The sequence below is a fragment of the Rhinatrema bivittatum genome, chromosome 14 (genome assembly GCF_901001135.1).
Source record: "Rhinatrema bivittatum chromosome 14, aRhiBiv1.1, whole genome shotgun sequence".
Lineage (NCBI taxonomy): Eukaryota > Metazoa > Chordata > Amphibia > Gymnophiona > Rhinatrematidae > Rhinatrema > Rhinatrema bivittatum.
This window is the reverse complement of record NC_042628.1, coordinates 2,547,407-2,826,535: the sequence shown is the minus strand read 5'-3', so window position 1 is coordinate 2,826,535 and position 279,129 is coordinate 2,547,407. Positions and strand designations below refer to the sequence as shown.

At 47.5% G+C, this 279,129-nt stretch overlaps 3 protein-coding genes, 2 long non-coding RNA genes and 1 other non-coding gene across 11 annotated transcripts in view; 2 read left to right on the top strand and 4 right to left on the bottom strand.

Moving 5' to 3' along the window:
• Nucleotides 1-36,869: 36,869 nt before the first annotated feature.
• On the top strand, nucleotides 36,870-141,364 carry RAB26 (RAB26, member RAS oncogene family). Of its 2 annotated transcripts, none has more exons than XM_029577050.1 (9): nucleotides 36,870-37,185; nucleotides 44,192-44,302; nucleotides 100,519-100,560; nucleotides 106,355-106,421; nucleotides 118,926-118,978; nucleotides 134,227-134,292; nucleotides 134,850-134,906; nucleotides 139,779-139,855; nucleotides 140,603-141,364. In XM_029577050.1, the coding sequence occupies exons 1-9, from the start codon at nucleotides 37,006-37,008 to the stop codon at nucleotides 140,703-140,705; spliced, it is 756 nt and encodes a 251-aa protein (XP_029432910.1). In that variant the 5' UTR covers nucleotides 36,870-37,005; the 3' UTR covers nucleotides 140,706-141,364. The 2 variants fall into 2 exon arrangements, with proteins under 2 accessions (XP_029432910.1, XP_029432911.1); XM_029577051.1 differs by lacking the exon at nucleotides 36,870-37,185 and adding an exon at nucleotides 43,909-44,016.
• On the bottom strand, nucleotides 91,959-93,628 carry LOC115076005. The gene is made up of 3 exons (XR_003852668.1): nucleotides 93,444-93,628; nucleotides 92,730-92,887; nucleotides 91,959-92,307 (listed from the first exon to the last, which is right to left on the bottom strand). It is a non-coding gene; the product is annotated as an uncharacterized LOC115076005 (long non-coding RNA).
• Nucleotides 141,365-142,956: 1,592 nt separating the features above from the next.
• On the bottom strand, nucleotides 142,957-150,316 carry LOC115075572. Its single transcript, XR_003852562.1, has 4 exons — nucleotides 150,155-150,316; nucleotides 148,702-148,760; nucleotides 148,011-148,083; nucleotides 142,957-143,494 (listed from the first exon to the last, which is right to left on the bottom strand). It is a non-coding gene; the product is annotated as an uncharacterized LOC115075572 (long non-coding RNA).
• On the bottom strand, nucleotides 147,856-147,939 carry LOC115076374. The gene has a single exon (XR_003852741.1). It is a non-coding gene; the product is annotated as a small nucleolar RNA SNORD60 (small nucleolar RNA).
• A 327-nt stretch (nucleotides 150,317-150,643) lies between the features above and the next one.
• On the top strand, nucleotides 150,644-202,483 carry TRAF7 (TNF receptor associated factor 7). Of its 5 annotated transcripts, none has more exons than XM_029576062.1 (23): nucleotides 150,644-150,801; nucleotides 156,439-156,538; nucleotides 157,760-157,791; nucleotides 161,151-161,268; nucleotides 162,764-162,821; nucleotides 163,278-163,366; nucleotides 170,049-170,165; nucleotides 174,977-175,069; nucleotides 176,449-176,482; nucleotides 177,314-177,497; nucleotides 183,072-183,206; nucleotides 187,406-187,623; nucleotides 188,280-188,353; nucleotides 189,151-189,199; nucleotides 189,742-189,869; nucleotides 190,441-190,523; nucleotides 192,081-192,120; nucleotides 195,409-195,525; nucleotides 197,741-197,863; nucleotides 198,786-198,905; nucleotides 199,288-199,419; nucleotides 199,637-199,756; nucleotides 201,919-202,483. In XM_029576062.1, the coding sequence occupies exons 4-23, from the start codon at nucleotides 161,188-161,190 to the stop codon at nucleotides 201,931-201,933; spliced, it is 2,010 nt and encodes a 669-aa protein (XP_029431922.1). In that variant the 5' UTR covers nucleotides 150,644-150,801; nucleotides 156,439-156,538; nucleotides 157,760-157,791; nucleotides 161,151-161,187; the 3' UTR covers nucleotides 201,934-202,483. The 5 variants fall into 5 exon arrangements, with proteins under 5 accessions (XP_029431922.1, XP_029431917.1, XP_029431920.1 ...); XM_029576057.1 differs by having other exon boundaries at nucleotides 163,275-163,366; XM_029576058.1 differs by lacking the exon at nucleotides 150,644-150,801 and adding an exon at nucleotides 155,975-156,085 and having other exon boundaries at nucleotides 163,275-163,366.
• Nucleotides 202,484-217,844: 15,361 nt separating this feature from the next.
• LOC115076082 (caskin-1-like) overlaps nucleotides 217,845-279,129 on the bottom strand; it is a 69,753-nt gene continuing 8,468 nt past the window's right edge. The window contains 19 exon segments of the mRNA XM_029577199.1: nucleotides 217,845-219,183; nucleotides 220,238-220,296; nucleotides 220,298-220,620; nucleotides 222,935-222,999; nucleotides 223,001-223,047; nucleotides 223,049-224,838; nucleotides 224,841-225,089; nucleotides 228,182-228,304; nucleotides 228,307-228,319; nucleotides 232,790-232,891; nucleotides 235,010-235,120; nucleotides 237,786-237,877; nucleotides 240,206-240,293; nucleotides 242,658-242,776; nucleotides 251,292-251,399; nucleotides 259,841-259,958; nucleotides 264,334-264,428; nucleotides 265,808-265,916; nucleotides 269,720-269,828. Coding sequence (XP_029433059.1) covers nucleotides 219,087-219,183; nucleotides 220,238-220,296; nucleotides 220,298-220,620; nucleotides 222,935-222,999; nucleotides 223,001-223,047; nucleotides 223,049-224,838; nucleotides 224,841-225,089; nucleotides 228,182-228,304; nucleotides 228,307-228,319; nucleotides 232,790-232,891; nucleotides 235,010-235,120; nucleotides 237,786-237,877; nucleotides 240,206-240,293; nucleotides 242,658-242,776; nucleotides 251,292-251,399; nucleotides 259,841-259,958; nucleotides 264,334-264,428; nucleotides 265,808-265,916; nucleotides 269,720-269,828 — 3,817 coding nt within the window. The 3' untranslated portion in view covers nucleotides 217,845-219,086.

Sequence of the window (279,129 nt, the reverse complement as noted above, 5' to 3'; positions counted from 1 at the left end):
TGATGAACAGGACCCCGTACTCACGGCTCCACCCCCCTCCTGATGATGAACAGGACCCCGTACTCACGGCTCCACCTGCCCCCCCCCCAATGATGAACAGGACCCCGTACTCACGGCTCCACTTGCCCCCCCCCCCCAATGATGAACAGGATCCCGTACTCACGGCTCCACCTGCCCCCCCCCCCAATGATGAACAGGGACCCCGTACTCACGGCTCCACCTGCCCCCCCCCCAATGATGAACAGGACCCGTACTCACGACTCCACCTGCCCCCCCTCCCGATGATGAACAGGACCCCGTACTCACGGCTCCACCTGCCCCCTCCTGATGATGAACAGGACCCCGTACTCACGGCTCCACCTGACCCCCCCCCAATGATGAACAGGACCCCGTACTCACGGCTCCACTGCCCCTCCTGCCCCTCCTGAGGATGAACAGGACCCCGTACTCACGCTCCACCTGCCCCCCCCCCCAATGATGAACAGGACCCCGTACTCACGGCTCCACCTGCCCCCCCCCAATGATGAACAGGACCCCGTACTCACGGCTCCACTTGCCCCCCCCCCCCAATGATGAACAGGACCCCGTACTCACGGCTCCACCTGCTCCCCCCAATGATGAACAGGACCCCGTACTCACGGCTCCACCTGCCCCTCCTGATGATGAACAGGACCCCGTACTCACGGCTCCACCTGCTCCCCCCCCCCTCCCAATGATGAACAGGACCCCGTACTCACGGCTCCACCTGCCCCCCCTCCCGATGATGACAGACCCCGTACTCACGGCTCCACCTGCCCCCCCCCCCCCTCCCGATTGATGAACAGGACCCGTACTCACGGCTCCACCTGCCCCCTCCTGATGATGAACAGGACCCCGTACTCACGGCTCCACCTGCCCCCCCCTCCCGATGATGAACAGGACCCCGTACTCACGGCTCCACCTGCCCCCCCCCCTCCCGATGAACAGGACCCCGTACTCACGGCTCCACCTGCCCCCCCCCCCCTCCCGATGATGAACAGGACCCCGTACTCACGGCTCCACCTGCCCCCCCTCCCGATGATGAACAGGACCCCGTACTCACGGCTCCACCTGCCCCCCCCCTCGATGATGAACAGGACCCCGTACTCACGGCTCCACTGCCCCCTCCTGATGATGAACAGGACCCCGTACTCACGGCTCCACTGCCCCCCCCCCAATGATGAACAGGACCCCGTACTCACGGCTCCACCTGCCCCCTCCTGATGATGAACAGGACCCCGTACTCACGGCTCCACCTGCCCCCCCCCCCCAATGATGAACAGGACCCCTACTCACGGCTCCACCTGACCCCCCCCCCCCAATGATGAACAGGACCCCGTACTCACGCTCCACCTGACCCCCCCCCCAATGATGAACAGGACCCCGTACTCACGGCTCCACTTGCCCCCCCCCCAATGATGAACAGGATCCCATACTCACGGCTCCACCTGCCCCCCCCCAATGATGAACAGGACCCCGTACTCACGGCTCCACCTGCCCCCCCCCCCCATGATGAACAGGACCCCGTACTCACGACTCCACCTGCCCCCTCCTGATGATGAACAGGACCCCGTACTCACGGCTCCACCTGACCCCCCCCCCCCGATGATGAACAGGACCCCGTACTCACGGCTCCACCTGCCCCCTCCTGATGATGAACAGGACCCCGTACTCACGGCTCCACCTGCCCCCCCCCCAATGATGAACAGGACCCCGTACTCACGGCTCCACCTGACCCCCCCCACAATGATGAACAGGACCCCGTACTCACGGCTCCACTTGCCCCCCCCCCCCAATGATGAACAGGATCCCGTACTCACGGCTCCACCTGCCCCCCCCCCCCAATGATGAACAGGACCCCGTACTCACGGCTCCACCTGCCCCCCCCCAATGATGAACAGGACCCCGTACTCACGACTCCACCTGCCCCCCCCCTCCCGATGATGAACAGGACCCGTACTCACGGCTCCACCTGCCCCCTCCTGATGATGAACAGGACCCCGTACTCACGGCTCCACCTGACCCCCCCCCAATGATGAACAGGACCCCGTACTCACGGCTCCACCTGCCCCCTCCTGATGATGAACAGGACCCCGTACTCACGGCTCCACCTGCCCCCCCCCAATGATGAACAGGACCCCGTACTCACGGCTCCACCTGCCCCCCCCCGATGATGAACAGGACCCCGTACTCACGGCTCCACCTGCCCCCCCCCCCCAATGATGAACAGGACCCCGTACTCACGGCTCCACCTGCCCCCCCCCCAATGATGAACAGGACCCCGTACTCACGGCTCCACCTGCCCCCTCCTGATGATGAACAGGACCCCGTACTCACGGCTCCACCTGCCCCCCCCCCAATGATGAACAGGACCCCGTACTCACGGCTCCACCTGCCCCCCCCCCCAAATGATGAACAGGATCCCGTACTCACGGCTCCACCTGCCCCCCCCCCCAATGATGAACAGGACCCCGTACTCACGGCCCCCCCTGCCCCCCCCCCCCAATGATGAACAGGACCCCGTACTCACGGCTCCACCTGCCCCCCTCCCGATGATGAACAGGACCCCGTACTCACGGCTCCACCTGCCCCCTCCCGATGATGAACAGGATCCCGTACTCACGGCTACACCTGCCCCCCCCCCCCCCCAATGATGAACAGGATCCCGTACTCACGGCTCCACCTGCCCCCCCTCCCGATGATGAACAGGATCCCGTACTCACGGCTCCACCTGCCCCCCCCCCCCCCCAATGATGAACAGGACCCCGTACTCACGGCTCCACCTGCCCCCTCCCGATGATGAACAGGACCCCGTACTCACGGCTCCACCTGCCCCCTCCCGATGATGAACAGGACCCCGTACTCACGGCTCCACCTGCCCCCCCTCCCCCATTCATCCTGCCGGTGATTCGGCTCCTGATCAGAAAGGTTGCACTGCAAACGTGAAACTTCTCAAAGTCTGGAAAATAGCAACGTCCCAGGCTGGGCCGTAGAGTTCTGGGGGTCAAACACTTTATAAAAGGGAGAAGGTGAGACAGCAGGGCTGGGTATGGAAGACCCTGGGCAGCACAAATCCCACCTGTCCTGCGCACCTTTCTCTGGGTGGCCCCAAGGGCAGACTTCACTTCTAATGCTGGACAAGTTGTGGAGGAGGTGAAAAGATCTCCCTGAAGGGATGGATAACAATTCCAGCAGCTGCCTCCTGCACGGTGCCCAGACTGGGAGCCATGGGCTTATCCTGGTACCCCCCATGCCTCCTGGAACAGAAGTGTGGGGAAACCCAGGCGGGGTCAGGACGTTCCCCAGAACCACCACCCAGAGGCAAGAGAGGGCGGCAGCTGTATTACAAGATTTACAAAACAACAACAGCTGCCACCCCAAGGTCTCTCTCTTGCTCCCTCCACCACCCTTCACTCTCGGCTCTTCTGGACTGCACCGTTCCTGCTGGCCGGCCACGTGTTAGCGAGCCCATAACTTCTTCTGCTCGCCATGGAACCAGCTAGTCCATTTACGGTGGGCTGTGGCCCCTTGACCAGCGGCCACAGCCCACCGCCAAAGGACCAGGAGGTTGTCTGCCCGTCCACCATCTCTGGACCCCCCTACGGCCGCACCTTCCTTACCTATGATGCCAGCCCACAATGGGGGTCCTTGGCCCCTCTCTGGTTTCAGCAGGTCCCGTGCGGTGCTGTTTGTTCTTTCCCATCAACACCTATCACACCGTTGCCTTGGATACTCCCCCCCCCCCTCCAAATTAATGACAAATTGGAACTACCCAATTCATATTACGACATGTTACAATCCTGATGGGTTTTCCACAGCAGAAAAGAGGCAAAGGACGGGGAGAATCTACTCCTGCTTTTTATGCCTCACTGGACATAAAAAGTTGCCAAAGGTCCATCAAGCCCAGCATCCTGTTTCCAACAGAGGCCAAACCAGGCCACAAGAACCTGGCAATTACTCAAACACTAAGAAGATCCCATGCTACTGATGCAATTAATAGCAGTGGCTATTCCCTAAGTAAACTTGATTAATAGCCGTTAATGGACTTCTCCTCCAAGAACTTATCCAAACCTTTTTGAACCCAGCTACACTAACTGCACTAACCACATCCTCTGGCAACAAATTCCAGAGCTTCATTGCGCGTTGAGTGAAAAAGAACTTTCTCCGATTAGTTTTAAATGTGCTACTTGCTAACTTCATGAAATGCCCCAGTTCTTGTATTATGTGAAAGTGTAAATAACCGATTCACATTTATTCATTATCATGCTTTCATGATTTTGTAGACTTCTATCATATTCCCCGTCAGCTCTCTCTTCTCCAAGCTGAACAGCCCTAACCTCTTTAGCCTTTCCTCATAGGGGAGCTGTTCCATCCCCTTTATCATTTTGGTAGCCCTTCTCTGTACCTTCTCCATCGCAACTATATCTTTTTTGAGATGCGGCGACCAGAATTGTACACAGTATTCAAGGTGCGGTCTCACCATGGAGCGATACAGAGGCATTATGACATTCTCTGTTTTATTCATCATTTCTTTCCTAATAATTCCCCAAACTTCACCCCATCTTCGCCTTCCCTCTCCCACAACTCTTGCCCCTCCCTCCACCACCACCACCACTCCCAAGTTCATTATAGGGTCCTTTCCTAGAGGGCAAACAATATGGACATTGTAGACATAAATATATCCCTAGAAATCCCAACCTATGAATCAATGCCCCCAGAGGCTGCACAAAGATACTAAGATCTGCAACAGAGTGCACATGCCAGAAGGAGCAGAGAGAATGAGAAGTGATTTAAGAAAGCTTGAAGAGTGGGCGAAGACTTGACTGCTGGGATTCAATGCCAGGAAGTGCAGAATCATGTATCTGGGGTGCGGTAATCCAAAAGAGCTGTATGTGATGGGTGGAGAAGGGCTATTGTGAATGGAGCAAGAGAGGGACCTTGGGGTGACAGTGTCTAGCGATCTGAAGATGGTGAAGCAATGTGACAAGGTGATAGCTAAAGCCAGAAGAACGCTGGGCTACATAGAGAGAGGAATAACCACTACCAGCAGCAAAAAGGAGGTGATAATCCCCTTGTACAGCTCCTTGGTGAGGCCTCACCTGGACTACTGTGTTCAGATTTGGAGATCGTATCTCAAAAGGGATAGAGACAGGATGGAGGTGATCCAGAGAAGGGCGACCAAAATGGTGGGAGGAGAGGCTGAAGGATCTAAATATGTATCCCCTGAAAGAGAGGGGGTGCGGGGGAGATAGGATACAGACCTTCAGATACCTGAAAGATTTGAATGATGCATTAACTTTGAACCTTTTCCATTGGAAAGGAAACAGTAGAACTAGGGGGTCATGAAATGAAACTTCAGGGAGGACGACTCAGAACCAACATCAGGAAATATTTCTTCATGGAGAGGGTGGTGGATGCCTGGAATGCCCTTCCAGAGGAGGAGGTTAAGACAAAAACAGTGAAAGAAGTCAAAGGGGCATGGGATAAACACTGTGGGTCCCTAAAGGCTACAGGATGGGAATGAGGAAAAGAGCGCATGGGGGTAACCCACTTGGTGAAACAGTTACTACCTTTTAGAGATGTGATTCGGCCGAACCTTTCATTATTGGCCTGCTGCAGGAAATTTAGTTTTCCCACGGTTCAGGCTGATTTCATTTCGGATGCCCACAAACCGAAGTAGAAACCCGCCCCAACCCTTCGAATTCAATTAATTACAATGGGGGGTTGTAAAAAAAAACAAACCCAAGCCCACCCCAACTCTTCAAATTTAATTAATTGCAACCCCCCCAAAATTTGCTGAAATTCCCTGGTGGGCCAGCAGGGGTCCCAGGAGCGATCTCCCACTCTCGTGCTGTCGGCTGCCAGTAATCAAAATGGTGCCGATGGCCCTTTGCCCTTACCATGTGACAGGGGCTATCGGTGCCATTGGTCGGCCCCTGTCACATGGTAGGAGCAATGGATGGCCGGCGTGGGCCATCCATTGCTCCTACCATGTGACAGGGGCCGACCAATGGCACCGTTGGCCCCTGCAACATCGCTCTCCACTTAAATGGTGGGTGGGTTGGGGGGAGAGGGGATTTGGATTCAGACGGCACAACACAGGCCCTTGAATTATCAGGAAGGCTCCTCGCCCAGTAGAATTGTTGGTAGCAGTAATTTTTTATGGGTTTGACAGTTGCTTGGTTTTTTATTGTAAATATTTCTACCCTTACCTTAAGGATTGGGGGTAACTGCCCGGACCACCCTTGAGAGAAACTCGTAGGTGACTTACACGGCGTGGCAGATACCACCATGAGGAGCTTGCTGGGCAGACTGGATGGACCCTTTGGTCCTTTTCTGCCTTCGTTACTCTGATTAACTGAGGTCCCGCTGCCAAGGAAAGTGGGAAGACTTAAAAGAGATTCTTGACTGGTTGTGACTGCCTGATGCAAGGACTTTCTCACATTCCCAATGCCAAGCACTCCGGTCCATGGTGAAGACGTTTTACACAGAATTCAAACGCAAGGGCTGGCTCGTAGGATCTGCGCCTTCCCCTCCCTGGAGCCCATCTCCACCAGCAGGGCCACCACCTGCCCTGGCTTCCTGATAAAGCTGCCCTCATGTTGCTTCGGTGCAGCCCTGGGCTCGCTCGCTCGTGTGTCGGCTGGCGGGGGAGGGGACAAGGTGACAGCTCCGCTTGAAGAAAAGCCGTCATTGGCGCACGCGTGGGGCGGCCGATGGCTCAGACCTGGGCACTGCATTGCTCTGGGATGTTACGGAAGCAGCAGTCACAGTCCGGAGGTTGGGGAATCACCATCAATCCTTAAAGGAAGTATTTTCACCTCGTCTGGGCTGTATGAGGCATTGCACCGTGTAATTGGGTTTTTAGGAGTTTTTGGTTGCCCCGCACGTGCCCTTACTGTGGTGCTGGTATGAAGGCACCGTTTTCACTTGTTAAAGGCGTTCCCAGCATTAGGTTTTGGCAATGCAGCAGTTGTGTGAGGACACGTTTTGGGTTTGGGGTTATTGCCCAGGACTGCAGGATTTGGAAGGAGCCCTGGTGCATGGTCCCTGGCCCAGATCTGGTGCTGCAGTGACCACCCCAGAGGAGGAATCCTTGCATTGTGGCACCCGATCCCAGCGCTAGTTCTGTTCGAAATGGAAACACAAAGGAGCAGAAGGATTTCCGTGCTGTTGGTTGCTTCTGTATCCAGAGCACACAAGCCTCCTGTTCGCAGTGGGAGAACACGGTTGGCCGTTGGCCCCTGGGAGGCTGCTCTGTCTTCGCAGGATGATTTTTCTGGCTGAGGAGAGCAGCTGACCCAGGGCTAGGCCAGGCTGGGGGGGCCTGGTTTTCAGGATATCTGCAATGAGTATTCATTGGATAAATTTGCATTGCATTTTGTCCAAGAGCCTCGTTCCTGGACCTTTGTTGACAAAATAAAAAAGGGAATGAGTAACAATCAGATTGCATCCGTCCATCTATCATTTCAGCAGTCACACAGAGCTTATAAGAGTGGGGAGTTAGAATAGACACATTTCATGATTGTGATTGTGTTTTTTGCCTTATGGTTCAGTGCCTTTCTTTCAGGCACAGGCTGCTCTGTGCTGTGCAGGAACGCCTGTCAGCGGAGGGAAAGGGATTTAGTGCACATTGTATAAAGGAGAAGGTGTGTACCTGGCATGCACACATGAGCTGCATCCCCACCTGTCTTCAGCCCTGGGGCCACATCCTTCAGACGGGTCTATCCTGAGCGCTGGCGCAGAGGGCTTGCAGGTGTAGCGTTTCCAGTATTCCTTGCTTTTTGATTTCTAGATCTTTAGCAATCATTTCCCTGGTTTAAATAAAAATACAAGCAAAGCATTTACCTAGTCAGCAAATAAAAGGAAAGGTGAGGGCCAGAGCCCTGGGTCCTCTTCTGCTCCCTGTGCTGGCTGGAGGCAGTGCTCATATCCTTCTGGGGGCAGGGGTGGGTACCTCCATTTAACAATGATACGGGGCAGCCACAGAAGGGTCCAGCTCAGGTTCTGGAGGAAGCTGTGGTTTGTGGCTGAGACTTCAGTGCAATGGGTGGGAGAATATTTCAAAATTGCTACTGAGCCTGGATCCAGTTGAGCCCAAGAGAGAGGCTTCTGGGTGAGCGTGGGAGGGGCACCGTGCAGCAGCCTCTCAATAGATGGTCACCAATTTCATTTTCCCTTTCCTAGTCTAATTAATGAGAGGATGACATGGTGTCTCCACTGTCCTCTAACGTATCCTGCAGACCTGGCCACTCAGTGTCAAAAGTGGGGTCTCTGGCGCAAAGGCTCCAAACGAATCCCACTGCTAAGCTAGAGAGTGCTGGGCATGTGCTCAGTTTCTGGCCTCAGAGAGCTTCCTCCTGGGGTTCAGGGGGTAATGTGTACAGGTAACATATCAAGGTGAGCCTGGAAGTTCTTGGTGCTGCTCGTCCTGTGTTCCTGGGCCTCAGAGAGCTTCCTCCTGGGGATCAGGGGGTAATGTGTACAGGTAACATATCAAGGTGAGCCTGGAAGTTCTTGGTGCTGCTCGTCCTGTGTCCCTGGGCCTCAGAGAGCTTCCTCCTGGGGGTCAGGGGGTAATGTGTACAGGTAACATATCAAGATGAGCCTGGAAGTTCTTGGTGCTGCTCGTCCTGTGTCTCTGGGCCTCAGAGAGCTTCCTCCTGGGGTTCAGGGGGTAATGTGTACAGGTAACATATCAAGGTGAGCCTGGAAGTTCTTGGTGCTGCTCGTCCTGTGTCCCTGGGCCTCAGAGAGCTTCCTCCTGGGGGTCAGGGGGTAATGTGTACAGGTAACATATCAAGGTGAGCCTGGAAGTTCTTGGTGCTGCTCGTCCTGTGTCCCTGGGCCTCAGAGAGCTTCCTCCTGGGGGTCAGGGGGTAATGTGTACAGGTAACATATCAAGGTGAGCCTGGAAGTTCTTGGTGCTGCTCGTCCTGTGTCTTTGGGCCTCAGAGAGCTTCCTCCTGGGGATCAGGGGGTAATGTGTACAGGTAACATATCAAGATGAGCCTGGAAGTTCTTGGTGCTGCTCGTCCTGTGTCTCTGGGCCTCAGAGAGCTTCCTCCTGGGGTTCAGGGGGTAATGTGTACAGGTAACATATCAAGGTGAGCCTGGAAGTTCTTGGTGCTGCTCGTCCTGTGTCCCTGGGCCTCAGAGAGCTTCCTCCTGGGGGTCAGGGGGTAATGTGTACAGGTAACATATCAAGGTGAGCCTGGAAGTTCTTGGTGCTGCTCGTCCTGTGCCTCTGGGCCTCAGAGAGCTTCCTCCTGGGGGTCAGGGGGTAATGTGTACAGGTAACATATCAAGGTGAGCCTGGAAGTTCTTGGTGCTGCTCGTCCTGTGTCTCTGGGCCTCAGAGAGCTTCCTCCTGGGGATCAGGGGGTAATGTGTACAGGTAACATATCAAGGTGAGCCTGGAAGTTCTTGGTGCTGCTCGTCCTGTGTCTCTGGGCCTCAGAGAGCTTCCTCCTGGGGATCAGGGGGTAATGTGTACAGGTAACATATCAAGGTGAGCCTGGAAGTTCTTGGTGCTGCTCGTCCTGTGTTCCTGGGCCTCAGAGAGCTTCCTCCTGGGGTTCAGGGGGTAATGTGTACAGGTAACATATCAAGGTGAGCCTGGAAGTTCTTGGTGCTGCTCGTCCTGTGTCTCTGGGCCTCAGAGAGCTTCCTCCTGGGGATCAGGGGGTAATGTGTACAGGTAACATATCAAGGTGAGCCTGGAAGTTCTTGGTGCTGCTCGTCCTGTGCCTCTGGGCCTCAGAGAGCTTCCTCCTGGGGGTCAGGGGTAATGTGTACAGGTAACATATCAAGGTGAGCCTGGAAGTTCTTGGTGCTGCTCGTCCTGTGCCTCTGGGCCTCAGAGAGCTTCCTCCTGGGGATCAGGGGGTAATGTGTACAGGTAACATATCAAGGTGAGCCTGGAAGTTCTTGGTGCTGCTCGTCCTGTGCCTCTGGGCCTCAGAGAGCTTCCTCCTGGGGATCAGGGGGTAATGTGTACAGGTAACATATCAAGGTGAGCCTGGAAGTTCTTGGTGCTGCTCGTCCTGTGTTCCTGGGCCTCAGAGAGCTTCCTCCTGGGGATCAGGGGGTAATGTGTACAGGTAACATATCAAGGTGAGCCTGGAAGTTCTTGGTGCTGCTCGTCCTGTGTCTCTGGCCATGTTTTCTTGCTCTCTCTCTCTCTCTCTCCCCAGAGATTCCCAGAATCCTGGCTTGGTACTGACAGCAGAGCTCCTCTTTATGTCCCAGGCTGGGAGGAGACAGACATGAGCAGCCTGTTGGCTCTGTTTCCCACCTCCCAGCTGCCCTGCGCTCCTTTGTGCTGTTTGTAGCATGCAAGGCTGTGGAGCGCTTCCTTTCATCTCCCTGCTGCTTGTCCCAGCCCTTCCCGGGAGCTGATGGAATTATTTCGCCCAGCTCAGGAAAAGATCCAAGGCAGACATCTGGAATCATCCTTTTTTCCTGAAACAGGAGGAGCAGATTTGTTGTTGCTCTCAGGCTCCCAGTTCCAGCTCACTTTCTGATGTTACTGGGAAGGCAGCGCCCTCTGCTTCCTCCTTGAGCCCAGAGGGAGCCTCCAGCTTGGAGTCTCTCACCGTTGTTTTCTTTCCATGAAATAAACTGAGCAGCCGAGACCTGATTTCTGGGCTGTGAAACTGTAAACTGGGAGCTTTATTGATGCTAAAGGTCTGCTTGCATATATTAAGGACCGGCATTGCTGCTGGAGCTGGAGCTCGGGATTTCCTGCACGGTGCTCCCGGGTCTCCTCCTCAGTGCAGCTGCAGTTTTTGCTAATAGCAGCCATTGTACTGGATCTCTCACTCTTCCACGAGCATAGCCAAAGAAAACCAAATATTTTTTATTTTATTTAATCAATTTTATATACCAATGTATGGTGTTTAGCCTTCACAATGGTTTATATGTTCAATAAAATCATTGACATTTACATAAAAACAAATATAAACAATAATAATTACCATATAAACAAACTTAAAAACTATCAACACCCATATTAAATATAAAAATCAAAATAAAATTCTAAAATTAAGTTTCTTAAAAATTAAACTCAAGCAACATTCAATAATAGAAATCAAAATTCATATAAAGAACAAACATAAAAGGAAAACATTACTGACTATTGTCTGTTCCATACGCTTGATTAAAAAGCCCCGTTTTCAATGACTTTTTAAACAATTTCAGGTTTTTCTGGAGTCTTAACTCAACAGTAGACTGTTCCATAATTTTGGGCCAGCTAATGAGACAGCATTATTTGTAATGAAATATTTGAAACTTACAAAGTGATTCTACACTTCCTGTGATTGCATTTTGCATTGCAGCAAACACAGACTTAGCAATCAATTCTGACTCCCCACCTCTCACCTGAACTGTAACTGCAGAGTCCTCCTCTGTCTCTGTAAACCTCAAGAGGAGTTTCCCATATTCCCGTAACCCCCTGTGCTTTAATCCACTCTTATGTAACATTATTGGAAGTCCCCCATATTCCTGCTCCACCTAAGCTCTCCCCCACCAATTGTAACTTTATAAGAGTTCCCCCATGTCCAAGAAACCTGAGCTCTGCACGCCTCTTCCTCCCTCCCATCTTGCAGTACTATAGGAGCTCCCCCATGTCTCTCTAACCTTCTGGGCTCTGATCCCTTCTCACTCCTATACTATAACATAGAACCATGACGGCAGTAAAAAAACATACCGGCTATCTTGTCTGCCCATCCACACCAACTGATCAGCTTTACCATCCCTTCCACTCCCTGTCCCAGGCTCTCCTGAATTCAGATCCTGTCCTCATCTCCTCCACCTCCACTGGGAGTCTGTTCCATGCATCCACCACCCTCTCTGTAACATAGAAACATGAGAACAGACAAAGACCGTACAGCCATCCACACACCCCCTCCCTCAGAGACCCCCTGTGCCTGTCCCAGGCTCTCCTGAATTCAGATCCTGTCCTCATCTCCACCACCTCCACTGGGAGTCTGTTCCATGCATCCACACCCTCTCTGTAACATAGAAACATGAGAACAGACAAAGACCGTACAGCCATCCACACACCCCTCCCTCAGAGCCCCCCTGTGCCTGTCCCAGGCTCTCCTGAATTCAGATCCTGTCCTCATCTCCTCCACCTCCACTGGGAGTCTGTTCCATGCATCCACCACCCTCTCTGTAACATAGAAACATGGGAACAGACAAAGACCGTACAGCCATCCACACACCCCTCCCTCAGAGCCCCCCTGTGCCTGTCCCAGGCTCTCCTGAATTCAGATCCTGTCCTCATCTCCTCCACCTCCACTGGGAGTCTGTTCCATGCATCCACCACCCTCTCTGTAACATAGAAACGTGAGAACAGACAAAGACCGTACAGCCATCCACACCCCCCTCCCTCAGAGACCCCCTGTGCCTGTCCCAGGCTCTCCTGAATTCAGATCCTGTCCTCATCTCCTCCACCTCCACTGGGAGTCTGTTCCATGCATCCACCACCCTCTCTGTAACATAGAAACATGGGAACAGACAAATACCGTACAGCCATCCACACACCCCTCCCTCAGAGACCCCCTGTGCCTGTCCCAGGCTCTCCTGAATTCAGATCCTGTCCTCATCTCCACCACCTCCACTGGGAGTCTGTTCCATGCATCCACCACCCTCTCTGTAACATAGAAACATGAGAACAGACAAAGACCGTACAGCCATCCACACACCCCCTCCCTCAGAGACCCCCTGTGCATGTCCCAGGCTCTCCTGAATTCAGATCCTGTCCTCATCTCCACCACCTCCACTGGGAGTCTGTTCCATGCATCCACCACCCTCTCTGTAACATAGAAACATGAGAACAGACAAAGACCGTACAGCCATCCACACACCCCTCCCTCAGAGCCCCCCTGTGCCTGTCCCAGGCTCTCCTGAATTCAGATCCTGTCCTCATCTCCTCCACCTCCACTGGGAGTCTGTTCCATGCATCCACCACCCTCTCTGTAACATAGAAACGTGAGAACAGACAAAGACCGTACAGCCATCCACACACCCCTCCCTCAGAGACCCCCTGTGCCTGTCCCAGGCTCTCCTGAATTCAGATCCTGTCCTCATCTCCACCACCTCCACTGGGAGTCTGTTCCATGCATCCACCACCCTCTCTGTAACATAGAAACGTGAGAACAGACAAAGACCGTACAGCCATCCACACACCCCTCCCTCAGAGACCCCCTGTGCATGTCCCAGGCTCTCCTGAATTCAGATCCTGTCCTCATCTCCTCCACCTCCACTGGGAGTCTGTTCCATGCATCCACCACCCTCTCTGTAACATAGAAACATGGGAACAGACAAAGACCGTACAGCCATCCACACACCCCTCCCTCAGAGACCCCCTGTGCCTGTCCCAGGCTCTCCTGAATTCAGATCCTGTCCTCATCTCCACCACCTCCACTGGGAGTCTGTTCCATGCATCCACCACCCTCTCTGTAACATAGAAACGTGAGAACTGACAAAGACCGTACAGCCATCCACACACCCCTCCCTCAGAGACCCCCTGTGCATGTCCCAGGCTCTCCTGAATTCAGATCCTGTCCTCATCTCCTCCACCTCCACTGGGAGTCTGTTCCATGCATCCACCACCCTCTCTGTAACATAGAAACATGGGAACAGACAAAGACCGTACAGCCATCCACACACCCCTCCCTCAGAGACCCCCTGTGCCTGTCCCAGGCTCTCCTGAATTCAGATCCTGTCCTCATCTCCTCCACCTCCACTGGGAGTCTGTTCCATGCATTCACCACTCTCTCTGTAAAGAAATATTTCCTAAGATTAATCCTAAATCTACCCCATTTCAACCTCATCTCATGACCCCTTGTTCTAGAGTCTCCTATGCATCAAAAGCGGCTCACCTCCTGTGCACTGATACCTCTGAGGTATTTAAATTTCTCTGTCCTATTCCCCTATCTCACCTTTCCTCTAGGCAACAAAAGGTAGTGGTAAATGGAGTTTTCTCATGCACAGTCATTGTGGATATCCTGAATCCCTGGCCTGTTTGTGGCACTCGAGGACTGGTTTGCCATCCCTGCTCTAGACCATTCCTCAAGCTTTATTAGATCCCTCCTCCTGTTTTCTAAACCTTCACTGGCCGTCTCTCCTCTACAGAGTTTGGTCTCATCTGCAAAAACACAAACCTTTGCCAATAGTCTTTCTGCAACATCACTTATAAAAATGTTGAAAAGAACAGCCCAAGGAGCTTTCCCTTTCCCTGTGCTACAGCACCGGTCTCACCATGCAGTGAGCCCCATTTCACACTACAACCAGTTTCCTTCCCAGTCACTCACTTTACAGCCCACAATTTATTTCTAAGTCTCCAATGCAGAACCGTGTCCAAGTCCTTATGGAAAGCCCAGTGCACGACATCTAGTGCTGCGCTTCAGTCCAGACAATGATATTCTGTGCTGCAAGGTTTGCACAGCTCATCAGAACTAGGTAGGGATGCGCCTTTGCTTGAAATGAAACAGGACATTTTCACAAAATTTCTCATTTAGAAAACAAAGTTAAATACAAATGTAAAGGTTTTATTTTTAAAAAAGACATTGGCTGCCAGCCCTGGAGCCCCCTCCACCACAAAAAATCCAATTGGAAAAACTAAAACAAAGTCTCTCCAGGAGTTTTTTCCCTTCTTCCCTACCCATCCGGACCCCTCCCAGTCCCTGCCCTGGTGGTGCTCGCATCAGAACACCAGCATCGGGCCCTGAGCTGGACCCATTTTAGATCATCGTGGTATGGCTTGGCATTCATTGCTTCTGCAATATTTGCATGATCACTCATTCTGCTGTAGCTTTGGCATTCATCCGTCTTTTGATGTAGCGAGCAAATTGTTCATTGCCATTTTTGTCTTTGTAACTGCATTTGTCAAAAATCATTTTCAATGCAGCATCTTTTAATCCTGATACGAATATGAGATTGTCAACTAATTCAGGTGCATTCGGTACCTTTTCAGCTGTCACTTTCATGGTCACTGCGACGCTGTGGCTTGAATGGAATATTTCCTACTAGCGCTGCTTCCTTACTCCGCTGCCCGCCATTGCCACTGAGGAATTCACACTGATCAGTCAAGCTCTTCAGCCCACAGTTCGTTTTTACACAAAATGATTATTGCTTCTTGGTACATCCACTATTGCTCTCACCATTAGGTGACTCTTTTTATTGTAGCTATTTCTGTTCTCTGATTATGTTTCTTTCATCCCTTTCATTGCTTGAAAAATATTCAGTCCCTTTTTCAATTTGAGGTTTTTTATTTCCTTTGAGTGAAATATTGCAATCTCTTGCAAAATGTCCACATTTCTTGCAAGGACAGCATTTCTTTTCTGTCTGTCTTTTCTCTGAAGTTTCTCCTAAATCTGCATTGCCTGCTGATTCAGTATCTGGAAACACCTTTTTCTAGTCTTTTTCTTCCAGTAGACATGCATGACAAACTTTCTTTGCAGTAAGCTCACATCCAAACGTCTGACCACACCATAATATGTTTGAAGGAGTCCTTGAATTGTAATGATGCAACTTCTGCCTCCTCAATTGGATCTCTTAGGGCAGTGTTTCCCAGCCCTCTCCTGCAGACACACCTACCCAGTCAGGTTTTCAGGACAGCTGCAGTGAATATGCATGAAGTAAGACTTGCATATACTGGGTTTCAATGTATGCAAGTCTATTTCATGCATATTTATTATGGATATCTTGACTGGCTAGTTGTGCCTCCAGGAGAGTGCTGGGAAACCTTTTCCTTGGGTTCAGAGTTTTTCACCTGATTCCACACACTGCATGTATGTAGTAAGTACTAGTAGCAGACAACTTGACTGTATTTATCTTACACTTAAAGTAAAATATATTTTCTAGAATATATATCTTCTCTTTGCTTGTTCCCCACATTGCCATATGCCTTTTGATGAGTCTAGTTGATAAAATAATTGGTTTGTGATGTGCTTAATGTTTGGACAATTCTACTCATGGCATCCTTAACATTTTGCATTTCCCATGGATCAGATTTAATAATTGTCTACAGGCCCTTCATTTTTAGAAGAATGATCATGTTAAATCTTCAGGTTGCATAATGGCTGGAATTCAGCATTTCAATATGATTTGTAGCATTTCCAGTTACTTTCAGTTTTTTCACAGAAATTCTTTTCTAGGCAGATTGCTGTTTAGCAAATTCTCTTACTATTTGTTTTTTTTTTTTCCTAAGGGGGAGGATCACAGCATATAGTCAGTGATAAAGGAGGATGTCATTCGCAAGGCACAGTTTGTGCTCCCAAGAGCCACATGCAGCTCCTGAGATGCTGGTTGGCCACCCCTGCCCTAGAAGCTGAAAGCAATTCAGTGCAGCACTGGGACACAAAACACTTTTCCCACCTTAAGCTGGGGTAGGGAGGATGGAAAAAGGCTCAGTGGGGACTTTCTGCTTTTTCAGAATTGTGATTTTGGAGGCAGAGGAGGAGCCCCTGGGACTGGCAGAGACAAAATTGTTTGGTTTTCTTTCCTTTTTTTTTTTTTTTTTACAAACAAAAGCAGGTGCCTAATAATAAAGGCAGGAAATTGCCTGCTTGGTGGGGATCACCACATTGCTTCTGGATATCTGTGCTTAGGCTGATGTGAAAGCTGTGGCCCAGCATTTCATTTATAAAGCCTTTCTAATGTTAGGGAACCTGGATCATGGGGGAAGAGTGGCGCGCCTGCTGCTCTTATGTTCACAAGAGGGAAAGGAGGTTCTGATTCTTTTTTTATTGTGTGCAACAGCTCAGGGAGCTAATTCTAGGAAACCCCTGCGCAGAGCTGCGCTGCTAGGAGAGCAATCCGAGCAGAGGCCATCCCGACCATCCTGCAGATGCCCTTAGTGTGCTTTTAAGGCTGTAATTGTATTTTATTGTATTGCTTTCATTTTTCTGTTTTCTTCTGTATCTCATTTCACCTTTAATTACTATTTATATTACTTTGGCAACAGATGTACAAATTGTCTTGCAAATAAACTTTTCTGTATCTGGGAGGAGGGGGAAAGAGCCTCTCGGATTCTCTTTGAGTCACCTGGGGGCCTAGGTAACATTTACCAGCTCACTTATCCTGCTTTTCTTTAGGAAAATGAGTGCAGAGTTATGTGTTACAAGCAGCTGCTTATGTACATATGTATTTAGGAAAATTTCCTGTATGCAGGCTGTTCCCTCCCCTGATTTATACAGGGAAGGCAGCCCATAGCCAGCCAGAAGCATTAGCCAGGACTGGCTCCTGAGAGCTCTCTAGAGAAAAAGGCAGGGCATGAGGAATTCACCCCTGAGCTCCAAGCTGACATCGTAACCATGCATCTGCACAGGCCAGGGCTGCTGCTTCCATTACGCAAACTAGAGCAGTAAAATTTTGGAAGCAGCAAACTCCCACCAGCATGATGTCCAGAGGGGTGCTGCATCTGAGCCAGAGAAGGGAGCGCTGTGCTGGAGCCAATGCTGCTGGTAGGAGGGAGCGCTGTGCTGGAGCTGCTGCCATTGGTAAGGAGAGAGCGCTGTGCTGGAGCTGCTGCCATTGGTATGGAGAGAGCACTGTGCTGGAGCTGCTGCCACTGGTAGGAGAGAGCGCTGTGCTGGAGCTGCTGCCACTGGTAGGAGAGAGCGCTGTGCTGAAGGCGCTGCCAGTCGGTAAGATGGGAAGTGGGGGCAGCATGACCAAAAGTTCACTTAGGGAGCCAAATCCTCTTGCACCAGCCCTGGCACAGGCTTCTATGGTGGGGTAAACCATTATTTCCAAGGAGGACAGAACATTTACAAAGAATCTCTTCTGTGGTACCTTCCAAAGAAATGCACGACAGTAACAATCTCAGTGCCCAACTAAACACAGAAAATAGTTCTGTGAATGTAATTAGTGACTATTTTGATTCTGTACGTGCCACAAATGATATCACATGTGCTACAGCTTTTTTTTTTAGTAATATATTTGCCAAATTGGCTGCTCCTTGTGGAAATAGCATAAGGAATTTCAGTAGTGACAGCTTGAAGGAGAGGAGAGCCTTATGTAGCCACTCCAAGGTGAAGATTACTAGTAACAGGAGTGCTTATGCACTTTTCCACACTATCTGCTGGAGGTTTGTAAATGTCTGCTGGGGTGCTTCATGCACATTAAATCCTGCCTAGACCAGATCCCAGCCAGCTCTTTCTAGGATTGTGTTACTTTGATGGTAGGAGTTGCCTGCTGTAGATCTCTGAGGCTACTTGATTTGTTTTTATTTTATTATGATTTCAGACATTTCGAATCTGCTAAATCAAAACATACTTGCTCCTAGTGACAAACAACTAAAATAAATATACAGTGTTACACATAAACAGACATCAAATGTAGAACTTAGAACAGACAAGACAAAATACAACATAAAACAAAACACAGGTCATAATACACATCCGATAGGTCAAACATAAAAGCAAGTAGCCCAATACATATATAGTAATACAAACGTAAACTGAAGCATACAGGACACTTAAAACAAAACTTGAGCCTAATCATCAGCTTGGTGAAAAAAAAAAAGCCATTGATTTTTTTCCCCCAAATGATTAACAATGTGGCTTCTGCCAGGTAACAAAGGCTAGGGGCATTCAGCAAAACTGCCTGCAATTGCAAAGGGTCAGGCGTGGTTTTCTGGTAAGTGGACTTGACTGAAGGAAGGAATCCAACAAACTCTGGGCCTCATTTTCCCCGTAGCACAGAATGGGAGCAAGGTCCTTAGCAAACCTCTGCTGCTGAATGTGAAGTTTGGGGTGGGATATAATCCCAGGTAGCCTTCCTTAAGGAACCAGGACCAGCTCCTTAAACATCAAACTTGCCACCTTGTTTATTCACCTGCTAATATCTCCTGCTGGTGAGGAGAGATCCTTGCCGGAAACCTTTCCCTGTGATCAGCCCAGCCGCTGCATTTTGGATCACACGAGTCAGAGGCTGGAAGCCCTAAATCATTAGTACCAAATTAATGATTGGATAAGGAGGTCAGAAAGGCTTCATATATCTAACGTCACGACCGCCGAAGCTTGGGGCGGTGCTGCGTTCGCTATCGCAATCAGTAATCAGAGATACAATACAAGACTAACGCTTCTCGTGTGGTAGTGAAGGTCGCAGCTTTATTATTATTATATAGTTAATAACCTTGACATGCACGAGTCTCGTGTCAGTAGCAAACCAGCAATCCAGGGTGCCAATCCTGCGGAGTTCAAAAAGGCTTCATGTATCTAATCGCTTTCATTTATAAAGGCTCTGTGACTGCTGCCTTAACTTGAATTCTTGTGGAAATATTTAGATATAAAAAAAAGAAAAAGAACCCACCCAAATCCTGAAATTTGATGTGAAGGTAAAATTATCCTCCCCTACAAGACCTGGCTCTTCAGACAAATCGGCTAATCACTCACACCACAAAGGACACCGCATACTATTACGCATAGTTAAATACCACGACGGATAGTTAAATACTACTACGGATAGTTAAATGCTACAACGCATAGTTAAATACTACTACGCACAGTTAAATACTACGACGGATAGTTAAATACTACTACGCATAGTTAAATACTACTACGGATATTTAAATACTATTACGCATAGTTAAATACTACGACGGATAGTTAAATACTACGACGCATAGTTAAATACTACTACGGATAGTTAAATACTACGACGCATAGTTAAATACTACTATGCATAGTTAAATACTACGACGGATAGTTAAATACTACTACGCATAGTTAAATACTACTACGGATATTTAAATACTATTACGCATAGTTAAATACTATGACGGATAGTTAAATACTACGACGGATAGTTAAATACTACTACGCATAGTTAATCTCATTACAACTGACAATAAACCCAATCTGTTGCTATATAAGCTGTTAGCTATAACCATTTTGCATTTGTTGTTATAACCTTTCCATATCTGTTGTTATACCAGTTACGTTGTTATACCAGTTGTTTTCCCACTTGTAATTCGTTGTTTTACCTGTTAACCGTAGTGAAGGCCTCTAGCAAAACTTCGGTATATAAAAGTGTATAAATAAATAAATAAATAAAACAGTACAAGGGGATTTGTCACAGGAAGGTGACTAATCCCCAAAGCTTCACTTCTTCACTTTCAATGATAATTGATTTCTTCCTGTCCTATTTCATTTATGTATTTATTTTGAATTCTTATATACCGACATTCCTGTAAAGTATACAGATCACACCGGTTTACAGTGCAACAGAACTGTCGCGGGGGCGATTACACTGAACCTAAAAACATTAGAGCATCATAACACATTGAACATAAAACACTTTACTCATATACAGGAGGATGCAATAAGGTGCATGTTACAACGGGCCCTGTTTCCTAAAGCACCCCTGGCCACCCGATGCTGTATTTTATGAGCCGCTGTGTTAAGAGGGATGTGCCAAGGAAGAAGCTTGCGCACCCAGTGCTCAAATGCATCGGGCCCCCAGGAGACAGGGCTGGGCCCCCACAATTGCATTGGGCTCTCACTATGAGTGTCCGTTGTATCCCGCTTCAGGTTGATTTCTGGATTCCCAGTATACACCCCATAGCAAGGGGTGGAATCAGCCTGGAGCAGGTGTGTTATGCATCCAGAATTTTGTTTTTCATCAAGCTATTATTTCATCCCTTTATTCTTAAACATCGCAAGCAAAAGGGCACTATTTTTACATTTCTCCTGACCCCCTTGGCTTGTGGATTGGGGCTGGAGTTAAATTTGCCCTGTTAAAAAGTGCATATTGGGCACCAGGAGATTTTCTGCCTCAGAGGTAAGGGCTAAGAGCCTCATCTACATGGAATTTACATGTGATGCGCGCTATTAGCTATGCAGTTGTTTGAGCACATGTTTTGGATGTGCTAATCTCCTTATTGTATCAGATGCTAGTCTAGTGCATCCAAAACACGTGTCCAGCCATGCGTAATCTTGTGCACTACGCTGAGTGCACTTTATTGCATTGGCCCCTAAGTGTCTCCAGGAGCACAAATAGTAATGTTGGTTCTCTGATTTGCTATTTCTAACTCCAGTTACTGTAATTTGAGCAAAGAGCTAATAGAGAGGGGCCTAGGAACTGCTTCTTTGTTCTTCTAGCTCCATGGAAGCTCAGCCAAGAGACTCGTCCTGTGCACCTGTTTCTGTGAAAGGGGTTGCTGCCCATAGATTTAAGCTAGTGAAGGCTGACTAAATAACATGCACAGAAAAAATAGAAACAAAAATCTTTGGCTTATTGCTATTTTGGGGAGCAGTCTGGCAATAAAAAGCTAATTTCAGTTTATCGCCTTGCAAGAGCTATTATCTGGCTGGGCCAATTGGTCTACGTTGCAGTGTTGCAATGTTACAGCATTAGTGTTACTGTGTTGCTGCATTATAATGTTGCTGGGTTACAGTATTGCAGCATTACAGTGTTAGTGTTGCTGTGTTGCAACGTTACTATGTTTCTACTTGTCTAGAGGGATTCAGAGTGCCATATGAATGATGCACTTTCCCCATAGACACAAAATGAGAGAAGACACTCGCTCCTGACAATAGCATAGTGTGGCTTCATCCCAAAATTTCCTGTTCAGATCTCAGTGACAAATATAATAATAAATTGTCCATTTGTGTCAGACATGATGGAAAGTCGAGTTTGGAACAGGTGGAAGTCTTTCATGAACTGTTATTAAAACAGCCAATGAATATATTAGTTGGCTGAGACTCCTCTAGCATCCAGAATGCCAATTGATTTTATACTTTCCAGCCCCTTGGGGGCAGCCTCCTAACACAAGATTCTTCTAGAAGTGACCAGGATTAAACCTTCCACATCTTTTCCCTTCTTTCCTCCTTTCTATTTAATGATTCCTTTGGTAGCCAGCAGAAAGAAGAGACGGGTAGGAGTGCATCGTAGTTAGAGAGTTGCTGACCAGAGTCAATGCTGAAAGAACCTCACCAAAAGCTGGAGCTTGGTCTTATTGCATGCTCTCATTTTATTTTACTGGTAATATATTACTTTTAATCACTTTGATAGGAATTTTAAAGTGAGTGCAAAGACACGCTGTGATTTTATATCATGTGTGTGCATGATTTAAAATACATCGACCACATGTAAGTACGCTCCTAATTTTAAGAGGTTACTTGAGCACAGCTAGCACACGTGTGTCTTCCATAGGAACGCGTCGGCTTTAATGCGTGTGTCAGCAGAATTTAAAACCTGCTCGCGGGAGGCGCATGCCCTATGTTGCAGTGTTGCAATGTTACAGCATTAGTGTTACTGTGTTGCTGCATTATAATGTTGCTGGGTTACAGTGTTGCAGCATTACAGTGTTAGTGTTGCTGTGTTGCAACCAGTCCACCGGCTTGTGTTGCAACCAGTCCACCGGCTTGTCCAGTTAATGTTGAGGTCTTTCAGACCCCTCTGGTTCTTCATCCTGCACACTGCCCAGTTGACCCAGACCCCTCACCCTGTCCTATAAGCCCTAAGACTCGAGATCTCCAGACCTGCTCCTCATCTGGAGCAGCAGTAAAGTTATGCGGATATGTAGCTTACACACATTATGGTTTTCAGTTTTAAAATATGGAGTTATGTGCATAAGTCTTGGCCCTGCCCCACTCCATTTCATCCCTTATCCCTCACACACACACGGGTATATAACACATTGCTGCATAGGGCTCACATCCATGCATATGTGCACACTTTTGCACGAGCAACACTTTTAAAATTGACCTGTTTGTGACAAAATATGTACAAATTGTCATGTCAATAAAGTTTCCTGAATCTGAAGCTGCTGGGTGTCGTATCTCCTGTGAAGTTTTCACTTGCATCTGCCTATCCAATAAAGACACAACCTAAGACTTTGTCCAGGGCTGGCGCAACCCACTGTGCAAGCCATGCACTTTCAAAAATTGGGAGGGAGAGGGAAGAAGGGATCTGAGATCAGGGCAAAGAGGGAGAGAGCAGGAGCATACAGGACTCAGACAAGGAGAGGGAGGATACTAAGTAGCGGAACCCACAGAACAGCAGTATTTTTGGCTTTTTTGTGATGGCTTAGAGTGTGAGCTGGCGTTACGTTTTGCATGTTAAAACGTGCGTGTTGGGTGCACTGTGATTTTTTGCATCGGGGTAGTAGCCTCATCCTCATGGCATTTACATGTGATGAGCGCTATTAGCTTTGCACTGGTTTGGCACGCGTTTTGGACATGCTGATCCCATCATTGCATTGGGAGTTATTCTAGCATGTCCAAAAGGTGAAGCAAGCTATGGGCTAGGCTGAGTGCACTGTACTGGGGATCCAGGTGAGGTTAATAAAGGATTTCTGTCGAGTGAGCAGAGTCTCTCATGGGGGAAATAGGATTCAGTGCCAGAGTGGAAATCCACTGTCCAGGGTTCTGCAGGAAACAGGAGTCAGCATGGGCTCAGCCATCTTTAAAGGTGTGCAACCTGTGTGGCAGCTTTAAAGAGGGCTCACTCACCTGCAGTGCACTGGGAGCAACCCCGCTCGTGGGCCGTGGGGCGGGTGTCACTGATGAAAGCTGGCACTGAGCAGAAGCCCAAGGATCCCCGTCCCTCCCATGGGGCAGGGAATCCCCTCTCCAGATCCTGCAAGAAGAGCAAATGCAGGTGAAATTTTAGGAACACTTAATGTGATTTGGCCACTTTTCAATTTCACACATTGCTTTGACCTGATAAAGCTCTCAAAAACTCATCAAAACTGCATTGTTAGTCCAAAAGAAAGTTATCACATCTACAACGTATTTAACTTTGATTTCGCTTGGACATTAAAAATCACAGGACTGACAAAATACTAAGCATTTGAAGACCTATAGAGGTCTCCACAACTGCATCGTGGTTTTTCTCATCCCCTGCTGGGGATCAGGTATCAGTAAGTGACAGTGAAATGAGTGCAGGCTGCTGAGCTACAGACTGAGGACTTGTCTCCCATGATGAGGACTAATTAGGAAGAGTGGCCAGAGAGCGCCTGGCTGATGTGAGAGTGTGAAAATGACTTTATAACAAGCATTGCAAACCTGAGCTCCTTCTGTTCTTCCTTCAGCTCGGCCACCCTCATTAATACCCAGAGTTACTCAGCTGTGACAGCAGAGGCTGAGGGAGATGCCCCCTCCATCTCTTTTCATCTTGACCCTTAAGTCGATCTGCTGCCCCCTATAGGTGCCACATCTGAACCCCGAGAGGGGGTGAAGTTCTTAGCGCTCCCATCCTCCCACAGAGGGCTCCCCCTGAACCCTGTGCTGACTCAGGTCACCCTTCTTATATCCCACACCCTGCAGTTCACGTCAGCGCAGGTAACTCACAGTCATAAAATAAACGTACAAAATCAGCAGTTATACCAATTACCCATATAAATAATAAAACATTTCTCATAATCAATAAGTCAATTCAATGCTCTTCTGAACAACACCGTTTAGAAACCTTTTTAAAAATCTTTCTGATTATTCACTTGTCTGGCTTTTTACTAATTTTTTCCTAAACCTAGCTAGGTGTTGTGCATCTTTTAGATTTTTGGATTATGCTGACCATGGAGAGCAGTAATCTGTGGGTTTAATGTTCTGAAATTAAAGGCAGTGGTTTTCCTTCTACTGATTTCACCTAACATTAAACAACCACCTGTACCACTGGCTTTGTAAGGTTATGTCCCACTGTATTTAGACTGATTTAATAAAATCCCTGAAAAGCTTCTAGAGGAATATTTAACTACATTTCCTCTTGTTTGTGTCAAGGTGTTGATTAATTACTAATTTTAGCAGCCTGCTTCTTCCAGGCAGGAAATGACTGGGCGTGAGCACTGGCCAGCATTGGGTCCGTGCACAGACTAGGTCAGGTAAGGTCCAGTGCTTGAGGTTTTGATCCAGCTCAGTACAGACGTACACACACACACTTCTGATTTCCATAACAATGGCTGGTGGATGCTAACAGACTGTGTTACTACAGAAGAGGTACAACATGGGACAAATGCAATGCAGGCAGCAATAGTGCTTCACACACAGACACTGCACCACCACAGGAGAGGTAAAAGCACAGGCACCAGCAGCAGTGCAAGCTTCACGCACAGACACTGCACCACCACAGGAGAGGTAAAAGCACAGGCACCAGCAGCAGCGCAAGCTTCACGCACAGACACTGCACCACCACAGGAGAGGTAAAAGCACAGGCACCAGCAGCAGCGCAAGCTTCACGCACAGACACTGCACCACCACAGGAGAGGAAAAAGCACAGGCACCAGCAGCAGCGCAAGCTTCACGCACAGACACTGCACCACCACAGGAGAGGTAAAAGCACAGGCACCAGCAGCAGCGCAAGCTTCACGCACAGACACTGCACCACCACAGGAGAGGTAAAAGCACAGGCACCAGCAGCAGCGCAAGCTTCACGCACAGACACTGCACCACCACAGGAGAGGTAAAAGCACAGGCACCAGCAGCAGCGCAAGCTTCACGCACAGACACTGCACCACCACAGGAGAGGTAAAAGCACAGGCACCAGCAGCAGCGCAAGCTTCACGCACAGACACTGCACCACCACAGGAGAGGAAAAAGCACAGGCACCAGCAGCAGCGCAAGCTTCACGCACAGACACTGCACCACCACAGGAGAGGTAAAAGCACAGGCACAGCAGCAGCGCAAGCTTCACGCACAGACACTGCACCACCACAGGAGAGGTAAAAGCACAGGCACCAGCAGCAGCGCAAGCTTCACGCACAGACACTGCACCACCACAGGAGAGGTAAAAGCACAGGCACCAGCAGCAGCGCAAGCTTCACGCACAGACACTGCACCACCACAGGAGAGGTAAAAGCACAGGCACCAGCAGCAGCGCAAGCTTCACGCACAGACACTGCACCACCACAGGAGAGGTAAAAGCACAGGCACCAGCAGCAGCGCAAGCTTCACGCACAGACACTGCACCACCACAGGAGAGGTAAAAGCACAGGCACCAGCAGCAGCGCAAGCTTCACGCACAGACACTGCAGCACCACAGGAGAGGTAAAAGCACAGGCACCAGCAGCAGCGCAAGCTTCACGCACAGACACTGCACCACCACAGGAGAGGTAAAAGCACAGGCACCAGCAGCAGCGCAAGCTTCACGCACAGACACTGCAGCACCACAGGAGAGGTAAAAGCACAGGCACCAGCAGCAGCGCAAGCTTCACGCACAGACACTGCACCACCACAGGAGAGGTAAAAGCACAGGCACCAGCAGCAGCGCAAGCTTCACACACTTGCTTCTGTTTTCTATGACAATGGGCGGTTGCGCACACACACACACACACACACACACTCTCTCTCTCTCTCTCTCTTATATCAGTGGTTCCTAGGTATATATACGCACACACTTGTGTTTTCTGTATGAATGGCTGGTGGTTACACACACACACACATACACACACTCTCTCTCTCTCTTTCTTTTATATCAGTAGTTCCTAGGTATATATACGCACACACTTGTGTTTTCTGTATGAATGGCTGGTGGTTACACACACACACACATACACACTCTCTCTCTCTCTCTTTTATATCAGTGGTTCCTAGGTATATATACGCACACACTTGTGTTTTCTGTATGAATGGCTGGTGGTTACACACACACACACTCTCTCTCTCTCTTTCTTTTATATCAGTGGTTCCTAGGTATATATACGCACACACTTGTGTTTTCTGTATGAATGGCTGGTGGTTACACACACACACATACTTCTGTTTTCTGTAGCTATGGCTGATTAGTACACACACACACTTCTGTTTTCATTATGAACAGTGAGTTGGATTCACACACACACACACACACACCTGTTATATATATGAACAGCTAGTTGGTACACACACACGTCTGTTTCCTTTATCAGTGGCTCACAGGCATATATACACACACACTTGTGTTTTCTGTATGAATGGCTGGTGGGTACACACACATACATACTTCTGCTTTCTGTAACAATAGCCAGTTAGTAAATATACACACACACACACACACACACACATGCACTTCTGTTTTCGGTAACTATGGCCGGTTAGTACACATACACACACTTCTGTTTTCTGTAACCATGGCTACTTAGTATGCATGCTGTGCACCCACACATGCACCCACACCCTTATGTTTTCTGTACCAATGGCTGGTTGGTATAGGCACATACACATTTCTGTTTTTTGTAACTATGGCCGGTTAGTACGCACACACTTCTGTTTTCTGTGTGAACGGCCAGTTGCCACACACTCACTCACTTATGTTTTCTGTACCAATGGCCACTTGGAACACACACACACTTCTGATTTCTGTAACCAAGGCTGGCTGGTATAGACACACACACACACACACACATACACACACACTTCTGTATTCTGTAACCAAGGCTGGCTGGTATAGACACACACACACACACACACACACACACAGTTCTGATTTCTGTAACAATGGCTGGCTGGTATAGACACACACACACACACACACACATTTCTGATTTCTGTAACAATGGCTGGCTGGTATAGACACACACACACACACACACACACACAGTTCTGATTTCTGTAACAATGGCTGGCTGGTATAGACACACACACACACACACACATTTCTGATTTCTGTAACAAAGGCTGGCTGGTATAGACACACACACACAGTTCTGATTTCTGTAACAATGGCTGGCTGGTATAGACACACACACACACACACACACACACAGTTCTGATTTCTGTAACAATGGCTGGCTGGTATAGACACACACACACACACACACATTTCTGATTTCTGTAACAAAGGCTGGCTGGGATAGACACACACACACATTTCTGATTTCTGTAGCAATGGCTGGCTGGTATACACACACACACAGTTCTGATTTCTGTAACAATGGCTGGCTGGTATAGACACACACACACACACATTTCTGATTTCTGTAACAATGGCTGGCTGGTATAGACACACACACACACACACACACACACAGTTCTGATTTCTGTAACAATGGCTGGCTGGTATAGACACACACACACATTTCTGATTTCTGTAACAATGGCTGGCTGGTATAGACACACACACACACACACACACAGAGTTCTGATTTCTGTAACAATGGCTGGCTGGTATAGACACACACACAGTTCTGATTTCTGTAACAATGGCTGGCTGGTATAGACACACACACACATTTCTGATTTCTGTAGCAATGGCTGGCTGGTATAGACACACACACACAGTTCTGATTTCTGTAACAATGGCTGGCTGGTATAGACACACACACACACATTTCTGATTTCTGTAACAATGGCTGGCTGGTATAGACACACACACACATTTCTGATTTCTGTAACAATGGCTGGCTGGTATAGACACACACACACATTTCTGATTTCTGTAGCAATAGCTGGCTGGTATAGACACACACACACACACACAGTTCTGATTTCTGTAACAATGGCTGGCTGGTATAGACACACACACAGTTCTGATTTCTGTAACAATGGCTGGCTGGTATAGACACACACACACACACATTTCTGATTTCTGTAGCAATGGCTGGCTGGTATAGACACACACACACATTTCTGATTTCTGTAGCAATGGCTGGCTGGTATAGACACACACACACAGTTCTGATTTCTGTAACAATGGCTGGGTGCCTCACACTGTTTTCTCTAGGAATGGATGGTTGCTTAGCTCTTCCTGCACTATATCCGATGCCTTCCATTGCCAGCAGAGGGTTTTTTGTAACAAACACAAAAGCTAGGAAAGCAATGCACGACCTACACCATCCAATTAACACCACTTACCAGCATTATCTGCTGTTGTGATCATGTAACACTCATTCAAAGCCTAATCACTCATCAGCCCGGAACCACCTGTAGGGCTGCTCTGCTTCTGCTGGATTGCAACCTAAAAACCAGAAGAAAGTGACACAACATGCTGCCACATAGTGAATAGAAATCATGCAACTATGGACGACATCTCCTGGCTGCAGTGTCAGAAGCATGCAGGCTTTGCAGGTCTAAATAAGGATGACCTTTGCTTAAGAAGGAAACGTTTCTCCAAACGCCAGGTGATGCCTTCCATCGAGCCAGGCAGCACCTGTCAGGTACTCTGCTGGGCCCCCTCGGCTCTTAACACTTGTCTGGGTGTAAAGTATTTGTTTTAGGTTTAGATCCCATGTACTATGTAGAAAAATGATTCAGTAATCCTGTTCCTTGCAAGTAACAAATCCCAGTTTCCTTTGTTTCCTTTTGATCTTTTGTCTTGTTATTTTAAGGTCTTATTTTATGTGCATAATTTTGGAACCTGCCCCAAACTTTGGAGGGCACAGGTAAGAAATATTTGAAATAAATATCTAAACTATAGTACATTTGCTCCCCCAATTGTTCTACAGTTTAAAGAGAGAGGATGAGTGGAAGGATTGGTGATGAAGATGAGTGAGGGAAAACCTTCAGCCCAGCCTCTCACCTTTCCTGAGCGTTTCCTCCTCGCAGCTCCTCAGCCTCATCTCACAGCAGTGGCCCAAGCACAAAGAGGCCGGTGCAATACTGCGCACTAGGTCTAGTGCACGGCGTAACACGCGATTGGACGTGGAGCGCTAGCCCCCGATGCAACACGGGGATTAGCACGTCCGAAACGAGCGTCCAATCGAGTGCATAGCTGATGGGTCTCATCACATGCAATTTCCATGTAGATGGGGTGATTAGGTATTTCACCGCGATGCCAAACATTGCTGCGAGGCAAATTTAATGCCTGCCCCGGGGGGAGGGGGGGGCATTAAGTTATGCCACACATCAAGGGTTCACTTAAAAAGACAAAATCCTGCTTTCTGTGATTCCTCCGACTAGTATAGTCACGATACGAATTAAGAGAAGCCAGAGAATGCAGAATCATGTAAAAAAAAGAAAATACATTCATGTAAAAACAATTTCTGGGCACCCAATATACATGCACAATGTATAGGGTCCAGGCCATTATACTGTGGGGGTAGCGGGGGGAAATGGAAGCTCATGCTGAGTGTCCGTTTCCTAACCCGCACTGCCAGACACCTTTCCTGGGCACCCGATGTCGAGGAGGCGCTAGGGATGCAGTTTCCATTCTCGCCTCCTTATTACTGCGGCAGAGCTGGATGGGCCCGTGTTAGGAGAGCGGGTGCTCAGTCCTGAGAGCCTGTTTTATCCACGCCCATATCGCATCGGCTTCAGTCTTTAGAGTCTGGAGTAGTTCCGGAAAAGGGTGGATGGGGAAGTGAGGAGGAGCCTGGGAACCATAGACCGGTTATTGTGACCTCTGTGGGGAGCAAACTAATGGAATCGCTGCTACAACAGAGGAGAGTAAAGTTTCTGGAATCCAATGGACTGCAAGATCCGAGGCAGCCTGGTTTTACCAGACAAATCTGATCAATTTCTTAGATTGGTGACCAGAGAGCTGGATTAAGGGAGAGCACTAGACATAGTGACTTGGGTTTCAGCGAGGCCTTTGACCCGGTTCTGCACAGAAGCTTTGTAAATAAATTGTGCGCCCCTGGTGTGGATCCTAGAGTGACTGCCTGGGTTAGAAACTGGCTGAGTGGGAGGCGACAAAGGGGAGTGAGAAAGGGAGTTTTCTCTGAGGAGGAGGCTGTTGCTAGCTCTGTGCCTCAGGGATCGGTCCTTGGACCTGCTCTTTTCACATTTTTGTGAGCAACATAACGACAGGGCTGTCAGGGAAGATTTGTGGTTTTGTCAATGATACCAAAATCTGTAATGGGGTGGACAGCCAGGAAGGTGTGGAAAACATGAGAAGGGATCTAGCAAAGCTCAAGAAATGGTCTAAGCTATGGCAGCTATGATTTAATGTAAAGAAAATGGAGGGAAATGTATTTAGGATGCAAAATCACAAGGGAAAAGTACAGTATCAGCCCTGAAATTCTTCTAAGCACAAAGGAAGAGCGGGATCTGGGGGTGATTGTATCTGATGATCTTAAGGTGGCCAAACAGATGGATAAAGCGAGGGTAAAAGCCAGAAAGTTGCTTGGCTGCATAGGGAGAGGAATGGTCAGCAGAATAGGGAGGTGATATTGCCCCTGTATAGGTCCCTGGTGAGACCTCACTGGGAATACTGAGTACAATTCTGGAGATCGCACCTTCAAATAGATATAACCAGGATGGAGTCACTGCAGAGGGAGGCTACTAACATGGTCTGTGGTCTTCCTTCTAAAGCATATGGGGACAGAATACTTTAGAGGAAAGGTGAGATAGGGGAGATATGATAGAGACATTCAAATATCTGAAAGGTTTCCATGCACAGGAGGAGAACTCCTGACAGAATTATAGGACCCCTGCAAGTCATCACAATGTCAGTGGATCCTTAGGCCGGTGGCAGATGACCACGCCCCCGGGGAAAGACCCCGAGAGGGACCACCGGTCAGGTTCAGAGTATGGAGACAGACACACACTAGTTCTTTCATTAAACAGTATATTGAACCACCAGAGGTGGCAGTAGTGAGCTGGAAGTGCCCGGCAGGGCTGTAGTCCCTCAGGTACTGGATCCCTGGATAACTGAGCTGTAGAGAAACTGAATATAGTGAGTAGGCAGGGTATGCAGTTCAGGTATAGAACCTTGATGGTAACGCTCACACAATAGTCTCTGGAAGTAGTCCAGGTGTTGGAATAGGTTAGGCCCTCGAGGAGCGAGTACCTGGTTCCAGGGGAAGCTCTGAGAGAGAGAAGATAACTCACTGATGTAGTAGGCAGTGATGGGTTCCAGGCAGAAAGGGTATTCAGCAACCAGTCCGGGAACATGGGCCCTCGAGGAGCGAGTGCCGGTTCCTGACTGTGACCTAAAAAACAAAGAGAGAGCGAGGCCCCCGAGGAGCGGGTACCCCTGGTAAGTCCGAGGAGGCAGAGTAGCTTGGAGAGAGCGAAACTGGTCCGTAACCAACTCCTATTCAACTCCTTGCTAACTCGATTAGTTAGCGAATTCTAAGACCTTATATATCCGGTACTTATGACATCATCTCAGGGGGACGCCCCTGAGATTCGCGCCACTACTGGTACATCAGTCGGGGCCATGTCGCACGCGCGCCCTTAGGCCCTTGTGAATCACGGCGGATCGCAGCGTCGAGCCGCTCCAAGGATGCTGGAGGGTAACGGCAGAGAGACGCCGCGGCGGCCAACCTTCCACTTGAGCAAGAGGGAGTCGCCAAAGAGGTGAGGAGGGTGGCATGGAGAAGTCGAGCAGCGACGGTCGCAACTCACGATGAGCACTAGGCCCCAGGCAGCAACTGTGCTAGAGCAGAAACCTCCCTCAAGAGACTCTTCTCTTCACTTCTCCCTGCCCTCCACCATGGCTGCGGGACTTCTCCATCCTCCCCTCTCCACCTCAGTGGTGGGAAATGCTCCCGTGGCCTTCCCTCTCTCTCAGATCTCCTGCTGCCTCCTCACTGCAGCTGAAGGCTCCTCACTGATTTCTGCAGAGCTCTCTCCCACCCATCCTGCATCAGGGCCTTCCTGCTCCCTTTGTCCCACACCAGCTGCTGGCCCTGCCTTCATCCCTCCTGACCACCAATGGAAGTACATATTTTTTTAATATATTTAGAGGCTGTATAAGAGAGGAGAGAATGGGAGTATGCAAGGGAGCATGTGTGCATATTTATCAGTGGGTGTGAGGAAGTGTGTGTGTGTGAGAGAGAGAGAGAATGTCAGCAGGTGTGAGAGAGCGTATGTGTAGGTTAATGGGTGCAAGGGAGCATGTGTGCATATTTATCAGTGGGTGTGAGGAAGTGTGTGTGTGTGTGTGTGTGAGAGAGAGAACGTCAGCAGGTGTGGGAGAGCGTATGTGTAGGTTAATGGGTGCAAGGGAGCATGTGTGCATATTTATCAGTGGGTGTGAGGAAGTGTGTGTGTGAGAGAGAGAGAGAATGTCAGCAGGTGTGGGAGAGCGTATGTGTAGGTTAATGGGTGCAAGGGAGCATGTGTGCATATTTATCAGTGGGTGTGAGGAAGTGTGTGTGTGAGAGAGAGAGAGAATGTCAGCAGGTGTGGGAGAGCGTATGTGTAGGTTAATGGGTGCAAGGTAGCATGTGTGCATATTTATCAGTGGGTGCGAGGAAGTGTGTGTGTGTGAGAGAGAGAGAACGTCAGCAGGTGTGGGAGAGCGTATGTGTAGGTTAATGGGTGCAAGGGAGCATGTGTGCATATTTATCAGTGGGTGTGAGGAAGTGTGTGTGTGTGAGAGAGAGAGAACGTCAGCAGGTGTGGGAGAGCGTATGTGTAGGTTAATGGGTGCAAGGTAGCATGTGTGCATATTTATCAGTGGGTGCGAGGAAGTGTGTGTGTGTGTGTGTATGTGTGTGTGTGTGTGTGTGAGAGAGAGAGAGAACGTCAGCATGTGTGGGAGAGCGTAAGTGTAGGTTAATGAGTGCAAGGGAGCATGTGTGTATATGTCTGCATAGCTGCTGTTTTCATCCTGTTTGATTAATGTGCTGTATGAAACTGTTTTAAATAATGAATCTGTTTTTTCGTTATTTGTTTTACTTGTTTTTCATTTTTTTTAATTATTTGATGTTTTTTTTTATATAACATATAGTGACAGACATAATGGGACTGTACTTTTTAAAATACATATATAAAGAATTGTGTCTATTTTGTTTGGGGGGAGGAGTGACAGACCAGCAAAGTCAAGTTAGGCATTTTCCAAATTTTTGACACACCAAGCCTAAAAGGTTCACCATCACTGCTCTAGAACAAGGGGTCATGAGATGAGGTAAGAGGGGGTAGACTCAGGAGTAATCTAGGAAATATTTCTTTACAGAGAGGGTGGTGGATGCATGGGACAGACTCCCAGTGGAGGTGAGGACAGGATCTGAATTCAGGAGAGCCTGGGACAAGCTCAGGGGGTCTCTAAGGAAATGATGGGAATTATAATGCTGAATTAATTGGACGGATGCACAGGCTAGATGGGCCATAGGGCTTTTTCCGCTGTCATGTTTTTATAGAAAGCTGCCAGATTAGTTGGGAACAGAGTTTCCAGATGTTAAGAATAAAACACAAACCGAAAAATGACAGGTCCATAAAAATAATTTCATGGCAGAAAAAAGGTCATAAGAATGGGGACTTAGACTCTGTGAGGTATAGGAGTGGGGAACTAGAGACTAAATCCATGGCACAGGAAGTCCAGCTGCATTTAAAATGGAAATGGTAAAATGTTCCATAAAAAGTTTGGTTATCAGTAAAAGTCTGACAGACCATCGGTGTTAATTTTGTACCGTTGAGAAATTGTCATACCAAACTGATTAGTTTACTTAAACTCATAGCTTATTGCACTTTATTGTTACCGTACTATGATGGCACATGTTCAAGTTGTAAGCTATACCAATCATAATTATCGTGCCTATATGGAAACCGTTGTGATGGTTCTCCAACTTAACGACGGTATAGAAGAGTTTTTAAATAAATAAAATAAAACATTTTCATGAGTTGGTAACCCTGGATGAGAACCACACTAAGGAACAGAATACTGATTCCAAGGCTGGGAACCTGAATGTTAGTAGGAATGATCACATTTGGGAAGAGAGAACAGGAGAAGATAAGAGGGGGGAAGGTCTGGATGTATGAGAATGGCAGTGAGGAGAGAACAGTGGAAAACAAGGTGGGGAACGGTTCAGGCACAATCTATAGGAAAACTCATAGGTTGTTCCAGAGTCTGCCATAAACCCATTAGCTTCCTTGAACCATAAATTTTCTCTGTCTCCTCCTGCATGGAATAGTTAGTGTAATGCCCTGAAATCCTTCAGGCATTATCATGGGCTTAGTGGCTGAACTCTTAGCCTTAGTGATTTCTCGGATCAGGTGTCTTCTCTGATAGCTCCACAGGAACCTGCAAGTGTAGAGATATCAGCTCCTGCCCAAAATCTGCTGCATCTAGAGCTAGTAACAATGTCCAGGTGTCCAGAGATATCTCAGGGGCTTTGCTCCTTCAAAGTCTTGTTAGGCAGCAAGCTTCAGACGTGGGGCATCCATGCAAAGCACATCAAAACTCAAGAGAAAGGAAAAATTCTCATTACAATTGGACCTGATCAAATTTCCTTTGTTTAATATTCTTTCTTTCTCTTCAAAGAAATAATGTCAGTAAATATGGACCATTTGGCCTAGTTGCCCCAGCCTAAACCAGTGTTTCCCAACCTTTTCATGCTCAAGGCACACTTACAATAACACAAATGTTGTGTGGCCCAGCAACCTCCATGCGGCAACCAGTGCGGACACGGAGAGACCTCATGTGGCCAAAGAAGAGCTAGGAAGGCACTGAAAACCCCAGCCCTCTCTTTTCCAATGTTTTAAATATAGAGAGAGGGGTGGGGGAGATGAAGAGAAACGTGAGTCCGCCTCAGTGGACCACCTCCTTCTCTATATTTGTGGCTGCCGGAGCTCTTTCACCTCTGCTGCCCCCAGTGCTCAGTGCACGGCCTCCCTGTCTCACTCAGCGGGATCTGGGGGTGATTGTATCTGATGGCAGAGCCAGGAAGGACTCAAAGATGGAGGAATGAGGAGGCTCTCTGTGCAGTGAGTGTCCCAGCTATGCAAGCCCTGCACGCTGCCCATTAATTATCACACGCCAAGACTCAGGCCCTATCAAGGAAGGAGAGGATTGCCTGTTTATCAGACAGGAGCTGCTGCATCCCAGTGAGGGGCTGAGAGCAGAGCATCCAGCAGTGGTGACTGGATCAGGTTTGGGAAACACTGGCCTGAAGTATTCTAGCTCAGGATCTCCCCTAGCTGGCAGCAGTGCAAGCTTTCCCTGTGGCTCTCACTCTCCCTGTCCACTGCACTAGGGATCTCTCTCAGCTGGCAGCGGCCACACCAGCTTGTAAGACAGGGCTCCCCTTTATCTTCTTAGCTGGGAAGTCTGCCTGCACCCTATAGCAGGAATTGTCCACCCTCCCCTGTTCCTGAAAATCTGGGTTTGGATTTTATATTTAATTTTCTCACCTTTCCAAATCCAAGATGCGTCCAATCCCCCATGTAGGGAGGAGAGATAGCCTGGTGCTTAGAGCAGGAGACCAGGGTTCGAGTCCGGCTGCCGCTCCTGTGACCTTGGGCAAGTCACTTTACCCTCAGGTACAAAACTTAGGGCCTGATTTTAAAAAGCATTTACTCGAGTAAAAACCAGGTTTACTGGAGTAAATTCACTTTACTCGAGTAAGTGGGTTTTTGAAAATTGCTACAATAGTAGCTACATTTACGCATGTAACTCCTTTTGAAAATTACCCCCTTAGATTGTAAGCCCTCTGGGGATAGGGAAATACCTACAGTCCCTGAATGTAAACCCCTGTGATATCTCAGATCCAATGTCGGTAAATTAAAAAAATAATAAATAAATAACCGAATTGTAAATCGCTGACCAAAAATGACATTGCCCAGCATTTCATCCCATCAGAACGCGGTTTGGTTTGTTACTTTTCTAAGCTACTTCAGGATGAACACTAAATCCTCAGCAAAATAATCAATTCAGTAAGAACAAGAAAGAGAGAAATCCTTAACCAAAGAAGCAACAGGCGCCAGCGTGGAGCCCAAATCACCCGCTAGCCCCCCTGCCCTGCCCGGGGTAAATCATTACAGAGAGCGCCGCCGGGCTCGCGGGGCAAGTTCACTCCCCGTCCAGGGAGCCTGCAGAAGGCAATCGGTTCTTGGCTTTGGCTTGCCCCGCGCCTATTAGCCAAAGGAGCAAGTCAATGGAAGCGAAGCCCCGCCCGCTTTCCGTCCGGCTCCTCCTCCTGCTGCCTCGTTAACATAACACCGCCCCTGCTTTCAGCCTATTGGTGGCCGAGGGCGTTCGCTCGCTGGGATTGGACGGCGCTGCGGCCGCTGGTAGCTCTGGGGCCCCGCCTCCTGTCGGTGAGAGCGTGGAGCGAGGGGAGAGAAGCGGGGCGGACGCAGCTAAGGGCTGGGGGGAGAGCGGGCAGGATCGGGCTAGGGGCGCAGGTGGCTGAGAGCCCGGCTCGCGCCGTCGCCCTCCTTGCACCCGGCCATGTCCCGCAAGAAGAGCCAGAAGAGCCGAGGCGGCGGAGGCAGCTCCCCGGGCAAGGAGGGTGCCCGAGCCGGAGGCAAGAGCTGCAGCCCCGGCAGCGAGGTCCCCGTCAACGGCGCGGCGGTGCCCGGGAGACCCTCCCTGAGCAGCAGCGGCGAGTTCTACGACGTCGCCTTCAAGGTGAGAGCAGCCCCCTGAAGATGGGAAGGTGGCTCCATGCAAGTTTCATAGGCAAAGAACTGCCCCCCCCCCCCCCCCCAATGCCTTCTGATAAGGGAAAGAACTGCCCCTCCATCCAGCTTACCCCCCCCCCCCCCATGCCTTCTGATAAGGGTAAGAACCGCCCCTCAGTCCAGGTTACCTCCAAGCCTTCTGATAAGGGTAAGAACTGCCCCTCCGTCCATCTTACCCCCCCATGCCTTCTGATAAGGGTAAGAACTGCCCCTTCATCCATCTTACCCCCCCCCCCCTTCTGTTAAGGGTAAAAACCGCCCCTCCGTCCAGCTTAAACCCCCCCCCCATGCCTTCTGATAAGGGTAAGAACCGCCCCTCAGTCCAGGTTACCTCCAAGCCTTCTGATAAGGGTAAGAACTGCCCCTCCGTCCATCTTACCCCCCCATGCCTTCTGATAAGGGTAAGAACTGCCCCTTCATCCATCTTACCCCCCCCCCCTTCTGTTAAGGGTAAAAACCGCCCCTCCGTCCAGCTTAAACCCCCCCCCCATGCCTTCTGATAAGGGTAAAAACCGCCCCTCTGTCCAGCTTAAACCCCCCCCCCCCAATGCCTTCTGATAAGGGTAAGAACTGCCCCTCCGTCCACCTTACCCCCCCATGCCTTCTGATAAGGGTAAGAACTGCCCCTCCATCCAGGTTACCTCCAAGCCTTCTGATAAGGGTAAGAACTGCCCCTCCGTCCATCTTACCCCCCATGCCTTCTGTTAAGGGTAAGAACTGCCCCTCCGTCCAGGTTACCCCCAGCCTTCTGATAAGGGTAAGAACTGCCCCTCCGTCCAGGTTACCACCAGCCTTCTGATAAGGGTAAGAACTGCCCCTCCGTCCAGGTTACCCCCAAGCCTTCTGATAAGGGTAAGAACCGCCCCTCCCATGCCTTCTGATAAGGGTAAGAACTGCCGCTCCCTGCAGATTACCCCCAAGCCTTCTGGTAAGGGTAGGAACTGCCTCTCTGTGCAGGTTACCTGTTCTTCATTTGCAACCTCTAGTTTTTAGGGATCCCTATTATTTCTCATCCCCTTTTCCCCTCTGCTATTGAAGGGGATAATGATGTTTCGGTTGTACAAAAATCATGAAAGCTAGTTGGTTAGGGGTAGTGATCTCACACCTTCTGTTAGGGGTAATAACTACCACTCTCACCCCCATGCACTCTTCTCTTCCTTCCCATCCTGGAGCCTTTAGGGATCCACAGTGTTTATCCCATGCCCCTTTGAATTCTTTGACTGTTTTCATCTTCTCCTCCTCCGGAAGGGCCTTCCAGGCATCCACCACCCTCTCCCTGAAGAAATATTTCCTGAGGTTGGGTCTGAGTCGTCCTCCCTGAAGTTTCTTTTCATGTCCCCTAGTTCTACTGTTTCTTTTCCACTAGAAAAGATTCAAAGTTTGTGCATCATTGGAACCTTTCAGGTATCTGAAGCTCTGCATCCTATCTCCCCCGCACCCCCTCTCTTCCAGGGTATCTGAAGCTCTGCATCCTATCTCCCCCCGCACCCCCTCTCTTCCAGGGTATCTGAAGCTCTGCATCCTATCTCCCCCCGCACCCCCTCTCTTCCAGGGTATCTGAAGCTCTGCATCCTATCTCCCCCCGCACCCCCTCTCTTCCAGGGTATCTGAAGCTCTGCATCCTATCTCCCCCGCACCCCCTCTCTTCCAGGGTATCTGAAGCTCTGTATCCTATCTCCCCTGCTCCTCCTCTCCTCCAGGGTATCTGAAGCTCTGCATCCCATCTCCCCCCGCACCCCCTCTCTTCCAGGGTATCTGAAGCTCTGCATCCCATCTCCCCCCGCACCCCCTCTCCTCCAGGGTATCTGAAGCTCTGCATCCTATCTCCCCCGCACCCCCTCTCTTCCAGGGTATCTGAAGCTCTGCATCCCATCTCCCCCCGCACCCCCTCTCCTCCTGGGTGTCTGAAGCTCTGCATCCTATCTCCCCCCGCACCCCCTCTCTTCCAGGGTATCTGAAGCTCTGCATCCTATCTCCCCTCCACCTCCTCCATATCCGCATCCTTCAGCCTCTCCTCCTAGGTCTTCTAATGCGGACCCCACACCATTTTTCTTCTGTTCTGCACTTGGGTTCTTCTCACTTTCCGGAGATGTTTTTTAGTGAAGGTTTTACACTTTCACACCTTCGTCTGTGTAATAAACCTGCTGTGCTCGAGGTTTTCTAGCTGGCTGGGATTGCAGCTGTTCTCCTTCTTGTCTTCTGGGAGGGGGTGCATTTATTCAAATTCCATAATGTATTGAGGTCAAAGGATTTAGGTTCTCTGAAGTAAACAACACTCGCTAATTGTATAAACATCTGGTTCTGAAACTTGACTCCTATCTCCGATTCACAGAAAGGCAGAGGGGAGAGTGGTAAAGTGCTGCTGGATGGAGGGAAGAGGCAGCAGAGTGAAGGGAGGGCTGGAGGAGCCCTCCTGCTGCATCTTCCTGGGTTACTGAGTGCGGCCCTTCTGGACTCTGTTCCTGTACTCACCCATTGGCGACCATTTGTTGCAAACGCTGCTCCAGTCTGAGGTCCAGAATAAAGGAAGCCTTTCTGGAATCACAGAAACGGTTTATGGAGAGAACTCGAGAATTAAATGCTCATCTGCCCTGGGAGTGCCAGGTGTGAGGGTGAATCTCCTGTGCTCCGATCAGGACTCTGGAATCTAAACCCAGCTCTGCCATGCACACCAACATTATGGCTAAGTCTCAGTTCCAATCCCAGCTCTGCCACTGATGCATTGTGTTTCCCTGGGAAATCAGTTTATCTCCCTTTGGGCAATTCTAATCCCAGCTCTGCCAGCTATAGGACAAATGGTGCCTGGGCCAAAATCATCAGCCCTCTGGCTCTGTATTTTCTCTAGTGCCCAGCGTGCCCTAGGCAAAGGCTGGCAGAGGTGCCTGAATGATACTGACCTGGCCCTCAATAAATGCTGTTAGTGTGGAAGGTGGGCCGGCCTCTGACCCGTAATGGCTGCATGGCCCCTGCTTGCCCTTGGAAGCCATTGTGTAAATGGGCTTTCCACCGCAGGCATGGCACCTTGGGATTAGCTTCAGGGCTGGTGCACATGGTTTCCTGTTGGTGGGAGGTGTAGGGGAGAAAATTCAGGAGAAGGCCGGTGCCTTGGTGTTTATGGTGGACTTAGCTCTGGCCTTTTCCTATGATTGTAGTCCAGGTGCTTCCCTGTCCCGGTCTTAGCGTGCACCTGAGCAGGTGGAGAGGAAGGGACTTGCCCGAGGTCACAAGGCCTCCCCGCGCTGACCCTCACTGTTCTCTCTTCTCCCACTTTTTTGTTGGCTGACTCTGCAGTAGCTTTTGGTTGCGAGGTTATACAGAATGGGTTGGGGGTGGTCTATCTCTGCTGGCAGCAGCTCCCTGCTCGCTCACATCTGCAAGTTAATGAGGTGAATTCGCTAACGAAGGTTGGGTGGCAGAATTCTACTTTTACCTTTCCATTTCACAAGTTCCCTTGCACAGCATTGATCAGATAAATTAAGCTGTTCCCTCCTTGCGCACCCCCCCACATCCTCAGGTTTCGGAGATATAAGAGCCCCTTCTCTACCCTTAGAAAGGAAACACTCAGATTCTCTGCTGTGCTAAGAGCAGTTTTCCAAAGATTGCTTCTCCGCTTGTTAGACGCTAGGAGCCTGGACCTGGCATTTGTCTTTGCTCTTACATGAGGGCACAGTCCAACTTTTTATTCACTGAGGGTAATAATTAGGATCAGCAGAATAGAAATGTCTCTCTGGTTCTCATCGTAAGGCACTCCAGGTGCACGTCTAGTTTTGGGTGGGCAGCAGTGGGATCTGGCGACAATTACACAGGCTTCCTATTTCCCAGTGGGTGCAGCTTAAGGTAGGAGCTCTGGCTTTCTGATCTCTTACTCGTTTGTATTGCATCTGGATCCGTGCGCCTTTTATCATACGGGCCCCACACTATGCAGGGCCCTGCAGGAGCCTTTGCACCTTATGGATGACCATGCAAAACTCTGTACGCACCTAACAGGTAGTAGCATTTCCTTGGATATCTCAGGGTTGCGATGGAGAAGGTACAGAGAAGGGCTACCAAAATGATAAAGGGGATGGAACAACTCCCCTATGAGGAAAGGCTAAAGAGGTTAGGACTTTTCAGCTTGGAGAAGAGACGGCTAAGGGGGGATATGATAGAGGTATTTAAGATCATGAGAGGTCTAGAACGGGTAGATGTGAATCAGTTATTTACTCTTTCGGATAGTAGAAAGACTAGGGGACACTCCATGAAGTTAGCATGGGGCACATTTAAAACTAATCAGAGAAAGTTCTTTTTTACTCAACGCACAATAAAGCTCTGGAATTTGTTGCCAGAGGATGTGGTTAGTGCAGTTAGTATAGCTGTGTTTAAAAAAGGATTGGATAAGTTCTTGGAGGAGAAGTCCATTACCTGCTATTAAGTTCACTTAGAGAATAGCCACTGCCATTAGCAATGGTTACATGGAATAGACTTAGTTTTTGGGTACTTGCCAGGTTCTTATGGCCTGGATTGGCCACTGTTGGAAACAGGATGCTGGGCTTGATGGACCCTTGGTCTGACCCAGTATGGCAGGTTCTTATGTTCTTATGGGTAGCAGGAAAGAGAAGCAGTCAGACAGTCGTCAGTATTGTATGAATTGATGTGTGCTCGCCTGCTTTAAGGTATACAGTATGTATTCTATGCTTGCATTTGAAATCTTGTAATTTAATGCTGTACTTCACTTAGCATTCTTTGTTACCGGTGAGACAAATATTTTAAAGAAATAAATATAAGGTGTTATACTGAAGTCTGAATTGGCCAATTAAATGGACGGATTTTAATTAACCTCTTATTAGGTGTTGGAACCAGACCCTTCATCTGTTGGTCACTTCAGTAGCATTTGGTTTCTACACTGAATAACTCTGTTTCTTCAGGTATATTGGACCAGTAGTCCGAGTATTCAGTTGACTGTAGAGCCTAACCCTGCTTGCCTAATGTGGACAGTGTCTGCTGCGAATGACACTAAACGAAGCTTCACATGGAACGTCTGCAAGGAAAAGCAATGAGCAGTCTGGGAAGATCTGGAGAACTTTGTGGCAGAGACTCCAACAGCACTGCCAAAGTGTCAGCCAGCTGTATCCAGGGAATGCGACTGGTCTGCTGGGGGACCGTTCCCCATTGCGAGGGCACCCAGAGAATGGCCCGGCCCGCATATTATCCTCATCCTTAGAGCTACCCGTATCAGTCCGGTACTTGAGGTTTAGGCTCTCTACAACAGAGAATTTCTCTCTTCCCCTTCAGTTCATTATTGTGCTAAAGATTCACTTCTACTCCTCCTTTCAGCACTTCAAAGCGGATTAGGTTCAGGTGCTGCAGGCATTTCCCTATCCCCAGAGGGCTCACAGTCTGGGGCAATGGAGGGGGAAGTGACTTTCCCAAGGTCACAAGGAGCGGGAGAGGCGTTGAACCCTGGCTCTAACCACCTGCAGCTGTTCCACTCCACTCTCTTGCTGCCTTATCCTCCAGTCTTGGCCAAGTATTTTTGGATGTTTCAATCTGCTTAGCCGTTTCTTCCCCCCCCCCACCCCGCGATGCTCCATTTACATAATGTGGTCCCTGCGCTTAACTCTCTCTCCCCTGGGATTTTTGGTGTAATTGACATTTAGGAGGGCAATGTCTGTGGGGTTATAGTGCTCACTGCTCAGAAAAACCATAGGGAAGCTTTGAGGTTGCCCCTCTATGCTTGACTGGCTGACATAAGATTAGGGCTCATCTACAATTTGTCAAAATAAAACCTCGGAACTGCTCTACCCAGTACTGTCAGCACAGAAGAGGGTCCATTTTACTGCCGGCTCAGGGAGAACAAAGACTCCAGATCACAAATGCTTGCCGTGTCCTGCTCCTCTGCAAGAAATCTAATCACATACTTGTGGTGCAGATGCAACCTCTGGGGAGCACCAGGCTGAGCTAGGAGAGTCCTCGAGCATTAATCTTACAAGAGATGGGAAATTCAGACTGGGGGGTAGAGAGTTAGGAAGTTGTTTGCCTTCCAGGAAAGTCCAGAGCTTGATATGGTTGCACATTTCTGATTCAGTGCTGGGCCCCTCAGTGCTTGAGGCTTGCCCTCCTATTCTCCTCCCTCGGCTGCAGGTTTATGCGGAGTCTCTCCTGGAGTAGTCAGTGAAGGTCAGGAAGCGTCTGTGTCCAGAAGGGGCAGCCGCTGTCCTTGGTCCCCACAGATCGCGCTTCTGTAGCTGCCTTGCTCTGTGCTGGCTTCGCTTTTCAGAAAGAGCGCACCTCCTCCGTTTCTCTGTGCACAGGGATATTTTTACATTTGCTGTTGGGTCTTGGGTGCCTGTGCGAGCTTCCTCTGTTCTGCATGGGATGGGCATGCTTGGCAGGCAGCTCCTTTTGCTGGAAAGGCATGGGAGGTGGCCTCATTGGGACTTGTAAGAAGTAAAGCGAGATGACCAGGTGCTCCCACTGTGACATTTAATCTCGTTTGGGATGGATATAGAAGGAAGGGTCACCAGGGGTAAGAGGTCATGTAAAAGGGAGGGTTGGTGTTGGATTAAACTGGGAGAAGTGTAACTGGGGAGACTGGATGGACCAATTTGTCTTTATTTGCTGACATTTCTGTATTACTGGGGCACCCTTTGTACAGGCTCACACATAGCTTAATAATTAGCAAAGTTAGTTACGCTCTATGGTAAGGAGAGTGCTGGGACTTCTTTTATAGTTGTCAGCATTACCTTCACCAGAAAATTAATTTAAATGACAAAATATAATGCAACTATGTATCATGCAGGTAAATAGTAAGCTGTGTTATCCACTTTGATCTGTAGAAACAGAGGACAAAGCTGCAATAGGGGAGAACTGGATTCTTCAGAGCTTGCATCCTCGCAGAACTGAGGTCTCTTCTCTAGCTTGTCACCTTTTTTCTCTCTGTTTAAGCCCAGTTGCCTTTTGTCTCTGCTCCTCAGGTTATGCTAGTTGGAGACTCCGGGGTTGGGAAAACCTGTTTGCTGGTCCGGTTTAAAGACGGCGCCTTTCTTGCTGGAAGCTTCATTTCAACAGTTGGCATTGACTTCAGGGTAAGAAGTTTCTAATTCAAACGTTTCCTTTTTTCACTGCTTTTCCCTTTGTGTCTTTGATAGTGCGATCCCTTGATCTCATCCCTATGAGTGGATTATTAGGTGCCCAGGGGGAAATGGATCTCCTGTCCAGAAGTTGGACTCTGACTTTTCCAAACCTTTCCTGGGGTTGAACCTCGCTCGTAAGCCAGGCTGTGTGGGGTCCGATCTCAGTCTCAAACTTCCTGCCAGTGCTCTTTTAATGCTGGAATAATTGCGAGGGTGGCAGATAGTTTACTTTTTTCAGTGCTGCAACGCACCGAGCTAAGGATGTCCAGGTACTCTCCTTTGTCCGCTGTGATGCCGGCACAGTCTGGATTTTACTTCCCCATATCTCTCACTTTGCACTTGTCCATGTTGGACGTCTAAATGGCAGATGAAATCTAATTTCCCAGTCTCCTGCAGTTCCTCACGATTGACTTGTATTTCATGATGGAATAGTTTTGATTACCTCCTTCATCTCTCAGGCCCCAGTGTAATAGGATAGGAGTAGAAACTGTGCACTGAACTTCACGGGGTAGGTTGCATGCATATGTACTGTGTGTATATATATATTGGGAAAGGAATAGAAATAAAACAGACAATATCATCATCCTGCCTCTGTGGTTCCCACATCTCAGAAAGCTATAGTGGAGCTGCAGTTAGATCTGAGCACTAATGAGAGGTTTGGTCTGTAAATGAGCAGGAAGCACCCGCTCTGCCCCTATGCTTAGCATTCAAACTTCGGGAGTTACCCAGACCAATCTTTTGGCTTCAAAGCTTACGCCCGCCACCCACTTTGTTTAGATTTGTGAGTAACTTATCTGCACAAAAAGTAGCCAGGGTGGGGCTTAATATCCTGCTGGAGAGCTGTTATCTGGGTAAGGATATTCACATCTGTTAATCCAAATAAAGTTACCCAGACAACTTTCCTGCTCCCCAGCTTCCTCACTTAGAATTAGAAACTGCTCAGAGGGAGTCTAGGAGTGCCAAAGTGCTTTTATCTGCATCTGGTTGGGGCCCTGTTGCTATTTACCATGAAGGGGAGAGAGAGCAGGACACTGACAGAGGAATCTCCTAAAGGTCGAGTACGGAGTTATTTTATTTAAAGTATTTATAACCCACCCTTCCGTTGTTCAGGGTGGGGTACAATAAAAAAACAGATCAGTCACAAACTTACATAAAAATCATAAAAAAACCCCCAATACCTAAAAATGCTATGAGATGTTAAATGCCAGCCTGAAAAGGTGAGTCTTGAGGGGTGTTAAAAACATTTTTTTGGATCTTTGAGCCATCTCAAGTCTGAAGGAAGAGATTCCAAAGGGCGGAGAAGGCTCGTTCCCTGACTTTGTCGAGGTGAGCGAGCCTTGCCGATGGACTGTCTGGGAGGGAGCGTAGAGATTGATTGTGGACGAAATCCAAGGAGATGATAAAATCATTTACCATATTATGAATGGTCATTGCAAGCTTCTATTGAACTCGGTAGGGAATAGTTAGCCAATGTAGAGACCGGAGAACTGCAGTGATGATAGGTCGCATGGTATGAGCAGGGAGACCGGTGAAGAGAGAGCTGCAGTAATCTAAGCTGGAGAAGAGAAAGGTAAAGGTTGGAGATGTTTGAGGAGACATGAGGCAATAGTGATGCCCAGATTGCATACTGAATTGGAGATTATTAGTTACCAATCATTGATCAGAATATGAGAAAGTAAAGAAGTGACTGGGAACCTAGAAAGAAGAAGAATTTCACTTTTATTAAGATTTATTGGAACACAGCCATTGTTGACTTGCAGAAAGACAGACTGATGCAAATTTCACAGCTTGATCCCAGTTGGTTTTAAGGGGAAAAAGAACTGGATATTGGCAGAGAGTCTGTAGTGTACCCCAAGGCTGGCCAAAAGGCGACAGAGGAGGAGTGAGAGAGAGAGGGCAGAGCCTTTGAGGTCCAGCAGCCATACAGATGGACGAGAACCTAGAGATACCGGTTGGGAATGGGAAGAGAGAGAGGATTGAAATCAGCTGTAAACAGCACCAGAGAGACCAAGAGATGAGAGATGGTAATGATCGCGTGTGTCGAATGGTGCAGAGAAATCGAGGAGGAACAGCAGTATCAGAGCCCTGATAAATAGTGTTGTGGAACCTGCAAAACCCAAATTGATACTGGTCCAGAGTTTGATGCTCCTCCAGAAAAACAGAAATTTGTTTCAGCACATTTTCAACAATTTTAGCCAGGAATGGGAGGGATGAAATGGGTCGATAATTTGTGATATCAGCTGGATCTAAAGAAGGTTTCTCTAAGATGGGATGAAGAGAAGCCTTTTTTAGAGAGTCTGGTAAATAGCCAATAAAAAGTGAGGCATTAACAAAATCACAGATGAATTGAGCTATGTCATGACGAAGAATCTTGAGGAGGGTGATAGAGCAAAGCTTCAGTGGGCTAGTGAACATTCTCAGTAGATAAAACAGAGAGAAGAGTGTCAGAAACAGAATTGTTGGGATGGGCAGAGTCTGGTGGTTATTTCATTAGGTAGCTCGGGTAGTTTGGCCTATTACCGGCCTCTGTGTGTGAGGCTGTGTGGCTCTCTACGTGCAGGGGTGTGTGTGTGCGTGCGGGGGTGTGTGTGTGAGGCTGTGTGGCTCTCTGCGTGCGGGGGTGTGTGTGTGAGGCTGTGTGGCTCTCTGCGTGCGGGGGTGTGTGTGTGAGGCTGTGTGGCTCTCTGCGTGCGGGGGTGTGTGTGTGAGGCTGTGTGGCTCTCTGCGTGTGTGTGTGTTTGTGTGTGAGGCTGTGTGGCTCTCTGCATGTGTGTGTGTTTGTGTGTGAGGCTGTGTGGCTCTCTGCGTGTGTGTGTGTTTGTGTGTGAGGCTGTGTGGCTCTCTGCGTGTGTGTGTGTTTGTGTGTGAGGCTGTGTGGCTCTCTGCGTGTGTGTTTGTGTGTGTGGCTCTCTGCGTGTGTGTGTTTGTGTGTGAGGCTGTGTGGCTCTCTGCGTGTGTGTGTTTGTGTGTGAGGCTGTGTGGCTCTCTGCGGGTATGTGTGTGTGTGTGAGGCTGTGTGGCTCTCTGTGTGAGTGTGAGGCTGTGTGGCTCTCTGCGTGTGTGTGTGTTTGTGTGTGAGGCTGTGTGGCTCTCTGCGTGTGTGTGTGTTTGTGTGTGAGGCTGTGTGGCTCTCTGCGTGTGTGTGTTTGTGTGTGAGGCTGTGTGGCTCTCTGCGTGTGTGTGTGTTTGTGTGTGAGGCTGTGTGGCTCTCTGCGGGTATGTGTGTGAGTGTGAGGCTGTGTGGCTCTCTGCGTGAGTGTGAGGCTGTGTGGCTCTCTGCGTGTGTGCAGGGCCGCCATCAGGGCAGTATTCTTGGGCCTGCAGTATGGGGCCCCAGGATCTACTGCCACATATGGGGGCCCGCCGCAGCCGCCAGGCGGCAGGTGCGCTTGGGGGATGTATTAGTTCATGGCAAAGAGGCCCACTGAGGCTCTCTCCGACAGTCTGTCGCCCAGGGGCCTACTGAAACCTGGAGCCGGCCCTGGGTGCGGGCCCCAGAGAAGGGAGAGAATCAATGCTATGCGTGTCTTTTAGACACACATAGCATTGATTTACAGAGCACCACAGACAGAGACTCGTCCGCGCGCTCTGTCCTGCCAGCGTTCACTGTCTGACGCGGCTGTGACGTCACCGCCGCGTCAGACAGTATGCGCCGGCAAAGCACGCAGGCCGTCGCTGTCTGCTTGCTGTATGGGGCCTCAAAATTCCTGATGGCGGCCCTGCGTGTGTGTGTGAGGCTGTGTGGCTCTCTGCGGGTATGTGTGTGTGTGTGAGGCTGTGTGGTTCTCTGTGTGCGGGGGGGTTGTGTGGTGCTCTGCCTGCGTGCATGTGGGAGTTTGTACTCGCTACTCTGTGTGTGCTAGTATGAGCTTGCATGAGCTCCTGATGCCTCTGTCTGTATGTGGAAGTGTGAGAGAGCGTGACTGACAGAATGACACAAGCCTTTTACTTATGTATTAGATATTGTATTTCTGGGTAATGGGTTTAGGTAGATTGGTTTTATTTTGGGGAGGATGGTTGGGAATTCATTTTTTGATATTATGTAAGCTGCTTTGGGTGAATTAAATAAGAGAAACAGTTCGTTTGCATAGATCATCTTTTGTGTAACAATCCAAGGCAGGGATTTCCATTGGGTCAAAATGAACCTGACTTTGACATTTAAAAAAACCTGCCCATCTCCTAATTGAAAAATCTGTCAAAGACCCAAGCATGTTGCCTCTTTGAGGGACTGGGCTGCAAAGCAGGAACTGGGCATTGCACGGAATGGCTTAGAACAAATCTACTGCTTAATCCTACGCAGTCTCTGGCACACAAGTGACATGTTGAGAAAACGAGCCAGGGGAGCTTCCCGTGTAACATCTGGAACCTGGCTAACACTACATGGGGAGTGGATGGAGCCACTCTTGGCTCATTTAACAGTGAGTTGCATGTACAGATCTCATACTCCACTATTGAGGAACAGTCCATACATATAACTCAGCTAAATTCTACAAAAGCATTACTGCTTGTCTTAAGCCAACTAATAAGCTTTCCATCCTGGCAGGAATGTGGCCAGCTGTGCAGCGTGGTCACCATGTCACAGACCTAGGCACAAAGCTGCTCAGGGCTGGTACAATGGTATTAGGCACCATGGATGAGCTGCTTCCCTCCCCCCTATTAACTTGTAGGACCATGGTGGGGGGGGCATGCCCACCCTGATAATTAAACTTAACAATCATGATCACCCCACTACCATTCCTCCCAGACTTCTGAATGTCAAACCTTTTTTCATTATTATTTAAAATAATCCATGTCTGTATATGTATCTGATTTTTGGGGGTAGAGTGCAAATAAAATAAAGAAATACTTTTGTAGAAACATAGAAATGATGGCAGAAAAAGACCAATCGGCCCATCCAGTCTGCCCAGCAAGCTCCCACACTTATTTTCCCATAATTGTCTGTTCCACCGACCACCAAGTTCAGGGCCCTTGTTGGGGTAACTGTTTGATTCAAATTTCCTGCCACCCCCTGCCGTTGTTAGAGAGTAATGTTGGAGTTGCATCAAAGGTGAGCATAAGGCTTAATAGTTAAGGGTAGTAACCGCCGCATCAAGCAAGTTACCCCAATGCTTGTTTACCCAGACTGCACAGATCCATGCCTTATTGGATGTTGTCTGAATGTAAATTCTCTTTTCCACATTTCCCCCTGCCGTTGAAGCAGAGAGCAATGCTGTATTTGTATTTTGTATTTATTAAAATTTATTAATCGCCTAACACTTAAAAAGGCCTAGGCGATATACAAAAATACATACATATTAAAACAAAAAACATACATGTATATGCATTCAAAGTGATGTATCAGGCTTAATTGGTTTAGGGTAGTAACCACCGCATTAAGCAAGCTACCCCCACGCTTATTTGTTTACCCAGACTGTGTAGTTCAGTACTTGTTGGTTGTTGTCTGAATCCAAATCCTCTTTTTTTTCCACATTTTCCCTTGCCGTTGAAGCAGAGAGCAATGTTGGAGTTGCATTAACCATGTGAAGGCTTATTGAGTAAGGGTAGTAGTCACCAGGTAGTAGCCTCCATTCCAGCAAGCCACCCCCATGCACACTTCTCTTCATTCCCATCCTCTAGCCTTTATGGATCCACAGTGTTTATCCTATGCCCCTATAAAAGGTAAAAGTAATCTCTGAACTAGCTGACTGGACTGAACTAAGATGTTTCCTCTTCCTACTTGCCAGGCAAACATTCAAATTCTCAGTAACGGACACAAACTCCTTCCATTACCAGATAGCTTGTGAAATAAAACACAACCCAGCAAAAAAGACACTCTGAATCTGTCTCGCGAACCCGCCATGCAAAAGCAGCATTATTGTGCTGTGACTGCAGCTGCTCCTTGGTGGCCTTCAGAAGCGACTGCCTGGTTTGCTTAATGATCAAGCTGCTCTCTACCTGCTACCATCCAATTCAAAACCCAAAGGAGCTCTTTTTATTACCACCATCGGACCTCTTGGCGCGTGTGTGAGGAGCTTGCTGCTCCAGTTATGGAGAAGGCGACTCCAAGCAACATCAGGAGCTGATACGGTGAGAGTAAGAGCAGCCAAGACTCTTCTTCCTGAGTCGGAAGAACGGCCAATCTGGTGCTGCCTAAAGCTCCTGCATACAGGGATTATCCCAACCTGCAAGAGCAGACAGGACCTCACCTCATCCTCCTCATCAGAGGAGCGGAGCACGGTTACTCACTGTGCAAGGGTCTGTACTCACAAAGGGTCACGTCGCATCTATATCCGTGCGATGGGCATGAACTCATGACCACTGAGGAGAGAGGAGGAAAGCGGTGTCCTGGAGGGGGGAGGATGGCAGTGGGGTGGGAGGGTTTCAATCAGAGAAGGTCTTTTAAGCTTCTTCTCATCCTGCTTACAGAACTGCTGAAACTTATCATTCAGCCCCCGTCCTCCTGAAACCGCGGGTTGGAATCTAATTTTCTGATGCGTTTTAAAACAAATGAGGTTCACACACACTGCTCATCTCTCGCAAGCAACATTCAGCGGACATGGGTTGTGGGCTCTGGTGTAGGGGGAGAAGCTGGGTGCTAACCCTGCTGCATTTTAACCCTTCCCCATCTTGCATCTCCCTTCTCCTTTTGGATCTCTCCTCCCTGTCTCTTGCTTCCTGCCATTCACCTCTCAGCTCCCCTTCTCTTTCCTGTATTGCTTGCTTGCCTCTGATCTCTGAACGCTTCTCTCTCTCACTCTCTTTTAATCCTCCATGCTTCAGCCCTGTCTCTCTCCTCCCTGTATGGGCTGCATGTGTCTGATCTCTGTGAGAGAAGTTGTCTGTCTCAACCTCTGTCTTACCCACTCTCTCTTCTCCTTGTATTGGTTATACCCACTCTCTCTTCTCCTTGTATTGGTTAGCCTCTCAGAGACCAGAGAGTTGTTTCTCTCGCTCATTCCCCCTTTATTTCTCTTCCCCTGTATGGGATGCATGTGTCTGATCTGAGAGAGAGAGGCTGTCTGTCTTGCCTTCTTCACACTTTTCCCTGTATGGACTGCATGGCTCTGGTCTCTGAGAGGCGGTCTCTGTCTCTCCTCCTGTATGGACTGCATGGCTCTGGTCTCTGAGAGGCGGTCTCTGTCTCTTCCCCTGTATGGACTGCATGGCTCTGGTCTCTGAGAGGCGGTCTCTGTCTCTCCTCCCTGTATGGACTGCACGGCTCTGGTTTCTGAGAGGCGGTCTCTCTGTCTCTTCCCCTGTATGGACTGCATGGCTCTGGTCTCTGAGAGGCGGTCTCTGTCTCTCCTCCCTGTATGGACTGCATGGCTCTGGTCTCTGAGAGGCGGTCTCTGTCTCTCCTCCCTGTATGGACTGCATGGCTCTGGTCTCTGAGAGGCGGTCTCTGTCTCTTCCCCTGTATGGACTGCATGGCTCTGGTCTCTGAGAGGCGGTCTCTGTCTCTCCTCCTGTATGGACTGCATGGCTCTGGTCTCTGAGAGGCGGTCTCTGTCTCTCCTCTCTGTATGGACTGCACGGCTCTGGTTTCTGAGAGGCGGTCTCTCTGTCTCTTCCCCTGTATGGACTGCATGGCTCTGGTCTCTGAGAGGCGGTCTCTGTCTCTCCTCCCTGTATGGACTGCATGGCTCTGGTCTCTGAGAGGCGGTCTCTGTCTCTCCTCCCTGTATGGACTGCATGGCTCTGGTCTCTGAGAGGCGGTCTCTGTCTCTTCCCCTGTATGGACTGCATGGCTCTGGTCTCTGAGAGGCGGTCTCTGTCTCTCCTCCCTGTATGGACTGCACGGCTCTGGTTTCTGAGAGGCGGTCTCTCTGTCTCTTCCCCTGTATGGACTGCATGGCTCTGGTCTCTGAGAGGCGGTCTCTCTGTCTCTTCCCCTGTATGGACTGCATGGCTCTGGTCTCTGAGAGGCGGTCTCTGTCTCTCCTCCTGTATGGACTGCATGGCTCTGGTCTCTGAGAGGCGGTCTCTGTCTCTTCCCCTGTATGGACTGCACGGCTCTGGTTTCTGAGAGGCGGTCTCTCTGTCTCTTCCCCTGTATGGACTGCACGGCTCTGGTCTCTGAGACTTCGGGAATGGATGCTTTTATTTAAGGTGTGCCACCTTCTCTCTGGGCCATTAATCTGATTTAAACCTTCTGAAGCATTTTATTTAGCTTAGTGGAGTCTGACAGAAATCCTTAATCTGTGTATTGGAGTTTGTTTTATAACCAGCGAAGTGTTTTCTGTTGCTGATATATTTCTGTTCTGTCCCTGCGCAGCTTGATATGGATGAGAACATAAAATCCATCACTTGCTAGACTCGCCAGCATGGCTCAGATGCCACCGTCCTTCGGTGCATTATTAACCAGCCTTTTTTTCCCCTGGGATGGATTTAATATTAGATGCTACATAAAATCCAGGATTCCTATATTAGTCTGCTTTGCACTGGACGTGAGGTCTGCACCAGCTTGGAAAGCTGCTTGCACTGGATTGCTCCTTTGCTGAGTATCTGGCGCTTGTTGTGCTGTGTGGCCCCTCTGATCCATAAGGCCCAGTGTCGCCCAGGAAGGGGAAGGCAGGACGCCCTTTTCTGTGCACCCGGGAGGAGACAGTGTGGCGGACTTTAACTGCACATTGCAGGCAAATGGCAGCAGCAGTGCCTGGGAAGTGCAAGGACCTAACTCTGGGGTTCTCGTGGCAGGAAACCAGTTTCACTGGGGGCTTGGACCAACGGAGCCGAGCTCCTCCTCCAGATGTGAAAACGGGACCCATTGCCTCTGGAATGCTCCTGTTCTTCATCAGGTTTGGGTGGTTCTGTTAGTCCGATAAAGGGTCTGGTAGCCTCGGAAGGCACCCAGGCTGTACCCTGTCCTTTACTCTCCTCGCTGTGCTACTGATTTAATAAAAAGAAATTAACACTTAACACACGAGTAACCTGATGGTAGACAAGTGCATTGTGCATTTCCCAAAAAACAAAAAGCCTGGTAACTCTAAAATGCACCCACGCGAATATCTTTAGTGTGTGTAAGATCTGATTTATGCATTTCTAACTCTAATAAAGAGGAAAGATGCCCTGTACCACTGGTATGCAAATTGAGCTCCACCCCCTCTCTGTATCATCCAATCCTCCGTCTACTACCACCTATGGAATCTGAGCTCCACCCATCTCTCTGAATTGACCACACAATACACCCCTGCACTCTCTCCTACCACACATCTGTTACCCACTTCCTACACTTCCCAGTATTTGCCCAGGCTTTTGCTACCAGGAAACCATGTTTTCTGCACATGGATGCCAGCTAGAAGACTCTCCTGATGCCACAATGTTTAGGGTCAGCCCCAGAAACGTTACTCCACCTCTGACCAGGAGTTAAATTTCCGGTTGTAAGAAAACCTGAGTCAAGTTAATGCCTTCATTAACCTAGGATTTGCATGCAGACATGCTAGTTTATGTGCACAGTTTGACTCAGGCTTGTAGGCATATTTTAGTGTGCTAAACTCCGGGAGGAAACGGTACAGACTGCACACAACCGAGCGAGCGTGCATAATTCCCTTGGGGCCTCAGTGAGGGACCTGCTCTGTGCATGCTTCCACACAATGCCGAATTCCTAGCAGTTGAAAAGAATACGCCTGGAGCAGGCAGGTCACAGAAGGCAGTCTCTTAGCTGTAACCCTTCTCTTCCTCCCCCATGCTTCTGCACACCAGGAAAGAGAAGTTCCAAGCAGCGTTCGAGCAGGAGTCCTTGAGAGCTGGGGTAGGCGTCTCTCTTCTGGTAGAGGTAGCAGCGCACATTCATTCAGGTAGGGCTGCGATATTGTGTGTTATGGACAGCGAGACGCATTCAGTGCATCAGAAGCAGCCACAATCTCTGGCAGGGTCTGCATGAGTCTGAAGGTCACTGTGTGTGTGTGGTGGTGGTGATGGGGGTGCTTCTTGTTGCTTGAGGAAGGACTGATTCTGTGAAACTCTTTGCATTCTGTTGGGTGGATGGTAGATCTCAACCAGTTTTAATATGCTTAGTTTATTGCATACTAATGTTTGGTGGTTTTTCTTTTAAATGTTGTACACTTCTTTCAGCAATCTTACAAATGCCAGGAGGCAGTGCATACATGTGCAGGCCGATGCAATACTGTGCACTGGCCACAACCCTCGGCTCAGCACGCGATGCAAAACGGGGGTTAGTGCATCCAACCAAGCACGAGGCTAGTAGTGCTCATCACATGTAAATCCATGTTGATGAGGCTATTAGCTATTTCCCCCGAGGTGCACCCAATGCGCACACTTTTACCCTCAAAAGATTACAGGAAAGTGGTATCCTGGTGATATTAAGTTGGAGGAACCAAAAAAGATATCCCAAAAAAAAAAGTGTGCCGGCAGTCAGGTTAGGAAAAGGGAGGCTCAACTAATGAGCGTCCATTTCCTAAGCCGCTGACAGCCCCCTCTCCTGTGCCCACTGCCGAGGAGGGGCTTCCTTTACCGCAGCCCATTTAAATATAAGATCAGGAGAGAGGGAGCGGTTAGGACTGGAGGCAGCCGCGTGATTTGCAAGGGGCTTTGCTTTCTGCTCTGCTGGATGCTGATCTCAGGCCTGCCTCTAAATTCGGGCTCCCTCCCCAAAGGGGTTTCTCTTAGTCACACGCCTGTTTCTTTATAAATGCTACTGGGACATCAGCTCAGCTGTAGCAAGCGGAGCCATTTGGCCCTGTTGACATCGCCAGTTTATGGTCTCTGTCCCCTTGCTGGAGGAAATGGACATTGCACCTTTGCTATAGAAACCAGGAGGAAGAGACACACTCAGCTGGGTGCTCTGCTGGCAGTATTGAGACTGAACTGAAAGGTTTGCAGATGTTTGGGTAGTTTTATTATTATGAATGTGCATTTGTGCTGCACACTGAACAAAGTTATTGGATGATAGCAGAATATAAGGTTTTGTAAATAAATCCTTGCAGATGTGCAAAGGTAGAGGAGACCCGCATTCTGTGTCAGGATAGAGACCTGCACTGCAGGCTGTCCCAGGTCAGGGAACCACGTGTGCACGGTGCGCCGAGCCCAGGAAGGTCCGACATGCCTGGCGCTGTCTAACTCTCTCTATCCCTAGAGCTGCTCAGCTGAGACATGGAGAATCAATCACTGTCCTAACCCAGAGCTGCTCTGGACGAAGGTCACTGAACACAATTAGGTTCTGTTTGACAACACAATCTTAACTAGAAACCCCAGCAGAAAAGGAGCCTGAGAGGAGACTCTCTCCTTTGCATTAATCTACTGGAAATGGTTTGGCTTCATTAACTTTATCCTGACACGTTTCATGCCTCCAGCTAGACAGAGATTTCTCCTGTTTCAGCCAAGGACTGATTGATTGGCTATTAAGAGTGACATCCCAGAGGTGGCTGCAGCTGCAGGCGAGTCTTGGGTGACGTGCTCGTTACATCTATTATTCTTCTAATGGTGCTGCCAAGCTCCACATAACCTGGGACTGGACTGGTGAGATTGCCTGGGAATCCTGCACAGGCTGCTTAGTGATAGCTGTAAGTTAATTAATTACCGTAACTTTTATGTAAGCAAATTTCATAGGTTCTGGACTTATAAACCGTGAAGAGCACAGAAAACAAAATTGGCTGCAGGGATAGGATTTAACAAGAGTCTGCTGGAGCAGGGCTTAGAGCTCAGGATGCGCTTGCACAAAGTGGCTGATCCCATTCTCTGCTTTTCAACCTAAAAATACCTTTATTTAAAAAAAAAAAAAAAAAGTATGCAATTTCCAAGTTACAAATATCAAGAAAATAAAATACATCCAGTAAAAGTAATGAGAATTTGATGGTGGCTGCTAGGTAAATCCATAGCACAAAGGTCCCATCTCGTCCCTTCTGTGTGGCTTTTATTGCTGCTGAAAGGGGAAGGGGGCATCAGAAGGCAATAGTGAGCTCCTGGGTTGGGGGGACCTCTGGTACATTCGTGTGTATGTAAAGGTGCCGTCTGCACGTGAAGTGTCAGCTGGTTCTTTTGGGGGGGGGGGGGGGGGGGAGTGATTAATATAGAGCAATAAAAAGAGTTGGTCACTCTTGCACATTTTGCACTCTGTAAAATCCAGAGAGACAATTTGTTGTAGAAAGGTGTCAGCCACATGCATAAATATATTGGTCTGCTGTGAAACTCTAGTAAATAGGGGGCCCAAAATATGCAAATATGTTGGTCCAGTAGTACACTTGTGATGAGATTTGATTTTATTTATTTTTTACCTTTGATAGGGGGGATACAGGACATGGCTGCTTACTCCCCTTCTGGTCACAGCCACAGAAATCCGATACAGTGAGGCACAAGGTCAGCCACAGAGTGGACATTTGGTGTGCTAAAAAGTCATTTCCGGTGCTTGGACCATTCTGGAGGGGCGCTTCACTATGCCCACAGAAGGCGGTGTCCGTGGTTATTGCATGTTGTATGCTCTGCAGCATCGCTTGGAGATTTGGCATGTGGGAAGAAGTTGATCCTCACCAGGATCTTGCTTTACCTATGTGCCCTCTGTTTGCAGAAGCAAACAAGAATGCAAGAGGCAACAAGAGCGTAAGCCCTTTAGGGACAGAGAAATGCCTCCAGTACATGAAATTTTATTCACCTTGAGCTGCCAGTGAAAAGGCATGAGCGAAATCTAAATCAATACTCCATATGAGTATCTGTGCCTGATCTTAGCCAAAAGAACAAGAAGTAGCAAACCTGTCAGGGCAGTAAGAGAAACTCTGAGCCCTACATCGGCCAGAACTTATAGTCCCATAGTAAATGTCAGCACATAAAGATCAATATAGCCCAGCCAGTCTGCCCAGCAGCAATTTTGTCTATTTTGGGTAGATGTGTGTCTAAATTCCCATAAGGAACAGATATCAAACCCCCCTTCCCCCCCTTTCAAAGTACTCCCACCCACTACCTTACAGGATTGTAAGTACCGCTCTCTGCAGGTTACCCAATGCTTTCCTGAAGAGTGGATGGAGTCGTACATAAGAACATAAGAAAATGCCATACTGGGTCAGACCAAGGGTCCATCAAGCCCAGCATCCTGTTTCCAACAGTGGCCAATCCAGGCCATAAGAACCTGGCAAGTACCCAAAAACTGCTGAATTGTGCCAGCTACCCCAGTGCTTTAGTTCCATCCTCTGTGTATATCCCACACTTCTGAATTCTGTCTTCTCCTCCTCTCTAAATAGCAGCAGTCCATGGCTGGGGTTTCACCAGCTTGCCTTTCCAGCCAGTGATTCTGACAGTAGTGGCGTCCCTATGTCACTTGGGTCCAGGCTGCCGTGAATCAGGCACAGGAGCTGAATATCCCCTGAACGGGCATGTGACAGCCTGAGCATCTCCAGGTATTCAGGTGTGTTATGGCTTAGGAATTTGGCCATATTGCAGCCATTTTTCTGAGGGATCTTCTGCCTGTCTCATGACACTGTCTAATGATGCTTAAGGACAGAAATGATCTTTGCAGCTGAAAGCAGAAAGATTAAATATTTCCTGTTTGCAAAAGATTTTGCAATCCTTCTTGATAATGACTTGGGATGAAGCCAGAGCCATCAGTAGATTGCCTCCATTAAACATTCTGTGGTGCTACACGTGACAGAGAGCGAGAGAGTCCCTGCCCCATGGAGCTTACAACCAAGTTAAGAGAGGCAAGTCAAACCAGGGAGAAGATTTAAAGGTAGGTTAACAGGTGGAGCTTAAGTGAAGACCTAATTGTTTTTAGGGTGCAGATATAATCAGGGTATATAAGGAGAGCAGGAAATTGGGTGGGTGAGGGGTAGGATGGGAGGGATTTAGCACAGATTTGTTTTTTCAAATGACCTTGTGAAATGTCTCTTCCAGTGATTGGTGGGTGAGGATGAACTCTTCTCTGTCTAGGCTGGAACCTGTGCAGCACAGCAGGAGCAGCGTCAGCCCAGGGGGAGTCCTCTCTCACCATCATTCAGGGTAACCTGGATCAGAGGGCAATAGTATAGGGCATGCAGTAAGTAGCACTATATTGGGCTGCCCGGAGGAATGCCACATGGCTGATTTGATTTAGTATAGTCCCTTGCTTTTTCTTTAGCTTCCGCTCATCGGTGGTACAGGTACCTGGTGCTTATCACAGCAGCATTGGGTTCTATTTTATCTGTTGCATGCTGTGGGTTTGTACCTATTACCAGGGCGCTGCTGGGCTTGGGTTTGGGTTTCTTCTCAGTTTTACACGTGTGCTTACCTAATGCCTTTTGTATGTTTTGGTTGCCTGGTGGCTCATGCGTGGCATTGGAGAGTTTCCCCTTGCCCCTTCCTCCTTGTGTAAGGTCAGATATCACAACCACCACCTGTAGGGTGGACCCAAGGGAGCTACAGGGTCTGGGGCAAATCGATCAATGTTGGGGATTCCCCCTCCATTCCAGTGGCAGGAGGAAGGCAGCACTTCTTACCTGCATCTGCCTCTTCCTCTGCCAGCTTAAATCTGAAATTCAAACAATGCAAGAACCCCATAGTCTTGGAGGACCCTCTGGCCCCCCACTTTCAGCTTAAAGCCAGCATAAGAGGAGGCGGACTGTTCTCCATTGATGCCAGCTCAGAGGCCCTCCAAGCACAGAGGATTTAGCCACCTCCCCGAGGAGGTAAATCTGACCACCCATCTCCAGATGGGAAGCTGCAGCTCCTTCAGCCTCGGTTTATCTTCAGTGCAGCTCTCACCTTGCCAGCTGCTGCCAGCATATGGAGTCTGGATCTGGTGCCAGGCAATTGGCACTACAAGGCTGATCCACTGCCCACCTTACTTTTGGCATGCTGGGAATGGCAGTAACCAAGTAGCATTTATTTATAAACAAGTGTTAAAACCACCCCTTGGAGTATCTCCAGCTCACCCAGTGTGTAATAATGGTGTCTGAGCCCTGTTTATCCTCAGGCAGCAGATGACAGCTCCTGCAGGTGAGATGATTAAAACCTGTCCTTGGCATGCACCCAAGCCATCAGCCGCTTCGTGCTTAAATAACATTCAAACAGTTGGTGCTCTTGGTTTGCGACCTGGTGTGTGCGCAAGCTGCATCTGCCTCTTCTGGCAGTGCCTCACATTCTGCGCATCATCTCCGGCTGCCATATGGATGCAGCAGAGCATTATTAGTGTCGGGGGGAGAATTTGCTGCTCTGCCAACATGAAAGTCAGTTGCGTTCAGGACTCCAAGCTGCAGTGTCTAGCTTTACTTCAGGTAACTGCAGGATGCAGTGGGTCAAGGGGAGCGATGCCCTCGTGCACCCGAGTGTAAATCAAGGCAGGTTTATAATGTATTCTGGGGAAAAACTCATACCATGACAAAATACCGTAATACAAAGAGCAGCCCAGACTATTGCAAGCTGTTCATGTCCTCTCTTTCTAATACATCCCAGCAAATAAGGGCTCACATTGAAACATTACATCAGTAGCTTCAGGGCTCTGCTCTTTCTGCAATTCTCTTCAATGTCTGCTTGACCCCACTGTCTCCCCCTACAAATTATCTGCAGAGGACCTTCAGTGTTTGTTCCCACTGAAGTCCACTGTTCGATTCACTGCTCTCTGTCCGAGTTCAGTCCAAAGTTGGTTAAGACACAATAGGCTCTCGCTAAACGTCAAAAAATCAAAAAGTATGATTCCTTCACGATTCCCAGCTGACCGTTACCCTAAAGTTCTTACTTTTGATGGACATCTAATTCAAATATCCAATACAACACGTGATTTAGGAATTACCATTGATCATGCTCTTGCATTGGAACCATCGTTAAGCTCTTTTTGGATCCGACCCTTTTTCGTGCTGGTCTGCAATCTCTCGTACTTTCAAGGTTCGACTATTGCAATGCCCTTTATTCAGGGCTCCTGCCAGTTCATTACGTCCCCTGCAAATCAAAACTCAACAGCACGCCTCCTTACCAGCATGACTGTTGATGGAAATGCCGACACCAGCTCCCGTTAGACAGGCGCTCGCCACCATAATGCCCTACTATGCCATGGTGCCATCTCTTGGGCAGATTGTCACCTTCTACCCCATCACAGGCTCTTAGGTGCTTGAATTCTGTGAAACTAGAGAAGAGGGCATCCCACCACAGGCCCGGCTTCCTGGAGTTCCCTGCCCATCTTCAGGTGTAATATTAATGAGCAGAGAGCCCTAAAGACTGATTTATTTATTTAGATTTTCTATCCCTCTAATCCACAGCTCTTAGTAGCTTGCAAAATAAACAAACTTGGTCAAGGGTGAGTCTGACTCCCTAACAGGAGTCTTGACCAGGTCTCCCCCTATCTACAGGCACGCAGGACAATGGAGAGAGAGTTTTATTTTATCAGGGTTTTACTTATGTGCATTGTACCCAGCTCTGAACTATGGAAGGAGGGACGGGGAATGAATACATTGTATATTATTTAATCATATTTAGAGTTTTCTGGCCTCTGTCGGAGGAGGATGTGATACCTTAAATATCATTGCCGCTTTATCGCAAACCTCTTTATAAGAGAGGTTTGGATAAAGAAGCAGCAGCCTTTGCTTCAGGACGTTGGTGTCCCAGTGAGAGACCCAGCCTGGATCGCTCTCGTTTCTTGCCGTCTTCATTTGCTCCACCACTTTGAAACGCATTTTATTCCGCTCTATCAAACCTGTCTATCATGTTCACTGGCCCTGGGAGATACAAACAGACTTACCCCGGCCTGGGCAGAAAGCATGGGCATTTCACATCCACTCGCTCTGAAAAGTTCTTTCTCTTAAAACTCTCAGAAGAATTAGAGGGTGAAAGCAATTTTCATAAACCAAATTTAGAGCTCCATCTTTCTGTCCTGGGTCCTGCCACCTCTTCCTGCTGGCAGTGGCCCATGAGTGGGTGATCGCCTGGCAGGGCGTGGCCAGGGACTGCTTGCGGTCTGCAGGTCTCGGGGTTTAATGAGACAGTCTATGTAGAGTTCGGAGTGAAATCTTTTCTGACTAATTTGATTTTGCTTCCAAGTAATTAAGGAGCAGAAGTCATCTTGGCATAGGTTTGTGGATGTTTGTGTGGCTTCCTTAAACCAGGGGAACATCTCGTTTGTTGTCTGGCTACTGGGACATTTCATGGTGTTTCAGGGATGGTTTAACTTAGGGTTACTCTGATGTTAGATGAGAAGTCATTTTATTTTGCAGCATTTTTGCTTTGAGGTTTTGGAGAATACTGAATGTCCCTCCGCCTTCTGGCTGGAATCTCATGTTCCTGTCAGCTGGAGGTGCTGCCGCTGCCTGTGGCTGGGGAGAATACTGAATGTCCCTCCGCCTTCTGGCTGGAATCTCATGTTCCTGTCAGCTGGAGGTGTTGCCGCTGCCTGTGGCTGGGGAGAATACTGAATGTCCCTCCGCCTTCTGGCTGGAATCTCATGTTCCTGTCAGCTGGAGGTGTTGCCGCTGCCTGTGACTGGGGAGAATACTGAATGTCCCTCCGCCTTCTGGCTGGAATCTCATGTTCCTGTCAGCTGGAGGTGCTGCCGCTGCCTGTGGCTGGGGAGAATACTGAATGTCCCTCCGCCTTCTGGCTGGAATCTCATGTTCCTGTCAGCTGGAGGTGTTGCCGCTGCCTGTGGCTGGGGAGAATACTGAATGTCCCTCTGCCTTCTGGCTGGAATCTCACGTTCCTGTCAGCTGGAGGTGCTGCCGCTGCCTGTGGCTGGGGAGAATACTGAATGTCCCTCCGCCTTCTGGCTGGAATCTCACGTTCCTGTCAGCTGGAGATGTTGCCGCTGCCTGTGGCTGGGGAGAATACTGAATGTCCCTCTGCCTTCTGGCTGGAATCTCATGTTCCTGTCAGCTGGAGGTGTTGCCGCTGCCTGTGGCTGGGGAGAATACTGAATGTCCCTCTGCCTTCTGGCTGGAATCTCATGTTCCTGTCAGCTGGAGGTGTTGCCGCTGCCTGTGGCTGGGGAGAATACTGAATGTCCCTCTGCCTTCTGGCTGGAATCTCATGTTCCTGTCAGCTGGAGGTGCTGCCGCTGCCTGTGGCTGGGGAGAATACTGAATGTCCCTGTGCCTTCTGGCTGGAATCTCACGTTCCTGTCAGCTGGAGGTGTTGCCGCTGCCTGTGGCTGGGGAGAATACTGAATGTCCCTCTGCCTTCTGGCTGGAATCTCATGTTCCTGTCAGCTGAAGGTGCTGCCGCTGCCTGTGGCTGGGGAGAATACTGAATGTCCCTCCGCCTTCTGGCTGGAATCTCACGTTCCTGTCAGCTGGAGGTGCTGCCGCTGCCTGTGGCTGGGGAGAATACTGAATGTCCCTCTGCCTTCTGGCTGGAATCTCACGTTCCTGTCAGCTGAAGGTGCTGCCGCTGCCTGTGGCTGGGGAGAATACTGAATGTCCCTCTGCCTTCTGGCTGGAATCTCACGTTCCTGTCAGCTGGAGATGTTGCCGCTGCCTGTGGCTGGGGAGAATACTGAATGTCCCTCTGCCTTCTGGCTGGAATCTCACGTTCCTGTCAGCTGGAGATGTTGCCGCTGCCTGTGGCTGGGGAGAATACTGAATGTCCCTCTGCCTTCTGGCTGGAATCTCACGTTCCTGTCAGCTGGAGATGTTGCCGCTGCCTGTGGCTGGGGAGAATACTGAATGTCCCTCTGCCTTCTGGCTGGAATCTCACGTTCCTGTCAGCTGGAGATGTTGCCGCTGCCTGTGGCTGGGGAGAATACTGAATGTCCCTCTGCCTTCTGGCTGGAATCTCACGTTCCTGTCAGCTGGAGGTGTTGCCGCTGCCTGTGGCTGGGGAGAATACTGAATGTCCCTCTGCCTTCTGGCTGGAATCTCACGTTCCTGTCAGCTGGAGGTGCTTGCCGCTGCCTGTGGCTGGGGAGAATACTGAATGTCCTCTCCGCCTTCTGGCTGGAATCTCACGTTCCTGTCAGCTGGAGGTGTTGCCGCTGCCTGTGGCTGGGGAGAATACTGAATGTCTCTCTGCCTTCTGGCTGGAATCTCACGTTCCTGTCAGCTGGAGGTGCTGCCGCTGCCTGTGGCTGGGGCGAATACTGAATGTCTCTCTGCCTTCTGGCTGGAATCTCACGTTCCTGTCAGCTGGAGGTGCTGCCGCTGCCTGTGGCTGGGGAGAATACTGAATGTCTCTCCGCCTTCTGGCTGGAATCTCACGTTCCTGTCAGCTGGAGGTGCTGCCGCTGCCTGTGGCTGGGGAGAATACTGAATGTCCCTCCGCCTTCTGGCTGGAATCTCACGTTCCTGTCAGCTGGAGGTGCTGCCGCTGCCTGTGGCTGGGGAGAATACTGAATGTCTCTCTGCCTTCTGGCTGGAATCTCACGTTCCTGTCAGCTGGAGGTGTTGCCGCTGCCTGTGGCTGGGGCGAATACTGAATGACTCTCCGCCTTCTGGCTGGAATCTCACGTTCCTGTCAGCTGGCGGTGTTGCTGCTTCTTGTGGCTGGGGAGAATATTAAATGTCCTGGCTGGAATCTCACGTTCCTGTCAGCTGAAGGTGGTGCTGCTGCCTGTGGCTGGGGCGAATACTGAATGTCCCTCCGCCTTCTGGCTGGAATCTCATGTTCCTGTCAGCTGGAGGTGCTGCTGCTGCCTGTGGCTGGGGAGAATACTGAATGTCCCTCCGCCTTCTGGCTGGAATCTCACGTTCCTGTCAGCTGGAGGTGCTGCTGCTGCCTGTGGCTGGGGAGAATACTGAATGTCCCTGTGCCTTCTGGCTGGAATCTCATGTTCCTGTCAGCTGGAGGTGCTGCTGCTGCCTGTGGCTGGGGAGAATACTGAATGTCCCTCCGCCTTCTGGCTGGAATCTCACGTTCCTGTCAGCTGGAGGTGCTGCCGCTGCCTGTGGCTGGGGAGATTACTGAATGTCCCTGTGCCTTCTGGCTGGAATCTCATGTTCCTGTCAGCTGGAGGTGCTGCCGCTGCCTGTGGCTGGGGAGATTACTGAATGTCCCTGTGCCTTCTGGCTGGAATCTCATGTTCCTGTCAGCTGGAGGTGCTGCTGCTGCCTGTGGCTGGGGCGAATACTGAATGTCCCTCCGCCTTCTGGCTGGAATCTCACGTTCCTGTCAGCTGGAGGTGCTGCCGCTGCCTGTGGCTGGGGCGAATACTGAATGTCCCTCCGCCTTCTGGCTGGAATCTCACGTTCCTGTCAGCTGACAGTACCCATTCCTGAGGTTCTCCCCTAACCACCTTTCTCCATTACCAAAACTGACCATTTAGTCCTACACTCTCTGTCTTGTCTTTTATCCAGTTGCCTGCAATCCCACGATTTCCTGATTTCCCGAAGAGTCTCTCATGGGGGACTTTGTCAGATGCCTTGTACACTGTCAGCTGGCTCACCTTTATCCGGCAAAAATATCTAAAAGATTGAAGGAAGATTGGGTGTCCTCCACTTTCAAATTCTTTTCTCTGAGTTAAGTGACGTCAGGAACGTCTTGTAGCCAAACTACCTACTGCACAAAAACTGCGGTAAAGCAAATGATTTTACAGGTGGCGTGAACGGCCGAGTCCTTTCTGAGGTCGTACCTGAGTTTTGCAGAGCACATGGGCTGCTCCTCCACATGAGCGTCCTGCCTGGGCTCTGGACAGGTGGATTGTGACCTGTAGGACCTATATGACAGGATGTGAGCATTTAAGACTGCAGTATGTCCTTGCTCTGTTTAGCATATTTTGCAAACCTTTAAAACTTGTCTTTTTTCCTTTGAAAGGCAGTCATTCCCCCTTAATGCCTGCATGCCTGGCTTTGATTGACAGCTCTAGAGCTGTTCATTCTCTCCCCAGCTATTGTAGGCTGCCAGAATTAGAAACTGAGTGACAGGATTTGCAAATCACGTGCGTGCGTTGGCTGGGAAGTGGGAGTTGAATAAAGTGGCTCCTTGCTAATTACCTTCACCTCTCCTTTCAGGGTCTTTGTGTAATTCTGTACTTTGTGTCTCACAGCGAGATGTCCTGCGTGTGTTGTTTAAACCATAATCCCTGAGGGAGCTGTGCGCTCTGCTCCCCCTGACTCCTATACAGTAGGAACACAATTGGGGTAAGGCACTATGAACCTGTGTTGAATCAGCTGGGGGCGGATGCAGGGCTCTCTGTCAGGAACTTCATGCAAGAATGGTTTTTAGCTTTCAAAGGATAATGTGGGTGCTAGGGGCAACTGAGCACAGTGTTAGCAAGTCCACTCCAAAGCTGGGACTAGGAGAGGTGGCGATTATAGGGCACTTAGTGCTGTGAACTCTGCACACAGGCCAGGCGGTGCTCGTCACCCTTGGGTGTTAATGCTATTTCTGCTTTGCTTTTCTGTATAATGATCAGTAGTCGCACAGGTGCAAACAGGTAAGGAAGATCCCTTCCCCCAAGACTTCAGAGCAGCTTAGAAACCATCTGAGCTGACAGAGGGTGACACAGCCTCCATCCATTCTGTCCACCTTTTGGCCCTGGATTTCTGTGTCTGTTTCTGGGCGTGGGCAGTAAGACTGTGTTATGTTGTAAATCTGGAACTCGGAGCTCTCCTGTCCACCCTTGTGCTGTGATGCTTCACCATTTGCAGGGAAGTTTTAGAAAGGAAAAGTGGACAAAATGGTAAATCTTTTTGCTTAAAAAGGTTTAGGGCTCAGAAAACTTGTCTTGTCTTTATGTCTTGATGTGGAGGTGATGAGGATTATAAAGCTAAATAAATTGGACGGATGGGCAGTCTGGATGGACATGCAGTCTTTTTCTGCCTACATGGTTCTATGGTCTGTCTGAGAATTAGTTCTTTTTGATTTATTTTTCTGAATAAAATTGTATAAACTGTTACAGAGGCTGTTTTGAGTTCAAAACGATTGGTTGCCATTCCCTGTACAATGCTTCAGCCACCTTGGTGCAGTCATTCTGGCATTGAGCTGCTTTAGAGTATAAGGAATGGCGTAAGCGTGAGTCCTTAGTGCGGCAGCGCACTTGACGCTGCCTCAGGGAGGGGTGAGTGTAGCCCATGTGGCCCATGACGTCAGCTGGAGAGTTGCCTTAACACAGGCCAGGCTAGAACTTCACCTGAACCAACTACCTCCTCTGCTGGTTACATAAAAACATAAGGCTTGCCATACTGGGTCAGACCAAAGGTCCATCAAGCCCAGTATCCTGTGTCCAACAGTGGCCAATCCAGGTCAGAGGTACCTGGCAGGATCCCAAGGGGTGGATAGATTCCAGGCTGCTTATCCCAAGAACAAGCAGTGGATTTCTGTAACTCTACCTTAATAATGGTTTATGGACTTTCCCCCCAGGAACTTGTCCAAACCTTTTTTTAAATGCAGCTACACTAATAGCTTTCACCTCATCCTCTGGCAATGAATTCCAGAGCTTAATTTTGCATTGAGTAAAAAAATATTTTATCTTATTACTTTTAAATGTATTACCCAGTAACTTCTGTGTGTCCCCTGGTATTTGTACTTTTCGATAGAATAAACAACTGATTAATGTTTACTTGTTCCATTCCACTCATTATTTTATAGACCTCTATCATATCCCCCCTCAGTCGTCTCTTCTCCAAGCTGAAAAGTCCTAACCTGTTTAGTCTTTCCTGATAGGGGAGCTGTTCCATCCCCTTTATATCTTGGTTGCCCTTCTTCTAATTCTACTATATCTTTCTTGAGATGTGGTGACCTGAACTGCACACAATACTCAAGATGAGGTTGCACCATGGAGGATACAGAAGCATTATGACATTCTCTGCTTTATTCTCCGTTCCTTTACTGATAATCCCCAGCACTATTTGCTTTCTTGGCTGCTGCTGCGCACTGAGCTGAGGATTTCACTGCATTATCAATGCTGACACCTGGATCCTTTTCCTGAGTGGTGACTCCCAATGTGGAACCTCACATTGTGTAGCTATAATTTGGGCTTCTCTTCCCTAAGTGCATCACTTTGCACTTGTGCACATTACATTTCGTTTTCCATTTGGATGCCCAGTCTCCCAGTGTTGCAAGATCCTCTCACAATTTCTCACAATCCTCTTGCGATTTGTCAGCTTTCTGTGTCATCTGCAAATTTGATCAGCTCACTTGTGGTTCCCATTTCCAGGTCGATTATAAATATATTAAAAAGCATCATTCCCAGAACAGATCCCTGGGGGACTCCACTATTCCCCCTTTTCCCCATTGGGAAAATTTACCTTTTAGCCCTACTCTCTGTTTTCTTTTAACCAGTTGGCAATCCACAGTAGGACACTGCCCCCTATCCCATGACTTTTTAATTTCCTAAGAAGTCTCGTGAGGGACTTTGTCAGATACACTCTATCAGCTGGCTCACCTTTATCCACTTGTTTATTTACGTCCTCTAAAAAAAAAATGCAGCAAGTTTGTGAGGCAAAACTTCCCTTGCTCCCTCCAATTAAGTCCGATTTGATCATGTTGTGATCACTGTTGCCAAGTGGCTCTAACACTGTTACCTCTCGCACCAAATCCTTTGCTCCTCTAAGGACTGGGTCTAAAGTAGTTTCCCCTCTTGTTGGTTCTTGTCCAGCTGCTCCATTTATTTCATCTGGGAACGTTACCTCTCCAGCATGTCCTGATGTGACATTCACCTCGTCAGTACTGGGATTATTGAAATCTCCCATTATTACTCTGCTGCTGAGTTTGTTCGCTTCCCTAATTTCTTTTAGCATTTCGTTCTCTGTTAGTTCATTCTGGCCAGGTGGACAGTAATACACTTTCACTACTTTTTATTCCCTTATTCACCTGGAATTTCTATCCATAAAGATTCAACATTGCATTTTGTTTCCTGCAGAGCTTTTATCCTGTTTGACTCAATGCTCTGTAACATACAGTGCCACCCCTCCCACAATTTGATCCATCCTGTCATTTAAATCTCATTTTTACCCTGGTATCACAGAGTCCCATTGGTTATCCTCCTTCCACCAGTTATATCCACCTCTTCATCCAGTGCTATGCACTCTAACTCTCCCATCTTATTTTTTTAGACTTCTAGATTTGCATGCAGACATTTCAAAGTATGTTTCTTGTTTGTGTTAACAACCTCCTCATTACTTGATGGGGTAATTTAGAATCTTTCTGCACTTTACTTAAAGACAGCAGGTCCCTTTTGGCATTTATTGCAGCCTCTCTACTGGGATGCCCTGATTTCCCTGTTCTCTTCGTATCCTTCAAAGATGCATCATTCTGAACCATGCGCTGCTGAGCGACTGTCAGCTTCCACCCATCATCTAGTTTAGAAGCTGTGCTATCTCCTTTTTAAAGGTTAGTGCCTGCAGCCTGGTCCCACTTAGGTTATGGTGGGGCCCATCCTTTTGGAGACAACCACCCCCTTACCCAAAATGAAGCCCAGTTCCAAACACACCTAAAATCTCTTCCTTGCACCATCGTCTCATCCACGCATTGAGACTCCGGAGCTCTGCCTGCCTCTGGGGACCTGCGCGTGGAACAGGGAGCATTTCAGAGAATGCCACCCTGGAGCTTCTGGATTTCAGCTTTCTACTTAAAACCCTAAATTTTGGTATCCAGAACCTCCCTCCTGCATTTTCCTATGTCATTGGTGCTGCTCACATGTACCATGACAGCCGGCTCCTCCCCGGCACTGTCTATAATCCTATCTATGTGATGCGTGAGGTCCGCCACCTTCGCACCAGGCAGGCAAGTTACCAGGCGATCCTCACGCCCACCAGCCACCCAGCTATCAGCCTTCCTAATTGAATCACTAGCTACAAATGGCCATCCTAACCTTCCCCCTGGAAACCCATCCTCTGTGTGACGGGATACTACGTCACCCTGAGGGCAGGTCTGCTTCCTGTGTCAAGCTGATGCTCTCCTTCCAGGATTAAGGTGGCCAGCAGATGGTTTGAGAAATAGTCTATATAATAGATCAAGAGGCAGGGCTGCAGGGAGGTAAAACGTGGGCTAAGTTCTGATCCAAGCGGCAAGCAAGGGATGAGTTAGGCCAAGACAAACATGAGACAAGGACAGGACAGGAGGACAAGTTACAAACATAAGAACTGGATGGTAGTTGGGACAAGGCAAGCCTGTGGATGAGGCACTGCTAGGGTGTGCACCTGATGCCACCTGGCAAGGAGATTCTCACCGCAGAGCCTTTAAAAGGCCGCAGGCCACCCACGCGAGCGCCCAGGGGAGGGCCCTGCAGGGAAGAAGCAAGATGGTGGCAGGGGTGAGTGGTCAGTCACATCGGCCTGCCATGACCGGAGGAGGGGCAGAGATGCAGAGCTGCTCCAGTGTGGCGTTTTTCTTCCTATTTGTTTTTAAATCTTATCCAAGTACTTCCAGCTGCAGAGAACTTCTGATTTAAACGTCCTGATTTTAGAGCAGAGATGATGAGATGCCACTCAGAAACAATTTTGCTGTCAGCCTTGCTTAGCAAGACCTTTTTTTCCTTAATTTCTTGGGGATAATTTTAGTGAGCACTGCAGGAACAAGTTGTACCAGTAATACGGTAGGAATTGGTGCAATTTCAGAATTACTTTTCCCAGTGACACTTGTCATGTGCATCTTCCATCTCCACATTGAAGTGTGTTGGGTTTTTAGAGAAGCTCTTCCCGTGGATGTGTAGGGGGAGCGGCCGGCTCTGGTAGCTTTCTGTTCCAGAGCTGAACCAGCCAACGCCTGAGGAACGTGGAGAAAGGGAGCAGTCTGACTGCATAAAACGTTGCAATGCCGCATCGGGAGTGTTTATTTAACCCCTCCTTTCTCTTACAAACTTCCAGCAGAGATGATGCTTGCACATCAGGAGACTTCAGCGCACTGACCCCTCTCCCCAAGTTACTACCACCTCCATTTGCCTTTGGCCCTCGCTTCATCCTGCTTCCACCCGCCACGTCTCCACTATGCTTTTCCATTTCTGAGTTTATAATTTGGTGATGTGATGGTGCCACCAAGCCTTGCCGAGCTAGCAGTGCCATCTCTTTCCCGTCTGCCAAGCAATCAGAAGAAAGCGTCCGATAATGCCCGAGCCCCTCTCCAGGCTCAGCATATGGAAGGTTTGTTAATCCAGCAGCCTGAACTGCTGGCCGTTGTTGGATCGCCGTGCGGTGTCGGTGCTTGCTGGGCAGTATCTGATGCTATTGGGTCCAGGCTTTCAAGAACCAGTGATGATGCACTGATTCTCACGCCTATCAAACTTTCATTAGGTTGAAGCAGGAAAATGTGCCGGCTGGCTTAATTAGTTCAGCTAATATGCACCCAAAAGAAAAAAAAAATATACAGCTTTAATAGCGAGAACTAATTTAACCTTTCCTCCTCCTAGTATGAATTATTTTGCAGCCTGGCACTCTGCTTTGTACTGAGAATCAAGCCTAGAGAGTGCTAAAAGTGACAGACTCACAAGGACAGCAGCTGCCTCTCCCATACGCTACTTCGCTGGCATTTATAATCTCCGACCTGAGATGGAATCTGCTTTGAAGTGCCTGAAAGGCGGAATAAAATTCAAGTGAATTAATTTCACAGGGAAATTGGGAGCCCAGATTTCCTACCATTCTAGTGTTTTGCCCAATGCCGTCTATTGGATTCCTCGCTCCTCCATAGCGAACCAAGCCCCGGGTCAAAGGACCTGCATGAGCCTGGTGCCATCTTTATAGGAATGGACCCCACTCAGGCCCTGGCATTTATCACGTCAGCACCACAAGATCGATCTCATCCAGATCACTTCTATCCAGAGATTATTTTACCACCCCCAAAAACACAGCTGGCAGATTTAAGATAAAACCCAAACAAGGATGGTCTTCTGACCCACCTGCTGGTCATCTGCCAGTGCTTCCTGGCTTTGGGCCTTGACCCATTCATGTTGAATCAAAGCTCTACATAAAATGGGGTAACTTCCGCACCTTTGTATGCCGAAACCTGTCTCCGAGGCGTAGGGAAGCAGGGACTTCAGGGCTCTTCAGGAAACAAGAGATCACTTGACGCCAACAAAACGAAAGCTTGCGGATTTAGAATGTGTTCAGTAGGGATGACTTGGCACAGCCCAGCACGCTGTCTTGCTTTCGTGGGAATGGGCTCTAGGGATTTCTGTACTCTGTGTAAGCCCCCCACTGAACCTCATTCTCCAATGTGCAGACTCGCTTGGGTCTCCGCTCTGTTCCTCTCTTCCTACTCCTTGCGTTGAGTCTTGGGTGGGCTTTCCCCTTTGCGATTAGTTAATATAAAATCCATTGCCCACAAAAAGCTGCTGCAGACTAACTGGGTGTTCTTCCCCTGGAGACAACCCCTAGGAGGGCTGAGCGATCTTCCCTTAAGGAAAAGGGGAAACGCTCCCCTCCACTAAGGCACAAGGCCTTCCCAATGCACCCACCGCAAAACCCCTGCTGTGCTTCCCTGCAAGCTGTGCAGAGGGAGAGAAGAGGTCGCACCTCGTAAGTGATCAGAATGAGCAAATGGTTCAGTCCACCTGCTGTACCTCTGCTCACCCGCCCTAGGTTGTCCTGTCTACGAGAGCTGCATTTTGCTGCTCAGGATCCGGGGGTCCTTGCCCTAGTTCTTAGTCTACTCAAACCCACAAAGGTTTTTCAGTGTTATCTGTGCTGCCCTGACTTTTGAAAGGCAATAGTGAAAAGGATCACGTCTTTAATGCATTTACCTAATTAGCCATGAAGCAACACGGTTAATTTGATGATAAGAGGCTGGCTGTGTGGGTTTCCTGAATGCAGCTGAGGAGTTTGTCTTGTACTTGGGCCATTAGGATATGGTTTTCTGACTCCTTGTAGGGCTGCAGGTTACAGGCTGGGAAGAAGAAACCCCCAAAGCCTGTCAGCCCGAGGCACTGAACCAGCCAGGGTCCCCCGGTATCTATTTCTCCCATAGACAAAAAAAACCATAAGGAAATTGGGCTAAAAACCTTCTAAATTGCTCTCTAAGCACAGAGTGGCAGAACCTTTCAGTACATCGGCCCATATGAGCTTCAGCCTGACCCTGTGAGTGACAGAAGGAGAAAAGCCCTGCAACAGCCAAAAGAGAGAGGTCCCCTCAATGCCCCACCGCAGTGACGTCTGGAGGGGCTCCTTCTCCAGGGTCCCCGAGGCTGCATTTAGGGAAGGGAGGGGAGGGTTCCTGGAAAATGAAACCACAAACCTGAGAGGGGCAAATCTTCACAGGGCCTGAAGGAGAGTGGAGGGGTGGCAGCCGCCAGGGTTCAGATGTTTGTATCTGTGCCTGGGGATTCTTACGGTGTAAGGTCTCTGCGTTGGATGGATGGATTCTCTTACCTCTCACGTCTGCATGAATGCTGTAAAAGATCCGATGGACTGCAGCTTCAGGAGCTCCGTTCCCAGCAATGTTCAGACAGGCCACATATTGCAGGGTCCGTGGCCGCCCAATCTTCAAAGACACAGTCTGTGGCTGATCTCCCTGTATAGGTAGAAAGTATCCAGGGACTGCTGTACGTGCTGGGCTGCATAGAGAGAGGAAGAACCAAGAAGAAAAAGGAGGGGGTGATGCCCCTGTACAGCTCCTTGGTGAGGTCTCACCTGGAGGACTGCGTTCAGTTCTGGTGCCCGTATCTCAAAAGGGATAGAGACAGGATGGAGGTGATCTAGAGAAGGACGACCAAAATGGGGGGGGGGGGGGGTCTGTATCGGAAGACCTATGAGGAGAGGCTGAAGGACCTGAATATTAGGGATGTGCATTTGTTTATTATGAATTAGGCAATAGCCAAAAAATTGCCAGAAAAAAACCCCCATCCTGTTGGAAAACAAAGTTTTCCATGGGTCGCCCGACCCGGCAGATAAAAACAAAGCACATCTCTACTGAATATGTACAGCCTGGAAGAGAGGGGGTGCGGGGGAGATGGGATACAGAGCTTCAGATACCCTGGAAGAGAGGGGGTGCGGGGAGAGATAGGATGCAGAGCTTCAGATACCCTGGAGGAGAGGGGGTGCGGGGGGAGATAGGATGCAGAGCTTCAGATACCCTGGAGGAGAGGGGGTGCGGGGGGAGATGGGATGCAGAGCTTCAGATACCCTGGAGGAGAGGGGGGTGCGGGGGGGAGATGGGATGCAGAGCTTCAGATACCCTGGAGGAGAGGGGGTGCGGGGGGAGATGGGATGCAGAGCTTCAGATACCCTGGAGGAGAGGGGGTGCGGGGGGAGATGGGATGCAGAGCTTCAGACACCCTGGAGGAGAGGGGGTGCGGGGGGAGATGGGATGCAGAGCTTCAGACACCCTGGAGGAGAGGGGGTGCGGGGGGAGATGGGATGCAGAGCTTCAGACACCCTGGAGGAGAGGGGGGTGGGGGGGGAGATGGGATGCAGAGCTTCAGACACCCTGGAGGAGAGGGGGTGCGGGGGGAGATGGGATGCAGAGCTTCAGATACCCTGGAGGAGAGGGGGTGCGGGGGGAGATGGGATGCAGAGCTTCAGATACCCTGGAGGAGAGGGGGTGCGGGGGGAGATGGGATGCAGAGCTTCAGATACCCTGGAGGAGAGGGGGTGCGGGGGGAGATGGGATGCAGAGCTTCAGATACCCTGGAGGAGAGGGGGTGCGGGGGGAGATGGGATGCAGAGCTTCAGATACCCTGGAGGAGAGGGGGTGCGGGGGGAGATGGGATGCAGAGCTTCAGATACCCTGGAGGAGAGGGGGTGCGGGGGGAGATGGGATGCAGAGCTTCAGATACCCTGGAGGAGAGGGGGTGCGGGGGGAGATGGGATGCAGAGCTTCAGATACCCTGGAAGAGAGGGGGTGCGGGGGGGAGATGGGATGCAGAGCTTCAGATACCCTGGAGGAGAGGGGGTGCGGGGGGAGATGGGATGCAGAGCTTCAGACACCCTGGAAGGTTTTAATGATGCAGAAACTTTGAACCTTTTCCATTGGAAATAAATCAGTAGAACTAGGGGTCATGAAAAGAAACTCCAGGGAGGACGACTCAGACCCAACGTCAGGAGATATTTCTTCAAGGAGAGGGTGGTGGATGCCTGGAATGGCTTTCTGGAGGAGGGGTGATGACAAAAACAGTCAAAGAATTCAAAGAGGCCTTGGATAAAGACACTGGGTCCTTAATGTCTAGAGGCAGGAAATGAAGATGAGCAGATGGGGGTAACCTGCCTGGTGCAACAGTTATTCCCCCTAACAGAAGGCATGGGGATTACTACCCCTTACCAACAAACCTTGATGCTTTTGATGTAACTGCAACGTCGCTCTCTGATTTGACTGTGGAGGGGATTTGGATTCAGACAGGCCCTGACTTTTACTGATCGCAGACATAAGGGGAAAAGCACTGGGCTGCTTGTATGGCCAAGTCCCAAAGCAAAGCCCCCCAAGCAGCAGCAGCGCTGTCTGAGTTATCAGGAAGGCTCCTCGCCCAGGAAAAATGTTGCTAGCAGTACTTTTGTTATGGGTTTGTCAGTTGTAAATATCCCTTACCATAAGGCTAGGGGATAACGGCCCTGGAGAGAGACATTGGGGTAACCTGCACGGAGCGGCAGTTACTGCCCTGGAGAGAGACATTGGGGTAACCTGCACGGAGCGGCAGTTACTGCCCTGGAGAGAGACATTGGGGTAACCTGCACGGAGCGGCAGTTGCTGCCCTGGAGAGAGACATTGGGGTAACCTGCACGGAGCGGCAGTTACTGCCCTGGAGAGAGACATTGGGGTAACCTGCACGGAGCGGCAGTTGCTGCCCTGGAGAGAGACATTGGGGTAACCTGCACGGAGCGGCAGTTGCTGCCCTGGAGAGAGACATTGGGGTAACCTGCACGGAGCGGCAGTTACTGCCCTGGAGAGAGACATTGGGGTAACCTGCACGGAGCGGCAGTTACTGCCCTGGAGAGAGACATTAGGGTAACCTGCACGGAGCGGCAGTTGCTGCCCTGGAGAGAGACATTGGGGTAACCTGCACGGAGCGGCAGTTGCTGCCCTGGAGAGAGACATTGGGGTAACCTGCACGGAGCGGCAGTTGCTGCCCTGGAGAGAGACATTGGGGTAACCTGCACGGAGCGGCAGTTGCTGCCCTGGAGAGAGACATTGGGGTAACCTGCACGGAGCGGCAGTTGCTGCCCTGGAGAGAGACATTGGGGTAACCTGCTTGCTGGGCAGACTGGATGGACGATTTGCTCTTTTTTTGCCGTCATGGCTGTTAGTCTCTTGGGATCAAGGTGAGTGCCCTTCCCTCTGGACTGAGCAGGCCACATTAACTCTTCTCAAAGTCCATGAATCACTGTCATGAGGGAATCTCCAGCTCCGCGCTCACGCTTCCCGAATCACCTGTCCTCCGGCTCCTATAGCCGCACCTAATCCTCTCAGGTCTCTCCGTCCCTCTGAAGAACTGAGCAAGGGATTATTTACCCCCAGAAGCCTTCCCCCACCCTCCAAAAAGGTGGGGTTTTGGCAAGGAGAGGATTAAAAAAATTAAAAATCCACTCCCAGTGTCTAAAGGTGGAAAAGTCCTGCGGATCCGTTTTCTGTCCTCCAGCCAGGACACGAGAACTCTGCTGGCATTTACCTTCCCACAGAGACTGCTCCTTGTGCTGCATTATTACCGTTCCTCACCAAACACGCCTGAAACCGGTTATTAACTGCCAGCAGAGGTCTGTTTCTGCTCATATTTATTAAAGAGGATGGCTACAAATCCCCTGCACCAGCTGTGCCAGGGTCTAATGATGCACAGGATTTGCATAATGCAATCAGCTCCCTGCAGTCTGTAAGATTACAGATTAGGAGGTTCCCAGAAGCAGAGGAAAGTAAAATGCATCTTGATTTGTTTGTGGAAATGGTGCAGAGCGGTCGGCCTGAGCCACGATTCAGGGTCAGACAACATGGGGCGGAGCGGTCGGCGTGAGCCACGATTCAGGGTCTGACAACATGGGGCGGAGCGGTCGGCGTGAGCCACGATTCAGGGTCTGACAACATGGGGCGGAGCGGTCGGCGTGAGCCACGATTCAGGGTCTGACAACATGGGGCGGAGCGGTCGGCGTGAGCCACGTTTCAGGGTCTGACAACATGGGGCGGAGCGGTCGGCGTGAGCCACGTTTCAGGGTCAGACAACATGGGGCGGAGCGGTCGGCGTGAGCCACGTTTCAGGGTCAGACAACATGGGGCGGAGTGGTCGGCGTGAGTGCAGACTTGCTCACAAGTGGCTCTGATGGTGCATTGTGAGACTACTTATCCTCACATTGGAGTCCTACAGGTTTGTAAAAAGGAAGGTGAAATCCTTCCCTCTGCCCCCCCCCCCCCCCCCATATTCTGAGGTTTCACTTTCTGTGAGAATGTAAGCCTGCAATAGTTGTGATGTTAACTACCCAGAAGGGACGGCATACGGCTAAATCCAAACACAACCCAGCGCACCACATCATATCCTCTAGAATAACCCAGGCTTTCACTGATTTTCTCCAGTTTTTGTTAGAAACACTGATAAATTCCCACCTATATACACCTGAGAGAAGCACCAAAGTGACATCACTTCAACGCCATCCTGCGGGCGGCTGGCACCATTTCTAAAAGGACTCAGTGAGGCAGGAGCTCTGGGATTTGCTCCTGGGAGCTGGGGGGGCCTTGGCTGGGCTTAGCCTGCTTCTGAAGTCTTTGGGGGAGGGTGGACGCCTCTGGGAGGCATTTGATTTAATTATTTATTTATTTAATTCATTGCTTGAGTAGGTGTTAAAGGCAGTTTAAAACAGGGGTGGGCAAACCTCTTTGTCCTGGGGCCACATTAAGAACCTAAGATGTTGTCATACTGGGTCAGACCAAGGGTCCATCAAGCCCAGCATCCTGTTTCCAACAGAGGCCAATCCAGGTCACAGGTACCTGGCAGGATCCCAAGGGGAGGATAGATCCCAGGCTGCTTATCCCATCAATACGCAGTGGATTTCTGCAATTCCACCTTAATAACTGTTAATGGACTTTTCCTCCAGGAACTTGTCCAAAACTTTTTTAAATGCAGCTACTCTAACAGCTTTCACCACATCCTCTGGTAGTGAATTCCAAAGCTTAATTATGCATTTTAAATGTAGTTTTAAATGTATCACCGACTTACTTCATTGTGTGTCTCCTGGTCTTTGTAGCTGGGAAAAAGCTGATGTAGCTGGATTCAAAAAAGGTTTGGAAAAGTTCTTGGAGGAGAAGTCCATTAACGGCTATTAATCAAGTTTACTTAGGGAATAGCCACTGCTATTAATTGCATCAGTAGCATGGGATCTTCTTAGTGTTTGGATAATTGCCAGGTTTGGCCTCTGTTGGAAACAGGATGCTGGGCTTGATGGACCCTTGGTCGGACCCAGTATGGCAAGCCTTTTGTAAACAAAAATACCTGAAAGTTTGCTGGTATTTACGTAAGAGGATATTTTCAGTTTTTGTTTTTTCTGAATGGAACAAATAGCCTCACTTGTCACGTTTTTCACATTCATGAAAAACAAATGCACATCCTAGTAGTGGGTTACCCAGCGGAAAGTTGTAACGAGGGAATCAACGTCATTTAAACTCTGCCATTACTATCCAGTGAGGCAAAGACAGAGACGCTAGTAACTGAAGGTGGGATCTGCCCTTACAGAGAGCCATGACATCAAACATTCACTGATATTTGCTCATTTCATTAATAGTGCAGAATGCAAAATCACCAAAATCTGAGTGTTCTGTCTCCTACGTCACATAATCCCCCATAAATACAGGTTAAATCCTGTAGCCTTATGAGAACGTCACCATCCCACCATAATGTGTGACAGTCACTGGATGCAAGCAGATCGCTGAATAGAGGCAGCGCTTCTCTCGTCTGTCTCTAGGACAAACGGTCAATAAAGCTTTTCAATGGGGGAGGAGATCTTGAAGGTGGCTCCATAGGTGGGAACTCGTGTGCACTGGGACCGAGTGGAGGCGTTCATGGGGTGGATGTTGAAGCGCGCTCTTTATAAAATTCGGCAGCTGTATGCACCAAATACCCGCTGTAACTCGTGTGGCGATCGTTTTCAAAGTGGGATTCGTGCACGTAAGTTCGTTTTTGAAAATCGGTGTAACTTGGGCAGCCTTTTGCCGACTTTCTCATGCTGGAGGTTTGAAAACTATCCTCAGAGTGTGCAAATGGCTCCCAATGGCCTAAAAATGTTCAGAGAGCAGCTCTTCTCAGGATGAGGGAACACCTTGCCCGAAGAACTGCGGCTGACAAGAAACTTCGTAAGACTTGGTTCTTTAAGCAGAAACCAACGTGATGGAGCTAGGCCAGAAAAGGAAGGATCTAATCCAATGAGTGCGCACATAAGGCCACCATAAAATGGATTAGATTGGTTTTATATTTTATGTTTGTGATTGATTGTTTTAATTGTAATGCTTTACAATATTTTAATTTTTAATGTTTATGTGGTTAATTTTGCTTTGAAAAGTCTTAATCTGTTAATGTCAAATGTAATGTTTTGAATTACATTATGTATATATGAATATGTAAACCACTTGGACTTCTAGAAATAAATAAACTAAACTAGCAGTCCCCAAAGGCGTACACATACGTTAACACAAGCTGTCTTGCATTCAGATGAAAGGCGTAAGTGAGAAATCGCCATGGGATGAGTGCATGGAAAGCATTGTAACTCCATAGAGAACAGAGAGGCCGCACGTTGGCCAAGGACCTCTGGAAACGCCTTGGTAAAAATAATGAAACCAAGAAATTACTTTCGTTTCTGCAAAAGTGGGGCCTTTCTTGAAAAGCTCCACGTGTCGCATTATAATCTTCCTGATTGGTGATGTCATCATCCCCTGAGACTGTGGCTTGTTTTGCAGTTGAAATAAAAGCATAATAAAGCGGCGTCTGTTTCAAACCTTGAGCACATTACATCTCTGGATGAATCCTGGGCAGGAATTAATCCTCCTCGTAATCTTTTCAGTGTAAAACACCCACCCACAGGAATCTTCTCTCGGCTGGGGGCTATCACAAAGGAGCAAGTTTTATATCATTAGTTGTGGGTTTGTTTTTTTTTAAAGAGGATTAGGAAAGTCTAAATATTCTCCTTTTTTTTAATCAAGATGTCTAAATGGTAGACAAATTTAAGATTAAAATTCCTAGTTTGCAAACATGGGAAAAATGCCAAATTCTTTATCGGGTGACACCTCCCTCCCTCCCCCAGCGTATTGACGCCAGATGCAAATGCATGGCGGATATCTGAGATGGGCCCCAGATTCAGCAGCCGCATCCAGGGCCCCCATGCCAGTGCCATTTACTGGTTAGAAGAATTCCCCAGGAAAGGAGAAATAATTTTGTGTCTTGCACAGAAGAATAGCGGGTTCCCTTGTATGAGATGTTCTCAGCTCGAAGATCTCGTGCACAACGTCTCCTGCTTGTGCGGTGCGATATTTGAATATAAGGATTCAGTAATAATAAAACATTTGCACTAAATTGGAGACAAGCTTGCAAAAAAATCTGTCTCGAATCTCACATGTAAGGTCGAATTTATGGGCTGATCGGAGGTTGAAATTTGTGTGTGAAAATGGATAATTGCTTCCAAAATGGAATCTGTTCCTGAGACTATAGAGTGGCTTGTTGGGTTTTATGAGTTTTAGGAACTAAATAAAATAAAAACAAAAAAACAGAGTGACCGGAAATTTCTCAATAAAGAAAACGGCTTCCTTATTATTGCTAAAGCCGTGCTCTGGGCCAGATGTTGCATCTAGCATTACGTTTGCGGTGTGCCTGGACTCTAATCTCCCTTTTGCATGCAGTGTGCAGTACAAGCTCTGCTGTCTAGCGTCATATTTCAGATTGTATTCACTCCTGGGGGAATTCTGCGCACACATTTAAAATTCTGCATACTTTATATTGGTCAAAATAATTCATTTGAAATGTAATATAGAAAAGTTATTGCTCAGTGTACTTTTAAGGGAATTCTGCATCATTTAAGTTTTCCTTCCACCCTCTCGCTCTAATCCCCTGGCCAATCTCCTTTCACTGCCATCGCAGGCTCCAACTACTCCACTCTCCATGATCTCTCCCGTGTTCTTCCACTCTACCTCTACCTCCCAGCCTTCGGCCCCACACACACGCTCCCTCTCTCTCAAGGTCACACACACAATCACACCAGAGTCTCTTATGCACACACACACCCCTCACACAGGCTCCCTCTCTCTTAAGGACACACCATCACACCAGAGGCTCTTATGCACACACACACACACACCCCTCACACAGGCTCTCTTATGCGTTCTCTCTCTCAGCAACACAGGCTCCCTCTGTCCCTCTCAGGTGCACACACCCCCCTCACACAGGCTCCCTCTCTCTCAAGGTCACACATACACACCATCACACCAGAGTCTCTTGTGCGCACACACACACACACACACACAGGCTCTCTTATGCATTCTCTCTCTCTCTCTCATATGCATGCACACACCCTCATACAAGCTCCTTTTCTCTCTCGCACATAGGCTCCCTCTCTCACACACATGCATACAGATGTACCCAATCCCTCTTTTTTCATACATCCAGGCTCCTGATCTCTCAGTCACATGCACCCTCCCTCACACATACTTGCCCTCATGTGCACAGTGTCGCACTTCATTCTCTCAAATGCTTTCTTGCATCTCCTGTTTTCGGCCTTGACGGGGATGGGGTCTGCTCATAGCCTGCATGTCTTTCCCCAAATTCTCCTAAAAAAATACAAATTCTGCATGGGAGGGGAATTTTGCACAAATTCTGTGCTCGCAGTAGTGCAGCATTCCTCCAGCAGTAAGTAATGCTGTGAGTTCACTTGTTACAGATAACTGTTAAATAGTATTAGGAAGTTCACAATATTTAGTAATGTTCATTTTCTCTCTAACGCTATCTCTAATCTTGTTTGGTGTTTGACCTCTCTGTTTTTTTCTGTGTGAGAGTAAATAGTGATATCTCTGCTGGTGTGAGGTTATCTCCTGCGTAGGATATGAAATTCTTGCCAATGTCTCTTCCTTATGGTCAAACCAGCAAAGGTGAAGAAGGCAATAGGGCCTGGTGCCCATGTACCCCTCCTAAACCAGTGAGACTTCTTAAGAAAGCAGAGATCAGGAGTTACAGCACCTGAAGCCTTCATACCTGCGGTGTTGACTTCCTGGGGCCTGCAGCGTTGTGGTGTTGTGCACCAGGAGGGGACTGGATGCAGGCAGAAAATCTTGACTTTTAGTCCCAGGATCTGCAATAATGCACACAAACTAATCCGCACAAAGTTACACCTGCGTTATGGCGCACACTCAAACAGTAACAACCCTATCTATGAAAAGGTAATACTACAAATATTAAACACCAATACACCTCCTATTAGGAAAACAGAACAAGCCAAGCTGCTATAGAAAAGTACAAGCTTGCAGAATTCCCTTACCTGGATCACCCATGCAGAGCACAGACAGATCCTCACACCAAATGCAGAATAAAGTGACCAAGTTAATGTGTGTGTTTTTCCACTGTTGCACTATATTTATTTTTATTTATTTATTTATTTAACGTGTTTTATATACCGTCATTCGGTTTCGCCATCAGAACGGTTTACATTGCTCGTGAAATAATTTTGGTTACAACAATCAGCGCAGCAAAAAGTCATCTGCAAGGAAAGGTTTTGGGGTTTGATTGTTTGTTGAAAACTTATACAATAATTATTACATATTAAGAGTTTCCTATCACAGCGCTGTTCATGCCTGTGTTAATGTTGATATAAATACAAAAGGATTGTTACTAGAGGTAGTAGGTAAGGTCAGTTGCACATTGGCTTAGGTGTTCAGATGGTGGGAGTGATTGAGGGACGGAGCGTCTTTTCTTGGTGTTGGGTTGCCTGGTTGATTTGGTGATCTTGTTGAATGAGTGACTTTGAGTAGGCTCTGGTAAGAAGCCAGGTTTTCAGGTCCTTTTTGTTGCTTGGTTGATTTCTTATTTCCATTGCTATTGCGTTCCATATCCTGGGGCTGGCGATGGATCTGGCTCTCTCGCGGGTTGTGTTTAGTTTTGTGGTTCTGGCGTGAGGGATTTTGAGGAGGCCTTTGTTCCTCAGTCTGGCTTCTTGCTGTTTCCAGTTCAGTTTTTATGTCCACATTTCTATTTACACATTTCTCAAGAAGTATAAAATAATTCTAAAACTAGAATAAATATAATAAAGTTTCAAAACAACTGATAGAATAACATTGAATCATTAAAAACTTACAAAATTATTAAAAATTCTCTAAACACCAATAAAATATTTCAAACAGCAGACACATCATCTAATACCCAATAACTAACATGACAGTCAATCAAGAAAGATAAACTTAAAAAAAAAAAATCTTTCCTTACCCTCTCCAGCAACTCTCCTACTCCTTTCCCCTGCAGGCCAAGAGCACTCACCAGAAGCAGCAGTGGCTGCTGAAGCTCTGTCCTCATGGTCCTCTTCCTTAGGGCCCATGACTAGTCTGTCACACACTCACACTCTGTCTCACACATACCAGTCACCTCCCTGACCAATCTTCCTCACACATGCTTCCTCTCTCTTACTTACACACACAATCTCTCTCTCACGCACACACACATATGCTGGCTCACACATACCAGAGACTTCCCTGACTATCTCTTTCTCTCTCACACACCAGACACCTCCCTGACCAATCTTTCTCACACATGCTTCTTCTCTCTTACTTACACACACAATCTCTCTCTCACGCACACACACATATGCTGGCTCACACATACCAGAGACTTCCCTGACTATCTCTTTCTCTTTCACACACCAGACACCTCCCTGACCAATCTTTCTCACACATGCTTCCTCTCTCTTACTTACACACACAATCTCTCTCTCACGCACACACACATATGCTGGCTCACACATACCAGAGACTTCCCTGACTATCTCTTTCTCTTTCACACACCAGACACCTCCCTGACCAATCTTTCTCACACATGCTTCCTCTCTCTTACTTACACACACAATCTCTCTCTCACGCACACACACATATGCTGGCTCACACATACCAGAGACTTCCCTGACTATCTCTTTCTCTCTCACACACCAGACACCTCCCTGACCAATCTTTCTCACACATGCTTCTTCTCTCTTACTTACACACACAATCTCTCTCTCACGCACACACACATATGCTGGCTCACACATACCAGAGACTTCCCTGACTATCTCTTTCTCTTTCACACACCAGACACCTCCCTGACCAATCTTTCTCACACATGCTTCCTCTCTCTTACTTACACACACAATCTCTCTCTCACGCACACACACATATGCTGGCTCACACATACCAGAGACTTCCCTGACTATCTCTTTCTCTCTCACACACCAGACACCTCCCTGACCAATCTTTCTCACACATGCTTCCTCTCTCTTACTTACACACACAATCTCTCTCTCACGCACACACACATATGCTGGCTCACACATACCAGAGACTTCCCTGACTATCTCTTTCTCTCTCACACACCAGACACCTCCCTGTCCAATCTTCCTCACACATGCTTCTTCTCTCTTACTTACACACACAATCTCTCTCTCACGCACACACACATATGCTGGCTCACACATACCAGAGACTTCCCTGACTATCTCTTTCTCTTTCACACACCAGACACCTCCCTGACCAATCTTTCTCACACATGCTTCCTCTCTCTTACTTACACACACAATCTCTCTCTCACGCACACACACATATGCTGGCTCACACATACCAGAGACTTCCCTGACTATCTCTTTCTCTTTCACACACCAGACACCTCCTTGACCAATCTTCCTCACACATGCTTCCTCTCTCTTACTTACACGCACAATCTCTCTCACACACACACACACACACACATACGCTGGCTCACTCTCTTACCCCCAGCACACTTGCCAGCTACAGCACAAGGCAGCCAGTATGCTGCTATTAAAGCAGAGTTGTGACAGGCTGGGAACTGCAGCAGGAGTGACTCCCCTCGGCCCTGCAGCGGTAAGAAGGCAGCACTCAGTGTCTTCCTGTGGTGCAGAGCAGAGGGGCAATCAGCTGTCTTCCTGTGCTGTGGGGCTTTCCTGCAGTGTGGTTGTTGGGGAAATCCGTGGATTTAGGTGCCCCGGACCTGTGGCGGTGAAGGACTGCCTCAGCAAGGAGACGGAAGTGCTCCCACGAATGCGGGAGGTGGAGGGAGCCTTGGACCACAATCTCTGCGGTGGCAGCAGCACGGCCCTTTCTTCTTCCCACGCATCCACTAAACATTGTTTCCTCTTCCGGGCCGCAGGGGCAGGACGAAGAAGAGGCCACGTTGCTGTTGCCGGCTTCCACAAGCACTGGTGCCATTCCTCTCTGGGCTTGAACGTGCTGATAGCCCGGGCAGGAACGGCAGCAGTGTCGCACTGGGGTGGAGTAGAGGGAGGGAAGAGCAGCGGGAGACCAGGAAGCGTGCGACACACCTATCCGTGCTTGGCAGCACACTGGCTGGGAACCATCTCTAAACAATTACTGTTTGCTTTTCCTTTTGGTGAGATGGCTGTTGCCTCTCCTGGGTTAGAGGGTTCTCTGAGAGAAAATGGCTGCGATGGCATTCCTGAGGCCCTGGGAGAGACGTTCGATCATTCTGGGCTTAAAGGGTCCTAACTGGGATGGTCGCTGTCACTTCTGGATTAAGAGGGTCCCTGCAGGGACAACTGCAGTCACGCCAGGTATAGATGGACCCTTTATACATTGCTGATCTGGAAATAATTATAATTGTCATTGCCTTGGCTGATGTTAATCTTCCGTAGGAATATTGATTGCTTTATTATGGTACATGGCCCCTTGTAACCCAGCACTTGCTCTCATTGTAAAACTGAAAGCTTTAATGTGCCAACTCCTAGCTCATTCTGAATTATGGGCTTTCCTTTGGCAAGGAGCATTTTTCTACTTTTACCACTGAGTTTGTTTTTGTTTAGGGCAACTCTGCATTCATTATAGTGATGGGCAATAGTCCTTCAAGATCTGCAGATAAAACTGTGACCATGAGCAAGGTAGTATGTGGAAGTCCATACAGGCTGCGGAGACGGGCTCCATCTCCGTGCCCTCCCTGTGCATCGGGGAATGGTGTACAACATGTTAAACTGTATTATTTCACAATGGGACTGCATGATATATTGTGATCTCATGGGCTTGCTCCATCTGAGCCTTAAATCTACCAAGCAGCGCCAGAGCAGAACGAGTGAGGAGGCCCTGCCTGAGATCTGAACACATTAACCCATGACCTAAATGTCAGACTCCTCTACCAGGACAGAGAGTCCTGCTACCCTTCCCCACCCTTCAGGTTCTTAACATCTCAAAAACTGAGGAGGACATTTACAGGTCAGAGAACACCTGCATGCACAGTTTCTTATTTCTTGTATTTTTTAAGTTAAAATTCCAAATGTCCAAGTCTGGAAGATAAAGATCTTTTTTTTTTTTCCTGAAATCATTAAGGAGGTTGTCGTCCATGCAGTTTTGAAAGCAAACTTATGTGCACATACTCCCATCAAAACCAGGCACATCCATTTGCGCCTGATAATCTGTGCATGGAAATTCACGCATATTTTTGAAAATCCAAAAAGATGCACGTCTGCTCCCGAGATGCCTGTGTTCAGCCTGCATGTCGCAGGTCATAGACATGGAAGATTTGATAAGGGTAAAGCATGATTTTACCTGTTTAAAAGCCTTGAAAATTGTTATTGAGTTTTTGAATGACAGAAATACAAGAACCACATCAAACATGCTGTATATGTTTGTGGTTCTTGTATCTCTGTCATTAAAAGCCTTTGTAAAATGACCCTGTAAGTCTCTATCGTGCCACTCCCGTGCACTTCTCTGACTGACCCTGCTTGGCACCTAACTTACGCCGTTCACAGTAGAGTTTGCAGAATCCTGCTTCCAGATGTGCTGAGGGCTCTGCAAAATCTGGGACAGATGTGTAATGCTGCAGAACTTCACAAGGAGCCCCCAGCAACTCGCCTCGAAGCAAATGGAAATCCTCTCAGGGATTCTCGGCAGCAGCTGTGATCACAAGTTCCAGTCTTACGTTTTCTTGTTAACAGGCAAAACTGTCCAAAAACTAAGGAATGATCTCCACTAATTAAACACCTCTTTCCTAGTGATAGTAAGCAGGTGCAGGGAGATTTTAATTAAAGGCTGCAGTCATTTCCTCTCTTGCTGGATGAAAAGAGAACCAGATTCAGATGCCTGGCAAGCCGACTGCGGAAGAGTCTGAGCCTTTACCTCTAGGAAAACAGGTGGAGCAGAGGGCAAAGGCTGAAAAGCAGCAGCTGTATTTATCATTCAGACACGAATATGAGGGCAGATAGTTCCTACGCCAGAGCCCAGGTGACCACTCCTTCACAACTCGGGCTTCCTTGAATTCTGCTCCTGGTTTTGCCTCCCCCCACCCTCTGTGAAGAAACAGTTCCTGCTACCCCTGAGCCTGCCTTCTCGGTGCCTCGTATCTTGCTATCTTGTTCTAGAACTTTTCTTCCACTGAAAATGGTTGTTGCTCGTGCAGTATTAATATTTACTCTGGAGGACACCTATTTAGGTCCTCGGACCTCATCTGGTGGGGCTTTTGGTGGAGACTTTGCACTGCTTTGAATTGCAGCTTCATGACTGCCTCCAGCTTGTCTGTATCCTTTCAAAGCATGGACATTTGTAGATGGACATTGGCCTTTCTCTACTACTTACACTTCACCCTCTGCCCTGCGTATTCCTCTGCCTACTGTTTTGCAACCTTGAAAAGTATCAGATATGAGCCTGACTTCAGTGCAGGGAAAAACTGTGGAAACTTATAAAGAATAAAATTACAAAACTTTTAGATAGACCTGGTTTAATGGGACACAGCCAGCATGGATTTACCCAAGGCTAGTCTTGCCTCACAAATCTGCTTCACTTTTTTGAAGGGGTTAATAAACATGTGGATAAAGGTGAACCGGTAGATGTAGTATACTTGGATTTTTCAGAAAGCTTTTGACAAAGTTCCTCATGCGAGGCTTCTAGGAAAAGTAAAAAGTCATGGGATAGGAGGCGATGTCCTTTCGTGGATTACAAACTGGTTAAAAGACAGGAAACAGAGTAGGATTAAATGGTCAATTTTCTCAGTGGGAAAAGGTAAACAGTGGAGTGCCTCAGGGATCTGTACTTGATCCAATGCTTTTTAGTATATATAAATGATCTGGAAAGTGGTACATTGAGAGTTAATCAAATTTGCAGATGACACAAAATTATGCAGAGTAGTTAAATAACATGCGGATTGTGATAAATTACAGGAGGACCTTGTGAGGCTGGAAGATTGGGCTTCCAAATGGCAGATGAAGTTTAATGTGGATAAGTGCAAGGTGTTGCACATAGGGAAAAATAACCCATGTTGTAGTTCCACAATGTTAGGTTCTATCTTAGAAGTTAACCCCCAGGAAACAGATCTAGGCGTTGTAGTGGATAATAATTTGAAATTGTCGGCTCAGTGTGCTGTGGTGATCAAAAAAGCAAACAATGTTAGGAATTATTAGGAAGGGAATGGATAATAAAATGGAGGATGTCATAATGCCTCTGTATCGCTCCATGGTGAGACCGCACCTTGAATACTGTGTACAATTCTGGTCACCGCATCTCAAAAAAGATATAATTGCGATGGAGAAGGTACAGAGAAGGGTGACCAAAATGATAAAGGGGATGGAACAGCTCCCCTATGAGGAAAGGCTGAAGAGGTTAGGACTTTTCAGTCTGGAGAAGAGACAGCTGAGGGGGGATATGATAGAGGTCTACAAAATCATGAAAGGACTTGAACAAGTTAATGTAAATTGGTTATTTACTCTCTCAGATAACAGAAGAACTAGGGGGCACTCCATGAAGTTAGCAAGTAGCTCATTTAAAACAAATAGAAGAAAATTCTTTTTCACTCAGTGCATAGTTAAGCTCTGGAATTCATTGCCAGAGGATGTGGTTACAGCAGTTAGTGTAACTGGGTTTAAAAAAGGTTTGAATAAGTTCCTAGAGGATAAATCCATAAAATGCTATTTTGGTAATTAATAAGCAATAGTAAGATTGTGATTTATTTAATGTTTGGGTACTTGTAGCTTGGATTGGCCACGGTTGGGAACAGGATACTGGGCTTGATGGGACCCTTGGTCTAACCCAGTGTGGCATTTCTTATGTTCTTATGTTATGTTCTTATCCCTAGGTCTCTCTTGGGGTGGGTCTCCAAAGGGCTTTGTTTTGCACCCAATAAGGTAAAAGGATGCTAAACCAATATCTCACTAACCCTGAATACAATACAGCAAAACGTGCAGGGAACGTGCCCACAAAACATGGGTATATCAAAAGTCAAACCCCTTTAATACTCAATCCAAAATAAAATAAAGAGGTTTTACAATTACTTCAAAAGGAAATTTAAATCATAAATCAACAATTTTTTAAAAGCAAAGAATATACAGTCATAAACAATATTCTATACAATCGTTTTAAAAAAGTACAAACAACTTCTCCCATATAACATAAAACATAAACATAACCCCCCCAATAAAATATACAAAAGAAAACAAATCAGAATATATCCCACCCACTAAAAAATCAAGAGTCCCACAAACCCCTCTAATTTATTTCCTTTCTTTAATGCCCACGATACTGCTGCCAAGTTCAGGGGCACTGAATCAACATTCAGACCACTAAATCCCTATCTTCCAGTGTAGTACACGCTATTTATACGGCACAACCACTGGTCACAAACTATCTCCTAGACAAGGACACTTGATGTTAAATATCCTCAATCGTTCAAAGAAAAAACCATCCAACATGAGCTCATGTTTTGTCTCAACCCAGAAGCTGCGTCGGGGGAGACTACATAAGAAAAAATAAAAATACAAATTAGCAAAACAAAACCTAATAAACACCCAGCAACAACAACAACAAAAAAAAACGTACTAGTACTATAACTATAAATGCTTTCAATTATCACAAAGTCTGCAAAAATAACAAAAAAAACGTTCTCCCTCAAACCATAAACCGAACACAACCTCCGCATCAAAGATTACTTTCAAGATTTATTTAGATGTAAGTAATCTTTGATGCGGAGGTTGTGTTTGGTTTAAAGAAATTTTGTATGGTTTGAGGGAGAAAACATTTTTTGTTATTTTTACAGACTTTGTGATAAGAATATACTGGGTCAGAACAATAGCTTATGTACAGGATGCTGGGCTCGATGGACCTTGCTCTGACCCAGCCTGGCCCTTCTTATGTTCTTATGTACAGGATGCTGGGCTCGATGGACCTTGCTCTGACCCAGCCTGGCCCTTCTTATGTTCTTATGTACAGGATGCAGGGCTCGATGGACCTTGGTCTGACCCAGCCTGGCACTTCTTATGTTCTTATGTACAGGATGCAGGGCTCGATGGACCTTGGTCTGACCCAGCCTGGCACTTCTTATGTTCTTATGTACAGGATGCAGGGCTCGATGGACCTTGGTCTGACCCAGCCTGGCACTTCTTATGTTCTTATGTACAGGATGCAGGGCTCGATGGTCCTTGGTCTGACCCAGCCTGGCACTTCTTATGTTCTTATGTACAGGATGCAGGGCTCGATGGACCCTGGTCTGACCCAGCCTGGCACTTCTTATGTTCTTATGTACAGGATGCTGGGCTCGATGGACCTCGGTCTGACCCAGCCTGGCACTTCTTATGTTCTTATGTACAGGATGCTGGGCTCGATGGACCTCGGTCTGACCCAGCTTGGCACTTCTTATGTTCTTATGTACAGGATGCTGGGCTCGATGGACCTCGGTCTGACCCAGCCTGGCACTTCTTATGTTCTTATGTACAGGATGCTGGGCTCGATGGACCTCGGTCTGACCCAGCCTGGCACTTCTTATGTTCTTATGTACAGGATGCAGGGCTCGATGGACCTTGGTCTGACCCAGCCTGGCACTTCTTATGTTCTTATGTACAGGATGCTGGGCTCGATGGACCTTGGTCTGACCCAGCCTGGCACTTCTTATGTTCTTATGTTCAGGATGCTGGGCTCGATGGTCCTTGGTCTGACCCAGCCTGGCACTTCTTATGTTCTTATGTACAGGATGCTGGGCTCGATGGACCTTGGTCTGACCCAGCCTGGCACTTCTTATGTTCTTATGTTCAGGATGCTGGGCTCGATGGACCTTGGTCTGACCCAGCCTGGCACTTCTTATGTTCTTATGTACAGAATATGCAATTTAATCTCATGCATAAGCCATTGTGGATCTCACATGTCGCATGTTAAATCATCCAGTCCTGCACTAGGCTGAGACGTAGATGGCAGACCAGGAGGTGAAGCAGACGACAGAGGACTAAGCTCTGAAGTAGATGAATGACACCAGGAGCAGGCCCCCAGGTTTGTCTTCAGGCATAATCCCCCCCCCCCCACCCCCCCTCAGCCTATTGCCTTGAACAGTGGTTTAGAGCCCCTCCATCCTCACTCGCATCCTCATTGTTTATGGCTTGTTCACGTCCCACAACCACTTACTAACTACACGTCAATTACCCATGCAGTGTGGACAAAAGAGAGACTGCGTTCTCTGCCCTCTTCCCTTAGAGGGGGGCCACCTTGAATTCAGAACTACAAATGATTTTCAGTGCCAATATTTCTTATTGCAAATGTCAAGTGCTGACTTACACGTACGACGGGCCAAGAGGGGTAAGATGGATTCTTTATTACGCCCACCAGCAGTAAGACAATCACTTTGTATTCTGTTGGTCCAAAGCTTGAAAACTATATAACTGAATTAAAAATACTTATAGACCTCCCTATGCAGGGGAAAGGCTGAGCCAGTCCTGGTTTTACTCCACTGCATGCAGGGAGCTGTAGTTCTATTTTCCTTAGACAAATCTCCCTGCATGCATCGCTGCAAACGGGACTGGTGCAGCCTGACCCTCCCACCTTGATAGGGAGCTCTATGGTCACTCTAGCCGTAGGCGGTCATATAGTTTGACAGAAATTGGAGAAAAAGATGGATGGTACATGGCCCTCTGTGGAACTTGCTTTATGGTATAGTGATGTAGAAATATGCATCCTCCATGCTGGAAATGCGTCAGTGAACTCTGCAGGTATTAGCAAGCTGATATTCCTCCTCCTTTGCAGGAGGAGGAATATCAGCTTGCTAATGACAGTCAGTCTCCGTCCTTTCTCCCCTCGTGTTGCCTGTCCGGAGTCATTTTCTTTCTGGCAGTGCAGATATGATATGGAAGATGCCCTGAATGCCTCCTGCTTCTCCTTGTTTGACCTGTCAGGACAGAATTCAGCGGATGAGCATGGCAGATCTTGGACAAGTGCCCAGACTCTGATCCAGCTCAAAGCAATCAAACACAAGCCGAGGCACCTTGATCATTCCCTCAGCATCCCCAGAAGGCCATTCCAAGGAGGTTGTCTGGTTCATTCGGCTCCACAGTAGGCATCTATCAGCTGTGCATTATTTAATCACAGTACAGTTGCCTGAATGTCAGCTAATGTCTGCTGTAATGGGACAACCATGGCTAGGATTTGTGTTCTATTGTAAAAGAAACCAATGTTGCCGTAAAGGACAGGAGGTCTTGAGAAACTCAGTGGAATAGCCATTGGCTCTCCCTGTAACCTTGGGAGTAGACGGCAGTATTTGGTTGTGTTCTATGTAAATCTCCCCAGAAGGGCACATAAAATGGGAGAGGGTCTGATGCCGATTGGGTTGCACAGCACCAGTCTCTCATCAGAGTTCAATGGAAACTGGGTCAAGCAGATGGTGTCACAGAGGCAAGGGCGACACAGTTCTCCCTCTGAGCTCGTTCACTTTGTCCTTGAAACTCATACACACAGATTCAAACAAACCAACTTTATTTCTGGGGTTACCAGCAGTCAGTTTACAAAATGAAATGTTTCACAATGCACTGAGCAAAACATAGGATTGCACAGCCAGCTTGCAGCAACATCTGTTTCCAGGCCAGAACCACATATTACTCAAATGTTGATAGTACAGACTACTGCTTTCTCAAAAGGCATAGATTTCTCGTACCGTTCTGAAGTCTTCCAAAACAATCTGATCTCTCCTTGAGGACTTGACAGATTCCTTGGATTCTCCCACTCAAGCCTCCTTGGATCTCCTCACTTCATAGGTCCTCCACGACAGTAAGACCCAATGCTTCACTGACCCAGGTTGGGTCACCTGGTTTATTTTCCTGTGAGGAGAAAAACCACAAACCTTGGTCCTTTCCTCTTGAGGGAGAAAGTCCCTGCAGAGTCCTCTTCAAGGGAAGAGGTTCCCCGGGCCACCCATTCCCTCTGTGAGTCTCTCAAATCTCTTCCCACTAAGTCTGAGCTCAGCATTTTATATTCCCTTATTCTCCCCCCAAAGGATCTCTCTCTCGTCACTTCTTAAATAAGACCTCCCCCAAAGAATCCATTGAACACACTTTCTGCCTTCTACTTAGTACTCATGCCTAGTGTAACTTTACCCTACCGGATGCCATATCTACCATACGTTCCATGACAGTGGCACAGATATCACCGACCACTTCTGCTCTCCTACAGTATCGCCACACCACCTTCATTCCACAATTTTAGCATTAAAACCCAAGTAGAACTTAGTGCGCCCCCTCACCCAGAATCTTCTCCCGGGTGTCTTGGTAACGCAATAAAGGATGCGTTCCTGGGAGATCAAACACACGGGCTTCTCCCAGTAATGCCGTGTGATTCCAGTAGATCAGACCTACAGAATTTTGTCCAGTCCTGGTTTTTCATTTCCCTTCATGATCCATTCTGGAAGTGAAACAGAGACAAAGAATTAAGACTTACAGCAAATCTCTAGAGGTCTGTGCACACAGGGGAAAGAATAAATCTTCTTCTACCCTGATTAACCATGACCTGGTTCCAGTCCCAGGAGATGCCGGGACACCTTTCCAGGATGCCATTATGTTAAGAATTCAGTGAGCTGCAGAGCATTATGAAGAGTGTGGTTTCATGGCCTACATGGAAATGTTAAGTTTGTTAATATCACTGCTCCTGAAGAAGAAACGAAAGACACGGTGTGTCGGGCAATGGCATTTAAACTTCTTGACAGGACTCGTACCATCTCACTTGGATTTCATCCATATTGTCCACTGCATCTTGAATTTAAGATAAGAGCCGATCTGCACTCTTACCATTTTAATGCATCACTTAAAAACTTTATGAAAAAATGTATATGGGGTATGATGCTATGTGAGACCAATGATTACGATATATGAGTGCCGCTTAAACTCTTTGCGTTCTGATACAGTTTTGGAACAGTGTGCGGCGACTATAAATCGTTCGGTTATAAGAAGGTCTCATTTACCATTTCGTTGACTCCTTGCTCTTTTCCTATGGTTATTGGTTTGCCTGTGGAATTGACGTTCACCACTAGGTAATTCGGGTTGGTTGATTAATTGTGGACACGTTTCCACCCAGACACCTTGGATGTCCTATCAGTCTCATTCATTCACGGGTCTTCGCATCTGTGCTGAGTGAGACGTAGATGTGGTGTCTGCGGGAGGGAGGGAGAACTTTCTTCAGCAGGTAGTTATTTGCTAGCGACATGAGGAGAGGATAATAGATTGTGCTGCATTACTGCAGCTGATTATTAAGTGCAGAGAGATGGCAGGACTGCTGGGGGGAGGGGAGGCAGGAAGGTGCACAGAGAGATGCCTTATCGTACTGCAGCTGTCTTACTGGATCAGGGATTGCTGTGAGGATGTTCCTCTGCCTCAGGCCCCCATCAAACCTCCAGCAGAAAACCGACAGGCAGTGGATCATTGTGACTATTTGCAAGTGTAATAAATGAATTTTAAAGACGAGATATTTACACAGCTACAGCATCCTAGAAAATAGATTGAAACTGAGCTCGTGGTTTTGTGGCGATTTGTCCCAGATCTGCGGGCAGTTGATGGGAATAGCATCCCACCAGGCTGGGGGCTCACAGGCACCAGCTTGGGTTAATGGGAGACCACATGCTACTGGGCTGTGATGCTTTCATTTCTGGGTCTAGTGTTTGTTCCCACCTGGGACTCAGTTTGGATTCTGTTGTTGGTATGGGGAGACCTCTTTGGGCACTGCTTTCCCTTCCCGCTGGTGGCCAGCATTCCCTTATTGCCATAATTGTGGGTTGCTGGCCGTTTATTCAGCCTTCAAAAAAATGTAGGAGATTTTTGAGGCAAGACTCCCCTTGGGTAAATCCATGCTGTCTGTGTCCCATTAAATCATGTCTTTCTATATGTTCTGTGATAGTTTCCATGATTTTTCCTGGCACTGGCATCAGGCTCACTGGTCTATAGTTTCCCCGATCACTTCTTGAGCCCTTTTTAAATATTGGGGTTACATTGGCCACTTTCCAGTCTTCAGGTACAATGGATGATTTTAATGACAGGTTACAAATTAATTGTAATAGGTCTGAAAGTTCATTTTTGAGTTTTCAGAACCCTGGGATGTAGACCATCCGGTCCAGGTGATTTGCTACTCTTCAGCTTGTCAATCTGGCCTAATGCATCTTCCAAGTTCACCATGATTTAGGTCAGTTCATCACAATATAATGAAAAACACGACCAAGCAACTAAAAGCTATTTTGTCTTTCTCAACTGGGAAGAGTCCTAGACTTTATGTATTCAAAATAGATTTTTATATGAAACTTACATTTGTGATTTCTCCCATTCTGAATAAGCTTTTTAATTGGCTTCAGTCTGAAAGGTGCATATGGAGATGTATTCAATGATGCTTAAAAAGAAGACAAGGCTGAACTTCATTCCAACTCCTACCATCCAATTTTTCTAATAAATACTGGCATCAAGATTTTAACGAAAGTGTTGCAATTGGAGCCTGTCATTTCTCTTTAGATTAATCAGAATCAAACTGGTTTTGTCAAGGGGAAGTCATCTACAGCTAACATGAGGTGGTTAAATATTATACCTTGTGTCTACTTGCTGTTAAGAACATGACATAGTGGGTCAGAGTAAAGGTCCATTGAGTCCAGCATCCTGTTTCTGATGGCGGCCAATTCAAGTCAGAAATATCCAGCAGGATCCCAAAGAATAGATTAAATCCTCCTTTCTCATAATCATGGATAAGCAGTGACTTGCCCAAGTGTAGTGACTAATAGTTTATGGACTTTTCTTCCAGAAACTGGGCTAAATCCTTTTAAAACCTAGCTACACTAACTGCTTTCACCACGCCATCTGGTAACAAATTCCACAGTTTAATTCTGCACTGAGTGAAAATAAATTTTCTTAGATTTGTTTTAAATGTGCTATCTGCAAGCTTCATGGGGTAAATAACTGTTCTTTGTTCATCCATTCCACCCTGCTTAGCATTTGAATCGGCTGTCCTAATACTTTTCTTTTTGTTGTCCTTGGTAAGTTTGGATTCCTTGCTGATTTAATGGCCAATTCTTGAATTTGGATCAAAGTTGATGGCTTTTTGTTGTATCAGATCAAAAATGAAATTAGACAGAGGATATCCAGTACCACCTTGTTTGTTTGTTAAAACTGACTCTGGAATCCTTGGCTCAAATGGTTAGGGATTCCCCTCAGGAAAATGATTTTTTTTGTGATAAGCAAATTATGGGGTCAATTTTGAAAGGATTAGTTGGAATCTGTGTGTAATATCATGAATTACATAGGTAGATCTGTGAAATTTCAGTTGCCTAAAATATGTGCGTGAAAAAGTCATTCCAGAGATTGAGGGGGAGGGGCTTCTTTTCGGGGGCATATACACTTCATTTTCAGACTACACTACTGTCCAGCACTGCATAAGTGTGTGCACACACGTTCCATTTCTACACCTCTGCACGTGTAGTAAGCGTGGATGTTGCACCATCGCTCAGCACTGCTTACGTTTAGCTGCTTGATGAGTTATGCAGTTACCTTGGGTTTGAAATTTGGCTGGGGCTGTGCTGGCTGAAGAGCATGCCCGCAACACTGACAAGGTCTCCTTATAAAATCTAAACAATTTCTTGACATCTGATGCAGGGGACCTGTAAAGAAGAAAACCTCTACTGCTCAAAGACAAATAGAGAATTTCTGAGACCAGAAGAAGAAACCAAATCTGATGTAAAAGTAGAAAATCTCCAGTAAGCTTGGTGGCAGGGGCTCTGCAGCATGGATTAAGAATCACTTGTATGTACAGCTCGAGCTGACCGGCTGTCCCAGTGCACGTACTGTGTGCACTAATCTGTCTGGCAGTCATTAGTGTAATTGCTCCATGTTTGCAAATAAAATCGTTTATTCCTGGGTTGCCAACAAACTCCATGTCAGAAAAGCCAGTCCTGCTATTACCTGCAGTTCTTGCTTTTCTGTGAAATAAAGGTCAGCAAACAAGCTGCAGGAGAGGCCTTGTTACTGAACTAGCTAAATGTTTGTGAGAGCCTGCCCAGAGCTCAGTGCCTCTCAACAGGTCATCATGGATTTACCCAAGGGAAGTCTTGCCTCAAAAATCTGCTTCACTTTTTTTAAGGGGTTAATAAACCTGTGGATAAAGGTGAACCGGTAGATGTAGTGTATTTGGATTTTCAGAAGGCGTTTGACAAAGTCCCTCATGAGAGGCTTCTAAGAAAACTAAAAAGCCATGGGATAGGAGGTGATGTCCTTTCGTGGATTACAAAATGGCTAAAAGACAGGAAACAGAGAGTAGGATTAAATGGTCAATATTCTCAGTGGAAAAGGGTAAACAGTGGAGTGCCTCAGGGATCTGTATTTGGACCGGTGCTTTTCAATATATAAATGATCTGGAAAGGAATACGATGAGTGAGGTTATCAAATTTGTGGATGATACAAAATTATTCAGAGTAGTTAAATCACAAGCGGATTGTGATACATTACAGGAGGACCTTGCAAGACTGGAAAACTGGGCATCAAATGGCAGATTAAATTTAATGTGGACAAGTGCAAGTTGTTGCATATTGGGAAAAATAACCCTTGCTGTAGTTACACGATGTTAGGTTCCATATTAGGAGCTACCACCCAGGAAAGAGATCTAGGCGTCATAGTGGATAATACTTTAAAATCGTCGGCTCAGTGTGCTGCAGCAGTCAAAAAAGCAAACAGAATGTTAGGAATTATTAGGAAGGGAATGGTTAATAGAACGGAAAATGTCATAATGCCTCTGTATCACTCCATGGTGAGACCGCACCTTGAATACTGTGTACAATTCTGGTCGCCACATCTCAAAAAAGATATAATTGCAATGGAGAAGGTACAGAGAAAGGCAACCAAAATGATAAAGGGGATGGAACAGCTCCCCTATGAGGAAAGGCTGAAGAGGTTAGGGCTGTTCAGCTTGGAGAAGAGACGGCTGAGGGGGGATATGATAGAGGTGTTTAAGATCATGAGAGGTCTTGAATGAGTAGATGTGAATCGGTTATTTACACTTTCGAATAATAGAAGGACTAGGGGGCATTCCATGAAGTTAGCAAGTAGCACATTTAAGACTATTCAAAGAAAATTCTTTTTCACTCAACGCACAATAAAGCTCTGGAATTTGTTGCCAGAGGATATTTACATGTAAATATGTAAATATTGTTCTACTGCTTTATTTGCCTTTATATATATGCTCTTCAACCTTCATTTTATCGTTAATTATGCGTTATAGTTCCTGTAGCAAGTGTTCCTTGTAAAACCTGTTGCTGCATTATTTTCTCTGTAAACCGATAAGATGTTCCCAATGATTGTCGGTATATAAAAAGCTTAAATAAATAAAATAAGAGGATGTGTTTAGTTCAGTTAGTGTAGCTGGGTTCAAAAAAGGTTTGGATAAGTTTTTGGAGGAGAAGTCTATTTATGGCTATTAATCAAGTTTACTTAGGGAATAGCTACTGCCATTAGCAATGGTAACATGGAATAGACTTAGTTTTTGGGTAATTGCATCAGTAGCATGGGATCTTCTTAGTGTTTGGGTAATTGCCAGGTTCTTGTGGCCTGGTTTGGCCTCTGTTGGAAACAGGATGCTGGGCTTGATGGACCCTTGGTCTGACCCAGCATGGCAATTTCTTATGTTCTTATGAACTCCATGTATGCAAATCTCTTGTGCATATTTATTAGGGATATCCTGAAACCTGACTGGCTTGTTTGCCTCCAGGGGAGCTGGGAAAGTGTTTCAGAAACAGAGCCATGGTTTATGTGCATTCAGTGCAGAAAACATGATTTGTCTACATAAAACATGAAATAAGAGCATTGAAAGCTTATTGTACAAAGCACGCATTAGGTACGCAAATTATGCCCCTAAAGGTTGTGTGCACAAACCGTGCGTTGACATTTGAGCTCACAGGGCTGTTCCACACCAAGCTCACATCTTCAATCCCACCCCCTCTGGTAACACAGAGACCCAGAAAGTTTACTCAGCTAATGCTTTGAGGGTTTGCGTGGAGGAGCGAGCACTAAACCCCTTGTTAAACTGAGAGTAAAGCTCGACGCATGAAAATTGTGCTCCCAGCCTCGCGCCCCTGATTACACCGGGGCTAGAGGGAGGGGCTGTAACTCTTCTGCGTTTGGAGCCCATGCGTGTGATCTCTCGCTCTCCTCTGCACATACAAGAATATTCCCCCTCTTCTGCTTTTTATAGCAGGGACTAAGAGCTCTTTGACGCCTGAGGAGCAGGGGTAGTTTTCCTGTAACTCATGAAATCAGATTCTTTGGTTTTGTCTGCAAATGTGAATGAGAGAGAGCGAGTTCTTCCTGTAACGCTGAGAGGGATGCAATAATGCAGCCATTTTACAATCCTGGTTATGGTAAAAGATGCCTGCTATGTTCCTCCTGGTACCCTTTGTAGAGGCTGCTGTTGGATCTCTGATGGGTTCTGGTTTATTCCACATTTATTTATTTAGATGTTTTATACACCGTTGTCCCATAAACTGATCACAATGGTTTACATAAGTAACATTCATAAGTCTTAATCAAATGAAAATGTAATGCTCTAGAACATATTACATTGCTTCTGGATCTCAGGTGTACACCTCTAAAATTAAATGGCAATTTTTGTTTTTTAATTGAAAATGCTAAACATGTTTCTTTCAGTGTTTGTGTAGCTTTTGAAACATAAATCACATCTAAGGTGTTTGCTCTCAAACTTGCCTGTGAAACATGACTTGTCTCCTTCCTCGTGCTGCTTTCTGGGTGCAGGACCCGATTTCCAGCTGAGATAGCAGGAACAGAACATGGGCCCTGAAGCCCCTGGATCATTGCATAGCGACCTTAGAAGCTGAGCCATGGCCTGTGTGGGACAGGAGAATATGCAAGCAGTCCTGCCGGGCCAGACGTTTGCCATCCAGATAGGACGAAGGAGAGCAATAATCATTTCCATGAGTAAAGAAGATGTTTACCCAGGGAATCTGATATCAGCGCCAAGCATTGGAAATCCCGAACAAATGAGTGTGACACTTCTTAGAGCTTTGGATCTGAAGATCTACTCTGAGCCAGATTTAGAGAGTTACTCAAGGATTTTTAATAGGTACAATCCCTCTTTTACTCAGCGCAGTCGTTTCTTTGAGGAGTGGCAGCTGTGCTCGTACAGGAAAGAACTCGGTCTCCCAACACATCAGTACCTAAATCTTACAGGACCGGACGTGTTGGGAGCTGAGGTCTTTCCTGGAACAGGACTGTTCTGACTGTATTTATTTGGAAGACTCAGTTTTTCACTGTACTTGATGTTGGTGTAAAATTAATAAAAACAAAAGAATCCTTTACCTCTTTAAATCTGGCTCTAAGAAGGTCTTCAGATCCACACTCAGTTGTTTGGGATTCTGTTTACGTATTGGCCGTCCTCGGGATGCTCCTCTACAGCGCAGGTAGCTTTGGCCACAGTACCTGGAGACATTCCTAAGGGTGGTTAGGTGTGGATTTGGATTTAATGTAGTCTTTTCTAAATTGGTGCTTGGGGGGAGTTACAATTCAGAGGCAGTAGACAGATGCCTGCCCAAGAGGTCATCTGGAGCAATGGAGGAGAAAGGGACTTCTCCAGGATCACAAGGAGTATTGGTGGGGGGAGTGGGATTTGACCCCTGACTTCCCTGGTTCTCAGTTTGCTGCTCAGCGCTCCGATGAAATGTTCAAATCTAGATACGCTATCTCCAAGGGACGTAGTACCTGCAGAGAAAGCAGGCCGACGTCTCTGAGCAACCCTGTGGTTAAAAAGTACCTGCGGTGCTTTCACCATTATGGGAAGTTTGATTATTTGCACTTAACCACATTTCCAGAATCATGAAATGGTGAATTAAAGATGCAGCATGCATTATTCCTCCGGTCGTGCAGTCACTCACAGCACCTTCATGTGCCAGAGACTGCGGCTGCCAGAGGAATTAAAAGTCCCATTTCTGTGCTTCAGAGATTTTGGCTTTCAGCAGACTGCATGCGTCCTGTAAACCTTTACCTATATCTCTGTTTCCGTTCCAGAATAAAGTGTTGAATGTGGACGGACTGAAAGTGAAGCTGCAGGTAAGGCCTTGTCCAGTGCAGGAGCTCGGCTCCGTTATGAATAGGGATGGGGGCTGATGTTTTCTGTGCTGTTAATGGCGGGGCGCAGTTATTGGGGGTGGGACACAGTGGGGAGGGTCCCAGGTGTTCACTGTGTGAGCGGGGGGAGGGCTCATCCTGTAGGGTCTTACTCTGGGGCGAGTTATTGAAGCACAGAAGATGTGGGTGTTCATACTGCCAGTGCATTGAGCTTTAGATTTGAGCTGGCGCTCGATGCATCACCCATAAATAGTGCATTGCTGTCTGACATTGCAGAACTTGGGTCTCGTCTCATCTGTGCATTTCCTTTCCTCATACAAACCACAGCCCCGACTTCATTTCTGGCTCTGCTTTCGCTTCCCCAAATTAGGGATCCTTGGTGCTTTTCGAGCTTCCTTGGGTTCTGTTACTGCCCTTGCTCAACCCGCTCCTCTCAGATACTTCTAAGTCTCTGCTCCTGAGGCCCTTAACGATCCCTTGTGCTATCAGCAAGGGATTGCATTTAATGACCTGGACGCGCTGGTCCTTGAGAAGTTTATGCCTCAATAAATCTGCTAATCTATAAAGTGCCACCAGCCTCTGTCACCTCTTTTTATTCTACAGCTTCCTTTCCACTTAAAATTGCTTTTTTTATTCTTAGTTTATTCCCTTTAAGTATTTGAAGGTCGGTCAGGGTTTGGCCTGTACAATAAGAAATCTCGTATGGTCTTATTTTGTTTTTGGTGTTGTAGCGGTTCAATTGCAGGCCATTTATATTCTGGTGTTACACTTTGGAAAGACACTTTGCTCAAAGCATTATGCAAATGATTCTTGTTCATCAAATGCCATAAACACACATCGGTTGTCATTTTATAAAATAAGGATCTCCTGCTGGAGCCAACCCCTAACTCTTCCTGGTAATGACCTGGCTGTGAATACCCCGGCTGTTAGCAGAGTCGTGATGATCGCTGCAGTACGCAAAGGCCATGGCCCTCAGCTTCGCCATTTGCCTGAGAGGTCCGGTGTAGAATCAAACGCAAGGTTTGAGCTGCGGGCTGAGGATGGTCCTGACTTGGCCTTCTGGCTGAGTTCAAAACCTGTTGAACATGAGCCAGGAGGAGGAGTGGAAGGAAGTTTAATGTAAGAATCATTGCAAAAGAAGAAGACTGAGCCACCTGTCCCTTGAAATTTAGAATCCAAGTTTGTTGCAGCCTTGGGGAGTTGGACAGTTCTACCATTTGCCCGGCCTGTCCTTGGGTTTGTACTTTTTCTCCTGGGACTCTTATCAGCCTCTTACCGAGCAGATCATTATTTCTTGTCAGACTACCTTTCTGCCTTGGAGTCCCAAGGCTCTGATCATGCCACTGGATCTGGTCTTCTCCTCACTCTTCAGGAAGCTGTGAAACTAGACAAACCTACGACAAGAACAGATTGCAAGACTTTTTGGTCTGTATTGTGTGAATGGATGTCTTGCTTTGCTGAGTCCTGGATTTTTCTTGACTTTAGCTAAGCAAAAGGCCGCGCTTGCACTTTGCTGCTTAACTGCCTGAAAGAGAGAGGCGGAGTGCGACCAACCCTGCTGGAGGCCACCAGAACGAAGATATTCCCTGAAAGGGAACAAGTCCTGACTTCAGATCTCAGCTATGCAAGGATAGTAAATTTAAATTTTGGATTTAGAATATTTGATTTTGTTTATCTATAGACAGCTGACAGGAAACAAGCATTATTGTTTAAAATATCTATTCTACTCAATTAGCACGTCTGTGACATTAACCCAGATAAGATGTTTTGTGTGCAACACTTACTCTGTGCTGCTACTCAAGGACATTGTTTAAATATTAAGACCCAAACTGTTAAATATTTATGGCTGCAGCCATTTCCGTTATTATATTTATAAATGTCATCTGTTGTAAGAATTACTCTCACATAGAGAAATCTCGCTGGCAGAAAGCTACAGTGATGGAGCAATCAGCCACAGGGGCCACCCTGACGCCAAGAGCAGAGACGGGTGCCTGGCTTGCCCGACTTGCCTTTGGGTTGAGCCCTCGGGTGCTGGTGGCTGACAGAACTTGAATAGAAAACACAAAGGCACAGACCTAACACCGGACCAAGTCTGGAGATGTGAAAGTGACCACAGCAAGAAGACTGGAAACACAAGACACGAACACGAGAGACCCCCAGAACAACGTAGGACCAAGCTCTGGAAGTTAGGTGCAGTGCTACCAGGTGTGCTCCCCGTGTGATTGCAAGGAGTGGGGGGAGAAGGCTATTGTCAGAATCCTAGGAGAGCCAGCGGCATGCATGAGTGCGCACACCACATCTAAGAGCTCGCATGACCCAACCCAAGCCCATTCCAGTGCTCTTCCTTCCTCATGGGCGGGCCCTGCAGTGTTTAAAACTGGCAGGGCTTAGTCTTCCTGTCTTAATCTCACGAGGCCCGAGATCAGCATGGGTGAAGTACAAGCCTCGCCAGCAGGGGCAGATTGCCCTATCGGGGGATCAGGTATCCCCCGGTGGGCCGGTCGCTCTAGTCACATGGTCTGCCGAGCGCGGCTGTGACAGAGCCGCGCTCGGCTGACCACGTGGTATCTCCTGGGCTGGCCTGGGCGGCGAATCCCCGGGCTGGTCATCAGCGGGAATCCGCCCCTGCCCGCCAGTCTCAGACATGATACAGAGTTGGCAGTCAGGCTCCTGCTGCTGACAACAGACCCCCTGCTCTCTCCAGCACTGTGATCTTCACCATTGCTAGGCATGGTGCAAGAAAAAGAGCCACTGCCAGAGCTCATCCTGCAAGCAGGCTCGTATGTGAGAGAGGAGAAATATTGTTCTGCCTCTCTAACCCCCATAACAATCTCATGGTGACTGCACATCAAAAGTTCCCAGGTAGAAGAGCAGAGGATTTTTATCCTTTGCATTTTGATTATTGGGTGATGTTTGATGTGCCTGCTTTTTTGAAATATTTTGTTGGTGTCTGGGAAATTACCAAATTGAGTTTTTAATTGATGGATGTTAAGAACATAAGAACATAAGAAATTGCCATGCTGGGACAGACCAAGGGTCCATCAAGCCCAGCATCCTGTTTCCAACAGAGGCCAAACCAGGCCACAAGAACCTGGCAATTATCCAAACACTAAGAAGATCCCATGCTACTGATGCAATTAATAGCAGTGGCTATTCCCTAAGTATAATTGATTAATAGCAGTTAATGGACTTCTCCTCCAAGAACTTATCCAAACCTTTTTTGAACCCAGCTACACTAACTGCACTAACTACCTTCTCTGGCAACAAATTCCAGAGCTTTATTGTGCGTTGAGTGAAAAAGAATTTTCTCCGATTAGTCTTAAATGTGTTACTTGCTAACTTCATGGAGTGCCCCCTAGTCCTTCTATTATTGAATTTGTTTCTGTTTTGAATTATTTATTCTTTTTTGTTAGTATGATTTTACTATTATGATTGACATTTTATATTTCTTGATTATATTGTTTAATGGTTTCGGTTTTTTCATTGTTACACTGTGACAGTCTGACTTCTTGCGGTTTCCAGTTCAGTTGCCTGCATGTTTCTATTTATACTTTATGGTCTCTTTCTTCTGTATTTGGTGAGAGTCTCTCTGTTTTGCAAGTGTAATCTAGCATAGGGATCTGCTATAGCAGCTTGGCTTCTATTTTCCTGCATATTGGTGTTCTTAGGGCTTGGTGTAGTATTTGTATTGTTGCTTTTTCATAGGTAGCATTGTTGCTGTTTGAATCCTGGCAGTTAGTGCTGTTTGGTACGGGAGGTTTACTGTATTATAATAGTAATTGTTTACTCAGTCTTATGTGGGCCAAGCCAACATGCATTACAATAGTACAGAAGTACTTCTGTTCAACAAATGACACTGACCACAGGGCTAGCCAGCACCATTTTTACATATCAGCAGATGGGGCAGGAACACCTGTGGATTTTGGGAGGGGGATATCAGTTTTTTAACAGGCTGAGATTGAGCTAACGTAGGACAGAAAAGTGTGAGAGAGTCAAACAGAGACCGTTTCTATTCACCCCGAACCCCCACCCCCCAAAAAACATTAATAATTAAAAAAAAACCAAACAGGAACGGGGAGGGGCTAGCACAGTAATAATTTGCACAAGGGCAGTGAAAACTCTCGTACCAGCCATGCTGGAAGGCTGGAAACACAGCAACTCCAGATAGGAATAAGATGACTGCTAGCAGGAAGTGTGGGCCATAGAGCTAGGAGGACTAACTAGAGAGTCTCAAGGGCTCACTCAGGCCTCCCAGCTACGTCCTAAGAATGTCTGACGGGGACACCTGCAAGCCAAAAGTACGGTCTGGGTTGGTTAACTGGTGGCTTCCTTTTGAAAAGGATGCATGGGGGTGACCTGCATGGAGCAGCAGCTCCTATCCTTAACAGAAGGCGGCATGGGGATTAGTACCCTTAACCCATTCATTTTCATGCAACTGTAGCATCACTGTCCACTCCAGCAGGGGGAATAGGATTCAGAGAGCCAATGCTGGGTCCTGACTTTTACGATCCAGTGTACTGCTACGCAAACATTAGGGAAAAGGCGCAGGACTGCTTTTACAGCACGTTCAAGCAGCAGCGTTGTATGAATTATCAGGAAGGCTGCTCACCCTGTTGCTAGTGGATTTTGTTATGGGTTTACAGATGCTTGGTTTTGATTGTTAATATTACTCCTCTTAACCTGGGGCTTGGGGGTAACCTGCATGGACTGGATGGGGCATTTGGTCTTTTCTGCCGTCCTTACTATGAAGTATTGCAATATTTTGCCCTTTACATTCACTGGATGTGAGGATCAGCCTTTGGGTTGGGTGCTAAGTTGGTTCACACCAGTCCAGATCTCCTCATGTGATCTGGCCTGGCCCATCCTATGAACCTCTAAGGAATTTGCCCCACTTTGCATCTGCCACAACAGCCAAGGCCGTGACGGTCATAACATGTCAGAGTGGCAGCCTTGGCCCACGGTACATCCACCTCGTATGCCACCAGAATGGAGTCCGTTTTCCTGCACTTAAGACATGCACGGAGCCAATATACCATAAAAGCAACAGTGGTGGGAGGCCATGGCTGCTAACTGCCCTCGGGGATGCCCCCCTCATGTTTTGTTTCTTTCTTCCCAGGTCATCTGCCCCAGCTGCCGCTAGCGACAGCTTTTGTAACAGAAGGAGCAGCAGATGTTGAGTGCATATTGCAGATGTTGAGTGCATACTGCTTTCAATTATCTGGGGCCAAGGTGCCACTAATATGACTGGAGCAAAAAAAAACAACAAAAACCTTACAACATGGTTCGTTCATTAAAAGCTAATCAGCAAAATGCAATTAGAAGAGCCATGGATCCTATCTGTGAAGTGGACAGGAGACTGTGTTAATGATTTCTATTTTAAAAGCCTTGGTTTTTCTCTCCTAATGTCTTAGGCTGGATTTCTTTCTCTGAATTATTGAGGCTGCTTGCAATTCCCCTCCCCATGAGCAATCCCTGAATGAAATACAGGGACAGTAATCGCAAGAACAGACCGGATGGGAGTAAAGGGGGGAAAGCATGCAGGGACACCTTTGGAGGAAGTCACCGTTCAAACGTCGGGGGGGGGGGGGGGGGGGAATGTTGCCCCTCCCCTCCCCTCCCCCCAAACAAAACAAAAGGGCAAGAATTTGCATTCAAATCTTTTCATAGTCCAGTAATGAAAAAGAATTGCCGCCATTACTGCTGGCATTGAAGAATAGTGCATTGTGGGTAGGGGGGTATTCTCCAGTGTTTGTCATCATTCTCTTCTCACTTCCAGATTTGGGACACTGCTGGTCAGGAGAGGTTCCGGAGTGTAACGCACGCTTACTACCGTGACGCCCATGGTAAGGCTAAGCCCTGCATTTCTATAAAGCCAGCATGTGGGATTTCTGGCCCACACAAGTAATTTAATTCAGGACGCACATCCTACAGTGTTTGTAGTGCTATCCAGATCCCTGGTTTCCTGCAGTACCTTGGGAGTAAGTGTGAAACTTTAATAGGTAATCTGAGGCCGATAGTCAGCAGCTCAGAATGCAGACGCTTTATCTGGTTAACGTTTTATGCAGATAATCAGCAGAGCACTGTTGATTAGAGATGTCGATGAATGAATATAGCTGGATAAACTTATCTGGCTGCTGTCCAGCACGACCAGGCTTAACCGGAGAAGTTATCCACCCAGAACGCCTCCAACTAAACAGCCGGAGAAGGCGGAAGGGTCCAGAGTGAAGCTAAATGTAAAACCCACAGTTTGTCTGGCTAAGTCCTGAACTTAGCTGGATAAATCATCTAAATACTGACCCCTATATACGTGGGGGAGGGGGGGTGGCCTTTTAACATGGCCACGAGCAGATGTTAAGGAGGGCGCTCCTAGACCAGAGAATTGCCATGAAACGCCCCCAAACTAATGAAGCATGAAGGCAAGCGAGAGTCCCAGCCAGCCCCTGAGTGAGGATTAGTTAGCAGGGGAGTGAAGCTCCCCTTACTGGCCCGGTGACGGGACGATGAAAGCCCAGGCTCCAGACGCTGAGGAGATCCACGGCCTCTCTGCAGACAGTCTAAGGGCCATCTGGCCATCGGTGGCTACTGCAGCTGAAGGGACTTTTTCTGATTTCATTTCCAAACTGTAATTTTACAAGTGAAACAGCTCAGGACATGGAACTGGGAGATCTCCAGGGTTAGGAAACGGATTAGGGAGGGCAGGTTTCTGGCCTCTAGTAAAGAGATTTTGGTGCCACACGGGGGGGGGGGGGAGGGTGCAGGTCCCAGAGAGACTCAGCCAGTGTGGGATCTCCCTGAGACTGAAGAGAAGGGGGGGTGACACTGGCCTGTCCTCCCAGCCACACCCTCCAAAATCCCATCAAATATGCTCCCCATTCCTTCCCCATCAAGCACTCTCCCCTTCCCCTTCTAACCATAGGCACCTGTACCTTCCGCTCCTCAGTAGGACTGATGATGCTGCTGGGACCAACACCTCTCTCCCCCCTCCAGTCCACAAATGCCGCCCCTGGACCACTATTGACTGCTACACGTGTGGCTGCCTATGCACTGGCCATGCTGCTTCCCCTTTGCTGACAGCAGCAGGTTGTTGATGTCATCACTGGGATCCCCTAAAGCTGTCTGCCTTCTCCTAACGATGGCCCTGATGCTACACAATAAGGTCAGATCCATTGAGAATCTGACCAGGGTAGGAATCTGCGGCTGATGCACTTCCTAAGTCCAGCAGACTCCATGCATTATTGCAGTCCTACTGTGAGGAAGGAGCTTAATATGGAGGAAGGTGGAATGGATATGTGCATCTATCGGCCTTTGCTGAAACCTCCCAGGATGTGATCTCTATCCAGGCCATCTTGTTGATCTCCTTCAGTCATGAATCAAAGAATTTATGCTTAAGCTTTTCTTCAACAATACAGATATTTTTCTGTGGATTGACTATTGGGATTTTCCCTCATGTGGCCCGGGCTGCCAGCTTAGAAGGAAGACTTTTCTCCACCTACAGCAGCAGGGGCAGCTCTATTAATGAGGCAGGGTGAGGCGGCCGCCTCAGGAGGCAAAATACCCCTGCGGTGGCTGCCTCATTTTGCCTTGGTTAATGAATGTCAGTGGGGTTCCCACAACCCACTGACAGGATACAGGAAGTCCCACATGGCAGTGAACATTTGATGAGGGCAGGAAGAAGGCTCGATGCAGCGCCATGCATAAAAAGGACCTGCAGGCAGGGTTCCCACTCCCCGCCAGCAAGAAGATGGCCACACATGGCACCAGCGAATTAAGATGACTCCCCGCCAGCAAGAAGATGGCCACACACGGCACCAGCGAATTAAGATGACATGCTGGAGGGGGTTCCCACTCCCCACCAGCAAGAAGATGGCCACACACGTCATCTTAATTTGCTGGTGCCATGCTGGAAGGGGTTCCCACTCCCTGCCAGCAGGAAGAAGGCCCCGCATGGCGCCGGCACATAATTACATGCTAGCGGGTTTCCTATTCACTGCCAGCAAGAAGATGGCCCCACATGACGCCAGCGAATAAAGATGACATGCTGGAGGGGGTTCCCACTCCCTGCCAGCAGGAAGATGGCCCCACATGACGCCGGCACATAATTACATGTTAGCAGGTTTCCTATTCACTGCCAGCAAGAAGATGGCCCCACATGACGCCAGCAAATAAAGATGACATGCTGGAAGGGGTTCCCACTCCCCACCAGCAAGAAGATGGCCCCACATGATGCCAGCGAATAAAGATGACATGCTGGAGGGGGTTCCCACTCCCTGCCAGCAGGAAGAAGGCCCTGCATGGCGCCGGCACATAATTACATGTTAGCAGGTTTCCTATTCACTGCCAGCAAGAAGATGGCCCCACATGACGCCAGCGAATAAAGATGACATGCTGGAGGGGGTTCCCACTCCCTGCCAGCAGGAAGATGGCCCCACATGATGCCAGCGATTAAAGATGACATGCTGGAGGGTTTCTTACACCCACCAACAAGAAGACCAGCAGGGCCACTCCTGACTACTGGTAGGAGGAAGAAAAGGAGAGGGCAGGGGTGGAAAGGCAGGGGATGTGAGTAAGAGTAGGAAATGAGTGATGGAGAGGAGCAGAATGGAGATGGTAGGAAAGAGGTGTGAATGACAGGGAAGGCAAGGGATAGTAAAGGGAAGGAGGGATAGCAAAGGGAGTGAGTGACAGAGGGAACAAAAGGGGTATTAGAGTGTAGGGAAGGAAAAGGGAAGGGTGATTCAAAAAGGAAATGAGGGAAGCAGGGATGAGTCAAAAGGGAAGGAAAGGCAAGGGGGTGTGAGTGAGGAGGGGAAGGAAAAATATGAAGAAGTGGACTGAATGACACGGAATGATGTGAATGGAAAGGTAAGGGGAGAGTGAAGAGGGGTGAGTCAAAAAGGAGGGAAAGGAAGAGTTGTGAGTGATGGGAAACAAAAGGAGTATGAATGAGAGGGGAGGGGAGTCTAAGGGGGAAGGAAGGGGAGAGGGGGTGTGAGTGAGAAGTGGCAGGGATGAGTGAGCATGTGAGTGAGTGAGCACGCGTGAGAGCGAGCAGAGTTTGTGCTTCCCTTCCTGCCCCCACTAATCCACGAATATCTCAGGGTGATTAGAAATCAAAAGTTCCCAGGTATGGAGCGCGAGTATATTTTTTATCTTTATTATTTGATTATTGGATATTACTTGATGTGTCTGCTGCTCTGAAGTATTTTATAGCTTTTTGGGTATTTTTACAAATTTTTGACTTTATCAGGTATTTGTCAGTTGTTTTGAATTTTTATTTTTTTTTTTATTAGTTTGGGTTATGATTGATGTTTTATTCTTTATTTTATAAGGAATGTTTGTTTTTCCATTGTTGCAGATCATGCAGACTCTGGCTTGTGGTTTCCAGTTCAGTTTGTTTCTCATCATCCTTTTTATGCTCAGTTTGGTGGGGGTTCTGTCTGTGTTCTGGATTTATAACCCAGGTGAGGTTTTCGGCTGGCCTGTAGTTTCTGTGCAGTTTGGCTTGTTCTATTTTCCTAATATTTTAGGGTCTGGTGTAATATTTGCAGCATGGCTTGTTAGCATTTGAGTGCTGGCAGTTACAGCTGTTTTGGTCTGGGAGTTTATTATAATTGTAATTCAGTTTACTTATGGCTTAGCTAACACCCAACATGCATTGCAAGAGGCCTAAGGCCGTATGTGTTCCAAGTGATATTTTTGCAGGGCTTTCTGGCTGGTGCCACAGCAGTGCATGGTATTGTAAGTGACATTTCTATCTCAGAAGTGTCCTTTTTCATGTACAATCTTTCTGGGTCAGGGAATTTAGAAATAAATGCATATTTGTAACTGTGTGTGGGAGGGAAAGGTTGGCTGACGACTATAAGGTTTGTCTAGGGCGCCCAATACCCTTGCACTGGCCTGGGAGAGTGCAGCGCGTTCAGCCATCTCCCACATCCCCAGGGGGCAGGGCTCCTAGGAGTGTGACAGCATTAGCAGCCTCCTGCCTGTCACTGCTCTGCATTCCCCTTCCAGCATTTAAAATTCACCCAAAGCACCAGACTCCAAGTGGGAGCCTTCCACCTGCCTCCCTCATCTCAGCCTCCATCTTTTTTCCTGTAGGAGGGGAAGACATTTTTCGAGCCTTCCCAACTGCTTATGGTTCCTTCAGCTAAGGCAGTGGGAGGATAAGGGAACAAGGCCCAGCCGCCGGCTGTAGGTTGTACTCTTTCCTTGTGTTATCATTTCCTTTTGCTCTTCAGCTCTTACGGACTATTTCTACTGCGGCTTGCTTGTGGCGTCTTCACAGGGTGGAATGTTCTCTGAACATTTAGGCAATAATTTGATTTCTCTGGCAATTGGGTATTTTCATTGAAAGACAATAAAAGAAAATGGAGCAATGACCTTTGGTTTATACATCTGAATAATCTTTTGTGCTTGTTGGATTTTCTCCTTCCCCCGAGTGGCTCTGGATTCCCAGCAGAGGGAACGTGCCCAGCCTTCACCTGGCAGGAGCTGTGGCCATTCCTGCGTTTCCTTGTACCACACCCTGCTCACCTCCTATTCTGAAGCAAACTTTCATCTTGGAAAAGGCTCTTGTGATCCCTTACTACATTTATGACGACATCCATGCGCTGCATGCGAGATGCGTGTGCTTTTGGTATGCGCCGGACAGGGAAGATGAGGATCTCTAGAATGAAGAGGAGCGAGCAACGTTTGGGAGAACCTGGTCTCGGGGGAAACTCTGCTGCATCTCTTCCAGTGACTGCTGGTCTGCAGAGGGATCCCAGTCCTGGACGTTCGACCTCCCAGCAGCGTGGGCTTGCATGTCCAGGAAGCTGCTGACAAGGATCAGAGACCTGCAACAGCCACAGAGTCTGCAGTGGTGGTGGCTCGGTCCCCCTCAGCTGCTGCTCTCTGTGCAGTCAGCATGGACTCTTGACCCTGTCCACAGCTAATAACCCGTCCTCCTCCCTATGGGAATAAAATGACTTGCACAAAAGTCTGTAGGGTACGGCAAGTGGCTCTGACAGAGGGCAATGCTAAGAACTGCACCCTTGGCCTGGCCTGGGGGTCATGGGGGAAAGTTTGATAGGAATGAAGTTTTACAATTTATTTTGGACACAGTAAGGTCAATTTTCAAAAAGCCACTGAACAGCAAAGATAACTGTTCACTTTTAACTGGATATCTGTAAGCACGTTTTCACCTAAATGTATTTATTTATTTAGAAACTTTTATATTCCGGTATTAGTGGGGACATCATACCCGTTTACAATCTAGCCAGTTAGCTTTAAGCTCATTTTAAGCACCTAAACTTAGCCGTTTCCTGGGAGCAGGCGGAGCCCCCCAGACTCTAAGGTAAACCTTGTGATGCTCTGCCCCACAATGTGGGGGGTGGTTGAACCAGTTCCCCTGCACCAGGGGTAAACAACTCGGTCCTGGAGTGCCACAAACAACTCTGGGTTTCAGGATATCCCCAATGAATATGCATGAGAGATTTGCAGGCACTGACTCCATTGTATGCAGATCTAGCTCATGCATATCCATTGGGTAGACCCGTTTGTGGCACTGGACTGGAGTTGCCTACCCCGGGATAAAGGGCAGAAACGAAGGACTGTATCCAGCCGGGCTTTGGAATATGTAAAGTCTCGAGGGTAGATGCCACTTAAATGACTTCTGGCCCTTGTTTTGTTCTTAAGGCTTCTCCCCATGACTGGTCCAGGAGCTCAGACATCCTCCAGCAGCTTCACACTGTAATAACATAATCAGCACATTCTCTGCAAGGCGCTGAGCGCTCTAAGACAAAAGCTCTGCCTGGCAAAGAATGATGGATCAGTTCTTTTGTGTGGCATGATGGATTCATTCAACGCGAGGACCTTGGGTCTTTCAGCTCTGAATACTCAATGCGTCCATTCCTGCAATTAAGTAACACCCACACAGTTGCAGGGACGCCATGTTCCTGCTCACTATTATTTCTCCATTGCTGAGTGACACAGCCAGCTGCCGTTTCCGGAGGAAAGTCTTGCATCTTCTCGGGCTGGCTGTATAGAGATTGGTCTCCACCGTGTCTGCACGCCCTGAGAGCAGTCGCAGGGTACGTGGCGGGAGAGCTGCTGGTTCTGCTCCTTGCGCTAGCCTTGTGCTCGCATCTCCTCAGCATTCAGGTAATAAATGCGACCTTGGCCCCTTCTGCAGACTTGAGTGCATGTAAAGGGTGAACCTAACCCTTAAGATTCAATGCTCTAAGAAGCCAATATTCAAACACAGCTGAGCTCCTAAAATCCGTGGTTCCCAGTTTTTTTGTGTTGTGGCGCACCTGGCATTGCGCTCACCTCATCAGGACCCAGCAGTACCTTCCCTGTTGGCATCACCACGTTCCCTTCAGTCGACTCCTGGGGGAATTCGGTGCCAAAGTTCATCCTTCTCGGCATTGGTCATCCCTGAGCTATAACCTCTACGCAGGAGGTGGTCGCAGTCTGATATGTCTCGAAATCCATCTGTGCAGCTCCCCACCTTAGTAAATCGGGCTCAGGCTTTGTAAAACCTGATGCAGAAGGCACTTGGGGGGAGGCCCAGCGTGTTTGCAGTCATTAGGAGCACTGTCTGGTAGCCCACGTATGCTGCACCAGCTTCCAAAAGGGAAACTCTGCATGCATGGCAAACAGCCAAGTGCACACCCCAAACGTGCCCGTAATCGTTGCTCTTTAGGTGGCAGAGATAAAATAGCAAGCTTGCTCGCAGGAATATATTTCTCCCCCAAAACCCAAACGAAAGCCCCTCCCAACCCCAGTACAACTGGAATCTGCCTTAGTAAAGGTCAGGATCGAGCTATCCAATGTCCACTCCTCCTTGTGTCCCTTCCATCAGCAAAGAGTCAGGAGCACTGGTGAAGCCCCCAGGTCTCCTGGTGGGAGCACAGCAGTGAGGATCCACTTGGGACCTTCACAAACACTCCTGACTCCGTTATTGTTGTGATCCCAGCAGTGATGGTGCTCAGAGCGGTGCTGGGACCTGGTTCTGCGTGAGGGGCAATAGCGCAGAATTCCCACCCCCGCAGCATCTTTTCTGTTCCCTCTCCCTTCACTCCACTGCAATTCTCATCTTCTCTCCACCACTCGTGGCATCATCACCTTCTCTTCTCTTCCCTTTTCTCTTCCTCCCACCACTGCTGGTGGTATCACCTCTCCCCCATCCCACAGCACCATCACCTTCTCTTCCCTTTCTCCCCTGATATTATCACCTTCCCCTTCCTTCTCTCTGCCTCCACTGCACTGGACTCGTCACCATCACCTTCCCCTCCCTGCTGTCTCTCTCTCTCCACCCTCCTGGCATTGTAAGCATCTCCATCAACTTTGCTCTCCCCTCCCCCTGCCAATCACCTCTTTCCTCTCCTTGGCATCAATACTTTCTCTTTACTTCCCTTCCCTCTTCCCCCAACTCCCCCAGCTTCCTGGCAAATTTGTCTGCCCCTTTCCTAGTGCTGCTTCTTTCTCCTCTGCATGGGACCAGCAGGACTCTGAGATTACAGGGTCCCCCATGCCATTTCAGTTCAGAGGAGGGGAAAGCAGAAGCAGTTAAGCGCTGCCCACTGACTCCCCCTGCTGATGGCAGGATAACCTGCAGGCCAGCTGTTGGGGAAAGAGAAACTGATGATTCCTGGGCACACCAGAGCGACAGCCCTGGCACACGAGTGTGTGGCGGCGACACCAGAGCGACAGCCCCGGCACACGAGTGTGTGGCAGCGACACCAGAGCGACAGCGCACCAGAGCGTCAGCTCCAGCACACGAGTGTGTGGCGGTGGCACCAGAGCGACAGCCCCGGCACACGAGTGTGTGGCGGCGACACCAGAGCGACAGCGCACCAGAGCGTCAGCTCCAGCACACGAGTGTGTGGCGGTGGCACCAGAGCGACAGCCCCGGCACACGAGTGTGTGGCGGCGACACCAGAGCGACAGCGCACCAGAGCGACAGCCCCAGCACACGAGTGTGTGGCGGCGACACCAGAGCGACAGCGCACCAGAGCGTCAGCTCCGGCACACGAGTGTGTGGCGGTGGCACCAGAGCGACAGCCCCGGCACACGAGTGTGTGGCGGCGACACCAGAGCGACAGCGCACCAGAGCGTCAGCTCCGGCACACGAGTGTGTGCCGGGGCTGTCGCTCTGGTGCCACCGCCACGGTGGCACCAGAGCGACAGCCCCGGCACACGAGTGTGTGGCGGCGACACCAGAGCGACAGCGCACCAGAGCGACAGCCCCGGCACACGAGTGTGTGGCGGCGACACCAGAGCGACAGCCCCGGCACACGAGTGTGTGGCGGCGACACCAGAGCGACAGCGCACCAGAGCGTCAGCTCCAGCACACGAGTGTGTGGCGGTGGCACCAGAGCGACAGCCCCGGCACACGAGTGTGTGGCGGCGACACCAGAGCGACAGCGCACCAGAGCGTCAGCTCCGGCACACGAGTGTGTGGCGGCGACACCAGAGCGACAGCCCCGGCACACGAGTGTGCGGCGGCGACACCAGAGCGACAGTCCCGGCACACGAGTGTGTGGCGGCGACACCAGAGCGACAGCGCACCAGAGCGTCAGCTCCGGCACACGAGTGTGTGGCGGTGGCACCAGAGCGATAGCCCCGGCATACGAGTATCTGGCGGTGGCACCAGAGCGACAGCGCACCAGAGCGACAGCCCCGGCACACGAGTGTGTGGCGGCGACACCAGAGCGACAGCGCACCAGAGCGTCAGCTCCGGCACACGAGTGTGTGGCGGCGACACCAGAGCGACAGCCCCGGCACACGAGTGTGTGGCGGCGACACCAGAGCGACAGCGCACCAGAGCGACAGCCCCGGCACACGAGTGTGTGGCGGCGACACCAGAGCGACAGCGCACCAGAGCGTCAGCTCCGGCACACGAGTGTGTGGCGGCGACACCAGAGCGACAGCGCACCAGAGCGTCAGCTCCGGCACACGAGTGTGTGGCGGCGGCACCAGAGCGACAGCGCACCAGAGCGTCAGCTCCGGCACACGAGTGTGTGGCGGCGGCACCAGAGTGACAGCGCACCAGAGCGTCAGCTCCGGCACACGAGTGTGTGGCGGCGACACCAGAGCGACAGCGCACCAGAGCGTCAGCTCCAGCACACGAGTGTGTGGCGGCGACACCAGAGCGACAGCGCACCAGAGCGTCAGCTCCAGCACATGAGTGTGTGGCGGCGACACCAGAGCGACAGCGCACCAGAGCGTCAGCTCCAGCACACGAGTGTGTGGCGGTGGCACCAGAGCGATAGCCCTGGCATACGAGTATCTGGCGGCGGCACCAGTTGGGAAGCTCTGCACTAAATGTATTTTTATTTATTTGTTTAAAAATGTCTGTACTGTCTATCAGCTTTACTAAGCAGTTTACAATTAAAACAGCCATAAGCTTTCAGAATTTAAAAGAAATAAACAGAAACATAAAATAACCAGATAATTAAAACGATAAAAACTTAAGTAGACCTAATGTATAAAACATATAGGTATTAGCTCTGCAACAATAACTCCAAGGTCTAGTCTGCCATTTCTGAACAGGGGCGTGCCGTCTGCATCAATCTGCCGCTCCTAGGTCAAACGCTTGCACGTTTACTCATTTCCTGACCTTGAGAAGACCTGATTCAGCTTTAATAAAACCTGGCAAAAGCACTCCCTGAACATAGAAAATGCACTCTCGCACGTCATCCAGTCGAAATGAAGGCGCCCGCAGAAGATCTGACCTAAGTCTCCGGGTCAGCTGAAACATTTTTAATGCCGCATTAAAAACAGGAGACACTAATCCTTAAAAACCAACAATAAAATGCTAACTTGAATGTGCCATAGGCTTGGTAGCCAATGTAATTTGGCTAAATCCGGAGTAATGTGATGATTCCTACTCGGGGTCCCAGAGAGTATGCGCTGCTGCCGCCGCGTTCTCTACCACGTGCACTGCTCGCAAACCCAGGTGAAGGAAATTACAGGAATGAAACGAAAGCCCCAGAGGATGCATCACAGTTTTCATCTCATCTTCCCCCTAAAAAAAAGGGCACAGTCTTCACAGTTTGAAAAAAAGATTTTGGAATATTTTAGCTACCTGTGCTCGCAAGGTCACTTTAAGGTCCTCCACGCCTCCCTGACTATGGCGCCAGGTTCACCGTCAGCCACCACATTCATGGGACCATCTGCTGCTGGGAGCCCGGAAAGAGAGAGTTTGTTTTCTTCGTATCAAGTAAAGATTTATGATGAATTAATCAAGATGTTATGATCGACAGGCAGTCAGAAGCCCTTTTAAGGGAACCAGCAGAGGAATTCTTAAATGCGTACATAAAACTGAATGTCATTGGTGTAGAGTCGGAAACTAACGTGGAGCCTAGCAAGACCCTTCCAAAGTGGAGATATTTCTATTGAAAAGTGTCGTCAAGAGGCAGACCCTTGCGGGACACTGGATTTAAAGGGGAAAGTGTTGATTTAACACCGTTCCTCGTAATCGTCTGTGTCCGGTTGGTTTAGAAAGATTCGAACCAGTTACAGACCAGATAGTGAATTCCAGTTTCAATAATAAAGCCACAGTTAAATCAAGGAGAACTAGAAAAAAACTGCAGACCATGATCCAACTCCCTACGAAAGAAGTCAGACAGAGAGAGAGAGAGAGCAATAAGGTTTCGATTCTCGACGGCTGGGAATCCAAAATGTGTGCTCTTCAATTAAATCATCTAATTGCTTCAGTACCACTTTCTCTAAGAATTTTAGATAAAACCTGCACATTTGAAATAGGGGGATAATTCTTGGGATCATTTCAGTGCAAATCTGGTGTTTTATCAGCTGAAATTAGGGACCTAAACGTAAAGCTGAAAATTCACCCTAACTTAGGCCTGCTACAGATTTCCCTTGTTAGGACCCTGTTAGGTGCCTACTGGTGAAAATCTGTGCTAAACTCCAAACATTTCCCCCCTCCAAATCCCCCTGTAGCCAACCACTTTTTAGGGTCCTGAATGTAGGCCCTCAATCCAAGAAGATTTTCAAAATTTAGCAGCCTAAACCCTAGAAAACTGAGCTGCTAGAGGTCCCTAGTCAGCTGCCTAACTTAGCCAGCTCTGTATGCACAACACAGTCTGAGTCCTTGCGCTGATTCCGGAAAGGTTTCTTGTTATTAATCAGTATAAGTATTCTCCGGAGATGCTGGTCAGTTTGTCAGACAAAGGGCATCCAGTACCCAGCATCTCCGGAGAATACTTATACTGATTAATAACAAGAAATGATACTTTCTGCTGAGTCTAAGTGCTCTCGTGTCCCTGGCCATAAGTGTAGAGTGCGCTTAACAGGTCCCACCGACCTTCTCTGTGCTGATTGGACAGAATGGAACTGCCCCCTCCGTCACTGAATTGCACGGGGGGGACGGACGGATGGACTATTCAAAGCATGGGTTTTGCCCGGGTAACTCACTTCCCATGCAATCTTTAAACTTTTGACACTTCCAACGTCCTGCCATTTGGGTTTCAGGTCCCAGCGGGTTTGCACTGGAAATGTCTTACTTTCTAGCAAGAATCTGCAGCCACTTCAGATTTATTAAGAGAGGTTTTTAAAGTTATATTTGAATTTCTCAGGGGTCTCATTAATTCCCACGCAGCCTGTGCCAGGACTGTAACACCTCCTTCCTCTCTTAGTAATAAAATCAGATTTCCTGATTTAGGTCCTAATATATTTATAATATTTTGGTTCCGCACCACTTTATTTCAGACCTTGGCTGTGTGGGTAGAAGAATATATGGAAGCTTCCTTGTTTCAGAGGAAAAATAATTGGTTTAAAAGCTGACAGGCATTTTCAAATTGTTCTTGGTTTGCATTTATAACCATTTTGTAGAATAAATCCTTGTAGTATACAGGCTTTTGTCTCATCTTCTGTAGGGTTCGGATCTCTGTAATTTCGACAGGTGCTTTTCTTTGCCCAGTCTGTATTATCCACACATTTTTTTCAATCCTGTTGTGATTAACATTAGATATACCACCGCTTTTAATACTGGGGCTTTGCAATACTTTATATCTTAATATGCATTAGTAGTAATTGAATGTTTGACCTTTTTTAAACACAATCTTCAGCTGTAAGCAAACCTGCTGACTTCTGTAATAATGCTTTCTTGGGAGGCTCCCTTTATGGGCTCATTAGCACATATGAATCTGGTCTACATGGCAAACACTTCTGGTAGACCTGAGATCATCTGTTCCTCTTTGTGGGATTTGCAACCAGAGAGCTGCTGATCTTGTTTTGATGCTTCATTCTTCACCATGTCGAACATTAGATGCAGATGTTCAGATCTGGTCACAGCTGCAGAGCTCGGAGTTTTCAGCCCTGTTTTTTTTTTCTGTTCACAGCTTTATTGTTACTCTATGATGTCACTAACAAGACCTCCTTTGACAACATTCAGGTAAGTTCCCCCCAGTAGTGATCTCATATCTCACTGATTATGGTATGCTCTAATTACGTCATTCTCCTCAAAGGAAGCTCTTGCATCTTGCTCTGTTGAAAAGCCACTTCTAGCTGCACACTTACCCACTAAGGCGCTGAACCCTGAAGACACAGGGTCCATGGGGGCAAGTTCCAAGGGACAAGCTCTCTGCAGGGAAACACAGGCGCACATTTACCCGCATTCCTGGGGGCAGAGTTGGGTGGCGCTGGCACCTGTGTGCATTTTAATTATTTTAAGTACGAGCATAAACTTTCAAGGACAAAGTCCCCATACAAACAGTAGCAGGTCTCCCTTTCAAAACGGGCGTGACTGTGCAGGTCAAACGCACTCGCACACAGCGAGAAAGTTTCATGCTTGCAGGACGTTGGGGCAAGATCTCTGCAGCAGGGCTTAGCCACACAGCCAGTACTGCCTACCCAAAAAGTGAAGGGTTAAAGAATAAATCACTTTAATGCAGACACCACCGTCCAACATTACTTGCCCATCCTTTGATCAAAGTGTCCATTTTTTTTAATTGTTGAAATTCTATTGCAATTGCACAAATATTTAAAATACCAATTTCTAGTCCCAGTTATTATTCAGAAGAACCAATGTCCACCTCATAGCAGGAAGGCTTTCAAAGACCCATCCCAGAATGAATATCATTCAAAATACTTTGCTTGAACGAAAAGAGGACGTCACTTCAGCAGCGCTTTGCTTGCGTCTCTGGCTCCCGCTGCTGCCGCACAATCTTTTCCGTGCAAGCGAAGCGCTACTGCCTGAAGTCCTCTTTTCCTTCAAGCCAAGTATTTTGTGGACTGATTTTGAATGATATTAATTCTGGGATGGGTCTTTGAAAGTTTTTTGACACTATGAGGTGGACATTGGTTTATGGGAAGAATAACTGGAACTAAAAACTGATATTTGTAAATAATTGTGCAATTGCAATAGATTTTCAACAATTTAAAGAAACAAATGGCGATTTTGAGAACTGGATATAATCTGCGATCTATCTGTATGAGAGAGTAAATGCGAGCTCTCAAGCTCATTTGTGAAAAGAGAGACTCCAACACAGAACTAAGAATGAAATTGCATAAATAAACGTGAGAGTCCTGGCTTAAGATTCAGGCTCCGATGAGCCATTTCATCACTGGGAACCTACGCAAATGAATGCCTGTTGATGGCCCCTGACATTTATATGAATGTTAGAGAGCTGAGCCTTGCTGGGAATACGAGTGCAACGTGCAGAATGTGTGGCCAGGCCCCGGGTCTCAGAACTCAGCCAGAAATAACATGAGAAGGTCTCAGCACCAAGTATGGAAACCGCACATCTGTGCAGAGTCATCCAATGCAGGCCAACCTGCCCCGGGGAAGCATCCTGACTAGTAACAGGGCACAAGATCTCCGGGGAGGCTGCTAAACAAGGATCGTATTTGGCATTTGAAAACCGTTTTTATCTGGCTGAGAGTTCTTCAGCAGAGCAGTGAGGAAGGTGCAAGTTCTTTGGGTATCCAGTGGCATTGCTAAGGATGTCTGAGTCGATTGCTCGTGCTCTCGTAGGAAGGGGGATGACGCCAGTGCCCACTGTTGCCTTCCCATTGCAGATCGGATGTAATCTTTCCTTCGTTTACTGCGCATTGAAATGTTCCATGGAAGGTTTAATCCTGGCGCACGATGGATAGGCTGGAATGAAGGAGCGGATGTGATAGCTTGGAATCCCCATAACCATTTTTTGCTTGGCATGAAATGATTGCTTCTGCGTTTTCTCTCTTATTTGTCCACTTGAACAATCACAGCACATTTTTGCTGGTCTCTTATTCCCTGCAAATTGAAGAACTGATTCTAACTGGGGTTTAATGAACCTGAGCTAGGCTGGCTCCCTGAATGGGGCAGAACTTTGCTGTCTAGAAAACTGGGCATGGAGGTCATGGTGAGGCTGCATTTTTGTGCTCTTGTTTTCCAGGGATTGATTTGCATCAGTGGACAGATGCTTTAACGGAGATCCTTTGTTAATCCTCGGCGTTTGTTAGCTCCGATGCTTTTCATTAACACTAACAAGGATGATCCAATATTTGTAGTGTTAATTGAATTGCTATTAGCATCAGTTCTGACTCTGCTTAAACCCTGGAAGTGTGATGGACTTGCTTTGCTGTTGTGCGATTTTCTGCCCCTGGAGGCTGCAGGGAACAAATCTGCTTTGTCCGTTCTGCTTCGTGCAGAGATTACTAGAAAATATTACACGAGTTCATTATTGAGAGTCAAAGCAAGTAACCCTTTCATTCAAGCTGTAGCCCAAGGTGCCTCACAAACAACTCCGCAGCCTCCTCTGGTCTGCAGCTTTCAGCGCACTGTGGAAAGTGCCAGTGATTAGAGAGAATACAATAGTCTAGCTCTGCGCTTTGAGCAGACTTCACATAAGCTGGTAAAGCGTTCCTTCTGAGCCCTACTGTGAAAGCTTGGCTCCTCTCCAGGGACAGAGAAGATAGAAAGCATCCTGCCCCAGCAGTTCTGGCCCACAGCACCATCTCTGATCCTCTGTAGGCTGTAAGCTGCAGCACTTGCTTTAATTGGCTTTGTGTACCTCTCTCCTACAGATCCCAACACAAAGCCGGCCTCTGGAAGATGGTAAGGGGCAATGGAAAGATATTCATCAAACCTGGGATTCAGTTTACAAAATACTAAACCTTAGCCATTCAGCAGCACTAATTCCAGGGCAGGCAGTCTGCTCTATACAAAGCAATGCTGGAAGCTTTTCTGCGGAATTGGAATCTCAAAATTATAAATGTAGCTTTAGGGATGCAGAGTGAGGGCCACAAACATAGAGGCATGTAGAAAGATGAATGACAAGCCCACAGGTGGATGCAGCTGCAGAGAGCCATCCTGTCACAGGCGCATGCAGCCAGCTGCACAGAGACGCACATAGACACACACACGTGCAGACACAGCCGCACAGAGATGACACACTGACACAGGCACATGCAGACAGACGCGCACACACTGACACAGGCACATACCACACACACTGACACAGCCGCATGCAGACAGACGCACACACACTGACACAGGCACAGGCACATGCAGACACAGCTGCACAGAGATGACACATGACACAGGCACATGCAGACACACAGGCACATGCAGACACACACACACTGACACAGGCGCACAGAGATGACACATGACACAGGCACATGCAGACAGAAGCACACACACTGACACAGGCACATACCACACACACTGACACAGGCACATGCAGACAGAGACACACACACAGATGTGCAGAGACACGCATACTGACACAGGCGCATGCAGACAGACGCACACACACTGACACAGGCACATGCAGACACAGCTGCACAGAGATGACACACTGACACAGGCACATGCAGATAGAGACACACACACACACAAAGATGCGCAGAGACACGCATATAGACACAGGCGCATATAGACACAGGTGCATGCAGACACAGCTGCACAGAGATGACACACTGACACAGGCGCATGCAGACAGACGCACACACACTGACACAGGCACATAGACGCGCGCACAGGCGCATGCAGGCACAGGCGCACAGTCGTGCACACTGACACAGGCGCATGCAGGCACAGACGCACACACACTGACACAGGCACATAGACGCACGCACAGGCGCATGCAGGCACAGGCGCACAGACGTGCACACTGGCACAGGCGCACAGGCGCATGCAGGCACAGGCGCACAGACGTGCATACTGACACAGGTGCATGCAGACACAGCCGCACAGAGATGCATACTGACGCAGGCACATGCAAACATAGCTGTGCACGCACAGCACGTGCTAGCAGCACCTGTAGCATGCCTGCTCTGTGCGTTTCTGTTTGTGCCTCAGTCTTAGCGGCAGTCTGTATAAAGTAAGACCTGAGAACAGTGGCACCTTATCTCTTCCTTTCTACTTTCCTTTTCTTACATACTGGATGATGGCAGAAAAAGACCAATGGGTCCATTTGCTCTGTCCACTTATTCCTGTGCACACTGCAAGGACCTCTCCCAGTTACCGCTGTTGAAGCTTGACTGCTTGCAGGACATCTCTCCTTAAATCAATTTTTATTTTCTTTCTCATTGGTTCTCTAACTTTCTGGATGTATGAGCATTCCCTAAATAATCCAACACTCAGCATTGCATGCCCTGGCCCATCTATCACTGAATCCTGCAACAATCCAAACAGCACCAATACTAGGGAGGCTGACACAACCGAGCTCAGTGCCTGCAGCTGGGCTGGACAGCGCTCTGCCGCCGTCAGCCTGATTCAGGGGACTTGTGACCTCATGTGCTCTGCAGGATCTTTATTTGCCTCTGCTCTTGAAGGAGTGAAGGGTGAGTTGTCTTTTTGCAGTCCTGTAATCTCCCAATCCCTGCCTTTACCACTGACCTAGAATAAGGACCATGAGGCTGAGCTAATCTGCCCAGCCTCAGTCCTAATACGGTGCATAGAGCTCAGTTGTTCTCTGGCTTCTCCCTCATTGTTCACATCTGGGGATCGTCTGTACTTGTCCCATCCGTCCTTGAATTCTGCTTCTCTCTGCGAATCCTTTCTGCAAAGAAACATTTTCTGATGTCGCTCTTTTGTCTGTCCCTTTGGAGCCTCGTATTGTGATCTCTGAAAAGGTGCATTATTTATATTTTTGAGAGAGTGAAAGCTGTTGATCCTCTCCCTCTTGCCTTTTGTCCAGGGTTTGCATGTTCAGGCTCTGGCCTGTTGCAGGAACGGCCTCCCCACTTGGAAACAATAGTCTAGGTGAGGTCTTGCCAATGACCTGTACAGAGGCAATAATCGCCTCCATTTTTCTCCTGCTGCTTTCCTGTGGCTCTGGTCACTGCCTGGCTACCTTGAGATCAGACACTGTCACCCCGAGATGCATCTCCTGCTCAGCGCACATCAGTATCTTTGTTTGGGTTAATGGCTGCATAAGGTGCGCCAAAGACTGACCAGCAATAATGGAAAACAAAACGTTTCCCAAGGCTCAAGGGGCAGCTCAAGTTAGCAAACAGCTGCCGGGGCTGAGGTAGAGGCTGCCCTAGTCCAGCGTGCATGGATTCTCTAAATGCAATGGGTGCAAGGTCTGCCTCAGACTTTGATTGCAATCTCCCTCCTGCTCCTGGTACAGGCTGATGGTAGGCAGCGCCAGTCCCGGGGGGTGAGGACACAGCTGCCAGTGACTCCCGCTGGCCACCTCTCATGTGCCGGGCTGGTGGGAGCGCTGAGCCCCTTCCTCAGGCAGCCTTGGGATGTGGGAATAATTCAGAGGTCTGTGCTCCTGTGGCAGCTCCTACCAGAACCATTCTTTATGTATTCAGAGCAGGCAGGAGGCAGCAGCTGGTATTTACCTAACAATGCCAACCAAGCACAATTACCTGTTTGCTTTTCCAAATGCTTTTTCCACCAGACTAGAATGGCAGTGGCTCAGTCTCTCTGTTGGATGTATGTTTACCTATTCAGGGTATCCACCCTGTGTTTTTTTGTTATATTAACTCTCATTGCTAAGTCTTCTCTCATTAGTGTTAATTTTATATTTAAGAATTGAGAGATCTGACCAGTAAGACATTTCTGCCCCGGCACAATGAGGCTGCCTTTTTGCTTTAATTTAGTATTAATATATTTTGACACATATTTTTTGTTATTAAAAACACAAAACTAATATACAAACAACTGCTTGAAACTGTCCTCACAATATGCAAAAAAAGACAAGTCACGTAGAATTGCTCATGATAATCAGTTAACAAAAACTATTTGAATCTTTCTTGTTAAATAACTAAATAACCCCTAAAACAAAATCCCCACCTCTTCATAGTACACCCAGCCATTCATACACACACAAACCTCCTCCTCCAATTCTTCACATCCCAAAATACACCACATAACACCCATGGCTCAAAACAAATGTTGCTATCCTGAAGAATGAAACAGCTTTTTGTGTTTTTCAGAGCTGTTGATTTTTAAATATGAGTAATCACAATAATCTCTGAGGGGTTACACCACACTGTATTAATGTTGTATTGAGGGGTAATAATTAAAAAAAATTTAAATATTTGTCAAAAGGAACATTAGGCTGTTCACTTTTCTTTATTTTAAGATTTTTGATAAATACAATTTTGTAAAAGAGAAAACTTGTGAGCTATTGTGAGAGACTGTTCCTTTGGGACTTTTGTTGTTGTATTTTGATGGTCTGTCTACAGTTTTTGGTTTCTTGTGGTTTGGACGAATAATTAATTTAATCCAGAAAAGGAAAATTTGATTCCCAAACATGTATGTCACCTATTACTTGAAGGCATCATATATAACATAATAAATCGCAACACAAGAACCTGCCACACTGGGTCAGACCAAGAGTCCATCAAGCCCAGCATCCTCTTTCCAACAGTGGCCAAAACCAGGCCACAAGAACCTGGCAAATACCCAAACACTAAGAAGATCCCAGGCTACTGATGCAATTAATAGCAGTGGCCATTCCCTAAGTAAACTTGATTAATAGCAGGTAATATATATATATATATATATATATATATATATATGAAAAACAACTTAGTAGAATATATCAAAAAATACCAAAAAGCACACTAAATACATATACTGTCATATGGTACAAATGCCTACAAAACTCTATTCTAAGAATCATTCACACACGCATTCATACTCACAAATACTGGTGTAGAAATACATTTTGAAAGTTGTATTGAATGTAGAAACATGTAGAAAAGGCAGCACTGATGGACTTCCTATAAGAAGAACCAACATATGAAACACATCATGAAACGTAACAATGAATCGTAAGAGAATTATAAGGCTAGACATCAACACTTAAACCATGTAACACATCATCACGATACTTTGGAAGGGCTGGAGGAGCCGTCTCAGAAGCCCATGATAATATGGGCGCCAGGCTGGCTCCTCCAGTCAGGTAGCGCACGTGTTGAGCCGGGGGCGTTCCCCTCCACGTTTAATTTTGTTCCTGAGGCTCTGGGGTTGTCCCTCGGGGTCACGTTGGGTCCCGATTGGTTGGCCCCGGTGCATCAGGGTCCAAATATTTACTCAAGCTGGGGGGTATAAAAGGGGGCAGTACTAGGTCGTGCTGCCCCCTTTTGCTCTGCGCGATCGACCTGCTCCCCTCCCTCCCTCCCTCCCTTTGCTTGTTATGGGGCATCGTTATTGTTTGTCGCAGCTTGGGGGTGGGCGGAGTTACCAGAGCCGCCATTCTTTTGGGGCGGAGTTTAGAGTAGGGAATCCGCTAGGTGGCGGGCTTCCTTGCTCTGGTTTTAGTTGCATGTGGCTGGGTTCAGCCACATAGTCGGGACCCCTTGCTGGGCTGTGGTGGGGGTCCCTGTTAGCGGCGGGATGCTGCTGGATATTGCAGGTTTGCTGGCCTGCGAAGGGATCGTCTTGCTGGGGCGAGGTGGATGATTCCTTGGGGTGGGTATTTGTCTTGACATGTTGGCTCTGGTGATTTAATGACTAAGAAAGCTGTGGCCTTGTTTTTTACTCCAAACGCTGTCTCGGAGTATTATTTTGTGACTATGTTACTGTAAGGATCCGAGGGGAGGGGATATTAGTCCTGGCTGCCCATATTATTAAACTTAGACACTCAATGTAACTGATGACTAATATTGAACAGCTCAATGTTCAAAGTAAATAAAATGCTGCTCGCTGTTTGCAAACTGTTCTCGGGGATGTTACATCAGTTTGCAAACAGCGAGCAGCATTTTATTTACTTTGAACATTGAGCTGTTCAATATTAGTCATCAGTTACATTGAGCGTCTAAGGTTAAAAGTATCTTGATGTGTTACATGGTTTAAGTGTTGATGTCTAGCCCTATAATTCTCTTACGATTCATTGTTACGTTTCATGATGTGTTTCATATGTTGGTTCTTCTTATAGGAAGTCCATCAGTGCTGCCTTTTCTACATGTTTCTACATTCAATACAACTTTCAAAATGTATTTCTACACCAGTATTTGTGAGTATGAATGCGTGTGTGAATGATTCTTAGAATAGAGTTTTGTAGGCATTTGTACCATATTTAGTGTGCTTTTTGGTATTTTTTTTATATATTCTACTAAGTTGTTTTTCATATATATATATATATATATATATATCTCAACAGATGATTTATTATATTATATATGATTCCTTCAAGTAATAGGTGGCAAATAATTAATTTATACATTTACATTTGACAAACCTTAAAAAGTGTGAATATCCCTTTATCTAGCCCTCTCTTTACCCTGCTATCAAAACCACTCCTCAAACCCATATTATACCCCCTTCTGATTCATACAGGACATGGCAAACATACATAAAACATCAACTGTATCCCTAGACAAAAAAAAAAAAACCAGTCCGTGCATTACCCATCAGTATCCCGAGTCCTAGGATAAATATCAGCCTTGGGAAAATGCACATTTATACCGTTTTAAACTGAAGAAAGTGCTTATAAACTATAAAGACAAATAGCCATTAGTCGAGCAGGAGCTTCTACCAGCCATCTTTCTCCCTACGATCTCACCTAACAAGGAACCTTCTTGGACATTTGTGTCCCTTCTGATTACATGGCCGTGAATGAAGAACACTCATCAGTCTAACACCCTAAAGGTTTAGTGTAGGAGAAAGGGGCAGTGGCCAGTGGAGAAATGAGAGGAGTCGGGGCAGTCACGGGCTGAAAGGGTTGCATTTTGGCCACTTTGGCAGCCACCCTGCCTGACCACGCCTTGCGATGACCCTGGCAGGGAAGGCAGTGTTAAGCTGTAACTTCCACCTTTTAATTTTCTCTTCTCTTCCTGATATACAAATTAAATCCTTTTCTGTTTCATGTGGTATAAACCATGGGGTTTATTTTGTAACTTTATTTAAAGGTACCCCAGAGCACAGAACACAGCATAAACCAGTCATCGTACAGTCCAGGAGTAACACATCAGCCCGTAACTCAGCTCTGTACAGAATTATAAAACTCCCAGTAGTGTCCGAAAACTTTATCATAACCTGTAACTTTATCCTGCAGTGGAAAGGTTAATTTTTCAATCTGTGGGATAGCGTGCACTTGACTTCTCCAATGCTGCTGCCGATTTCCACTTAGCAGCTATAGTATAAACCTAATGCTATAGCATAAACCGTGTCTCATCTTCAGTTCCCTTCTCCTGCCATCAGTCTTTATCTCATTAAAACTTGATGTTCAGATTTGCATTTCATTCCTCTGTGAATTAGATTGCTTTTCTAAGCATTGCCAGCGAGAGGGCTTTCTTCAGCCCTTCCAGTTGCACTAAGTGCTCTGTCTCTGAATCTGCTGCAGCAGCTACAGGTGCCAAATAGGAATTAGCATGGGTGCAGAGACTCACGCTGGTGCCTCTCTTTGGACAGGCCCTGGGGATTCATAGCGCCTACTGCAAGGGCATTTGAAGTCGAACATGATAGACAGGGCTTCAGGCACTTCACAGCGGATCACAGAGGGCTCCCAAGCTAAGTTTATTTTTACCATAGACAGTGGAGGGTAATGTGACTTGCTCAAGGTCACAAGGAACAGCCGTGGGATTTGAATCCTGGCTTCCCTGGCTTCCAGCCTGCTGCCCTAACCACTATTCTCCTCCACTCCTGGCTTCCAGACCGAGCTCTGATGTTACCGCTGAATACCTCTTTGTGGCTTTGCCACCGACTCTCCGTAACCTTTTCTGCTTTGCTGCCATGATCCCTCAGCGGTCTGTCATCTGGCCCCAGATCTTGGTCCTAATACTAGCTCTGTCAGTGGCTCTCTGCACCTGAGATCTAATCCCCAGCTCTGCCACGGACTCTCCATGTCTGATCTCAGGGGAGTCACTTTATCTCCCTCAGCCTTGGTTCTTGGAATAAGGGCTTTTAATGGCAGATGTTAGAGGGTTACCCTCCGTGCTCTGCGTGGCCAGTTGTTGGGATTCTTTGTCCCTGGAGCTCCTCTTACCTGATCTTATGTACAGGATGTACCTGATCTGTGGCTCACAGTGAAGCCATGCCCTGCAGATCACCCTAGAAAGGACTTAGTGTCCATCTTGTCTCATGTGTAACAGCCATGAGCCCACAGCTGGACCTGACCCTTCAGCCACAGCAGTGCTTCTTCCTAGACATGCAGCATGGCCACAAGATGATGCTGGCATTAGCCAGAACTGTGACAAAAACCTGATTTTTCAGGGCTTAGGCATCTCACAGAAGGAGGGAAAGTGATTGTTGATGCAGGGGCCATCCCTGCTGGCAAGAGCAGAATTTCGTTGAACCTTCTCATACTATTTCACTTTGTATTTAATATTGTTTAGAACTGTCCATGGAACATGCTGTGAGCATTTTGTATAATTATTATTTTCCTAGACCTCCACTCCCTTGACTGGCAATGGAAACCTTCTGGTTAACGTTGGCCCTTGCTGGGTCTTTCACCGGGGGCCTGATTGGCGCGTTACCCTCTGTGCTCCTGGAGGGCACTGATGAGATTAAGCAGCTCCAAGGGACGAGACCCTGGTTGTGAATCTGCAGGCAGAGACAGATTGGTCCTCAGGATTAGAAAAGAGCATTGCTGGCACTGAGGAAGTGAAGGGCTGCAGAGCAAGATGCAGAAAATTACTGGACGTTTGGACCTCTGACTTGTTTCCACTGCCTGCCATAAGGAGCCTTGCACTGTGACTCCAAAGCCCCGTAGGGGAGAACAGAACCCGTCTAGCTGGACTCTTCCTTGTGCTCTTTGGAATAAAACCTGCCTGAAATCTGAGGGCCACACGACTTCAGTGTCAGCAGGCTCAAATCCTGACAGTGAGAAAGATGGGGGTTAAAAGCAGTAACCTCAGCAGAGCACAATGAAATGCAGTCCCTGCAGCCATTCTTAAAATGTTCTAATAAAGGGGCTATGAATTCAGTAGCGATGTCTTCTCCAGTGCAGTCATTGGGACACTTCATCTGCTTTTTCCTCTTTTCTTGCTTGTTATACACTTGGTTTGTTTGATAATGAAGACTTTATAAGTTAGTGGTGGTTAAGTAGTGACCATTCGTGCATCAAACTCTGCATCCCGTACATAAGAAGTGCCAGGCTGGGTCAGACCAAGGTCCATCGAGCCCTGCATCCTGTACATAAGAACATAAGAAGTGCCAGGCTGGGTCAGACCAAGGTCCATCGAGCCCAGCATCCTGTACATAAGAACATAAGAAGTGCCAGGCTGGGTCAGACCAAGGTCCATCGAGCCCAGCATCCTGTACATAAGAACATAAGAAGTGCCAGGCTGGGTCAGACCAAGGTCCATCGAGCCCAGCATCCTGTACATAAGAACACAAGAAGTGCCAGGCTGGGTCAGACCAAGGTCCATCGAGCCCTGCATCCTGTACATAAGAACATAAGAAGTGCCAGGCTGGGTCAGACCAAGGTCCATCGAGCCCTGCATCCTGTACATAAGAACATAAGAAGTGCCAGGCTGGGTCAGACCAAGGTCCATCGAGCCCTGCATCTTGTACATAAGAACATAAGAAGTGCCAGGCTGGGTCAGACCAAGGTCCATCGAGCCCTGCATCCTGTACATAAGAACATAAGAAGTGCCAGGCTGGGTCAGACCAAGGGTCCATCGAGCCCTGCATCCTGTACATAAGAACATAAGAAGTGCCAGGCTGGGTCAGACCAAGGGTCCATCCAGCCCTGCATCCTGTACATAAGAACATAAGAAGTGCCAGGCCAGGTCAAACCAAGGTCCATCCAGCCCTGCATCCTGTACATAAGAACATAAGAAGTGCCAGGCTGGGTCAGACCAAGCTCCATCGAGCCCAGCATCCTGTACATAAGAACATAAGAAGTGCCAGGCTGGGTCAGACCAAGGTCCATCGAGCCCTGCATCTTGTACATAAGAACATAAGAAGTGCCAGGCTGGGTCAGACCAAGGTCCATCGAGCCCTGCATCCTGTACATAAGAACATAAGAAGTGCCAGGCTGGGTCAGACCAAGGGTCCATCGAGCCCTGCATCCTGTACATAAGAACATAAGAAGTGCCAGGCTGGGTCAGAGCAAGGTCCATCCAGCCCTGCATCCTGTACATAAGAACATAAGAAGTGCCAGGCCAGGTCAGACCAAGGTCCATCCAGCCCTGCATCCTGTACATAAGAACATAAGAAGTGCCAGGCTGGGTCAGACCAAGGTCCATCGAGCCCTGCATCCTGTACATAAGAACATAAGAAGTGCCAGGCTGGGTCAGACCAAGGTCCATCGAGCCCTGCATCCTGTACATAAGAACATAAGTAGTGCCAGGCTGGGTCAGACCAAGGTCCATCGAGCCCAGCATCCTGTACATAAGAACATAAGAAGTGCCAGGCTGGGTCAGACCAAGGTCCATCGAGCCCCGCATCCTGTACATAAGAACATAAGAAGTGCCAGGCTGGGTCAGACCAAGGTCCATCGAGCCCAGCATCCTGTACATAAGAACATAAGAAGTGCCAGGCTGGGTCAGACCAAGGTCCATCGAGCCCTGCATCCTGTACATAAGAACATAAGAAGTGCCAGGCTGGGTCAGACCAAGGTCCATCGAGCCCTGCATCCTGTACATAAGAACATAAGAAGTGCCAGGCTGGGTCAGACCAAGGTCCATGGAGCCCAGCATCCTGTACATAAGAACATAAGAAGTGCCAGGCTGGGTCAGACCAAGGTCCATGGAGCCCTGCATCCTGTACATAAGAACATAAGAAGTGCCAGGCTGGGTCAGACCAAGGTCCATCGAGCCCTGCATCCTGTACATAAGAACATAAGAAGTTCCAGGCTGGGTCAGACCAAGGTCCATCGAGCCCAGCATCCTGTACATAAGAACATAAGAAGTGCCAGGCTGGGTCAGACCAAGGTCCATCGAGCCCAGCATCCTGTACATAAGAACATAAGAAGTGCCAGGCTGGGTCAGACCAAGGTCCATCGAGCCCTGCATCCTGTACATAAGAACATAAGAAGTGCCAGGCTGGGTCAGACCAAGGTCCATCGAGCCCAGCATCCTGTACATAAGAACATAAGAAGTGCCAGGCTGGGTCAGACCAGGGTCCATCGAGCCCTGCATCCTGTACATAAGAACATAAGAAGTGCCAGGCTGGGTCAGAGCAAGGTCCATCGAGCCCAGCGTCCTGTACATAAGAACATAAGAAGTGCCAGGCTGGGTCAGACCAGGGTCCATCTAGTCCTGACAGTGACCCATGCAGATCATCAGGAAGTACCCAGCAGATCCCAGAGATCAGATCCGTCCCTTGTTGCTCATGCTCAGGGATCAGCAGTGGCTTTCCCAAGTCTCTCTGGCTGATAATGAGTAATGGATTTTTCTTCCAGGAACTTGTACAAACCTCTTTTAAATCTTGCTATGCTAGATGCCTTCACTACATCCTCTGGTAACAAATTCCACATTTTATGTATTGAGTGAAAAAAAACAACTTTCTCCAGTTAGTTTCATGGAGTGTCTTCTAGTCCTGGTACTATTTGAAAGAGTAAGTAACCATTCCCTATTTATCTCTTCGACCCCCATTCCTGATTTTATAAATCTCTATCCGATCCCATATATGCCTTCACCACTTCTGAGTTCTTTACGGTGCTGCTATCCAAGTAATTGCTGAGATTCACCTACTTCAGCATCTGGGCAAGTCTGAAATCCATGCTGGAAATGTGCAATGAGCTCCCTCTCATGGTGAAGAGTGGCACTACAGTGTTAGTACACAGCACATAATTGTCACAACTTGTCCGATTTGTGCTGTTTAATGTTACATTTTCTAATTGACAGTGCTACATAATGCTACAGTTTGTAACAGGAATGTAGCTTTTACTACTGAATAAATACTATGTCCATATTTTTTTTAATAAATGTGAATTGTGTTAAAAAAAAAAAAAAATCCTGTTGCAGATTCATGAAAGTAGAATTACCTGGAGTAATGTTAGGGATGGGTAAAGCCTCTTTTCTTCGGCGATGTATAGCCAGGACAACCCTTGCAGGCTGGGAAAGTATATAAGCATATTTATTTCTTGCTTTGAATTGTTGGTCTTGCAGAAAGAAAACGTTTTAAAACCACTGGAACATCTGCTTCTGGTAGTTTTGGTGAACGTAAGTTCTAGCCAATTAGAGAGCAGCTTGTTAGCAGTAGTACTGTCAGCAGAGCTTCTCTCTGATTGGTGGCCAAAGAGCTGCTGCTGCTCTGATTGGGCCTAAAACTCAGGAACTGCACAAGGAGTACATGTTTTTCACTCTTTTTTTTTTCTTTTCAATTTAGTATGTTTGAGGCTCTGAAAGTGAAGAAAATAGCAAAATGCTGAAAATTGCATTTTATTAGGTTTAGATTTTGATTACTGTATTTCTTGCTTGATGTAAACCACATTGGGTTGTTTTCAGAGAAATTCATATAAAAATATAACGCTGCATAAACATTTATCTATTTTGGGAGGGTTCCTGTTTCAGAAAGAGAAGTTTAAGTTGCTAACACAAAGTGTTTACAGCCTTCTGATTGGTTATCTAAGTATTTGTACTTCTTAACCTTATGTCCAAGCCTAAGAGCAGGACACTCACCCAGGTTTCCAGAGCGGCTGGGACCCAGATCCTAATCTGCACTGTTAGAAATCTCCCACCTACAACAGTTTCTCTGATGTTAGACCCATCGCTTTCACCAGGTTTGCTGCTTGGATCATTCTGAGGTTACCTCTGTCGCCTTTACCTCTGAAGGTCCAGGTCCAGGCCAGCAGCTTTCTCAGGCACTTACTGACACGCTGCCTGACTTTCACCATAGCCCAGGGTTAAATTACTGAAGAGGCACCATCTGCTCTTCCTTCAGTTAACAGAAAACAGAAACTGTGATGCCAGATAAGGCCCACGAGGAGGAGGGGATGCTTAAAGCAGTGGATTCTGGGGCGCTGCTAAGCCATAAACATCAGGTTTCTGATTGGACTGCCTGAATTTTGGCTGGGCTACCCCTTTTCATCATCTTCTAAATCACAAAGCATCTGTCTTGTTGTTCTCTTGGATCGCTTCTCTGTGTGATGAAGGCTTTCAGAGCCAGGAGCAGCTAAGCTCATCATCTGCTCTCGGTCCAGTTCTGCTCGTGCCATTGCTGTGTTGTGTGCAGTGAAATATACTCTGTTCCTCTGCCAATGAGTTGTGTTTGTTTCCCCCAGGCTTGGCCATTGCTGTGTTGTGTGCAGTGAAATATACTCTGTTCCTCTGCCAATGAGTTGTGTTTGTTTCCCCCAGGCTTGGCTCACAGAAATTCATGAATATGCACAGCAAGATGTTGTTGTTATGTTATTGGGGAGTAAGGTGAGTTGGACGCCGCTAAGAAGTCAGATTTGTCGCACTTATAAAATTGTTCACGCCAATTCTCACGCCAGCTTACAGTGCACACAAAAACAGTCTCAACCGGGTGCTTTAAGAAAACTCCGTTTATAGTCTAAATTGGTTTGAAACTCTTTTCTAGCCCGTAAAAGATGATTAAAGAGAGACGTGTAGGGGCATGTGAACAGCCTCCTTTTAGGAGCAGGGCCATCTGGAAGCGAGCAGCTGCTGCTTGCTATGGTTTTAGCTTTAGGACTAGGGATTCAGGCAGCACTTTGGATTCAATGTCTCTTGTAATGGCAGAAACGTAGGGATATTTTGAGGATGAGGAGCAAAGAGTGGAGCTAGAAATGGATATCACAGACAGAAAAGGGCCTTACTCTCCTGCTTGCAGCCTCTTACATGTATTACCCACGCCTGCAGGAGAAGCTTGTGCTATTCCACCTAACCAGCAGCGGTGCCTGGAGGGAGGGATTAAGAACTGCTCTCAGCAATGATTAAGCAATAACTCTGCCATGCCGCTGATTTCCTTATCACTATAGGTGGATTCAACACACGAGAGAGTGGTGAAAAGGGAAGATGGAGAGAAGCTGGCAAAGGTGGGTCCTGAATGCTTTGCAAATGGCAACACAGAGGCTGTAGATGTTAAACATAATTACACTTCCAAAAAGGTTTTTTTAAGCAGGCACCAACGATGCTTATGTAGATGAGGTTTATTTCTTCTTTTAAATCACATTGGTCTATCATGCGATGCTGAATATCTCTACAAAGGCCGCTCCTTCACCCACTAACACTTGACCCTCAGACAAGCTCTGAGCTGAAAGCCTTAGTCGTGCATCTGAAGTCACAACAGGTTGGTGACAGGGCAGACCAGAAGGGACTAAGGCCAGCAGTTCAGCTGCTGCATCTCAAGTTTAACAAAGACTCTGTACAGAGGAACACAACAGAAATAATTTGCCCAGAGGCAGATTATACCTGCCTTTCACTTTTACTAATTCATCAAGGAAAGACCTTGGGACTTACAGGAACTCACATCAGTCAGCAACTGAATCCTTCAGCGAGAACCCCAAATGTAAATTACATAATTAGTCACACATATAAATGCCACACTGGGTCAGACCAAAGGTCCATCAAACCCAGATCCTGTTTCCAACAGTGGCCAATCCAGGTCTCAGGTACCCAAACATTAGATAGATCCCAAGTTGCTATTGCTTATTAATTAATAGCAGTTTATGGATTTTTCCTCTAGGAACTTATCCAAATCTCTCTTTAAACCCAGTTACACTAACTGCCATAACCACATCCTCTGGCAATGAATTCCAGAGCTTAACTATGCACTGAGTGTTTAACTGTTTTGATCCCAGACTTTTCCTAACAGGTATATTTTTTGGCAATTTCATTGAACCATCTCTGCAATTGCTGATGCATTGCTACCTAATGCATGGTAGATTTCATAAGTGCACATAGAGCTTAATTTGTAGAGAAACAGGAAGAGGCTGGGGCCAGGTGTGAGCCTCTCCTGCATGCACGCACCCCCTCTCTCTCACATATACACACGACCGCACCCTGCAGCAGCAGCACTAGCAGTGGGGCTGAAGGGCATTCAGCTCCTGATTCTTCTCCCTTTCCCCATGGCTGCTCTCATCTCAGCGTAAGTAGCTCCAACCCTCACTTCTGAGCTGTAGGGTTGATAGAGGCCAGCGCTGAAGCCGTCACCAAGGGCATTGCCCAGCAATTGAAAACTTGTTAATTCAGCCCCTTTTTGTGTCTGCTCCAGTATCGTCCCTTCCCCTCCTCTTCCCTTTGGGCTGCCTGATGGGGAGGGGTGAATTGGAGCACCCCCTGCTGCTCTAAGAAGGGCTGGACCTTCCCCCACAAACTAAGTCCTGAGTGCAGAATCATGGAGATCCGCCCCCCCCCCCCCCTTTTAGGAAATGGTACTGGGTTGTGCCATAAATTGAGAGCAATCAGGTTTTGCTTTAATGCCCCCTCACGCCTCAGCTCCCACTCAATGAGTGGAGCACGACGAGGGGCAAGATAAAGTCACCTGCATTAATATTCGCGAGGTTCTGAAAAGTGGAACCTTAATGGCAGGGCCTGAACCCCTGCTGCTCTGCGGGAAGAAAATGCAAAATGTTGGCTCTCAGCGCCTCGTGTGGCCTGTCCAGGCAGACTTCATATCTGCTAGGAAGCTTCTCTCTCTTGCACTAATTTAGCTTCATTAGCCAATGCCATTGAGATCATCTGCAGGCTCCTTTACTTATGCAGCTGAGCTAAAGACTTCAAAACGCTCGGGCCCCAGAGGCCAACACTAAAGTAAACTTCTGGACAGAAAGTGGAGCTGGTCCTGTGTGAGGCCGAGGGGTCAGATGTAGCCAGGCTGGATTGGCAAAAGTCTTCATAAGCTGCTTTTGTGGTGAACAATAACGAACAACAAACCAATTGTAACTTACAGCTCGTTATCCTGAGGCTTCCATCTCATCCCCTGGGGCCCTGGCCTCTTACCCTGCTTGCACTGATCCACCCCAGCCCAGAATCCCTTGCTGGTTATCCTGAGGCTCAGGCTCATCCCCCGGGCACCGCTTGCACTGATCCACCCCAGCCCAGAATCCCTTGCTGGTTACCTAAGGCTTCCAATCTCAGTGCAAGCGGGGCCTGGGAGATGAGATGGAAGCCTCAGGATAACCAGCAAGGGATTCTGGGATAGGGTGGATCAGTGCAAGCAGAGCCCAGGGGATGATACACCCCAGCCCAGAATCCCTTGCTGGTTATCCTGAGGCTCAGGCTCATCCCCTGGGCTCTGCTTGCACTGATCCACCCCAGCCCAGAATCCCTTGCTGGTTATCCTGAGGCTCAGGCTCATCCCCTGGGCTCTGCTTGCACTGATCCACCCCAGCCCAGAATCCCTTGCTGGTTATTCTGAGGCTCAGGCTCATCCCCTGGGCTCTGCTTGCACTGATCCACCCCAGCCCAGAATCCCTTGCTGGTTATCCTGAGGCTCAGGCTCATCCCCTGGGCTCTGCTTGCACTGATCCACCCTATCCCAGAATCCCTTGCTGGTTATCCTGAGGCTCAGGCTCATCCCCTGGGCTCTGCTTGCACTGATCCACCCCAGCCCAGAATCCCTTGCTGGTTATTCTGAGGCTCAGGCTCATCCCCTGGGCTCTGCTTGCACTGATCCACCCCAGCCCAGAATCCCTTGCTGGTTATCCTGAGGCTCAGGCTCATCCCCTGGGCTCTGCTTCCACTGATCCACCCTATCCCAGAATCCCTTGCTGGTTATCCTGAGGCTCAGGCTCATCCCCTGGGCTCTGCTTGCACTGATCCACCCCAGCCCAGAATCCCTTGCTGGTTACCTGAGGCTTCCAATCTCAGTGCAAGCGGGGCCTGGGAGATGAGATGGAAGCCTCAGGATAACCAACAAGGGATTCTGGGCTGGGGTGGATCAGTGCAAGCAGAGCCCAGGGGATGATCCACCCTATCCCAGAATCCCTTGCTGGTTACCTGAGGCTTCCATCTCATCCCCGGGCACCGCTTGTACTGATCCACCCCAGCCCAGAATCCCTTGTTGGTTATCCTGAGGCTTCCATCTCATCCCCGGGCACCGCTTGTACTGATCCACCCCAGCCCAGAATCCCTTGCTGGGTTGGGAGTTAAGGTGGCCCTTTAAGGTGTTCTGAGAGGGTTTCTCATGTGCTCCCTCACATACTGCATGTTAAACCATGTTCTTAATGAGGAAATGCCAGCATGGAGAATCCTGTCCTCCTTAGGGGATAGAGTCTTATTACTCTAACTGGAGGGTGTAGAGGGATGGGCATAGGAATACAGGACTGGAGGGGGGTCAGGGGATGGGTATAGGGAGGCAGAGCCTCTCACCTCTAGGACTATGGGAGGAGGCTCAGGGGATGGGTATAGGGAGGCAGAGCCTCTCACCTCTAGGACTATGGGAGGAGGCTCAGGGGATGGGTATAGGGAGGCAGAGCCTCTCACCTCTAGGACTCTGGGAGGAGGCTCAGGGGATGGGTATAGGGAGGCAGAGCCTCTCACCTCTAGGACTATGGGAGGAGGCTCAGGGGATGGGTGTAGGGAGGCAGAGCCTCTCACCTCTAGGACTCTGGGAGGAGGCTCAGGGGATGGGTGTAGGGAGGCAGAGCCTCTCACCTCTAGGACTATGGGAGGAGGCTCAGGGGATGGGTGTAGGGAGGCAGAGCCTCTCACCTCTAGGACTATGGGAGGAGGCTCAGGGGATTAGTGTAGGGAGGCAGAGCCTCTCACCTCTAGGACTCTGGGAGGAGGCTCAGGGGATGGGTGTAGGGAGGCAGAGCCTCTCACCTCTAGGACTATGGGAGGAGGCTCAGGGGATGGGTGTAGGGAGGCAGAGCCTCTCACCTCTAGGACTATGGGAGGAGGCTCAGGGGATTAGTGTAGGGAGGCAGAGCCTCTCACCTCTAGGACTATGGGAGGAGGCTCAGGGGATTAGTGTAGGGAGGCAGAGCCTCTCACCTCTAGGACTATGGGAGGAGGCTCAGGGGATGGGTATAGAGAGGCAGAGCCTCTCACCTCTAGGACTATGGGAGGAGGCTCAGGGGATTAGTGTAGGGAGGCAGAGCCTCTCACCTCTAGGACTCTGGGAGGAGGCTCAGGGGATGGGTATAGGGAGGCAGAGCCTCTCACCTCTAGGACTATGGGAGGAGGCTCAGGGGATTAGTGTAGGGAGGCAGAGCCTCTCACCTCTAGGACTCTGGGAGGAGGCTCAGGGGATGGGTATAGGGAGGCAGAGCCTCTCACCTCTAGGACTCTGGGAGGAGGCTCAGGGGATGGGTATAGAGAGGCAGAGCCTCTCACCTCTAGGACTATGGGAGGAGGCTCAGGGGATGGGTATAGGGATGGGGATGGGTATAGCCTTTCAGTGGAGGAGGGTCAGGAGATAGAAGTGATACTCTGCCTCCCTATACCTGACACCAAAGGGTTCAGGGATATAAAAATTTTATTCCTCACTCTTTCAATAATTTAACCCCACAGAGAGCTTTGCAGGCTCACAGATACAGCAAGTACATTTTTTAGATGAAACTCCAGTTTCCCATCAAATTCCTTGGCCAGAAAGTAAGCAAGCAAAAGGAGGTGAGAAGAATCCCCTACATAATGTATACAGCAGTCCCTGCAGGGAAATGTTCAGAGTTCAGTGCGTTTCCTCCTGCACGCCCTGAACGATGCATGGGGGCGGGTGACACTGTCAGAAACCCCTTCTACAAATACCCCCTTAATGATTCAAGTTCTACCATTTGCAATGTTCAAGAAGCATCACAAAATGAGTTGGAAGGTCTTATCCAGGTCCCTAAAACCCATCAGAGCTGGCAGGGACAGGCCCCCCTCATCCATGTATCATTCGCTCGCAGTACAGCGTCGTACACAGAGGCAGAGGCGAGGAATAACATCACAAGGCTTCTCCTTTGTCTTCCCTTCCTTCGCAGGAGTACGGCGTGCCATTTATGGAAACCAGTGCCAAAACAGGCTTGAACGTTGACTTAGCATTTATGGCTATTGGAAAGTAAGTTACCGGTCTCCGTCCTACTCAAGCTTTTTGAACCCTAAACTGAAACCTTACAGCCCGTGACATAATAAGAAGTCTGAAGCGTCCACGTTCATTCACCTCTCATAAGCATTCAACCTCCACAGCCTGGGCTTAAAGCAGAGACGGGGTCAGCTGGGGCTGGTTCAAGGCGAGGCTTTAAGGTGCTATTGTGTTCTAGCGGCCGATTCGGTATCGTGGGCTCGGCCGAACGCACCGTTTGGCCGCGCGTTTTCACCCCTTATACAGAAAGGGGTAATAGCGCGTCGAAAACACGCGGCCACCGCCCCCCGAAACTAACAGCGCCCGCAACATGCAAATGCACGTTGATGAGCCTATTAGTTACTCCCACTGACAGCCGCCGCTCCTGTCCAAAAGGAGGCGCTAGGGTCCCTATCGCCTCTTTTTACCGCAGGCCCTAATTTAAATAAACTAACTTACTGAATCGCGGGCACAGGAGAGCGCGGTTTTTACTGTATGGGGACGTTAGAAAGCTTCTCATTTTGTTCTGCTGTGAACAAGGAAAAACCCAGCACTGCTTTACTTCCATGGGAAAGGGTGGAAACCATCTCAAATTGTTTTAATTATTTTGATGGACACGAGACAAATTCCAAACGTAGATTTCAAGATCGCTTCGCCTTGCACAGTGCAAGTTCCTGTGGAGAAACGGGAGCTTCTACAGTGTCAAAGGGCTGCACCAGCTCCTCAATCCTCTCCTTCTTGCAGGGAACTGAAGCACAGATGTATCCAGCTGCCCAACGAGCCCAACTTCAAGCTGCACGACTACGTGAGGAAGGAAGTGAAGGGGTCCGGCTGCTGCAGGTCCTAAGCCAGCAGGGCCTGCCCCAGTCCTATGTGCATGTCTGTACTTGTGTCTGTGTATATTTGTCAAGGCTGAGTACAGCAGCAGCTCATGGCAGCTCTGCGCCCCAGGAGTCGGGTTCTGTGCTCGCTGGCTGCTTTACCAATCATTTTACAGCTCCTGCTCTGGCTGATGGCTTTGGGTGTCCTTTACAGAGAACCTGGTCCCTGTTAAACCACCGATGGAATTGAGATGGAGGAGCCCTGGCTGGGAAGCCGTGCACCTCTTCTGCACAATCCTACCCCAATTCCTGCAAAACGCCTTGGAGAGTTTTAGAAGGGGAAGATGGCAGGGAAAGAACAGTTCCTGAAGCAAATGCTGGCGAGAGAGATGGGGCCTAATTTACAAAGAGCTTTCTCCTGTTGTGTGGCCCTTGGAAAAAGCTTTTCCCCAACCAGGCTGCAGCTAAAACTGTGACCAACCTCGTTTTGGGATTTCGGATCCTCTCAGGTGGTTTCATGAGTGACTCCCCCTTCAGATTCATTGCCTAAACAGAGCAATGCTGCATTTTCCTGTCCACGCAAGGAAAAAGCCCTAACCCAGCCAAAAACTGGGTTTTGTTTGATAATGTTCCTGCTTTTTATGGTCATTTCTAGTACATGGAATAAAGAATTGTTCTAATTGTATATTACTGTCTGTGGTCCTGTTCTTAGGGGGTGGGTGGGAAGGAAGGATATTTTAATTTGGTATGGAAAGGGTAGGATATTCTTCTCAATCGAAAATAAGACTGAGCAAGTGCAACAGGCTGGATCCAGATCTGCCAGATGAGAAATTCCTGCAAAGGAAAAGCAAGTTTAGTTACCCTAAACAGTGTTTTCCAGTTAGCAGGATTAATTAGCCATGCTGATTGGGCGATGTCACTGTGGCATCGCCTCTCAAGTCAATAACATTTGGGCTACTGGGCATGTGCAAGGCTTCCTGTGCAAACAGCTCTTCTAGAATTATCCTCAGGCTGTTTCAAAAGCTACTCGATGACATGGGCTAATTCATCCTGCTATCTACGGAAACCCCCATGGAGGGTAAGCAAACTTGCTCTTTTCCCATTGATAGGCAGCCTAAATTAGCCATGCGCATTGGAATCCCAAGCTGCGGGATGCAGAGCGTTTGTGAATCTGCAGTTTACATGATTGCTCATGTCTAACTTTTCTTGCAACGCAGACACTGACAGTTCGTTTAAGAGGCTATAACCCAGTCTAGCACTGCTCATCCCACCAGGCTGTCTCAAACTGCAGATTTGAGGCAGTGATGCAACATGAAACTATGCACAGATGACCATGTGGCAGCTTTGCATATCTTCTATGGCTGCTACTTTGGGATATGTAATGGAAGCTGCTGTTGCACGCATTTGATGTTCCTTAACTGGATTATAAGTTGCAGGGCATGCATTGCAGAGCAGCATTGAATGCAGGCCGTTATCCAATTTGAAAGCATGGGTTTTGTCACTGCAGATCATACAAAACAAATTGTGATGTTTTACCATGAGCCCCTCTGCTTCTTTTATAGTAAGCAAGGGCTTGTTTGTAGTCCAGAGTGTACAGTACTCGTTCATGGTCATGCTTATAGGGCCATGGAAAGCATGGCAGAAGGGAGATGCTTTGATTCAAATGAAAAACGATACCAGCTTTTGGTAAGACTCTAGGGTGTAGTCAGAGCCCTATTTGTCATGGAAGAATTGGAGATAAGGTTTGCTCACCCTCCTTGCAGAGGTAACTGCTACTAGAACGAGTACTTGCCATGGTAGGAACTTTAGTGTGGATGACATGGAAGTTATTGCTGTGGGAAGAACACAGACATCCCATGGAACCAGTGGTTTCTGCAATGGAGGGTATAGACGAAGAAGCGAGAGATGAGCGGGGGTATAGAAATCGGTGGTCAGAAGGTGCACATTATAGATGCATGGGAGGCCCTGGTGGAGGTTTAGGTCTCATTTATTTCCTAAATGCAGTATTACACCTCAGCGCCTGAATTCTTTGGAAGTAATTCCACATGCAGGTCATGCCCTTGGACCTCTGTTTTCTACCCTTTTGACTGCCTAACTTAGACCAACTGTGAGCATGGGATGAGTGCTGGCAGCTTTCTGTAACATCTTGAGACTGAAACATTAATACTGCAGGAGGAGGAGCCACTACTGTCCCCCTAGTATTACCTGCAGAAAAGCTTCTCTGCTCTGTGATCCAGCTCAGAGCACTTGTTTTATAAAAATGACAGCACAAGACAGTTCAGAATGAAAAGTGTATTTATAGAAATTAAGAATAAAAATTGTGCTTTACAAATAAGTCCACTGTTGAGCCCTAGCAGTGATCTGACCTCCACGCCCTGCAGAAGCAGCAGGGCTGCTCTATTTTCATCAGCAGGACACCTTGGCACATCCCTGAAAAACAGTTATACAGCTTACAGCAACCAAGCCACATGCACTTCTGAGAGAAAAACAGAGTTTCAGTTCCTAACACCTGTAACAATGTAAATCCTACCATCTGTGCTACATATTCCCACATATTCCAGAGCCTACCTCATAAGTGAACCTCCACTGACCATCAAGGTAGACGAGGAAAACAAAACCTTAGCTGGAACTAATTCGACAATACACAGGGAAGCCACATTAATTTTCCTAATGACTTGGGAGCAAGATTCCCCACTGTCGTGTTCAGCCAGTTCTTAAGTCCCTGTGTGGTCCTGAGGCTGCAGAGTGGGTCCTCATGGTTACGTCTCCTTGCTGAGGCTGAGTTAATGTTTTCCCTTATCAGGCCCGTAGCTTCCTGTAAGAACAAACAAATTTGCTAAGCATGAATTACATTTGATGGGAAGGGGCCAGAGGCCTCAACAGCTGTACAACTCCTTTTTGTGTTTATTCAGTAAAGGTATCCTGTTCTCCAGGCCTGAAGCAGCTACTGGCATTAGACCTCTCCCATTAGAAAATATGAATGTAAGAGGCTCCTGTGCAGCCTCCTTTAGTATACAAATGCACTTCTGCTGGAGATGGAGCACACTACCCTTCTCGACCTGATCACACCTTAGCCAAAAGACTAAGCAGCCTACACAAAACTTAGTGTGGACATGTGGAAGTGATGCACATTGAGAAGAGTAATCATGTTAGGCGTTCCCACCCTGGAAAAAAAGCTGGCAAGTGGTCGATGAGGACAGACACTGCTGGGAATTGGTCATGAAGGAAGAAAGCTTATCCACGGCCCTACTCAGGCACCGACCCTATGGAAGGAGGCCCCCAGCACAGGAAGTTTAACTGACCTGGAAGGAGCAGAGCTCCACCCGCACCAGACAAAAGCTTTGTGGAAACAATGAGACTGAAGAAGGGACCCTGCCTGGTGGGTGGAGAGTGGCAGGCTGGGCCAGCTCAGGGGGTCAGTCAATGCTCCTAGAAACACTGACAGAGGTTTTCCATGCTGGGCTCCATCCAATGTCACCCAAGGGTGAGGACCAACATCCTTCTGTCCTAGGAGAATGCTGATCGACATCTCCAAAAAGCTATATCTGCACTGGAGACGAATAGAGAGTGGTGACCAAAATAAAGGGGCTGGAACAGCTTCCCTATCAGGAAGGGCTAAAGAGGACAGGGCTGTTCAGCTTGGAGAAGAGATGGCTAAGGGGGGCTACGAGGGGTCTACAAAATCATGAGTAGAAGAGTACAGCCCAGTGAGAATCAGTTTACTCCTAAAAAAACCCAAACATAACTAGGGGGATACTCCATGTTGTACGTAGTACATTAAAACGAAACTTCACACCACACGCTTAAGCTCTGGAATTCATTGCCGAGGATGTGGTAAAGGCAGTCAGGGCAGCTGGGTTTAATAAAGGTTTGGACAAGATCTTGGCAAAGTCCACAAGTTATTAACCTGGTAGACTTGGGGAGAGTCTCGCCTTATCCCTGGGCAGTAGCAGCAAGGGATCCTGCCAGGTACTTGTAGCCTGGATTGGCCACCGTGGGAAACCGGATGCTGGGATTGATGGACCCTTGGTCTGACCCAGTAGTGTAATTACACGCTAAGATAAATGTTTCACAACTTGTGCCGACTGCATTTCAGTAAAGTACTGATGGAGTAACTAAAATATGCTAAAGGTGGGGCTGCTTGATATTTATCTGCTAGAAGGAAAATTGGTTCTTACCTGCTAGTTTTTGTTCCTGTAATACCACAGATCAGTCCAGACAAGTGGATTATGCATCCCTACCAGCAGGTGGAGGCAGAGAATGAAAACTTTGAGGCACTGCTGCATAGAGAGCCACCTGCAGTCCCTCGGTATTGACCAAGCAGTCGATCCCGTTCCCTCCTTTACAGGGCGAACAGGAAAAAAAAATCTAACCTAAGGTTGAAAGCCCCTGAACTGGAAAACCAAAATACCAGGCCAAGGCCTGCTAAGCCGCATGAAAGGAAGATATCACCTTTGGCAAAAAAGGAGGGACCCATACATGTCACAGTCCTCCGCAATACACAGAAAAATCTTGAAGAGAAAGTGCCTGCAGCTTGGAAATCCACCAGGAAAAAGTTCAAGTCCTTCACCGAGGTCCATCTTAAGGGCTCGAAGGGCGCGCTACAGAGAACCCGCAGGACCAAACTGAGGTTCCAATTCAGACACCTTCTGAATTAGAGGCAGCACGTGCTCAGAAAACGCATGGCATTGGGATGAGTGGCCAAAGACAACCCAAGGCAGGCACCTGAATGTGAAGCAAACTATAAGCTGGGCCTTTGCACAAGTCTTGTTGTAGAAAGGTCAAAATGTGAGGAACTCCCACCGAGTCCAGATCCTGTTGGAGACACTAGAACTCAAAAACCTTCCACACCCTACCGTACGCCAAAGACGTTGAAGATCTTAGCCTGAAGCATAGCAGAGATCACTCAAAATATCCCTTCAGGTGTAGCCACTGCCTTTCAAAAGTCAATCCACAAGACAAAAGTGATTCTTCTGATCTGAAAATATGGGTCCTTGTCACAGCAGGGTCTGGCAGATGAACCAGAGAGGCCCAACTGCCAGATACACCAGATCCCTGAACCAAGGAAGAGGCCACTCTCAACACCACGCACCTCACTTCACCGAGTGACCACAGAGGAAATAGCAGCATCCTGGGTGGCCACGGGCATCGAGTCCTAGTGACCTGGACTCCCTTTGATGATTGAAGAGTACCCCACCTGGCAAAAATGTGATTCCAGGCTTCCAGGCACAGTTCCCACTCCCCAGGATCCAGCTGTTGCCCGCTGTGGAAATCCACCTGTGTGAGGCTGCAATCCCCTCGAGATGACAGACACAACTACCTTAGGTGCTCCAAAGACGACTCCATCCAAGGATAGAGCTTTGCCATAGCCCTACTGACCTTTAAGCCTGCCTAATCAGCTTCTGTATCTTCTTAGGCAATCCAGGGCTGGAGTCACAACTTCATTATCAGACTGAGTCTGCTTAACCCCTAATTCCTGAAACACCTGAGGAACAAGAGTCCGCAGTTCCTTTCTTAAATAGCCAGGCCACCCGAGGGTTATTCCCCTCCGGTACGGTCTCATCGAGATCCGGATCATCCTTAGGCAAATCAGGATCTGGCAGATGACCCCCCCCCCCCCCCATCAGGTTCCCTGTCCAAATCCACTCCCTGCGGTGATGCAGGACCCGGCATCTCATGCAGATCACCCAGGTCCCTGGAGTCTTCATCCGCTTCGGCACAGTCCCAGGCGCTTCAATAAATCCCAAGATCCACCTGCCGAAGTCATCCTCTGTCTTTTGGGCGAGCCAGAAAGATGCACCCTTCCTAGCCAGGAAGGCCCTGTGGGGTAGCAGAACAAACTCCAGGGAGAAATCCTCCAGATAATCTGTCCCCCAAATCTGCTCCCTCCTCACGGTCACCTTCAGCATCTTGCACTGCAGGAGCGAGAGGCAGTGGCGAATTAGCGATGCCCCAGCCTGGAACAACCCCGAGACCACAATCCGGGGGGAGGTCCCTCCCCCGCCCTTCTGTCCCAGCTCCTGAACCACTGGAAGCCTTCCTCGACTTGCCCCCCCCCCCCCCCCATGGAGGATCCTTCCGCTCCCGAAGCAGTCTGTGCACAGGCCCTGCTCGTCGCCCAGGCGCGTACCTCTGTGTGGCCTAAAACGTGCCACTACCAAGCAGGCGGCACCAGGAGGAGCTCTCCAGATCTGTGCATGAGCCTCAGCGGGCTGAGCAACGCACCAAAAATCCAGCCGCACAGCCAAAACGTTTCCCTGCCAGGAAAAACCAAGTCGCAGCACTTACCCCACCCCCCTCAGCTCCTGCTGTCCAACCACCCCGTTCTCTACCACTGACCAAATCTCCTGGCTGACACTTTTTAAACAAAGCTAATCAGGAGACCAAAGAAAGGCCTCTTCCCTTTGAGGCAGCAGTGGCAGGAGAGCAGAGACTCAGAGGGAGCCAGTGCCCTTGCTATCAGTCTCCAGTAGCACGGACTAGCACAGCCAGCAGGGGTGTTCGGCTCCACTCAAGGGATGACCCACAAAGGAACCCAACACCTCCAGGAGCTGCTCCAACTTTTAAGGTCCAAACTAACTTTCGATCAACACTGCAGGCCTTTGCACCTCTAGCACCTGCTGGAGACAGAGAAATACTGGGGGACTGCAGGCGGCACTCGAGATTACGTAACAGCGTCCCGGAGTGCTCTTCTCTGCCTCCCTCTGCTGGTAGGGAGGAACAAAGCCCCTTGTCTGGCCTGATCTGGCTGTGTTCAGGAAACAAGCTTAGGCTCACATGGCCTGTCACAGATTGTCCTAGCATCTGCTCGGCTGGAGCTGCCTCAGGTTCAAGCCTTGAGTCAGGTAAGCTCAAACTGATCACACACACAACTTTACAGAGCACAGTAAATCTGTAATATGCTAAGTTACTTGCATAGCATTAAGACAGAAAAAGGTTAGATCTTGAGGGAATCTGCACTACATTTTAAATGCAGATAATGATTTCTATCCTTTATGCTCCTTCATTCTCCTAAAAAAATTTTTTTGAAGTGGAATATGGTCTGTGTACAAACACCATCCACGCTCTACATAAGAACTAGGAAAGCATTAAGTAAATTCAAGCCAGAGAAGTGAAACTGCTGAAGACCATCCCTCCCCCAGCCTCATGAATAAAGATTTCAAATGTAATCTTCCCAAGCCTCAGACACATAATATAATCAGGCGCTGTACTTACAGCTTTCAGACGAGGTGTCAGAAATCAGAGAGCTCATCACTGGCTTGGAACAAGGCCTGCTAGACCCAATCTAAACTTGTCTTTCACAGCTGCATCCCAGCCCCTTTCATGCTTACCTCAGACACTGCTTCCTTTTGCAGTCACACGGCACAGGATTCCAGAGGTGGCGCACCCCACATCCAAAGCAACCTGAGGAAGGCACCAGAGTCACCAGCAGCTCCGTCAGTGTTTGTTGATCATTTAAAATTTGTCACGTGGTCACTTCTTGTCCAGTTTTAATACATTGAAATAGCAGCAAAAATTGCATTTTATTCAGTTGTGAAATTGCTGTGACCTTTGTATACTGCTTTTCTAATATGCTCCTAACCACTGGGTGAATTCCATATTCAGAAAGGCAAGGAATAAGTAGTAAAGCACTAGACTACACCAGACCCCAACACAATCACTTACTGCTTGGGCATCTCAGATGAGGTGTCAAATTGGAGGAGGTCGTCACAGGCACAACCTTACATCACACCAACCACATAGCTCAATATGTGGTTAGGAGAATATTACACAAATGTTGTGCAAGTGCCAATAAACTGGAAACAAATCAAAACCAGGAGCTGAGCATTTTTAGTTTGTAGTGTGCATGCTCCAAGTTATTCACATTACCTGCGAGGTACAGCTAATGAGCTTTACCATAAAGAAATGGAATCAGGTTAAATGTTTAAAAGACAAGTTTGTGTACTACAGACCCTGGACACTAGGGCCAAATGCTTGGCTCTGATCACCACTAAATAAAACAGTTTACTGTAAATGCCTTACCTCCCCAGACCTAGTCTGCAGTTCCTCAAGTCAGTGCCTGCCAATGGTTCCTTACATAACTGCAAAAGAAAAAAAAGATTTCAGTCAAACCCTGGTAAAGCTGTCAGCTGTGCTTTTACTGCAGTCTTAACCAGATTAGAATCACAGCACTGACTACATGCAGTTTCATCTGAAGCATCAAAAACGTTCAGACTCATCACTGAAGAAAATGCAGAATGGAGAGCAGAGCGGAGGAGGCTGCTTCACAGCCATGCAGACTGGAGTGGGTGAATCAGGAGACCCCTTCCAGGTAGCAGAGCAGACACTCCAGAGCAGCTCCTTTAAAACATCTGCAGCATGAAAGCCATAAAGATACAACCAGCATTTATACTATGGGGACCTTTGTTTTCCCCACGAATCTTGGTGTTTATATAACAAAAATGTTCACCTTTCCTCCCCCCCCCCCCCCATCAGTTCTCCCATTTTGGCTCTTTTTCTCACCTTGCAACCATGTTTAAACATTAGATGAATTAGTCTCAGCACTTATGAAGCTGATTTTGGTTATTTTACTCATATAACCTTTCACTGCAACAAGGAGCAGAAAGCAATCCTTATGCAGGTCACACTAGGTGGATATTTAATTTTAAAAGTGTCTAACCCACAGAGCTCAGCGGGTAAGAAATGGCCATACATTGGTAGCAGTACAATAAAACCAAATGAAATATACAAGACTAAAATGAATAAGCATGGGGAAGACATGGTCCCAACCAGCAGAGAACAACCTGCCTGACTCCGTAGTTTCACATTCTGACTTTACAGGCACAGATGACTATAAAAAGGCCAACGTTTTTCTAAAATGAAAACTGGACTCATCTTAGGTTTTTGGAAGTTTATTCCAGAAGGATGATCTCAGGTTTGTAGGCAAATGGCTTTGGGAGATAATGTAACCGCGTGTTTAGCAGGGGACCGTAAGGTACAAGCAGGACAAAAAGAAGTTAGCTCGGAGAGAGAGCGGAATTAAACTGTAGCCGGTTTGAAAATCAGAGTAAATCTTACGTTGAAGCTGCGAGGGGGGACAGGAGCGGATACGAAGCAGGAGTTTGGTTTTAGCCACAACACCTTTAAAGGGCCCTTGGGTTCAAGGAGAGGCGAGAAAGAGCCTGGGTAACCACGTGGAAGTCCAGGGGAAAGGTTTTAGGGACCCAAGAAGCCACAATATGAAAGAGGCAGGGCCTGAAGACTGGATGTGTGGGCGAAAGGAGGGGAACCTGAAGCGGGATAACGCGGACGCGCGTCTCCGGGGCCCATGGCAATTGTGGGTGCACAGCCCTGGCTCCTGCCTTAGCGCATCCTTTTCAATGCAGCAGCAGCAGGTGGCCAAGGGCGCATTAGGAAGACAGGGCCCGTTTTAGCGCGCGGCTCATTGCATCGTCCCCGTGTCGCTTAAGTAGCCGAGTTGGCCACAATGACTTACATTAGCAACGCCCAATGCTGAACCCCTAGCCCCGGGCTCGCCAAGGCCCCGCTGCAGGACCCCGGCTCTTGCAGCCGCAGCAGGCCCGGAGGCCACCGTCGCGGGACTCGCGCGCACAGCGCCAGCATCGCCGCCGTCCGGCACAAAAGGACCGCACGAGGCGCGCCCGTTGCTTATAAGGTTCGCAAGACACTGATTCCATTGGCTAAACCTCCGAAAACCCCCTTCAGACCGCCAACCAGAAGCCGCCTGTAAACAGTGCGTCTTTAGCATTGGTGCCTAGCGCCTCACTGCTCACCAATCACTCGCTCAGACTCCGCCCACCCGCTCCAAGTCTTAAATTCTTTGATTGGCGGAAATGGATGACGCTCTGCCCTGCCCTCTCTTCCTCATTGGCCAATTGTCTGCTAGGCAGCGCGATCGTTGTAGTTCACGGGCCGCTCGGGGCCGCTGGCTGTGCAGGCACTCAGGGACGGGAAGAGACTGCAGCTCCCAGAATGCATAGCACGGAAGTTCCTGCTTGCGTTTCCGGAGGCGCGCGGGCTGCTGGCTGCGAGGACGCTGGGATGGGGGAGTCGGAGCTTGCCCAATGAGCTCCACCAGCGAGCGGAGCGGCGAGGGGTCGCTGCGGGAAGAGATGCAGAGAGGTGAGGGTCGTGCCTGCTCGGGTGAAAGGCTCTGTGGCTGCCTGTCCCCCCGCTCAGTGTAACGCAGCGTGACTCCCTATCACCCCAGCCCGGGGCTTCCCCTTCCCCATAGAGCAACGCTGTGTCACTCCCTGCTACCCCACAATGTAACACTGTGCAATCCCCCGCCCCCAGAATAACGCAGCGTGACTCCACCCCAGGGCTTCCCTCTCAGTGTAACGCCCTAGGACACCTCACCCTCGGCCCCCCCCCCCCCCCCCGAGTATGACTCTGATTCCCTGTCACCCCACTGCGGGATTCCCCCCTCAGTGTATGTAAGTCCCTGTCATCCCATCCCGGTGCTCTCCCCCTCAGTCAGGCCAATGCAATAAGATGCGCGTAAAAACGTGCAGCCACACTGGGGTCTGTTTTTCTTAACGCCTTTCCTGTGCGCCCGATGCTATATTTAAAGGGACGTGCTAGGGGGAAATTGTTCATCCCTAGTGCCCAGGAGACGTGGCTGTGCGCTTATTGCTTCGGGTGCTCAAGAAAGAATTAATGAAATGGATCGATTACAAAAGAAACTGCTATGACGGTAATTAATAAGCAATAGAAACTTGTGATCTATCTAATGTGTGGGTACTTCCAGGTACTTGTGACTTGGATTGGCCACTGTTGGATACTGGGCTTGATGGACCCTTGGTCTGACCCAGTATGGCAGATCTTATGTTCTTATGTAAAACATTTTCTGGATGCACAATAGCAAGGGACAAAATTGGCCTGGAGCATGTATATTGCGTAACCAGAAATTTCATTCATTCTTTTGTAGATCTTTCTCTGTGGAGGAAACACGGAGAACATCCGGGGCTAGTGTTAAATTTGCTGGATTAAAAAGTGTGCACTGGGATTTATAGCATCAGGCAGTAATAGCTAATGGCCTCATCTACATGGAATTTACATGTGATGAGTGTGTGCTTTGCACGCACTGATCCCCATATTGCATCGGGTGTTAGTCTAATGTGTGCTAGACTGGGCACACTTTATTGCATCGGCCTCAGTGTGTGGCTCCCTGTCATCCCATCCCGGGGCCCCCCGAGTAACACTGACTCCCTGTCACCGCACCTCAGTGCTTCCCCACTCAGTGCAACGCTGTGTGAGTCCTGTCATCCCACTCCCGTGCTCCTCCTTCCCATTGTAATGCTATGGGACTCTCTGTCTGTTGTGGTGATGGCTTCCTTTGGATTGTGCAAATAGCCTTTGAAAGTGGTACCGGAAAAAGATGCCTGAGCTGATGGCCAGGTATTTTGTTTTTGAGGGTTTGGGGTGTGGCAGAGCTGACAGTTTCCTTCTCTTTTTACTTCCATCCTAGCTGGAAGTGGCGTCAGAAGTTCATATTACAATCAGCTTTAAATCTCCCCCCCCCCCCCCCTCCATCTCACTTGATCAGGGGCCCTGAATGTGACCAATGGGTGTCTCCCTTACACAATGACTAGGACTCCCCATCCCCTGCTGGCCCAAGTAGCCAAAGACGACTTATGGGAATCGAATCCAGAATGACAATGCACAGCATTGTGGGTGAATCCTGGGCCAGCCCTCCAACAAGCAATTCTCAAAAATCATCTTTGAGATTCAGAAGTAAAATGGATACAGACCCCCAAATAAGCTCTGTGGTCTGTGACATCTCCCTTAATTTCATGCACTACCCCTTCTCTGCTTCTGCAGATGAAACTTTATTCATTACTTTATTTAATTTGTATCACAATCTGAAAACATTTCCTTTGTCCTGACACTGAGACCTTGAAAGTGATAAGGATGCTTGGTAGTAACAGGATAGCTGGTCAGTATTGTCTCCTGGAGGACACTGGTTTATATTAAAATGTACATGATGATCTGGTGACAGTAGTGGCTGGCATCATGTCAGGAAACGTTAATTTTATCAGTAATTGTGAAACTATTTGATGGTATTTTCTCAGGCCCAGTGCACCCGGGTGTGCATACTGTGCATTTGCATGGAGCGGCACGCCTGGGGAGGCCACGGGCCAGCGGTGGCAGGAGAGGTCGTGGGCTGCCGGTGGCCAAAGGCGAGAGCACCAGAGATGGAAGGAGAGGCCCCTCTTCTGGGTATGAGCATGGCCGCACACGGCTTCCACGCCCCACAAGCAGGAGGCCCATGGGACCATGGTGCAGCTCATCCTGCCACGGCCCGAAGGCAGCACAGGGGACCTGTGGGACCATGGTGGAGCTCTTTAGAAATATATATATTTTTTTTGGAGGGGGGAATAGAACATTTTTCAATTGGATTTTTTATTTATCAGATTTTTTAAATTTTTTTTGTTTGGAAAACTTTCAATATCCTATTCATTAACTGGTTTGAAATATTCGTTTTATGAATATAATTTTACTATTATGATGTCTTATTTCTTGATTTTATTATTTAATGTTTTATGAAGAATGGTACTGTTTCTGTTTTTTATTGCTCTGCATGTAGAAGCTGCTTGTTGTGGGATCCAGTTCAGTTCTTCTCAGCACATTTCTGTTTATACTTTCTGATCTCTTTATTCTGTATTTGCTCAGGGTCTCCCTGCGTTCTGCATATGTGACCGAGGTGAGGGATTTTGCTGGCATGAAATTTCTGTGTAGGGATCTATAGCAGCCTGGTTTCCTAATAAGAGTTTTATTGGTGTTCTAGGGCCTGGTGTAATATGTGCAGCGTTGCTTTTTCATAGATAAGCTGTTAGGGTTGTTTTCGTATTGGGTTTTACTATATTGTAATGGTAATTCTGTTTGTTCATGGTTTTCTGAGGGCCAAGTTCACACTCAACTTGCATTGCAAAAAGTCTAATTCCATAGGCGCTCCAAGTGTCTTTTCTGCAGAGTTTTCTGGTTGGCACCACAGCAGTGCACGTAAATATAATATGCAGGTTGTAAATGTTGTTACTGCCTCAGAAGACTGTACTCTTGAATTTTTTTTTTTATGTAAAATTTTGTTATAAATGCATAATTTAATTGTGTGTGTGTGTGCAAGGCTGTTAGGTTTGCTTGGGGTACCCTATCCATGGTATCTGGGCAGGGGGCGTGTCAGTTTTTACAAATATAGATTGCAGGACGGAGCTGGGCTTCATTTGATGGGCCCGGGACAGGCACTGAATGAATTGGGAGGCGGCAGCACAGTAATTTTTCGCACAGGGCAGCAGAAAACCTAGCACCAGCCCTGAATCTTGTAAAGCAGATCAATGTGATATTAGCATGGAAATCCGTGCTGCTCATTTTTGGGGTGGGTGGTGTGTGACTGGGCTGCTTTATGGTTCACCCTTTGCACGCTGGCAGCTTATCGCGGTCCTGCTTTTCTAGCCTGGTTTCTGTTTTGTCTGACAGTGTTAGAATTGTTTTAATGGAGTTTTTTATTGATAAACTCTGCTTTGGCCTTTGCTGCCTTGTGAATGGTTCTGAGGTAAAGCCCCTGGTATTATGGAAGCAGCATTACTAAAAATGATTTTCTTTTTGATTTGAATGAAGTCCTGGTTGCTATGCTACTCCATTTAGATGCATAGAAGTAGGACCCAAAAAACAAAGCGGAAGCCGATCCAATATTGCTGGGTAGCAAAAAAACCCAAAGAAGATGGGTGTATGAAATGACTTTTATTAGAACTTGTCCGACTCTGGCCGAGTTTCACTCACTGTAAATATTGTCATTCCTGCGATTATGACGTATTCAGAGTTTCAATAGGCAACATACCAGTTCCTGCCGATGTTTGCAATATTTGTTTGAATACAGGAGAGTTGTCCATTTAATATTTGTTTCAACGTACGGCACTGCACCTTCCCTGCTGATGTCTGCTTGATTACGGGAGAGCTGTCCCCTTGACATTCGCTCTAACATACGGCCCTGCACAATGTTGGTTTGTTGCCTTTTGAGACTCTGAATGTCATATGCACAGGAATGACGATATTTATGGTGTCAAGAATCGTTATAAACATATTGGGGTAGATTTTAAAACCCCGGTGCACGCAAAGCCCCGGGACACGCGTAAGTCCCAGGGCTTCCTAAAAGGGGCGGGAGGGGGCGTGTCTGGGGGCAGGGGGTGGGCCGGGAGGGCGGTCCAGAGTCCCCCGGCACTGCGGCCTGTGCTGGGGGATGCCGGGGCGGCGCGCGCAAGTTACGCCTGCTTCAAGCAGGCGTAACTTGCCCAACAAAGGTAGGGGGGGGATTTAGGTAGGGCTGGGGGGTGGGGTAGATAGGGGAAGGTGGGGGGACGCGGAGGGAATGGAGGCAGGCTGCGCAGCCCAGCGCGCGCTGACCCCGGATTTTATAAGATACGCACGGCTATGCGCGTATCTTATAAAATCTGCTGTACTTTTGTTCGCGCGCGCGTATTTTCTGAAGATCTACCTCATTATGATGATTTTGCATTGAAGTTTCCTTAATCAAGCAGCCATCTGTACAGCAGCCCCTGCGGCAGCTCCTGCGTGAGCGAAACTCAGCCAGAGTCGGGCAAGTTCTGATAAGTCATTTGTACACCCATCTTCTTTGGTTTTTTCGCTACCCAGAAATAGAAGGGAACAGACAAGTTGTAGATGAGACTTTTGTTTATTGGATTAACTTAATACATTTGTGATGAGCTTTGGAGAGAGTACAGAATGAACTAAAGGTTATGTTGCCTGAATAGAGAAGTAATCTGCAATTTGTGTTGCAAGGGGGATGTTTGTTTTCAGGGCTGTGAAGTAACAGGAAGCTCCACAAAGACCTAACAGTCATGTGTCTGTGATCACATATAAGCATCGGTTTTAAAAAAAGACCTCCGTCCTCATGTCTGAAACATTTGGTGTTAACGCACACGGACATCATAATCTGATAAACCCCCTATTCCTTCTGAAAGCCTGCCGAAAACAAACCTTTTTCCAAATGGTTTATCACAGTGCATTAAGCAAATCGGAAGCAATCCAGAACTGAGGCAAAGCCAGCAGAATTACCAAAAGAATCTGCCTCTTTCCAAATGAAGTTTCATTACCCTGAGCCACTGTCCCGTTCCAGCCTGCTTTCTGCTCCAGGGCAGGGCAGGGAAAGGATTGGCTTGGGAGATTTTCGGCCCAACTTCCTCATTCCAAGAGTCCTGAAGGAAGCAGGAAACTGAGGGGCAAAGGGCATTTGGTATGACGTAGGCCCAGAAGTGGCTGAGTTTTCAGGGTTCGGTGGAACTGCTGAGTTGTTTTAGTTCCCTTTTTCTTTTTCTGGAGGGAGTGAGGAAGCCTGGAAAGAGCCCTTGTGTACTTGCCTTTATTCCCGTTTTGAAGAGCATCTTGCATGGTGGGGAGAAGTGTCCTGACTTCTGCTGGGCCCTAACTTATAACCTTGCATGGATTTTGTTTCCCTGTTAATGAGCAGCAGTGAGCTTTGTCTCCTCCATCACAGCTCAGGGGTCCCTTTTTCCTTTGCTGGGTGAGTGTGGGCAGAAGCTGAGCTGTGATGTGCGTCCGGCCTTTCTGTTGGAAAGTAAACTCTTTTTTTCTTTCTTTTCTTAGCACGTAGTGTATTTTATAAATGAATTTCAAGCGTAACATCTGCAGGACTGGAGCTGGCAGGCAGGGTAATGATTTGCATTTATCTTATGGTTTTCATGCAGTGTTAGTGTACAGCAGCTTTCTCTTCCTTTCCTTAAGCGCCTGGATAGCCGTGCACAGACAGCAGAGAATCCGTGGGAGAGCCACGAGCAGTGCCACTGAAGCTGTGGCGAGGAAAGCTCTGCTATAATTCTGAAAGGTATCCTGCAGTTTCTAAACTTTGTCATTTGGAGGCGGATGTAATGATGTCTGCTAGGCTGAAAGTTGTTTTGGAAGTAATTCTCAAACCAATCTACCTATACCCACCCCGGTTTATGCAGATAAATCAGCTGAGGATTGTGTGAGGAAAAATGCATGTGGCTTCATTATGTGCATTCATTTTCTCCACTTTTATGGTACTCGTGCCAGTCGTGCATTTATATGTCCCGGCACCGGGGACTCCCACAGAGACGCGCGAGCCTGATGGGTCCCGGCACCGGGGACTCCCACAGAGACGCGCGAGCCTGATGGGTCCCGGCACCGGGGACTCCCACAGAGACGCGCGAGCCTGATGGGTCCCGGCACCGGGGACTCCCACAGAGACGCGCGAGCCTGATGGGTCCCGGCACCGGGGACTCCCACAGAGACGCGCGAGCCTGATGGGTCCCGGCACCGGGGACTCCCACAGAGACGCGCGAGCCTGATGGGTCCCGGCACCGGGGACTCCCACAGAGACGCGCGAGCCTGATGGGTCCCGGCACCGGGGACTCCCACAGAGACGCGCGAGCCTGATGGGTCCCGGCACCGGGGACTCCCACAGAGACGCGCGAGCCTGATGGGTCCCGGCACCGGGGACTCCCACAGAGACGCGCGAGCCTGATGGGTCCCGGCACCGGGGACTCCCACAGAGACGCGCGAGTCTGATGGGTCCGGGGACTCCCACAGAGACGCGCGAGTCTGATGGGTCCGGGGACTCCCACAGAGACGCGCGAGTCTGATGGGTCCGGGGACTCCCACAGAGACGCGCGAGTCTGATGGGTCCGGGGACTCCCACAGAGACGCGCGAGTCTGATGGGTCCCGGCACCGGGGACTCCCACAGAGATGCCTGAGTCTGATGGGTCCCGGCACCGGGGACTCCCACAGAGATGCCCGAGTCTGATTTCAAAATTCAGGCTACTTTGTATCTGCAGACTTTAACCCTAGGCAGGCTACTGAAGCTTACAGTCCCTGGAGGCATAAAACTTGTTGCAGCTGGAAATAACCCAAGTTTTACTGCCTGACTAAAGGTAGGAGCTAAAATATAGCTCATTCTCATGTTTTATTACATCAGGTTGTTCATTTCTTGGGAAGGAGTCTGACAAATAGGAGAACTTAGATAACTGAATGTGCTGTGAATATTGACTGAGATAATGATTCTTTTTTTGTGCTGCTCTCTTTCAGACGCTGCCTCGCATGTCTTCTGTGTATCTGAGGTAACACATTTAATGATGCCTACAAATGTTAGTGAGAGAGAAGTGAGTGCTCACGTTCTCTCTCTCTCTCTCTCTCTCTCTCTCTCTCCATCTGCTTATCATTAGGCTTGTGACTTAGGGACTGATCTTACCAAGGCTTTTTCTCCATTTTCTATCTGTGGGGGGGGGGTTGGGATAAAATAGTTAGACTCTTACTGAGATGTTGTTCCTGCTGCTTGTTTTTGTTTTCTTACTTTGGCAAAAACTGAGGCATAGCCTTCAAGACAATCAACAGGACTGAAATCATCCAACTCCATCAGCCTCTTGCATATCTGCATTCAGCAGATGCTTGTGTTCACTATTATGTTGCTGTCCAAGATACTGAGGGAGCTCAGAGATGAGCTGGCGGCTCCGCAGTGTGACCTGTTCAATAGATCCCTGGAAACGGGAGTGGGACTGGAGAAGAGCGGTGGTGGTCCCGCTTCACGAGAGTGGGAGAGAGAGGAGGCTGGAAACTACAGGCAGGTTAGCCTCACCTCGGTGGTGGGGAAAGTGATGGAGACTCTGCTGAAGGAAAGGACGGTGAGCTATCTACAGTCAGGAGGGCTGCTGGACCCAAGGCAGCAGGGATTCACCGGAGGAAGGTCCTGTCTGATTGATGTTTTTGTTTGAGTGACTAAAGAATTGGATCGAGAGTGAGCGCTTGATGTGATCTATTTGGATTTCAGCAAATCTTTTGATACAGTCCCGCATAGGAGGCTTGTGAATAAAATGAGAAGCTTGGGAGTGAGCACCATGGTGGTGGCGTGGATTACAAATGGTTGACAGATAGAAGACATCGTGTGATGGTAAATGGAGCCTGCTCTGAAGAGAAAGTGGTGTTAAGCAGAGTACCACAAAGATCGGTGTTGGGACCGGTCCTGTTCAATATCTTTGTGAGTGACATTGTGGAAGGAATAGAAGGTGAAGTTTGTCTATTTGCAAATGATACTAAGATCTGCAACAGAGTGGACACATCTGAAGGAGCAGAGAGAATGAGAAGAGATTTAAGAAAGCTTGAAGAGTGGTTGAAGACTTGGCAGCTGGGATTCAATGCCAGGAAGTGCAGAGTCCTGCATCTGAGGTGCGGCAATCCAAAAGAGCTGTGTGTGGTGGGGAAGAAAGAGTAATGTGCACAGACTGGGAGAGGGACCTTGGGGTGACAGTGTCTGATGATCTGAAGGTGGCAAAGCAATGTGACAGGGCGATAGCTAAAGCCAGAAGAGGGCTGGGCTGCATAGAAAAAGGAGGTGATGATCCCCTTGTGCAGGTCCTTGGTGAGGCCTCACCTGGAGTACTGTGTTCAGATCTGGAGACCGAATCTGATAAAGGACAGAGACAGGATGAGGCGGTCCAGAAAAGGGTGACCAAAATAGTGGTGGTGGGTCTGTATGAGAAGACCTATGAGGAGAGGCTGAAAGATGTAAATATGTACATCCTGGAAGAGAGGGGGTGCGGGGGGAGATGGGATGCAGCTGTTTTAGGTGCGAATCGGCGGGCAGGTGTTATAAAATACGATATCTGTGCGTACGTGCACGGCGTATGTGGGCAGGTGGCCTCTGCGCACGTGTGGGGGGGGCGGGAGAATTTTAAAAGGCAACGGGAGTAGGGCTTCCCCAGTTCCCTGTACCCCTACCTAACCTTACTTCCCTTTCCCCTCTCCTCCCCTAAACCCTTCCTAGCTCCTTACGGTTTTTTTCCTTCGATTACTTACTGCTCCTCGGGAGCAGAAGCCGGCGCGCGCTTCCCCGGGACAGCGTCAGATGGCGCTGCCTGACCTGTAGCAGCCCTATAGTGAGGCAGTGTGCGTGTGTGGCTGCCCATGCTGTAGCAGCCCTATAGTAAGGCAGTGTGTGCGTGTGTGGCTGCCCATGCTGTAGCAGCCCTATAGTGAGGCAGTGTGTGCGTGTGTGGCTGCCCATGCTGTAGCAGCCCTATAGTGAGGCAGCGTTTGTGTGTGGCTGCCAATGCTGTAGCAGCCCTATAGTGAGGCAGCGTGTGTGTGTGTGTGTGTGTGTGTGGCTGCCCATGCTGTAGCAGCCCTATAGTGAGGCAGCGTGTGTGTGTGGCTGCCCATGCTGTAGCAGCCCTATAGTGAGGCAGCGTGTGTGTGTGTGTGTGTGTGTGTGGCTGCCCATGCTGTAGCAGCCCTATAGTGAGGCAGCGTGTGTGTGTGGCTGCCCATGCTGTAGCAGCCCTATAGTGAGGCAGCGTGTGTGTGTGTGTGTGTGTGTGGCTGCCAATGCTGTAGCAGCCCTATAGTGAGGCAGCGTGTGTGTGTGTGTGTGTGGCTGCCCATGCTGTAGCAGCCCTATAGTGAGGCTGTGTGCGTGTGCGTGCGCCTGCCCCTGTTCTGCAGGGGGTTGCGGTGTTGCCCCCTGTATGTACCTGTTCTAGGTCACTTGCTTCCAGAACGGTCACACTGTTGCCCCCTGTATGTACCTGTTCTAGGTCACTTGCTTCCAGAACGGTCACACTGTTGCCCCCTGTATGTACCTGTTCTAGGTCACTTGCTTCCAGAACGGTCACACTGTTGCCCCCTGTATGTACCTGTTCTAGGTCACTTGCTTCCAGAACGGTCACACTGTTGCCCCCTGTATGTACCTGTTCTAGGTCACTTGCTTCCAGAACGGTCACACTGTTGCCCCCTGTATGTACCTGTTCTTGGTCACTTGCTTCCAGAACGGTCACACTGTTGCCCCCTGTATGTACCTGTTCTTGGTCACTTGCTTCCAGAACGGTCACTTAACACTGTTAGCACTCGAGAGAGAAAGTTAGCGGTTAGAGGACTGAGCTTCTCCTTATTCTTATTTACAGTTCTTGGACAGGATAAAGCGGTTTAGTTAAAATGGTAGTACAAGCTCCTGAATATCTCACTTTTCTTTCTGTTTCACCTGACCCCAGAAATATTTTTTAGCCAGGCCTTCAGCAGCTTAAATTAACCTCTTCTGTGATGCCTGTTGTACTTTGTCATCAGTCATTTAAGATATCGGATGCAGCATTTTTTCAATTTGTTCTTATTTTTTTCATTTGCCAATTTTTGATTTGATTCTGTATGTCTTTTATTGTACGTCCGTCTGGATAAGACGACTTACAGGCAGGTTATACAATTTTCATAAACAGATATGAGGCGCATTGACAGATCTGTGTGCGTTTGGTACGAAATATGTAAATGAATGAATTTAAAGCATTTGTTACTCGCTCTTCTGCTGGGCGTTCAAGGCGAGATACAAAGAATAGTGCACAGCGTGCCTGGTAAACAGTCCAGTAAGTAACACAAACAGAAGTTTGTGATTAGAAAGGAAGAAAGTAGAATTCTTTTTTGTCTGTTTTTTCCTCAGAGGTAACTTCAATGGAAAAGTAAATGCTGATTAGATTATGAGTGGAAGCAAGAACCCACGCTACAATCGTTTCTCTGGTGGAGCAGCAAACAGTACTCCTGCTGAAACTATCAACGGGGTAAGAGTGAGGTTCAGGGAGTCTGAAACAGAGTCGGCGTGCAGATACCGGCTGCCAGCGGTTTTAGATAGCAAGAGAACTAGTACATCACGCTCGCTGCACTGATGCTGCCGGGTCCCATGACATCATACTGACATCATACTGACATCATACCGATAAAAAGAAATTGGCCCAGAACACCAGGCTCTCTCTGAGGTCAAGGTGACTAGCACAGTGGGGTTTAAAAGAGGTTTGGAGAAGTTCCTGCGGGGAACACGTTATTAGCCAGGAGACTAAAGAAAGCCTTTACTATTGCTGGGAGTCAGTAACAGGAATGAGATCTACTTTATGGGATCTGCCGAGTACTTCTGATTCTGCACTGGCCACTGCCGGAGACCAGATCTGGGCTCGATGGACCTTGGTCTGATCCAGCACGGCACGTCTGTTCTTAAGAATGGGCTGTACTGATACAGAAGGGAATTCATCCCTTACATTCTTTCTATTGGTATAACTTAGTACAGCAAATACAGAGAGGCAAGGGAACCACAATACATAACCAAAGATCAATAGCAATACATAAAACCATAAATAAAATATTAAATAATGATAAACAATTACAGATATTATATTGTATTTTTGTTTTACTAAATCTTACAACAGATGGGGACAAAAACTATTTAATATTGGCATCAATACTAATTAGTGTATATTTGTATTAAACTGCATGTTAGGATCAAGTGTTCTATAACAATTGATACATTCTTGTTTCTATCAAAAAATCATAAAAATTAATAAATCTACTAATCTAAAACTAAAATAATTTATAAAAACATAAAATTAAAAACAATAACACATATACAAATAAATAGCTATCTAAAAGCTATTCCATATATAATGTGTAACAAAATTATTGTCTGCTGAGACAATCAGAGACTGGAAAAATTAACCAATTCACTAAAACACAATATAAAAATTAATATCACACTAAAAAATGGTATCAAACTAAAAATCAATATAGAATTTCAAAATTAAAAAAAATATATACCATCTCTCATATGGTGCTTACTATACCCATAAGAAAAATGGGGGTAGGTGTGTTTGGTAAATGTAGCAACCCACATCTTTGAAAAACAAGGAAAACCATAATCTATATTAAACTGAAGAGAAGAGACTATAAAACGGGGGCAAGATAAGGGGAGGAAACCAGGAAAGCCAGTTTGTTTACAGTAAATGGTGTTTTCTGAAAAGAGCAGGATAAATCGGCAGCAAATGGATTTGTCTCTTCAGGCCGTAGAGCTTTGAGATCTACTGAGCATGTGTGGGCGTTCCCGTGCCGTCTTCCTGGAAAAGACGCACATCCATCCAAGCCTCTGTGATTAATCAGCAAATTAAGAAATGCATCAGTACTAGCTTTTTAATGAAAAAAATTAATTTTATGAATTCTTTACTCATTACAACATCTTAATAATTAAAGAGAAGGAAAAGTAAACATGTTGGCATGTTTTGTCTGTTACAGAGCAGGATGGAAACCACATTTGGTCCTGCATACTCTGCTGTAACAACCATTACCAAGGGTAAGTTTCAGGATTACTGCAACTGGAGGGGCCCTAAAGCTCTCTTTAGGTTTTTTTGTTTTGTTTTTCAGGCAGTGTTGACTGTGTTTTTCAGTTCCATTTCACGCATTACACGTGCCTATTCTTTGCTGGCACTGAATTTCGCATCGATTGCGGGGGCTTATCTAGAGTTATTGAACATGGACACTGAATACTGAGCCTGATAGAGAAAACCATGAACCCCTCCCTCCTCTGCATAGTGAGCGCTGGGAGGGTAATACTGCTTCTCTCCTTGGATGTTGCCTTTCTAAGGGAGATCTGCCGTAAATGCCTACATTTTCTGTTACCCTCTCTGTTCTCACAGGCCCGGGCCTAGGAAATTCTGAAGTTACAGAATGATGCGGCGTTTAATGACAGATTTGGTTATTCTCAAAATATGTGGAAAACATTAATGGCCTTTTTTTCCCTTTCTAGCAGATGGAACGAATACATTTAAACAACACCGCAGAACTCCCTCCTCATCAAGCACCCTCACCTACTCTGCCAGGGACGAGGATGACGTCATGGTAGGTAGCAAAAAAGACTTATTCCCTTACAGTGCTGCCAGGTAGGAGATTACTGGTGCACTGGCAGAGCTCTTGGGAGGAGGGTGGTGTCTTGTGCAGGGAGCGCTGCAGGGTAGGAGTTCTCTACGTAGCTATGTAGGCGAGAGGTGGCTTGGCAGAGCTCCGTGTGTTGCTCTCAGTACAGCACTAGCAGGGCGTTCTGCATGTCAGCAGGGAGGTACATTGGCTGTGTGAGGCTTAGTACTGGAATTGCAGGGCAAGAATGAGGCGTATTGACAGATCTGTGTTCGAACAGCAGAGGATGCTCTTGGTGACAAGTGAGGTGCATTGGGAGACCTGTGTCTGTGGTTCTCTGTACTTGAAAAGCAGTGGGTGTTGCAAGGCAGGAGGGAGGTGCGTTGGCAGAGTTGAGGTTTCTGGGGACGAAGCATATTTCACACTCTTACCCTTCATTGACCAAAGACTCTCCATTCCCTGTATGTACCCGGATCAGTCCAGGCACCTGAGTTTATTCATCCCTGCCAGCAGATGGAGACAGAGAAAAGCCTCGCTGACACTGCTTGAATAAGCCCTGGTGCCACCTGCAGGAGCTCAGTATTTCTCTGTCTCCAGCACTGCAGTCTTTTTTTTTACTTTTTTCTTTTTCGGGTGAGCCTTCCTCCCAGGGGATTGGTTCCTGTCAGGAACCTTTCCGTACCACTATTCTTATGCCTGCAGCCCAGTTTACTCACTTAACTAGAGCATGGCTCGTCACCCAATCTTCCCTACCAAAACCGCTAGTCCACTGACCTAATTGCCTAACTTGAATAAGGGCTACAAGTTATTCATCATCGGATTCCTAATGTTATGCCAAGTATGAAGTTGCCAATTGGGAAATGAACTCTAATTGAATGGTAACTCACCTTGAGACCTTTCTTGGTTGAAAAAAAAAGAAAGGAATATCAGATGTTTATAAATAATGGAGATGTATGGCGTGTGTTTGCACTATAAGGCATGTGGGCTGACTTAAGTGACGGAATTAATGGAAATCGACCATTTTGAAGGCTTGATGTTCTACCCCCATGGAAAAAGAAGGCAGGCAGGAGAATTATGGAGAGAGACAGTGAATCTGTGGCAGAGGTAGAGAACGTCTACCATACATGTCAGGAGTCGAGTGGCACCTTAGAGACTCACCAATTTAATAATGCTTGAGCTTTCGAGGACAGAGGCCACTTCATCAGATGCATCTGTCCTTGAAAGCTCGCGCTTTAATAAATTGGTGAGTCTCTAAGGTGCCACTCAACTCCTGCCATTTTTGCTTCACCAGACTAACCCAGCTTTCCCCCCTGAAGATTTTTCCTACCATATATGTACATTTTAATCATGAAAACCAGAATACCCGAATGGTTCATTCGCAAAGTATAAACATTTACAGCAAGCTCCTAAGAAATGCATTGAACACATGGAGCAGGAATATTTTTATTTTCTGTCAATAAAAAGGCTGAATTAGCCATGCTGCATGGGTGACGACATCACGGCGGCACTAGACAGAGCTGCCTTTCAAAGCTTAAGGCTTTTTGCCCTACTGGGCATGTGCAGTAGTTCCCATGCAAACAAACCTTCCAGAAGTCTCCTCCGTTCTTTTTTTATTTTCGCTTCACGCAGACATGGAATCTCTCTCTATTCCTCCTCAGTTTTTCTAATCCTTTTTCTCGCTTCAGTGCTTCCATGGCACAAAGACTACAAGCTTTAAATATCGTAGTTGTGGATATATGTCCATCATGCCTGGGTCCAGATCACGAGCAGGCCCATTGCCACAACTGCGGGAGCATAGAGGCAGTGTGCAGAGAAGACGGCTCTGCTTCGAGCAGCGGAAGTCTCAAATTCCGAACCTTTGCCTTGGGTCACTTGGCAGAGGCAATCTATGTAGTTCCCTTGACCCATCTACATATGCAGCAACTCCCGTGGGGACTTGAGAATGCAACGAAATCAGTTCCTCCAGCCTCTCTTGGCAAGGGTGGTCCTAACTGACTTCATGAAAGCAGATTATCAAATGGTGGCTGCGCCTGGATGAATTGGAAGCCGGAATTCCACTTCAGCCGCAGCTGCATCAAGATATCCTGACCACGGACACCTCCACCCGGCGCGCATCTTCTACAATTCAAAACGCAATGATTATGGTCGCTCAAGGAATCACGTTGCCAAATAAATCTCCTAGAGCGGAGAGTGGTCGTCATGCCCTCAGGATTTTCCATACTCTGCTCATAATGATTCATACGGACAACCAAGTATTATCTCAACAAGCAAGGGGGATGGAGTCTTGGCCCCTCTGCAAAAGGACTATATCCATAGGGCAAAGATCCACCATGCAACCCTGCAGGCTACCTTCTAAGGGATCGCAAACACAGAAGCGGACAAGACTCCGCAGAATTTTCTGACCTCACGAGTGGGCTCCTTCTCAAACCATCAAAAACAATCTGTTCTGCCAATGGGGCTACCTTGGATAGATTTATTTACAACTGAAAGGGGCAGAAAGTCGACCCAATTCTCTCTACCCGAGCCATTACAGGGAAGTGCTGGATGCTTGGTCGCAAGGGCTTCTCTACGACTTCCTTCCGATCATAGCAAGAATGGTACAGGAATGCACACTAGACAGAGCCAGGATGATATTAAGAGCCCCAGCATGTCCCAGACAACCATGGTACGCATATCTCATTCAACTTTCAACAGAGCCTCCACAAATTCCGGAATTGGATACCTCCCTACTCACTGAGGAAGGAGAGTTTCTCCTCTATTCCTTACAACCTTCTCTCAACATGGAAATAGAGCTCTCGACCCTTGCACACTTCCACTTACCATCCGACGTCAAAGGTGTCATAGTCTCGGCATGGAAACCATTCACTCGCCGAAGTTATTCATGCAAATGTGAACGTTTCTTAAACCTATTCACCTACAAGCTTCAACTACTGTTAGATTATCTCCTACCTTTCCAATAAAGGTCTCGCAACATCTTCCATTTGAGTACACAAGCGCTATATCCGCCTATCACGTCTCAGAGGAGGGAAATTCTATATCACCCCATCCTCTCACGTCTTGAAGGAGCTTCTGCACTTTTGGCCCCTTTACAAAAGCCTCCCATGCCTTGGGATATTAACGTAGTGCTGCAGGGACTGATGGAACCATCTTCACACCTCTAGATAATGCCTTACTAAAGTTCAGAAGGTGGCAGTTACATTAGCAAGAAGAGTAAGTGAGCTGCTGGCCCTCTTGCACTTCCCACCGTACCTATAATTCTTACGTGACAAAGTGGTCTTGCAAACCCACCCTAAGTTCCTGCCAAAGGTGGTGTCCGATTTTCATATAAATCTGTCAACTACGCTTCCCACTTTTTTTTTTTTTTTTTTTTTTTCAAAACCTCATAAACGTGAGCAAGAAAGGAAGTTGCATTTGCCGGACTGCAAGAGGACCTTAGTTTACTATAAGGAGAGAGCCTAAAGTCAGACAGTCCTCTCAACCTTTTGTGTCTTATCACCCAAACAGATTGGGCATGCTGGTTGCAGAAAAACTCTCCAATTGGATTACGTCCCGTATACAACATTGTTATGCAACTAAATCTCTCAAGATAACATAAGGGAAGTATGCAAGCTTAATCCGGGAGGTTCTTGGAGGTGCATCAGGAAGTCTCTATAGAAACGTAGATCATTGCAGAGGATACAAACCAAAATGTATGCATCGGTCTCAAGATAACATAAGGGAAGTATGCAAGCTTAATCCGGGAGGTTCTTGGAGGTGCATCAGGAAGTCTCTATAGAAACGTAGATCATTGCAGAGGATACAAACCAAAATGTATGCATCGGTCTCAAGATAACATAAGGGAAGTATGCAAGCTTAATCCGGGAGGTTCTTGGAGGTGCATCAGGAAGTCTCTATAGAAACGTAGATCATTGCAGAGGATAAAAACCAAAATGTATGCATCGGTCTCAAGATAACATAAGGGAAGTATGCAAGCTTAATCCGGGAGGTTCTTGGAGGTGCATCAGGAAGTCTCTATAGAAACGTAGATCATTGCAGAGGATAAAAACCAAAATGTATGCATCGGTCTCAAGATAACATAAGGGAAGTATGCAAGCTTAATCCGGGAGGTTCTTGGAGGTGCATCAGGAAGTCTCTATAGAAACGTAGATCATTGCAGAGGATACAAACCAAACAGGCCATGCTCAGCTTTCTTTCCGTGACGTTAACATTCACTGCAGGTTTCAGTATCCGTAGTCCTTACTCATTGATTTTATTGCTCCTGGGGCAGTAAAATTCTCCAAACTAACTATGCAAGAAGGTAATAAATGTTTGGTTTTGCTGCACAGAAATAGACATTTTCGTATATTTTGTATTTCTGTAACAATATAAGGAGAATTTGGATGGGGGTTTGGGGAAAGATTTAGTCTCGACTAACGTCTTTTTTTTCTTTTAACCAAGTCTCTTGTCCTGTGTCTTTGTCTTATTACATTGTAAGCTCTATGGAGCAGGGACTGTCTTTTTGTATGTTGTGTAGCGCTATAGAAATGTTAAGTAGAGGTAGATAATGAAAAACATCCAATGTGTTCTTTCATAAGAACATAAGACATGATTAGTAACATTGTTACTAGAACCTCGGTATATAAAAAATGTTATTTAAATAAATAAATGCCACACTGGGTCAGACCAAGGGTCCCTCAGGCCCAGTATCCTCTGTCCAACAGTAGCCAAACTAGGCTTGCAGATACCCAAACATTAGATAGATCACAAACTATTATTGCTTATTAATTACTGTACTAGCAGTTTATGGATTATTTTTCCCTCTAGGAATTTATCCAAACCTTTTTTAAACCCAGTTACACTAACTGCTGTAACCACATCCTCTGGCAATGAATTCCAGTTTAACTCTGCACTGAGTGAAAAAGAATTTTCTATGATTTATTTTATTTATTTATTTATGAACTTTTAATATACCGACATTCGTAGAAGACATCACGCCGGTTTACAATTAACTCAAAGAAAGGAAAATTACATTTAACGGGGGGCAAGGGGAGAAGAGAAGGGCTGGGAACAAGAGGGACTAAGAGTAGAGAACTGAAACGAAGCAAAGAGGAGAAAGTGGAGAGGAACCAAAATAGCTATAGAAACTTACAATATTTACATCCTTGGGAGAGTACATAAAGTAACTGGGCTGGCTATCTACATAAATATATTGTAAGGCGAGTTCTGCGGGGCAGGGAGGGTCTTGTCTAGGTTTGGTTAGTGTCTGGCTAGGCCTGTTTGAAAAGCCATGTCCTGATGCCTTTTTTAAAGTTGCGTAAGGAAGGTTCTAGACGTAGATCAGTGGGAAGGGAGTTCCAGAGCGAGGGGCCAGCACTGGAGAAGGCTCTTTCTCTAGTGAGGGTAAGGTATGGGGTGTGAAGGGTGCCTGCAAGGGAGGTTCTGCTGATTTGTTTTAAATGAGCTACTTGCTAACTTCATGGAGTGCCCCCTGGTCCTTCTATTATCCAAAAGAGTAAATAACTGATTTACATTAACTTGTTCAAGTCCTTTCATGATTTTGTCGACCTCTATCATATCCCCCTTCCAAACTGAGCAGCCCTAATGTCTTTCCTCATAGGGAAATTGTAATTATGGATGCGATTTCTGCCTAAAACTGAGTTCTTATATGGTTTTTTTTGTCCAAAGTACTTTATTTACATAATGAATTATCTTCTTGCGTTCTCCTGACGCACTGGTCAGCAGCTGGAGCGACTTTGCAGTTTTCATTTCACACCTCTAGATGGTGCATTGTACCATTAAATTAAAGAAAAAGACAGTAATCCTCTTTCAGAGACAGGCTGGTGACACATGGATTGTGCTGTGCTCTTAAGAACGCACAGGGCGCTCAGTCTGCCAGGACCTGGTGGTCTTTACCAGCCATCAGCTTCCGACTGTCCTAGAAGGACGCCAGCTTCTGGTAAATCCAGTAGTAACCTCGCAGAGTGACTGCAGTCGTACGTTGAAGAGCCCAAGCGCTGGTTACTTGTGAATGGCAGCCGTCTCGCAAGGAAAGCCTGCAGCCAAGCGCAGAGTAAAGAAAGGGTGCATGAGCAGGGTGAATCTGTCTCGAGTCCCTGAAGCAAACGCTTCCCCCTTGTCCCCGCTTGGCTGAAATGGTGCTGTCAGATTCATGAAAGGGCTGTTTCCAGGAGAAAATACGTAACTTACCTTGGAAATCAGCGAGGGCCACAGGAGCAGTTCATCTCTAACTTGGAAATGCTTGAAGTGGTAGCAGCCTTCAGGACCTCCCCTATATCCTTTACCCCTTCCCCAAAACAGGAAATGGCCAAGTGGAGCTCTGCTAGAATTGAATGGGAGGAAATCTGCACATTTACACTGAAACCTGGCAGACGGCTGCCGCGCTGGGAAATGAACGGCTTCAGTGTCTTTGCTAAGTTTCCGCACACGATATTCAGCGCCAGGTTTGCTTAGGGTTTCAGTGTGGTCTCAGTCTTACTGAAAATCAAGAAGCAAATAACTCTTAAGGTATCAGAAACGCTTGCACCTGGCGTGGGGTGTTTTGAGTCCCCTTGGGTCAGGCTTCCTGTGCCTTTGATAGAGGGAAACAGGCAGAAAAAGATGGGGGGAGGGATCTGGACGTTTTGGAGATGAAAGCAGCAGCTGTCTCTAACGCTCTCTTCCCTTCCAGCCTCCGATCAGCACTCCTCGGCGCTCTGACTCTGCCATCTCCATACGCTCCTTACATTCAGAGTCAAACATGTCGCTGCGCTCCACCTTCTCACTCCACGAGGAAGAGGAAGAGCCTGTAAGTGATCTTCGTGTTTGGAAATGCACACGGTGAGGCCCAGGCTGCCATCATTTTACTGCGAGAGTGCAGGCATCGCAGCCCCTAACTCTTCTTGCTTTTTTAACTGTAAATGTTTTTTTAGCTTTCACATTTTTGATAAAGAGGCGAGGGGGCAGATCTCTGACCTGGTTCACTGTGCACGGTGAGAAGCTACCCTAGGTGAAGATATTCATCATAGACCACCCCACACCTTCAGCTCTTCATAGGGGTCCTGAATGTAATTGAGTACCAAGCCTTAGTATTGAGTTATTGAGCGCTTCCAGTGCCATGTGACCACCTTCTATGTAATAATTACAGCCAACGAGTCAATTATTTCACCGACTGACAATTGCAGACCTGCATGCTCTACTGAGACCCCCAAATGGATGTTTACAGGTCAAGGAGTGGCTGATGGCATCCTCCATAGCTTGGCATTTGTTGGCAGATCAGAGAGAAGTCAGCAAATGCTTTCTTGTTCTGGCAAGGTGACTTGTTGTACAGTTTATTGCCTGCTGTGCTGGGGCTTAGGACTCAGAGTGCAGAAGGAGCAGTAGAAAAGCTTCACCGTTTTGCAGATAATGCTAGGATCTGGGACAGAGTGCATGTTCTGCTTGGAATGGATAATGAGGTGAATTTTAGAAGCGCAGCGCGTGGCTGCTACGCACCGACCGACTCCTAAACACCGCCCGGATACGCGGGTGGCTCCCTCTGCGCACACATCTCAAAAGTTTTCCAAAACGGGTGGGGCAGGGGTGATTCAGGGCGAGGCCAGGAGATGTGCGCATGAATAGTTGGCACCCGGGCACGCGTTCAGGTCCGGTGCTGCGTAAGCTTACGCCTGCTCTGGAAGAGCAAACGTCCGGGCGTCCTGCAGGGAGTGGAGGGTGAGGAGGACCGGGTGGATGAAGTCTGAAGCTGGCGATGCCGTTGGCACCTGCCCCTCTTAAAATCCCCCCATTTATGCAGTTAGGAGCCGGAATTGCCGCACGTGTGCGCGGTCAGGCTATGTCGTGTAACGTGTGCGCGCAAGTTATAAAATGGCGGCGTAGCTGGGCCCGCGCTGACGCCCACGTGAGCGAGTGCAGAACTGTAAAGGGGCAGCATGCGAGAGAGGGGGGAGAGACTGCTGGGCACCTGGCACCCACGTGAGCGAGTGCAGAACTGTAAAGGGGCAGCATGCGAGAGAGGGGGGAGAGACTGCTGGGCACCTGGCACCCACGTGAGCGAGTGCAGAACTGTAAAGGGGCAGCATGCGAGAGAGGGGGGAGAGACTGCTGGGCACCTGGCGCCCACGTGAGCGAGTGCAGAACTGTAAAGGGGCAGCATGCGAGAGAGGGGGGGAGAGACTGCTGGGCACCTGGCACCCACGTGAGCGAGTGCAGAACTGTAAAGGGGCAGCATGCGAGAGAGGGGGGAGAGACTGCTGGGCACCTGGCACCCACGTGAGCGAGTGCAGAACTGTAAAGGGGCAGCATGCGAGAGAGGGGGGAGAGACTGCTGTGCACCTGGCACCCACGTGAGCGAGTGCAGAACTGTAAAGGGGGCAGCATGCGAGAGAGGGGGGAGAGACTGCTGGGCACCTGGCACCCACGTGAGCGAGTGCAGAACTGTAAAGGGGCAGCATGCGAGAGAGGGGGGAGAGACTGCTGGGCACCTGGCACCCACGTGAGCGAGTGCAGAACTGTAAAGGGGCAGCATGCGAGAGAGGGGGGAGAGACTGCTGTGCACCTGGCACCCACGTGAGCGAGTGCAGAACTGTAAAGGGGCAGCATGCGAGAGAGGGGGGAGAGACTGCTGGGCACCTGGCGCCCACGTGAGCGAGTGCAGAACTGTAAAGGGGCAGCATGCGAGAGAGGGGGGAGAGACTGCTGTGCACCTGGCACCCACGTGAGCGAGTGCAGAACTGTAAAGGGGCAGCATGCGAGAGAGGGGGGGAGAGACTGCTGGGCACCTGGCACCCACGTGAGCGAGTGCAGAACTGTAAAGGGGCAGCATGCGAGAGAGGGGGGAGAGACTGCTGGGCACCTGGCACCCACGTGAGCGAGTGCAGAACTGTAAAGGGGCAGCATGCGAGAGAGGGGGGAGAGACTGCTGGGCACCTGGCGCCCACGTGAGCGAGTGCAGAACTGTAAAGGGGCAGCATGCGAGAGAGGGGGGAGAGACTGCTGGGCACCTGGCACCCACGTGAGCGAGTGCAGAACTGTAAAGGGGCAGCATGCGAGAGAGGGGGGAGAGACTGCTGTGCACCTGGGCGGGTGAGAGGGCAGCGACTGGGAGCCGGAGGAGTGCTGAGGTGTGGAGGCCTCCTCGGCGGGGGTCACTTCCGGAGGTCGCGTTTCAGAGGGGACACGGAGCAGCGGCAGCTCCCAGATTGGCTCGTTGGCCTCTGACTGTGCAGATCTGAGAGGAGGGAGGTGGCAGAAATATTTCAAAGGAATAAATGATGCACAAGAAGCAAGAAAGAAGTGGAACAAAGGGTCCAGGGCTGATGCAAGCTTAGGCAGCTTCACAATTCCCCCCCCCCCCCCACTCCATTCCTTCCCTCCTTGCACTGCACATCTTCCCCTTCTCGCTCCCCCCCCCCCCCCCCACTCCATTCCTTCCCTCCTTGCACTGCACATCTTCCCCTTCTCCTCCCCCCCCACTCCATTCTTTCCCTCCTTGCACTGCACATCTTCCCCTTCTCCTCCCCCCCCCACTCCATTCTTTCCCTCCTTGCACTGCACATCTTCCCCTTCTCCTCCCCCCCCCACTCCATTCTTTCCCTCCTTGCACTGCACATCTTCCCCTTCTCACTCCCCCCCCACTCCATTCTTTCCCTCCTTGCACTGCACATCTTCCCCTTCTCACTCCCCCCCCACTCCATTCTTTCCCTCCTTGCACTGCACATCTTCCCCTTCTCACGCTCCCCCCCCCACTCCATTCTTTCCCTCCTTGCACTGCTCATCTTCCCCTTCTCACGCTCCCCCCTCCTCCATTCCTTCCCTCCTTGCACTGCACATCTTCCCCTTCTCACTCCCCCCCCACTCCATTCCTTCCCTCCTTGCACTGCACATCTTCCCCTTCTCACTCCCCCCCCACTCCATTCCTTCCCTCCTTGCACTGCACATCTTCCCCTTCTCCTCCCCCCCCACTCCATTCTTTCCCTCCTTGCACTGCACATCTTCCCCTTCTCACTCCCCCCCACTCCATTCTTTCCCTCCTTGCACTGCACATCTTCCCCTTCTCACGCTCCCCCCCACTCCATTCTTTCCCTCCTTGCACTGCACATCTTCCCCTTCTCACGCTCCCCCCCACTCCATTCTTTCCCTCCTTGCACTGCACATCTTCCCCTTCTCCTCCCCCCCCACTCCATTCTTTCCCTCCTTGCACTGCACATCTTCCCCTTCTCCTCCCCCCCCACTCCATTCTTTCCCTCCTTGCACTGCACATCTTCCCCTTCTCCTCCCCCCCCCACTCCATTCTTTCCCTCCTTGCACTGCACATCTTCCCCTTCTCACGCTCCCCCCCACTCCATTCTTTCCCTCCTTGCACTGCACATCTTCCCCTTCTCGCTCCCCCCCCCACTCCATTCCTTCCCTCCTTGCACTGCACATCTTCCCCTTCTCGCTCCCCCCCCCACTCCATTCCTTCCCTCCTTGCACTGCACATCTTCCCCTTCTCGCTCCCCCCCCACTCCATTCCTTCCCTCCTTGCACTGCACATCTTCCCCTTCTCACTCCCCCCCACTCCATTCCTTCCCTCCTTGCACTGCACATCTTCCCCTTCTCACTCCCCCCCCACTCCATTCTTTCCCTCCTTGCACTGCACATCTTCCCCTTCTCACGCTCCCCCCCCACTCCATTCTTTCCCTCCTTGCACTGCACATCTTCCCCTTCTCACTCCCCCCCACTCCATTCTTTCCCTCCTTGCACTGCACATCTTCCCCTTCTCACGCTCCCCCCCCACTCCATTCTTCCCTCCTTGCACTGCTCATCTTCCCCTTCTCACGCTCCCCCCCTCCTCCATTCCTTCCCTCCTTGCACTGCACATCTTCCCCTTCTCACTCCCCCCCGACTCCATTCCTTCCCTCCTTGCACTGCACATCTTCCCCTTCTCACTCCCCCCCACTCCATTCCTTCCCTCCTTGCACTGCACATCTTCCCCTTCTCCTCCCCCCCCCCACTCCATTCCTTCCCTCCTTGCACTGCACATCTTCCCCTTCTCACTCCCCCCCCACTCCATTCCTTCCCTCCTTGCACTGCACATCTTCCCCTTCTCCTCCCCCCACTCCATTCTTTCCCTCCTTGCACTGCACATCTTCCCCTTCTCACTCCCCTCACTCCATTCTTTCCCTCCTTGCACTGCACATCTTCCCCTTCTCACGCTCCCCCCCACTCCATTCTTTCTCTCCTTGCACTGCACATCTTCCCCTTCTCACGCTCCCCCCCCCCACTCCATTCTTTCCCTCCTTGCACTGCACATCTTCCCCTTCTCACGCTCCCCCCCCCCACTCCATTCTTTCCCTCCTTGCACTGCACATCTTCCCCTTCTCATGCTCCCCCCCCACTCCATTCTTTCCCTCACGCTCCCCCCTTGTTGTGTTTCTTCTCGTCCATTTGCTTTTTGGTTTTTTGCTGGCCAGCACAGTGTGCGCTTCATGCAGACAGGATTTTGCCACCAAGGCTACCTGTAGTCATTAACGCGAAACAGCAGAAACGTAGAGCAATACCAGTGCAGGCTGTGGGGCCCGGCTTGGCACAGTCCTGAAAGCCGGCGCTCGCCTGTCACTCATCTTCTCTTCTTTTCAGGAGCCCCTTGTGTTTTCCGAACAGCCTTCTGTGAAACTCTGCTGCCAGTTGTGCTGCGGCGTGTTCAAGGATCCAGTCATCACCACGTGTGGGGTAAGGGAGTTGTCTTATGGCCCAGCAGACTTAGTGCGCTGTTCAGGGAGCTGGGTTGGTCCTGGAGGAAACTGGATTCTTTGCAGTTTGTGATGCTTTTTCTTACTGTGCATGAGTTTTCCTTTAACCCTTATCTCTTCCCCTTGTGCAGTGCCCAGCTACTAAGGGTGGGTGTGTACTTAATGCCAATAGCACCTTCCAAAAAACAGAATCAGAAAATATCACAAACTGTACAAACTTTAATACAGCAACCAACACTCTCTACGCACACAAAGCCTACAAGCAGTGCTCTCTGCATTCCCATAATGACCCTCTGTGCACCTGTCCCTGAAAGCTGGGCCTTTCATCTTCTCACTGTGATTCACCCTGAAGCCCCTGAGGGCTGCGTGCACAGCATGGGTGAGAGGCCGCTGCACTGATCAGAGTCTGACAGAGCCTGCATGGAGAAGGAAATTCTACAGAATGAGTTCCACTATCATTTTTCTTCATCTGTCTGACATTTCCCCCTGTACCTTTGGGCTTTCTGCTCAATTGAAAGTGTTTTCTCTCATGGGCTGAGGCACCAGGAGCCTTCAGTTGCAGCTCCCGAGAATTGTTTCTCCTTCTTAAAGCAGACTATCTGGCCCAGTCCTCGACTGGCGCTGACCCCTCCCTGCTTCTGCAGCTTCCCAGCCCCATCCAGGCTCGGGACTCACAGGCCTCTCATCCTAAATTTGTGATAATGAATAAAATGTTTAATGTGGAGAGATGAGTGCAGAATAAGAGAGCAGACTTGCATCCTAGCTTTTTCAAACACATACCTGAAGCAGCTTCACATTGAACTTCATTTCACTTATTTTTCATTATTTCTGGCTTATTTATATTGAGTTGTTTGGGGAAGGAAGGTAGAGAAATCTGGAGTTTGCTTGTCAGACACCAGGATATTGGGTCAATCGAGGTACAGTACATGCAAATTCCAGTCAAACAGATGTCCCGTATTGTGAAGGTTATGGAGTTACCAAGCCTTCTGCAGAGAGAGTCATCCAGACTGAGTTCTGAATTAACCATTGCTTGTTGCAGGCCTGTGTCTGAATGAATAAGTAGACTCTCTGCGTTCTTTCAGAGCCCTTTTTTTGCTCTCTCTGTTCTGTGACCTCCCAAACCCTGGCAACAGGAGCATCACAACAAACCGAATGTGCTTGGTTTCAGTTGCTTGTGTGCGCTGTGTGACTGATTTCCTGTCCGGGCTGCCCCCTGCTCTCACGTGTTAATTGCCGAGCAGGAAGGAAAGCCTCCACAGACTGGTTTAAAGCAGCAGCCTTTCCTTTCCTTCTAGCCAGGCGTTAGTCAGGTTTCCATCTGCCTGCTATTCACTCCTTTCTCTCCCTCTTTCTCCATAGCACACGTTTTGTAGGCGATGCGCCCTAACCTCAGGTAGGTACGATCCTTAACTTGTGCAATTAATAGTCAGACTGCACATGTGCTGCCGCTTGGGCTCTCTTGGGGAAAGGGAATAAGAGAACGCTACGTTTCTCGGGCATTGAGGAGGTTTTAAGTAGAAAAACATTTTCCGTTAGCAATAAAGAGGAAAGTTGGCATGTTTGAATTGGGAACCTTCCTTCTCATAAGCTGCAAAGCTGGAGTCCTCTCTGGTTACCCCTCCCTGACTCTGGAAATTCCTCTATGCAAGGTCAGCATGAGCACTTTGTGTGTTACGCTGTGCACGAGACGCTTGCAGCCAGATGTTTGTATGTAATACTATCAGATAACGAAATGTAAGTCACGAGTTGCTGTGTCACGTTCAAAGACAATGCATTTCTGTATGGCATCACCCAAAGAAGAAATATTAAAGAAAGGAACTAACTCTCCCCCACCAGAGATATCCCAGTTCATTTTTGTAGGTGCAGACAGCAGTTTCATCTCTGAGTGACAATTAGGCTATTCAGCAGGCAGGATGCTTTGCCTGGGACATCACTGGAAGCTTTTATTAAGAACCATGAAGATGCAGTTTATTTCCAGCAGTCACTCTCCAGGACCCAAAAATAGGAGCTTTGTAAGGAGATGAATGCTGCCTCTCTATACCCCACCTCTGCCCCATGTAATACAGGTCTGACATAGTCATCTCGAAAATATAACCCCCCGCCCTGTTTTCCTAGACACCAATAACTGTCAACATTTGCTTCCCCCTTCCCCAAAAATAGGACATTTTTAAAGAGACCACAAAGGGTTAAAAGGTGCCTAAACTGTGCCTCTCTCTCCTGCCAGACAAGTGCCCGGTGGACAATGCCAAACTGACGGTGGTGGTGAATAACATAGCTGTGGCTGAGCAGATAGGGGAGCTCTTCATTCACTGTAAATACGGCTGCCAGCCCACCAGCAGTGGAAAGGCCCCGGCCTTTGAAGTGGATCCCTGCGGCTGTCCCTTCACTATCAAACTAAGTGCCAGGAAGTAAGTGCCTTATCAGCAGCTCAGGCTCCGCTTTTGTGTTCTAAGCTACAGAGCCAAATACGACCTCTTCTCCTCTGCTGACTGGCAGTATTTCAAATGAGATATTTGCGAACTCAGTCTTAATAAATAGCTTTTATTAGTTTATGCATTATGGACTGTTAGCATAGTTTGCTTCTAAAAGACTTGAAGGGGCTGCTTTGTGACTCCTGCGATGTGGCTTATTATTTTTGCGTTTCCCTGTTTGTACCCGGATCAGTCCAGACTCCTGAGCTTTGCCTCCCTTCCAGCAGATGGAGACAGAGAATTTTCACAGCCACTGGCACATAACCTGGTGTAGCACCTGCAGTCCTTCAGTATTTCTCTGTCTCCAGCAGATGGAGCTGCAAAACCTGCAGTTCTGAACCTTAAAAAAAACTAAAAGAGGGGGGAGGAAAACAATCTTCATAGGAGTTTGTTCTCCTTTGGCAGCTCCTGCTGGGACCATCCCTCCTGGTCGTAGAGTTACACGAGCAGGGCTTGGGCACCCAACTTGCTCTTTGGACCACTTTTGCAGGTGAAAGCTGGAGGTGCAGTTCCTTGGAGCTCGGGAGAAGCCTGCACGATCTTTCAGATAAGTTGGAGCCTGTTCTGTTATCTTCTCTGCTGGGTAAAGTTACAATAAAACCAAACCAACCGTAGTCTGAGAAGGGAAGGGCAGCTGTTAGCAGGGCCCCTCTTTGTTCTCTCCGGTGCAGGGAGGCAGCTTGAGATTTGTTTTGGCGCTCAGCAATGCCGCAGGAAGCGCGTTGTGCTGCGTCTGGGGAGCTTTCCGCTTGCCTCCCTTCGGTGCAACGCCGGTCTGAGGGGCCAAACGCCGCGCAGCAGGAGACCGAGGATGTGTTCCCACTGAGCGCAGGAACAGCGGCCATGCTGAAAACCTTCATGGATCAAATGCAGTGGGGGGAGGGGATCTCCCGGCCCAGGCTATCATCGGCTGAAATCAGCCCTGGGAGGCCCTTGCAGAACAGTCGGAGCAGATTCTGATTCTGTGGCAGAGGATTCAGACACTTTGGCCCCCTTTTCTCTGGCGTTCGTCGTTTGTGGTGCGTTAGGCAGGGCCCCTACCCAGTAAGACTGCTGAGGGGCCTGGGGGCCACAAGGGTTTGAAGGTTCCATACCCCTTCAGCATAGTGGGGGCCGCAGGTGAAGTTTCCTCTGAAGATTCGGAGAAGGGGGTGTCCCAGGCTCGCCGGACTCTGATCCGGAGCAGAGCGTCCAGGGCCTGGTTGAGGAGCCGGGGGTTTTCCCAGCATTGGAAGGCGATGATCCCAAAATGCTTCACCTCTTTCGGAGGAAAGAGCTGGGACCCCTCATTCCGCATGTCCCGGCGGAGCTGGGCATTGCGGTCCCTCAAGGGAATACTGCTCAGGAGGATGTAGATCCGGTTATGGCAGGCTTGCGGCGTCTGGCCAAGGCGTTCCCTCTTCATAGCTCTGTTAAGCAGTTGGTGGTCAGAGAGTGGGATACTCCGGAGACCGGCCTCCAGGTGAGTAGGGCTATGGGTAAGCTGTATCCGCTGCCTGAGGACACTTTGGAGTCCTTGTGAGTTCCGAAGGTGGACACTGCAATTTCAGCGGTCACGAAGAGGACCACCATTCCCGTGGCTGGAGCCATGGCGCTGAAGAATGTGCAGGATAAGAAGCTAGAGACCCACCTTAAGATATTTGAGGTTTTGACTCTGGGCATATGAGCCATGGTTTGTAGTAGTTTTATGCTTAGTGCAATGGATGCAGCAATTGCAAGCGGATAGGCACTTATCTGGATCTGGATTTGGAGCATCTGGAGGCCATGGTCCGGGAAGGATCTGGAGCATCTGGAGGCCATGGCCGCTTATGGCGCAGATGCCTTGTATGATCTCATCTGTACTTGTTCCAGAATGATGACGTCTGCAGTCTCAGCCAGGAGTCTTCTTTGATTGCGGAATTGGTCAGCGGATTCCTCATCAAAGGCACAGCTTGGTGCCTTGCCGTTTAAGGGCAAGCTCCTTTTTGAAGAGGATCTGGAACAGCTTTTCAAGCTCTTGGGTGAGAATAAAGTGCATAAGTTGTCTGCGGACAGGACCAAGGGGTCCAAGGTGTTCTTCACAGTGCACTCTCTGTATCGGGCCCAGAGGCGTTTTCGGAAAGCAGACCTCCGACCGGGCAAAGGCAGGCTTCAGGGAGATCCCGGGCCTGTAGGGCAGGCAAGGATGGCTCCAACCAAGAATCTGGAGGTTCTAAACCTGCACAATGAGGTGAGGTGGGCTCAGTCCTCAGTTCCTGTAATAGGGGGTTGTCTTGCCTAATTTTACGAGGAGTGGGCCAAGATCACGTTGGACCTGTGAGTTCTAAGCGTGATAGAACACGGTTACGCTTTCGTTTGCTTGGCCCCTCAGAAGTCTCTTTATGATCTCTCCCTGTGCATTGGTAGAGAAGAAGTGGGTGGTGCTTCAGATCCTCGACCGCCTGCGAATGTTAGGAGCCATAGTTTCCATCCCTCTGCATGAAAGAGGGACAGGACGTGGTTCCCAAAAAGGAAGGGACGTTTCATCCAATTTTCTACCTGAGTCCCTCATTTTCACATGAAAACCTTGCGGTCGGTCATTGCAGTGGTGCGAAGAGGGGAGTCGTTTTGGCTTCTTTGGATCTGACAGAAGCACATTGGGATCTGCCCGGACCATCAAAGGTTCCTGCTGTTCATGATCCTGGGAGAGCATTTTCAATTTTATGCCCTTCTGTTTGGTTTAGCAAGCACGCCACAGACCTTCACCAAGGTTATGGTGGTAGTGGCTGCGGCTCTATGGAAGGGAGGGCATGTTGGTGCACCCATATCTCGACGACTGGCTGATTCAGGTGAAGTCGTAGGACCTTTGCAGACAGGTGGTGGAGTTGGTGTTGGACCACTTAAGTGCGTTGGGGTGGATAGTGAACTTTTCCAAAAGTCATCTCCTACCCTCACAAGACAAGTTTTCTGGGTGTGCGCTATGATACCCGTGTTGGGAAGGTGTTTCTCACGGAGGAGTGGATGATCAAGTTGCAGTCCCAGGTTTCGAGACTGTTGCAGGCTCGGGTGCCCACAGTTTGGGATTACTTACAGATTCTCTGCTCCATGGCATCGACCTTGGAACTCGTCCCTTGGGCATTTGTTCATATGAGACTTCTTCAGCAAGCATTGTTGTCACAGTGGGATCCGGTGTCAGAATTTTCATCTCCCTCTACCACTTACCAGTTCAGCCAGGTCCAGTCTGTCGTGGTGGCTGTCTCCGCGCCATTTGGGCCGTGGAATGGACCTGCCACAGTGGATAGTGGTTACTACCGATGCCAGGCTCTCCGGTTGTGTCACTCTCTGTCTGTCCAAGGACAGTGGTCATTGGAGGAAGCATCATGGTCCATCAATCGTCTGGAGATGAGAGCGGTACTGCTAGCCCTCCAAGCGTTTCTACCTCTGTTGCGCAATCAACCGGTCCGAATCCCGTCCAACAATGCCACAAATGTGGCTTATATCAACGTCAGGGCGGCACTAAGTCGAGCGGTGGCTCAGGAAGCAGAAATGCTGATCGCTTCTGCGGAACAGCCTCTGTCCTTGATTGCGGCATCTCACATTGTGGGGACTGACAACGTGCAAGCCAATTTTTCTCATCTGTCAGTGGTTGGATCCCGGAGAATGGGAATTGACAAAGGAAGCGATGACTCTCATTATCCGCAGGTGGGGTGTTCTACATATGGATCTCATGGCTACTCTGGAATGCCAAAGCTCCTCGATTCTTCAGTCACAGAAGAGAACAAGGGGCGGAGGGAGTTGATACCCTGGTCCTCCCTTGGCCAAGCGCCGTTCTTATATGTGTTTCTGCCATGGCCTCTGGTGGGCAAGGTACTGAGGAGAATAGAGATCCACCCGGGCCGGGTAATCCTGGTGGCTCCCAAGTGGCCCCGGAGGCCTTGGTTTGTGGATCTGGTAAATCTTGCAGTGGATGGTCTGCTTCATCTGGGGCATCTCCAGAACTTGCTTCATCAGGGACCCATATTTTCGGGTTAGGTGGCTCACTTCTGTTTAGCGGCTTGGGTTTTGAGAGGCGGCGTTTAAGAAAGAAGGGGTATCTGGAAGACATTATTACTATGCTATTGCGGGCTCGAAAGGCTTTCCACTTCCTTGGCATACATCAGGGTGTGGAGGGTCTTCGAGTCTTGGTGCTTTGATCATAGGATTGATCCTCCAGCGGGCATCAGTGGTGCAGATTTTTACGTTTCTGCAGAGAGGATTAATTAAAAGTTTGTCCTTTTAGTTCTCAGAGTTCAGGCCTCGGCCCTGGAGGGTTTGCGAGGCAAGATTCACGGGAAGCTCTTGGCAGCGCATCCGGATGTTGTCAGTTTTTCTCAGGGGTGTCAGGCACTTATGGCCACCTGTCCATCCGATCTGTTCGTCTTGGAGCCTTAATTTGGTTCTGAAAGTCATGTGTGCAGTGCCGTTTGACTCCTTGTCATGCAGGGAGCCTTTCTTGAGCATCTCCAATTCTGGGGAATTGTTGAGGACTGCCAAAGGTGGTGTCTGCATTCCACTTAGGACAGTCAATGGAGCTCCCGGCCTTTCCAAAATTGGAGGTTGGTACGCTGCACACTGCGGAATTGAGGTGTCTAGATGTCAGAAGGACTTTGTTGAGGTATCTAGAGGTCACTAACAGTTTCAGGCTATCGGATCACCTTTTTGTATATTGGAGTGGTATGAAAAAGGGGCAAAAGGCCTCTAAAGCCACACTGAACATGTAGGTTCAGCCTAAATGTGTTGCGGTCGTCCTATCCTGGAGGGGTTAAGGGCTCATTCTACCTAGTCCCAGGCAGCGTCCTGGGCAGAATGTCGGCTGGTGTCGCCACAGGAAACTTGTAGGGAAGCTACTTGGAAATCTCTGCTTACCTTTTGCCATGCATTACCGGTTGGACGTCCAAGTTTCAGACGCTGACAACTTCAATGCAGGGGTTCTTTGAGCAGAAGTTTCACAGTCCCACCCTGGTTAGGGAAGCTTAGGTACATCCCAGGAATCTGGACTGATCTGGGTATATTAGAGGGAAAGAAAAATTGGTTCTTATCTGCTAATTTTCATTCCTGTAGTACCACGGGTCAGTCCAGAGTCCCACCTGGTGGAGGGATGACCTTTTGGAGAGTCCACTCGAACTGCCTTTTTTGTTTTTCTCTTTGTCTGAAGAATGGTACAGGTTTCTGATCGCTACTTCAAGTTTCTTTTAAGGTCTATTGAAAGTTGTTTTCTCTTTCCCCTGCTCATGGGGGGGTTATTGTTGCAGGGGTTCCTATGTTAACTTGGGTGCATAGCACCTGCAGTCCTTCACTATTACTATGCCAGGATATGAGCCAGTGGCTGTGAAAACTTTCTCTGTCTCCATCTGCTGGAGGGGAGGCAAAACCCAGGAGTCTGGACTGATCTGTGGTACTACAGGAACAAAAATTAGCAGGTAAGAACCAAATTTCCTATTTGTGGGTTTCATAGCATTGATCCCCGTAACCTTTATTCCAGATTTTCTGGTCTAATCTTCCTTTGTCTTTTAGAGATCATGAGGGAAGCTGTGACTATAGACCTGTCCGTTGCCCCAACAACCCCAGCTGTCCCCCGCTGCTGAAAATGAACCTGGAAGCCCATCTCAAAGAGTGTGAGCACATCAAGTGTCCGCATTCCAAGTATGGGTGAGTTGTGCCTGCCGCCTGCGGAGTCTTACTGTGCTGCTGAAGAACAGGGAGTATGACCTCCGCTCTAAAACGTCTCTGTGTGCTATAGAAATGAATCGTACAAATACAAGAGAGTAGTAAACATAGTAATGACGGCAGAAAAAGACCACATGCTCCATCCAATCCGCCCAGCAAGCTTCCCATGGTAGTAACTGCCGCTCCGTGCAGGTTACCCCCAGGCCCACTACCCCCATGCTTCTGTGAAACAAACGGACAGCAGATATGGCTCACAGGGACCATTTAATCTTTTTGCCACCACTGGGAAAAGTTTTCCAGGATTTGAAAATGCAGACGATATTCAAATTATAGTTTCCATTGATGAAGACAGAATAAAAACTCTCTCTCTCAATTGAATGAGGTAATTTTGAATTGTAAAAGAACAAGTAATTTTTAATATTAAAAAAACTTGAGTGGTTCGGAGTTACTGATTTTTCTGGAATCTGGCCCTATATTGATTAAGGTCTGCTCAGAGACTATAAAAGCACCGAATGTGGTTAGAAATTTGGAAACATTAATACACTCTGAACTCTCTATGGATAAGTCGTTCGAAATGTACTTTTTACATTTATTTATTAGGTTTTTTTACATACCGTCGTTTAGACTAGCCATCACAACGGTTTACAAACATTTCATATTGGCATATTTAAACCAAACAATTTCGTTACCAACCTTTTCCCCTAAACCTCACGTGAATAAAAAGGAAAGAGCCACAAGAAAGCCCTTGCATATTACAAACAGAGAACTCAAGCAGTCAGATGTACCTCGCAACTTTGTCTCCTCAACCCCAATGCCCCGGGAAAAGCAGTTAAAAAAAACAGGGATGCTTTCAAACTGGATAACGCAATGCATCCAATTCTGCTAGGAGTCTCACCCTAGTGCTCAAGGATCCAAGAAAAGCACATCAGGTTACAGCAACTTCACTGGCCCACCCACATAATATTCCAGTTCAAGAAATCTGCAAAGCAGCAGCGGTGAGTTAGATTTCTCAGACTGTGTTTGCGGAGTCGGCTTTTTGGACTTCTTTGTCACTTCAATGTGTTTGGAGCAACCCGCTCCTTAGGTGTCTTCCTGCACGTCTGTGTCTTCAATGCCGATGGCCATCAGCGCCAAGACGTGCGCCCATGTCCTTGGCACGCTGCTACGCATACTCGATTTAGATCCAAGTGAGGAAGAGCATCTCGCTTGATCTGGATGTGAGGTCTTCGGTCCTGGGGATGACTGCCTTGATCTTCCATCTGCTGGAGACTGAGCATAAGATCATGACTTTTCTTCTCTTAGTCGAAGGATCTTTGCCGCTCGGTGGTGCTGAGCTCTGGGAGACATTTTCCCGCTTTGCTCACAGAGCACTTGTTCATGATCGGGACAAAGGCACCAAATAGCAGTAATTGTGCCCGTCGGTCACCGTCATGATTTTTCCACATTCACAGAATTTAAACCCCGATTTGGACATTTTTAACTGATGTTCTTCTCTACTTTCTCCTCAGTAAAAAAAAAAAAAATAAAGAGAGAGAGAGAACGGCCCCACACGTCCGTGCAGAGTGCAGAAAAAACAAAACTGAGGAGAACACTTGATACACACAGGACGTAGCCACAGATGAAGACTTCTCGACCTTAGAGAAAGCTCTACCCCATAACGATCGGATGATGTTACCCAGAAAGCTTGGCTAAATAAGCCTGCTTATTGACGGAAAAAATAATTAAGGACCTGGCTTTTTTTTTTTTCTCAATATCATCTGAAATGTTGTAGAAGGAAGATTACTTTCAAGCTACGGTGAGAGAACATTGTAGTAATCTCATCTTTGTGAGACTTTCGTCACTCCAAACCATAAAAACATAAGAACATGCCATACTGGGTCAGACCAAGGGTCCATCAAGCCCAGCATCCTGTTTCCAACAGTGGCCAATCCAGGCCATAAGAACCTGGCAAGTACCCAAAAACTAAGTCTATTCCTTGTTACCATTGCTAGTAATAGCAGTGGCTAATTTCTAAGTCAACTTAATTAATCGCAGGTAATGGACTTCTCCTCCAAGAACTTATCCAATCCTTTTTTAAACACAGCTATACTAACTGCACTAACCACATCCTCTGGCAACAAATTCCAGAGTTTAATTGTGCGTTGAGTGAAAAAGAACTTTCTCTGATTAGTTTTAAATGTGCCCCATGCTAACTTCATGGAGTGCCCCCTAGTCTTTCTACTATCCGAAAGAGTAAATAACCGATTCACATCTACCCGTTCTAGACCTCTCATGATTTTAAACACCTCTATCATATCCCCCCTCAGCTGTCTCTTCTCCAAGCTAAAAAGTCCTAACCTCTTTAGTCTTTCCTCATAGGGGAGCTGTTCTATTCCCTTTATCATTTTGGTTGCCCTTCTCTGTACCTTCTCCATCGCAATTATATCTTTTTTGAGATGCGGCAACCAGAATTGTACACAGTATTCAAGGTGCGGTCTCACCATGGAGCGATACAGAGGTATTATGACATTTTCCATTTTATTCACCATTCCCTTTCTAATAATTCCCAACATTCTGTTTGCTTTTTTGACTGCCGCAGCACACTGAACCGACGATTTCAATGTGTTATCCACTATGACACCTAGATCTCTTTCTTGGGTTGTAGCACCTAATATGGAACCCAACATCGTGTAATTATAGCATGGGTTATTTTTCCCTATATGCATCACCTTGCACTTATCCACATTAAATTTCATCTGCCATTTGGATGCCCAATTTTCCAGTCTCACAAGGTCTTCCTGCAATTTATCACAATCTGCTTGTGATTTAACTACTCTGAACAATTTTGTATCCTCTGCAAATTTGATTATCTCACTCGTTGTATTTCTTTCCAGATCATTTATAAATATATTGAAAAGTAAGGGTCCCAATACAGATCCCTGAGGCACTCCACTGCCCACTCCCTTCCACTGAGAAAATTGTCCATTTAATCCTACTCTCTGTTTCCTGTCTTTTAGCCAGTTTGCAATCCACGAAAGGACATCGCCCCCTATCCCATGACTTTTTACTTTTCCTAGAAGCCTCTCATGAGGAACTTTGTCAAATGTCTTCTGAAAAACTTCAGAGGTCTACCGTGCTGTTCGTATGTCTCACTCTGCATGTAAAACTGGCCCCAGAACCCTAGACCACCTCCAAATTCTCACCTCAAGTTACTAGCTGGCCCTCCTATAGCGATATAAATAGTTGACTACTATGTGTGCCACCCAGAGGCTCTCTCTTTCCTCCCCCCCCCCCCCCCCCATCTCTCTCTCTCTTGCTTACCCCCCCCCCCCCATTCTCTCTCTCCCCATGCCCAAAACACAATTGCGATAAATATCAGAAATTCTGTTTCAGGCATATCACACAGCTTAACACCAGGAAAAAAAGGTGCAGTTATTTCCGAGGTTAAACGTGTGATAATGCAACGCACACTATCGCAGCGTGCAGTACTGTCCCTCATTTTCATTGATCCTGCCCGAACCCTTCCCCAATCCCGCCCCTTTGAATAAATTTGTAAAATTTGCATTTGTGCTTTGTGTGGCATTAACTATCGTGAGTGTTATTGCCATAATGCACGTTGATAAATGACCCTGTAAGTTAGGTGCTTTCTTGGGGCATAACTGGGAGTTGAGTTAGGCGGCTAAGTTAGCTCCTATATTCAGAGTTAGACAGATGACTAAGCCAGCTACTTCTGATTGGGCCAAGGAGCTGTCCTAAAGTTAGCCGGCTAGCTTTAAGGTAGCCGCTTATATTCTGCACTGCGGCTGCACTGTTGAATATAAGTGGATAGGTTTATCTGTCTAACTGTGTGAATATGGAGCTCCTTGTGTGCATGTGCCTCGTGGCCAGCTTTGCTCCTCACTCTCTGTTACTCTGCACATCTTTAAATGGTTAATGGCTTCCTTTTTTTGCAGTTGGCATATCGCTGCAGATTCAGCATTTTAGAAACGTATAGCTTGTTCTCTTCCGAGACGTCCTTTGAGCAGGGACTGTCTCTTATGTGTATCTGTACAATGCTGCGTGTGTCTGCGAGGGCTGTAGAAATGATGCTCTCCCATGGACACTGGCAATATTGTCTGTGCTTCATTGCCCTCAGCGAATGTTCTTGCTATTCATCTTGCTTGTTTGTGGTTTAACCTCCCTTCCACTCCTTTTCCCTTCAGCTGCACATTTATAGGAAACCAGGACACCTATGAGACCCACTTGGAAATGTGCAAGTTTGAGGGGCTGAAGGAGTTCCTCCAGCAGACAGATGATCGCTTCCATGACATGCAGGTGGCAATGGCTCAGAAGGATCAGGAGATTGCCTTCCTCCGATCCATGCTAGGAAAGCTCTCTGAGAAAATTGACCAGCTGGAGAAGACCCTGGACCTGAAGTTTGGTGAGTCTCTGTCCTGGGCCCCTGCTGACCCTTAACCTTTCTTTCATGCCAGGCTGTGAAATGCATCTAATCTGCAGATTGACTGGGATTGCTGATCCTTGAAATGCAGCGCATGCATTGTTCCCACTTTACATCAACCTCTTTTACAGCTTCCCGTGTGCAACTTGAAGTGTAATTTGCATAAGTTACACTCCTTGATGCACAGTAAAAGCTTCGACAAGAGCAGAGACTCTGTCAGTGAGTGACTGAGGCTCTGGCCCCAGCAGCTGGAAGCTGGGGCACAGCTGGAGTTTGCTCTACCATTGTAAGCCTGCCGTAAGGATTCTGTGTTGGCCAATAAAAGCGCAGACATGACAAAGTGGAGCGCAGGAGCAGCCGACTACCAACCAGGAGAGCAGGGTTTGAGTCCCGCTGTCTCTCCCTGTGACCTTGGGCAAGTCACTTTGCCCTATCTGGGGATAGGGAAATAGCTACAGCACCTGAATGAATCTGCTTTGAAAAAGTGCAAAACTCTAACTAGGTAAATAAAGTAGTAAGTGAGTGGGATTTCAGGGCCCAGACTCCAGTGCTTGTGAACTGGAGCTGCCTGCATAGATCACCAGTAAGGAAGAGCCTGCTTACTTCAGTCTGAGCTGACACGTGCTTTGTTTTGTTAGATGTTTTGGATGAGAACCAGAGTAAGCTGAGTGAGGACATGATGGAATTCCGCCGAGATGCATCCATGCTCAATGTGAGTGTCCAGCAGCTCGGCTCACACACAGAAACCACACGGCCTATCTGCTCTGCCCATCCACACCAGCTGCTTCCTTCTGCACTTCCCACAGCAGGTGCCACCTTTATCAAACCTCACGCTCCAGGGTCAAACCCTAGGCAAGCAAACACAATCATAGATTTCTAGTGAGCAAATAGAAACTCTACGGTTTAACCTTACAAACTCTTCCCTCCATTCCCTCCCCACAGTGCGTTACAGAAGAGACAGCTTCAGAAAATGTTGCTAATGTGAAGAGAGTGCCGTACTGTTCATACTTGCAGCCTAACTGTGAGAGCACAGGCAGGCCTTGCTGTATTCAGAGTGAAGAGCCTGGCCCACTTCTTCTAAAGTAGCTCGGATTCCTGTTAATCAGCTGTCGTAGGACCCAGGAGAAACAGCCTTTTTCCTTGCAGTGCCCCCTCTTCTAATCACCTTTCCGCAGACCTTAGAAGCAGCCAGGGCGTGAGCTGAGGTACAGGGAGATGTTTTCTTGGTTCATAGTTAATATAATAAGAGTGGCAGCCTCCTGCTTCTTCAGAGAACGGAGGATCCCTAATTGCGTAGCAGTGAAGAGGAATCCAGAGATTGGGTGGAGTCCATGGCATTGCAGCCTAGGTGGGCCTCACGGTCTCTAATCTGCCCTCCGGTATCTCCCACCCCTGACCAATGCTTGCCTGTTTGAAACCGGGCTTTCTTCTTTCCCGGTTAAGGATTCCATTCTGGAGCAGTGCAGGATCAATGCTAATTATAACCGCGCATGTTTCGCTTGTTTCTAGGATGAACTTTCCCACGTTAATGCCAGACTGAACATGGGAATCCTAGGCTGTAAGTAGCACATTTAATGCCGTTTCTGTTTGTCCCCTCCAATAACCCCATGCTGTCCTGGGGAGGCCATTGGCTGGGAGAAAGGCGCTTTCGTCCCCTCTGCTTGGAGTTTTATCAGAGTCAGGAAGCCAGAAGAGTGCAGAATACAAAACATGTAGACAGACAGGGAACAGCTTTAACGTTTTGGTTTTTTTTTTAACTGTTCCCTTATGTTGAATTTGATGCATTAGATGGCAAAGAAAAGGGTGAAACAGGTAAAGTTCTTGGGCGTGACAGGGCTGCAGAAACGGAGGCGGAGCTTAGCAAAGCAGGGAAAGCTCTGCAAGGGACTGGTTAATGAGAACAAATAGCAATGAAAGTGCAGATTGTGCTAATGGAAGGGGAAGGGGAGGCAGCGCAGGCTGCGATTAGCCTGGAAATCCAGTAAGGAGACTTTGCCGTGACTGCGGAAGCCTGAGGGGGCCTGGGAACATTTTTCTTGTATTAGAACTGCAATGACCTCTGCCTTATCCTTTCCTCACCTGCCTGATCATCTCTTTCAGCCTATGATCCCCAACAGATATTTAAATGCAAAGGCACCTTCGTGGGACACCAGGGTCCAGTGTGGTGTCTCTGTGTTTACTCCATAGGGGACTTGCTCTTCAGTGGCTCATCGGACAAAACCATAAAGGTAGCACCTACCACCCTTCCTGTGACTAAAATCCTGCTTGTCCCCGGCTGTGGCCAGCGCGTCTGTAAGCACAAGGACATGCATCCTGTTTCCTTCCCTCTGCCTATGGCAGGTATTCCTGAATTCTGCGTCCCTCCTCAGGCCATGCCTGCCAGGAGAGAGCGACCAATCTAGTACAGCAGATAGGGAGGATCTCAAGGCCTTGGCATCTAGAGTGAAAAACAATTTTTATTTTTTTTTCAAAATCAAATCAAATTGGAGAAGGCCTAGTTGGGTCGGAAGTGTAGAGAAACCCTCTCAGTCTGATGGAGACCTTTCTCTCCTGTTGTATAATGTTTCATGAAAGCCAGCTGCCCCTTCCTAGTGAGCGCGGGAATTTGCTTAATCAGTACCACTTTTGAAGACCCTTTCTGTTTCCATTCCCCCCTCCCAGTGTGATAATTAAAGTTGCATTTCCTATTTGTGTTTGAGAGGAAAGCAGGTGCTCGCCTTCCTGATTTCCTATTGCCGGCTTCTGCGTCCTGGAAGCCGTGAGAGCTGTGCTAAGCTGACCTCTTTTCTTATCCCATAGGTGTGGGATACCTGCACGACATATAAGTGCCAGAAAACCTTAGAAGGCCATGATGGAATTGTCCTAGCTCTCTGTATTCAAGGGTACGTGAATTATTGATTTCCACAATCTTTGTATTGCAGAGAATAGAAAGCTGCAGCAATCAAGTTCAATACCACCCCTTAATTCAAAGCACGAGAAATAAATCCATTGGAAAGACAGGAAGAATGCTTTCAAGAGTCCAAGGAGGCTTATTTGTAATATCCTTTAGGACAAAAGGATGTCTAATGTAGACATTATAATACAGCTGAGTCCCCCCCAGACACATTGGCAGGGACAGAATACTGCAGAAGTCAACAAAGCATCAAATTAAGCAGTCTGTGCAAGCACAAAAAGGCAGATTTCACTGCTCCACACCCTCAACACTGCCTTTACCTGCCAGAGTCATGGGCACCTCTTTCTGACGCATTCCTTGCTCTTCCAGCAGTCTCCTTAGTTCCAGTGATCATACAATTTTATGACGTCCTCAGTTGCTGTGTGGGCAAGAATCTATACAGGTTCCATCTCGAACGTTATCCCGGGGTGATGGGATGTGCTGATTGTCTAGGAATCACCCGGTTTACTGCAACTTCCATAAAAGTGATTTAGCTAGGACAGCAGTCTGTGAGCTGAAGTGGCAGATGCAATATGTCCCTTGCACACTCTCCTGTGACTGCATCATGCACAGGCCTGGAAAAGAGCAGGTCCGGGTGCTGATAATAAACCTCGTCAGAACCACTGGGAAAAAAAAATTCCTCTTATGTAATCTGTGACCGGGCAAAATTACCTCTGACTTAGAATGGAAAATAATTTGCAAATTATGCCACTGAACAAAATGATTGTAAAGGCAAGATCCTGAGTTCAGAAAAAGTGTAAAAATAAAAAAAAATTCACAGGTCTGAAACTCGTAAAGCATCTTCCAGCCAAACACCTTAGGCCCCTCCACAGGGAAGTGTAGAGTTTATTTCGTGTGCCTAGCGATGCCCCACAGGAGCTGAGCACATCCCTGCAGGAGCAGACAAGTGGAAAATTATAGCTGTGATTAAAAACACAGAGAGGGACACCGAATAACGAAAGTACAGAGGAGGGGGAGCAGTCTAGGTCCTGTTAGGATTTCTGGCTGAAGATCTCCTGCTTCCTCGGAGGCACAGAGGCCAAACTAATCCCTGCCTGCATCCAGTTGGAAAGAAAGGGCCCAGCAGGCAGAGTCCATGTATCACAGCTTATTGCCTCTCTCAGAAGAGGCTGAATTTGTTCCAGGGATAGGCAGCAGCACTAGCCCTAGTATTGAAGCATCTGTACAGCTTTGCTGATGCGAATCTGCCCCTGAGCAGGGGGGATTGCGTTACCACATGTCTGACTTTCATCTGCATTTCCTCTTCTCTGGAGCCGGTTTGCAGTGGCTGAGGTGCCAGGGCTGTTCTGACCTGCTCCACCCATCGTTCTTACGGATTCTGAGAAGCTTTTCTGAAAGGGTCTGGGGGTCTCCTCTCCCTCCCCCACCTAGTCTCTCAGATATGGTAGCCTGTGCAGGGGACACCGCAGTACTGGGAGGAGGGAGAATTGCACTGCCAAACATTATTGCTAAAAAAAACCTGTTTTCTCATTATCCCTTCTTATAGGAATAAGCTATACAGTGGTTCTGCAGATTGCACTATAATTGTAAGTAATGATTTCTATAAGTAGCTTATTGAAAGTACATATAATACGTGCATTGACCTAACGTGTCTATGCATGTGGTACAGTGTTATGTTTCCATTATATAGAAATGTTTTTAATTTTATATTGTTTTCTATATGCCATACACAGTCTGGTGTAGTCATAGCATGCGAACGATGAACAGGTCTCAAATGCTTTATTTTATTTAAAATTCCTGATGATGCATGTAGAATGAGCACATTGAAGGGCACTGGGCAGACCAATGCTCAGACCTTAGGAAGAATCCTTGCAGGGTATTGGCATCATCAGGAAGGATAATGTGAGGGGCACAGGTCAGACATATGTTGTACAGCCCTCAAAGATTTACTACATAGCATTGGCAAATCCATTGTAGGATGCTGGAAAGATTATGGGAACATGCATTGTAGGGCATCAGGTAGATTGTAATGCAAGGTATTGAGTGCATTGTAGGGCGTCGGGCAGATTGTATTGCAAGGTATTGAGTGCATTGTAGGGCATCGGGCAGATTGTATTGCAAGGTATTGAGACAGTGCATTGTAGGGCGTCGGGCAGATTCAATTGCAAGGTATTGAGACAGTGCATTGTAGGGCGTCGGGCAGATTATAATGCAAGGTATTGAGACAGTGCATTGTAGGGCGTCGGGCAGATTATAATGCAAGGTATTGAGACAGTGCATTGTAGGGCGTCGGGCAGATTATAATGCAAGGTATTGAGAGAGTGCATTGTAGGGCGTCGGGCAGATTATAATGCAAGGTATTGAGAGAGTGCATTGTAGGGCGTCGGGCAGATTGTATTGCAAGGTATTGAGAGAGTGCATTGTGGCACGTTGGACAGATGCACTGCCGGGTAATGGCAAGGCGCATTGTGGAGTGCTGACAGATTTTGGTGCGTGAGGTTGCATTCAGTTGGATCCTTATCGCAGCAAAATATGAAATGGCTCCTTTATGACGGAAGACTTGAGAAGCTAGGGGTCTTCAGGAGGAGAGACAACCAAGAGTAGAATAATATGATAGAAGTCTATAAAATTGATTGGTATGGAACAAGTAAATAAGGAATGTTTATTTACCCTTTCAGACAACATTAGGACTAGTAAATCATTCCATGAAACTAACCAGTAGGTGTTTTTGTTTTGGGGTTTTTTTTTAGTCATTGCACAATTAAGCTGTAGAATTTGTCAGATTTGGTTAAAGCCTGTAGTAGAGCTGGATTTTAAAGTTTCTAGAGGACAGGCCCATTAACAACTATTAGCTAGGCTTGAAGAATGCAACCTCTTACTACTGGGAGTGATAACCGTGAATGGATCTGTTGGGTATTTCTTCCAAGTGAGCTGCATTGGCCACTGGCCCAATATGGCTTTCCTCTTCCTGCGGGCAAGCCAGTCCACACCAGATGAAAACGGAGACCAGTGACTCGCTGATGCGCCCTCCTATAGCCCTGCTCAGGTGGCGGACGCGCATCCTTTCTTGTGCATTTCAGCCTGCCAGGATTGAACAGGCCTTTTTGACCTCCTATGGTGATTGCATTTGCTCCCTCCCTCAGTTGAGTCTGGAAAAGATTTCAGGAGTGAGGTGAAGGCTGTGCTCTGTCTCTCCTCCTTGGGCTCAGCTCTGCTGCATAGTCCTCATCTCTTCCCTCTGCTCACTGCCATTCCTTCTGCTGCTTGCTGGTTCAGTGATTTTTAGCATTTGGCTGAGAGGGGGTTTTTTGTGGGGGGAGAAGCCCACACGTCGGGCAGCACTAAGAGCGGGTGCCGACAGGATTGTTGCTGGACGGTTAAACGGGCAGCTGCGATTGGGCCGTGCGGTTTTAGTGCAGAGACAGGCGGCAGGTGGCAGAAGCTGCTGAGGCCCATGGTGGGAAGCGTTTGCTCAGAGAGATTATCAGGGGAGCAGTGTGAGAAGAAGCTTCACATCTTCTCGGCATGCACTATGAGGCTTCTTAGCCCCAGGAGGACCCTCAACGTGTGAGGCCCAGGAAGATGACGCCTGCAGGGACTCAGAGGCTCCCTGCTATGGCGGCTGCTCCTACCAGGGAGGGTGAGGAGCCTTCGCTGCCGCCTCTCCTACCGATCCCCTCGAATGGCCTCAGAGAAGGTTTTGCCTACCCCGGGGATGAATCTTTCTGCCATTTCGCAGGTGGAAGTTACGAGTGATTTTTGGAAATCGGATCGGCTTTTTGTTCTTCACCTGGGGCTGAAGAAGGGGGAGGCAGCTTTTCGGGGCACAGTAGCTCGTTGGATTAAGGAACTGGTGTTGGCGGTCGATGTGGATTCTGGGAAGCCTCTCCCGAGGCAAGTTCGGATGCATTCGTCCTGGGCGCAGGCAGTTTCCTAGCCAGAGTTGTTTGCTTTCTCCGGCAGAGATCTGTAGAGCGGCAACGTGGTCTTCCTTGCAGATGTTTGCCAGGTATTACCGGCAACATGTGGCAGCACGAGAGGATTCTGCCTTTGCTAGAGCAGTGCTGCTTGGGCCTCAGGCAGCCTCCCGCCCTTCTAGGCAGTAGCTTTGGTGCATCCCACTGGTGTGGCCTGGCCTGCCTGAATGAAGAGGAAGGTGGAATTACTCATTACCGGATAATTTCCTTTCCTTGAAGTGTAGGGCAAACCAGTCCACCATCCCACCCTGGGCTGCCAACCTTCCTCTGTTTTGCTAGATCCCTGTCAAGGAAGGAATGAGATTCAAGGATCTCTCATGCAGCTGGACTTCCACAGATCGGGTAAATGAGTTCCAGTCTTCTTCTAGGATACTAAGATTGTCCTAGAGGACTATTGTTAATGGAGCTGCATTCAGTGTTTCCGTTGTTTAAAAAAAAAAAGAGAAAGTATCCACAAGGTTAAATTGAATAGTGTTTGTAGGATGTGAGATTTCTTGTTCATGTTTAGTGGTTAGGTTGCACAGTTTGCTTTTGAAGAAATGGTGCCTGAGCAGAGCTATATGAGGCTGACATCAGTGAGTTGTCGCTCTGTCTCCATCTGCTGGTTGGAGTGCAAAACTCACTGGTGTGGCCTGGCTTGCCCTGTTTTGTGGAAAGGAAATTATTAGGTAAGAAGTAATTTCACATCTCATGTTTGTCATTTTCTCACAATCTGTAGAGTGCAGAGTCTCATATCATAACAAAGACAGCTGCTGTACTCCAAAGAGCGAGTTCAGTAACCTGATCATGAGGATAATACTCTACAAATCTCCAGACCAAAGCTCAGATCCCTGATTATGCTAACCAGAAATATGTAACTGGAAGTACTCCATCTCTAACGGTGTTTTTCCTGTGAAGGTCTGGGACATACAAACCCTGCTGAAGGTTAATACCATCCGGGCGCATGACAATCCCGTTTGCACTTTGGTGTCATCTCATAATATGCTCTTCAGCGGCTCACTCAAAGCCATCAAGGTAGCTACAATGTCTAAACCCACTTCTAAGCCTATACAGGGTCTGAAGTTGCTAAGTCTTGTAAATTTCAGGTCTTTGGGTTTCTTGTCTAAGAATGGACCCCTTAGCCAGGTACAGACTACTTTATCACTTTCTTACACATTCATTGATGGCGTGTGGAACTCCAGGTATAGAGTTCCATTCCGTAGTAGTTAGAGTGGCAATGAAGAACTAAATTACAGGTACTAGAAAAGAGTGAGAGAACATATAGGGATTGAGTAAATGTCTTTTTTTTTTTTCTCCACATAATTTAGGGTGCTAGCATTCTTTTCTCGGTCTGTGTGTTTTCTCTGCAGGTGTGAGATATTGTGTGATATTAATATTCCCCTCTGTTTGTGTGTTTCCTGTGCAGCTGTGGGCTGTTTTAGGGTGCTAGTGTTGCAGTCTGTGTTTTCGAGTGCAGCTGTGAGATATTGTGTGGCATTAATATTCCCCTCTGTCTGTGTTTCCTGTGCAGCTGTGGGATGTTTTAGGGTGCCAGTGTTGCAGTCTGTGTGTTTCCTGTGCAGCTGTGGGATGTTTTAGGGTGCTAGTGTTGCAGTCTGTGTGTTTCCTGTGCAGCTGTGGAATATTGTGTGGCATTAATATTCCCCTCTGTCTGTGTTTCCTGTGCAGCTGTGGGATGTTTTAGGGTGCTAGTGTTGCAGTCTGTGTGTTTCCTGTGCAGCTGTGGGATGTTTTAGGGTGCTAGTGTTGCAGTCTGTGTGTTTCCTGTGCAGCTGTGGGATGTTTTAGGGTGCTAGTGTTGCAGTCTGTGTGTTTCCTGTGCAGCTGTGGGATGTTTTAGGGTGCTAGTGTTCCTGTCTGTGTGTTTCCTGTGCAGCTGTGGGTTGTTTTAGGGTGCCAGTGTTGCAGTCTGTGTGTTTCCTGTGCAGCTGTGGGATGTTTTAGGGTGCTAGTGTTGCAGTCTGTGTGTTCCTGTGCAGCTGTGGGATGTTTTAGGGTGCTAGTGTTGCAGTCTGTGTGTTTCCTGTGCAGCTGTGGGATGTTTTAGGGTGCCAGGGTTGCAGTCTGTGTGTTTCCTGTGCAGCTGTGGGATATTTTAGGGTGCCAGTGTTGCAGTCTGTGTGTTTCTTGTGCAGCTGTGGGATGTTTTAGGGTGCCAGTGTTGCAGTCTGTGTGTTTCCTGTGCAGCTGTGGGATGTTTTAGGGTGCTAGTGTTGCAGTCTGTGTGTTTCCTGTGCAGCTGTGGGATATTTTAGGGTGCTAGTGTTGCAGTCTGTGTGTTTCCTGTGCAGCTGTGGGATGTTTTAGGGTGCTAGTGTTCCTGTCTGTGTGTTTCCTGTTCAGCTGTGGGATGTTTTAGGGTGCCAGTGTTGCAGTCTGTGTGTTTCCTGTGCAGCTGTGGGATGTTTTAGGGTGCTAGTGTTCCTGTCTGTGTGTTTCCTGTTCAGCTGTGGGATGTTTTAGGGTGCCAGTGTTGCAGTCTGTGTGTTTCCTGTGCAGCTGTGGGATGTTTTAGGGTGCCAGTGTTGCAGTCTGTGTGTTTCCTGTGCAGCTGTGGGATGTTTTAGGGTGCTAGTGTTGCAGTCTGTGTGTTTCCTGTGCAGCTGTGGGATATTTTAGGGTGCTAGTGTTGCAGTCTGTGTGTTTCCTGTGCAGCTGTGGGATGTTTTAGGGTGCTAGTGTTCCTGTCTGTGTGTTTCCTGTTCAGCTGTGGGATGTTTTAGGGTGCTAGTGTTGCAGTCTGTGTGTTTCCTGTGCAGCTGTGGGATGTTTTAGGGTGCCAGTGTTGCAGTCTGTGTGTTTCCTGTGCAGCTGTGGGATGTTTTAGGGTGCCAGGGTTGCAGTCTGTGTGTTTCCTGTGCAGCTGTGGGATGTTTTAGGGTGCTAGTGTTGCAGTCTGTGTGTTTCCTGTGCAGCTGTGGGATGTTTTAGGGTGCTAGTGTTCCTGTCTGTGTGTTTCCTGTGCAGCTGTGGGATGTTTTAGGGTGCTAGTGTTGCAGTCTGTGTGTTTCCTGTGCAGCTGTGGGATGTTTTAGGGTGCTAGTGTTGCAGTCTGTGTGTTTCCTGTGCAGCTGTGGGATGTTTTAGGGTGCCAGGGTTGCAGTCTGTGTGTTTCCTGTGCAGCTGTGGGATGTTTTAGGGTGCCAGGGTTGCAGTCTGTGTGTTTCCTGTGCAGCTGTGGGATATTGTGTGGCATTAATATTCCCCTCTGTCTGTGTTTCCTTTGTAGGTGTGGGATATTGTGGGGACAGAGCTGAACCTGAAAAAGGAGTTAACCGGTCTGAATCACTGGGTGCGAGCATTGGTGGCATCCCAAAACTATCTGTACAGCGGCTCTTACCAGACCATTAAGGTGCTGCACACAGGACCATGGAAATGCTCTTTTTTGGTTACACTTGTAAAATTGTGACTGAATTGGGTCCCATGGCAGTCCCACCACCCAGCAAACCTAAACATGGCTGAGCTCCCGAGGGCCTGCAGGAGAGAAATGAGAGAGCAGACTTTGGCGTGTCGCAATCTTACAAGGAATATCTATTTTTCTGATTTCCTCTGCCACGTATTGATCTTTTCTAAATGCATCATTCTGGCCTGGCTCCTTTCCCTAGAACACCTGCAACACATTTATTCTTTCTTTCATGTCCAAATGTTAGAACAGAAGGAGAACAATCCCCTCACAGCTTGTAGGAAGACATCGATCATCTCTCATCACGATCTGCACTTTCCTTTGCAGCTGTCTTTCCCACACGTGTCCCGTGTCCTTCACCATCCTGCAGCTCACATGCGCTGCCACGTATTGGCGCACGGGTCAGTAAGCAGCTTCATGCAGGCCACCAGGAGGAGGGGGACACTTAGCTTGCAGTCCAGTGGTGAGACAAGGTCGAGCCACCTTCATGTTCATGACCTGTTCAGTTCTCCGTGAAAGCCCAGAAGAATAATATTGGAGAGGCATGAGATGCCACTGGTCTCCTGCCACCGCTGACTCTCAGTCTTGCAGTCCTGGTGCTACGGGGTCACTGCCGCCTCCTGCTGACATCCCCACCATCACTCCCACCCGAGTGAGTCCTGCTGCAGGAAAGTGAGAGAGGGATGAGTCAGGGAGCTAGAGAGAGAGAGCGAGAGGGAGCCCATCCAGAAACATTTGCCCAGGACCCCGGTCACTATCTTCTGCCCTTCCCCTGAGGTTACTGTTCCCTGATAGGTCTGGAGACTCATCCCTAGCGATACGTTCCTATGTATCCAGAGTTGTGCTATCTCTCTCTCTTTCTGTATTTCAGATTTGGGACATTCGAAGCCTGGAGTGTGTCCACGTCTTGCAGACGTCAGGTGGAAGTGTGTACTCTATCGCCGTGACGAACCATCACATAGTCTGTGGCACCTATGAGAACCTTATCCACGTAAGAGACTCGTAATGTAAATATGGCTTGCACGGAGGCAGTGTCACTTAACACACAGGTACGGCGGGGGAGGCCACAGTCGTGTCTGCGGGAGGTGCCACCACCAGGGTTAAACACTCCTTTATATCTGGCAGGCAGGAGGAGGTAGGAAAGTGATGTGACATCCTCCGGGCTGCCGCTGGGTCCTAGATACCTCTCAATTATTGAACAGAGTTCAGCTCTGCACAGGGTGTAGCCAGCAAAGCAAATCCACTTCCCCTCAGTCTTTCATGAGGGTCTGCAGAGGCAGGAGACTATATATGCAAATTCTTTAAACGACTTGGAGTACTCGGGACAATGTGGGGATTGTGTGGAAATAATCTGCCATGCGTTTCTCTCCCAGGTCTGGGATATTGAGTCGAAGGAACAGGTGCGGACTCTGACAGGTCACGTGGGAACAGTGTATGCTCTGGCCGTCATCTCCACCCCAGATCAAACCAAAGTCTTCAGTGCCTCGTATGATCGCTCCCTCAGAGTAAGTAGGCAGCAGGGCTCGCTCCTGCTCATTGCCCGATTGTTATTTAGCAAAGACCTGCTAATTTGGATTATTGACTTCAGAACATGTTCATGAGCCCGTCCATAATGTCCTGGAGTTACTGCAAGCTGTGATTCTGTGGAGCACTCTTTTTTTTTTTTTATCTGGGAGTCTCGAGTGTGGCAGTCACGCCAGTCCCATCTTTGCACCTGTCTAGGTCTGGAGCATGGATAATATGATTTGCACCCAGACGTTACTGCGACACCAGGGCAGTGTAACCGCTCTTGCTGTCTCCAGGGGAAGACTCTTCTCGGGTGCCGTGGACAGCACTGTCAAGGTATTTTCATTCTGTTTACGTCTTAACGTTTTATTACTGTGCTGTTCTCTTCGGGCAGCAGAGAACAATTTTTAAATGGTTTATTCCAGAAATGGTGTAGTGGCCATGTCTTTATCCTTGCAGGGTGCTGAGGGTTTTGTGACCTTGGCTTATTCACGGTGGGTGCTGGGTCCGGGTCTATCTTGTTTATAGACTCATTTTGTTCCTCTAGCCCATTAACCAAGAATGCAATATCCCTGCAGTAAAACCGGCGCTTGTTATATTGGGCCTCTATTCCTAATGCGCCACCTCTCCTGGGCCCCCAACGTAATATTTTAAATGAACTGGTAAAAAGGATGTTCTAGGGACAAATCCTTTCACAGGCTTTTTACCTCAAATGTACCTGAAAAAGGATTTTGAGTTTTTGCTTCCACAGCAAATTTATTTTCAAATTATGCCTTCCTTATCAATGTTTTGCATCTGACTTGCCAGTGCTGCTTATGCTCTTTCCTGTTTTTTTCATTTGATCCCTTTTCCATCTCTTGGAAGATGTTCTTTTAGATATTGTAGCCTCTCTCACCTCGCCTTTCAGCCATGCCGGTAGTCGTTTAGCCTTCCTTCCACCTTTTCTAATGCGTGGAATACATCTGCTCTGGGCTTCCAAGATGGAATTGCCAAACACCGTCCATGCCTGAGCTAAACTCTTACCCTTTGCAGCTGCTCCTTTCAGTTTTCCCTAACCATTTTCCTCATTTTATCAGTCACCTTTTGAAAGTTAAATGCTGTCGCAGTAGATTTCTTTAGTGTCCTCCCTCCAGTTATTAAATCAAATTTTGATCATGTTGTGATCACTATTGCGAAGTGGCTCCACCACCGTTACCTCTCGCACCAGTTCCTGTGTTCCACAAAGGACTGGGTCTAAAATAGTTTCCCCTCTTGTTGGTGCTTGTCCAGCTGCTCCATGAAGCATCATTTATTTCATCTGGGAACTTTACCTCTCCAGCATGTCCTGATGTGACGTTCACCCAATCTCCCATTATTACTGTGCTGCTGATTTTCTTCGCTTCTCTAATTTCTTTTAACATTTCATTCTGTTTATTCTGGTGAGGTGGATGGTAATACACCTTTCACTACTATTTTATTCCCCTTTTTCACCTGGAATTTCTATCCATAAAGGTTCAACACTGCATTTTGTTTCCTGCAGAACTTTTTTATCCTGTTTGGTTCTCCTCCTTCCACCCGTTCTCTCTACCTCTTCATCCATTCACTTACCTATGGCAGAGAGTGAAGGACTTCCCTTCCTACTGATTGGTCCATTCACTGAGAAGTGTCAGTGTAAAGGACCAATCGGGAACAGCCCTGTTAGGGAGGCTCTCGGGCAGGTGTTCCTGGCCTGGAGTGGGGATTTGGGCTCATTTGTGACCAGGACTTCAGGTACAGGACTCGATTTCTTGTGCTAGTAGGAGACTTGCTAGGCAGTCTCTTGCATTGGGGGGAGGGGGGGTAATATCCTCATCCACATGGCATTTACATGTGACGAGCACGTTAGCTACACGCTAATCCCATTATTGCATCGGCAGTTATTCTAGCATCAAGCTGTGCACTGGGCTGAGCGCACTGTAGTGCATCGGCCTCCTACAGTCTGATGGGTTAAAATGAATAACCTGTAAACTGAGGGACAATCCACATTCATACACGGGAGCCCACGGGAGAAGCAATACGTAGAGATCTATGAGGGAAGAACATCTGCTGAGCTTGGGAAGAGGTTCTAGAGTAAGCTGCATCTTGAATGCTCCAGACCCCTCAGGAGGTACCAGACGTACAAACCTTTATTGGCATTTTCATGGGGTAGATTGAGCCAAAGTTGTGAAGCCAATTTTTAACATTTGGCACCAAAGTAGTGAGCCAAATGCTGAGCTGAGTCGTATTCATTGGCTTGGAGCAAGAGAAACCAGAATTCTGCTGGCTCGAAAGTGCCCTGCAGCCTGCAGATTACAATTTGATGGTGTCTGAAAATACTAATGAGCAGCTGCTGAATCTGGTGCTCTGTCATGCCTCGATGCTTGTTTTCTGTGCAACATTAAGTGATGGGTAGCGCCCTCCCCAAGCCTTTTTATTAAATAAAGGTAACATTGTTTGGTTTGACTTCCTCGCTTGAGTCCTTTCTCTGATTTTCCTCCTAGGTGTGGACTTGCTAATGAACGCTGCTTTCTCTGTCTGTCTCATGGCTGGATGGATTATGCAGACACAGAAGGGCTGCTGCAGTGGTGCGCCTGCCACGTCTTGTTGGAGCAATGCTGTCCAGGAGGAGCCTGGAAGACCAGCCTCACTTTAAAGCAGGGTCTGGCCTGGTGTGGCGGGCACAACCTGTACATCTGATCAAAGTATTGCAGGCCTCAAACACAACTATGCTTCCCCGAAGTACTGGGAGCGCCAAATTTTGACATTTTATATTGACTTCCGCAGTACGAGTTTGTTCTGCGAACTGAAAGATTTTTAAAAAATGTTTGTTCCTGTTCATAGCCCAGATCAGTCCCGACTCCTGGGTTTTGCCTCCCTGTCAGCAAAAGGAGATGAAAAAGAAAAACTTTACTGACCCAATGTGCCGCCTTCAGTCCTTCGATATTTCTCTGTCTCCTGCAGATGATAGAGGTGCAGACCTGCAGTCCCTCAGTATTTCTCTGACTCCAGCAGATTGGAGGAGAAGTCCATTACCTGCTATTAAGTTCACTTAGAGAATAGCCACTGCCATTAGCAATGGTTACATGGAATAGACTTAGTGTTTGGGTACTTGCCAGGTTCTTGTGGCCTGGATTGGCCACTGTTGGAAACAGTATGCTGGGCTTGATGGACCCTTGGTCTGACCCAGTATGGCATTTTCTTATGTTCTTATGTAGAGGTGCAGACCTGCAGTCCCTCAGTATTTCTCTGTCTCCAGCAGATGGTAGAGGTGCAGACCTGCAGTCCCTCAGTATTTCTCTGACTCCAGCAGATGATAGAGGTGCAGACCTGCAGTCCCTCAGTATTTCTCTGTCTCCAGCAGATGGTAGAGGTGCAGACCTGCAGTCCCTCAGTATTTCTCTGTCTCCAGCAGATGGTAGAGGTGCAGACCTGCAGTCCCTCAGTATTTCTCTGTCTCCAGCAGATGGTAGAGGTGCAGACCTGCACTCTGGAGTAACGATGAAAAGAATAAAGAAATCGACAGGAGCTTCCTGGTGGGAGGTGGATGAGCAGGGGCTTCGTGTCTCTCTCCTCGGGCACATGCTTGTCTTAGCCGTGTGGGTTTGTGCGCGTGCTGCATCTACGCGTAGTAATATACACTCCGCTTCGCTTATAAAAGACTATCGTGCTCATCGGGGGCCGCCACAGATCCTTTTTCCTGTGAGCGCGAGAACGCTGGCCATCGTTGGTGCATTCTTAGCAAGGAAGGCAAGAGACTCACCTCCTCCCGTAGCGCCGGCCATGCAGGGTCCCACAGAGGCAGGAAGGTTCTCCGGCCTTTTCCTCACATTTTGTTACTTCTCCACAGAGCTCATCTGGCTAGAAAGGCAGCAGGGAAGCAGCGCTCTTGTATCCAGGGTCAGCTGCAGAGTGGCTCACGTCCTACTAAATGGCCCAAGGTGACCAGCAAGAAGGCATTGGCCAGCATCTTGGAGGGTGCTCAGCTTGGCTGGGCAGCACAACTGCCCCATAAAGAGGTCTCTGAAGGTGAGAATGGTCCGCTGGATGGGTCTCTGGGGTGGAGACCATACAGAGCGTGTCTGATCCAGATCTGGAGGATGTTCCAGTGGCCAAAGGGCAAGGCCCTAAGTGGTCCATCTGTTTCGCAGGGAACATAAGAAAATGCCATACTGGGTCAGACCAAGGGTCCATCAAGCCCAGCATCCTGTTTCCAACAGTGGCCAAACCTGGCAATTACCAATGCTACTGATGCAATTAATAGCAGTGGCTATTCTCTAAGTAAAATTGATTAATAGCAGTTAATGGACTTCTCCTCCAAGAACTTATCCAAACCTTTTTTAAACCCAGCTACATTAACTGCACTAACCACATCTTCTGGCAACAAATTCCAGAGCTTTATTGTGCGTTGAGTGAAAAAGAATTTTCTCCGATTAGTCTTAAATGTGCTACTTGCTAACTTCATGGAATGCCCCCTAGTCCTTCTATTATTCGAAAGTGTAAATAATCAGTTCACATCTACTCGTTCAAGACCTCTCATGATCTTAAAGACCTCTATCATATCCCCCCTCAGCCGTCTCTTCTCCAAGCTGAACAGCCCTAACCTCTTCAGTCTTTCCTCATAGGGGAGCTGTTCCATCCCTTTTATCATTTTGGTTGCCCTTCTCTGTACCTTCTCCATCGCAATTATATCTTTTTTGAGATGCGGCGACCAGAATTGTACACAGTATTCAAGGTGCGGTCTCACCATGGAGCGATACAGAGGCATTATGACACTTTCTGTTTTATTCACCATTCCCTTCCTAATAATTCCTAACATCCGCAAATTTGATAAGCTCACTTAGCTATTGTTATAGTTATTCTCATCTTGGCTTGGGTACAGGTCATATTGAGGAACTGCAGGTGGCACTAAGTTAAGCAGCAGTGTCGGTAAAGCTTTTCTTCTCTGTCTCCATCTGCTGGTCGGGAGGTAAAACCCAGGAGACTGGACAGATCTGTGGTATCCTGGGAATAAAATTAGCAGGTAAGAACCAATTTTCCTTTGAAAGATTCAGCACTCCAAACTAATTCCTATTGAGTCATTTACAAGGCTACAGTTGAAATGAGCAGCTTCCCCTGCGGGAACACCAAGCCAAAGGGCAGCCACTTTCTCACCTCTCTCCGCTGCTAGTAGTGGCCACAAGGACTGTGCTTACCTTTTTACTGTTTTGTAGAGACACACACAGCTGTAGTATTTTAACTTCTTGTTGTCATGAGACTATCAAACTGTCATGTGACAGGTATTTCCTCAGTAAATGGATGACGAGGTACGATTTTTATACTGGAAACTTATCCCTCAAATTAAGCAAAGAAAAAAAATCCTTCCTCCACTTCAGCTACACATCATGTCCTCCTAACTCAGCAGGAAACGCCTGACCTTGAATTATGCTCACTTTTTTCTACATTTTTAAGGCCGTTCTATAGCTGTTTTCTTTTATTGACAATAAATTCTACAATGAAATATTCTTAGTGTGAGTTATTGTGGGTTGATAGATGCTGCATTTCAGTTCATAGCATGACCGATGGTAGGGATTGTAGAGCTGAGCAACTGTAGATGGCATATGGTCGTTTCTGTGCATCATCTGACTCGGGGATGCTGGGATACTCCGTTCATTCTGCTTAGCATGGTGTCTGCTAAGTTGGAGAATATTCCATTTCTGCTTAGTTCATACATGGTTGACTTTGTGTGGTATTGGAATGGAGGATGCCCAGTTTCGGTTCACAGCACAAGGAATGTGACATAGTTGGCTTTGCCTGTTGTTAGCCCCCTAAGTATAGTTCCACCTGCTGTTGAATTAACAGACAAACTTTCCAGTCTGTTCACAATGCTATCATATACCAGCAGACCTGTAATGTAGCAGCAAGCTATTGTGTGGCAGAGAAGTGTTGCCATGATACTGTAGTCTTGAGAATCTGAATTGTTGTTTTTATTTTTATTTAAAAACGTTTTGACCCACTTGGTTTGCCATTCTAGATGGGGTACAAAGCAACATCCACAGCAAATGCCAAATCTTCACCATATTAAACATACAAAAACAGAGTCCAGTATTTGCTTAGACACTGTTAGTTTAGCCATACATTTAAGCATTCATAGTGCTGTGAGTGATGGGGCTACCAGAAGATATGGCAAATGTTAGAAGTCCTAGCTATAGGACTTCTAACATTGGTCAAGTTTTGTCTTTCAAACGGCAAGGTAGAATTGACTTATCAGTTGGGTCTCTCTGGCAGGCCGCAAGTTCTGTAATAACTAGAAGTCTGTCTTGTCCCTGTTTGAATCGTGCTGTATATTACTTTTGGTAGTACATGTAAAATTGTCCTCGCAGTAAAGTAATCTGAAGTCATAGCAGAAATTCAGGTGCGTGCATCACTGAGTTTGTCTGTTAGGCTATGCTACTTATTTAAACCATAGTGTGATGAGAGGATCAAACTAGCAACTGGGTCTGTCTGCCAGGATATAAATTCTGTAATTAGAAGTCCTAGCAGAAACACAAGCAGTTACATAGCCAAGTCTAGCAGGCAGGCTAGAAAGTACCCTCAGCAGCCTGCTGTGTGGGCAGTGGCTGTGCTAATTATATTGCATAGTTTTATGATTAGGTGTGAGGAAGTAACTACGTAAGTGGGACTCTTGTATGATCTTCTACCCAAGATTGAAGAGTACAAAGGAGAATGGTCTTTTTTTTTTTTGTCTTTCTGTATAAGGAGAAATCTTGCAGGTGCTGACAAGCTGTGCATGGTCTGGAGGATCTCTATCATCATTTACCATTTTACTATGCTGATGTTACTGTAGTGTTACATTTCCCTGGGTATGGCCTTCAACGCTCTCAGCCTTTCTTTAGGCAATTCAGAATCCATCTATTGTCAGTCTCTGGGAGCGCCGTGGAAGATCAAGTCGGGGATTGGTAAAGCATAAATTTCTGTGATTTGTAGGCACCTGTTTTGTTACAGAGAGGATGATGGCTGCATGGAACATCCTCCCTGAGAAGGTGGCGGAGGCCAGGACGGTAGTGGGAGTGCAAGGGAACGTGGAACAAGCACAGAATGGCTGAGGGCGAGATGAGACTATAAAGCTGAGCCAGATGCTGTTTATCTGTTTCCACCATAACAGCAAAATGAAAAAAAAGACCACAGTGGATACATTGAAGAGCATCCTAAGCATAACGAGCTCCCTGATGTTCACTGAGCAGCGGTTATCCAGTGTTCTGCAAGGACTTGTGGCTGCTCGTCTCGAAAACATGGAATCGCTCTGAAAGAAAGTTGAGAGCTTAGTAATTTTTATTTTTTTTAAATTTTCCTTGCTTTAACTTTGTTACGGGATAACATCTCGTGTATATTGCAGTTGAGCTTATGACTGCCTAAATCACCTCTGAGGAAGAAGGAAGAATGAGAAAGTTGTGTCCGGCTTGGCATGGGCATTTGGCTATGGCTTTTTTCATGGATCTTTTGTTGCAAAAATTGAAAAGTGATCATTTTTCCAGTTAATGGAAGGTCATTTTATATGCAAAAACCTACAAAAAAATGTAAAAAAATTATATTTTAGTGCCCTGTGATTAAAAGAGAGCCACAACTCATTGAGGTGTAGAAGACTGGATAAGTGCTCCTGAGTGAGCTTATTGTGCTTATGACGCTCTTGTAAGCACAGCTACTGTGCTCTTTTCTTTACAGTGGTGCTGGTGGGGTGGAGCTCTGTGTGATTAATTATTAGGGTTCCCTGCTCCTTGTGGCCTGTAGGAGGCACCAGCCAGGGTTTCATACGGTAACTGCTCCTTGAGTGAGCTTATTGTGCTTATGACGCTCTTGTAAGCACAGCTGCTGTGCTCTTTTCATTACAGTGGCGCTGGTGGGGTGGAGCTCTGTGTGATTATTAGGGTTCCCTGCTCCTTGTGGCCTGTAGGAGGCACCAGCCAGGGTTTCATACGGTAACTGCTCCTTGAGTGAGCTTATTGTGCTTATGACGCTCTTGTAAGCACAGCTGCTGTGCTCTTTTCATTACAGTGGCGCTGGTGGGGTGGAGCTCTGTGTGATTATTAGGGTTCCCTGCTCCTTGTGGCCTGTAGGAGGCACCAGCCAGGGTTTCATACGGTAACTGCTCCTTGAGTGAGCTTATTGTGCTTATGACGCTCTTGTAAGCACAGCTGCTGTGCTCTTTTCATTACAGTGGCGCTGGTGGGGTGGAGCTCTGTGTGATTATTAGGGTTCCCTGCTCCTTGTGGTCTGTAGGAGGCACCAGCCAGGGTTTCATAACTTGCATGTTGAGGTACGGTGAGTTATTGTTTAGTGAGAGGCATTGGGGTGGGGAAGGCAGGATCTATCATCATTGCAATAGATTTTGAGTCAGTTTGAAACACAAGATGAAAGGTCTCCTCTGTATCTGTCTGCCTCAGCTTCTCCACGTCTGCTATTCGGGACTGGAGGCTCAGACTCGGTGTGCGAGAGCTTCTCACCAACAGATGAGACTCCATAGCCCCATCTCACTACTGGATGGCTGTCTGCATCTTAACAGTGCTGAGATGTGAGTTTAAGTTGCTCAGGGAGTAGCGATGCTTAACCTAAAGTCAAGTTCTTTAAATGTATTTTGTGTTGTTTTATTGTTGGAATCATCCGCAAGGGGACAACAGTTTAAACTATTGATAAAGGCTGGCTTACTCCCTTTTTTTAAAATTGAAATCTCTAATTGAGTCTTATGAAAATTTATTATAATTAAGAGGTCAAGAAATAAGTCTATAAAGCGAAGAATGTGAAAGGGAAACAATTACCCTAACCATGAATTAATTCCACAATCTGACATCTTTCCTGTTGGCGTTACCGAAGGCTTTTCATAAGAAGATGAGCAATGGTGAGAGCTCGTCAAATGGGCTCGGTCCTCCTCCAAGGAGGGGTGGCTTCCCTCCTGCGGGGCCTTTTATCAGAATTAAAAAGAGAGGTTGGGGGATAGAGGAAGAAGCAGCAGAACTACCCCCCCTCTGCGAGTGCTGCTGTTATTTCATTAGTGTGGGAGCAAGACTTGTTTATAGAGCTGGGAAGGCTCCAGCTCTGCAGTGTATTAAAGTAACTCCAATCCAGGACCCTACCTGAACTGTGTCAGCTTGGAGATTTAGCTACTAAAATATATATTCTAAGTCTGCTACTAGAAAGTGGATCCTGCCAGGACTTACCTGGGTATTGCAATGTTTGAACATTGTGACTGATAGAGCTGCTAAAGTGGCCTCTATTAGGATATTTTTGTTTCACGTCTTGCTTGAGTGAATTATGTATTAAAATAAATCGTTTGCATCACACACGCCAAGAAGGTGCTATCCCACCCCCTCTCTAGCACACGTCTCACACACAAAGAGCAGTCGGACACGTGGGCTATGATCGGACATTTATTGAGTGCTGCAGCTGCTGCCGCTACACTAATGACAGGTAGTGGAGCTCCGGCCTGCTGCACACCTGACACAGAAATGGACAAATACTGCACAGCCCTGTGTGCACAGGAGAGCTCAATCCAAAGGTGGCAACAGGAAAGAACAAAAAAAAAAAAAATCAGCCCTACCTGCTTTTTTTCTTTTTGCCTCTTCTCACAATTAATGTCCTTCACATTTATCTGTAGGCTCCTTTTCATGTATTCATATATATTTGTCAGCCTCACAGGAGTAGGATCTCGACAGCACCACAAACCACCTAGTTATAATAATGTGTGTACAAAAGCACAGACTACCAAGAAAAGCACCAAGATGCATAGCTTGGACCGCATGGCAATACAAGACAGAGTCCAGAACTTAATCAGAAAAGCAGATCTCCTGCAATAGAAATTGCTAGAGGAGTGGATCCATTTATTTAGGAAGGGAGTTACATATATTTTCTTTATAAGAGCTCTTTTCCAAGTGGTTGGTTGGTTGGTTTTTTTTTTCCTTTTTTGCTTATTTTAAGAAATTTGAAAGTTGTGCCTAACACATTTGGATCAAAGGAGGAAGGCAGTAGGTGCTCTGCCAAGAAATCACAAAACCACAAGCGGGTGCATTCATCACAGGCAAAACCAGCAGTGTGCAGGACTTCGGATCCTCCGTGTATGCACACATAAAAAAAAAAACAAAACGTAAGACACAGCCATTTAAAAACAGACACCTCCAACACAGGAGTTAACTTCATCCACCAGAACTTTGTTAAACAAGGCACATCCTTAGATTGGAACATGTGTAAAAAAAAATCAATGAAATTACCATTAAAACAACACTAAACAAGGTTGTAATTGCTTAAAAAAGGATCCTGCAAGGTATTTGATGTTTGTGCTCTGTTCAGAATGATTTCTCACACACACACACACACAAAATATATTTCCCCAATCTTGCACTGTTTCCTCTTGACTGCAGATCATACAATCACTCCCTCTCTGTTCTCCCTCTGGATTCCTGTGCTGAGGTCTCTGCTTCACGCTTGGCTTGGTGTATTTCTAGCTCCTCTGCTCTCAGCTGTTCATGGTTACCTGTGTAATGCTGAATGCCTTAGCCGTTTGTGCTTACAAGAAGAGGCATGCACGCCTTCCCAGTGCTGAGAGTGGCTATGGAGCATGCGGACATGAGGGCTCCTCAGAATCCAGGCCCTGAAAGCATTTCTCACTAGAAGTGCCTGTTTCATGGCCTGCGTCTTGCTTTCCTCTTTTGCACAGGCAGGTACTGAGGGGATGCTCTGAGTATAATGTGGCCCTATGCATGTTACTACAGGTGAATGTTTAAGGAGGCAGAACCATGCCCACTGTAAAGCAAAGAAATGAGTGGTAAATATGTGTCTACACATTTTGCTGATTTTGAAACTCTCCTCATGACCCTGCTGATAGCTCTGTAGGGCTCCTGCAGAGGGTGTCAGCCTTTCTCAGAATATAGGAGCTAGCACTGGTCTTTAGCACCTTTTTCCTGATTGAGGCAAGACAAGCACCAAGAGGATACACAGACAAATAACATCCCACTTCTTTGCTAACTCTTTTTTTTTGTTTGTGTGATGTTTGAATGACTGAATTTAATTGATGTCTTGTCACTGAAAAAAATAAACCATTCTATGATCTGCTTCAAGAGGATTCCAGAAACTTGCTGGAGGGATTCTTCTGCAACCAAAATACTCATTTATTTTCACATGCTCAGCCAGAAAATAATCTTAAATCAATATATATCAGGGCCACTAGCACTAAAATGCAAAATCCAGTACTAGCAGAAGTGCATTCGGTATCATAGGTATGCCCTAGGGCCCTGCATCTGTAATATACATCTAGCGCAGATCTGTAATATATCTCTGGACTGGGGCCCTCGCTCGCTAATATACATCTCTTCCAGAGCCCCAGCTCTATAATATACATCTGTAATGGAGCTGCTCACTTTTTTTTTTTTAAATAAATTTCATATTTTAATAAACTTACAATAGAGGACATTGTAGCCTACACTGAGAAATCTTACAGAGACTGCCAGCAATCAGGAGTGGAGGCCACTGTCTCCTTCACTTTGAGATCCTACAGAAAGAAACTCCAAAAATTGTGCTCAATATTTCTAAGAGAAGGAACTTTCTGCACTTTTAATCACTAAGCAGGAAGCAGTATCTACTTGAGTGTCACATTGCTCAAAACGTAAGCACTAAGCAAGGCCCGCTCACGTCCACGACCACAGAAACCGCACCGCTGCACCGAATTTGAAACGAACTACCCCAAAAGGAATTGGCATTTCATTCTCTGTACAAATGAGAAACATCCCAGCTCTGCTGCACTGTCCTTTCTCAACCCAGGAAGGCAGTCAGCAACCGGATCGCAAGGTTTGGAAGACATGAAGGTCACCTGTTGTCACTGTAGCAGGTGCCTGCCCTGGGACTGTTAGAGGACAGCATCTTTGCAAGAAAACCTTTTGCTATGCAGCCAGAGTGATAGGGAACAAACACTGACTTTTACCTCTAGTGAAGCATTGCCTTCCCGACCCCTGGCCCTAGACCTTGCTGGACTGGAAGGAACGCTATTGCTTACTCCTGACTCTAACTCTGCTGTACCAAGGCTGAGCAGAGCAGGCACAACACTCTGTCTACTCCTGGGAGTCGGAGAGGGTAGCGGGACTGCAGGAACAGGCAGCAGTAGCCACTGCTCTCTTACTAACGTTGCTTATTAGTCCGGCTCATTTAAGAACACACCATTCAATAAAAAAGCTTTTCCTACATGCCATGCTATTATAGGCTATTGCTAGCTGCTTTCTGAGGTTATATCTATAATGTAACGGACACAAATTCCTGCAAAACCGTCATGGGGGCAGAACAGAACACTTCTCATATGCTGGTGTCCTGTTGTTTGGGAGTGCAGAACAGTAAATAAAACCATACCAGGCCCACTTAAAAGGCTGAGTAGCATGAAACGTTCTGGAAAGAGTACCAGTAACCTTCCAAGAACCAATGAAAATGTTCAGTCTGCATCCTGCAATCCTATTAGTTAAAATCTCTCAGGTTTAGTATTGATAAGCTCTGAGAACATAACTAATAACATTTTCTGACTTATTCCTTCCCCGCTATGCCCCAGCACAGCTTTATCTAACTTCTTAGCATAGACTTCCCCCCACCCTCCTGACCCCCCCACAAACATTTTACAGGTACCTGGTGGTCCAGTGGGGGTCCCGGGAGCAATCTCCCCCTCTCGGGCCGTCGGCTGCCACTAATAAAAATGGCGCCGATGGCCTTTGCCCTTACCATGTGACAGGATATCCGTGCCATTGGCTGGTCCCTGTCACATGGAGGAAGCACTGGATGGCCGGCGCCATCTTTAAAAATGGTGCTGGCCATCCAGTGCTCCTACCATGTGACAGGGGCCGGCCAATGGCATGGATACCCTGTCACATGGTAAGGGCATTCGGCACCATTTTGATTAGTGGCAGCCGACGGCCCGGGAGTGGGAGATCAATCCCAGGACCCCCACTGGACCACCAGGTACCTGTAAAAAGTTTTTTGGGGGGTCGGGAGGGTGGGGGAAGCTAAGGGATTAGTTTTAAAGGGCTGGGGTGGGTTTAGGGGTTATTTTTGTGTGCCGTTTTTCCCGCCCTCCCCGAAAACGATAAGAGAACCCACACAAACAATATCGTGGGGTTTTCCTATCGTTTGGGGAGCCCCCGATTTCTGACTATTTTGAAAATATTGTACGATATTTTCAATCGTCCGAAGCCCAATTCACATCCCTAGTGGCGTACATAAATCATCAAGGAGGTACTTGAAGTTGGCAGGTCTCTCTAGAAATGGATGCCCTTCTGCCATGGTGGAACATCATTTATAGGCACTGTCAGTCTCCCGTACAGCAGGAAGTGTCGACAATGTGCAGGCAGATTATCTCAGCTGTCGCGATTTGGATCCAGAAGAATGGGAACTGGCTCCCAAGGTTTTTTGTGTTATTGTGGGCACTAGGGGTGTCCCTTTCTGGATCTAATGGTGACGCACAAGCATGTGAAATTGGAGAGATTTTATAGTCAGTCAAGGGATGTTCAAGCACTCGGATTAGATGTGCTAGTTCAGGATTGGCTGCAAGAGAAGTTACTCTATGCGTTTCCACCAGGGCCCATGATCGGCCATTTGTTCTAGAAGATAGCGCCACATCCAGGTGTGGTGCTTCTGGTGGCCCTGGATTGGCCGCACAGGCCATGGTACGCGGATCTGCGTCACCTTCTGATGGAAGACCCTTGGCAACTCCCTCTTCTTGGGGGACTGTTATGGCAGGGCCCAATTTTTCACAACAATCTGGGTAAGTTTTTCTTACGGTTTAGCCCTTGAGGACTAGGCTCTTAAAGTGAGATTACTCAGGGGCAGGGTGGAAACTCTTCTGCGCGTACATAGCTTTTCCACCTCCTTGGCATATATTCATGTTTGGTGGGTTTTTAGCATTGCTGTCAGAATCGTGCTTCTTCCCTTACTCAGGCCTTCTTGTAAAAAATCCAAGATTAAGGGGTTAGCCTTGAACACGCTGCTATAGCATGTTATTGGGGCCGAGTGCAGGGAAGACCACTCTTTTCTCACTCAGACATGTCTAGGTTCTTGAGGGGAGTGAAACACCTTAGATCTCCCTTGCATTTCCCGGTACCATTGTGGGATTTGAATCTGGGTCTCTCTTTTCTGGAAAGTTTGACAGTTCGTCCTCTTTGGGGCATTTCCTTGTGGTCGCTATTTATTCTGCAAGGTGGATTTTGGAATGGCAAACCTGGTCATACAGAGATCCTTTTTTGATTATCACACCAGATAGGGTGCAGATTCGGACAGTACATGCCTTTCTTCCAAGTTTCACTTAAATCAGTCAGTGGTGTTACCATCCTTGGATAGGGATAGGGATGGTCAGGAATACAGGAAATTGCTGCCATTGGATGTGTGGTGGCACTTACTGCATTATCTGGAAGTTACGAGTGATTTTCGGAAATTGGATTGGCTTTTTGTTCTTCACCTGGGGCTGAAGAAGGGGGAGGCAGCTTTTCGGGGCACAGTAGCTCGTTGGATTAAGGAACTGGTGTTGGCGGTCGATGTGGATTCTGGGAAGCCTCTCCCGAGGCAAGTTCGGATGCATTCGTCCCGGGCGCAGGCAGTTTCCTAGGCAGAGTTGTTTGCTTTCTCCGGCAGAGATCTGTAGAGCGGCAACGTGGTCTTTCTTGCAGATGTTTGCCAGGTATTACCGGCAACATGTGGCAGCACGAGAGGATTCTGCCTTTGCTAGAGCAGTGCTGCTTGGGCCTCAGGTAGCCTCCCGCCCTTCTAGGCAGTAGCTTTGGTGCATCCCACTGGTGTGGCCTGGCCTGCCTGAATGAAGAGGAAGGTGGAATTACTCATTACCGGATAATTTCCTTTCCTTGAAGTGTAGGGCAAACCAGTCCACCATCCCACCCTGGGCTGCCAACCTTCCTCTGTTTTGCTAGATCCCTGTCAAGGAAGGAATGAGATTCAAGGATCTCTCATGCAGCTGGACTTCCACAGATCGGGTAATTGAGTTCCAGTCTTCTTCTAAGATCCTAAGATTGTCCTAGAGGACTATTGTTAATGGAGCTGCATTCAGTGTTTCTGTTTTTGTTTTTTTTTAAACAAGAGAAAGTATCCACAAGGTTAAATTGAATAGTGTTTGTAGGATACGACATTTTTGTTTAGTGTCCACAGTTTGCTTCTGAAGAAATACTGGCTGGCTGGTTGGTGCCTGAGCAGAGCTGTAGGATGGTGACATCAGCGAGTCCTTGTTCTCCATCTCACCATCTGCTGGTTGGAGTGCACAACCCCCTGGTGTGGCCTGGCTTGCCAGACTTAATTTCCTTTCCTCTATCAGGTAAGAAGTAATTTCACCTTCTATGTTGCACATTCCCTAGTAAGAGGTGGTGACTCCCCTTCTCCAAACCTTTTTCTAGACCACATTCTCTGGCAACAAATTCCACCACTTAACTGTGCATTGACTGAAAAAAATGCATTCTTAAATTTCTATTAAATCTGTGTCTCCTAGTCCTGATATGGAAGGGAAAAGAACCATTCCCTATTTATCTGTTCCACCACACTAATGATATTATAAACTTCTATTATATCCCCTCTCAGATGGCTCTCTTCCAAGCTGAAGAGAGCCCTAATGTACACAGCCTCTCATCACATGGGAGCCATTTTTGATGCCCTACTCTCAACTTTTCTATATCATTTCATGAGTTGCAGTGACCAGAATGGCATACAATACTCAAGGTGTGTGTGTGTGGGGGGGGGAGGGGGGGGTGTGTGTAAGATAGACAGACACACAGAGAGGGGAAGAGAGGCCAGTACACAGAACCAGAGATGCACATCTGTACAGTGAGGAGAAAGATGCATGATGGGGCATTAAGCTGGGCTTCTTTTGCTGTTATTAAAGTGTTACCCTGCTGATTTGAAATCCTAATTTTGGTACGATTGCATACAAAGGATTTTGCTTAGTAGCTGAATATTGCTGAAGTTCCATCTTGAGGCCTTCCCATTAGATGCAGATAATATTATATTTTAACATAGCAGAAAGCCTTTCACCATAAAGCAAGTTTGGGGGCAAGAAGAAACCAAAAATTCTATTAATCTTAGACTGCATAAGATTTGGATAAAGTCTTGTGGTTGCTTTGTTAGTCCGCTTGAAGGAGTTTTGAAACCATCCCTTAACATGGACTGCAGAGCTGAGGAGTTGGTGTGAATGAGCAGACTACATCGGCCATATGGTCTTTCTCTGCTCACACTTCTATAAAACCCTTATAATTTGATTGGTATTCTGGGACATGGGATGAGGGGAGTAAGCCCCCTGGGCTGCTCCTTAATTGTACAGGCATGGTATATATATATATTTTTTTTAATTAGACTATTTTAGAAAACAAGACTGACCTAGAGATGGGAGCAATGAGTGAGGTGATCAAATCTGCTGATGATACAAAATTATTTGAAGATGTTAATCACAACAGGATTGTGAAAATTGCAAGAGGACATTGGAAAACTGGGAGGCTGGGCATGCAAATGGCCGATGACAAGTGCAACTTACGGAACAGAAACCCAAATTATAGCTACACCATGCAAGGTTCCACATTAGGAGTCTCCACTCAGGAAAAGGATCCAGGTGTCATCATTGATAATGCAGTGAAATCCTCAGCTCAGTGTGCAGCAGCAGCAGCAGCCAAGAAAGCAAATAGCATGCGGGTGATTATTAGGAAAGGAATGGAGAATAAAACAGAGAATATCCTAATGCTTCTGTATCCTCCATGGTGCAACCTCATCTTGAATACTGTGTGAGGTTCTGGTCACCGCATCTCAAGAAAGATACAGCAGAATTAGAAAAGGTGCAGAGAAGGGCAACCAAGATGATAAAGGGGATGGAACAGCTCCCCTATGAGGAAAGGCTAAAGAGGTTAGGACTCTTCAGCTTGGAGAAGAGACGACTGAGGGGGGATATGATAAAGGGCTATAAAATAATGATTGGAATGGAACGAGAAAACATTAATCAATTACTCTTTTGCAAAGTACAAATGAAGTTACTAGATGATACAACTAATAAGAGAAAATATTTTTTTACTCAATGCATAATTAAGCTCTGGAATTCATTGCCAGAGGATGTGAAGAAAGCTATTAGTATAACTGTGCTTAAAAAAAGGTGTGGACAAATTCCTAGAAGAAAATCCTATAAAACATTATTAAGATATAGTTGGGGAAATCCACTGTTTATCCCTGGAATAAGTAGCATGGAATCTATTGACTATTTGGGATCCTACCAGGTACTTGTGACCTGGATTGGCAACAGGATATTGGCCTTGATGGACCTTTGGTCTGACCCAGTATGGCAATCTTATGTTGCTAATGTTGAGAATCTTGGGGCAGGAGACATTATTTGTAAGCTCAAAGTATAAGCAGCAGAGCCTGGCCATCAGTTTTACAGAAACGGAAATAAAAATTGTGTATGTTTTAATCTGTAAACTGCCACAATAGACGGAGTGAGCGGTCAACAAATACTTTGTAAATAAATAAATAAAATCAAGAGGTGGTGGAGTAGTGGTTTGCAAAGCAGGGAAGTCAGAGTTCAAATTCCGCTGGTGCCCCTTGTGACCTTGGACAACTCAATTTACTCTCCACTGCTTCACATACAAACTTAGTACCTGATTCACTAAGAATTTTTCCCATACACCAAAATGGGAGAAAAGCCTTAATGCGTCTATGGCCCTAAAGCCTATGAAAATAGGGAACTACCTACAGTACCTTAATGTACTCTATTTTGACATGCTTGAAAAGTGGAATATAGAAATCAGAGGCCAATACTGAAAGCCTTTGTATGGATAACCTTTTGAGTTACAGGCCCAAAAAACGAGCTCTGAATGTTTTCCCCAGCCGATTGCATACATTGTATGCATAAAACTTCTGGGCGCAGGACTAATCTTTAGCCAGTGAGCACATTTATTGAATGCTCTCTGGCTCAAGTTATGCACAAGTCTGAACAGAAACATCAGAGTACATTCGGCAGGAGACTTCTGCATGCATGTCCTGGTAGATATCCGGGAAAAGTTACACACAACTTTCCACAGATTATTTTGCCACTCGCCAGTTCTTTGAATATTGACCTCCAAGCATACTAATTGCTCTGTTTTTACTTTACAGACTAAATTAATCTTTGCTAAATGATCTTGTTAATTATCAAGGAAGTGAAGTAACTGAATGCTTCATTTTGTGGGATCTCTAGGTGCAGTGAATCACTGAAAAAGACCCAAATGTCTTCTCTGTCTATACAATGCCATGTCTATGGTGTGCGGAAAAACATGGACCCTGTTCAGAGTTAGAAATCTTACAGCAGGGAGTGAGCATGTATCTGACATGCCATGGGCACTGCATAAGATGTTGAACTTTTCTTCTCATCTTACAATATTCCAAGATCTGCACGAAACCAGAGAACACCCAAACCACAGAGCTAAACTAGAATATGGCAGTGCATTCAACCATCTTGTGAACACAAAACAACAGAGGTTAGTTAACTTGTTACATTTTGCTGCAACATGTTATATCAGGTATAACAAGACAAATAGAAGATAAGTAAGCATGCAGCTCTAGAAACCCCACAGCCCCAGCTCTCTTCTGTTTTCTCATCCCACATCGGTAGAAGATATTGCACCGGTGAAAGAAAGCTCCAGCATACAGAGGCAGCTATATTCTTCTTTCCGCACATTCTGCCTTCATCCAAGCCTCGTTTGCCTTAATCCTTAATGGTTGCCTTCAACACTGGACAGCAGACCATCTCCACTGCATCCCCTGTATATTAAGGACACAAATCATTGGTCCTGGCAATCTGACCATTCTTCTGCATCTACAGAAACCTCTCTGACAGAGACTCCAGGGAGCAGCAGGGACTGTTTGCAGTGAAAGGCAGCTGAACAATGCCTGGCGCTGGGCTCTGTCTCTTGCAGAGGAACACACTCTTCTCCTCATTTATTTCACAAGAGCAGATGATGGAAAAAGTGCAACCTGTACCCGAGTCCCTGACTTCACCTCACTACTGCTGACTACACCATTTTATAAAGGAAGCCTTGAAGCCCTGGGGGACTATAATAGTAAAATCTAGTGCTACACACCCTCAAAGGGAAAGAATAACTTTTTTGTCTTGGATTTGGGGCTTAATTTCCACCAGCATGGTGGTGCTTCCTCTGCAAGGGGGCAGAGGGTCTGGGAAATAGGAGCAAACAACTATTCTTGCAGATATTAATTTTTCCCCATAGGTGTGTATAGCACTATGTTTGCAGAATGCCCATTCTCGAGGACCATTTCTATCTCGCTGCCAGTGGACAAAGCTGAAATGCCTCTTTAACGACAAAGGATCTAGTCCCCGTCTGTTTGCAATACACAAGTTACACTGCATACAAACTCTTCTTCTGACCATGTTTGCACTTCACACATACCATCATAATTGTATACGTTTTCCTTTTTTTTACAATGGGATTTGTCCTGTTCCAAGGTTTGTGGTACCTCGTAGGGGATAAAACTGTCTGACAAAGACTTCTCTGGCTGTTTCAGCACAATCCTGAGGTATCATTTTTTTCTTTGTGCAAACCAGATACAGGCTGGGGGAGGCAGAGCATACTCTGTACAAGATCAGTTTGGAGCCTTGTGCCCTTGTGCCCATGGAAATCCTGAGGTTATCTGGAGTCATTCTCTGCCCTCATTCTAACATTGCATCAAGCTGGTCTGCCAGGTCATCAAACATGCTGCCAATGTCGTCCAGGATGCTTACTGTGCTCTTTGATTCTGTGGCAGAACTTTGGAGGAAAGAAAAGAGAGTTAAACATAGGTTGTAACACCGTGACCGAGCTTTCTCGTGCACTGCTCGCCCTGCATGCAGCCCTGCACCTGGAATCTGTGAGGGCTCCACAGCAGCCGTAAGACCTCACTAATGTTCAGAGAGAGAGGGTATTCCGGACCTGATTCCAGCAAATGTGAATACGGCCCAAGTGCCAGAGCTCTAAAAGCTTAGTAAAGCAAGAGCCAGTCACTTCCAGGCCCGATGTAATAAGGTGCATTCAGCAGAGAGCACAGTTTTACCTGCAGTGATGCGCACAGTTTTGTATGCAAATGTTACTCCCGATGCAGCAAGGAGTTTTGCACATAAAAAATGCGTGCGTAAAATGGTTTGCATGGCTTCGCACCCGCTCATGGAAATACCATGCTAATGACCCCTCATTGCAGAATGGACTGCTGGCTTACCTTGTCCTTTCTTAGTGCTGGAAATTTAACTCCTAGTCGGAGGTGCTGCAAAGTTTTCAGGGCAGAAAGCATTTTTTTTTCACGCTTAAATCATATTTTATACAAAGAAAAGTGTGTGAACATAAACCATGTTTTCTGTGTTTAAAATATGAATTATGTGAATAAACCATGTTTTGCTATGTGGTAAACCATTCTTTGCGCACATTTTCCAGTTTATGTGACTTTTGTAACGCCCAATGCATTTGCATGCCCTTAGCTTGCAGCTTCGGGTGTTAAAAAATAATTAGCATGTGCTGAATTTTTAAGGCACAGTTTTAAGACTCAGCTAATTACTGCTATGTTAGTCTTATAACAAGCTTGAAAGGAGCCAGTCCTGCTTAAAGCACCAACATCAAGGACGTGATAAACAACTTCACGCAACCCAATAATCTTTAAGCGCTGGATTTGGTTCTCTCCAGGATAATGCATAAGTGCTGAGAAGGAATCTGACTGTATGAGTGCTACTTCCCACCTCTCCGGGACAATGTATGATGTACGTGCTCAGAATGATAAATATGATTGGCTGACCACTACGTCCTATCTCCCCTTAGTACATGAAACGATTCTCACTCCTGTTTATCTTCCAGCTTGATCTTCTCTTCCACAGCCTGTAGAGCAGCTGCAAGGGAGGGCGCTGGTTTCCTCCAGTTTCTGGTGCGCTATTTCTGTGCTGGCACTCTCTGTTGACGACCCCGCTATGGAGGATCTAGGCGGCTTCACAGGAACCTGTTGGGTCTGGCCAGATATTAGTGGTTTGGCTGGGCTTGAACACAGAGAAGGTGGTGTGCTTGATGGCTTGATTGTGGAGGGCTGCTTAGCAGGAGAGGGTGCAGGAGTGGAGCTGGCACTGGCAGACTGGATAATTGCATGTGGTTTAGTGGGTTTTGGAGCAGTTGGTGGTGGGACAGGCTTAGGAGATACAGGGGGTGGAGTACCTTGCACATGCTTTACTTCTGCAGGGAAAAAATAATCACATAAATACCCTCTTTAGGGCTGTATTAACTCATGGATCAAAACAAAAATTCTGACATGAATAGTGAGCATATTACTAATGCATTATTTGCTCTAAAGCGAATATCAAGTGAAAGGTGTCAATAAATAGTATGGTAAGAACAATCATCACCTCAAAACAAGAGATACGTATATCATCAATCCAATCATCTACTTTATATTACAATCAACAATATTTTTAATAAATTCTATAAATCTTTCAATTTTTAATACAATTATATAAATTGCAAACATATTTTCTTACAGATAGATACAAAACAACTATTTCATATTTATACAAAGCTTATTATCAAAAAAAACAAACAATAATCCACCCCAATTAAAACATTAAAACTCTCCCAGAAAACAGACACTCACACCAAGGTTCAAGCCACCCACACATTAATCATAAACATTCATTCAACCAAATCTAAAAAATACAACATTCCTAATGTATTATATTCATATCTTTATAGATTTTCTCTAGGTGGTGAAGACAAGTTCCTCCTTGCAAATCAACCAAATAGCCGTGGCATCGGTTTATAACACTTGTATCAAAAAATTATCAAATGTTCTGAGGTTCAGTAGCATGAGCCCCCAAAGAATTAAATATTAACCTGAATTCCAAAAACAAGAGGTCAAGCAGATGGGACCCCATGACATGATAGCCAATGGCATAAGATTCCACAATAATCTACCTAATGCCAAGAAATACAATAAGATGGGACCCAATGACTAGAGTTGCAGTGGCACATGGTCAATTACATAATCACCCAATGTCAACTGCTCATATAACAAGAGCTAGAGTCAAAGGAGACCAATCGGAAGAGCTCTCACTCTCCCCTGCCCTTTATTCAATAGTGAATCTGATATTCCTACTGGTAGAGTCTGGAAAAGATAGAGGAGCCTTGGCAAAACATTCATCTTAACAGCCACTATTCTTCTCAACCAAGAGATATGGTAGCGATCCCATTCTGATAGCAAGGGGGTAATTCAGTGTCAAAAGATCCTCTGAATACACCTAAGTATTTTATTTTGCTTTCAGCCACTTAAATGGGAATCTTCCCAACAATAGCCTTTCTCCCTCGCCTGAGACATTTAAAATTTCTGACTTGTCCCAATTGATTCAAAACCCTGAAACAGAGCTGAAAAGTTCCCCTTCTCCCACTGTAGCCGGCAGGGACTCAACAGGATTTGTTAAAGTAAAAGAACATCATCAGCAAAAAGAGACGACGTGGAAGAAAAAGCTCCAAGGGTGACGCCATGGACAGCCTGGTTTTGCCGAATCTTTGTAGCGAAGGGCTCCAAAAATATAGCAAAGAGTAGTGGCGATAAAGGACAGCCTTGTCTCGTGCCTCTTCCGACTTTAAACAAATCTGCAGAGCCCCCATTCACCTTCCCACATGCTTTAGGGTTGGTGAAGAAAAAAAATCCCCAAACTGCATTTTCTCCAGGATTTGATATTAAAAGGACCAGTGAACTAAATCAAAAGCTTTTTCAGTGTCAACAGTAAGAAATAAAGCTGGGATGTTTCATTTTTTACCCTCCATATAATATCTACTATTTTCCGAACATTGCTGGCAGCCACGCACCCCAGTATAAAGCCTGCCTGGTCTGGATGAATTATCTGGGCAATGAAGATATTGAGACGAGTTGCCAAATTCTTTGCCAATATCTTTAAATCTACATTGAGCAAAGATACCGGATGATACGAGCCGCACACAGAAGGATCATGACCCGGCTTAGCCACTATCGTAATGCCAGCTAAATTAGGCAACAAGGTAACCTCTGACCTTAATGAACTGTACATTTTGCTCAACGGTAGGATTACCATGTCGGCCATCTTTTGATAAAAGGATGAAGTATAACCATTGCGAGCAGGTGACTTCCCCGCTTTGAGAGACTTAATTTATTTATTTATTTTATTTGGACTCTTTTATATACCGAAGTATAGCAAGCTGCCTTCACTCCGGTTTACAGATTAACAACTTGTTACAGATAAAGCATAATGTTATCGTGAACAACAACTAATTACAGTTAAATCATAAAGCAATAGTGTACAAACAGGTGTTATAGAGTTTGTTTGCAGAGGACAGCGAAAAACCTGGCACCATGACTGATCCAAAGAAGAAGGGGAAGTTAAAGTGAAGGAAAGAAAGAGGAGAGAAGAGAAGAGAGGACAAGAAAGACCTGACCTTGTCATTCCACTAAAGAGAGAGATGAAAAGGGAAGGCAGATGAAGTGAGAGCGAGAGATGAGGTCTGTTCTCAGCCTTACCTGAACTGCCGGGGCTTGGGATCGGAGCCTTCTTCGATGTGGGGGTAGGCGGCTTCTGGCCTTGTGACAAGAATGGGCTTGGGCGACACCGGAGGCTTCAGGGGTCTCTTTGCACTCTCCGTCTGCGGTGTGGCTCGTGTATTCTGCTCCCGATGCGCTGCTACCCACAGGCAAAGCTGATGGCGCATAGACCTCCACACCGCTCATTTCTGACACAGGCCTGCGTTTCACCGTGCCGGTGCCGTTCTGGTACACCACCAGCTGAGCGGCGTCCAGGCTCAGGGCATGTTCTTTCTCTTTCGTTTTTGGCCGTCGCTTCACAGTGTCCGATTCGGTTAGCACAAACTTCACATCATGCTGCTGGCTCTGTCTGGCCTTTATTCTTCTCTTTAATGTGACATTGGCTTCCACTTTGGACAGATCTCCATGCTTGATAATCACAGACCCTGCCAGGCGTTGAGCAGCCGACACTCCCTCCACCGAGTCCTCCTTGGGAGCCGTCCCCTGCCTTGGCCGCTGCTTTATTGTCTGGTTCCTCTCCTCAGCAAATGGGATACTCTCTGAGGAGCTGTTGTGGGGCGAGCCACCTCGATGGAGCGGAGATCTGCTCACAATCAAATCCTTTGCGGTATCAGACTTCACGCTATCCGATCTTTCCCGTTTAGCTGCAGCAATGAGACCAGTGACTGGGCCACTAATTGTCCGACGCCTGTTGACGACTTCCCCATCCAAGCCAATGGCATCTCTGTGTTTTACATTGGCGAGAACCGTGGCCACTCTGGCGTGATCAGGGCTACCTGGTTGGAAGATGAGACTCGGGTGGATGTAGTAGCCTTCCACTCCTTTCCCACCTAGAGCCTTCTGCAAGGCCACGGCCCTGGCGCCACCACCGATGGAGGACATTTCAAGCATGGCGGCTATACTCTTCACACTGCCCGCACTGCCGGTGTCCACACTGCCCCCAAACCTCTCCACTCCTTCGCTTTCCTGGGACAAATCCCCATCTTTAAAGTCATCGGCCAGGTTCGTGCTGGAGATGGCAGAGCTGGAGCGCTTGGGTGGAGGAGGGGGCGGACCCTTCTTCTTGGGCCTGACAGCAAAGGACTGGCTGCGATTGACGTTCTTGTCTCCGCTGGACTGTGTTCGGACAGAGTGACTTCTTCCAACCCGTCTCTGCACGGTGGCATAGGGGACAGCATCTGGTACCATCAGCTCATCCCTGTCCTGCTCGCTGTCCGACATGGCGTATCGGTTCAAACTGTGGGCCCGCTTCTTCGGCCTTGCTGGGTCTTCCTCCAGATCCGCGCCTGGAGGGGGAAGGCACAGGACTGGGACAGAGACAGGTAACACTGGAACAGCCTGTGGTAGGGGGCCCAGCACGTGTCCCTCGCCTTCCACAGGCTGCGGCATTACGTACGCGAAGCCCCTGTGCGTGGGGGACTGGGGCAGAGATCTGGGGGACATTGGCCTCTCCACCTGCTGTAGGAGCTGAGGAGTGGGCTTCACTTTTGCTGTTGCATGAGGGACAGTAAGAGTCTGAGGAGAAGAAGGTCTTGCTTTAGTTGGTGTCTGCGGTGGGGTGTAGCTATGCCCACTCGAGGGAGGAAAGGATTGCCTGGGCTTACCGGGGACTGGTGGCACACTGGCCCTCTTTATAGAATGCCCTTGTCGCATGGGCCTCACCTCCTTGGGTAAGGTGGAAGCTCCAGCCTTCAGATCATCGCTTAGATATTCTTGGCTTTTTGATATTGCTGCACTTTGCACTTTTGGTCCATCTCCCAGGAGCTCCTGGGAGCTGCTGATGTGCTTAGCTCGGCCACTGAGGTTGTTTTCCTGAACGCTCTTCGATCCTGGAGACCTGTAGCCTGGTCCTTCCCTGATATGAAAGACGTGGTTTACTTGTTCTCGTGGTTCTCTGTGGCCTCGCTGCCACTCGTCATAGCCACCTGAAGCTCACTGCTTAACTCGCTGTCCTGAAACGTTGTCATCTTGGGGGACTGACACTCTGCACTCTCCTGCGGTGGAGACTCAATTGCAACAACCTCCAGCGACTGAGGAGCCTTCTTCTTCAGTGTCCCTGATTCATATTTTCCATAATCGGCTTTCTGAATTTCAGCCAACTTCTTAACAGCCAACATTAGCTTCTTCTGGTGGCCTAGAAGCAGGAGAGAAAGAAGTTAAGACGAAGGCTCGGGCTCACATGTACATGTCGTGCTATTCAGGGAAAACTCACACTTTCCATCAGAGGTTTTCTGTAGTGAGGGCAGAGACAAAAGGTTAACTTGCTTTCATTACATAGCCTGAGCCCTCCAACCAACAAGAAGTGAGTGCCTGATGAAAGATTTCAGCGGGTCCTGAGACCTTTGCCTGTTGGCAGTGTCGGACTAGAGGACGCACGCCTGGCACCTTCAGGCCCCCGGAGGTGAAGGCTGCCAATCTATTAACAATTTGGTTGTACAGGTGCTCATCTTCCAGCCACTGCCTGTGGGAAGCCGTGCAAGAGAGAATGGGTTGATTCTTGCTGTCATCAGCAGGGACTGAATAAGAGAGCCCCTGACAGTGGGTCCTACGATGGTAGGAAGGGCAGGACCCTGGTGACATCATATTGCCTAATCCAAGGCTTTGTGGGTAGGAGAGCTCTGGTCATACAGGCCCCTCTCCAGTCCTTGCTAACGTTTCAGTATAAATGAAGACACACCGCCTTTTCTGCTACATTAATAACACTGTCAGAAAGATTGGGAGCAAGGGTAGTAGCAAATTAAACTGCTACGTTTATAAACATCAGACAGAATGGCCACCACTTGAGAAGCAGAGGAAATACGTAATCTGGATCTATAGGCCCAATGGCAGATGTGCACCCAAGCACACACCAGGCACTGCCCTAGCACAGTGAAGAAGTTGCTGCAAGAACTGTTTATGCTCTCAGTGGGGAGCAAACTGGAAGCAGGAATGAAGGCCACGTGGACCTGGGAAGCAGCAACACTGGTTAGAGTGGAGGCACCGTGGCACGCTTGTGAGGTGAGAGCAGAACTGAATGAAGAGTCATCACTTTCCAAAAATGAAATCTCTCTTGCAATCCGTTTGGGCAAGGGTTTAATCTCTCGCTCACCCGCCCCCATTCTTTGAGGGAAGTACCCTGATAGTACGTCTGGGTATTGTGCAAGAGCCACAGACCGGAGGGTTCTTGCAGTCTTCACCTGCTTCTCTGCATAACATAGGCCTACATCCTATATCAGAATTGCCCATGTAAAACTGCGGAAAGTCACAGGACTCTCCCTCACTGGTGACTCAGCAAGGTCAGCGTCATGAGACACATTCACTCGTGAGTGACTCAGGAAGGTGAAAGTGATGGGAAGCAATCTGGGACTCAAACAAGAGAGGTAAGGGACACCATACATTAGTGATTCTGTGGTATGTAAGTAGTACAGCACTACTATCTGTGACTCAGAAAGGTATTCAGTGTCTTAGGAAGGAGAGAGGTAAGGGACACATACATTAGTGATTCTGTGGTATGTAAGTAGTACGGCACTACTATCTGTGACTCAGAAAGGCATTCAGTGTCTTAGGAAGGAGAGAGGTAATGGGACACATATATTAGTGATTCTGTGGTATGTAAGTAGTACAGCACTACTATCTGTGACTCAGAAAGGTATTCAGTGTCTTAGGAAGGAGAGAGGTATGGGACAACATACATTAGTGATTCTGTGGTATGTAAGTAGTACGGCACTACTATCTGTGACTCAGAAAGGTATTCAGTGTCTTAGGAAGAGAGAGGTAATGGGACACATACATTAGTGATTCTGTGGTATGTAAGTAGTACGGCACTACTATCTGTGACTCAGAAAGGTATTCAGTGTCTTAGGAAGGAGAGAGGTAAGGGACACATACATTAGTGATTCTGTGGTATGTAAGTAGTACGGCACTACTATCTGTGACTCAGAAAGGCATTCAGTGTCTTAGGAAGGAGAGAGGTAATGGACACATACATTAGTGATTCTGTGGTATGTAAGTAGTACCGGCCCTACTATCTGTGACTCAGAAAGGTATTCAGTGTCTTAGGAAGGAGAAGGTAAGGGACACACTCAGTAGTGATTCTGTGGTATGTAAGTAGTACGGCACTACTATCTGTGACTCAGAAAGGTATTCAGTGTCTTAGGAAGGAGAGAGGTAAGGGACACATACATTAGTGATTCTGTGGTAGTAAGTAGTACGGCACTACTATCTGTGACTCAGAAAGGTATTCAGGTCTTAGGAAGGAGAGAGGTAATGGGACACACTCAGTAGTGATTCTGTGGTATGTAAGTAGTACGGCACTACTATCTGTGACTCAGAAAGGTATTCAGTGTCTTAGGAAGGAGAGAGGTAATGGGACACATACATTAGTGATTCTGTGGTATGTAAGTAGTACAGCACTACTATCTGTGACTCAGAAAGGTATTCAGTGTCTTAGGAAGGAGAGAGGTAAGGGACACATACATTAGTGATTCTGTGGTATGTAAGTAGTACGGCACTACTATCTGTGACTCAGAAAGGTATTCAGTGTCTTAGGAAGGAGAGAGGTAATGGGACACATACATTAGTGATTCTGTGGTATGTAAGTAGTACGGCACTACTATCTGTGACTCAGAAAGGTATTCAGTGTCTTAGGAAGGAGAGAGGTAATGGGACACATATATTAGTGATTCTGTGGTATGTAAGTAGTACAGCACTACTATCTGTGACTCAGAAAGGTATTCAGTGTCTTAGGAAGGAGAGAGGTAATGGGACACATACATTAGTGATTCTGTGGTATGTAAGTAGTACAGCACTACTATCTGTGACTCAGAAAGGTATTCAGTGTCTTAGGAAGGAGAGAGGTAAGGGACACACTCAGTAGTGACTCAGGAAGATAAACATCACAGGATACATTCAGCAAGGCTCAGCCATATATGTTCCCTCTCAAGAGCGTAATAAATGTCCTGACACAGAATATTATGGGGGAAATCTCCCAATGTCTGCAGGTAGCTGCACAGTTCTTGGGGGAAAGTCTCTGTAGGGTAAATTCAGTACCCACAGAGATCTGCAGTTCTCCATCCTGTGGATAAAATGCGCACAGTTCTGGAAACCTCAGGCCCTGGCATTGCCCACAGTCAGTGCGAGTGGATTCTTATTTACCTGCATAAACAGCTTTTGAAAGTTACCCTGCATGGTAGAGAAAGGGAAAAGGCTGAGGGCAGAGCTGGGGACTGGCGGAGAGGGGGAAATTACCAAGCTTTATGATTCCAATCTCCTGCAGATCCTCCCAGGTTATATCCGTGATGAAGTCAATGTTTTCGTAACCATTTTCCACAAGGACCTTATAATACTGGCCAAGTCCTATCATGGAGAGCACAAAGCCAGGTTAGCCTGAAGGCAGAGAGGACCAAAGCAAAATGGAGATGCATGAGGACTTTCAGCCATACTGATTAGTTACATTATCCCAAATTATCCAGTGTTACAACTTAATTTCACCGCATCATAAACAGTTATATTACCCCGAAACATAGGCTGATATCCCTCGGTTATATTATATCACATCCTACCCTGATAAACAGTTATATTACACCGAATCATAGGCTGATATCCCTCGGTTATATTATATCACATCATACCCTGATAACAGTATATTACACCGAAACATAGACTGATATCCCTCGGTTTATATCACATCATACCCTGATAACAGTTATATTACACCGAAATATAGGCTGATATCCCTCGGTTATATTATATCACATCATACCCTGATATCTCTCAGTTATATTACACTGAAACATAGGCTGATATCCCTCGGTTATATTATATCACATCATACCCTGATATCTCTCAGTTATATTACACCGAATCATAGGCTGATATCCCTCGGTTATATTATATCACATCATACCCTGATAACAGTTATATTACACCGAAACATAGACGGATATCCCTCGGTTATATTATATCACATCATACCCTGATAACAGTTATATTACACCGAAACATAGACTGATATCCCTCGGTTATATCACATCATACCCTGATAACAGTTATATTACACCGAAACATAGACGGATATCCCTCGGTTAAATTATATCATATCATACCCTGTTATCTCTCAGTTATATTACACTGAATCATAGGTTGGTATCCCTCGGTTATATTATATCACATCATACCCTGCTATCTCTCAGTTATATTACACCACATCATAGACTGATATCCCTCTGTTATATTATATTATATCACATCATACCCTGATAACAGTTATATTACACCGAATCATAGACTGATATCCCTCGGTTATATTATATCACATCATACCCTGATAACAGTTATATTACACCGAATCATAGGGCAGCTGATAACCCTCAGTTATATTATAGTGCCTCATACACTGATATCCCTCAATTATTCCGCATCATAAGCTGATATCCTACAGTTATAGTACACAAAGGAAAATTGGCTCTTACTTGCTAATTTTTGTTCCTGGAATTTCACAGATCAGTCCAGACCAGTGGGTTTTGCATCCCTATCAGCAGATGGAGGCAGAGAATGAAAACTTTTCAGGCACTGTTACATAACCAAGAGTAAAAATACAGTATCCCAGCAGGGAAATGTATGGTAGAGACAATAAAATATCTCAATAATAAATAAAAACATTTTTTGAGATAGTTTGTCTATACCATACATTTCCTTGCTGGGATATTGTATTTTAGATCTTGACTGTACGGGAACCTCTATGGTTTGTAACATAACCAAGTGCCACCTGCAGTTGACCTGGGTATTGACCTGGACCCAAGCCGAGATAGAAAAACAGCTTTCAAACTAACTCTAACCCCCCACCCATCCAGGGCGAGCGTAGAAGTAATGGTTGATCTGCCTGAATTGGGAGCCCTCAAATCCAGGGTAAAAACTGAAAAAGTCAACCTATATACAATCCATACCTTGTACAATATACAAAACCTATACACAATCCACACCTTCTACACTATACATAACCTATACACAATCCACACCTTCTACACTATACATAACCTATATACAATCCATACCTTTTACAATATACATAACCTATATACAATCCATACCTTCTACACTATACATAACCTATACACAATCCATACCTTCTACAATATACATAACCTATACACATACCTTCTACAATATACATAACCTATACACAATCCATACCTTTTACAATATACATAACCTATATACAATCCATACCTTCTACACTATACATAACCTATACACAATCCGTACCTTCTACAATATACATAACCTATACACAATCCATACCTTCTACAATATACATAACCTATATACAATCCACACCTTCTACAATATACATAACCTATACACAATCCATACCTTCTACAATATACAGGTACTGAATCAACATCGGTCTTTTGAAAATCAGGGGATGGAATTCTGGACTGATCCATGGTGGAGCAGGTAAGAACCGGTTTTCCTTTCCTGTTCAAACTCCAGATCAATCCAGACACGTGGGATGTACCCAAGCTCCCTAGACTGGGCGGGACCCCGAAAGACACAGCCTCCTCTGGAGCACGTACATCTAGTCTGTAATGCTTGGTAAAAGTGCGATGTGAGGACCATGTTGCTGCCCTACAGATCTCCTGTGGCGATACCAAATGACACTCCACCCAAGAGATAGGCACAGATAGGCTGGAAAAAGTCTCCTTTAACCATCATGCAATGGTGGCCTTAGATGCTCTGCCTACTCTCTTTGCTCCACTGAAAAGGACAAACAAATGATCTGAAAGCTGAATACTGTTAGTGACTCTAAGATACTGTAACAGAGTCCGATTCACATCCAACAAGTGAAAATCCCCTGCATGTGGTGAATCAGACAGGGAGTTCCACTGACAGGTTACCATGGAACAAGGACACGAAGGCACCGTACACAGCAACACACAGTCATCTGTTATTTGCAAGAAAGGCTCTCGCCATGACAACACCTGCCGCTCTGAAATTTGACTGGCCGAAGAAATTGCCACCAGAAAGACCGACTTGAAGATGAGATCCTTTAAAGATGCCCTCCGCAGAGGCTCAAAGGGTGGGCCACAGAGGACTCTCAGAACCAAATTAAGGCTCTAGGACAGACAGATCCTATGAACCGGAGGTCACAAATGCTTCGCCCCCATCCGAAAATGCACAACATCTGAATGGGAGGCCAATGGCTTTCTGTATACCTTACCTCGAAAAGAAGCTAATGTCGCTACCTGAACTTGTAGCAAGGCCTTCTCCAATCCCTGCTGCAAAAAGGCCAGGATCTGAGCAATATTCACCCGCAATGGCCCTAACCCTTCATCCAAGCACAAGGACTGAAATACTGTCCACACTCAAACGTAAGCACCCCGGACTGCTGACAAAAAATTGTGGCTTCCTGAATCCTTCTGCCCCCCGACACTACTGAGCAGAACCCCAGTCAGCCCAAACACAGCCATAAGCATAATAAAAGGGGTACTTCCCTGCTGTTCCTGGCTGTAGGCGAGGGCAAGAAGGCTTCAGGCGGACAGAGGGAACCAGGGCCCCTGGCTTTCAGTCCCCTGGGTGCTGCGGGCTAAAGCAGGTTAGGGATCTCCAACCCCCTGAGGGATGGCCCATGACAATGCCTAACACCTCAGGGAGACTGTGAGGATCTTCTTCCTCCTATCTCATTTATTTTTGTCAGACTGCAGGTCTGCACCTCTACCATCTGCTGGAGACCGAGAAATACTGAGGGACTGCAGGTTTGCACCTCTACCATCTGCTGGAGACCGAGAAATACTGAGGGACTGCAGGTTTGCACCTCTACCATCTGCTGGAGACCGAGAAATACTGAGGGACTGCAGGTCTGCACCTCTACCATCTGCTGGAGACCGAGAAATACTGAGGGACTGCAGGTCTGCACCTCTACCATCTGCTGGAGACCGAGAAATACTGAGGGACTGCAGGTCTGCACCTCTACCATCTGCTGGAGACCGAGAAATACTGAGGGACTACAGGTGGCACTCTCGTTATGTAGCAGTGCCTCAAAGTTTTTTTTCTCTGTCTCCATCTGCTGGTAGGGATGAGTAAAGCCACTTGTCTGGACTAATCTGTGGTATGCACAGGAACATCATAAGCTGATATCCCTCAGTTATCATATACTGCATCATACATTGGTAGCCTTCATTAATATTATGTCACATCATACCTTGATAACCCTCAGTTATATTATACTGCCTCATGCATTGATATCCCTCAGTTATACTACACAACATCATTGACTGATATCCCTCAGTTCTTTTATACCACATCATACCCTGATAATCCTCATATTATACACTGATAGCCCTATTCCCTTTCTCTCTCATTCCTCCTTCCAATCCAACTTGTGTCAGTTATGCCAAGTTACCCAGTTGCAGGAGGGAGTTTTTTTTTTGGCCAGCCCTGATTTTGAACTAGCATCCCAATGCAGTGTAGCATTTGTAGTTGCTAATTCTACCCATAATGCACCAGGACATTTATCAGAAATCTAGGACTGGCCTAAAATCTCTCTCTAGGAACTGGGTAACTTGGCAGCTCTGCAGGGAGTCGTCATCATGGCCTCTCATCTTGCTTTATCCCATCTTTCTTTCATCAGTGAAGCATAATGAATAGCACATTTTCTCCAATTACTACAGCGCCCTCCAGTGGCCGAGACAAGAATGCAGTTCTCTCATAACTACTTCGAATGCCAAACAAATAGCCCTCGTTTTGAGCCATTGGTTCTAATGTTCATTTCTGGACTGCGGCAAAAGCCCTCATGAAATATGGCTCTTTAAAAGATACATCTAAAGGATCTTGGTGTAGTAATGGTAAGGGACTTACTGGTTTATAATCTGGAAGCCACTCCCCAATGTTCAGGTTATTGATCTCAGAGGCTATCTTCTTCCGGTGTCCAGGCTTGGTTACTCCAATGGCTGTTAGATCCTAAGAGAGAGGGGATGAGCGTGAATCCTTGCAACAAACTCTGTTACAACACCTGGAGTACATAATCTGATCCAGGGGGGCCCCAAGAAGTGCACATTTAATACAGGCACGAAAACCCAACGGTTCGTGCTCCTAAATAAGTAGACGTGACACACAGAATCAACAATGGCACAAGTTCATGTCTCCGATTTGTGTTTCATACATTGTTAGCTTTAAACAAATAAATGAAACAGACACAGAACCAGAGCAGAGGGCTATGAGCCATGGCAGGCATGACATATGCCCAGGGAAGCAGGCTGGAGTTCAGCCTTGGGCTCTCCCTCACTCTAAGAGACAAGAACAAGACAAAGCAAGGCCCATTTACACAAGGGTTATCCATCCTGCACCCAACAGGAATCCTCTCTCATCAGGTCCCCCCCAATGAATCCCACCACAGCCCCACAGCACTCCCTGCAGCTTTCCCAGGAGATGAGCCGGCCAATGGCAAAAACCACAATAGGAAAAACTTGCCGATTCCAGTGAAAAATTGTTTAGCTAAAGAAAAACAGTACTGCTGAATACTGAAATCAAACATACATGAAGTGGTAACACCAGAAAATAAAACAAAATTAATCAATATTGAAAAAACTAATTTAACAATTTAAACATTTACAGGCTAATTTTAAAATGAGTGCGCGTGTGTCCATACACACACGCATCAGCGCACGAGCGGACATAAGCTTGGATTGTTAATCATGTGCATGATTTCACATACACCAACCCTCGTAAGTATGCTCCTAATTTTAAAATGAGTGCGCGTGTGTCCATACACACACGCATTAGCGCACGAGCGGACATAAGCTTGCATTGTTAATCATGTGCATGATTTCACATACACCAACCCTCGTAAGTATGCTCCTAATTTTAAGAGGTTACTCAAGCACAGCTTGCAGCAGCGTCTTCCGTTGGACTTTGCCAGCTTTTGCGCACGTATGTAGGTGGATTTTCAAACACGTTCACACGAGGGACATTCCCACACGAGGGACATTTCCCAGTATAGACTGGCAACCTGGTGGACTACTTTACAACTAGTCCACCAGGTTGCCCAGTCAATATTGAGGTCTTCCAGACCCCTCTCTCCCTGTCACATAAGTCCAAAAAAGTGAGATCTGCAGGCTTTGCTCCTCATCAGGAGCAGCAGCAAAGCTGACACGCACTGCGACCTCCGGTTTTACCTGTGTAACTGCTGGCCCCGCCCCCAACTCTGCCCCCTTTTTTTTTTTTTTTTTACTTGCACACACAAATAAATGCGCATAATTTTCAGCTTTTAAAAAACACGTCACTCACACGGCCCAGATACTCGCGTATGTGGGCATTTTAGCGCAACACTTAAAATCAACTCCTTAATATATAAAGAATATTATTATATTTTATTAAATACATTTATAAACTACAAATATACAAAACAAACTTTACAAAGAAACCTAAAACTATTAATATTTAAGAATCATCCGCCCAAGTTATATGAAATCATTCCATGGGATATGATTCTTAAACATCAGTGGTTGTGGGTTTTCTCTGATGCTTCTGGTTTGAAGCTTGAATTTTTGGTCATACTTTGAGTTCACTTGAAGATTTGTCTGCTGTCCACTATCTGCAGCAGTTTTCCTGCTGGATGTATTTTCGTTATTTTGTACTGTAGTTTTATGTATCTTTTCTGCATTTGTTGTTTTCTGTTATTATTAGCTATGTAAAGTTGGCTTATTTTGTTTGTATGCTTGTAGTTTATCAATGTATTTAGCAAAATAAGTGATTTTTAAAAAAAATATATTAAATATTTATATTGCTTACATTTTTTCAATATTGATCAAGTTTGCTTTATTTTCTGGTGTATATTTGATTCCCAAGGATGGCTTTCCAAGGGCTCTGAAGTCACCTGAAAGTTACGCAGAGTACTGTTTTGACTACACTGCGCTCTCAGATGCCTGGAGCTTTGTCCCAGCTCAGCTGCTTCTCTGCTCCCTGTCGTGAGATACAGAGGCAGAGAAATGCAGCTCTGAGTTTCCATCTTTACTGGACATGGAGGGGCTGAATAGAAAGCCACAGACTGGGCCTTGGGGGCTGCAGTGGTCTCCTCACCTCGGGCGTCATGCGACTGATGGTGGGAATGTCATAGCCAGAGCTGATGAAGTTTGGCGCATAAAGCTGCAGCTGAAATTTGCAGAGCCACTGGAAGACAGCCTCGGAGCTCTGCGAGAGAGGAAGAGGAACCGGCTCAGTGTCCAGCACACACAACGCAACAGGCGGGTAGCATGGCCCAATGTTTACCTCCTCCCCAGCTCTAGCTTCAAAGGTTCTGTGCAGGAACCGAGTGTGTAAAGGAGTGACAGGAACACGGAAAGCAGAGCTGAGACATGCCATAGACACACATAAACACGCCACAAAGGTTATTGCTCAGAGTCACACAAACACACCAAAGACATCACTCAGACACACACAAATGTGCCACAGAAATTCCGGATGAGATGTGCGAGGAAGCAGAGGAATTAATGGATCAGAGGAGAGAGGCTCCTAGCTGTGTCTGGGCAGGATGTGAGGCCTCGTGCAACTCTCCAAGTTCCTGCAGCCATCGCCACTGTCGACTCTCATCAGTAAGCTGGGACCCATATCCCACTTATCCCCCGACTAATTTCAGCAATGCAGGAGTAAAACTAATATTGTACAGCCTTCACTTACTGTGTTACTCTGTGCAACGCAGGATTAATACAGAGAAAGGCGTAAGTGAAGAATACAGAGAAGAGGATTAATACTACACCCAGTGGACAGAAAAAGAAAGAGATTAATACTACAAGGCGATCGCAGGGTTAGTCTTGAGTCAGGCACCGGTCACTATTTGCGCTTGTTGATGGTACTAGATTGGGGAGAGCCGCAAGCTCCCTGGAGCGCAAGAGTCAAATTCAAGCTAACACTGAGATGCTGCAGAAAGGGCTGCTGGGAAGGTAATTTTCACGAGGGACCGAGCTGCGTAAGCGTGGAATTAAGAGGCTGGATCCAGCGGGTTGAAAATAACCCAGACTGCGCAGCTAACGGGAGTCAAGTCCTACACATAGCAGCCATTCCCAGGAGCATGCCGACGCTTATTTCTAGACAGCCTTTCTGAACTTTAGCTACATGCAGATTACAGAGGAGAGAAATTCCCGCCACAAATCCCAGCCCTACACTGAGCAGGGAAAGCCATGCATCCGTTCTCTTTGAAAATCCCCTCCAGTTATTCAGACATAGAGAGATCCATGCAATCTGCCACTCTGCTGCTTTGTCTTATTATGTATGCATGAACTACAGCAAAGAAAAATGCAAAATATCTTCACCTAGAAAGGAAAAATCCACAGCAGAGACAGAAACTGGCACTTTCAGCGAGTCACAGCGCTCACCGGCGTCAGTAACTGGGATCTGGTAACAGAGCTATAGCAAAGCTGCTTACCTGTAACGGGGACTGCGTGGCTGCCCATGGAGAACATCTGTTACAGGTAAGCAACTTAGCTTTCTCCAAGGACAAGCAGACGGGATCAGCCACACTAGTGGGACCTGCCAAGCAGTGCCTTGCATGAGAATATTTGTCTTATTTTTATATCATTATTATTGTGTTAGAGCCTAGAGGGAAGGTTGAAGGAATGAATTAAATAAGCACTTGAGAACTTCTTAGCTGAAACCACTGCCTTGACTCGAAGCATTTTGTATGCAACGCGCAGTGAATGTGGGGACAGGAGAGCAGGTGGCAGATTATAGAGTATTCTCCGGCCAAAGAAGCCGTCCTGACTTGATGAGCCTTCATCTTACTTTGAAAAGGTTGTCCTGACTGATTATAACAATAAGAGAGAAAGCCAGGTGGAAAAGGTCCTTTTTGTGACCAAGAAGCCCAGTTTGACTGGGTTGTGAGGATTTTCTGAAGGGGCTGGCAACGCTGGATGATGGACGGGAAACGGAGAGACCACTTTTGGTAGAAAGTTAGGATGAGTTTTCAGAACTATTTTGTTGTGTAAAATTTGGGTAGGCCTAGTAATTTGCTTACTTTCTGGACAGATCTTTACTTACGGGTTTAAGATGGGTTAGGCCTTTCATGAACCTGACAGCTGTAGGCTGATGGGAGATAAGAAATTCTCCTACACTCCTCAAAGTGAATAAAATTGCTTTGTCCATCCAGCAAGGATTTACATCTGGGAGGCTGAGAGGGATCGGATGGAAGATGGTGAACTCGATGACAGAGAAGGTCATCACAACTGGGACCCTTCCTGTGAGTTTGATAATCCTATAGGAGGTCCATGAGGCTTAGGCTGTGACGGAGTCTCTGTCGTTTCTCATCTGCATTGCTATGACTGAGTTTCCAAATTACAGACCATTGGCTCCCAAATGAGAAGGTGGAGAATCTGTAAAACAGGCCAGGTTTTCCTCACAAAGGGATGATGCTCCTTTATAGGAGGAAGAACTAAGTCATTTAGGGACGCCAATGGGCATAGGTTGCTTGTATGGCTGAACTGCCCACATTGTGTCTCTTTGGCACTGACCGTTCTTTTCCAGCGCCATTGGATAACGTCACCCACTTTTGTGGCTCTCCCCCCAGACACAAGAAATAATTCTGTACTGCTCACGGGTAAGGCCAGTGGTGGAGCACTGTGTCCACCTGGGGAGCGGCAGGAATGACCTGTGTAGGGGGGACGACATGACAGCATTTCCAAAGGCACAGAGTGGGGGCTACCAAGAGGATCCTGGTGACTTGTTCTCCCTTCCCACTCAAGCGACTTTCTCGTAATCATTAGGAACAGCTGCATAGTGAGGTCAGCAGGCACTATCAGGGCAGGGCAGAACATAGACCTATGTTTGGGGCTCAGACAGAGGTTTTCCTGGGTGCTGCTCCTACCTTGCCTTCTGAATGCGGCTCTTTCTTTATCTGTTCACCTGAGGACTGCTCCGTGTAGGGGCAGCTGACGACATTCTGTGGCCTCGGAGACCCTGCTCCAGCATAAAGAAAAGAAACAGGGAGATTAAAAAGACACACGTCATCCTGTGCTGCGGAGGTCTGACCTAGGACCATGCTCTTACATTTTCAACATTTTAAATAACGCTCTACTGTCCAATCCAGCCAATGTGGGGAAAGCCCCAAGCAACGGCCAGTGAGGGAGTCCTGGCGGGCGGTCCCCCGCCAAGCATGGGAACTGCGCTCACCAGCAGCCCCAACACGGTCATTACTTGTACTGGCCAAAGGGCTTAGCGAGAAGGCGGAGGCTTTGAGGAGGAGCAGGAGCTGAGCCGAGCTGGCTGAACTCACACTCCCCTCACACACACTTCATGCTTCGTGATGCAGTCTGAGTCTCCAGGTATCACAGCAGAAGCAGCGAGTGGTGCTGCTTCCAGAGACACCACCCCAAGACGTTACTGCGCTGCAAGATTGTATTTTTTTATACTAAATGCTTAAGTCTGAGAAGGATGACCATGCTCTCTGTGTCTTCCTGCCCTCTGCTGCTGTGTGAGCTGCACTGAGCTTTCCTGCCAGCAGCAACCTTTTTGAAATGACAGGAGGGGAAGAGCTGGATTTCTCCAGCCTCAGCCCCTTCCCTCCTGAGGGGAGCGGCTGGACGGACAGGAAGCAGAGGGCCAGCCCTGTATGTGCACAAACTATTAACCATTCTGTGCCTTGCAATTTTAATTACTGTTATTAACACCATTCTGTATTTTTTCTTTTTTTAACCACTTTATATCTTACTTACAAGTTTTGTCATGATAATAAAGTTTCCTGAATTTAAATCTGAGAGGGGTGGGAAGGGGGAAGAGAGAGAGAGAGACGCAGCAGTGGTGTTTCTCTAGCTTTCCACCTCCTTCCCTCTCTGGTGCTGGTGGCAGAAGAGGCTCCAGCAGAGATTCCAGGGAAAAGTGGGAAGGGCAAGGATCCTGCAGGGCTACCTTGCAACGGGCTGCAGTTGCCCCACGTTTCCCTGCTCCCCTAAAGATGGCCTTGCATCTCTTTCTAAAAAGAGCCACTGCCTGCCAGCATCTGTTTTCTGTTTCATCCAGGAAGAGACGTGCTGCAGATGCCCAGGGAATAAGGTGCATGTGTGCTAAGCTTCTTACTGCTGCCTTTGTGCACATTTTTACTGTGCTAAAATTACTCCCAACGTAGGATTTTAGCACACCCAAAATATGAATTTTAGCACATTTTGCATGCTAATGCATGGAAATGAACTACATTATCTTTTCTTACACGCTTTTATATTTATATTGTCTCTTTGTTTTATCATCTTTATTTGTGCTCTGTTGTTATGTCATCCGTGGTTTTATGTTAAATAATTATTTTATTGTACACCTTTTATTTCTGGAAAAAAGTCTATTAAATCAAAATTACAAATATCATTAGTTGAAATGCAGGAAAGTGTGCTAAAATCAGCCCACTTCTTTACTCCATTTCCTAATGAATATGCATGAAATAGATTTGCATAAAACAGAAGCAGTGTGCATGCAAATCTCTCTCATGCACATTCTTTAGGGTCCTCGAACTGCCTATCCCTGCTCTAAGGTGAAGTAAAGTTTTAAGTTTAATTTACTTCTATGGGAAGTACATGGAAGTTACAAATAAGTAGCCATCCAATGACCTGGTTTTCAGGGCCTGGCCCCAGGGCTCTGACTCCGGGAACCCTGCAGCTGGGGTGGGTTTGTGAGTGGATGGAGCAGAGGGTCCTGGGCTGGTGCGAGTTAAACTTAACTTCCTCTAACCACTGACATTAAAAAAAAACAGTAGTAAAGTTACTGCACGTTTAAACTTTACTAGCGTTTTATTACATCGGTCTTGGGAAGCGATCTTGCACTGCCAGGCTCCAGCCATATGTATGGACACTGGATAATGGACAGATGAGTGGATGCAATGGATGGTAGACCCAGACTCTTCCACACAAAACTCTCTCTGTACGTTACCCTTCTCTGAGAGCTCCCTGAACCTTTTTAGATTTAACAGGCCGGAGCCAGGAACCTCCTCTTAAACGGTATATGCTGAAGTGGTCATCAAAGCCAAGAGATGACCAGTTTTGGTGAAGAAGCAATCTTTTATTATCCTGGTTTTGTTTCTTTGGCTGGGGATCTGTTTAAATGCTTCTTTAGAAATCACTGGATGTGTTTTTCTCAGCACCGAAGATTGCTGATCTCTGAAGAATTAATAGAAGCTTCTTTCATAGGAGCACAGTGGTGCCGTGCCTTGATATTCCAGCGACTGGTAAAGCTCACGAGCGAGATAGAAATGCACAGCAGCGTTTGCAGCTCTCTGCACCCTCGCAGGGTTCCTGAGGGACACACCTACAGGCGCATCCAAGCTTTTCCCAGTTTCATCTTCAATGACAGCTCCTCGGACAGGTGGCTTCTGAGAGAGGACCATTGCCAGCAGCTGAAACAAAACAAAATGAACAGGGGGAGGGGAGAAGAAAAAGGAAAGGAAAGAATGATTCTCCTCTGAATTTTCTACGTTCATGCTTGTAATGGAGCTAAGGTACTAGCTTCTCTAGGGGTGCCTGAACCATACATGCTAAGAGCAGAAAACTCATGGCAGCGACAAAGGGGAGCTCTTAACTCTTCATTGCAGTGCACTGGTAACATGGAAACTGAGAGGCTCTCTTTTTGGGATCCAACTGTTGCCATTTTTTCACTTTTTCCTCTTCCGATTTCTGACTCGAATACATGCAATTCTCTCTTAATTAAATCTCACTCTTGAAACTTTCAAAATGTTTGAAACTGCTGGTTGGATGTTTAAGAGAGGTTGGCCAAACTCAACTCTTTGCACTCCTGGAAGCGATCTCAGGGTATGAGGAGCTTCCTCTGCTAACTGCAGGCTGCAATAAGGTATTAGGGTGTTAGGAAGCCAGAGACTGGAATAAGATATCTATATGTGAGGAGCTCCTTCTAGTGGCCAAAGATTGGAACGGCATATCAGTGTGTAAGGAATGTCCTCTAGAGAATGCAGATTGGAACAGGATCTCAGAGTATGAGGAGATCTCTTTATATAGATGAGGCTAGAGTAGGATTTCAGTGTGTAAGAAGAAACCACCTCTAGTGACTGGAGACTACTAAAGCATATTGATGTAGGAAGAGCCCCCTCTAGTGACTGGAGGCTAGAATAGGATCTCAGATTGTGATGAGCTGCCTCTAGTGACCAGAGGCTGGAACAGGATAAAGTTGTGTGATGAGCTTCCTGTAAGGACTAGAGGATGAAATAGGATGTCATTGTGTGAGGAGCCTCCTCTTGTGCCTGCATGCTGGAATAGGATCTCATTAGTGGTAGCAGTGAAAATTTATGGGCTTATGGAGCTCCTGTTACAAAGTGAGAGTTTACCAAGTCTTTTCTGGTTCACTATGAAAATCTTGTGATTTTATATGAAGTATGTCAATGTGATTTGCAAATATGATATAACCCCTTTAGTGGCATTAAATGAGCAAATGCATGAATATTTGGGATACATATGGGTAACACAAACATTAAGTAAAACGTTCAGTTTATGTGAATTATATGGCAATGTTTTATCTGATGCTTGTGTAGAGAAAGTTCGAGAGCACTGAATTGTCTACACAACCTTGTCCTTTTTTGTGTACTTGTGCTTTTGTAACTCTGAGAAGTGTGTTCTCTCACATTGCACTTTCTGAACGTGAAGCTTTCAAACTGGAACGCTTTCGCCAGCTGGGTGCTAATGGTTTAGGTTAAGTCACTTTAGAAAGTGCAGTAAGATGCCTGCTATCTTCAGAGAACTCGAAGTTTAACCCCTAGACTGATCAGAAAGCTGCAGAAGATCAGAACTGCTTACAGGGTGGTCTCTCAATTATTAACAGTAGATGACACAGAGATAACTAAGGAGAGAGAGAAGAGAGAAGTAAACAGGCAGAAAGACTGAAGGGAGAGAGAAAAGCAGAAAAGAAAGTGAGAGAAAGAAAAAGAAAAAAATCCTCTAGTATTAACGTACTGAACATTGAGTCAAAGATCTTCTATTCATTAAGATCAACTATCCCAGAACAGAAAGCAGGTAACATAATATACCTCAAGCAGTGCATTTGGGTTAGAATTATTAACATATTAGTCCTATAAATAATTCTTATTTTTATCATATTAGTACAATATATTATAACTAAATTAGCAAATTATTATTATTACACAATTTCCCTGGCAGTGTTTTAAGCTGTAAGTTAAGGCTGAGGAAAAGGTGGATATGGGAGGGTGCAGATCGGACACTGAAGCAGTGAAAGGACCACCCTCGGGGAAGTGCTAGGTGGAATGCATCTTATCCCATTACTAGAGCACATGCAGGCAGAAAGGGGTGAGAACAGCAAATTATATTACAGCAGCTGCACAGATAGGATAAGGCATTTACTATCAGGGGTCAGGGAGCACATGTATTATGGATGTGCATCCCAAGAAAAGCGAGTGGGCCAGAACTGGTGAGAAGTGGTAGGGAATGGAACTGGGAGTCAGGAGAACTGGGATGAATGGAGTCTAGTCTTGCTTCCAACACTGAGTACTTAATCTCCCTCTCTTCCAGTCTCAACCAGTATTAGATAAAGCCTGGTCGTCCCATGACTTCTGTGGTACTGCACACCTGCTTACTATCACAGAAAAATTCTCTTCTGAGCAATGAGGGGGAAAGTGAGTTTGCCAGCATCATACAGAGCCAGTGATGGTGCTGGGCTTCCTGACTTCCAGAGCCCTTCCCTAACCATGAACTCACCTCGCCACCCAACATCTTATGGATTATTGATGCAATTATACCTTGACCCCTTCTGAACCAGCATGTATGGCATGGGCACTTCCACCAGCAGTCTGACTGCCCCCTGAGCTCCGGATGCTGCCTACACTTCCCGTGCTTCCAAAGCTGTAGCGTTCTCCACCTGCCACACAAGCAAGAAGAGGAAGGAGACAAAAGCTTGCATTAGCTTTCAGAAATCAGCCCGGTCCTCAGGTTCATCTGACCCACTAAGCTTCAGCAGATATAACAGCATAAATCCAGATGCTGATGATCGGAACAAAGAATTCTAGTTCTAACAGTTACTGAAACCCATCACCGAAGTCCATGAAAAAATAGCGTCAACCCTAGTTTAGATGTACAGAATGTGCAGGGTATCCAGGTAAAATAGAGGGAGAATAGGATCCTGAACAACTCACAGGGTGATCTCCTAATGAGCATTCCCACTACACTCTGTATTTTGGAAATCAGCTTCCTTTTTTCTTGTCTGTAAAGATATAATCAGACAGTTAAACACGGTTCTGCCTTTGTCTGTTTGTGGGATACGCTGGAGTTGTGTCTTCTCTCTCTGGTAGAATTCCTTACCCCTTTCATTCTCCTGCACTGTTTTTGCTCAGGAGAAATTATGATTTTCTTTTTTTAATAAATTTCTCTGCTCTTTGTTAATGCTCTTATAATTCTTCACTTCTTTGCTATTTCTTTACAAATTCTCTCTTGGAATATGTATCGAAAATATATTAAAAATAAAATATAAAAAACCAGAAAGAAGGGAAGATTGGTAGAAGGGGCAAAGGTGTCCAATGAGATTCAAACTAGACAGAAGCTTTTGGTTCTTCTGAGACAAAGTGATGGCCAGGTTTGAGTACGTGACAGAAAATACAGAACAGCCAGATGTTTTCCAGTTGGATTCAGTCAGAGAGTGCTGGGAAAATACAGCATATTCCTTCTTATGTTCAGTACCATTGGCACCAGGAGCAACAGTACAGCCAGCTGTTCACCTCTTGGATTCCATACCATGGGCACCAGGAGAGATGACCAGCCAGATGTTTGCCTGTTATAGTCAGTGCCATGGGTGCCAAGAGAGACAGTACAGCCAGATGTTTGCCTGTGACAGCTAGTCCCATGGATGCCAGGAGAGATATATAGCCAGATGTTTTCCTGTTATAGTCAGGGCCATGGGCACGAGGAGAAACAGTTTAGCCAGATGTTCACTTCTTGGATTCCTTACCATGGGCACCAGGAGAGATGCACAGCCAGTTGTTTGCTTGTTATAGTCAGTGCCATAGGCACGAGGAGAAACAGTTTAGCCAGATGTTCACTTCTTGGATTCCTTACCATGGGCACCAGGAGAGATGCACAGCCAGATGTTTTCCTGTTATAGTCAGGGCCATGGGCACGAGGAGAAACAGTTTAGCCAGATGTTCACTTCTTGGATTCCTTACCATGGGCACCAGGAGATGCACAGCCAGATGTTTTCCTGTTATAGTCAGGGCCATGGGCACGAGGAGAAACAGTTTAGCCAGATGTTCACTTCTTGGATTCCTTACCATGGGCACCAGGAGAGATGCATAGCCAGATGTTTGCCTGTTATAGTCTGTGATGAGACGCCAATGTTTGTTTTTGGGGATCAGTGCAGTAGTTGGCAGGGAAGACGCTTGCTGTTAAGATTTAGTGCTAAAGCGCTGGCAGTCTCTGATATCACATTTCTCTGTAGGGAACGAGACCATTGGCATTACATAATGACTGCAGTTACAGTAAGGACAAGTTGAGAGAAGCTAGGACTGCTAATGTCCCATTTCATGCAGAGGAGCAGCCTCTTCAGACAGGTTTCACAGGTTGGTATCTTCCTTTTTAGCAAACACTGAGATCTGCTTTCACAATATGATGCCCTCATTTGGATAGGAATGCTCCTCCTGGGACTGGAGCAGAACCATCACCCACAAAAAACAAAACAGAAAGTTTCCAGTCTAAGGATCAGTGCCTTTGTATTTATTTGCATGCCCCTGGATACATTTATCGAATGACGGTATGATTTGCTAGTTTGCTTTCTAATCCAGCACAAGCAGCAGCAGGAATCTGAATGGATGGACAAATATTACTGTCAAAGTGGATATGAAAACCTAACCATAGCTTTGCTGATTTTACTTACAAGATGGAAACAAACACTTTGGTTGGGACAGAAAAAGAGACCTGATAACTCTTGTGCATATTACACTAAATAATATATAACTATGCTCACAGGTACATCTGGTATATCCATGCATATGTCAGACATATGAAGAAGTGAAACTGATGATGTAACACAGTGGGGTTGTGATCACATGATCTGATGACTACGCTGGACAGCAAATGCTACAAATCACCAGAAAGGTCCCTTCGTCCAATAGCGCCAATATTACTATTTGCTATAATAAGTATTGTAAATGGGATTTTGCATGTGTGAATGGGCGTGAGAGCAGCGTAGACACCCATCTTTACTACATTAGACTCCCTGAGACACATGTGGTTCACAATCTAAATTACTAATCCAGCAATAGACTAAGCAAACTCCCTCGTGCTTTCTGCCCCACAGAACAGGAACAGCACGGGCACGATCAGTGCAAGCATCACACACACACACATGCACACAGCCCCACCACAGGACAGGTACAGCACAAGTAGCAGCAGTGCAAGCTTCACTCACACACACACACACACACACACCCACACACGCCTCCCCACTATAGGACAGGTACAGCACAGGTAGCAGCAGTGCAAGCTTCACACACACATGCACACAGCCCTACCACAGGACAGGTATATCACAAGCAGCAGCAGTGCAACCTTCACACACACACACACACACACACACACACACACACACTGCCCCACCCACAGAACAGGTAAAGAAGAACATAAGATTTGCATTACTGGATTAGACCAGAGGTTCATCAAGCCCAGTATCCTGTTTCTAACAGTGGCCAATCCAGATCACAAATACCTGGCAGGATCACAATGGCTAGGCAGATTTCAAGTTGCTTATCCCAAGAATAAGCAGTGGATTTCTGCACTCTAACTTAATAATGGTTAATGTACTTTTCCTCCAGGAACTTGTCCAAACTTTTTTTTAAATGCAGCTACACTAATAGCTTTCACCACATCCTCTGGCAAAGAATTGCAGAGCTTAATTATGCGTTAAGTAAAAAAAAAAAATTTTGCTCTTATTAGTTTTAAATGTATTACCCAGTAACTTCATTGTGTGTCCCCTGGTCTTTGTACTTTTCAAAAGAGTAAACAATCGATTAACATTTGCTCGTTCCATTCCACTCATTATTTTATAGCCCTCTATCATATTTCCCCTCAGCCGTCTCTTCTCCAAGCTGAAGAGTCCTAACCTCTTTAGCATTTCCTCATAGGGGAGCTGTTCCATCCCCTTTATCATCTTGGTCGCCCTTCTCTGCACCTTTTCTAATTCTGTTATATCTTTTTTGAGATGTGGTGACCAGAACTGCACACAATACTCGAGATGAGGTTGCACCATGGAGGATACAGAGGCATTATGATATTCTCTGTTTTATTCTCCATTCCTTTACTGATAATCCCCAGCTTTCTATTTGCTTTCTTGGCTGCTGCCGCACACTGAGCTGAGGATTTCACTGCATTATCAATGCTGACACCTGGATCCTTTTCCTGAGTGGTGACTCCCAATGTGGAACCTCACATTGTGCAGCTATAATTTGGGTTTCTCTTCCCTAAGTGCATCACTTTGCACTTGTGCACATTACATTTCGTTTTCCATTTGGATGCCCAGTCTCCCAGTGTTGCAAGATCCTCTCACAATTTCTCACAATCCTCTTGCGATTTGTCAGCTTTCTGTGACATCTGCAAATTTGATCAGCTCACTTGTGGTTCCCATTTCCAGGTCGATTATAAATATATTAAAAAGCATCATTCCTAGAACAGATCCCTGGGGGACTCCACTATTCACCTTTCTCCATTGGGAAAATTTACCATTTAGCCCTACTCTCTGTTTTCTATCTTTTAACCAGTTGGCAATCCACAATAGGACACTGCCCCCTATCCCATGACTTTTTAATTTCCTAAGAAGTCTCTCGTGATTGTCTTTGTCAGATGCTTACAAGAAACCCAGAAACACTATATCGACCGGCTCACCTTTATCCACGTTTATGTATGCCTTCAAAAAAATGTAGCAAATTAGTGCGGCAAGACTTCCCTTGGCTAAACCCATGTTGGCTTTGTCCCATTAAACTAGGCTTATCTATATGTTCAGCAATTTTGTTCTTTATGATAGTTTCTACTCTTTTGCCTGGCACAGACATCAGACTCACTGGTCTGTAGTTTCTTGGATCAGTCCTTGATCCCTTTTTAAAAATTGGTGTTACACTGGCAACCCTCCAGTCTTCAGGTACCATAGATGATGTTACTGATAGTTTACAAATTTCCCATAGCAGGTCCGCAATTTCATTTCCCAGTTCTTTCAGCACTTTGGGATGTATACCATCTGGTCCAGGTGATTTGCTACTCTTTAGTTTGTCAATTTGCCCTAGTATGGCTTCCAGGTTCACTGATTTGTTTCAGCTCTTCTAAATCATCAACTTTGAATATAATTTCTGGCATGGCTATATCTCTTACATCTTCCTCAATGAATACTAAAGCAAAAATTATTTTAGTCTCTCTGGTATGGAATTGTCATGCCTAAGTGCCTCTTTTAACCTTGATCATCTAATGGTCCAACTGACTCCCTTGCAGGATTTTTACCTCGAATGTACCTGAAAACGTTTATGAGTGTTTTGCTTCTATGGCAAGTTACTTTTTAAATTCTCTCTTAGACTTCCTTATCAATGTTTTGCATCTGACTTGCCAGTGCTGCTTATGCTGTTTCCTGTTTTTTTCATTTGATCCCTTTTCCATTTCTTGGAAGATGTTCTTTTAGATATTGTAGCCTCTCTCACCTCACCTTTCAGCCATGCCAGTAGTCATTTAGCCTTCCTTCCACCTTTTCTAATGCATGGAATACATCTGCTCTGGGCTTCCAAGATGGAATTGCCAAACACCGTCCATGCCTGAGCTAAACTCTTAACCTTTGCAGCTGCTCCTTTCAGTTTTTCCCTAACCATTTTCTTCATTTTAGCATAGGCACTTTTTTGAAAGTTAAATGCTGTCGCAGTAGATTTCTCTTTTGCCCTCCCTCTATTTATTATGCCAAATTTGATCATGTTGTGATCACTATTGCCAAGTGGCTCTAACACTGTTACCTCTCGCACCAAATCCTTTGCTCCTCTAAGGACTGGGTCTAAAGTAGTTTCCCCTCTTGTTGGTTCTTGTCCAGCTGCTCCATTTATTTAATCTGGGAACGTTACCTCTCCAGCATGTCCTGATGTGACGTTCACCTCGTCAGTACTGGGATTATTGAAATCTCCCATTATTACTCTGCTGCTGAGTTTGTTCACTTCCCTAATTTATTTTAGCATTTCGTTCTCTGTTAGTTCATTCTGGCCAGGTGGACAGTAATACACTTTCACTACTTTTTATTCCCTTGTTCACCTGGAATTTCTATCCATAAAGATTCAACATTGCATTTTGTTTCCTGCAGAGCTTTTATCCTGTTTGACTCAATGCTCTGTAACATACAGTGCCACCCCTCCCACAATTTGATCCATCCTGTCATTTAAATCTCATTTTTACCCTGGTATCACAGAGTCCCATTGGTTATCCTCCTTCCACCAGTTATATCTCCCTCTTCATCCAGTGCTATGCACTCTAACTCTCCCATCTTATTTTTTTAGACTTCTAGATTTGCATGCAGACATTTCAAAGTATGTTTCTTGTTTGTGTTAACAACCTCCTCATTACTTGATGGGGTAATTTAGAATCTTTCTGCAGTTTACTTACAGACACCAGGTCCCTTTTGGCATTTATTGCAGCCTCTCTACTGGGATGCCCTGATTTCCCTGTTCTCTTCGTATCCTTCAAAGATGCATCATTCTGAACCATGCGCTGCTGAGCGACTGTCAGCTTTCCCCATCATCTAGTTTAGAAGCTGCGCTATCTCCTCTTTAAAGGTTAGTGCCTGCAGCCTGGTCCCACTTAGGTTATGGTGGGGCCCATCCTTTTGGAAAAGGCCACCCCTTTACCCAAAAGTTTCCCAGTTCCTTACACACCTAAAACCCTCTTCCCTGCATCATTGTCTCATCTGCACATTGAGACTCTGGAGCTCTTACTGACTCTGGGGACCTGCACATGGAACAGGGAGCATTTCTGAATGCTAGGTTCTGAATTTCAGCTTTCTACCTAAAACCCTAAATTTGGCTTCAATAACCTCCCTCCTGAAGTAACCAACAGCAGTGCACACTTCCCACCTTGCCACACACATACTGCCCACCACAGGACAGGCAAAGCACAAGTAACAGCAATGCAACCTACCTATCTACACACACACATTGCACCACCACAGGACAGGCACGTACAGCCCAGGCGGCAGCAGTGCGAGCTTCACACTTACACACATACTGCCCCAGCTTAGGACAGGTACAGCCCAGGCGGCAGCAGTGCCAGCTTCACACTTACACACATACTGCCCCAGCACAGCTAAAAGGTTACAGTGACAGGGAAGGTGTGACTCCACGTTCATCCAGTCTTTGGCTTCTGTGATGTACACGAAACCAGCCAGCAGGACACTTCACACAGCCTTGGATGGCTTCAGTTGTTGCCTCGTATTAGGGTGAGTCTCTGTGCTTTTAACGAGAAACCTTTTTTTCTGGCTTATTTATTTTCTAAAAATCTGATGAGAAGCTGTATTAGAGCCACACTGCACTGATAGACTAATGTGAGCTAGAACTGCATGCACAGTGCGGAAGAGAGCGGGAATCATTCAGGTCAGTGAGCCTTCGGGGAGCAGCAGGATCCTCCTCACCCCTGCTCAATCATGGTTTGCTCTAAGACTTCCAGCGTGAGAAGCTCCCTTCACACATTCGGGCCGATACAATAGGGACCCGCTAAACAAAGTGCATCCGTTTTTGGTGCCCGCCCTTTCAACGCGCACACAGCCCCCGCTCTTGGGCAGCTGAGGAGTCGTGCTACAAGGAGGTGCTAGGGACGACAGCGTGGCGCAGGAGAGGTGGCTGTCAGCGGCTTAGAAAAACGGAGGCTCAATTTTACAAGTAAGCTGAGCGTAGCCAGGGCTTAGGAAAAAAGGACGCTCATGAAACTGAGCTAAGCTGACCCGCTGGCACACTTCTCTTTTTTTATCTTTGGTTCCTGTAACTTAATATCGCCACAGTATTAAGTCAGAGGATGTACAGAAAAGCATTGAGTTCTGAGCGTAAAATGTGCGGATCAGGGGCACTTGTTTTTTTATTTATTTTTTTTACAGTATCTGGGAAAATGACTCATCAATATGCATTTGCCTGTGATGAGCGCTATTCGTTTCAGGGGGGTCTTTGGATGAGTGTTATGGACAAGTACAAGGGGTTAGGGACGCTCATTCAAAATGCACATCCAAGCTGGGTTAAACGGTGAGCTCAGTATCAGCCTGAAAGGGCTTTCTGGTTCTCTCTCTCTGCTAAAACTGAGTTTGTAGTATTTTCTTCAGAGTTAGCAAAATAACAATGAACCGAGAAAACTAAAACCAGGTGTCTGAAAATAATGCTTTGCAGCATCTCAAGCATTGTTTCTTGTGCATAATACATGGGGATTATCTCTGCCCAGAGTGGCATTAAACGTCTGTCACCTTCAGTGTGCAAGAAGTCACTAGATAAGAAACACACAGAGTTCTAGCTGAAGCCTTCATTCTGGGGCTACTACCTACTAACCAATGTTCTGGGGGGGGGGGGAGAGATTTGAATCTGAAATAGTATATGGGACATTCATTGCATGGATGATTTAAGCAGGATCAGGCATCATTCCTGGATAAATCCTATATCGAATGGTACAATATTTCATAATCTATCAGTATGACAAGTTTAAAAATGTCAATCAAGTACACCACTGAGTCATCAGCTTCTGGGCTTTATCAACAGGTGGTCCTTAAGATGTACATGTCACATCCAGTATATGCAGCATGTGTGCTGGGAAATCATTTAGGATGTCACATCCAGTATATGCAGCATGTGTGCTGGGAAATCATTTAGGATGTCACATCCAGTATATGCAGCATGTGTGCTGGGAAATCATTTAGGATGTCACATCCAGTATATGCAGCATGTGTGCTGGGAAATCATTTAGGATGTCACATCCAGTATATGCAGCATGTGTGCTGGGAAATCATTTAGGATGTCACATCCAGTATATGCAGCATGTGTGCTGGGAAATCATTTAGGATGTCACATCCAGTATATGTAGCTTGTGTGCTGGGAAATCATTTAGGATGTCACATCCAGTATATGCAGCATGTGTGCTGGGAAATCATTTAGGATGTCACATCCAGTATATGCAGCCACCAGTAGCCATCAGCCATTGCTCTATTTTACAGACACAATAGGGTTGAATTAGTAAAAGTTTTAAAGCTGTACTATTCCAGCCCTTTTGTGGGTCCGATAATATGTGTGAGCACTGTATTGTAGTGTTTTGTCTCTGGGAAGGCGTTGGTGATGGCTATGGTAGGGGATTAGCTCCATTCTGCCAGTCACAGGCAAACTTACCACCTTCCTCCTTAGCCATACCTGCATACGGTTTCCGAAGCACCCAGATCTCTTCAGCAGGAGCGATACTGGTGGTGGAGACTTGTGCTGGAGAGAGATGAGAAGGACTTGAGTCTGAGCCTCGGGACCCTTTAGGAGAAACAAAGAGAGACAAGCTGAGTGCAAACGTGGAACAGCGACAGGACTGCCACCCCTGCCCCTACCCAGAGCTCTGGCAATCGTTTCCTCAAGAATCACAGAAGCCAATCCCACATGCTCACGCTTTTTTAGGCAGCAGAGGTGTTACAGAAGGAGCAAGTGCAACCAGAACCTTTATGGAGCTGTGTAAGGGAAGGTGAAGCCTGAAAATGACCTTGAACCTTCAGCCCTGACCTCATGGCACCTTGTGCATATAGGGTCACATTTTCAAGACTCTGCAGGCACCGATTTGCTCCTGCATTTTCTCAGGGTACATTTTCCAGCCAAAACAATGCAGATGGTTCTGAAAATGTGAAACTCTGCACATTTTTGCTTCTCCCGGTCTGACCCTGCCCCCAGGAATATAATCAGGTAAATTCAGGCATCTTGTGGGCAGTATTCAAAGAGGCCTTTTACCCAGGTATATAAATTAACTAAAACCTTGGCTCTGTGTGATCACTTCCTGCTGCTGTCACACACACCTGATGTCCTTGTGATTGCTTCCTGTTGAATTATCCTAAGTCTGAAAGTTATGAGCAGCAGAGCCATTCATCAAGGCCAGGGTTGAAGCCTTGACAATTGTTACTCGTGTTAATTCGAACTGGTTTTTTTTTTTGTTTATTTTTAGTCTGCTCTTTGCTTTGCAGAGTCTGCTTCGGTATTGCCACCTTCCCCTTATGTTCCCTGCAATACGGGGGTGGGGGCTGGATTCAGGAGAAGATTGGCTGTGCTTCAGGCTCATTCCCTCCACTTCTCTTCCCTGCAGGCTGCCTGGAGGGGAGGGACACAAACAAAAAATGATTACATAGGAACACTCCATCAAAGGACCCAATATCCAAACCCTACAAAGCCTTGCTGCAAGACAAATGATCAAGAACCTTCACACAGGGCCGGTCCAGTGGTTTAGTGACAGATCTGTGCACCACCACGCAGAAGGTCCCCGCTCCCTGGGTCGGCTGTGGCTGGGAATGCTGAGGACGCAGCAGTCACGGCCCCTGGAATGGAGGAGGTCTTGGGTAATCACGCAACGTCAACACCTGGGCCCGTGACTGCAGAGTTCCAGAAAGAGCCCTGGCGTGTGGCCTCTGGCCTGTGCAGGTTGCCACAATGACTGGACAAAAGGACGTTTTTGCTTGTCTGTCTGGATAGATTTACAAGGCCATTTCTAAACCTTTGGGACCCCATTCACCCACTATCAAACCAACAGTCTATAAATGGAAAAGATTACAATCATTGTCCTGCCAAGATCACCCCAAAACCAGAAAATTATCCAGGAAGTCACAAAGAACCTCAGACTAACATCTGAAGACCTACGAGCCTCTTTCGCTGCAGCTGATGCGAGGGTTTATGCATCAACCATCAGGAAAGAACTCAATAGGATCAGTGCTCATGGAAGAAAGCAGTGCTGTCTACAAAAAGCATTGTTGCCCATATCAGATTTGCCATAAGACTTCTGGAATAATGGTCGCCCAACAGATGAGTTAGAAAATGTACATTTCAGCCACAATAGCAAATGTTTTGTTTGACAAAAATCAAACTATTAAGATAGGGGATCCTTGTGCTGCGGCATGGTTGATTCAGCCTAGTAGGCCAAGTCACTTGGCCCATTCTGTCAGCTGGCAAATGCACCCTGGACTGAGACTAGACCGGAGCTACACCTATACCAGTCCCGTTCCCTGCAGGTTGAGCCTTTGGGCTCCAGCGGCCGGCAGAACATAAACGAGAGTCCCATAGGGCATCTAGGAAGACAGGGTCCGGGGCAAGGCCAAGGTCAGGGCAGGCTGCAGTTGACAATGATCAGGAGCAAGCCAGAGGTCAAGGCAGGTGGCATGCAGGATGTACACAGAGTTCGGAGCTGAGGACTGTGGCAGGCGGTCGGCAAGAGAAGAGTCCGGATCCAAAGGAGAGGTCAGTACCGAATACACTGGAGAAGAACTGGGATGAAGGAAGGTCAAAGGCAGAACGAGCTGGATTGGGCAAGGCAGGAACCAAAGCAGGAGCAGCACGCAATCCAGCTAGTGACTCTATAGTGTAATAATGGTGGAAGTGCAGGATATTTAAGCAGTGATTAGTGACTCTATAGTGTAATAATGGTGGAAGTGCAGGATATTTAAGCAGTGATTAGTGACTCTATAGTGTAATAATGGTGGAAGTGCAGGATATTTAAGCAGTGATTAGTGACTCTATAGTGTAATAATGGTGGAAGTGCAGGATATTTAAGCAGTGATTAGTGACTCTATAGTGTAATAATGGTAGAAGTGCAGGATATTTAAGCAGTGATTAGTGACTCTATAGTGTAATAATGGTGGAAGTGCAGGATATTTAAGCAGTGATTAGTGACTCTATAGTGTAATAATGGTGGAAGTGCAGGATATTTAAGCAGTGATTAGTGACTCTATAGTGTAATAATGGTGGAAGTGCAGGATATTTAAGCAGTGATTAGTGACTCTATAGTGTAATAATGGTGGAAGTGCAGGATATTTAAACAGTGAATAGTGAATCTATATAATAATGGTGGAAGTGCAGGATATTTAAGCAGTGAATAGTAAATCTATAGTGTAATAATGGTGGAAGTGCAGGATATTTAAGCAATGAATAGTGAATCTATAGTGTAATAATGGTGGAAGTGCAGGATATTTAAGCAGTGAATAGTGAATCTATAGTGTAATAATGGTGGAAGTGCAGGATATTTAAGCAGTGATTAGTGACTCTATAGTGTAATTATGGTGGAAGTGCAGGATATTTAAGCAGTGATTAGTGACTCTATAGTGTAATAATGGTGGAAGTGCAGGATATTTAAGCAGTGATTAGTGACTCTATAGTGTAATAATGGTGGACGTGCAGGATATTTAAGCAGTGATTAGTGACTCTATAGTGAAATAATGGTGGAAGTGCAGGATATTTAAACAGTGAATAGTGAATCTATATAATAATGGTGGAAGTGCAGGATATTTAAGCAGTGATTAGTGACTCTATAGTGTAATTATGGTGGAAGTGCAGGATATTTAAGCAGTGATTAGTGACTCTATAGTGTAATTATGGTGGAAGTGCAGGATATTTAAGCAGTGATTAGTGACTCTATAGTGTAATAATGGTGGAAGTGCAGGATATTTAAGCAGTGATTAGTGACTCTATAGTGTAATAATGGTGGACGTGCAGGATATTTAAGCAGTGATTAGCGACTCTATAGTGAAATAATGGTGGAAGTGCAGGATATTTAAACAGTGAATAGTGAATCTATATAATAATGGTGGAAGTGCAGGATATTTAAGCAGTGATTAGTGACTCTATAGTGTAATAAGGGTGGAAGTGCAGGATATTTAAGCAGTGATTAGTGACTCTATAGTGTAATAATGGTGGAAGTGCAGGATATTTAAGCAGTGATTAGTGACTCTATAGTGTAATAATGGTGGAAGTGCAGGATATTTAAGCAGTGAATAGTGACTCTATAGTGTAATAATGGTGGAAGTGCAGGATATTTAAACAGTGAATAGTGACTCTATAGTGTAATAATGGTGAAAGTGCAGGATATTTAAGCAGTGATTAGTGACTCTATAGTGTAATAATGGTGGAAGTGCAGGATATTTAAGCAGTGATTAGTGACTCTATAGTGTAATAATGGTGGAAGTGCAGGATATTTAAACAGTGAATAGTGAATCTATATAATAATGGTGGAAGTGCAGGATATTTAAGCAGTGAATAGTAAATCTATAGTGTAATAATGGTGGAAGTGCAGGATATTTAAGCAGTGAATAGTGAATCTATAGTGTAATAATGGTGGAAGTGCAGGATATTTAAGCAGTGAATAGTGAATCTATAGTGTAATAATGGTGGAAGTGCAGGATATTTAAGCAGTGATTAGTGACTCTATAGTGTAATTATGGTGGAAGTGCAGGATATTTAAGCAGTGATTAGTGACTCTATAGTGTAATAATGGTGGAAGTGCAGGATATTTAAGCAGTGATTAGTGACTCTATAGTGTAATTATGGTGGAAGTGCAGGATATTTAAGCAGTGATTAGTGACTCTATAGTGTAATAATGGTGGAAGTGCAGGATATTTAAGCAGTGATTAGTGACTCTATAGTGTAATAATGGTGGAAGTGCAGGATATTTAAGCAGTGAATAGTGACTCTATAGTGTAATTATGGTGGAAGTGCAGGATATTTAAGCAGTGATTAGTGACTCTATAGTGTAATTATGGTGGAAGTGCAGGATATTTAAGCAGTGATTAGTGACTCTATAGTGTAATAATGGTGGAAGTGCAGGATATTTAAGCAGTGATTAGTGACTCTATAGTGTAATTATGGTGGAAGTGCAGGATATTTAAGCAGTGATTAGTGACTCTATAGTGTAATTATGGTGGAAGTGCAGGATATTTAAGCAGTGATTAGTGACTCTATAGTGTAATAATGGTGGAAGTGCAGGATATTTAAGCAGTGATTAGTGACTCTATAGTGTAATAATGGTGGAAGTGCAGGATATTTAAGCAGTGATTAGTGACTCTATAGTGTAATAATGGTGGACGTGCAGGATATTTAAGCAGTGATTAGTGACTCTATAGTGAAATAATGGTGGAAGTGCAGGATATTTAAGCAGTGATTAGTGACTCTATAGTGTAATAATGGTGGAAGTGCAGGATATTTAAACAGTGAATAGTGAATCTATATAATAATGGTGGAAGTGCAGGATATTTAAGCAGTGATTAGTGACTCTATAGTGTAATAATGGTGGAAGTGCAGGATATTTAAACAGTGAATAGTGAATCTATATAATGGTGGAAGTGCAGGATATTTAAGCAGTGATTAGTGACTCTATAGTGTAATAATGGTGGAAGTGCAGGATATTTAAGCAGTGAATAGTGACTCTATACTGTAATAATGGTGGAAGTGCAGGATATTTAAGCAGTGATTAGTGACTCTATAGTGTAATAATGGTGGAAGTGCAGGATATTTAAGCAGTGATTAGTGACTCTATAGTGTAATAATGGTGGAAGTGCAGGATATTTAAGCAGTGATTAGTGACTCTATAGTGTAATAATGGTGGAAGTGCAGGATATTTAAACAGTGAATAGTGAATCTATATAATAATGGTGGAAGTGCAGGATATTTAAGCAGTGATTAGTGACTCTATAGTGTAATAATGGTGGAAGTGCAGGATATTTAAACAGTGAATAGTGAATCTATATAATAATGGTGGAAGTGCAGGATATTTAAGCAGTGATTAGTGACTCTATAGTGTAATAATGGTGGAAGTGCAGGATATTTAAGCAGTGAATAGTGAATCTATATAATAATGGTGGAAGTGCAGGATATTTAAGCAGTGAATAGTGAATCTATATAATAATGGTGGAAGTGCAGGATATTTAAGCAGTGAATAGTGAATTTATAGTGTAAAAATGGTGGAAGTGCAGGATATTTAAGCAGTGATTAGTGACTCTATAGTGTAATAATGGTGGAAGTGCAGGATATTTAAGCAGTGATTAGTGACTCTATAGTGTAATAATGGTGGAAGTGCAGGATATTTAAACAGTGAATAGTGAATCTATATAATAATGGTGGAAGTGCAGGATATTTAAGCAGTGATTAGTGACTCTATAGTGTAATAATGGTGGAAGTGCAGGATATTTAAGCAGTGAATAGTGAATCTATATAATAATGGTGGAAGTGCAGGATATTTAAGCAGTGATTAGTGACTCTATAGTGTAATAATGGTGGAAGTGCAGGATATTTAAGCAGTGAATAGTGAATCTATATAATAATGGTGGAAGTGCAGGATATTTAAGCAGTGATTAGTGACTCTATAGTGTAATAATGGTGGAAGTGCAGGATATTTAAGCAGTGAATAGTGAATCTATAGTGTAATAATGGTGGAAGTGCAGGATATTTAAGCAGTGAATAGTGACTCTATAGTGTAATAATGGTGGAAGTGCAGGATATTTAAGCAGTGAATAGTGAATCTATAGTGTAATAATGGTGGAAGTGCAGGATATTTAAGCAGTGAATAGTGAATCTATAGTGTAATAATGGTGGAAGTGCAGGATATTTAAACAGTGAATAGTGACTCTATAGTGTAATAATGGTGGAAGTGCAGGATATTTAAGCAGTGAATAGTGAGTCTAGTGTATTCAGGGCTTAATTTGTAGTGGAATGGCCTGGAACGCAGATCCAGCACTTCTTTATAAGCTTCAGAGGCAGAGCAGTAGGAGTGTTCTACTCCAGTCCCTCCCTCCAGGCAGCCTGCAGGGAAGAGAAGTGGAGGGAATGAGCCTGGAGCACAACCAATCTTCTCCTGAATCCAGCACCCCCCCTGCCCGTATTGCAGGGAACATAAGGGGAAGGTGGCAATACTGAAGCAGACTCTGCAAAGCAAAGAGCAGACTCAAAAAACGGTTCGAATTAGCACTAGTAACAATTGTCAAAGCTTCAACCCTGGCCTTGATGAATGGCACTGCTGCTCATAACTTTCAGACTTAGGATAATTCAACCCCTTCTTGTGTCCACTACTGAGGGCTGAATTTCTAGGAGAACAACCCAAAATGGTGTTCTGTCAGCTTTTTTCTGGGGCCCAAGAAAGTGGAGCAGAGCTGGCAGCGTATGAGGAAACAGAGCAGGTCCAGTAATTGCATGGATTATTTTTGGATGCCAGCCCTTGGTAGAAGCAGAGAAGATCAGAAAATTACCCCGAGACAAAGGCAGGCACACAGCTTTGATTTGGGTGTGAGAGACCCCTGGTCCTGCCAAGCTCCGCTCCCCTCCTCCACAGTTCCACTTCCTTTTTCTCTACTAATTTACAGGCCGATACAGTACAACCCGCGGTTGCACGTGCGTTTTCGACTCGCTAGCTTTACCCCTTATTCAGTAAGGGGTAATAGCGCATCTACGCAAAGGAAGGCGTTAATTTCTGCCGGCGCCGGGGAAGTGCACAGAAAAGCAGTAAAAACTGCTTTTCTGTGCACCCTCCGACTTAATATCATGGCGACATTAAGTCGGAGGTCCCAAAGTAAAAAATAATTAAAAAAAATTTTTTTTAAATCGGCCCGCAGTTCGCGGGTTGAAAACAGGACGCTCAATTTTGCCGGCGTCCGGTTTCCAAACCTGTGGCTGTCAGCGGGTTTGAGAACAGACGCCAGCAAAATTGAGCGTCAGCTTTCAAACTCACTGACAGCCGCCGCTCCAGTCCGAAAAGAGGCGCTAGGGATGCGCTACTGACCCTAGCGCCTCTTTTTACCGCGGGCCCTAATTTGAATATTTTTTTTAGTGAATCACGCGCACAGGAGAGTGGCCTGTGCACGCGCCGGGAGAGCAGACGCTCGCTCGCTCTCCCGCGAACTTTACTGTATCGGCCTGTTAGTCGAGAGTGCAATTACCGTGGAAGTGCAGGGGATTTAGGCAGTGAGTTGTGAATCCAAAGAGTAATTATTGTGGACGCACAGGGTATTCAGGTAGCAAATAGTGACTCTATAGTGTAATTATCCTGGATGTGCAGGGTATTCAGGTAGCAAATAGTGACTCTATAGTGTAATTATCCTGGATGTGCAGGGTATTCAGGTAGCAAATAGTGACTCTATAGTGTAATTATCCTGGACGCGCAGGGTATTCAGGTAGCAAATAGTGACTCTATAGTGTAATTATCCTGGATGTGCAGGGTATTCAGGTAGCAAATAGTGACTCTATAGTGTAATTATCCTGGATGTACAGGGTATTCAGGTAGCAAATAGTGACGCTATAGTGTAATTATCCTGGATGTACAGGGTATTCAGGTAGCAAATAGTGACTCTATAGTGTAATTATCCTGGATGTGCACGGTATTCAGGTAGCAAATAGTGACTCTATAGTGTAATTATCCTGGATGTACAGGATATTTAGGTAGCAAATAGTGACTCTATAGTGTAATTATCCTGGATGTGCACGGTATTCAGGTAGCAAATAGTGACTCTATAGTGTAATTATCCTGGACGCGCAGGGTATTCAGGTAGCAAATAGTGACTCTATAGTGTAATTATCCTGGATGTACAGGGGATTTAAGCAGTGACCCTACAGTGCAATTACCATGGTAGTGCATTTAAGCAATAAATAGAGACGCTGCTGTTTACATTTTGTGGAAATTGGGTAATCAGTGAATAGAATCACGAGTCACGAGTGTAAGTATTTCAGCAGAGAACAGTGAAGCTGGAATGTAATTTCAGGCCTGCACTTGCAGTATCCACTTCCCGTCTGCAGGATTTCTTCTGTCCCGGCAGAGGGAGGTAGAAAGTAAATGAACATTTTCAGATGCAGCTTCTTCCAAGCTTTGCATCCTGTGGGCACAGGGACTGCTGAACACAAGGGGGTAAAGTGTGCACAAAGCAGTTTCACCACCGAAGATGCCACTAAAAGAATAAAGGGGGCTTTGCCTGTCCTCTTGCTTATGGCTTCCACTAAGTTGGAAGGAAAGTAGCCCACGCGGTCATTGCCGGTCCTGTTGTCATGGATACAGCCTTTCCACCTGCCATCTGGATGCTGCTCCAGCACCTGCCGAGAAAATAACAAGATTTCACTGCAATACCCAACAGGAATAATCATTATTTACCTAATGTGCCTCACTGGAGAACCTGACGCCTGCAGACTCTCAGGTCTGCAACTGCTCGGGGAGCAGATTCATGAGGCTAAATGTTACAGGGGGGCAGGCTCCCTGGAGGCAGGTGTGGAGAGTGCCCGGGGCTCTGTGTTATACCAGGGCAGGTGTGGAGAGTGCCCGGGGCTCTGTGTTACAGCAGGGCAGGCTCCCTGGAGGCAGGTGTGGAGAGTGCCCGGGGCTCTGTGTTATACCAGGGCAGCTCCCTGGGGCAGGTGTGGAGAGTGCCCGGGGCTCTGTGTTACAGCAGGGCAGCTCCCTGGGGCAGGTGTGGAGAGTGCCCGGGGCTCTGTGTTACACCAGGGCAGCTCCCTGGGGCAGGTGTGGAGAGTGCCCGGGGCTCTGTGTTACACCAGGGCAGCTCCCTGGGGCAGGTGTGGAGAGTGCCCGGGGCTCTGTGTTATACCAGGGCAGCTCCCTGGGGCAGGTGTGGAGAGTGCCCGGGGCTCTGTGTTACAGCAGGGCAGCTCCCTGGGGCAGGTGTGGAGAGTGCCCGGGGCTCTGTGTTACAGCAGGGCAGCTCCCTGGGGCAGGTGTGGAGAGTGCCCGGGGCTCTGTGTTACAGCAGGGCAGCTCCCTGGGGCAGGTGTGGAGAGTGCCCGGGGCTCTGTGTTACACCAGGGCAGCTCCCTGGGGCAGGTGTGGAGAGTGCCCGGGGCTCTGTGTTATACCAGGGCAGCTCCCTGGGGCAGGTGTGGAGAGTGCCCGGGGCTCTGTGTTACACCAGGGCAGCTCCCTGGGGCAGGTGTGGAGAGTGCCCGGGGCTCTGTGTTACACCAGGGCAGCTCCCTGGGGGCAGGTGTGGAGAGTGCCCGGGGCTCTGTGTTACAGCAGGGCAGCTCCTTGGGGCAGGTGTGGAGAGTGCCCGGGGCTCTGTGTTACACCAAGGCAGCTCCCTGGGGGCAGGTGTGGAGAGTGCCCGGGGCTCTGTGTTACACCAGGGCAGCTCCCTGGGGCAGGTGTGGAGAGTGCCCGGGGCTCTGTGTTACATCAGGGCAGCTCCCTGGGGCAGGTGTGGAGAGTGCCCGGGGCTCTGTGTTACACCAGGGCAGGCTCCCTGGAGGCAGGTGTGGAGAGTGCCCGGGGCTCTGTGTTACAGCAGGGCAGCTCCCTGGGGCAGGTGTGGAGAGAGAGGTCTCAGTGCCCGGGGCTCTGTGTTACAGCAGGGCAGCTCCCTGGGGCAGGTGTGGAGAGTGCCCGGGGCTCTGTGTTACAGCAGGGCAGCTTCCTGGGGCAGGTGTGGAGAGTGCCCGGGGCTCTATGTTACAGCAGGGCAGCTCCCTGGGGCAGGTGTGGAGAGTGCCCGGGGCTCTGTGTTACATCAGGGCAGCTCCCTGGGGCAGGTGTGGAGAGTGCCCGGGGCTCTGTGTTACATCAGGGCAGCTCCCTGGGGCAGGTGTGGAGAGTGCCCGGGGCTCTGTGTTACATCAGGGCAGCTCCCTGGGGCAGGTGTGGAGAGTGCCCGGGGCTCTGTGTTACACCAGGGCAGGCTCCCTGGAGGCAGGTGTGGAGAGTGCCCGGGGCTCTGTGTTACAGCAGGGCAGCTCCCTGGGGCAGGTGTGGAGAGTGCCCGGGGCTCTGTGTTACACCAGGGCAGCTCCCTGGGGCAGGTGTGGAGAGTGCCCGGGGCTCTGTGTTACACCAGGGCAGCTCCCTGGGGCAGGTGTGGAGAGAGAGGTCTCAGTGCCCGGGGCTCTGTGTTACAGCAGGGCAGCTCCCTGGGGCAGGTGTGGAGAGTGCCCAGGGCTCTGTGTTACAGCAGGGCAGCTTCCTGGGGCAGGTGTGGAGAGTGCCCGGGGCTCTATGTTACAGCAGGGCAGCTCCCTGGGGCAGGTGTGGAGAGTGCCCGGGGCTCTGTGTTACAGCAGGGCAGCTCCCTGGGGCAGGTGTGGAGAGTGCCCGGGGCTCTGTGTTACACCAGGGCAGCTCCCTGGGGCAGGTGTGGAGAGTGCCCGGGGCTCTGTGTTACAGCAGGGCAGCTCCCTGGGGGCAGGTGTGGAGAGTGCCCGGGGCTCTGTGTTACAGCAGGGCAGCTCCCTGGGGCAGGTGTGGAGAGTGCCCGGGGCTGTGTTACAGCAGGGCAGCTCCCTGGGGCAGGTGTGGAGAGTGCCCGGGGCTCTGTGTTACACCAGGGCAGCTCCCTGGGGCAGGTGTGGAGAGTGCCCGGGGCTCTGTGTTACATCAGGGCAGCTCCCTGGGGGCAGGTGTGGAGAGTGCCCGGGGCTCTGTGTTACAGCAGGGCAGCTCCCTGGGGCAGGTGTGGAGAGTGCCCGGGGCTCTGTGTTACAGCAGGGCAGCTCCCTGGGGCAGGTGTGGAGAGTGCCCGGGGCTCTGTGTTACATCAGGGCAGCTCCCTGGGGGCAGGTGTGGAGAGTGCCCGGGGCTCTGTGTTACACCAGGGCAGCTCCCTGGGGCAGGTGTGGAGAGTGCCCGGGGCTCTGTGTTACACCAGGGCAGCTCCCTGGGGCAGGTGTGGAGAGTGCCCGGGGCTCTGTGTTACATCAGGGCAGCTCCCTGGGGCAGGTGTGGAGAGTGCCCGGGGCTCTGTGTTACACCAGGGCAGCTCCCTGGGGCAGGTGTGGAGAGTGCCCGGGGCTCTGTGTTATACCAGGGCAGCTCCCTGGGGCAGGTGTGGAGAGTGCCCAGGGCTCTGTGTTACACCAGGGCAGGCTCCCTGGGGCAGGTGTGGAGAGTGCCCGGGGCTCTGTGTTACACCAGGGCAGCTCCCTGGGGCAGGTGTGGAGAGTGCCCGGGGCTCTGTGTTATACCAGGGCAGCTCCCTGGGGCAGGTGTGGAGAGTGCCCGGGGCTCTGTGTTACAGCAGGGCAGCTCCCTGGGGCAGGTGTGGAGAGTGCCCGGGGCTCTGTGTTACAGCAGGGCAGCTCCCTGGGGCAGGTGTGGAGATGCCCGGGGCTCTGTGTTACACCAGGGCAGCTCCCTGGGGCAGGTGTGGAGAGTGCCCGGGGCTCTGTGTTACACCAGGGCAGCTCCCTGGGGCAGGTGTGGAGATGCCCGGGGCTCTGTGTTACACCAGGGCAGCTCCCTGGGGCAGGTGTGGAGAGTGCCCGGGGCTCTGTGTTACACCAGGGCAGCTCCCTGGGGCAGGTGTGGAGAGAGAGGTCTCAGTGCCCGGGGCTCTGTGTTACACCAGGGCAGCTCCCTGGGGCAGGTGTGGAGAGTGCCCGGGGCTCTGTGTTACACCAGGGCAGCTCCCTGGGGCAGGTGTGGAGAGTGCCCGGGGCTCTGTGTTATACCAGGGCAGCTCCCTGGGGCAGGTGTGGAGAGTGCCCGGGGCTCTGTGTTATACCAGGGCAGCTCCCTGGGGCAGGTGTGGAGAGTGCCCGGGGCTCTGTGTTACATCAGGGCAGCTCCCTGGGGGCAGGTGTGGAGAGTGCCCGGGGCTCTGTGTTACATCAGGGCAGCTCCCTGGGGGCAGGTGTGGAGAGTGCCCGGGGCTCTGTGTTACAGCAGGGCAGCTCCCTGGGGCAGGTGTGGAGAGTGCCCAGGGCTCTGTGTTACAGCAGGGCAGCTCCCTGGGGCAGGTGTGGAGAGAGAGGTCTCAGTGCCCGGGGCTCTGTGTTACACATGGTACTCCCAGGGGCTCACCCTGATAATATGCACATAAATAAATAATAAATAAATAAATATCGCCACGATAAATGTCATACTAGCTGCAGTTCACCCTGATTCTGCACACTCGCCTCCTCCCTAGTTAGATAACATATTGCCAGCAGCTCACCCTGATACTGCACGCTCGCCTCCTCCCCAGTTAGATAACATATTGCCAGCAGCTCACCCTGATACTGCACGCTCACCTCCTCCCCAGTTAGATAACATATTGCCAGCAGCTCACCCTGATACTGCACTCTCACCTCCTCCCCAGTTAGATAACATATTGCCAGCAGCTCACCTTCATACTGCACGCTCACCTCCTCCCCAGTTAGATAACATATTGCCAGCAGCTCACCCTGATACTGCACGCTCACCTGCTCCCCAGTTAGCTCACCCTGATACTGCACGCTCGCCTCCTCCCCAGTTAGATAACATATTGCCAGCAGCTCACCCTGATACTGCACGCTCGCCTCCTCCCCAGTTAGATAACATATTGCCAGCAGCTCACCCTGATACTGCACGCTCACCTCCTCCCCAGTTAGATAACATATTGCCAGCAGCTCACCCTGATACTGCACGCTCACCTGCTCCCCAGTTAGCTCACCCTGATACTGCACGCTCGCCTCCTCCCAGTTAGATAACATATTGCCGGCAGCTCACCGTGATAACATCTCCAGTCTTTATATTGAGGCTTGTCAGGTCATAATTGTTACAATAATCCTTCATTGCTCTGACTTGCAGGGCTGCAGAGGCATCTGAAAAGAATACAAAGGAAGCGGGGTCAGGCAAGGAATGGCAAACTGTGCCAGTATCGGCCCACTACACAAACTGCATGGAAAAGTGGTATATTAAGTTTATAAATCAATAAGCAGAAAAAGGATTAAGAAAACCCCTGTGGAGAATGACCTGAGCTCACACACTACACAGTCTTGTCTTCCTGCTACCGTTTCTGTACATTTGCAAGCAAACTTCTTTAAACTTCTCTCTGAGAAACCTAAACCAAAAGTGGTCTTTCCTTTGTAAATAATTAGACGTGAGCCCTGGCCAGCTGTTCCTCCCTTCACTGTACCATGGGCTCAGCATTTACCCTGCAAGTTTCTGAACCCCATGCTAAGCACGTTACACATGTAAGAGACACAGGTCCCCACATCTGTAGAATATGGGCTGATAGGTTCCTACCCTGAAGAGCTCACACGCTACTGAGATACTCTGGGAGCTACAGCATGCAAAGCTTCCACCCCCGCTGTTGATGCATGACCGGGAACACGCAATGACCCCCCTGGGGGCACCTGACCTCCCCTCTTACTGGGGGTGCACAGTGCCTCCCTCTGACGGCCCCTTCTTACTGGGGGTGAATGGGGGTCGTTTATTACACTGCAGGTTAGTAGGCCCCCTAATGCCCCCTGATGCCGCTCTGAGGTTGCAGCAGTACAAACAACTCCCCCAGCATGTGACTGGGTCAGCACCAGCAGAACCAAGCCTAGGAGGTGGGCTGGGGCGGGTCAGGTAATCTGAGGCGTTCTCCATGCAACTGAATCTTTATTTTATTTTTTACATTACGGCCACCTGTAGAGGTGGCAGGTTAGTGGGACAGGGGTCTCACAGGACTTCCAGGGGGGGGGGGGGGCGTTTAAGCTGCTATGCCTTGGGCCCTGGGATATGCGTAAGTTAACTTGCATGAAATCACCATGGCTTGTGCTTTTTCAGGAAAACCGCATTGTTTTATTTACATGAAATTGCCTAATAATGAGATGTTTTACAAGCATTTGCAAAGTATCTGCATGGAAAGCAGCTGATCACTATTTATTTATTTTTAACTTTTCTATACCGATGCTCCTGTAGGGGAACATATCGCACCGGTTTACAAGAAACTGAACTGTCGCCAGATGGTGGATACAATGAAACAGAGGTACAATGAACATGCGGGGAAACAGACAGACATGTGAAACAATTAACAACATAAGAAAAACAGTAACATATAATGTTGTAGACATTATATGTTATTGTTATCATATCTTTATTATGTTAGGAGATATGATAACATAATAATATTATGTTATCATATCTCCTAAAAAATATTTAGGAGACATTTGAGGTAGAATACTGTGTTGAACTGCTTGACACCCCCCCTTACCTCGTAGCATTTGCTTGATCTCTTTGCTTGCCTGAGTGCCTGTGAACTGATTCACAATGTCCAGCGCCGTCTGATTGTACGTGTTCCTGATATGTGCATTGATTCCACTCTGAAAAACACAAAGGCGTAACTTCATCCCAGAGCGTAATTTCCAGTGCTGGAGAAAGAAGAGTCTCAAGCCAGTCCTGTTTCTACACGCCCATCCCTTAGCATTCTGGGTCTTGTAGTCCTGCAAGACTCTTTCTCAGATGCTTACACAGAGGATTTCACGGAGTCAGTCAGACAACCTGACACCTGCATTTTAACCTATGAATCATGGAGAAATAAGAATTGAAGAAAGTGAGGTTCATTATAACAAGGCAATCAGTGACTTGCAGGAGGTTACTGGCAACTTCCAGAGACCCCGGGACACCCGACATCTCGCAGTGACCTTTTGCTCATTTTTCCAGTTGTCAGCAAATGGAAAATTCATCTTCAGTGCTGCCATCATCAGAATCTCTAACAATTTGAAAAGGTATTTAACAGAGGTGAGCAAACAAGTTCTGCATCAGCCTGATAAAGCTCGTCCCAAACGTACTGAGTTAGTCAAATAAAACACTATTTATTTCTACATATCCCAGTTGCCGAACACAGCATCCCCACAACTTCATTGCAAAAGATGTATCCTGAGCCTCATCGCAGCAAAAGCCATGAGCTATCTGTCCTGCCCCTTCAGCACAGGCAGACGAGACTCTTCTGGCCCCATATGCAGAAGCCGCTGCCTCCTGTTTTCACACTGGTTGATAAGCTCATGGCTCACCTGCCTTCACTGGAAGGACCAAAAGGTCCCAAAGAGCAACATCTAAATAACCAGAAGCCAGGGAGTGAGCCCATGCTTGTCCTTACAGGCACCCGCTGCATTTTCAGACCCTGCTGAGCAAGTGAGATAGCCCAGAGAGCTTTCTGGCTGAATGTCTGGGCACAGCCAGTCCTGTCAGATTCAGACCTCCTGTGCTGATTGGTAAATGTATTAAGTCAGTACTGAAAACGCACGCTGACCTGCTAAATGAGAAACCCATCTCAGGACTAGGTGCACCCTGCAGGGAAAGCTTTTAATAAATGTTTGACCATCCCGCGGCATCGAGGTCTGGGAGGTGCTGCCATGCAGGGCACACGCTGTCACAGTTTCACCGCTGGGAAAGCTTTTAATAAATGTTTGACCATCCCGCGGCATCGAGGTCTGGGAGGTGCTGCCATGCGGGGCACACGCTGTCACAGTTTCACCGCTGGGAAAGCTTTTAATAAATGTTTGACCATCCCGCGGCATCGAGGTCTGGGAGGTGCTGCCATGCGGGGGCACACGCTGTCACAGTCTCACCGCTGGGAAAGCTTTTAATAAATGTTTGACCATCCCGCGGCATCGAGGTCTGGGAGGTGCTGCCATGCGGGGCACACGCTGTCACAGTTTCACCGCTGGGAAAGCTTTTAATAAATGTTTGACCATCCCGCGGCATCGAGGTCTGGGAGGTGCTGCCATGCGGGGCACACGCTGTCACAGTTTCACCGCTGGGAAAGCTTTTAATAAATGTTTGACCATCCCGCGGCATCGAGGTCTGGGAGGTGCTGCCATGCGGGGCACACGCTGTCACAGTTTCACCGCTGGGAAAGCTTTTAATAAATGTTTGACCATCCCGCGGCATCGAGGTCTGGGAGGTGCTGCCATGCGGGGCACACACTGTCACAGTTTCACCGCTGGGAAAGCTTTTAATAAATGTTTGACCATCCCGCGGCATCGAGGTCTGGGAGGTGCTGCCATGCGGGGCACACGCTGTCACAGTTTCACCGCTGGGAAAGCTTTTAATAAATGTTTGACCATCCCGCGGCATCGAGGTCTGGGAGGTGCTGCCATGCGGGGCACACGCTGTCACAGTTTCACCGCTGGGAAAGCTTTTAATAAATGTTTGACCATCCCGCGGCATCGAGGTCTGGGAGGTGCTGCCATGCGGGGCACACGCTGTCAAAGTTTCACCGCTGGGAAAGCTTTTAATAAATGTTTGACCATCCCGCGGCATCGAGGTCTGGGAGGTGCTGCCATGCGGGGCACACGCTGTCACAGTTTCACCGCTGGGAAAGCTTTTAATAAATGTTTGACCATCCCGCGGCATCGAGGTCTGGGAGGTGCTGCCATGCGGGGCACACGCTGTCACAGTCTCACCGCTGGGAAAGCTTTTAATAAATGTTTGACCATCCCGCGGCATCGAGGTCTGGGAGGTGCTGCCATGCGGGGCACACGCTGTCACAGTTTCACCGCTGGGAAAGCTTTTAATAAATGTTTGACCATCCCGCGGCATCGAGGTCTGGGAGGTGCTGCCATGCGGGGCACACGCTGTCACAGTTTCACCGCTGGGAAAGCTTTTAATAAATGTTTGACCATCCCGCGGCATCGAGGTCTGGGAGGTGCTGCCATGTGGGGCACACGCTGTCACAGTTTCACCGCTGGGACAGCAGGTCGGCCAGTCCTGCTCCACAGACTCCAGCCCACAACTCATTAGGCACATTTCAAACGCTTTGCAAAGTCTTAGCTGAAATCCGCATAGAACGGCAGAGATCTGTGGAATACAAGCTAACAAACAAATAAATAAAATTGCTTGGGTCGTTATTCTTTGATTGTTTTATTTATTGTTTGTCTCACTCTGTAGCAGAGTCAGGAATTAATTTGAAAATAAATGGCTAGCCCTGAATCAGAGCTGGACGGGTCTCTTCTACCTTGGATTATAACAATGCCAAGTCCAAAATCTGCCTGGACTGATAACACTGGACTCGCGGCAGGAGATGCGTTAGGCTGGAATCAAGTTGTAATCAGAGATGGATTAAAGGTGCCTGAGCCCTGGGAGCTACTACTTCCATTACCAATAACCCAACCCCTATCCTTAATCTAACCCTGTGAGGGCTAGCACTTGCCCATCTGCCCCACCATCAGTTATTGCTTATAATTCACAGAGGGTGGAAACTATCCCAGGTTCATCTCTATTGAAGGCACTGAAAACCTTCAGGGGACCAATGATGGCTTTGTTACAGAAAACTGTGTGATGTGGCTTGCAGAAAAAGCACAAGACCAGGACGTTATCTTTCAAGACATGATGAGGATTCTTTTACAACAGCTGCACCAACTTTCAAAGCAGATTTCTGCACATTAGAAATTCCTGGGTTACCTTGCCCCCGAGCAGGTGTAACCTTGTGTTTCGGAAATGCTCATCTCGCCCCTCAGAAGGACTTTTCCTAGTGCATGGGTTTCGCACGGACGTTTACATGCACAACCCTCTATTTAATTTTCAAAGCGTCACACACAAGTGCATAAAACAAGGTTTGAATGCTGGGAGGACAGTGGTGAAAGGGTAAACAGGCTTCTCCGGTGTTAATCATCCCTCACTGCAGCTAAAGGTCTGCGCTGTGGATCTCGCAGGTTTAGCAGCACTGAGAGGAGGCCTTCCCTGGGTATAATACGCAGAGATCGCATTTTCCATGAAAATGCAGGCACGCGTGTCCACACCTGTGGCACCTTTGAAAGCCAATGAAGGTGCACAACTTTTTCTTGTAAAATCGGTGCAAAGTTTCTGCAATAAAAGCCCTCAGGGACTCTGTTTCAATGCACATCCTCCCCTGTGGGCCTGATGTATCAAGGTCTTTTCCCACAGACACTGAATGGGGGACAACCTCCATGAATTAGGTCCCTAAAGGTAACAGCAGTCGCGAATTCTTTAACTCCCAAGTAAAGCAAGAAAGCAAAGCCGGAGTGGAGTGAGGCGAGAAAATGAGAGGCAGAAAAGTGCAAATTCCCTGAATGAGTACAGGACACATTCACCAGCTCCTCCACGAATGTGACAGGAAAGGCAGAGGAGGGGCAGACGGATGGAAGGAAGGAAGGATCCTTACGTCTAAGAGCAGGCGCACGACATCAGTCTTGCCACACAGAGCCGCCTCGTGCAGGGCAGTGCCCGACTTGGTTTGCCGGTTGATGTCTATACCAGCCTGAAGCAGCAGCCTGCAAAGGGGTTTAAAAAGGAGAGAGGGAAAGAAAGAAAACAGGAAGAATGAGATGAGACTCTGAGGACGGATAGGCTGAAGATGCCCTCCTCCCTCTGGGAAGATTACGTGGGACGTACAGATCCTCCCTCCCATCTCTCCCACGCATGCTTCACTTACTGAGAGAACATAATAAGGGATTCTACCTCAGCCGCATTCATTGATCCCGGACTCCCAGCCGGCACAGACTCAGATGTGCTGAGTATTTTCTTACAGATCAAAACTAAATTTCACACACTTCTCTCACAACGAGATGATGCTTCCAAAATTGCCTCCAGAAGTGAGTGATAGGCTCATTGCCGTTACCCACAGAGAACTCCTGGCCCAGGCGGTAATGGGTTTTATGTGGCACTGATTCGTGCTGTGACACAGCTTCTTATGATACCAAATTAATGCAGTAATGGGATATTATGCGATACGGATTCAAACTGTGGCAAGATTTCACGAGGTACCGATTCATACTATTGTGGGGTTTCACGTGCTACTAAATCATTTCATGATGAGATTCCATAAGTTACTAATTTACACCAAGGTAGTTTCATGAGGTCCTGAGTCATATCATGGCAGAGTTTCATACATTACTGATTCCCGCCATGCTGGGGTTTCATACATTACCGATTCACGTTGTGGGGGATTTCATGAGATATTGAGTCAAGTCATGGCAGAGTTTCATACATTACTGATTCATGCCATGCTGGGGTTTCATACATTACCGATTCACGTTGTGGGGGATTTCATGAGATATTGAGTCATATCATGGCAGGGTTTCATACGTTACTGATTCACGCCATGCTGCGGTTTCATACATTACCGATTCACGCTGTGAGGGATTTCATGAGATATTGAGTCATCATGGCAGGGTTTCATACATTACTGATTCACGCCATGCTGGGGTTTCATACATTACCGATTCACATTGTGGGGGATTTCATGAGATACTGAGTCATATCATGGCAGGGTTTCATACATTACTGATTCACGCCATGCTGGGGTTTCATACATTACCAATTCACGTTGTGGGGGATTTCATGAGATATTGAGTCATGTCATGGCAGGGTTTCATACATTACTGATTCCCGCCATGCTGGGGTTTCATACATTACCTATTCACGCTGTGAGGGATTTCATGAGATATTGAGTCATCATGGCAGGGTTTCATACATTACTGATTCACGCCATGCTGGGGTTTCATACATTACCGATTCATGTTGTGGGGGATTTCATGAGATATTGAGTCAAGTCATGGCAGAGTTTCATATGTTATTGATTCATGCCATGCTGGGGTTTCATACATTACCGATTCATGTTGTGGGGGATATCATGAGATATTGAGTCATCATGGCAGGGTTTCATACATTACTGTTTCCCGCCATGCTGGGGTTTCATACATTACAGATTCATGTTGTGGGGGATTCATGAGATATTGAGTCAAGTCATGGCAGAGTTTCATACATTACTGATTCACGCCATGCAGGGGTTTCATACATTATCGATTCATGTTGTGGGGGATTTCATGAGATATTGAGTCAAGTCATGGCAGGGTTTCATACGTTACGGATTCACGCCATGCTGGGGTTTCACATTAGGTACCGATTCATGCTACAGCAGCATTTCATGCGATACTGATTCACACTGGGAGGGATTTCACTAGGAACTGAGTCAAGTCATGGCAGGGTGTCATACATTAATATTCACACATGTGAGCCTCCTCCCCTTTCCTCCTGAACACAGATCTTCCCTAATCTACTGTAATTGCTATGGGGTTGCTGTATTCACAAAAACATGATGGAAGCCATGCTGTAGTTGTATCTGTGGAAAACTCTCTGGGTTACAGCATGAAGCTGAAAGTCTCAGGCCTTACTATTGTGGGTTCAAAGAACCACACTTGGACCAACCAATCCTGCACCACTTGTGCCAGAGGCCTCTTGGGAAGAGGGAATTCTTTTGCTCTGTGAGACAGACACACTTCCTTCTTCTGCTGCCCCACAGAAACATAACAACATGCTGTAGGTAGAGGATTGGGAGGGTATGGAGTGCACGCTGCCAAAATACGTGGTTAATCCAAGGAAGAGAGGAATGTAGAAAATTCAACGAGAGAATTTTTGATAATTGAAAAGAGAAGGACTTTGAATTTTCTACATTCCTCTCATCCATAACCAGGAGCCTAAAAGTGATAGTAGAAGCATGCAGAGGAGGAGCATGCACATTCTGATAGGATATTCAATGGCGAGGAGTGTGCATTTGGAAATAAGAATGGGAGAGAGCAGGTACTTGATTTCAGGATGCTGCAACTTATAGGGATGAGCCGAGAACGCAGAGGTTAACCAGAGAAAGGAAAAATGTGGTAGGGATGAGATGAAAATCACTGAGTACCAGACTAAAAGAGAATTAGAAATAGTTCCAGAACAGTTTAAGGAGTAATGGAAAGATGCTGGACAGATAACTAAATTTATGATTTTCTCAGAAATGGCTACTATTGTCCTTTCAAAGACTATATTTATTTATCTTATTTTATATAAGCATTTAATATTCCACGTTTTCCTAAAGGTAGGCACAAGGCAGACAACATAAAGCAACATGGCAAGGAGTAGCTAAGCAATAGATATAAATGGATGTGATATACAAATGGGAGGTAGATTGAAAGTAAAGAGCTGGTTGAAAGATTGGAGCAGGGAAGGTGGTTAAAGGTATATTAGAAGCTGGAGAAACACCTGGGAGTAATCCAAAAATAATCCCTCCAAACTTGTATCCAGCCCTGCAGATGAAAGTGATCAAATAAAGGAAAGAAGTGATGAGATCCTTTCACTTACCCACAGAGTAGGGAAGCAATGCACAAAGCAATGTCAGATCTGCTGCTCGCAGTTTGTTGGATGTCCCCTCACTGCAATTTATTCATTTGGAGGAGATGCACAAACAAACTTTCTCAGTAGCTGGCCCTAAAATATGCAACTCTCTGTCTGAGAATAAACGGATAGGAGCTTACTGAAGACCTACATTTTACACAGATTGTATTCGGTGTTTTTGGAAAACCTTTCATTTATATTGGGAAGTTGATATGCTCTTTGTTTTATCTTAATGTGAATGTTTGGTATGTTTGGTATGTTATAAAATGCTTTTAATTTAAAAAATGTTCTTTAACTATTCAATCCCCAGTTCCACCGCTTATAAGCGCCATCCTATACAATGAAGCACTCACCATACAGCAATCAGGCTGACCTGAGATATAAGCATATCGTCATCTCTGTGTGTCTAAACCCCAAGTCTGTCATAAACTGTCTTCCCAAGGCAATCTTTTTTAACCATCTATGTGGCCATCATACTAGGCACTCCGGTATAAGGTACCTTCATTTGCCTTATATATAATCTTCAGCCGGTATAGACTTATTTACTTTTTTTTTGGACTTTTTATATGCAATTAAAACTTATCTTATTGCAAAGTGAAGTGAAACTCCCTGACATGGGTCCATGTTTCGTACACTGCATCAGGGGAATTCTCACAAAGTGGTCATTCTTTCATTCATTTAAATGTCAGATTGTTGCTTCCCAGGTCACATCGTAAAGCTCAGAAATCTTTGCCATTTTTGGGCGCCCTCCAAGTAAATAAGTCTATACCAGCTGATGATTATGTATAAGGCAAGTGAAGGTACCTTATACCGGGAGTGCCTACTGCCTAGTATGATGGCCACATAGATGGTACAAAAGAGATTGCCTTGGGAAGATGGTTTATGACTGATTTTATGCTCTTCCTTTGTTGCACCCTGTTTATCCCATCTTAAACCCCAAGTTTCACATCAATTTCAAAAGATTATTCAAAACATGTAGTACACAAATCTACTTCCAACTTATCTCTGTCAAAAGTATGAGTTGAAGGCGGTAATCCACCCAGTCATGCACAAGGGTGTGCTTAAAGCAGTTTGTGTAGTTGGGTTTAAAAAAAAGATTTGGATAAGTTCCTGGAGGAGAAGTCCATAAACTGCTATTACTCAGTAGGGAATAGCCCCTGCTTGTTGCCAGCATTAGTAGCATGGGGTCTCTTTAATGTTTGGGTACTTGCCAGGTACTTGTACCTTGGATTGGCCACTGTTGGACACAGGATGCTTGGCTTGATGGACCCTTGGTCTGACCCAGTATGGCAGTTCTTATGTTCTTAAGTTATATAAGGCATGTGAGCAGATAATATGGGAACAATATGCTTATTTGGGCAGAAGGACATTTCCCTGAGAAAGCCAATCAGTGAAAAGTGGACTGGTCAGCAGAAGCACGATGCTGGAAAGGACGTAACACAATTGCTTTGTTACATTTTTTGGCTTGCAGGGCAGCCTGCAAGTCAGCTCACTCACCTCATGCTGGGATGCAGACAATGCACAGCCTGCCGCTGCCGCTAAGTGTGCACCCGCCAAACTCAGGCAGATTTAAAGGGCCTACAGCAGGAAGAGACAGGAGATCACATATCTAGCCCTATAAAGGGCCTCTTCTGCTTCTCCCTCACTGCCTCAGCAATGGGTAGACTTCTGGTATTGTGAATTGCTATTTCCTTGCTCCGTGTCTTCAGCCTTGCTTTGTCTTCATCTTCAGCCTTGTCCAGCCTTCCATGTCTGCAGCCTTGCCTTGCCTCCCTTGGACTGACTCCCGGTACTGACCATAGCCTGTGACCTGACCAGCCTTGACTACCACCTATGACTTGACTCTCCTTGCCTGCTGCCTGCCTTGACCACAGCCTGACTACAGAAGCTCTCTTAGTCTTCACCAGAGACACTCAGCTAAGACCTGCTGGCTCCCGGAACCCAAAGGTTCAACCCATGGAAAGGGGCTGGTAGATGCAAAGCCCCAGCTAAGTCTCTGCATCGCTTTTCGCCAGTTGACACTAAAGACCTAGTGGGCCTTCCCAGTAGGTGGCATCAACCTCACTCCAGCACAAGGGTCCACAAGTCTAACAGTTTGCTGAGGCCATGGATCCGGCAGCTCAGGCTTTCCTACAAGCAATACCAGGCTTGGCACAGCACCTACAGGAACAGCTACAAGTGTTTAACCAGGTCACTATGGCCCTGGAGAAACTAGCTGTCATTGTGGACGCACCAAGGCAAGAACCCGCACCAAGACCAACAACTCCGCCTCCCCAGGAGTCACTTGCTACCACCAGACGACTGCCTCAGTTACCACCTCCTCCACGCTTTATGGGAGACCCCCAAACAATGCCGTGGGTTCATAAACCAGTACCAGATGAACTTCCAGATGTAGGTTCCCAGACAACCAGACAAAAAAACCACGTACATCCTTTCTCTCTTGAGTGAAATGCATTGGCTTGGGCACGTGAGGACTTCATAGTACGAGATTTGGCAAGTTTTCTCCAAGAATTCCATCTTCTTTGATGAGCCAGGAAGGGACACTGCCTGAGCTTTCGACATGCTACAGATCCACCAGGGCTCCCAGACCTTCTCAGAATATACCATAGAATTCAGAACACTCACCTCTGAACTGAACTGGGGTGAAGACAATCTCAAGGCTATCTTCCTGCAAGGCCTGTCTAGCCACATTAAGGATGAGCTTGCAGCTCGGTAACTCCCCACCTTGTTGGACAACTTCATCACCCTGGCCAGGCGTATAGACCACAGACTCCAAGAGAGCATAAGACTCAACACAATTTTCCATTGGCACCCTGCTTCCAGCAACCTTTCTCTCTGCCCAGGACTGAGTCCTCCAAGCTTATAATCCAAGATAAACCCAGCTAACGGCCCAAGAGAAAGCAAGCTGCAGGTAACAGGGTCTGTACATGTATTGTGCCGCTTCTGGACACCTGGTGTGGGCGGAATTCTAGCATAATATTCATGTAAACAGTGCCATCGGCTCTTCCCCCTTTCAGATCCTGTACAGGAAGCACCCAAGTGTACCACTCCTGCTGCCTCTAGCTGTTGACTGTCTGGCAGCTCATCTCACTGCTCAAGAACTCCATGCCCTCTGAACTCAGCTCATGCAGCAGCCTGCGATGACACCAAATGCCAATCAGCACTCTAACTTAAGGAGGGAGATTTGGTGTGGCTGAACACTCAACACTTTTGTCTCAGAGTTCCTTCTCTCCGCCTGGTGCCATGTTTTATCGGACCTTTTTTGTTGTTCTGAGGAGGCTCACTTATCCAGGTAAATGCCTTTGAAGTTGTCGTCCTCGTGTCTAGTCATTATCATGTTGTGTGGTTCAATATTGGACTCAGAGTTGAACCATATTAGGACAAGCTTCTTGGACTTTGAGATAAGTGATATTGTCGAGGACGCTCCCTCAGGAAACCAAGAGCTGAAGGGCACAGAGGGACTGTGGGCGGCAATAAAATGGAGCAATGAGAAGACAAGAAATCTCTGGGTAAGGCATGTCAGCGACGGTGAAGGAGAGCAGGAAATCCAGGCAGAAGGGTCAGGCAGAATTATTAGGAAAGAGAGCTAAAGAAGGAGATAAAGAAGGAGAAGATGGAAAACAAAGCAGGAGAAAGTAGAGTTACTGAGGAGGGGGACCAGGAGATGGAAGAAATCTTAGAAAGAAACCAAGCAAGCCATTATCCCAGCCAAAATGGCAAGAGGGAAATGATCTTAGTCTTAGACAAAAGCCCACTTGTGAAGATACTGCCTGCACTGCTGCGCAGCCCACGGAGACGTTTACTCAGGGTCTACGCATTACATTTCAATGCAGCAGCCTAGTGGTTAGACCAGGGTTCAAATCCCACTGCCGCTCATTGTCACCTTGGGCAAGTCACTTTACCTCTGGGGTTAGGGAGCTATTACAGTATCTGAATGTAATCTGTGTTGAAGTGCCGAAAAGCGGAATATAAAAATCCAAAATAAATACATTGTGCACTTCCCCAGAGACCTGTACAAACCCAAGAGCACACGCATAGTTTTCTCCTCAGGAACGCAGCTTGTTACTGGCATGCAGGGTGGGCTGTGTTCCCATGACCAGTGGGGGAGCGCACTGGTGAGACTGGAGGAGGACTTGGGGTAAAATATGTTTATTTGGAAATGACACCCAGGGAGGCTGAAAAATATGAAAGTGGACTGGGAAAAAAGGAAGAATGGCCAAAGGTCTGTGTTGTGTACTTATTTATTTAAAATGTCTTGTATTTTGGTTGTAATAGAATAACTATCACATTATAATACAGGAACATAAATAGCTTCCATGCAAAGAAGTGTAAAATCCTTCATCTGAGGCATAAAGATTCAGTATACTAATATCCCCCCAGATGCCACACTGAAGGGACATCCAAGTTCTCACAGACTACCTTTCATTGTAGAACTGGCTACTATTGCTTTGCAAAAGGAGAAATTACTACTTACCTGATAATTTCCTTTCCTTTAGTGATGGGCAGGGTCAATCCCAACGAGTGGATTATACACCTCTGCCAGCAGATGGAGACGGAGCAAAAGCTGATGTCACAGCTAAACAGTCCTGCCCCGACATCAGCCCGCCAGCATTGTCTGAAAAAGCCAAACTGTGGACAAACCTGATTAAACTTGAACATTATTAGTAACAGGCAACCATTCATGTTCTCAACCAACAGGAACACTGAGCTCAGCCAAACGAAGGAGCATATCTAGCACACTAAGAGCTAGAGAAGCTACTTACCAGTTATCAACGAAAAACTGGAATCATATTCTGCACAGCTCGCCTGACAAAATACCAACTATAAATTCAAACACTGGCAGCCGAGGGCAGGTCTGGGATTGATGTGCCCTTACTAAAAGAAAGGAAATTATCTGCTAAGTAGTAGTTTCTCCTTCTTTAGCTTTTGGATAGGTCAATACCAATGAATGGATACACCAAAAGTAATCTCAAAAAGGGTAGTAGGCTGCCAGTGGTCCAGTCAATACTGCCCACGCAAACGTGGCATCCTCCCTAACCCTAACATCCATGCTTGGAGAAGGTGTGCAAAGATGACCTTGTCGCCGCTCAGCAAATTTCAGCAGGCGACCACAAAAAGTTCCACCCACGATGCCGCCTGAACTTTCGTGGAACGCAATTCTAACCTGCTTCAGTAAGGCTACCTCAGCAGCCACATAGGCTGCCATAATGACTTCCTTAAGCCAATGGGCAATCATTGCCCTCGTTGCCAGTGTCCTTCTTACCTCCCCATGGAGCACAACCAGGCGATCAGACTTCCAAACAGCTTTAGTCATCTCCAAGGAATGCAAACGACGGTACTCCGCTCCATCTCTATCTCTATCCCTGTCCAAGGTAGGCAGAGAAATGGACTGATTCAAATGAAACTCTGAAACCACCTTGGGCAAAAAAGGAGGGACAGTCCGAAGTTGAACCGCACCAGGAGTCATAGGGAGAAAAATAAAGACTCATGGCAGAAAGAACCTGCAGCTCAGAGACCTGATGTGCTGAAGAGAAAAATGGTCTTCAAGGTAAGCCATCGCAAGGAAAGAATACGCAGCTCGGAGACCTGATGTGCTGAAGAGAAAAATCGTCTTCAAGGTAAGCCATCGCAAGGAAAGAATACGCAGCTCAGAGACCTGATGTGCTGAACAGAAAAATGGTCTTCAAGGTAAGCCATCGCAAGGAAAGAATACGCAGCTCGGAGACCTGTTGTGCTGAAGAGAAAAATGGTCTTCAAGGTCAGCCATCGCAAGGAAAAGAATACGCAGCTCGGAGACCTGATGTGCTGAAGAGAAAAATGGTCTTCAAGGTCAGCCATCGCAAGGAAAGAATACGCAGCTCGGAGACCTGATGTGCTGAAGAGAAAAATGGTCTTCAAGGTCAGCCATCGCAAGGAAAGAATACGCAGCTCGGAGACCTGATGTGCTGAACAGAAATATCATCTTCAAGGTCAGCCATCGCAAGGAAAGAATACGCAGCTCAGAGACCTGATGTTGCTGAAGAGAAAAATCGTCTTCAAGGTCAGCCATCGCAAGGAAAGAATACGCAGCTCGGAGACCTGATGTGCTGAAGAGAAAATCGTCTTCAAGGTAAGCCATCGCAAGGAAAGAATACGCAGCTCAGAAACCTGATGTGCTGAACAGAAAAATGGTCTTCAAGGTAAGCCATCGCAAGGAAAGAATATGCAGCTCGGAGACCTGATGTGCTGAACAGAAATATCGTCTTCAAGGTAAGCCATCGCAAGGAAAGAATACGCAGCTCAGAGACCTGATGTACTGAAGAGAAAAATCGTCTTCAAGGTCAGCTATCGCAAGGGAAAGAATACGCAGCTCGGAGACCTGATGTGCTGAAGAGAAAAATAGTCTTCAAGGTCAGCCATCGGAAGGAAAGAATTCGC

Coding starts and splice junctions, on each gene's coding strand:
- TRAF7 (XM_029576057.1), top strand. CDS start 161,188: ATGAGTGGAAGCAAGAACCCACGCTACAATCGTTTCTCTGGTGGAGCA. Junction 177,498..183,071: donor ATCAAACTAAGTGCCAGGAA/GTAAGTGCCTTA, acceptor TTTGTCTTTTAG/AGATCATGAGGGAAGCTGTG. Junction 197,864..198,785: donor GCTCTTACCAGACCATTAAG/GTGCTGCACACA, acceptor TCTGTATTTCAG/ATTTGGGACATTCGAAGCCT.
- RAB26 (XM_029577050.1), top strand. CDS start 37,006: ATGTCCCGCAAGAAGAGCCAGAAGAGCCGAGGCGGCGGAGGCAGCTCC. Junction 37,186..44,191: donor TCTACGACGTCGCCTTCAAG/GTGAGAGCAGCC, acceptor TCTGCTCCTCAG/GTTATGCTAGTTGGAGACTC. Junction 100,561..106,354: donor GACTGAAAGTGAAGCTGCAG/GTAAGGCCTTGT, acceptor TCTCACTTCCAG/ATTTGGGACACTGCTGGTCA.